This window comes from Cydia strobilella, chromosome 18, assembly GCF_947568885.1.
Source record: "Cydia strobilella chromosome 18, ilCydStro3.1, whole genome shotgun sequence".
In the NCBI taxonomy this organism is placed as follows: domain Eukaryota; kingdom Metazoa; phylum Arthropoda; class Insecta; order Lepidoptera; family Tortricidae; genus Cydia; species Cydia strobilella.
The window spans coordinates 10554163-10832874 of record NC_086058.1 but is presented as its reverse complement, the minus strand read 5'-3'; the positions used below and the strand labels follow the sequence as shown (position 1 = coordinate 10832874).

The 278712-nt window shown below is 37.7% G+C and overlaps 14 protein-coding genes across 23 annotated transcripts; 6 read left to right on the top strand and 8 right to left on the bottom strand.

Moving 5' to 3' along the window:
• Nucleotides 1–14545: 14545 nt before the first annotated feature.
• Nucleotides 14546–22915, top strand: LOC134749239 (allergen Tha p 1-like). Of its 3 annotated transcripts, none has more exons than XM_063684131.1 (3): nt 14546–14680; nt 14999–15179; nt 22644–22915. In XM_063684131.1, exons 1-3 carry the CDS (start codon nt 14678–14680, stop codon nt 22829–22831), a joined length of 372 nt encoding a protein of 123 aa, XP_063540201.1. In that variant the 5' UTR covers nt 14546–14677; the 3' UTR covers nt 22832–22915. The 3 variants fall into 3 exon arrangements, with proteins under 3 accessions (XP_063540201.1, XP_063540199.1, XP_063540200.1); XM_063684129.1 differs by lacking the exon at nt 22644–22915 and adding an exon at nt 17472–18358 and having other exon boundaries at nt 14547–14680; XM_063684130.1 differs by lacking the exons at nt 14546–14680; nt 14999–15179 and adding an exon at nt 20056–20272.
• A 3989-nt stretch (nt 22916–26904) lies between these two features.
• On the bottom strand, nt 26905–28112 carry LOC134749244 (allergen Tha p 1-like). Its single transcript, XM_063684135.1, has 2 exons — nt 27874–28112; nt 26905–27161 (listed from the first exon to the last, which is right to left on the bottom strand). Exons 1-2 carry the CDS (start codon nt 28058–28060, stop codon nt 26971–26973), a joined length of 378 nt encoding a protein of 125 aa, XP_063540205.1. The 5' UTR covers nt 28061–28112; the 3' UTR covers nt 26905–26970.
• A 4819-nt stretch (nt 28113–32931) lies between these two features.
• Nucleotides 32932–35085, bottom strand: LOC134749241 (allergen Tha p 1-like). The gene is made up of 3 exons (XM_063684133.1): nt 34944–35085; nt 34023–34213; nt 32932–33168 (listed from the first exon to the last, which is right to left on the bottom strand). The coding sequence occupies exons 2-3, from the start codon at nt 34210–34212 to the stop codon at nt 32978–32980; spliced, it is 381 nt and encodes a 126-aa protein (XP_063540203.1). The 5' UTR covers nt 34213; nt 34944–35085; the 3' UTR covers nt 32932–32977.
• An 18536-nt stretch (nt 35086–53621) lies between these two features.
• Nucleotides 53622–55413, top strand: LOC134749237 (ejaculatory bulb-specific protein 3-like). Its single transcript, XM_063684123.1, has 3 exons — nt 53622–53821; nt 54237–54363; nt 55185–55413. Exons 1-3 carry the CDS (start codon nt 53632–53634, stop codon nt 55330–55332), a joined length of 465 nt encoding a protein of 154 aa, XP_063540193.1. The 5' UTR covers nt 53622–53631; the 3' UTR covers nt 55333–55413.
• Nucleotides 55414–56041: 628 nt separating this feature from the next.
• LOC134749235 (uncharacterized) lies at nt 56042–57908 on the bottom strand. The gene is made up of 3 exons (XM_063684122.1): nt 57458–57908; nt 56995–57121; nt 56042–56348 (listed from the first exon to the last, which is right to left on the bottom strand). Exons 1-3 carry the CDS (start codon nt 57750–57752, stop codon nt 56168–56170), a joined length of 603 nt encoding a protein of 200 aa, XP_063540192.1. The 5' UTR covers nt 57753–57908; the 3' UTR covers nt 56042–56167.
• Nucleotides 57909–62271: 4363 nt separating this feature from the next.
• On the bottom strand, nt 62272–66444 carry LOC134749214 (glutamyl-tRNA(Gln) amidotransferase subunit B, mitochondrial). Its single transcript, XM_063684097.1, has 5 exons — nt 66019–66444; nt 65767–65943; nt 64557–64709; nt 63400–63572; nt 62272–62942 (listed from the first exon to the last, which is right to left on the bottom strand). The coding sequence occupies exons 1-5, from the start codon at nt 66427–66429 to the stop codon at nt 62282–62284; spliced, it is 1575 nt and encodes a 524-aa protein (XP_063540167.1). The 5' UTR covers nt 66430–66444; the 3' UTR covers nt 62272–62281.
• A 36658-nt stretch (nt 66445–103102) lies between these two features.
• LOC134749323 (uncharacterized) lies at nt 103103–104833 on the bottom strand. Its single transcript, XM_063684237.1, has 2 exons — nt 104687–104833; nt 103103–104605 (listed from the first exon to the last, which is right to left on the bottom strand). Exons 1-2 carry the CDS (start codon nt 104726–104728, stop codon nt 103145–103147), a joined length of 1503 nt encoding a protein of 500 aa, XP_063540307.1. The 5' UTR covers nt 104729–104833; the 3' UTR covers nt 103103–103144.
• An 11553-nt stretch (nt 104834–116386) lies between these two features.
• Nucleotides 116387–118587, top strand: LOC134749631 (uncharacterized). Its single transcript, XM_063684647.1, has 3 exons — nt 116387–117593; nt 117682–118079; nt 118302–118587. Exons 1-3 carry the CDS (start codon nt 116550–116552, stop codon nt 118582–118584), a joined length of 1725 nt encoding a protein of 574 aa, XP_063540717.1. The 5' UTR covers nt 116387–116549; the 3' UTR covers nt 118585–118587.
• A 755-nt stretch (nt 118588–119342) lies between these two features.
• On the bottom strand, nt 119343–141567 carry LOC134749192 (putative glycerol kinase 5). The gene is made up of 11 exons (XM_063684057.1): nt 141322–141567; nt 140784–140877; nt 139813–139982; nt 138224–138313; nt 133127–133241; nt 131969–132171; nt 130552–130783; nt 129098–129192; nt 128296–128459; nt 127895–128028; nt 119343–127372 (listed from the first exon to the last, which is right to left on the bottom strand). Exons 1-11 carry the CDS (start codon nt 141421–141423, stop codon nt 127119–127121), a joined length of 1653 nt encoding a protein of 550 aa, XP_063540127.1. The 5' UTR covers nt 141424–141567; the 3' UTR covers nt 119343–127118.
• Nucleotides 141568–141900: 333 nt separating this feature from the next.
• Nucleotides 141901–184076, top strand: LOC134749215 (CREB-regulated transcription coactivator 3). Of its 3 annotated transcripts, none has more exons than XM_063684099.1 (12): nt 141901–142095; nt 151380–151555; nt 160399–160556; nt 161099–161198; nt 163568–163712; nt 164256–164408; nt 165382–165429; nt 167995–168108; nt 168777–168869; nt 174017–174103; nt 174829–174988; nt 177039–184076. In XM_063684099.1, the coding sequence occupies exons 1-12, from the start codon at nt 141982–141984 to the stop codon at nt 177158–177160; spliced, it is 1470 nt and encodes a 489-aa protein (XP_063540169.1). In that variant the 5' UTR covers nt 141901–141981; the 3' UTR covers nt 177161–184076. The 3 variants fall into 3 exon arrangements, with proteins under 3 accessions (XP_063540169.1, XP_063540168.1, XP_063540170.1); XM_063684098.1 differs by having other exon boundaries at nt 177024–184076; XM_063684100.1 differs by lacking the exon at nt 165382–165429 and having other exon boundaries at nt 177024–184076.
• On the bottom strand, nt 149589–150658 carry LOC134749726 (uncharacterized). Its single transcript, XM_063684747.1, has 2 exons — nt 149921–150658; nt 149589–149834 (listed from the first exon to the last, which is right to left on the bottom strand). Exons 1-2 carry the CDS (start codon nt 150624–150626, stop codon nt 149803–149805), a joined length of 738 nt encoding a protein of 245 aa, XP_063540817.1. The 5' UTR covers nt 150627–150658; the 3' UTR covers nt 149589–149802.
• Nucleotides 184077–184577: 501 nt separating the features above from the next.
• Nucleotides 184578–189510, top strand: LOC134749373 (homeobox protein 2-like). The gene is made up of 4 exons (XM_063684293.1): nt 184578–184771; nt 185872–185944; nt 187372–187494; nt 187589–189510. Exons 1-4 carry the CDS (start codon nt 184689–184691, stop codon nt 189500–189502), a joined length of 2193 nt encoding a protein of 730 aa, XP_063540363.1. The 5' UTR covers nt 184578–184688; the 3' UTR covers nt 189503–189510.
• Nucleotides 189511–190395: 885 nt separating this feature from the next.
• On the bottom strand, nt 190396–228839 carry LOC134749202 (titin). 6 transcript variants are annotated; one of them, XM_063684070.1, is made up of 5 exons: nt 225783–228839; nt 225448–225689; nt 199681–201587; nt 196475–198997; nt 190396–194821 (listed from the first exon to the last, which is right to left on the bottom strand). In XM_063684070.1, exons 1-5 carry the CDS (start codon nt 228633–228635, stop codon nt 190680–190682), a joined length of 11667 nt encoding a protein of 3888 aa, XP_063540140.1. In that variant the 5' UTR covers nt 228636–228839; the 3' UTR covers nt 190396–190679. The 6 variants fall into 6 exon arrangements, with proteins under 6 accessions (XP_063540140.1, XP_063540137.1, XP_063540138.1 ...); XM_063684067.1 differs by having other exon boundaries at nt 190396–198997; nt 199681–200961; nt 201049–201587; XM_063684068.1 differs by having other exon boundaries at nt 190396–198997; nt 199681–200739; nt 201262–201587; nt 225783–228838.
• A 4418-nt stretch (nt 228840–233257) lies between these two features.
• On the top strand, nt 233258–271376 carry LOC134749231 (ubiquitin-conjugating enzyme E2 R2). The gene is made up of 5 exons (XM_063684118.1): nt 233258–233842; nt 241607–241693; nt 260420–260652; nt 262548–262662; nt 265921–271376. The coding sequence occupies exons 1-5, from the start codon at nt 233663–233665 to the stop codon at nt 266026–266028; spliced, it is 723 nt and encodes a 240-aa protein (XP_063540188.1). The 5' UTR covers nt 233258–233662; the 3' UTR covers nt 266029–271376.
• The last annotated feature ends 7336 nt before the right edge of the window (nt 271377–278712 follow it).

The following is a 278712-nucleotide window of genomic DNA, read 5'->3' as shown; positions in this document are numbered from 1 at the left end:
GATATAACAATAATTCAGCCTATATACGTCCAACTCGTACGTCGTCGTCGCTGTGGAATGAGCTCCCTGCCGAGGTTTTCCCGAGGGGCTACAGTATGGGGTTCTTCAAAAAAGGAGTGTACAGGTTTATAAAGGGTCGGCAACGCGCATGTAATATTTCTGGTGTTGCAGGCGTCCATAGGCTACGGTGACTGCTTACTATCAGGGCCGTATGCTTGTTTGCCACCGTCGTGGTATAAAAAAAACTGCTGGGCACATGCCTCCTCTCATACACGAGAGGGCTTGGGCTAACGATAAACAACGATACAACACACAACTACCGACGATACGACGTTGACGTTGTACGATGTACAGAAAATAAATTAAATTTAGACATGTTTTCGTGATTTTTTTCTGTCCAGCCAACTTAGACCTTTAAGATTTTGTTGTGGTAAGTTGCAAATTTAGTATAGATTCCGTGTATTTTTTTGGAATTGAGAGGCAGATAACTTTTTTCAATTTTTCGATGTTGGCGTTAGGCCCTCTGAGATCATAAGGTTACAACTCTTCTTTGAATTATTTAGCAGGAGTTCTCCGATAAAAGGATATTTACATCCAAAAGAAACCTTGAATAGTCTTAATAAGGCCTAGTTTCCCATCATAACCTTTTGGACACCATCAAGAAACCTAAATCGGTAGTAGCCGTCGTGAGTAATGGTACCTAAATATATAATAGCACCAATAACGATCAATATGCGTACACAATGATATTGTAATGACACTGTGAATGTAGCATTCATACTTTCAAGCAAGATTAATAGGGAGCGTGCATGAACTTTAGGGGGCAGCACAGGAATGGTCAGATTTTTGACGCGAGGCGTAAATGTGAAGTTTATGCTTCCGATGTAGCCCACAAGATGGCAGAACCTACTATGCACAAGAAAACGTACGAGAACGGTAGATGGCAGCACTTGCTTATGCGTGAAGTGTTAATGTACATGTTTATGTTTCCAATTTAGGCGACAAGATGGCAGACCCTCCAACGCGCACAGCCCACAGCCCCTATATTGGCAGGCTTGCGCCAGTGATCTTGTCGTGTGAGCGGTGTGAGTTGAGTAGGTATAGAATCGTTGTGGAGATCCTTAGAAAAAGTTTAAAAGAAAGCAGTGGAATTGTTTCGGACTGATATTAAGATGACTAAAAAATAATAACGACAACATTATAGCTGCCCTTAGCCATTATTGCGGAACAGCTATCTGATGCATCTAATTGTTGATATTTCATAAGTGACTTGCAATACAAGATATCTAGTATAATTCCGTAAACTACTGTAACTTTATGTTCCTTACTTTGTCGATTTACATACAATGGCTGCTGCTTTATTGTTCAATAGGCAAACTACAAGTTAATTATGTTCGTGCTCTTATAATTGTTCGCGATTAATACCCACAACGTTTTTCATTTATTATGTGAAAACTTTTTTGTCATGCTCCTTGCTTCCTATTTTCCTGCTTTGATATGCCTACCAGTCCTACAACTCTTAGACAACCCCCACGCGCCCAATCACTTGTGGGAACATTGATCAGATGCAGTAACCGCACCAACTTTTAGTAAATATGTTGTGCCGGGAGTCAAAGGCGCAGGCGAACATGTCTCGCCGCCCGCGTAATATTTAACGTCAACAAAATGGCTGACACCGCGTTAGCGAATTGCACAGACACATGTGGAGTATAATAGGCATAATATCCTACCCTTGGGTGACCTGTTTGCCACCAACGACCTGGTATTTATAAAAATGCATGTATATAGACTGCGCATTTGGTAACGAATAATACAGCGATGATGGTCTCTTTATATAGAGACAAGCGAGTAGCGACCCGCCCCGGCTTCGCACGGGTTACACAAAACCTTCACAATTTATATACCTAAACCTTCCTCAATAATCACTCTAATGATAGGTGAAAACCGAATGAATATCCGTTCAGTAATTTTTGAGTTCATCGCGTCGTCATGCGCGAGCATCATACACACAAACAGACAAACGCGTCGGGGGACCTTGTTTTATAAACTGTAGTGATTTTACTAGACAGTGACCTGTTTTCATTACTTTGCAATGCATTTCTCTGGACCATAAAAAGCATTCGAAAATAAGGTTTGGTAGGACTCAATATATCAATGCAGTCAATTAGGATCTACAAGCTAGACTCTTGCGCAAGTGTAACTTGGGAAACCTACAACACAGCTATGAATAATAAAGCGAGTGCAATTACAGAAAACCGCCCCTTACTAATACATCCGCAATTTATTTGAGAATATGATATAAATAATTAATAAATATTATACATTATACGATATTCTAGGTATATTATATAAGTTTAGTTAGGTATGGCACTTTAAAATGTAACGTGTTTACTTAGCCATTTTTGCATGCTTAACAAGCGGCTAATCACCTGTGCTACTGAATAAATCATTTTTAATTTAATAATTTAATTTAAACACTTTTTTTTATATTTATTAATATTAAATACTTCAATTGATAAGATCACACCTATCACCCACATATATATGCGGCGGCTGTAAAATTTTAATCACAAGGACCTAATGAGTTATTACTACACATTGGGTTCAGAACAAGTTATTCCCATTATTTCCCGACTTGTATACATGCCATACATGGTTACGATCTTAACATAATATATAGTGTATACGTGGTGTATACTATAAAAAAGTAAAAGTTTTTATTTGCAAAATACCTGCTTTCACTTCTTTGAGTACGTAAGGATAGTGCGCCACTCTACTTAGAGGTATTTCTGCTATTTCTAGAACAGAAAAAAATGCCTAAAAGCACAGAATGTAACTGATCGAGCAAAAGCAAAGAACAAAGTTTCAACTTAGGCAAAAACTTTCGTATTATCTGTCCGGCTGTTTTCCTCTACAGGTCGCATTTCTTAGGCGAAAATCGGAGCGATGGCGGGTTTGCGAGGTCTACAGCTCGCAGAGCCCTAGTAGGCGTTTGGTTTTGGATGGGATGTGAGTATCAGTTGAGTTAGAGAGGCCCCACACTGGCGTCTCCCAAGCGTCGGCGGCTAGTCAACACTATGGCTGCTGTTCGACGCAACGTTAGCTTGGCGCATTCTGCGTAGTGACGCCATTTTCCATAGCGTTGACTAGGATGCCGACGCTCAAAAGACGCTAGTGTGGGGTGGCCCTTAATAATATAATGCATATATTATGCTTAAACTTTCGTATGTGGAGGTAAAAATAATTCTCGAATAAAGAATTTGCCACACTGGATGCGTTCTGCGAGCATCGGTCAGGTCAAACCCGCATTATGTATGAACAACATTGACAGCAACCTTTGAAGTTGAAGTTTGACCTGACCGCTGCCCGCAGAACGCATCCAGTGTGGCAAATCCTTTTAACCCAATTAGACGACTAAAAATTTAGTCAGCATCTTTATCATACACGGACGAGAGGATAACATAAAACTGGTAGATCTGTGACAATGTATTCTGTTCCTCCTTTTTTGTCCCCTGTCCATTGTTTATGGTGAGTGCTATTCGTAATGAATCGAAACCCAATCATAATCATTTACCGTGGAGGATTTCCTGCGCGGGTTTCATTCTCATAATAAAACGTCAATGCCTATTATTAGTGATACCGACCAACTGTGTGTTAGATCACGCGTAATGGAGTATTTCGTACCTTAACTAATACGTTATACAAAAATTAATAAGCCTTAAAAGCAAAAGCGGCACATTACCTACATAATTTTGTGTTTAAATTTTGGAGGAAACTAAAAAAATTGCTCCTATGATACAAAAAGATCTAATTAATATCCCGGTTATAAAGTTATTGGACAAAAAATTATTATTTTTGGACTCAAATATATTTTTTCCTAAAATATTTGCGAAGTATTAAGGTGATCATTTAGATCAGTTTTAACATGTTACATACAGCCATATTTAGACATATTTCAGCTCAACCCGTAAGTTGTTCAAACATGATTTACTATATTTATTTGAATAAAATAAAAACACTTCACATTATACAACGATGAACAAAGCTGAAAAAATCCTTTAAAAATCAATGACCAACATTTAAGGGCGGGCGTTCGATAATCCATTGACCTATGTCACCGACCTTGATTGTTCCTGAAGATCTCCTCATTTCCAAGTAAAAGTTCTGTTGGGAATGTGAACCGTAACTATAGGGGGCAGCACTTAATCCTTGGCGTTGAATGTCAATGAGCCCGATTCAGATTTAACAACTTTATTCTTTATTGTATTGCAGTCATGTTCATAATACATTAGGTGTTACAGTTTGAGGATGGTAGGTACATGACTGTCAGGGCACTCAATTTTCTTAAGTCTAGGTAAAATTACATGCATCTCATACAAATAGCAATAAAATCTATATTTATAACTTTATATTTTATCGACGTTTATGCAACGTTAAATGTCAAGTTCGTTTAGAAAATTAGTAAAATAATAAAATAATGATGCTAAATATTAAATGTCCAGGTTAATTTATAAATAGATTTAAATAATGTGAAACAATATAGTTAATGTTAATTAACTATATGTCATTTTAGAAAATGCATAAATGTCAATAAATGTTTACAATAATATTTCAATAAAATTTAATTAATTAAACTTGTTATGGGTTTGAACTGGTTTTGATACGACCTTGACAAGCGTGTTGGTAATTAGCCTCATGCGTGAAGTTTACATTTGAACGAAATATTTTTTATTCGGTATATCATATCATGTTACAAATGCATTTCCGTTATTAAATTCTCATGTAATTGATTAAAATAATAAATAAAAAGTACAAGAATTTGCCCGCGAAAAGCTAATAAGCGAAACGCGTGAAACGTCACGTGCAGTCACGCGTTCGACAGATTAGTTCACATAAGTGTCATTAGTAGCAAACGTCAGTTGGGCGGTCCAACGTGTGACGTCATCACGCTCTGTAGAATTAGCTCCATGCATGAATTTATTTTTATTTTTGGTTTCATAATTTATATCGTTGGAACACCGGAAATGATAAAAATACTTTTGTAAACCTTAACATTATTTTATTAAAAAATATTTAAAATGTTGAAAATTTTTGAGCGGTTAAAACGCTCATAATTTTTGGCGCGAATTCGACAGAGCGTGATGACGTCACACGTTGGGCGGCCCAACTGACGTTTGCTACTAATGACACTAATCTGTCGAACGCGTGACGTCACGTGGCGTTTTGAGCGTTTCGCTCACTAGCTTTTCGCGGGCAAATTTTTGTACTTTTTATTTATAATTTTAAGCAATTAAATGGTAATTTAAAAACGGAAATGCATTTGTAACATGATATAACGGTAACAAACATCCGAATAAAACATACTTCGTTCAAATATAAACTTCATGCATAAGGCTAATTCACGCCAAAAATTATGAGCGTTTCAACCGCTCAAAACTTTTTAACATTTTAAATATTTTTTTATAAAATAATGTAAAGGTTTACAAAATTAAAGCCTGACAAATATATAATCATTGTTAAGAGGGCGCTGTTATTCTCATGTATAGGGTGACAGTTCAGTATAGTATGAAAAAATTAGTTCCAGTGAAATTCCGCTACATGGCGCCCGATCATATATTTCTGATCAGGCTTTAGTTTTATTTTTTCCGGTGTTCGAACGATATAAATTATGATTACAAAAAAAACGTATAATTGGCGCGCATCTCATGCACGAATTTTACTTCATTTCTCATGCACCAATCAGCGTGAGATCACCAATCAAAGATCGTATCAAAACAAGACCAAAACCGTAAAAAGTTGTTAAATCTGGGGCTCAATGTTAAGTTCAAGATTTTAATTAAAGCCTAGTCCTTCCATCGTGCACAATTCCTATCATATTGCTTCATTGATATTATTATATCAATGAAGCAACCTACGTAACTGAGCTGCCATCTATGTTCTCGCTTCAGAATCAACACGCTTGGATAAATCTTAAGATTTACGTGCAGCTTTGCGTGAAGATTGTTTTCTCAATCTAATCCATTCGTTCAAATGTATCAGACATTCGATAGATGGCGTGATTGACGTATTTAAATTTTCAATTAACTGACAGTGATCAATTGATAATGACTAAGGGCCAGTTGCACCAACCCCAATTAACAGACTGATTAACGTCAAGCAGCAGAGAACTATGAAACTTTCCATACAATAAAATTTAGCGAACGGTAAAACGGTGACAGACGGTTTGGTGCAACCGACCCTTAGTAAAATCATAGAGTAACTTATACTAGAGCGGTACTGTCATAGTAAATTTTGTAACCCCAGTAAATTCACTGCCATCTGTCGACACACTTTAAAACTAAAAATAAATATTTATAAAAATACGATAAAATGTATTTAAATATGATAAATGGATAAATGATTTTTTTTATTTGCATTAATTATTTTTATGATTTTGACCCATGTTCTTTCACTGATATGCGTTAAAATTGTTAAATAACAAACGAAACCGTCAAAGCCATCTATACGACAGTAGGCCAAAGCTAGTAGCGCCCTCTGAACGAGAATCAAATTTTCTTGATTTTCGAGGCACGTTTTTTTCTTAGACTGTATCCATCTATTACGGAGTTATATCTATCTTTGGTAAAATGAAATAACTATTAGGGGCGCACTCAACGTAAAGATGTATTGTATGTACGAGTATATATGTAACTTAAGATACCTACTATGCATGCAAATATATTTATCTATATATTTGTTATTTATTTTAAACTACATTGTACATTAAAAAAATTACACCAGGCGGACTAAATGACTTTAGTTTTTAGAGTTCCGTACCCAAAGGGTAAACACTTGTTAACGTAATGAGTTAATGACATGGCTTTTTACAGTACAACTACAATTAACAACCCTAAAATGTCGAAATGTTAGTAGCGAAATATAGCATCCTGACTGATGCGGTGATTTTTAGGGTTCCGTAGCCACAGGGTAAAAACGGGACCCTATTACTAATACTTCTCTGTCCGTCTGTCTGTCACCAGGCTGTATCTCATGAACCGTGATAGCTTAGACAGTTGAAAATTTCACAGATGATGTATTTCTGTTGCCGCTATAACAACAAATACTAAAAAGTACGGAACCCTCGGTGGGCGAGTCCGACTCGCAGTTGTCCGGTTTTTTTGTACAATTTTATTTATGTTTTAACTAGCTGTGCCCGCGGCTTCGCCTGCGTGGAATTCGGTCTGTGTCAGTAAGCGGCTAATTCACCCCTAATTTATCTCCCTGTCCCCTGGAGACAGAACTTAAAGTAAAGTTGACAGATGGATACGCTAGTTCTATTTATGTTTTAATATAATGCGGAACATTGTATTAGTGAGCAAATGACATCAACGCGTTGCGAATTTATACTAAAAGTAAGTACTTAGATCACAATTTATAATTAATATCTATTTTGGTGTTATTATTGTGAGGAAACCTATACACGAAAAGAAAATTACAGCGTGTACCTAATCCGCATTGGCCTAGCATGGAAACTATAGTTACCCAGTGAGTTAGCTTTCCTAGGCTTTTTGCGCTACCTATTTATATTTTAAATTTATTACAAAACGAATAACATGTGTCTAGATACAACGAGTACGGGTATTTAGAGCTTGCGAATTTGCGAATTTATATACAAAAAGTAAGTAGATCATAGTTTATAGTTAATATCGTGAGGAAACCTATACACGAAAAAAAGATTACAGCGTGTGTCCCTAATCCGCATTGGCCTAGCATGGGAACTATAGTTACTTAGTGAGTTAGCTTTCCTAGGCTTTTTGCGGTATTTATATTTTAAAATCTTTACAAAACGAATAACATGTGTCTAGACACAACGAGTACGAGTACTTAGAGCTTACGTAGACGTAAGCTCTTAATAATCGTTGGTCTCCATGAAGATACTGCGGGTCAAAAATTATTGTAGCTCGTGCGATGACCAAAATATAATAATTATTACTGTATACTAGCATGCTAAGTTATTATACAAATCGCAACCGATACACGCAACGAATATATAGGTACCTATATACCTATATCTGGGCTATAAATAAACATCGGTGGCATCGGCCAGTAGGCATATTAATGGCAATCTGTGTTTTTCCCCCGTCCATGCAAACAAATCAGCTGGTGCGACGTCGGTGTCGCTTCTGCGTAATCGTAATTACTTACTTAAGCCTTAGTACGATTGCATTTGGTGTTGTACTTTAATAAAGGAGGAAATAATCTTATACCTTTAAAAGAGCAATTCTTGTATATATGTACTCGGATATATATAATTGTATTTATATATTTCGGGGATCTCGGAAACGGCTCTAACAATAGTAACGATTTCGATGAAATTTGCTATATGGGGATTATCGGGGGCGAAAAATCGATCTAGCTAGGTCTTATCTCTGGAAAATTTTGCATTTTTGAGTTTTTATATATTTTTCAAGCAAAGGCCTCCCAGATATAAATAACTAATATTGGACAATGCTGCAAAAATCGACCTAGCCCCACAGTAAGCTCAATAATGCTTGTGTTATGGGTACTAGACGACGATATTATATAATAGATAGATATAGATAAATAAGTACCTAAATACATACAAAACATCCATAACCTCTAATAAACTTCATAGGCAGGGTCACTACAGATTAGGCTAACCGCCCGGCCACGACATTGTGCGACCGGCGGCGGGCAACCATACATAGGTGGGAACGAAAGGTCCGATCGCTGTGTCTCGCTCCAACATATGGTTGCCGCCGCCAGTCACGCAATGTCGTGGCCAGACTGCAAATAGTATAAAAATATCGGGAGCAAGCGCATCTAATCATTTTTCAATAAACTTGTAGAAAATATCGCTATGTGTCAAGCATCACATAGCGAGCACACGTCTGTAATTGTTGTTCAAATAAGCTAATGTAGTTATGTGATTTATTCCAGTTAGCGACTATAAGAAGAGCATTCATTGTATAGGCATCACATACCTACATTTGATAAATCCTTAAAGATTGAAATAAGCGCCACGCTGTTTTTGGAGCATATGCGTATAGAAATAAGGTTCAAAATGGCATTAAAACCTAAAAATCGTTAAAAATCACATAGCGACTTTTGTACGCGCAGCGACTATATTTTCTTTTGTACTTACAGTAAACATAAAATAAATGTTTTTTGCTCATATTATTTTATAATGGAAACGGTATGGAAACGGTTGTGGAAATGATGGTAAATAAAATAGGAATTGAAATTATTTTAAATTGTAGCAACATTTTATTCCGATATCATGTTAAGTATTTTTATGACTGAATTAAACCGCTTTGTTCACTGGACTATAAAGCGAAATCGTTAATTTTCCACTCCGGTCATAAGACCTGACGTTTTTGCATAATTTGCGGTCTGTATTAAGTACGGAATTGTATCGCATTGTTCTTGAATATAAGTATTATAACCTACTAGTTTGCATGGCCATGACGACCCTACAAAGGTATATGTTTGTAGGTAAGTATCAAATAATTATCTTCCTATGCATTTTTTTTACGTGAAATGATTCATCAAGTCATAAAAGACATCTTTATGTATATTGGTATATCATTGCCATCAGAGTTGGGCACTCATAATAGTCATAATTAAAATCGGTGATTGGACAAAAAAATCCTCATGCTCCTTATAATGTTGATGGTGATGATGATGATGATGATAATGTGTTTTCTGATTAATTGAAATGAAATTCAAGCAACAAATTATTTCTTAAGGAATCAATCGTTACTATTATCATAACCATGATAATATCATAACCATAATAATCGTTATCACAACCATGATAATATGTCTGAATGATGATTTACCTAAGTTACCTATTTTAAATAATCTTTTAAACAATAAAAATCATAAGATTTTATCATATCGAATTCAATCTAATTCGTATCTCATGATTGAATTCGCAGTCAAGTTTATGTGATTAGATTAATAATAATGTTTCCATTTTCAATCTTAGTTACAACTTTGGGTTCCAATAGCTCCCTTCGGATACGCAATCCTACAAGGGCATTTCTATTATTCATGATGACGATGATGACGTAAACTGTTAGGCAACGTTTGTTAACATACACCGCATCATGATTCACTAAGTAACTGGTCCTCATAACAATAGCTGCATTCACTATTAGATCAATTAACAAGTAGGTTCAATGATAATTAAGAACGCAAACTGCATACCTATTCACCTACATTAAATCTTCTCTCACACTCGATAATTATCTAATGACAAGTACCTGCTAGAAAATGTCATTAATTTAAAGGTTTTTCCAAGATCAATTGTATTGTAAATATTGTAATGCTTGTATTTCCGTACATACCTTCTACTTTATTATTAAAGATTTTCCGTTGACGTATTATAGATCGCTTTATCCACGTGATAAAATAACTGTCACTTTTTAACTCCGCGGGATGGACGCGGGATGGATCACGCTGTCACGTAGACAAAAACGATCATCATATCCGTACTGGATTTGTTGGACTAAATATTATGCCATGAGGCCATTCGAACTTGACATCAAATTTATAGCTTAATCATGTAATTTTGTTATCATTCGCCCGTGTATACGGACAAGTACGAGCGAAATGTATGCGCAAATCATAACTAAATGGAATGATTTAAATATCATTTTGATATCAAAATGTAAGTTCAAATTGTCCTCAAGATGGGCGTAGATATTATAAGAAAGTGACTGCCACCTAAGCTTCCAGCCTAGATTATAATTATTATAAACTATGTTTAAACTCAATAGCAATGAAAATGGTTAATTTCGTCTGGATATTTCTATAAAAAAAATGTTATTTCTTTTGAATCTGTAGTAGAGGGTCTAATATTGTGACTTTAAATAAATCTTGTTTTGAATTATAAAGAATTTGATCTAAAAATAAAAGGTTCCAACCTTCCAACCATACACAATAGATTCTTATTACGTATCAATTAATTAAGACGTGACGGATTTTAATTTCTAATTGTAAGTTATGTAGGTATTACATTGTATTTTATATCACTTACCAAGGATTATCTTAAGATATTTATATAAAGAAATAACAATAATTACGCACTTATACTTACGTACCAAAGCGATATACAGAAAAAAACGTTAGGAATTAAAATTACTTAAATTTCCATTAACATTAATATACAGAGTGGATACAAATAATAAAGATCGTCATATTATTACAAAAAATACGAATATCTCCTACATTATTCAAGTGTCGTTAATTTAAAAAGTTGTCGTTGTTTGAGCTGTAGGCCCCCGCGTACGAGGGTTCGAAACATTTACAAAACGGTGCCATGGCCCCGCTAATCGGAAAATTTTCCGAGAACTTAACCCTTAAATGCATGATTTTTTGTATAACTTTTTAATAAATTGAAATAGATGTGACATGCTGTATAAAAGTAATAAATGTGATTTTGGATAGCTGCATATTGAGCCACGGACCATCAAATATACGATGCATATATACATCATTATACATTTAAGGGTTAAAATCAACAAAAAATCATATACAGTGAAATCTGGTTAATTGACACCTGGATAAATGGGAAACCTGTATAATCGCAACCAAATGGCTGGTCCCGGTCCCTTGACGGGAAAAAAGCCTCTATAATTGCAATTAACGAACCTGGTTAAATGCAATTCTGAGTTTAAAATGTAATTATCGAATCTGCTCACAAAATATCACGAGAATCAGTTGAGAAAACGACCTGAAGAGGAGAATAGGCATACGAAAGCATTTTTAATATGGAGAAGATAATTTGCTCGCTCGATTAATTATTATCATTGTTCTTGTACAAATTAAGAAGGTAGTTTTTTGAATCAGGCACCCAAAATAGAAATAAGGAAAAAGTTAACTTAGATAAATATTTCCCTGACGTCAGCAAGACAAGCTTCCTTCCACACGAAACTGGTCAAAGCGACCTTTTAATGGGACCGGCAATAAACAAGGAAAAAACATAATGTTACTGAGAATTAAAGTATTCCAACATCAATTAATTTATATGGCAAGCAGAAATATAGGTCTAATTTATTACTCGTTACAAGTAAGTTCATAAAAATGCATGAATGTTAATTTTAATATCTTTCAAATAACAATAACAATCATAACTATACAAAAGAAGGTTGAAAAGCCCCACCTTCAACCTAATTTAAGGTAGCAGTGATTTCGCACTTTTGTGTTTATTTTTATAAACACTAATGACAAGTACCTACTTTGTACCAAGCATAACTAATTGAATCGGGTTAACTTACTTACTTACTTACTGCTGTGGCGCGACGACCCGAAGTGGATCTTGGCCTCCGACACCAAAGACCGCCACTCTGTCCAAAGCCGTTTCTGTCCAGTCGACGGCGCCGAGTTCGCTGAGGTCTTTCTGCACTTCGTCTCTCCAGCGGTACCTAGGGCGTCCAGACGGTCTTCGGCCACTTGGTACTCCAGAGTACGCCCTCCAGACTGCGCGACCTTCCCCCATCTGGACTACGTGCCCGAGCCATCGGAGCCTGGCGGCTTTCGTTTCTCCGATGATGTTCGGCTCGGACACCAGATCTTCAATCTCCTGGTTCTTGCGGAGTCTCCAGGTTCCATCCTCTTGACGTGTGGGTCCCAATATCTTGCGGTAGATCTTCCGCTCGGCTACCAGCAGCGCCAACTCCGGGAAGCCACATATCTGACCCGACTACAAAACCGAAAGGGTTTGACCTTCCTCGTAAAATCTGGTGCCGCCTGAACAGGCTGAGAACCGGACACGGCCGCTGCAATTCAGCCACACACAAATGGGGATGGACGGATTCCCCACTTTGCGAATGCGGAGAGGAAGAGCAGACCACAGAACACATTTTTAAACGCTGCCCACTCCACTCATACCCTGGGCCTGCTGAGGATCTGAGCACCGTGACACCTGACTTGGTTGCTTGGCTTGGCAACCTCAAAGCTACACTCTGATTGCCCTCAATGTATATTTGCCATACGATTAAATAAATAATAACCAGCAGCGCGCGCTCCTCTTTTTGTGTTAGTGTCCAGGCTTCGCATCCGTACATAAGAATTGGCCTTATGACCGTTTTGTATATTCGAAGTTTCGTGTTCCTGGTCATTAGCTTGGACACTAACACTTTGTGCAGGGCAGCAGCACAGCGTAGAGCATTCTGGATCCGGACTTGTATCTCGCCCTCTCTCTGGTTGGTATCTGTGACGATGCATCCAAGATACTTGAACCTCTCCACGCCATTGTATGAGGTATCTCCCACTGTGAGGCCTTTCCTACGAATCCTTGTGTTTTTGTATCTCTTCATGTGAAGGTACTCAGTTTTGTCGTGATTCACTCGTAGGCCAACCTTTACAGCTTCCCCCTCTAAATTCTGGACAGCTCTGCGGACATCCTCTTTACTTTCTCCTAGAAGGGCCAGGACCTGGGTTAACTACCCGATTCAATTTGTAATGACTTGTAATTCATTGAACTACCTAACATAAGAAAATCTTAGTTCACATACAGTTCCTACAACCTATACCTATTTACTAAACTTACTAAAGTTTGCAAAATAAACGCACTATATTTAACGTCCTACAAGGGCTAGTCAGTCAATCTAAAGGGTATTTGACTACTATTCAAATCAGTTTCTTTCTTCGAACTGTCAAAACGATTTTGCTACTAATGGAATTTATATGAAACACTCAAATTACGTACTCTTTATAGTTTTATATGGGTTTTAAAATAGAAATTACGGCTGTCTACGTTTCTCTATTAATCTTTTGGTGTTTTATTTTAAATACAGTCAAATACCCTAGCCCAGCCTAGCCTTGTGTAAGCGTTTCCTTTTGCAATATTAAAGTCAAATTGCATATTAAATGTATGAAAACATGGAATGAGGACTGAACTGCAGTAAGTATATACAGTCGTCCTTTAAAAGTAACATCTACACTACTTTAACTACAACTGTAGGTATATTAACCTACTTCGTTTTTATGTGGCATTGTTGTCTAGGTTTTGTTAATTTTTGGAACACATACAGGGCTCAATATTTTTTGTAATTGAAACAGTTACATATATTACGGGTACATATTTACATATAACGGGAGGGCATGGACTTGCAGATTGTCAAACGAAGAAGAAGGCCACTATTTGTCGGCGTTTGGAGTCTACAGCGTGGCTAGTAAAACATGTGCTTCAAGGCATTAAGTCTTTTTTTCCAGTTGTTTGTTATGTTCAACAAAGTTTGTCAATAACGTCCCCTCAGCGCTACTCGTAGTAGTGGATAATGATTGATTTCAGCTATCAATAAAAATATTAAAGAAATCACTTAGGTATGTAAAGATATTATGGGATACAAGGTTTAAAGTGTTGACTCGTTCATTTATACATATCTGAAGAGTCCAGACGCGATTGTATGATAGTGTTTCAACCTTGTAAATTTTATGTTTGCCTGATATAACGTTTCAAGAAACGCATTCTTTAACGGATTAACATTTTTCAAACGCCCTGTACGAGCGATGACGGGGTTTTTACCTCAATCACATAAGAGCGTAATGTACCGTGCAAATTAGATGTTTTAACCACGAGTGCAACTACCATATAAATACTAGACAGAGGCTCTAACTACCATAAGTCTCTCGCAGTTCTCAGTGATTACAGTTGACCGCTGACACAATGGTATGTTAGCCTTAAGCAAACATTACTTAGCGCATAAGTTACAAGATCTATACAAGATTTAGACTGTGTTCATAATCGGCAGAAACAAAAGTGACACTAAAAAAGTTCAAGTTACTTATGTTTTCCGATGTTGCGATTTAAATTTCAAGACTGTCAAACTGTCAATCCAAATATAAGCAATAAGTTCATCAAGTGTGGGATATACCAGACATTCTCGGGTAGACTATTATACTCGTACTTTTTACTTATTGCATAGTTCAAACAGGATCTATCCCGATATACTTCAAAGCTTCGCTGAGCATCACCAATGCGTTTCAGATGATGAAATACTTTGTTCTTCTGTGCGTGGCGTCATTGGCGTTGGCGGAGGAAAAATACACGGACAAGTACGATAACATCGACCTGGACGAGATTCTGGACAACAAGCGGCTGTTGCAGGCCTACGTTAACTGTATACTTGACAAGGGCAAGTGCACGCCCGAAGGCAAGGAGCTGAAAGGTACGGAACTTCACATGTTACATCAGCCGTAAAAGTGCATGGCGAATTTCTCAATGAATTCATTCATAATTTCTTCATGCAAGTTCGCAGCTCACTGTACTTAGTAACTTACTCGTAGTGGCTAGCGACCTCGTATATGGCGTTTAATCTGTCTCTAATTTTACTCACGAGTTCACAACACATTATTTGTACACAACCACACACAAGAAATGTTTGCGAGAATTAGTTTGTTATAAAATAATTGTTGTACCCAAAACGAAACCAAAAAAAAGATTCGGAGAAATTATATAAAAGTGCCCATGGTTTTAGGATCTCATTCATTTGCAATCATTAATGTAAGCGGAAATGAATATCGCCGGTTGAATAACCAAATAACTCGTTATTGTTGTGTGTGGACCGAGTACACAATTATCGAGTGTGCGAAACGTTCAAGTTGATAAACAAGAACAAGACCGAGTGCGGGTAGTTCAAAAAACGCGCAGCTAGAAGATGTTGATGGCAACTTTAGTTTTTCTCAGATACCACGCGGGCAATGCCGTTCTTGAATCGTCGGTCATTTTAAAGCTTATTTGCGATTATATAAGTCCCGTTAAAGAAAATCGAATCTGTGAAAACCATGACAGTTTAAATCAGTGTTTGTAGCTTTCCATCAGAGAAGGGTCCTTATGCACGTGTAGCATATAGACCCTTCACTGATCGAAAGTCACATTTTATCGAGAGGCAGATAGATACGTACTGACATTTAACATTTAATGTTATAACTTACGCGTAGTGCATCAGTACTGTCAGAAGTAAAGCAGCGTCGGATATGGCGTTCAAACCACCTGTATTTAAAACTCACTATTTCACATAACATAATTTGTACATAACCACATCACAGTCATCACACACAACAAAAAGTTACAGCATCAAACCAAACTCACTGGAAAAGTATTTCCAAACATATTTTTATTAATAATTAAAGAAATCGCAGCCTCTAGGGCTTTTACTAGTCAACTAAACTAATTATAATTACACATTATATTAGCTAGAAAAAACACTGACACCCTTACATGACATGACAGATGACACGCATGTCAGTCAGCAAAGGAGTCTTTAGCTATCTACAAAGATAATATAAGCACGAATTTGCATTTTACAAGGTAGATTGTGCTTTATTTATATGAATAAGTTGAGTTAAATTTCACCACACACCAACATTCGACGGACCGCCTTTCTAAAAAGGATTTACCTCTGAGCTTGTAAACCTCTTTTTAATTTGCAAGCTTCTTATTACTTATATAGCTCTCACTCAAATAATGTTTTTATTTTTCTCTGATCTATAATTTGATTAGATATGGATTGGATATGGAAGTGAGGAATCGACGCAATTCCTGATATATAATATATATACATGATTTAGTATTTCTATGAAGTATCTCAAGCATTTTCTTACTCGAGTAGCTAAACTCAAGATCTCGAGAAGAATTTAATCCAGATAAGATTTGATTCTTATCTGGATTAAATTCTTCTCGAGATCTTGAGTGGAGTGAAGTGTAATGATGATATGGCAGACTATAAGCTCTGCGTGTATTTTACTCATCGAAGTGTCGCAAACTGAGTAATAAATAAATCTGTAAATATATTCATTGTTTTTCGAGTGTCAAAGAAGCAGGTTCCTCGCCTTGACCTGGCGCGTCTTTTATGAGTAGTCTCACTTGAGACTGCGTGATATATTTGGCTTACACCAAATTATAAATACCTCCAGCAAGTATTCAAAGTACTCATATAAATCCCCTATTCGTACATAAGCTACGTAGGACATGCAGCATTATTATTTTATATCAGAAAGTCCATAATTTAACATCATTTGACTGAAAACCCAAACCTAAATGAGGTAGCGCATAAAATCAGGTAAATCATTTTATAATTTGTGTGAAGCATACATTTTTTCAAAAATGGCTTATGACTTATTGTGTGTTTTCATTTCACCTAAACCCCTAAAGGACAATATTATACATATTTTTCTGGAAGTTAAATGTAAGTGTGCCGTTACAACATGACGAAAGTCGGAAGGCACCAAACGTCGGAGTTTAAAAATAATGTTTACTTTAACAAAGAAATCAAGACAAGGCACATGGTTTTTGTTGGAATTACAAAACATTTTATCAAAAACACTGGCTTTAGGTGCTCTCTGACTATAATTTTTATGCACTACCAGAACCCATCCAACAAATAAAGGTTTTGTTAAAAAGGTGTGTAAAAGCTGATAAAATTTTCTACGTTGCGATAAATTATTTTATTAATTTTCAGACCACCTAGAAGACGCTCTTCAGACGGGCTGCGAAAAATGCACCGAGTCGCAGAAGAAAGGAACCGCTAAGGTTATTGATCACCTCATCAAAAAAGAGTTGCCAACCTGGCGAGAACTGACTGCCCGCTTCGACCCCGAAGGAAAATTCAGGAAGACCTACGAACAGCGTGCGCGTGAGAACGGCATCACCATTCCTGAGGAATAAACAAAACTATCCGTTTAATTGCACCCTAGGCACATTTACATGGATGTCTATTGGCTCTGATTAAGTCAGATCTGAATTCTGGTCCCGTAAATCCCTTAGATAAAACTGACAGATTTTTCTAGACCATAGACAATTAGACCAGAATTCTATTTTAGCCCATATCATGCGACGTGCATTTGCATTTGATGTGGTAATAAAACTTAGCATTAGTCCGGTATAAATAGGTACACATTTCAAAATTACATAAATATTTTTACTCATTTTTCTTTAAATTTTGAGTAGTTACTGTAATCTTGTCCTATCAAAGTGTACCTACTGTATTTGCCATTTGCATACATTTACTATAAGCACCAAGACTACGATGAAAATAAATGCTTTATTTCAAAACATTCATATCACACTTTATAGATAGGTATAATATATCATGATTTAAAGATTTTATATGCTTTTTATAAAAAAAATATTAAATGATATAGTTTGCCAAGCTTTTTATTTAATTTTGCTTTGCATTTGACTATTCTTTGTTATTTATAATATTCAGTCTACAGGTAATCCTAATTGCCTGCTTACTCATGAAAGGATAAAGGCTTAAACTCGTATTCATTTATAACTGTTCGTCTTATAACTGAATTTCAAAAGGAAACATACGTGTTTCTTTTTTCTAAAGATAAGATTTTTTTGTTTTAATAATACTCGACCCAAATTATTTAATTATTTCGTATTTATTTGGAACATTTTAATTTTTATTACTCATTGAATTAGCACATAGCAGGCAATTATTATGAAGACATTACATACCTACATCCGCTCCATATTAAGGTAGGTCCGGGGAGTAAATAACTATTACTTACTATAAAATATTTACTATTAATACCTATAAGTACATAATAGATAATGCAAACTATTGGTGAACGGTGAACACAACCAGAATTCACAAAGTTGACATTGTTTAAGAATATATATTTTAATGCCGACAGACAGAAGACAGGCTTTCCACAAAAGCCTTCCTAACTAATAACCACCTGTGACTAAAGTTTCTTTACTGTATAGAAAATAAATAAGGTTTTGGCCATCAAGGAATCAAGAACAACTGATTCGCTTAACTTAACTCGAGTAAATCCATCTGTCGTTATAATTTAATCCTTTAATTCCGTTTCCCCGTTTTACTCGTTTGGCTGAATGCGCCAGGAGCGCGATGCCATTAATAAATAAAAAAAACATCTGGCAGATTATGCTATTTTGGTATTAAGAAAAGGTAAATTGGGTGGATATTTGCTGAGAGGGTCGAATGGATTTACCAGAGTTTGAAGCGACACCCTGTAGGTATAATGTTGATTTGTGGTTTGTTTACTATTTAGTAACTGTTTACATAGTGCCATATGACGGGTTGGTGCAGATATTATATATGTGATATTTTCTATAAAATGGGACCTTATTGTCGATGGCGCTTACACCATTATTAACGATGCTCCGAAATAAAATACAATGCCGCGCTACGCTGTGCGGCGTAAGCGCCATCGACAATAAGGTCCCTTTTCATAGAAAATGCCCCATATGGGCAAAGTAGGGCACAGTTTTATGGTACCGATGTAAACGTTGTAGAAGTAAACATCTTAAAACTCCCTTCTCACGTGATGTCAGCATGTTGGTATAGCTCTCTTTGTCTTTCTTTCTATATCATATGTTTCTTCTCTCTATCACTTTTAATTTATACCCAAGTTATTCACTATAAAATCACGCCATCAACTTGCATAGTTACAGTTAGAGGTGTTAAGATTACTTCGTAGTAATTAATTGCAGTTATCTTGATTAAAAATTTCCTAACTCCAGTAATTAATGGAGTAATAAACAATAGAGGATAATAAGAATCTCGTTTACATAGCCAATCGTTTTGAACCCCACAGAGCAATTATTTTGCTCTTAACAGGCATCAGTCCACCGTTTTTAGGGTTCCGTACCCAAAGGGTAAAAACGGGACCCTATTACTAAGACTCCGCTGTCCGTCTGTCCGTCTGTCTGTCACCAGGCTGTATCTCATGAACCGTGATAGCTAGACAGTTGTCATTTTCACAGTTGACGTATTTCTGTTGCCGCTATAACAACAAATACTACAAAGTACGGGACCCTCGGTGGGCGAGTCCGACTCGCACTTGTCCGTTTTTAATTAATACCTAAACAATGCCGCTTCAAGTATACTTACCGTAACTACATTAAAAATTTTTTTCAAAAGCATACCTTACCTTCTTTATTATAAAGTCCATACTTGAATAAGTTTTCGATTCTAGTTACTGACGGTACTAAGTAAGGGACAAATACAAAACGTTTATCAAGGATCATAATTGCATCAAAGCTGAAATAAAAGGGAATCGATTTCCGATTAATCTTCATTGTGCGTCAATACAGACTGAAAGATGAAGTTGCTGGTACTGTGTTTGGGCCTGGTTTGTCTGGCCATTGCCGAGGAGAATAAATACACGGACAGATATGACAATATAAATATTGAAGAGATTCTAGCGAATAAGAGATTGTTGGTGCCGTACGTCAAGTGTTTACTGGGTGAAGGACGATGCACGCCGGAAGGAAAAACACTTAAAAGTAAGTTATATCCTTGTGTTTTGTGTTAACGTTTACCGTGAACATATTTTTCCTCCCCCGACACCCAGCTACTGCATCGAAGTCTCGCCCGACACAGGGAATTTTTAATTTTTACATCATTACTAAGCATATTTTTCCTGATATCTAAGTTATAAAACAATGAAAATAATTATGAAAGAGGTTCAGAAGAGGCTCTTAAAAATAGGAAATTCGCAACGAGTTGCAAATTATCTTTCTGCACGTGTATTGTACAACGTTTTACAGTGCATATGGCCCTTTAAATTTTGGAGATAGGCTCGTATTGTGCTAATTACCGCATTAGGGCGGTAAAGTAGCACCATATGTACTGTAAAATTAAATTTGAGCCTCGAATTGCCTGACAGATATCGCACCTTAAGTAAAAGTTAATAAGACCGAATGTGGCCTACTCGTATCGTAATGTTCTTTTCACACCACATGCTCGACAAAGCCGGATTATATATCATATAAACCACCGAAAGCAAGACATTATATCCCTTGGCTTTAGCCGGGTTATAATGTTGTATGGAATTTCATTATAACCCGCCGGTCAATAACGTAATTTTTACTTTTCATAATCCTTATTGCTATGACGATAAAGTCTAATTTCGTTAAGCAAAATGTGTTGCACCCGCCTGCGGTCGATTTTCGAAAACCGAAGCCCCGGCCTACTAGATTCGCACGATCTTCATTTGTTAAATCAAGTAGGCCACGCCGGCAGAAACAAGTTGCTGTATCCATTTTATTGCCTCGCTTAAGGTGAGAAAAGTAGAGTATATACCTCGGGAATAAAACTGATTTGTCTTGGGCGCTTCCACGCACAATCCCTCACTGCACTCAGGACTCCACTCGCTGCGCTCGGGAGCAGGGCTCGGAACCGGTATTTTTTTAAAACCCCGAAATAGCCCAATATTTTGAATTTTTTTATGCTCAATACGTAGGACTGAATCATGTATTTAGGAAACAATTTTGCATTATTAAAACGTCCCATTAAAAATGAAATTATAAACAAAAGAACGAAAAAGAACGTAATAATACCGGTATTTTTGTATGGAGCAAATACCGGTTTCCGACCCCTGCTCGGGAGTAAAACTGGGAGTCTTTCGTTACGTTCAGGATTCAATGTCGCGCCCGTGACATAAAACAGTGCTTTATCCCCTTGGTGTGCAATCTACTATTATTGTTGGTACTTACCATTGATAAACAATTTATCTGTTTTAATTTATTTATTTTAAGTTTCATTTTAATATGGAAACACACATGTTAATATGGTATGACAACACAAACACAATACCGGATTTCTAAGGTTGAGTTTAGATTACATTTAATTTTATAAAATTCGTTGGAAACTTCTACTGATTTACCGGTTTTTACAAGCGTATGACAGTTCGTGTGTGTAATAAAAATAAACTACTTAAGGTTTTTTGTTGTATTTGTAATATATTTATGTTAACAACATAGTAGCCGAGACAATAAATCGTCAGTATCCTGTCTTATTCACATTTAAGACAACTTTTTTTGTAGATAAAATAAATTGAACCAGTCAGTAAACTGGTTTATTATTGCAAGTTTGATTGCTTCGAACGCTAAATAGTTCCCATGGAAAAGGTAATCTACTTAGTAATTAATAATAAAGGATGACTCACGTTAGACCGGGCCGTGTCCGGGCCGGAGCTTCCGGCGCTTACTTTTCTATGACATGACAGGTGACACGTGGTGCTTTCCATAGAAAACGAAGCGCCGGAAGCTCCGGCCTGGACACGGCCCGGTCTAACGTGAGTCATCCTTAAGACTGTAGGTCATTAGGAATTTCAATAGGTACATAGGTGCTTATTTTCCGAGCGAGTGCAAAGTGTGAGCGTCGCTTTTTCACCTCGGGCAAAAATGCGTTCGTATTCTCTATAATTATATGGAATGTTTTATTGTATTTGCTATCTTTTAATAGAGACCCAAGTATTATTAAATTATAATATTATTATAAATAACTTTTGACGCGTACGGCGCCTTTCTCTGGTAGTCAGTATGTTGCATACCAACCTAAAGCGTCAGATTATTTGCAGCATTTACAACGTACACAATGAAGTACTGTTTCCATCGTATTTTCTCGGAAACGTTTGTAAGTATTTGTCATACTACTTCAGTCAACCTCAGTACTTTTTGTACCGAGACTGACTGAAATAGCAAGACACATTCGTACGTTTCCGTGAAAATACGATGGAAAATAATTATGCACTACATCTGTACTGCGTCAATTACCAAAGTCTTAGGCACATCACGGGCCTTATCAAAGCGGAATTATGTCATTTGATACTTAAGTCAATAAAAAACTAAGCTAACGCATTATTTTTTCCAGATACGGTCAAAGATGCCATGACGACGTCATGTGAGAAGTGCACCGAGCAACAGAGGAAGGGCGCCCGTAAAGTGGTGAAGCACTTGAAGGAAAACGAACCGGAATACTGGACTCAAATGAAAGCGAAATACGACCCTGGGGACAAGTACCAGGAGAGTTACGAGGCCTTCTTGGCTCGGGACGACTAAGTGAAGCTGAAGACTCAACATTTCTGAAACTGACCCGAAGTTATTTGTAGGTACAATGACGTTATATCGATTAAATAAAATTTTATTGACCACATATTGTTTTTATAATCTGCCGGACTAGCACATGATTGACGCGAGAGTATCTCGCCGCGACATAGACTACCCGTCCCTCTTTAATTCATACAGTTGGACGTAGTTACGCGAAAACGTTCCAACCCACACGTCACTCGAAAATGAGTTACCATAACCAGGGTACTATTTTTGACATATTACATCATGTGCACACAAAGATGCTAGTATTTTTAGGTTAGTTTCATCAATAAAGTTTGCCCCAAATGTTCCAACCCACCATTATGCCAAGGACGTGTACTCAAAATAAAGTAAAAACATTACATGCATACTGAAACATATTGTTAAAAACTCTTAATAGAATAACATATCGTTATAATGTTCCACTTGTCTTGGAACATTATACTAAATTCATAAAACGCACATTTAATTGTTTCTTAAATGATCCATGTGGGTTGGAACGTTTTTGCAAAATCTTTATAGATTTTTTATTCCTGCAAAAATGTTCCATGTAATTTGAAACCTTTTAGATTAATCCATACTGTTTTTTTAAGCTGCGAAGACTGTTCTGAATAAATTGGAACTTTTTATTATAATATATTATTTTCTAATTTTTTTCTATTAACTATCCACATATACTTGATCCATTTTTGCTATTAAATTTGTTCAAGAGAAAAAAATATTTTTTACCAAAATAAATAACTATGGTATATTTAAGTTTATGTATTTAGTCAAAAGAATCAATGGACTATTTACAATAAAGATGGCAACATTATTACTCTTTGCTCCCGTAAAATGACAGCACCAACGAAACGCCGCCGCGGACCTACTTGTCATCGTAGTGTGAAAACAAATGCCGACAAAGTAAGACGTGCTGCCGTGTTGTCTTCTTTTGTTAAATTGGACGTAGTTACGCGAAAACGTTCCAACCCACAGCGACCCCATTTTGAGATAAACGCAATTTTGTGTTTTAGTGGTACACTTTTTCCCTGTAATTATTTCAGGCAAATACTATTGGTTTTACTGTGGAATGCCAAACTGGTTATTGAATGATATGCATATTTTTTGTAAATACATAATACAAGGGGCATATAAATAGGTAAAACGAGTTTCAAATTATGCATAAACGTTCCAAAACGAATTTAAGTGTATTATTTTTATAAATATATCTAAAATAAATTTAATATGTAAAATAATAAATAACAATGAGGAACATACAAAATAAACAAAAAAAAATTGAAAATGTATTACAAAAAAAATAGGACGTGATCTTTTGAGCTTAGAACCTATGCCAAAAATTAGCTGATATGGTTCCAAAAGTTATCAAAAACTTATATTAAACATTCAATCATCATCGTATTCTATGATCTCGAAGTCCGGAACTCCACTAAACCCATCAACATCATCAGTAGCTTCTTCATAACATCAATATTATTAAAACCTGTAAAAAAGTTAAACCTCTTCAAGTTTACAAAATGACAAAGACTGATTTTTGAGTTCAACTAAACTGGAAAAGAAGATTATCAATAGGAAGAAGTTTACAGACTCATCTAAAGTTAGTTGGCTACATACAAAAGAAATTAAGTTGGATAAAGATAAAATGTTTTCTATTTTTATGCGGTCTACGATGGAAGACGATTTCATACATAAATACATACATATAATCACGCCTATTTCCCGGAGGGGTAGGCAGAGACCACGGATTTCCCATTGCTATGATCCTGACATACCTCTTTCGCTTCCTTCACTTTCAAAACATTCCTCATACACGCTCGCCGGTTTAGGGTACTCTTGACCTGGCCTTTCTTCAGGATTTCCCCGATCTGATCAGAGAAAGTCCGCCGAGGTCTGCCCCTTCCAACTCCCGTTTCTACCTCTCCCTTATACACTCTCTTTGTTAGCCTTCTTTCACTCAATCTTTCCACGTGTCCAAACCATCTCAACATACCTTTCTCAATTTTTGTCACTACATCTTCGCTCAGTCCACACTTTTCCCTTATCACACTGTTCCTAATTCTATCTTGTTATCTCACACCACACACACTTCTCAACGCTCTCATTTCCACTGCATTCACTTGGCTCTGATGCCTCTTCTGCCATACCCAACTTTCGCTACCATACATAAGTGTAGGCACCAGCACCCCTCTATGCACAGCCAACCGTGCCTTTTGCGACACCTTCGTTGTCGACCAATGAGTTGAAAATTGATAAAAGAATAAAGCGAGAACTGCAATACATAAAATAATCTGATTTTTGTTTATGCCTAATGGCAAACCGATTGCTCCAGCGAAATTAGTGGACTTACAATCCATGTACCACTACATACCTGAGGATTGCCTTCAATTTTATAGAACGCTTCAAAGTTCTGAAGAAGCTACTGATGATGTTGATGGGTTTGGTGGAGTTCCGGACTTCGAGATCATAGAATACGATGATGATTGAATGTTTAATATAAGTTTTTGATAACTTTTGGAACCATATCAGCTAGTTTTTGGCATAGGTTCTAAGCTCAAAAGATCACATCGTATTTTTTTTGTAATACATTTTAAATTTTTTTTTGTTGTTTTTGTATGTTCCTCATTGTTATTTATTATTTTACATATTAAATTTATTTTAGATATATATTTATAAAATAATACACTTAAATTCGTTTTGGAACGTTTATGCATAATTGCTATTTCACAAGGTTCATACAAAATTAAATTTAGCAAAAACGTTTCAAACTCGTTTTACCTATTTATATGCCCCTTGTATTATGTATTTACAAAAAATATGCATATCATTCAATAACCAGTTTGGCATTCCACTGTAAAACCAATAGTATTTGCCTGAAATAATTACAGGGAAAAAGTGTACCGCTAAAACACAAAATTGCGTTTATCTCATAATGGGGTCGCTGTGGGTTGGAACGTTTTCGCGTAACTACGTCCAGTTAGTAAAAGACGCGAGATACTGTCGCGCCAAACATGTGCTTGGCCTACAGGTATAAATAGAGCAATAACAAGTTTTGTATGAAAAGCTTGTATCTGAAGCTATATAAACTAATTACAGGCATAAATATACCTTATCCCATTGTAAGTAAAAGTTTCAGAGCAATCTAGCTAGTGGTTTTAAAATGAAAGTATGGAGAACCGTGCTTGCCGGGGACTCTATTTTAAGTAATCTTGGATCTTTTCAAATCGAGAATGAATACTTAGACATCTTTTAGGTAAGCATGTTTCATCCTGAACTGCATCGGCACTTACCATCAGGTGAGATTGCGGTCAAATGCTTACCTTTTAAAAATGGTCACTTTATAACAGAGAAGATAATAGCGCTAGGGTAGAAGTTACTGTACCTTTTACTCGCTCTACTTTCTTTTTATTATATACAATTTTTAGCAACGACAAATAATACCAACCATGGTATTCACACAATATCTAGGGTCATGGGGTCCCAGCGCGCACGAGTTGTTTGCAGAATTCGCGAAGCGTCTCGTAACTGGTGACCGAAGAGCTGGCGGCTTCCTCGCGCAGCGTATCAGCATTGCGATACAGCGAGGAAATGCGGCCAGCATCCTTGGTACAATATACTACTTGGTATTAAGTTAAGTTAATTATAATAGAAATTCAAACACAATGTTTATTGTTATACTGAATAAATTAATATGATATTATATGATATGACAATGCCTCAAGGGCCTATTTTAGATCTAAGCTCGTTAATTAATTTCGTTTAGTAGTACCACTGTATACATACACAGGGATAACTGTCAGTGGGTAATATGTGTCAGTCATATATGGACCGTGTATGTAAATAAATGACTTTTCAAAAAATACCAACCTAGATCTGATATATTTATACTTAAGGTCATGCTATTTCGTATTATGTCAGCATGTTGTTTTATAATGAGACCATAACTAGGATAACATTGATTGTATGGCAGCGGCCTAAGTTTTTTGAAAGTGGTGGGATACTATACTATTATACTGCCCACAAAAAACGTGCAAAAAATTAAACTCAAATTTTTTCCATCTCATTTATTTTTGCATTAAACTGATCAGTCTTTAGTTTACTATCAAGTCCAAGTTCTAAGCCCTAACGGTCCTAAGTTCGGACTCGTACTTGGCCACGTACATGCGCTTAGGGTCATACTGAGCGACCAGCTGGTTCCAGTATTGGCCTTCATTGTTGATGAGGTGTCCGATGACGCGACGGGTGGCGGTGCGCTGATTCTCTGTGCATTTGGCACAGCCATTTTCTAGGGCTTCTTTGATGTGAGCTGATGACAAAATAAGTAAAATTAATATTTAATTTGCACATGTTGAAACTGCAGGCAAAGTCGTATGTATCAAGGATTTTGTTATTATTTATTTATTTAATAAAATACAGAGTATTCTCACTATAATCATCCCCGCAAAACTCAATAAAGAGTTTGACTGTGGGGTCATCGGTCTCTAGTTACATATGTACTTAACTTATTGGTAGATGTCGCTTTTCAGCATACAAAGTATAGTAGTAAATATACTTACATACATTGTTTATGATATGATCGTCAAATTCCGAAGCTGAATTAGTGTAAGGCCTGAGTGGACGCTCGAGTTGGGCGTGCAGCGGGGCGGAGCGTGCGGCGTGCATGTTAAACAAATGCAAACGTATAGGAGCGGCCTTAGTGCACGCTGCTCAAATCACTTGTGAGCCCGACGCCACGCTGCACGCCCCGCCGAAAGCTCCGCTTCGAGCGTCCACTCAGGCCTTACACTTAGGAAGTCAAAATTTTACCACCTCAAACATGAGGCTTCGGGCGCGAGATATGTTCATCCTTTGTGAGCAAGAAGTGATTTTTCTGCATCATACAGTAAAATACTGGTTTTATCTTCATCGCTTAAAAGTATATCCTACTATCTACTATTATTAATCAACTGCAGACTGATTTCGAAGAATAAACAAAACATTTCCGAGCTAGTGTGTTGAAAAACAATTTGAACACTTACATTTCAGCTCCTTTCCAGGAGCAGTGCAAGGGGCCTGACCCAACAGACATTTGACGTACGGCACCAACAACCGGCGATTTGACAAGATCTCATCCAAGTTCACGTTATCGAATCTGTCCGTGTATTTGTCTCCAGGTCTCGCTGATACCACCACCACCAATAAGCAGACTAGAAGCACAGCCTTCATGTTTATTGTTTTTATTTTTTATTTTCGACCAGTGTTCGACCAGTGGTGAGATAGTTATGGTCTTCTGCTGTTAAATCTTTCTTTTATAGTGTAGAATCTTGAAAATGAAACTGGTTTCTCGAGTCCGAGAAGTACGGTAAATAGCTAATTTAATAGGTGCGTCATTCAATTTACTTTAGACAGAGAAAGTATAATGATAAAGATTGGCAAGCTTCATGAAGTATTGTCTCTACCTAGCCACTACCATGGGCAGATGGAGGATTTCACCACCTTAACCAAGGAAGCGGTACAATTTCTAAAAACTGTAAATCTCTGAAGTAGAGTAACACAAAAAGCCATACGAAAAAAAAACCCCTCCCCCCTTCGCGAGATTTTTTAGCCGCTAACTGGCAGCTGGCAGGTAATGGTTATTACAATATTATACAAATCGACCTGAGTAGGCTTACAATCTTACCGGAACCCGGGACCTTCCGCTTAGTAGTTAGGGTCACTAGTAGTATGTAGGATACGGAGGACTTTAATAGCATAGCTAACGGTATGGAACCAAGACTTACGTACAGTAACGCCATTCACGGCAGCGACGCACAACTTTGTATGGAGACTTTAGTCTTTATTATTTACCTGTCCCTTGGTCAATTCTGCGGATCGTAATGACGTCGGGTTTATTGAACTTGACCATTCAATTCACGCGAAATCTGTTTAGTGATAGGACATCAAATAGGCTCGTGATTACCTAAAATGATTAATGTATAAAATATAAAGTTTTTGGACGCTAACTTAATTTAGACCGGCTGGCCTTATATTATGGATGCTCGTGACAAGGCATACGGGTAAATATGGCGATATAAATACTTATATTACTTATAGATAATATTAGTGATCAAATAAACGGAAATAACGAGAATAAATTAATTTGCTCCGAACTACCGAGCGCGGAAATGTATAAATAAAATTATAGTTAGACCTAGAATAGCGCCTTTCCCTAACTTTTTTTTGCTATGAGTTTTAGGGCGTTAAGCCAAGCGCCGAAGTATACGGAGTGTTGGGTCTTTGGCATGTGGAATCCTAGAACTACTCGCTACCATCAGACGGGCTGTATGCGTGTAAGTATGAAAAAAACGTCACTAACAAACAACATACGTCACGTCGAAGACCACTGACAGCAAAGATTCCTGTAAAATCCGTGGGAACATCAAGTATCATAAGAATGTCGTTCGGAAAAAAAGTGTTTTCTCATCAAAACAAATGAATCAACATCCAAAGTCGGACTTTAGAACCTGAATCATAACAACGCAGTGTAAATTTTATAGCAAACGGTGATGTCAATGTAAAGTTACTTATGTTAGACAGTACTCTGAGAGGTTATTAATTTTTGCTATCGAGCGTAGAGAGGATTGAAAGTCCAATAATCGCGACAAATAGTTACTTTATTTGTTTTACAAGAGGTCAAAGTTGTTGTTTAATCTCTCGTGCTAATATTGATACCCGAGCAAGCGGAAGATTCAAAATGGAATCTTCAGCATTGCCAGGGTTTCGAGGCACGAGGGTTAAACAAATTTTGCCACCGAGTGACATACAAAATTTTTCACCACACCAAGACAAGAAAAATACTAACTGTAAAATATCTAACAAAATCTAAGTAAATCGATTCCAATTAATTAAATATTTATCATTCAAAATCATCATTTAAAAGTCAATTCTAGCAGCAAACATAAGAAAACACCTAAAAATTTGCATTTAATTACTCTGCCTCACATGTGTAAAAATGCAACTTTCTTATCAGTTTTTGAACAATCAAGAGAGCCTTTACCAGCTGGTGTGGTGAAAAATATATTTTTTTTTTCAATTGATTTTAGGTTGTTACGTAAATCATTTGAGAGTAGAGGTCACTACTACCATTTCCATTGAAAAAGACGTCTCAATTGGTAGTAAGCAATTAATTATTTTTTTACTCAATTGATAATATTAGGTAGGATTTGATTAGAAAGTTAAGAAGTTCTCTTTCTAGAGTTCTATTGCTTCTTTAAAAAAACAAACCTCGCTACGCAATACGTAATACGCTCTTGAATATTCGAGCGATAGGCGGCCTTCAGAGCCTTCAATCGAATGTCCCAAGTGGATAAACTTTTTCGACATTTACTTTCCTTATTTATTTTCTTCATACCACGTTGGTGGCAAACAAGTATACGGTCCGCCTGATGGTAAGCGGTCACCGTAGACTATGGACTGGCAACTCCAGGGGTATTACATGCGGATTGACCCTTTAAAAACCTGTACAGTGCAGTAAATACACTCCTCTTTTGAAGAATCCCATACTGTAGTCCTTTGAGAAAAACTCGGCGGCCGGAGCTCCCGCGGGAGGAAATTTGTAGGGTAGGGTAGGGTGGAAGGGTGTGGGTCTAGGTCTCACAAACACAATGCTATTATGATGGACAGACTATAGCCCAAGCTCTTGCACATGAGAGAAGGTCTTTGCCCAGCAGTGCGAGTGGGACGTAAATAGACTGAATTATTATTATAGGACAGGCAGACAGACACACGAGTTATCTTATAAGGCCCACTTGCACCATTCGACTAACCGGGGTTAATCGGCTAAACCTGGAGTTACCATGGTTACCAGTATAATTTGACACTTGGTTAACGGTTAACCGCTTAACCCCGGGTTAGTGGCATGGTGCAAGTGGGCTTAAGGGTTCTGTTCCTTTCGTTTCCGTATCTCGTACCTCATCTTATACCTTTACACGAGCAATTCATGTATATATTTGGTGATCTCGGATACGGCTCTAACGATTTCCATGAAATTTGCTATTTCGGGGGCGAAAAATCGATCTAGCTAGGTCTTATCTCTGGGAAACGCGCATTTTTGTGTTTTATATGTTTTCCGAGCAAAGCTCGGTCTCCCAGATATTAAGTTGTAAAATGAGATAGGTATGGAACCTTAAAAATGACTAATGAACTATATCAAGAGTCCAAGTGCGACGTTTGGGACTCTCGGTCGTCATCAGGTAGTCGTTACGTCACACAGCTTAAAGTAGTCATCAACTGACGTCAACGCGAAATAAATTAAGAGAAGAGTTTTGTCTGCTTTTGCTTATTATTATTTATAATCAAACCGCGGTGTTGCCCTTGACTTTTTAGTTAAGAACAACAAATAAAGGATGACTCACGTTAGACCGGGCCGTGTCCGGGCCGGAGCTTCCGGCGCTTACTTTTCTATGACATGACAGGTGATCACGTGATGCTTTCCATAGAAAACGAAGCGCCGGAAGCTCCGGCCCGGTCACGGCCCGGTCTAACGTGAGTCATCCTTAAGTCTACAAGGCCTTCTTAGCTTAGTTTTGAGTGCTTATTCTCAATACATTAATTAATTAAAATTAAAATTTTATAATTAACTGTTGGTATAATTTTATAATTAACATATCTAACCGAAAATTAATCAATCATCTGGACCGCCCGAGTCCGGGCCGAAGCAACCGACAATTCATTTTCTGTGACAGGTGACCGGTCATAAGGTAAATGTTACTCTAATAAATAAATAAGGTGATGCTTTCTATAGAACACGAAATGTCTGATGCCCAGCGGATGCCTCGGCCCGGACCCGGGCCGTTTTAACGTGAGTCATCTTTTACGCTCTTGTTTACGATCGAATAATAGACGCATGGACAGTTGGACACCAAACAGCGTGTCAATACAATTTAAAAGATTACTTAATTTAAATAAATAAGAGATGCCTTTTACCATATTTTTTTAACTAACACACGTTAGAGCGTTTTCACATTGTCCGATCCGATATCGGATGTAGGATCCTACATCCCCGTAGTCAACTAGTCATGCCACGGGAGCGCGCCCGGGCGCCGTCTCAAGAAACAAGAAACGTTATGCCTACACATACGCCACAAACAAATATTATCGGTCCGACAGCTGACAGGCGGCTCCGACATGGCTGAATTTATCGGAAGCGCCGGTTCCGGATGTCGGAAGGCTGCAGGAGAGTGCCATATGGCATCAAGTACGCCTTTTTTGCGTTGTCTATCGTTTTTTAGTAATAATGATTCATTAAATTTATAAATAGAGGTAAATACAGATAGACATATTTCTTACATTTTACTTCCTTCCGACTTCCGATATATCTCTATCTCTTATACTCACCATGAATAGAGTCATATACATGGGCAGAATATGCAGTATGTCGACGAGTACATCTACTTGGGCAAGTTAGTATCCTTCGACAACAGGCAGTTCAAAGAAATCGATCGCCTTATCGAAATCGCCTGGAAGATGAAGACGCTATTGAAGGGCAACCTTCCACTCTCTTTAAAACGAAAACTCCTCGACATGTGTAATTGTGTATCCTGCCTATCCTTCCCTACCGCTCCCAAACATGTTCTCAGACTGAAACTGAAAAGTCCAGATTGCTAGAGAGCAATGGAACGCAGCATACTGGGTGTTCGACTGTTTGTAGAACCGACCGTGTTGGAAACACCGAACTGCGTTCCAAAACCGGCATTGTGGATGTGGGCATGAAGGCGGCCAAGCTAAAGTGGGACTGGGCAGGGCACTTCTGCCGAATGTACCCGGGCAGCCACAGTTTAGGTCCCACAGGATGGATCTCGGGGCAGAGGAAGACCACGGAGGAAGACCATAACGGAGATGGTGGGACGACCCTGATACATTTTGTAAAGAATCTCGGGAGTCTCGACAACTCAATACATTGTTTATTGCCACCTAACGATTTTTTTTTTTTTGTACGAATTTGATTATAAATATGACGTTTACTATAACGTCTAATAAAGGCATTTAGCTGTTTAATGCCATGTAGAAGGTGAAGAAAAATACAGATTTAACAAAAAATTAATAATTTATTTGTAAACTGCACTAATCTACAAAAGTATCACATGTCGCTACAGCGGTCCAAGTCTAAGCCTTGACAGACTTAAGTTCACTCTCGTACTTGTTGACGTACTTGCGGTCGGGGTCGTACTTCGCGCAGAGTTGGTTCCAGTAATCCGCCTCGTGATTGATGAGGTGAGCGAGCACGCGGCGGGTGCCGCGGCGTTGAGTTTCTGTACACTTGGCGCAGTTGTTCTCTAGAGCTTCTTGGATGTGCGCTGTAGAGAAAAAGAATAAGTAATTAAAATCAGTCAGGTCAAGGGGCAATCACCGAATTTTTAGGTGTAGGTACTACTTATTACGCCTTTTCTATATACTTATAGAAGTTATAAAATATAGTTTATAAAAATGATCAGATAGACGAATTATTATTTATTAATGTTCACGACCAGTTATTCACCTGATGGAAAGTGACTACAGAGATGAAATTCACTAGTTCAATAACAGCTAATTACTCTTGCTTTGAAGAGATTTATACCTTCGTATGTCGTTGTCGGACAAGAAATCAGACAACGGGAGGAAATTCTACCCCTTAACAGTTCGCAATAAAAATTACAAAACAAAAAGCGTACGAAGAGTACTAATAAATGTTATGTCCACAACGTAAGGATGCATTCGCTCCTCTCACCTGGACGTCTGGTGATGGAACGGGATAAGTGGAATTAACTAAGTACGTGCAATTTTTGAGCACATCTTTCGCCTACAAATCTACGTGTAGATGTAGATTCGAGCCACTATTATCAAAATTAGGCAAGTATTCCAGCTCAATCAGACATCGGGAACTAATTCATATCTTTCTTGCATGGTTTGACTAGACACCACGCCGACAGCACGCCGCCCGGTCCGGCGACCTAGGTATCGATGGGCGGATGTGGTGGACGCTGATCTGCGCGGGCTCCAGGTCAAGACTGGCGAGAAACTGCACAGGACCGGGATCAGTGGCGAACAGTCGTGTTTGAGGCCAAGATCCACTTTGAGTCGCTAAGCCAGAGGAGTAAGTAAGTGTGGTTTGACTAGGAGCGGCATGGACCCCAGAACTAACTTTGTTAAAAAAACTTGTACATAAACTTACATTTAAGCTCCTTGCCATCAGGAGTGCACTTGCCCTGCTCAAGCACGCACTTGACGTACGGGACCAGCAGCCGGCGGTTCTCCAGGATCTCGTCGAGATTGACATTGTCAAACTTGTCGGTGTAAGTCTCGGGGCGCGCGGAGGCCGCGGCCGCCAGGGCGAGGACGCAAACGATGAGGATGCTCTTCATGCTACAATATACAGGCATGTTAATATCATAACGATGGTGATTGGATAATTTCATGGCTCCTCTCCACTATCGGCGATGATAGACGATGACTGGCAGGGACAATTAATAGTGTAGAGCACATTCGGCAGTCCCCGCCAGTCATCATCATATTACTTCTTGGCCTACGTATATAAACTAAGGATAACAACTATAATAAGCCACGATATATATATTTAAATAGATTAATACTCGTACCTATGTACATATTTAGATATATCACTCACATGGGTATAAAGAATACCACATACACATATCACGCATAAAATATAACTTAATAGTCTATACTGCACATAGCCGGCTAGAGTCGAACCAAGCTTTTGCGATGACAAAGTGTGGCAATGTCATCATTAATGTCAAATTTCTATGAAAATATGACGTTAATGACACAGCCTCACATTGTTCTGTTCAAGTCGGTGCAGTTATAGTTGCTCAAACCAAATTATCAGTAAATAAGAACAAAAAAACTATACTTATCCTTTTCTTTTGGGTGCTAGTATTAGTGTAAGACAAAGATAGTTTGATTCTCTCAATGTTTGAAATGAGACAGTCCTTTGTCAAACTATAGCTTAAACGGACTTTAAAAACTTTACAAATGCCACTTATCTATGTTTCTATGTAATAGTAACCGATAATACAATCCATGGAACGTCAACATAGACAAGGGCACTTAAAAGTTTCCGAGCAATACTCACTTGAATTATATGTGACTATCCGGCACCCTTGTCGAATGACTTGTGATGCAACCACCAGGTATCGCCGACTTTTTATACGAAATAGAACTTCAGCTCGGCGAACAACAGAAAACCAGTTTTGGACATTTGCTGTGACTACGATACATGGTAATGTCGTCAGATCATTAATAATCATCGGTGCGATGCTGACGTTACTGGCTTTTATAATATACTTTATTTGGGATTTTTTTTAAATAGTTTTTTTTTGGAGTGACATAGGCAGTCAATTGGGTACTCGTGCCTACTACTCTGCTTAAAATTTTGAATGCAATTAATAACATGTATTGCATACAGTTGGACAAGGGAGTACAAGGGATCGGTTTGTGTGTGTTGCATTTGTACGTTGTGTTATTGAGTTTCAGTAGGTACCGAAAGACGCTATTTACTAATAGATACATGCATGGTGAATAACTGTCATTTTCCTGTTCTGAAGCTGTAGCTTTCAGCCAACGACTATCTGAAGAAATAATATAAAATATAAATTCGAAAATTTGAAAATTGTCGATTTAAATCGGCACCGGTCGGAAAATAAGTTTTTGAAATAATGCTTGGATATGAACTATCTATTCCTCCTATTATAAATGTTGCACATTTTATTTTAATATTTCTCTGCGACTATTTTAATGATTTCATCACTATTAAAGGTTTTCATAAAAAGTATATGTAGTATCAAAGTACTTAACCCATAATTATATAACTTTTCGAAAACAAGTAAATCGTGAACTTTTCTTTGATCAATTTCTGACTTTATCTGCCCTAAGTGCAGTATTATTTTCCTCGTATTCTACGTTCAACAATATTGATTCTCCGAATGCCTACTATCCGACCTTAAATACATTTGCATGGAAAAGTACTTAAGTACCTTATAATTGAGCTTAACAGAACACATAAGTAATATTTTTAATTAACTATATCCTATTGTGGTCGAAGTTTAGTTGATTTCGGCGAAACCGATGCTAATGTAGTTAGGTAATTACCAAATGCATTCGTTTAAATTGTTAGTCATTTTGTTAATTACATATATCGTTGATATTTGATAATAACTTAATAAATTCTAGATTTGTTACCATAGTAACATTAGTAACGGTATCAATCATGAAAGTTTTAAGAGGGAGTATTTTTGATATTTCACTGATACCTACAAATTTTCTACCGCTTTGCGAGTTAAAGGTCTGTCCAAACGAGGACAATTTTTCGCCAATCTGGTTAAATTGTCCGATCAAATCAGGCCGTGCGGACTCAAACGCCAATTCTATGGTCTAACTCTAGTAACCTGTAGGTTAGTAGGTTTTTTTTTTCATAATACAAAGCATATATACATTCTAAAAATTTTGACAGCCAACAAAGCTTAACTGCCGCTGTAAATATATGATGGTCTTATCTATGTGACATCGTGATAATGCCAGTGTCCGTCTCTTCTAATCACGTGGTGTTTAAATGATATAGTTGGTCAAACCAATTTGTCAGTCAGTAACAACCAGGAAAATTATACTCATCCCTTTCTTTTGGGTGCTAGTACTAGTGTAAGACAAAGATAGTATGATTCTCTCTGTCTATGTTTGAAATGAGACAATCCTTTGACAAACTATATTTATTTTATCATGTGAATTAAGTTATCCATAATACGCTTGCTAATATGCCTGGGCACGCCTGGGTCAAAATTATTTCACTTAATACTAGTTAAGGTTTTGCATTTTTCCTGTGGGCATTGTAGAATAACGTTAGACCGGGCCGGGTCCGGGCCGGAGCTTCCGGCGCTTACTTTTCTATGACAGATGACCGGTGATCACGTGACGTAAAATAATTTATTTTTTGAGTAACTCACAGGCGTTTTCTAATCTTAATTATAATTTAGGTACTCGATTTTTACTGATTTAACGAAACCGGCCAAGAGATTACTCGATGTCGGAAGTGTACGCAGTTTGCGATACGCATCTACAAGTGTGCAATCGTGCATAAAAATCCTGTTTGCTCTTAATCTTAAAATGTGATTTCAGTTTTCCTTGTGACTCATGTTTTATGTTTTATTGTTATAAGACGACTGCTTTGTTGCAAATGGGCAGTATTAAAGTACCGTCAACAAATTAAAGTTTAGGCAAGGTATGGTTAAAAAGTTTGGTCAAATAAACTAAAACAGCATAAAATAATTTAGTTTAAAAAAAAAATGCTATTATTTTATTAAATCGAGTGAAACCAAGAAAAGTTTGCAGAGATTTTGACAGTACACGCAGTGCAGGTGTTATTTTAAACGTCAAACTTTTATAAAATTATGACGTGTAAATAACACTGGCACTGCGTGTGCTGGCAAAATCTCTGCACTTTTCTTGGTCTCTAACTAACTCTAGTTGCATATTTTTTGTAAATCTATGAATGTAAGTCTTCGCCTTTCTTTCATTTTAGTATGTCCGGAAAGAGAAGAGTCATGAAATGTATGGGATTGGGATCCAATATGATTCCAAGATGGAAAATTGGCGATATTCTCTTCACCTAACCTTACAGTTTTATGTTGGTGTGCCATTTTATTTCAAGTAGTACATTTCATTTTTTTTTTCAGATTTGAAAAATTTTATGTTTTTCCTACTCAGAATCACAAGCTCTTTCGATCCTAATAGGAGAAAGAAAATGTCCCAAAACTTCTATCCATTTTTCACTTCTCCCCACACTGGCAACACACAAAATGGTAACAGAATGGAAACAACCATCTTGGGCAAGGGCCTGACACTCTTTGATAGAGAAAGATAGACTTATTGCGATTCCTATAAGAGGAAAGAGAAAACAGTGCCATGCTTTGTCCTTATCACCGACCGGGTGGCATCATAGGTAGGAGGCGATAGCGAAAGAGAAAAATCCTATGCTGCCCAAATTTTATATGAATATTCTTTCTCTAACCCCCGGTCGCTCGGTGGCGCGTCTATAACTACTTGTAAATACTATGTCTATGATCTTGGGACACTTTTTTTCTCCTATTTAATCGAAATAAAAGAAATACCATATAAAATTCCAAATTTGAATAAATTGTATTAAATAAAATGGCTGGTAGATCCGTCTTAAAGTGTTATCTTAAGTTAACTCTTTTAATAATCGTAGGTACGTATAAAAGTTGAAATAGATAGGCATACGTAAGATAGGTGTTTCTGTTTGTTAATATTTCGAGTTGACTCGACAATCTATTACCATGGTTGTAAATACAAAGGCGACGATTCTGCGGAATTGACGTCATTAAACATAAGTCAATAACTATTAATTTATCTTAGCATCAAAAGCGTACAGTCGGCATCAGTTCTTCATCACCAGCGTCCCGCAGCTTTAAGTCAAGTTTAAAGATATAATATATTATGAGTCTGTATGGACTTCTGTACCAAACACTTGCCAACACTTGTAACATGTAATACAAGCGGATGTCACTTTTTGACAGCTTTTGTTAGAAAGAGACTTCCACTTGTATTACAAGTTACAAGCTTTTGAGAAACGGGCCCCAGGAGTAACATACCATACTAACTAGGAGTGTATAGGTTTATAAAGGGTCGGCAACGCGCGTGTAATATCTCCGGTGTTGCAGGCGTCCATAGGCTACGGTAACTGCTTACCATCAGGCGGGCCGTATGCTTGATTGCCATCCACGTGGTAAAAAAATAAAAATAAACTAATTAGCCTCATGCCTGAAGTTTATATTTGAACGAAATATTTTTATATGGATGTTTGTTACCATTATATCATCTTACAAATGCATTTCCGTTATTAAATGATCATTTAAATGCTTACAATAATAAATAAAAAGTACAAAAATTTGCCCGCGAAACGCTAGTGAGCGAAACGCGCGAAACGTCACGTGACGTCACGCGTTCGACAGATTAGTAGTAGTAGTAGTAGTAGTAAAACTCTTTATTGTACAAAAATAAACATAAAACACATAAGTATCATTAGTAGCAAACGTCAGTTGGACCGTCCAACGTGTGACGTCATCACGCTCTGTAGAATTCGCTCCAAAAATTATGCGTTTAACCCGCTCAATTTTTTTAACACTAAATATTTTTTAATAAAATAATGTGAAGGTTTGCAAATAATTTTAATTTTTTCCGGTGTTCAAACGATATAAATTATTATGATCACAATTTTTTTTTTTAAATTCATTCATGAAGCTAATTGTATCAATTCTACTTGTAACCGAATTTGGAGAAATAGAAATGACCAACGACCAACTAGTAAGTGTACAGTCAGCATCAATAGTAGCGGAAGAAACAAGTCTCCAAAAGTATCTGCCACCCTGGAATTATTTTCCAAATATAGATATATATCTACAGTTCGCGTTCTATAGTTTGTCAAAGGACTGTCTCATTTCAAACAGACAGAGATAATCATACTATCTTTGTCTTGCACTAGTACCATCACCCAAAAAAAGGATGAGCATAGTTTTTTGGTTCTTATTTACTGCCAATTTGGTTTGACCAACTATAAATTATCTGCCAGTCTAATTGTTCAACATACAGGGTGTACACGGTGGCTAAAAAATAAGTGCATTCCCGTTGCCAGGGAGGTTTTGGGGTTATACTGAGCAACTTTTACTATGGGACCAACCACGAAATCGCACAGTTAACCATTGAACTATTGTGAAGTAATAAAAACTCAATGGTGTAAAAACCCGTAATATTTAGTCACGGAATTCTAACAACCATGCGTTTAGAGATTATCATTATAAATAAGCGACAATTGACACGTGGACTGTGTTGGGAGCATAACTTATGCTCAAGTGAGGTGACAAAAGTCAATTACCTACATGCAGTCACGGAACTAGTGTTTAGTAACTAATACCTAGAGTCAATTGCGTTTTAACGGGTGGTGGAAAGATCCTTAGTTAGACGCATGACGCAAACGTTGTTGTTGATAGAGTTGTTGATAGCCACTTATATTCGGCAACTATTCGGTATTCGGCCTATTCGGCCACTTTGCCAAATACTCGGAATTCAGCCGAGTGTTGTCTACTATTCGGCCGAATACCGAATATCTGTTGCACCTAGGTACCTAAAAAGAAAAATTACTCTAAAAAATAACCCAAAACTAGGTATATTTAATATTTAAAATGTATTTATGGAAAGTTGATAAATGCGAAGACCCTTTTTTGAGCATTTGTTGATTACAAAATACCATATTTTTATCATGGGTCTGAATTTGATTGACTCTAACTACATTCAATAATTCTGTTCACCAAAAAAAAATATCTTTGCAAACGTTGTGCTTTATTGGCGAACAGTTTTCATAATAATTGTGACTCAAAATGTTGGCATGTCATGCCGAATATTCGGCGAATCGGCCAAAACCACTATAAGGGGCATCTCTAGTTGATGTCAGTTTAGGGGTTTTCTTAAGATTTCTTAGTGTTAAGTTCAACTGCCTCAGACTTTTTAACCTTTCATATGTTTTTGGTTAGGTATTTAGTCAATAATCGTGGGTTATGCTGTTGTGTTGTGCTGTAAAGAGTAGAAAAAAATCGCTCTCGATAAAAATGCAAAAAGATGACTAAATATTGAAGAGGATAAAATATTACCCTCTTCAAATGCCGTACCTAATGACGGAGGTGTGAACAAAAACTTTACAAAAACAAAATTCATATGATTTGATTTGAAATACAGAAAATATTGTGCTTAACATGACGTTTGAGAACACCATATATACTGTAAAATGATGATTTTTGTATATATTTTTTTACCTGTTTCACTTGTTCCTGAACTTAAATCAGCAGGTATCATCAGAGTAAATAAGCTAGTTAAAATCTGGTATCATAGATTTATAACTTTCAAATACAAATAATACAATACAGATACTTATATTATGAGTATTTTAAAGGAAACTTATCACAGTAAATAATACAAAGATGATCTAATTAAGTAATCTAAAGGTTCAAAAATATGTTAAAAAAATTAGAACCGCTGCTTTAGAGGAATAAATGAAAAGGAACTAACGTTTGAATACCTAGGGGAGACCACGGTGACTTGTGACTTGTGACAGAGGAGAGTCGTGACATTGTCGATTTTTTTTGAACCTATTCTAAGCTCGCAACAGTGCGCGTTTGTTAGCTAATAACTTGAACTAACAAACGCGCGCTATTGCGAGCTCGTTATTAGTTAATAGACTCCAAAAAATCGACGATGTCACAACTCTCCTCTGTCACAACTCACCTCGGTCTCCCCTATCTACAACCTACTCGTAGTACAGTCAGCATCAAAAGTAATGTAGAGTTAGACCAAGAAAAGTCTGCAATGATTTTGACAGCACACGCAATGTAAGTGTTATTTGTACGTCATAATTTCATAGAAGTTTGACGTTTAAAATAACACTTGCACTGCGTGTGCTATCAAAATCGTTGCAGACTTTTCTTGATCTAACTCTATCAGACTATTGACCTGTTACGGATACCTTTGAACTCAAACTGTCGAGATATACCTATCTCTATTATATTCTTCGGCCAAAACTCCTCCTTCACTAAGGAGGAGTCATGGCCGAAGGGTGTGAAGTTCCGGCGGTTCCGCGGCGGTCTCGCTGGCACTGCGGGGTTGCGAACTTCATCGCAGCCATAATTCTGTTTTAGGGTTCCGTAACCAAAGGCTAAAAATAGGACCCTATTATTAAGACTCCACTGTCCGTCTGTCTGTCTGTCTGTCCGTCTGTCTGTCACTAGGCTGAGTAGGCTGTATCTGATGAACCGTGATAGCTAGACTGTTGAAATTTTCACAGATGATTTATTTCTGTTGCCACTATAAGAACAAATACTAAAAACAGAATAAAATAAATATTAAAGTGGGGCTCCCATACAACAAACGTGATTTTTTTGCCGTTTCTTGCGTAATGGTACGGAACCCTTCGTGCGCGAGTCCGATTCGCACTTGGCCGGTTTTTTATTTAGTTTTAGGATACATTTTATAATAGGTATAGTTGGTCAAGCAAATCTTGTCAGTAAATAAGAACAAAAAAACTAGACTCATCCTTTTCTTTTTGGTGCTAGTACTAGTGTAAGACAAAGATCTCAACAGATCGAGACAGTATTTCACGCCGGCCCAACGCCTACAGCTGTATAAAGCGCAGGTTCGCCCGCACATGGAATACTGCTCTCATCTATGGGCAGGGGCACCCCAATATACCAGCTTCTCCCTCTGGACCGCATCCAACGAAGAGCGACTCGAATTGTTGACTGCCAGCGTATTTCGGAACGGCTTGACTCCTTGGCGCTGCGTAGAGATGTGGCCTCGCTCTGCATTTTCTATCGCGTGTATAACGGGGAGTGCTCCGAGGAATTGTTCGGATTAATCCCTGCCGCTTCTTTTCGCCATCGCCCTACGCGACAACATTACCATCCTCACCACTTAGATGGCTGGCAGTCCTCAACTGTGCGTTTCTCTAGAAACTGCCTGCCTCGCACAGCTAAACTGTGGAATGAACTGTCGCCTGCGGTATTTCCGGACCGATATGACCTTAAAACCTTCAAGAAAAGAGCGTACTCCCATCTTAAAGGCCGGCAACGCACTTACAACCCCTCTGGTGTTGCGGGTGTCCAATTGTCCATGGGCGGCGGTAATCGCTTACCATCAGGTGATCCGTCCGCTCGTTTGCCTCCTATTTCATAAAAAAAAAAGATAGTATGATTATCTCTGTCTATGTTTGAAATGAGACAGTCCTTTGACAATCTATAATATATATGCTAGTTTTATGCTAGCTATCGGTTAATAGTAGCCTGAAAATAGAGATTTTCATTTCATTCATTTTATTTCATTTCTATCGGGAAAAATATTACAGGGTGGCAGATACTTTTGGGAACGTTGTTTCATCCGTTACTATTGGTGCTGACTGTACATATAGAACTAGTGATTAGTGTACATACTGTGAAAATATGCTACAATAGTACATTACGACAAGTCCGAAAAATAGGAAATCCGCAACGAGTGGCGATAAATTAAAACACGACCGAAGGGAGTGTTTTAAGTCGACACGAGTGTTTTATGTTTATTTTTGTACAATAAAGAGTTTTACTACTACTACTACTAATAATATAGGGACATTCTTACACAAATTGACTAAGTCCCACGGGAAGCTCGGCTTGTGATGTTTACTTGTTGTTAATAAGGCTTGTAGTTGTCTGATATTTACTTCCTACATTCAAGTACCTTCCTTATAACTGACCTTTGTTGTCGTATTTAAAACAACTGACATAAATATAGTATCTGCCGGCCTAGCCAAGGTGACAGTCGCAATCGCTTCGACAACGAAACGCTTCGTATCTCTCTATCACTCTTCCTTATTAGTGCGACAGTGACAGTTGCATTTCGATCGCTACGGAGCGTAAGCGATTGGCATGTCGGCTACGCGGCCCGTACCCGTACCATGAGTCCCTGACAGTGTCAAAACTGACATATTGACATATACCCTAACGTCTACGTAATTTACTTTCTATACCTCTCGCTTGCACTAATATGTCAGTACGAGCGAGATGCATAGAAAGTTAGTTACGTTCACGCTAGCGTTTATGTCAGTGCCTAACTGATGGTAGCCGTACTGGCCGCGTAGCCAACATGCCAATCGCTTACGCTCCGTAGCGATCGAAACGCAACTGTCACTGTCGCACTAATATGGAAGAGTGATAGAGACACAAAGCGATTCGATAGCGGCTTAGAGTGGTAAAGGTAAGTAATAAGTATAGGTACGACTTCCAAACCGTCGTGGGTTCGAAATCGAACCCCGGTTCGTTACTTTCTAGAAATTTGTGAACGTGTTCGAATTTTAATTTAATAGTTACCTTAGGAAACTGGATAAATACATTCCAAAAACAGTTGAAAATGTTAATGAGTGCGTGCGCAACGTGCGCCAATAGCAAAGATAGATATAACTCCGTAATAGATGGATACAGTCTAAGGAAAAAACGTGCCTCGAAAATCAAGAAAATTTGATTCTCGTTCAGAGGGCGCTACTAGTTTTGGCCTACAGTCGTATAGATGGCGTTGACGGTTTCGTTTGTTATTTAACAATTTTAACGCATATCAGTGAAAGAACATGGGTCAAAATCATAAAAATAATTAATGCAAATAAAAAAAATCATTTATCTATATTTAAATACATTCTATCGTATTTTTATAAATCTTCATTTTTAGTTTTAAAGTGTGTCGACAGATGGCAGTGAATTTACTGGGGTTACAAAATTTACTATGACAGTACCGCTCTAGTATAAGTTACTCTATGGCCAATAGGGAATATTATACGCGAAGCGCCAGAACGAACCCGTTCATATAACTAAATATGTGACTTCTCTTACTCATTAAGTAGGTATAAATGAGTTTACTTTGAAAATACTGACGTTTATAAACTATATTTTTTATTTAATTTTATTAATTTAATACCTAGCCGTTTCAATAATTTTACACAATTTTCAATTGTGGCTGAATGCCGATAAGTTTGTGCCTTCGATGCCTAAACTGCCATAAAATTTCAAAATGGCGGACGAATGTTTGAAATGTCACCGTATTTAAGAACGATTTCGCTTCAAATTTAGTTTTTTCTTCGCAAGTTCATCACACTTGTGAAGAAAAAACTAAATTGTGTGTAACTCCGGGGGTAAGAATATTGTTGCTCGAGTCTTTAATTCGCCTGTCTGCGCCTGCGGCTGTCGTGAATATATACTCTCGTTCAATATTTCACTTACCCCCCTTGCACAATGTACTATTCTTTTTTTTAAATTGTTTAATAGTAGATATTAAAGCCTTCGTCTTGTCTAAATTTACGGTTGTATCAAAAATACGCACTGTAACATACGTAGTATATATAGTTGGTCAAGCAAATCCTGTCAGTAGAAAAAGGCGGCAAATTTAAAAAATGTAGGCGCGAAGGGAAATCATCCCATAGAAAATTTGAATTTCGCGCCTTTTTCTACTGACAAGATTTGCTTAACCAACTATAGTTATTTTCTCTTTGATAGTTATCATTACAATGGTGTACAGGATGCCCTTGTTCTTCAGTGTGGAGTCATGGAGGTCAGAGGTGACGTTGAGAATATTCGCATAAATATATATTCTAAATGATGATGATTCATGACACATCAAGTTTTACTCGAACGTGCTTTGAATTTTTATTATTGTTTATTACGAGCACAACGTAAATGTCCAACTGCTGGTCACTGGTCCCAGTTCCCAGTTGAGAAATAGAGGTAACAAACCGGCTGTCAACTCTTGGTTCTAGGCTGCCAAACACTAGGAGGTATAAAATAAAACTATGAAAACGGATTATCATTGTTATGAAAACTGTTGAGTTGGCAACACTAAGTTCTGTACTCATTGGAAAAAAAATATGTTTTTTAATACAGTTGCTCAAAAAGTGCTACTTTACGTAGCTGTTTAGCGTGCGGAAAATTGTTTTTGGCGAACTAGTGCTTTTTACTTTTCCAATTTTTTTAAATTTATTCTTGTTCCAATTCATGACTACTTATTGATTAGTGGTTTATATTTACAATTGTTTCTGTCTTATAGAACATGCATTAAAAAAAAAACTTTCATTGAAGTGGGTTCAATAATAATAACACCCAGCTAAAAAAATACCTCTTCATAATGTCAATGTCAATGATGTCACAGAATTAATAATATAAAAGTTTCGAATTCCTTACTTGTTGTTTTTCTTATTTTCGCAACTGTATTAAAAAAACGTCGTTTGATACACGTGCGGAAATGTCATTCTTCACTCGTCCCGATACTCGTGAAGTAATGACATACTTTCCGCACTAGCATCGAAATGTACTATTATTGTCTACGATTGATTGATACTTTGGCGTCCATATATAAGATGTTGTTATGTGCTGTGTAAAATAACAGTGGAAATATACTTAATTACTTAACAGAAGATTGGTATTTCAATTTGGAGAAGATCCTTTAGATCCTTAACAATCATAACGGATTATCGGCTGTCGCGGTAACCGAAGACAATATTGCTAGGACGTATACTTTAGTGGCAGATAAAAGATAAAATTAGTTTTATCATCATCATCTCTCTCTCACTTGTCTCACTGCTGGGCACATACAGGCCTCATTATGACCTACTAGAGGGTTTTCGACTATAAGGAAGCTGGCTGATGTTGATTGGGGATTTCACACACAGGCGAGCATATTTTTGCCGCGCTCGAAAGGTGACACTCATTGCCGCGTTACGTTACTGCCGCGGTTAGAACGTTCAATCCATATCTCATTTTATTTTATGATTTTATCTTTTCAAGCAAATAAATGATTTATCAAGAAAACTGAGGGTGCGTTTCCCCGCGTTAATACTGCATCAGTAACATCGCAACATTACCGCTACTGCTGTCGTCTTCCAGATGTAACAGGCTGGACCGATGAAATTGATTTGATTGATCACAGGTTGGTGCCTGTGATTCCATCTGATGATGGAATCCTGGAAAACAAATGCAACTTCAACTACTATAGTTATTTGTGCAACAAGAGAGGAAAGTTGGGTTTTCTTGCGAGTGTTGATTTTGAGTCCCGAGAAAGCGAAAAATTCTATAATTGAATCACGAGCAAAGCGAGTGATTCTAAGTTAGAATCTTGAGCGTAGCGAGGGACTCAAAAACACGAGATGTAAATTAATTTTGCTCTCTTGTTGCACATATAATTTTTCACCTCAGTAGTGGGAACATATTAAAGGTTAAAATGTATTTCGAATTTGTAATAGACCCCGAAGTATGAAGTGGCAGTTCATGGCCTTCACTAAATTTATAAGCTACTTTATTTCACTCCATGGAGTAAGGAAAGTCGCACTTTCGTCACTCCAGGGAGTGGCGAAAGTAGGCTTGCTCGAGCTGCTGAGGTGAAAAATATATTTAGGCACACCTATAGTGGTAGGTGTATTTTATAGTAACGATCATATTTAACCAGCTTACGCTTATCTCACGTATCCGCCATTTTACCTTATTTACTGCAAATCACAATCACTTATAGTGATTCTACAATTGTACCTCGTTTATGTACTATGTGTTGCACTCGGCTTCATTTTTAATTTTAAATTGGCCTTATTACCTAGTTGAAAGACTTTCTGTATCGGTGAATTCAAATAACCATTGGCCATTCAATTAATTATATCAAAACTATCAAAAGTATCAAAACGTTGGACCAAAAAATCGTGTATACTATCTCGTGTAACGCCTTTCGATATTCAAAAATTATCCAGACCTATTTCAGCAATATTTTGAATGTTAACTCAATTTATTACAAATTTATTGCGATGTTTGTGGTTATGTACAAACAACAATACATTGGTATAACAATACAATAGATACCAAGCTACCTTCTGTAGCATTGCATGCAAAACGAGTAAAACATTTTCCAATTTAAGTAAATACACTAGCATATAAAGGACAATCGTCGAACTGAGAACAGAACAAAGAACATTTTATTTTAGTGCAGTGCTCTCATTCAATAGTGGTTGATATTTCTCAAAAAGGTAATTAAGGTAAAATATGCTTTCAGATAAGCAACTATTTAAGAAAGGAGTCCTTTCTTAAATTTTACCTGTGTGCTTTTTACAGACTAAGGGTCGGTCGCACCAAACTGTTTGTAAATTTTATTGTATGGAAAGTTTTATAGTAAACCGCCGCGGCGCGCCGGGTAACGTTGATCAGTCTGTCAAGTGTGGATTAGGGCTCGCGGTCGAATCCGTGTTTCGTTTACACGTTTCGAATACCCGTTTCCGAATAATACGTAAACGGTTTTCTGGCCCGTTCCGCACGTTTAATTAAGAAACGTGTAGTTAAGACCCGTGTACACGGATAAACGGGTATTCGAAGATACGTATCTTATTTATCCGTGGCTCCGGACACGTCCTTGACGATAGTAGCGAAGGAACGAACGCCAGCTACAAATGAATAGACAAAAGATTCATGACGAGTTTCTGTCATATTTAACCTTATTCCGTGGGTCATAGAGTCGAAATTCAATAAACGGTTTAGAAAACCATTTCTTGAGCAGGTAGTTTTTGCTTGCAATAGGTACGCACGGTAGGTAGGTAGGCACGCTTCTTATCAAAGTAGTATTTTATATAGCACTTTAAATAGCTACTTTTTTTACGTTGCGGGTTAGCAATAAAATAAAATAAAAACCTGCTAGTACCTATTAAAAAAAAATTAGAACCATCGAGTTCAGTATGTAGGCAGGAAGTCAAACAAATGTTCGAAATTGGCATTAGGTAAGTATTTATAAAAAAAATACATTTTTAACTTGCTTCTTTATTTCTAGTTTAATTTGAAAACATGATATGAAATTGTATTTTCACCTCAGCAGCTCGAACAAGCCTACTTTCGTCACTCCCTGGAGTGAGGAAAGTGCGACTTTCCTCACTCCAGGGAGTGAAACAATGTAGCTTTTTAATTTAGTGAAGGCCATGAACTTCATACTTTTATTACATTTTTTTATGGTACGGTACGGTACGGTACGGTACGGTCCGATCCGGTCCGTATCGTATCGTATCGTATAGTATCTTATCGTATCGTACATCATATAATACTTTTTTTTCTGCTTATTCTGTGTAATTCGAAATACATTTTAACCTTTAATATGTTCTCACTACTGAGGTGAAAAATTATGTGTGCAACACGAGAGCAAAGTTATTTTACATCTCGTGTTTTTGAGTCCCTCGCTACGCTCAAGATTCTACCTTAGAATCACTCGCTTCGCTCGTGATTCAATTATAGAATCTTTCGCTTTCTCGGGACTCAAAATAAACACTCGCAAGAAAAACCAACTTTCCTCTCTTGTTGTACAAATAACTATTCTTGTCATATAATGTAGTGTAGGTACACCTTATAAAACAAAGTCCCTCGCCGCGTCCGTATGTCTGTCTGTATGTTCGCGATAACCAGAACTCACCTGTGAATGAAGTTTTTCTTTGGGAATGTTTATGTGTATATTTTGTTAAGGTTTTGTTTAAATTGGTAGAAATATGACGATGTTTGCTAATGAAGTTAGCAAAATCACGCTGGCCAGGAGCTTAATCGGAAACGCTGCCCAATCTATTTGAGATAAAACGACACAATGTATGGTGGAAAAAAGTCTACAAAAAAGTGCGCGATGGCTGTCTGTCTATATTTTAAGAATAATTAACCCATTATTAATTTCTAAAAAAACCGGACAAGTGCGAGTCGGACTCGCCCACCGAAGGTTCCGTACAAATTTTAATTTAAAATTTTAGTTGTTATAGCGGTAACAGAAATACATGTGTAAAAATTTCAACTGTCTAGCTATCACGGTTCATGAGATACAGCCTAGTGAGTGGTGACAGACAGGTGGATGGAAGTCTTAGTATTATTGGGCTTCCGATGTGAATACTTGTTACAGAATGTATTTATATATTTGTATGCTTGACTCTCCATGCGAAGCCGGGGCGGGTCTAGTTATTAATAAACACTTTAAATCAACTTGATAAAATTGCACCTTCTCAATAAATTCTAATTGTTTTTGCTCTAGGTACCTCTTACCATAGTAAAACGCTTTTTAGTGCGGCGCGGCTACAAAACAATGGAAAACATTTTCTTGTGCAGATGTTTTGACCTTATTACAACGACATAAAGCTTATAATTCGCGGTGACACTTGTGATAATAGTTTGGGAACCTACATGTTTTCGACGATGACAAACAAAAGGATATTGGAAAACAATGGATGGATGGACTATTTAAGTTTATTACCTGAACGCTAGTGAGAAAGTGACCAAAGTGAATTATGAATGATTACCAATTTAAAGATCTATTTTAATGTATTTAGCAATATTATCGCAAGTTATCCAAGGTAGTATGGGTTTTTATGGTTCTTGAGTAAAATTCTGCTTTTCATTTGAGCATGATTACTCGATAATCCCGCTTTTGTGTACCTAACTTTTTTTGCGCCGTTGGCAGGTTTGTTGTTTTCGCAAAGCAGTAATACACTCGAGATAAAAATAACCACGAAATAATTAAACTGTTATTTTTAATTAATATTGTATTCTGTCTGCACACCTATTATTAACGAAAAAATACTATACCATTATGTAATTATAAAAAAAAACTATGATCGATATCAAATTTATGTAATTAGCTTAGAAGCAGTCGGTTTTATTAAATGATATAAATAGTTTAAAATAAAAATTATATATACCTACTATTAAACATAGGAAGATGGTCTTCGGTTACCGCGATAGTTACTCATGAAATAAAACTATGAAAACGGATTATATCGCGTACATTGAATCTATAATACATCCCGACGTTTTCATAGTTTTATTTCATAGGAAGATGGCTCATTACCTATGTTTTATCAATACGGTTAAAAACAATTTAAAAAAAGTAATTGTGCGGTTTTATGAAACCACGATGCAAGTGAAACTTTTTTCGGATTGTAGGCATTTAACTAAAAAAATTCGGAAATTAATTCGAATTACGGTATTAAAATCGCGGTTTTAATGTTAACTTAATAAATTGGGGCGATAGAATAAAAGTTTTACTTTTAAAAATCGTACGACAAACGAATTCATCTGAAGTCAACATAATAATAGTGGAAAGTGGACCTTGTTACCATTGTACATTGGCTCAAACTGGTTTGGAGTATTCAGACCCGTTCGGAACGGTCTTTAGTACCCGTGTAAACGGAGATACGTGTCTGAGATACGTTTCTTGGGAACGTTCCTTCGAAACGTTTTCGAATCCCGGCGGTTCCGTGTAAACCGGGTTCTTAGTACCGCCGGGCTTAAGACGATTCTCGCTGATTTGGCCTTGAGCGTCTCAGCGTCTCTGTACCCGCACCCCGATCACTGCGATCGTACGTGAATTTCGTCTCGGTGCGGCGACTGCGGCGGAACGAGGTTCAAAGAATAACCTACAGCCCAGAGGCGCGCGGCATTTGGCGCTATACCTCGTATTTGTGTATCCCTTGCAGATATTTTGTTGTTTGCGTATGAGTAAATTATAATAAAAATATATTCCCTTATGCATTATACTTTACAAGCCTCAGTTAGTTAATTTGTGTTTTATCTGTTTCTTACAAATAAATACCTAAGTCAAATCGACGGATTAAGATTTTTAGCTAAAGCTTGGTATGTACTAAATTGAGGCGTACAGTGCGTTTATTTTATACAGTTTTTTTTTATCCGTAATAAATAAAAATATAAATAATGCCATTAATAGTTAACTTATAAAATTAAAGTACCTACTAGCTTCATATACTACTACAAATTTGTTATTTTTCGAAGTTCGAAGTTTTCTCAATCATTACGTGGGAATATCATCATTATTAGGGTTCCGTACCTCAAAAGGAAAAAACGGAACCCTTATAGGATCACTCGTGCGTCTGTCTGTCCGTCTGTCACAGCCTATTTTCTCGGAAACGACTGAACCAATTAAGTTGAAATTTGGTGTATGTATGTAAGTTTGTGACCCAAAGACGGACATGTAACGTAAACAAATTAATTTTAAACACGGGGGCCACTTTTGGGGGGTAAAAGAGAAAATTAAAAAAAAAAAGTTTTTCAAACTATATCGTGTTACATATCAAATGAAAGAGCTCATTGTGAGAATGTCAAATGTATATTTTTTATAATTTTAGGATAAACAGTCAATTCAGTTCAATTAAATATATTCTTTATTAAAATAGGCCTAGCAACAAGCACTTTTAAATTGTTTAGAAGTTATTCACGAAAATAGGCAAAAAATGAGCATTCCCCCCCTTTATCTCCGAAACTACTGGGTATAAAATTTTGAAAAAAATACACATAATAGATCTTTACCTATAGATCACAGGAAAACTTATTAGAAATGAGCAGTCAAGCGTGAGTCGGACTTAATAATTTAGTTTTTGATCCAACCCCTACGGGTTTATTAAAGACATTTCACGCACGTTTCACATAAAAAATAAATTGTTTAATTTGAGTTATGTACGGAACCCTTGGAACGCGACTCCGACTCGCACTTGGCCGGTTTTTATTACAAGCGCGCCACAGCCAAATCAGCGCTTTGCAGTCATCTATTTTTTTAGTGGTTAACATTATAATATGTCGGTTAGAAAACATTTATTTATTTATTTCAAGTTAAGTTTTCTCAAACATACGTATATTATAGTATAATATATACGGATATTATCATTACATTCATTGTAATAGACCGCAAAATACCGTGTTGCGCTCGCTAATGCGCGTCGCAACCAAATCAGTGCTCTGCAGTTATTTATTCTTTGGCCACAATAACTCCGATATTATAGCACTTTGCTTGTGCATAAGCGAACATAGTGCAAGGAAGGCACGGAGCGACGAGCGACACAGCCTCCTCGTCTCAAAGCTGGCACACGACTGCCGGCCACGCCATTTTCAGGCTGCATACGCATGAAATGTGGAAAAACGTTCGATTTCTTAAGAAAATATTTTTTGATTAAGAAAAGCTATGTTGCATTTGTAGAACCGTTTAAAACATTTTTGTTAGTTTAAAAATAATTTTAATCGATTAAGCCGTTTAGAAGTTATAAGCAAAGTTAGCCGCAAAACGGCCTGTCGTGTTATTTTTTTTTCGGCGTAACTACAAATTTCAGGAAAAAAGTCAAATGTTGAGATTGTTGTCCATAGAGTGAAGATGTATATATATTTTTTTCATAATTTTTGGTTGACTCATTTAGAAGTTATAAGCTCTAAAAAGTAACAGTTTTTGGCCAAAAACTGCGCGAAGCGCCTTAAGAACACGGGTATTCGTTTCGGCGTGTAACACGGATACCGGGAGCCCTAGTGTGGATGGTGCAACTGGCACTTAGTATTATATTTATGCTCATGCTCAGTGTAGGGTTTCGCCGGTTTCGTAGTTACCATTTTGTTAGAACAGGCCAAACGGGGGTTATTAATAAAATAAGTATCGTGTAAGCATGAGGGAGAACCTTTGCAGCGCTTTGTACGTCTTTTTACTAAGCAGAGAAGATTTTTTGCAATAACTCAAAAACGGCCGAAGCGATCATGTTCGCTATAGTTTTCATTGAAAGTATTTATTAAGCTTTTTTTATATTTTTTGGACCTATGGTTCAAAAATTAGAGGGGGGGCACAAATTTTTCTTTCTTTTGGAGCGATTATTTCCGAAAATATTAACTTTATCAAAAATTGGTTTTTAGTTTTAAAAGACCTATCCAACGATACCCCATACTATTGGGTCAAAGCAAAAAAATAAATAAATAAAAAACATTTAGTATAAAAAAAGTAGTTTTTATTACAATTTCGTAGTCACCTAGAAACCCTTATTTTACCGTTCTGTCGTCATGCATGATTTATGTATCCATGCCAAATTGCAGCTTTCTAGGTTTCTAGCACTAAAGATCACGGACGAAAGCCGCGGACGGACAGACGGACATGGCGAAATTATAAGGGTTTCTAGGTGACTGCGAAACCCTAAAAACATGAATATCTTTGTTACGGGCAAATTAAGATTATAGACACTTCGATAGAAATTCTACATTCATGGATTAACAAAAATAATTTCCATTACAGTTATGAGCTACCCAGCACTGATTCTTTCGGTAGGATTTAGAATACTATATTTTTTCTGAGTCTCTAAAGTATTAAGTGTACTATGTACGCATTTATAAAAAAAAACTTAAAGTCCGTATCACCGCCAGATTTTACGCAGGCGCTTCACAATGAAAAGACTCGTCTTCCTCGTTTTCCTCATTCTCCTCATCTGCCAAAGCCAAGCCGAGGATCAGTACACAACCAAGTACGATGGCATCGATCTAGACGAGATCCTGGCTTCCAGCCGACTGCTTACCGGCTATGTCAACTGTTTGTTAGACCTGAGGCCGTGCACGCCTGATGGAAAGGAGTTGAAAAGTAAGTTAGCGCCTTTATCTTATATCGTAGCTACGGGAAGCGGTTAATATTTGTTTAGGTACATATTGCAAGTCGCAACTACATGAATATTAATTGTTGTGACGATTCAAATAAGACTCTAAACGTAGTTTTTAACAGGCATAATTTACCTAAATAATGCCAGTTAAAAGCTACATCCTACCCAGGTATTCGTCAATAAATCTGTTGTTGTGTCTGATTCTATAGTTTTGTCATTAAGATTATAAGGTAATTCTTACTACCGTCATTATTCATCCAAATAGCAAGAACTCTACGCTAATCTAGCTGGTGTATACCAACTTACTGTTGGAAATAAGAAGCCAGATTCTATAGACGACATTCATTATATATAAGCAAAAAGCCTGCAATATGTACAAATCATACATTATTATTACAGAGAACCTTCCCGACGCCATTTCCAATGACTGCATCAAATGCACGGAGCGGCAGAAGCAGGGCGCTGACAAGGTGATGCACTACATTATCGACAACCGGCCTGACGACTGGGCGAAGCTCGAGAAGAAGTAAGGACATTTTCCGTGCCTATCTCTGTCCCTTTCCTACCCTGGCGACTCTATCCAACAATTCTTGTCTGGATTATGAAACTAATGTGGCTCGGAAACCTAAACTTTGTTTTGATGATGCCTAGGGGATGTCACATGGAATACTCAATTAATCTGAATAACAAGCTCTTGAGGAACTGCCATGTTTCAGGTTTTGTACCTTCACCTTCATAGGGATTTACCGTCGCACTCGATAACATCAAACGCCTGTGGTTTTATTACAAGCAATTGTACTTTAAAAAAAATTTTTTTTATTGTATAGTAAAAAATATAATAGTAAAAAAAATTCGCTAAACTGTATAACAGTTTGTTGGCGGTGCGCTCTTATCATTGTTTTATCTTACCTATGTACTTATTGATTACTGACATTACTGTGCTATACTAAATTAAAAGTTTTATGCATCAAGCTCTACAGATGCATAATACCCATTTTATGAATGGATCCCATTTATGCAATGCGCATGCATACCTGGAGTGCATTAAGTGCATACTAAAGTATGTACCTGAATCTAAAACAAGCTCCAACAGCCCAAGCAAATATAATGACGACACTGTTGAAATATATCATTCCCCTTGGGCTAGCCCAAGCTAAGGTTGAATCCATATCAGACGCGAATTATTTATAGTTTTATTTCTATGGGATCCAAAATCTGCCCACCTTTTAGTTTTGTAATGTAAGTTTGGTACTGGTGGTTTGCTTGGTGCTGTCAGTCGTACATTGAAACAACAACAACAACCAAACAAATCCAGAAATAGGAAAATAATTGATTGTCATATTTTAGATACAACTCCGATGGATCCTACAAGAAAAAATACCTTGACAGCCAAGTTCACAGGGAAGACAAAACAACGGAAGATGAAAAACCAGCAGAAAGCGAAACTACCGAGGGAACAAAAACCGAAACGACCGAAGAAAAGCAAGAAAAATGAAGAACAAAATCATGATGAAATAGCTATGAAAACAGGACACACCGATTAAAAGTCGCTAATAAAAAGGGTTTCTTATAATGAGTCAAGTAGTTTATTGTATTTTACGTCTGTTAAAGTCAGCGTCATAAAATTCACTGAGGAATAATCTACTTACAAGAATTTATACACAATCGGTGCCCAAACGTAAGTAGGCTTTCTATACAGCTAGTATGGCAGCGCGGATTCTTAAGTTGGTGCACTTTATACTGAACCTTATGTATACCTTTGACACATTGTCAGTAGAATTTTTCAAAAACTATTTCGCGTGGGTATGAAAAAAAGGAATAAAACAAAAGTATATTATCCCATTTTTAATAGAACATTAATATTACTGGGGACCTATTTGACTCATCGTCATTTCATCATCACATCATCACCTATACCAAGTACCTAGGTAACGACCTTTCCTTCTAACGATTCGGATAGGCCCGTAAACTTAATTATTGTACAATGAATTATATTAACATATAAACTACAATCAATCTAATAAAACAAATTCAATCATGCATCATTTAAGGGTTCTTAAGAGTCACTTTTAATTCAAGCGATGGATTTATCAAATTTATTTGAGGAATACATTTTTAATTTTATTTGAGTGCTGGTCTGGATGCCACCCGGACCGACAATTTCATCAATAATGTGTCCAGTAATAATAGTAAGGTTGTTAATAATACCTATATTCTTTTACGGGACCCTTAAATTTCTTGTGCAGCGCTTCTGCCCCTCTGCTTTCGAACATTAGTGATAAATATTAATTTAAAATGGCACAATTATAATCCTTATTATAATTAAAACGCTATTCCATAACCTTTTCCATAAGGTACCTCTTCACTCTCACTCTGGCACCGGGCAGAATGAATCTGTTGGCACGCACACTTATCACTTCTTCAGGTTCGCCTACGGTCCTGTATCGGTCCGTGTCTGGCGCAGAGGTTGTCCGTTTGTTTATATATTGATCCTTTACTAGAAGGGCAACCCTACAATGTTTACAGAGATATATTATATATAATAAGCACGAGTATCGCACAAATTGACAGATTTCCAATCTATTCTAGATAATCGAATTTAAACTGTTGTGAGACATACTGACTTAAATAATTTCACGGTTTAGACTCACTTGTTTTAGTCACTCGCGCGACATGTGACAACAACAACAAGTGAGTCTAAACCGTGAAACTATTTAATATTCTAGATAAATTAATCTTATTTACTTTCTTTCAAAGACAGTGCATAATTTGCATAATAGAGGTAACTTTAACAGAATTATCAGAAAAAAATACTAATTTTCACAGAAAACTTCAAGACTATTCAAGAAAAATCTAAGACTAATCTAGATCCGAAATAGAAAATAAAATCGTGGGCGTAGTCAACTTCGTTTGAGCAGCGGTGTGGCGGATTCTATACATATAGGAAGTTTAATAATTTTAATATGTTTATCTCCCGATCTAATTTCTGGTATTTTTGTAACTGAATTTAAATTAATAATGTTTTGGAATAAATTAGCATGCGAGCGCTAATGCGCGATGACTGGTGATAAACCGTCATAATTAGCTACTCTAGTACGTGGTGCGTGATCTTTGCTCTTATCCCAATATCCTCTGAATCTTCTTGATGCCGTCGTACCTGGTGAGGAACAGCTTCCAGGAGGAGGGGTCGTGCGCCATCATGGCCGCTATGACGCGCCCGGCGTTCTCCTTCTCCGCCGTCGAACAAGACTGACAATCGTCTTTGATAGCTTGAATTATGATACCTATAAAAAAAGAAATTTAGAATACCCCTGATATATTTATATAATAGATAGTTACGAATCCTCTTGACTGACAAGAGTATTAAAAACCGGCCAAGCGCGAGTCGGACTCTACCACTACGCAAAAAACGACAATAAAATCACGTTAGTTGTATGGGAGCCCCAGTTAGTATTTGTTGTTATAGCGGCAACAAAAATACATCATTATTTTGTGCAATTAAGAAACGTAAAGTAACCAGCAGCTAACACTACTATTTATATAAAAAAAACGGCAGTCGCCGTTTAGGTAACCGGGTAACTAGGTAGATAGGACAACATTTAAACAAGGAAAACACTTACTTTTCGTCTCCTTCATATCCTTAGAGCAATAATGGTCAGCTGACATCAAGCATTTCACATCTCTCGCGGGCAGCGGCTGAATCAGCTCATTCAGTCTAATTTTAGCTTTCGACACCTTTTTCTCAACCTCGTCCACAACCGAATTTAGTACCATAAAGTCTTCATCACCGTACATCACATTGTAGCCCATACTCGTCACCCCTTCGCTCAAGGTTCTATCGATTCCGCCGGCCGTCGGTTCAGCCGAAGTTATCTGAAGGACTAGAAGACAGGACAGGAAGATTTCGGACAACATTGCTGGAGGCTGACAGTGTTCTGATGGCGAGTGGTGGTCCAGTGGCGAGTAAGTGGCCGGTGATGCAAGTGCACGTGATTTTAATTGTCCTGTTACTTGTTTGTTTACAATAACAGAATGAGAGTTGTCAGGAGTTAACAACAGTTTGGTTAGACAATGGGATTCATTATGTTCCTAATTATGGGTTAAGTTGACGCGTTAATATGTAGATAATGCGTAGTTGCCTAATGCGGACTGCTATTATATTAATTATAGCTTGGCCATTCAATACGCTCTTTACCATAAGGGCACACAGCTAGGGCCCGTGCCCAGGACCCCCGTCCTCAGGGGGGCCCGAAGGACAGACAGTAACAGTATATTTGCTTAATGATTACCCAAAATAAATACAAGATCATAGTAGAAAAATGTTAGTTTACTTAATTCGCTTTCTTTACTTTCCAAAAGGGCGCCAAATTCTTGAGTGCCCAAGGGCCCCAGCATAGTTTTTCAAACACCTACCTATTTAGGGTTCCAGCGACTATACGCTAGAGATTCCCAGGTAGCAAACAGACGTCAGCGACGTCATAATGACGGCATTATTACGTCATAATGACGTCACTGACGTCATAATGACGTATAAATGCTACTGGGGTTTTTAGGTCAAGGTTTTAGTTCTAAAACTGTAAAATAACGACAGAATACGTATCCAATAACTTATAAATTGACCGAATCTACAGTTTAACCGTGATTGGTCAGTGCCACCGAGCTGGAAAACTGTTTTGGGTAATACTAAGTCGGTGGACAGTGTGGACGAAACATTAGCGAATGACGTAGTGAGTGTTGTGTGCAACCCATTATTTGACAATAATGCCGTAAAAGAGGGATTATATAATCTGTGACGAGGGTAGTTTCTCGCCCCCCCTACCGCCACCGGCGCCCGCGCTGAGTCACCGGGCGCGGAGGGCTGCGGCCCGCAGTCTGTGCCGGTCCGTCACCGTCAACGCAAGCTCCTGATGACACTCCTCGTTACGGAGTGAAACATGTCGAGCGTTTTTCGACTTAAAATACGTGAGTGACGCGTTATTAATATATTTAATATGTCTGTGTCTCACGGAAGTTTTGTTATTAAAATTACTTACAAGAAGTTTTAAGGATTAGATATTCAAATAGAAATAAGCAAAATATTATAAATCGGCAAAACGTAAACTAGTATATTTCTGTCTGTTAAAGAATCGAATATTATATTTATATTTTATCATTTTCAATTAGGTTTTTTTTTATTAGATACAAGTCAATAAATACTTTCAGAAATACATAATTTCTCTAAAAATTTAATTAAAGTATGTTTAATGATAAATGTATGTATACAATGTATGTCACATTATTGGACGGTACACATCATGTTTACACAAAAAAGACAAAACAAAGAATTAAGGATGACTACTTAGTATTATTAGACCGGGCCGTGTCCGAGCCGGAGCTTCCGGCGCTTCGTTTTCTATGGAAAGCATCACGTGATCACCTGTCATGTCATAGAAAAGTAAGCGCCGGAAGCTCCGGCCCGGTCTAACGTGAGTCATCCTTAATATGCAATTATATGTACATAAGCCAACTGTTTACTAAAAGCGATCTCTTCAAGTCGTGAAATTATAAATCAATATCAAGTCTATGTCGATATTATAGTTGACGACCCCTGTGTTTAGGATATTCGGGGCGCGCGTGCGTCGGTCGTCCACAAACAGCCTTCGTCCCGCAGAATACCAATTGGCAAACACTAATGTTGACGTTCCAATGGCCACCGTTTACAATCTCGTCCCTTTTGTTAAGCGGTCAATATTGTCAATATTTGCCTGCTAGATGATAAAACCTCTAGGTAGTTTCAATAGTTTTAGATACCTACTATAATTCATCAATCTCTCTGCTTTGCCTAAAGGTTGATTGGTAGAGAATGATAAACTGAAATACTTACATGTCATAATATGTGACGTTTTCAACCAAAAGGTACCACATTGTCGCTTGTTGATAAGGTTGATTTCTAATTGAAGCTATATGGAAATAGCGCCTTACTGACAAGCGACAATAAGTACCCTTTTGGTTGAAAATGGCACATATATATCCCACCAAAAACATTTCATGTAAAATGTTGCCAAAACGAAACCAGCCTTAAGGGGCCCACTGATTATCAGTCCGCCGGACGATTTCGGCCTGTCAGGTGTTCGGAAATGTCAAATTTTTGTTCTAAAGGGGCCCACTGACTATCAGTCCGCCGGACGATATCGGCCTGTCAGTTGTTCGGAACTGTCAAATTTTTGTTCTAACTGACAAGCCGATATCGTCCGGCGGACTGATAGTCAGTGGGCCTCTTTACTGACAGGCCGATATCGTCCGGCCGACTGGCAATCAGTGGGCCCCTTTATATATATCGTTGTCTGAGTACCGACAACACAAGCCTTCTTGAGCTTACCGGGGACTTAGTCAATTTGTGAAATAAAGTCCTATAGTATTTATTTATTATAATGTCTCGCTAAAAATCAGTTAACGGTAGGTCGCTGAGTCGTTACAGGTTATGGGCCCAGCGCGCATCTACTGCCTATAGATTGCTATCGACTTTATTTATTCAAAGGTTTATTTATTTTATTTTTTCAGAAAAGTAAGAAGGTCTATCTCATTACAATAAAAATAAAAATGTTCGTTAACTTTATCTATAATTTCTGTGCTATAATGGTATACATATAGTACATACATATACGTTGAATATAGTTATTTATGACAAAGCTAATATACATTTTACCCCGTGTAGGTTTCAGTGCTAATATGAACCGATTTTGCATTAAATTGCAAAATTTTTACTTTAACTACCAATTTCCTTCCTCCTCCTTCCTTAGCGTTCGCCAAAGAGTAAAGTATAATAGGCGTTCGCGTTCTAAATAGAAATGAAAATGTGACGTTTTCAACCAAAAGGTACCACATTGTCGCTTGTCATTAAGGTTGATTTCTAATTGAAGCTATATGGAAATAGCGCCTTACTGACAAGCGACAATAAGTACCCTTTTGGTTGAAAATGGCACAAATGTGTGGGTGTGATAGGCCACAAGATAAGTTTCACCGAAATTGCTCATAAAATACCCCAGGCGTTCGATTTATTAAGGCGTGAGTCATACATGAAAAATTCAAAATAATCGTTATTTAGTTTCGCAAATTCATTTACAATTATTACAACATTAATTTAACTTTATTGGATGTGAATTATTTAGATTGTGATAGTGAAGCCCTTTTATTCTTTATTTACAACACTTACGCCCACGGCCGGTTTTACGGTCTGGGTAAACCAGGGGATGTGTAAGATGTGTTCACGGTAATGTAGCAGTGACTGCAAACACAATCTCATACAATCAGGTCCCCTACTTTATGATGGCGTCCACGGTAAATTATAATTATTTATTTATTTATTATTTATTTTCCCCTTAAGTGAACCGATCCCCCCCCCCCTTCTACCGCCAATAAATTAATGGAAAGTGGTAATGAACATTTTCGATTAAAGGAAGCGTAGGTCATTTATAAACAGTGTAGTATGTATTCACTGATTCATTAGCAATATTAGCAATTCAAAGAAACAAAAAAAAAATGTTTTTTAGGACACTGTTCCTTTACCCCTCAATTCATTTCATGGCATGTCTAACGTAACGCAGGGACAAAACGCAATAAGTGAGTTCAGTCAAAAAATCTAAAATGGCTGTTACTTTTTCAAATTCTGACTTTTAACTACTAGGGGGCCTAGCCAAAATGACTATAGTCAGGCAGTCAGTCATGGTTCAAAATCATGAAACAGCCCATTCGGAGATAACACGTTTTGTTATCCCCAAAGAAAATACCACCCTGATTGTTCTCTGAATGAGCTGTCACTGTACTCACCGTCACATAAATTTGAACCTTAATACTATCACGATAGTTGGTTTTTAAGTGACATAAAACAAAACAAAGGCTTTTTCATTTCTCATCCTCTGAAAAGGGTCGTCGTTGTTCTAAAAGGTGTACAGAAAATGATACGTGTCTGCACTAGAGCATTTTACGTATGAAATACAATTTTTTAATTTTTTTTACGATAGGCAATTGAAATTTGAGTTTAAATGGATATGTTATACAATTTCCAGTCTGATATTTGACTCTCCATTCCATAAATAATAATAATTTATTAAATAACGTTACTTTGCCTGAATTGTTAATTGAAAGTACCCTCAAGAAATACTATAAAAATGTATACTTAATAGTCATGTTTTTAAAAAAACACATTCATTTTACTTTCCTCGTATTCGAAATGAAAAGTAGAGTGTTTAACTCGGGTGAAAGGCTCTCACTGCGTTCGAGCACCAAAATACCTCGGCAGGAATGAGTGCCTTTCATCCCTTGGTTAACAATCTACTATTTTTTAACAGATTAGGGACCGAGCCCGAAAAAATTATATGAGATAATTCATACATACTTACATACACTTACATACTTTGACTAATATTGAACTAGAAATTAAAACAAGCACCAATAATTTTCAATATTTAATTCTTTTTCAACAACTCCTCCATCTTTTTGGATGCTAGAGACATATCTAACTTATTACTAGTGCTCTTAACTAATACTCCTAACAAGGCCGACAATACTTTGACTTTCCCCTCCTTATATTGCTTCACCAATTTTGGATTATTCTCAATCACTTCCATGCACTTCTTAGCGATTTCTTCCTCATCTGTCACCAAAGACCAGCCTTTCTCTTTAACAATGTTTACAGGGGATTTAGCAACGTCAGACTCCACTAGTTCTTCAAGAACCTTCTTACAAACATCCAGACTAATTTGCTTTGTTACTAGCATGTCAACTATCTCTTTTAGCTGTTTAATAGTGATATTACATTCTTCGACGTCTAGATTTTTCTTGTTCAGTACGGTTAGTAAATCATTGATAAGTAAGTTGGCTATTTTAGTAGAATTTTTAGCGTTTTCTGACGTCAAGCTCTGGAAATATTCGAGTAGGATAGGTTCATTGACTAGCTGAATGGCCGTATCGGGCCGCAGTTGGTAGTCCTGGATGAGTTTTCTTCGTGAGTCCTCTGGGAGTTCCGGTATGCTGTCTTGTATGAGTGGTACGCTTAGAACGTCTTGTGTGGCGTCTTTTGTTTTTAGATTGACACGGAGCGGCGGGAGATTCGGTTCTGGCATATACCTGGAAAAAGGAAAATGTTGTTGTTTAACTTTAAATGACAAGCACAATGAATATCCTACCTTTAGTAAAATTAAAAACTGATAAGCTCAAAAAAGATAGGTAACTTTAATCAGCCGTTTGTAAGTTGTGAAAAGTTGATGAAATGTTTTTCTTCCAAGTAGGTTCATAGGTGAATTGTCCAATAAAACCAATGAAAGTTACAAATCATGCTGTTTTTCCCTAATTGCATATCAAAACTACCTAGGATTGTCAAGTGTGCATATCATATGCAACATGATCTTATCATCTAGTTGACACTGGACTTTTTGAACACTTCAGCCATCATTTAGTAACCTGTCTTGTCCATCTCCCATTATTTCTCCTCGTAGTATCTTGGGGTGAAGGAACTCTTAGCTATACCTGCAAAAGTGAGTGCAATGCCACTAGAGCTACATTCCAATGATATCATACCACCTACCTATAATCTTGCACTTGCTCTTTGTCCCGCATGGCGACGGTGGCGCGCCGGGCGGCGTCCCACGCGCGCGTCTCGTTGGCGACGAGGCCGCCGCGCGACAACACGTCGCGTTGTCGCGCGATCTCATGCTTTATCGCCGCTGCCACGCCGCGAACTGACCCGATGTTTTTTATCTGAAAATTTTCAAAAATTTAATTAGCTACACAATCAAGAATAAGGTACTTGTCCCTCAATAAAACCTACACGATGTGGACGTTGATATTGTGATTACAACCTATAATGGGGTATTTGACGACTAATCAAATCAGTTTCTTTTTTCGAACTGTCAAAACGATTTTGCTAATATGGAATTTATATGAAACACTAGCATGTGACGTCACAATCAAATTATCTACTCTTTATAGTTTTATACGGGGATTAAAATAGAAATTGTGTCTAAAAATAACTGCTGTCTACATTTCTTTATTAATCTACTGGTGCTTTATTTCATGCATGGTGTATAATAATTTGTTTTTAATACAGTCAAATACCCTATTTGCGTGCGAGAAAGAAGAAGCCTTGTGACCTGCCTGACCTGGTGCAACTCGTCTCGGAAATCATGAAACCTACCGCGAACCACGTTAAACGTGTTGCCTCTATGTCGCACTTGTAAATTCGTACGTAAGTGTGATAGAGAAGCAACACGTCGAACATGGTGCGCGGTAGACCCTCAGGGCATAAAAATGGAGGTAACATGAAAAAAAATTACTTGACAACCTTTTTCACTTCTCAACTAGGGAACAAATCAAATTATTAAATATTTAGGAGGTGCAAGCACATACTGCTCGCCCTTAGAGTTCGTCAAAGGCGCCTAGCCTTTCAAAGATAGCATACACCAGAGAATTTGGGACGGGTACCGCCGTGGCCGGGTGGTCTTGTAGTCAGGACATTAGCCGCGTAAGCTGAAGACGCGGGTTCGATTCCCGCCTCGGCCACCGGTGGACTTGGCCACTTTTTCTTTAGTGTATGATATCTATTTCAGTTTATAATTGTTTTCACTTCTATTTTTTGTACTTATAAAAGCTGCAAGCGTACAAGTTTCATGCCTTTGCTGGATGGGTCCATACTTTCAGCTAACTACACAAAGCAATAAGAGAGCAGGGTAACATGTGACTCACCTCAGTACGAGTGGAGAGGGGATCCCCGGGGCGACGCAGTGACACATTGGCGTCAACGCGCAGCGCGCCCTCTTGCAGGCGGCCCGAGCACGCGCCGAGCCGCTGCACAATCAGCAACAGCTCCTTAACCAGCGCTGCTGCCTCTTCTCCATCCTAGAAATCATGAACTGACATTGAGTTCACTGGCAATCTTAAAAGCAGGGTTTGTATTGAGCCACTCTTGATGAATAAAAATATTTGTGTGCATGTTACCTTTTTTTTATTTATTTTTTATTTATTCAGGTAAATACACATAATATACAACTTAATTACAAAAGTACCGTTAAACCAGTAAGGTTTGTCTCGGTACCTATGTAGTTACATTGCCAAACAATTTTTTTTCTATAGCTAGAGGCATGTTCTGTTGATTGTTCAACCCTTCAGTAATATGAGTATACTCTAAGAGCTCTTACTAAAACCTAACATTCTCCTGAAACGAATGCACAGAAAAAGGTTCAATTTCTGCTAGAACACAAGCTTTATTTTTTAGTTGTAGGTTAAAATATGAAAACTACTGTGTACCTATTGCTAACATTGCTCAATTTAAGTTTTAAATTGAGATCCTCTCCACTCAAAATGTCTGCTTACAATCCTCATACTCAAAGGCCACTAAAAAGTCCTAGTCTAATAACTTTAACAGTCTCAGTCCCTTGGTACAATGCCTCAAGGGCCTATTTTAGATTTAAGCTAGTTATTAATTTCGTTTACGTAGTACCACTGTATATATTTTGACAGTCCCTTAGTTTCTGGATGATCTAATTTTATGTTCTTATAGATCAAATTGAGCCTTCATAACATATCTCTAGGTCAGCCATTCTGAAAGTGTCCTCCGCGGACCCCTAGGGCTCTGCAAAGCCGCAGTTGGGGCTCCGCGATAACATTTGTAAAAATAAGAAAAAAAGCCAGCTCTTCTATAGGTATGTTCTTCTATGTCTAGTTCACGGTGATGAACTAACATTTTTAATTTGGGGCTCCGTTAAATATTTCGCTTTCCAAAAGGGTTCGGTCACCAAAAAAGTTTGAGAACCGCTGCTCTAGGTTATCAAAGGTCCAGGTTGCATGAAGAACAATTGCATAGGATCATGGTCCTCAGAAATGAGGAAAGAACTAGAAAGAAAGAGGGTATTCATATTCCTTCTTAACACAACTCAAACAATGTATAATAACGCACCTCCAAGTCAGGTTCGAACACCAGTTCAATCAGCGGTGCCCCAGCCCGGTTGAGGTCCACCAGGCTACGCTTGAGCTCCGCATCATGAAGGGACTTGCCGCTGTCTTGTTCCAGCTGGATTTGCTTGATCTTTGAACTCTTCTTGTAAGGCTTTTTGTGAATGCCGGGAGTATATACCTGTTGACAACCAAACCACAAATAAAATAACAAAATAAAAAATTAATACAGTTGTGGAATAACATTGGAAACTACCTGAAAATCAATTACTCCATCACTGGCTAATGGCGCTCTCTGTTGCGTTATCTGATAACCAGCTGGCAAATCGGCGTAAAAGTAATGTTTTCTATCAAACGTTGACACTTCATTGACTTTGCACGAGAGAGCTAGTGCAGTCTTTATTGCTAATTCTACGCACTTTCTGTTTAAAACGGGTAACGTGCCAGGTATGGCGGCATCTAATAAAGCTACACAATTGTTCACTATACCACCAAAAGTATTCTGAGCGCCTGAAAACAGTTTGGTTTCGGTATTTAACTGTGCGTGAACCTCCAGCCCGACCACACTTTGCCATTTATCGACAGAGACAGTTGAGTAACTACATTTACACGTGAAAGGATTTTTATAGTGATTGTACAGGCGTCGAGGAATATTTCGCAAGCCCATTTTAATAACCTTACTGTTATTAATAGCACAATTTCCAATGTTTTTTTTTTTCAATTCATTACAAAATTTAATAATTTTGACGTAATGTAATTCTAATGACAATGACAGCACTTGACAGCTAGATTTTTTTGACAAAAGCTAATGAACGGGGGCGGGGGCACTGGAACACAAGATGATTCCATTCAATTAAGTGGAATTAAAATAAATAGATCCATTTTGAAACACAAACATTCAAATAATAATTTAACAATCACAGTTTCAAGTTGTAATTAAGTTATGTAACAAACACGTGCACGTCTACTTTGAACAAAGGTCTACTCGAACAATCTACAGTAAATGTTGCTACTCCTCAATAGATGGCGCTGATAGCATCACAGTACAATACGCGGGAAACTGATAAAAATGCGGCATCGGGCATTATGACAAATTCACTAAGACAGATTAAACTCCCTTTCTCTCTCTTAATATCCAAACTGTTAGGTTAGCAACACAGTAATTTGACTAAAACGTTAATTGGATTACAGGTAGAATTTATAGGTAATTATCTAAGTACTTACATGATTTAGCAGTGCACGACGAGATGGATAAATGAATTTAATAAATAATTAACACTTAGATTTATCTAACATTGCATTGATAGTTTGACTTAGAACGTAGCTTACATATTAATTAAAATTAAAAAAAAAATAGATTTAAATAAGTATCACATTTTACAGCTATTTAATTTTTAACCGTTTCATTGCTATACCACTAATCCCGTTACAACTTCGAATAGGAACGAAAATAGATAAAGAACAATGAAAGCTAGGGTAGCCTCAGCAATTGAATACATGTCTGTATCTCCTTTTGGTGTAAAAAAAGGGAAAATAGTATCCGTTTCTGCGGACGGTTGATGAATTAAGTATAAGTTGAACTCGCGTGAAAGCGTGCTATCGATCGTACCGCCTGGTGGGGTATGCCACATCTCACAACAACGCACCAGTACAACACGAAACCTTGGAAGTGTAATCCAACTAAGTTACAAAACAACCCGACCCGCCAAGCAAACTTAATTATAGAGTGTACTGTCAATTCGTCCGCATCATAATAGCATTTAGACACACAACACACCCACCGCCGGCATTAAAATATTATCTACGGTTTGACGTCAGTAGTAAGGTGCAAAAGTACACACCTCCCGCCACCTACTACGCTTAATCGATCAAAATTTTATCAGGTTGAACCAAATTCGCACTTTATCAATAACAATGTTCTTGCAATCAGGAACTCGATAATAAGATTAAGAGTACCTAACACAGGTATTGTGTTAGATAACTTACCTATATATCAGCAAATCAGTAATAGGTATTCTTAGCTTAAATCAATATATAGGTACACTTAGCTTAAAGCATACAGCTACTAAATATTTCAGAAGATTTGGTTTCGATTTCCTGGTACTTATACATACTTCCAGTTGAGTTCGAGTGTAGGCACCTAGATACTTTCTAAAAATTAATTTCAATGGCATGGCATATAATTTATTACAAGTCATTATCTACGGGTAGGTAAAAAATACCCAATCTGAACTTATTTTGACAGTAACCTTAGTTTTTATTGGAATCTATCTACCCTCAAGTTCAAAAAGCGCATAACATCAATAAGGCAATTTTAAATAAGTAACTGAGACGAAACCGTAAAATGAACACCATAGAAAACTAATATATATAACCGGTTTTTCCTACTTATAGCAAAAACTGGCTTAACAAACAAAACCAAATTAGGGAATTACCCGCTAACTCAATAACAACATTTTTCTATCGACTGTAATAGGTATATGGCTGTAATACAGTACTTACCTAGGTTTATAATAGGCAGTAAGATCAATGTAACTACACTCATTATTAAATTAGGTATAAAAAAATCCAGTAAATATTACGTTTTGATAAGTACTAAGTTTGTTTGACGTTTTTCTTTTCAACCTCGCCTAGTTATTCATTATTGAGAAAGCTATTGTTTTTACAGGGCGTTTATTTATGTATGTAGGTACAGTTCAATTAGACAATACATTGTGTCGTCAACGCATATGACATATATGCAAGTAGCAGAGACAGGACAAAGGAAAACAACTTATTAATTATGGACACTTGGAAGTAATTCATATAGTTGGTAGGTAAAGCGAGTGGAAATGTAGGTTAGGTATAAACAAAATTCCCATAAGTGATTGCAAATAGGTATATGAAAGTATTATGACTGTAAAGAAAGGAAGGTAAGATAATAGGTACTACGTAGTCTTAGGTCCGGTTGCACCAGCACTAACCGTTATCGATAGACTGATAAAAGTAATTTGGCAGATAACCATGGATATTAAAAAATACAATTTTAGAAAATGGTACTCACACAATGACGCATGCCGCGTGCACAGATGTGCCGTTCACACATAGATACGCAAGTGATTTTTGATGTATAGCGTGTCCACCCATAGGTAGTCTTAAAACCTTGAAGACTAGTGACTTACAACAGTATAGTTGTGTAATTACAACCTCCATTATTTTCCGCTTTCCACGGTCATTTCCACAATTTCCTTGCCTCTGCTTTTTAGGGTTCCGTAGTCAACTAGGAACCATTTAAACTAAAATAAAATTAATAATAATTTAAGGGTACCTGCCCTACACGTAAAGGAGGATGTATATAACTTTTTTCGCTTCAATTCTATAATGTGGAGCGCTGGGGCGTCGTTGGATAGGTATTTTCAAACGAAGAGGGGTCTATAACAAACAGTTTTTGATAAAGTGATCGAAATTCAAAATATTCTATCAGTACGGTTTCACTCACTATTGTTTTTAATCGCTTTCCGAAGAATCTGAACTATAGTTGGTCAAACCAATTTGTCTGTCAGTAACAACCAGGAATCCCTTCCCCTCCCATCCCTTTCTTTTGGGCGCTAGTACTAGTGTAAGACAAAGATAGTATGATTCTTTCTGTCTATGTTTGAAATGAGACACTCCTTTGACAAACTATAAAACATGTGGCCAAAAGCGATTAAAAACAAAAGTGAGTGAAATCGTTCTGATCTAAATATTTTAAAGTGATCGAAAATAATCGCTCCGAAAAAAAGAATGTGTTTGCCCTCTAACTTTTGAACCATAGGTCCAAAAATATAAAAAAATAGTTATTTGTTATACAAGGGTGCAAAGTTGTATTTTACCCGCGAGTGTGGAATTGAAACACGAGCAAGGTTCTAAAATAGAATCCTGAGCGTAGCGAGTGTTTTAACACACGAGAAGTAAAATACATTTGCACCCGTGTGTAACACAAAACTTTTCCCCTCACTATAGCGAGGAAAGTGCAACATCAACAGGCGTTAGGGTTCATCAACTGAAATCACTCATTTTTTAACGATATTATAACAAATTCTGTACTTTTACGTGAGAAGTTTTTAAGTAAAATTTTTGTTGACAATGTTGACATTTCTGACGTATGAAATGTCAATGATGCGTTTTGAAATTGCATCGACTTAACTTGTGCGTTCAGAATTATATTTAACATAATTATTAAAAAACAAACGTTTAAATTGGAATTTTAAGGTTTATGACTTAAAATCATTAAATAAAGCTAAATCTGGTATTTTTTATTAGATTCTCAAACCATTTATTTAATGATTAATATCGAACGAACCATTATTATGAGCGTTTTACGTTTTGTTATCTGTCAAGCTACTTAAACGCGCTCCATCCAAGGTCAAATTACTTTCCCCACTAGTGGATAAAATGCGTTTTTTCCCGCTTGTTTTAAAGGATAAAAGACGGCTTTCCGAGCTAGTGAGGGGAAAAATGTCTTCTTCGGATAAATTCCAATACTACAAAATCACTGACCATACATGAATTATTTTTGTACCTGTAGATTACTGTTGAATTATTTTTGTGCCTAGTTGATTACCATTAAACATATAATTTTGTGCCAGACCTATAATCAGTGGTCAGCATGCAAAATAACCCTGGATTGAAAATTACATTAACTTAATTTTGATTTGTAAAGCCACATTTGCATGATTTACACTGGGCTGTGCATGGTAAGCTGACGCAACGACACCCACAACGCATAGTTTCGCAGCCAGATTTGCAGCCACAATGGTCCAAGAGGCTTAATTGCGACCAAATCGCTGTAACTGTCGACCATTCTGGAGTCCAACTTTCTTTTTCCTTAGTCCATCCCCAAGGTGATGGACATGGTATGGAAAATTCTGGTTTCAGAGCGTTTAATGTCATTTTCAAATCCAGGGTTATTTTGCATGCTGACCACTGATTATAGGTCTGGTACAAAATTATAGGTTTAATGGTAATCAACTAGGCTCAAAAATAATTCAACAGTAATCTACAGGCACAAAAATAATTAATGTATGATCAATGATTATGTAGTATTGGAATGGTAAGAGTACTTCAAAACGACTTTTCTTTTTCAGTTCTACATCTACCGGTGAACCCGAAGAGGACATATGTTTTTTGTTTACAAATATCACTTAGTCACTTCAAGTGGCATACGTCATTTTTGAGTTGAAAGAATTTCGAGTTTATTTGAATTAATCAAATTCCACATTTAAATGACGTTCATTGTCCGCGAGGCGGTTCCTGCCACTTCAAGGGCTAAATAAAAAAATAATTTCTAATTTTAGATTTGTTATATTTTTTTGTAATTCAGCACCAGGAAAAAAAGTTTATTCGGTTTTTATTTATTTATTTTTTATTTATTAAAATAAATTGGGTGATTTCTTTTCATATGACACATTTCATATTAAAATCAGTGCACTTACTGCGGTTGAAGATTTCTTCTAAATAAATTTATTTGTAAGAGCGTGCATAATTGAACTTAAATATTTCGTGAAGAATGAAAGGTATCTATGTCGGTTTTTTTTATAATACTTGTTATTTATTCAGTAATATATACATTCATTAAACTATTCATGTTCCTTACATTTTTTTTTGAGAAATCAAGTAAAAACTATCAATCGAGTAAAAAAAAACTTAAGATGCCGTTTTTTGTCGAAAGTATTCAGTATATATTTTTTGAGTATTTTTTATAAGTAATATATATAATGAGCTTTTATTTGAGATATTAAACATTGAAATCGGTCAAATAGTTTTGCGTGTAGATTTTTTATAAATATATTTTGAAGAACTTTACACTCACATTCAAATTTTCATATTTCGTGAAGTATGAGAGGTATCGGTGTCGGGTTTTTGTTATAATACTTGTTATATGTTCAGTAATATACACATTCATTAAACTATTCCTGTTTCATACATTTTCTTTTGAGAAATCAAGTAAAAACTAAAAATCGAGTAAAAAAAAAACTTAAGATGCCGTTTTTTGTCGAAAGTATTCAGCATATATTTTTTGAGTATTTTTTAAAGGTAATGTATATAATGAGCTTTCATTTGAGATATTAAATATTAAAATCGGTTCATTGGTTTAGCTTGTAGAATTTTTTGAAATATTTTTTAAAGAAGTGGTGCCATCTCTGTTCCTAAGGGGTGAAACTGCCGCTGCTGCGGGTCAAATCGCTCAGTTTGGTCCCTACTATCACTGTGCAAAGCGGCTTGCTTTTATCATGAAGTGCAGCATTTTGTTCATAACAAGTATGACTAAATATCAAAAAAAGCAAAACGCACTGACACATATACAATTATACATATATACTGGTAACAAAGATAGATCTGGTAATATTGAACTCATATTTAAAAAATCACTCATCTAGGCCCAAAATCCAGAGGAATATGTCGAGAACTTAATTTTGTGTGGAAAAATGACTATAAATGTATCCTCTTAAATACTATGGGTAAATAGTTATTTACGATACAAGTGCGGAAAAGAGGAAATTCGAAACGAGTGGCGATAAATTAAAACACGACCACAGGGAGTGTTTTAAATCGACACGAGTTGCGAATTACCTATTCGCACGTGTATCGTACAACGTTTTACAGTACATATGGCCCTTTAAACTTTCGACATATGCACGAAAAGTGCTATTTGACGCACTAGTGCGAGAAAGTAGCACCTTATGTACTGTAATAAATATTTGCGCTTTCAGTTTTTTTTAGGTTAGGCTACTTATTGCCCTTTGAGAATTAATAATTAATTTTTAACTCAAGAAATGTCTGTATTTTTTTAATAATTAAAAACCTTTGCCACGGATAGGTATTAAATGTCAGTAGGGTATATAAATATTCATAAAAGAAGAATATAAACAACCAATAATAATTATTATATAAGTATCTATCATAGAATCGGTAGGATGGATTTATAATGTGAAATGTCTATGACTTCTCGATCGCTCGCGTCATAATACCTACACAGGTAAGCAACGAGCGACACGTTTCAAATGGAAATGGAAATCGTAGTCCAAAGTCCATGCACCGTATTCAACTATGTAATTATGACTTACTGCGACGCATAAACGGCAGAACAGTATTCTAGAACATTCATCTAACTACCTACTACCTAATAGAATACCTACTTCTATAAATTTAATACATGTTATTAGTCTGTTATTACACGGATACTGCGCACGAATTTGCTAATTCAGAAACTAGACATGACCTGTTATTTTATCACAATCAGCTTAAGTCTGATATCATAATAGTTATTTGTTATACAAGGGTGCAAAGTTGTGTTTTAACACACGAGAAGTAAAATACATTTGCACCCGTGTGTAACACAAAACTTTTCCCCTCACTATAGCGAGGAAAGTGCAACATCCACAGGCGTTAGATCATCTTCATCAACTGGACTCACTCATTTTTTTTACGATATTATAACAAAAAAACTGGAAATTCTGTACTTTTACGTGAGAAGTTTTTAAGTAAAAGATTTTTGACAATGTTGCCATTTCTGACGTATGAAATGTCAATGATGCGTTTTGAAATTGCATCGACTTAACTTGTGCGTTCAGAATTATATTTAACATAATTATTAAAAAACAAACGTTTTTTATGGAATTTTATGGTTTATGACTTAAAATCATTAAATAAAGCTAAATTTGGTATTTTTTGTTAGATTCTCAAACCATTTATTTAATGATAATTAATATCGAACGAACCATTATCATGAGCGTTTTACCTTTTGTTATCTGTCAAGCTACTTAAACACGCTCCATCCAAGGTCAAATTACTTTCCCCACTAGTGGATAAAACGCGTTTTTCCCCGCTTGTATTGAAGAATTAACGACAACTTTCCGAGCTAGTGAGGGGAAAAATAATAAAAAAGGCGTGTTTCCACAGACGAAACCCGATAAAAATACCTATTGATGCGACGCACAGGTAATACATAATCTAATCGTATCCGGGTTTAAATGACAGAAAACATAATGCCGTTGATAAATATTACACTGACGTAGTATTTTCCTAGTGAATGTGTAGGTATTACTTACTTACTGAAATAAAGGAATTCGCCTTAGGTAATTGTTATCTAATTATCTTAGTATAGGTACTTTGAGGTAAACAAAGTCGGCAGTCAATTATTATTATGCATGCGTACTTACATGAAGGTTAACATTCAGTTTCATTCATTATTTTAGCTGTAGAAAATGATCTTGAACTCATTTTTTTAACTTCCTTTTATGTAAAATAATACGAGTATTTACGTAGAAACGTTAATTATGACAGGTAACCGTACGCACGGTATTACTAAGGAGTACGCACGGTATTACAATTACAAGCTACAAGCTTTTGAGAAACAGAGCACAGTGCCCTGTTTATCAAAACTTACAAGTCTACAAGTTCACAAGTTACACTTTACAAGAAATTTTTTACAAGTTCGTGTAAATTATGTTTATCAAAAAAACCTACAAGGTTTGTACAATTGGACCCTTGTAAATTCCACTTGTAAGTTCTTAAATCAAAATAATGTGCCGTCACCAAGGGCCTGACACTCTTTGATAGAGAAAGATAGTCTTATTGCGATTCCTATAAGAGGAAAGAGAAAATAGTGCCATGCTTTGTCCTTATCACCGACCGGGTTTTTTTTTCATGGTCGGGTTATGGCAGCATAGGTAGGAGGCGATGGCGAAATACCGAAATTTATAAGGGTGAAAGAGAAAAAGGATTATGCTGCCATACATTAACCTGTCAATACATGAATATGTCTTTCTCTTACCCCTGGTCGCTCGGTTTCATGTCTATAACTACTATACTATGTCTATGGCCGTCACGTTCTTTCAGAAATCAGAAACATTTATTGTTCAAACTGTGTAGGTACAAGAAGTATAGCTAGGTACATTTTTTTATGGGTATCAACAGTTTTACCCTTTTCGGGCATACAATTTATTTTATCTTAAACTAAATTTTAATACACATTTAGGTTTACAGAGTTATAAAATTCTTTTAGGTTATAGAAGACTTTGTCTATTAAAAACTTTTTTAAGCATCTTTTAAAGGTATTTCCTTCGAGGCTTTTTATTTCATTAGGCAGATGATTAAAGACATTAATAGCGGATATGAATATGCTTTTTTTATATATTAAAGTGCTAGCTCTCGGAAGTACCATATTATATTTATATTGCGATCTAATATTAGCTTTGCATGAGCGCTTTGTGAAATGTTCAGGGTGATTTTTTACAAATAGACTTTTCCCGCCATGTCACAGTTTTTTTTTTAAATCGATTATGCTCTACTTAAACGCATGGCTGAATGGTATATTGTCTGTGCCTGATATGAAAAGTTCAATAAAAATAGTAGCGACAAAATTGTTTTTCCGCTCATTTCCCGTCTATTGAAACTATAATTGGACAAGTATTCATTAGCGGCAGAATTTTGAAATTGAGAGAGAGAGAGAGAAATTTATATTTAAAATACTGAGCCCGACACTCGTTAACTTGTAATACGGAATGGAGGGTCGCCGGGCACTCTAAGGTTTTTGCATGATTTTTTACAAGTTGTAACTTACGCAGAATTTTTTGATAAACAAAATCACGAATATACGTGTAAAAATATACTTGTGAAATTAAAAACTACACTTGTAACTTGTAATTTACAAGTGCAGTTTTGATGAACAAATACTTGTAATAATGAAAAATTTTACAGGCAAAATGCTTGTAATACAAGGCTTGTAAGTTTTGATAAACAGGGTACAGGTCTGAATCACGTCAACATTTTAGCAACTCATTCAGAATTCCAAATTCACAAACACACAAATAAAACCAAGTACACAGTTAATTATTCAAGATGGGGACAAGTGGAATTCAAGTGGCTCGTGATTTCATATGTACATAATTGTAACCACTGACGCACGATATCTAGGGTGTTATGTTTACACGATGATTACCGTTTTGTATTTACTTTAATCATAGATCACTTACTCACTAGATAAAGCAGCTTCGAAGATTAGCTGGAAGAGATCCCTTATACGAGTTATAGGGATAAGTATAGTATAGTATAGATATTCGCCTTTGTACTTCCATTACTGTAATTTATTTTTGTAAACCTGTGTTGTGTACAATAATAGTTATTTGTTATACAAGGGTGCAAAGTTGCATTGCACATTTGCACCCGTGTGTAACACAAAACTTTTCCCCTCACTATAGCGAGGAAAGTGCAACATCCACAGGCGTTATATCATCTTCATCACTGGAATCACTAATTTTTTTACGATATTATAACAGAAAACACTAGAAATTCTGATTTTTACGTGAGTCGGTGAGAACAGTAAAAATTTTGTTGACAATGTTGACATTTCTGTTCTGACGTATGAAATGTCAACGATGCGTTTTGAAATTGCATCGACTCGACTTGTGCGTTCAGAATTATATTTAACATCATTATAAAAAATCTAACGTTTCTTATGGAATTTTAAGGTTTATGACTTAAAATTATTAAATAAAACTAAATTTGGTATTTTTTATTAGATTCTCAAACCATTTATTTAATGATAATTAATATCGAACGAACCATTATTATGAGCGTTTTACGTTTTGTTATCTGTCAAGCTACTTAAACACGCTCCATCCAAGGCCAAATTACTTTCCCCACTAGTGGATAAAATGCGTTTTTCCCCGCTTGTTTTAAAGGATAATAGACGGCTTTCCGAGCTAGTGAGGGGAAAAGTGATTACTACTACTACTAAAGCATGTGAGTCCGTAATTAAGCTGTGAAAAATACTACTTACCTACCTAAATTATAGTATATGAAATCGACGCCCCTGTACATGACTGTAGGGTCTGTAGGTCACATAATAAGAGCGCTGATGTAGTAAGTGTAGTAGGTAACCGTGTTCTTATAAACATAACTTAACAATGCGGAGTCATAAGAATTTTAGGATGTAGTCTATGACCGCAACAAAATTGATGACTGTGACTAGGCGGTTTTCTGTGCTGTGACAAGTAGGTATAGGTAGGTATGTAAAGAATTAATATAAAAGTAAATAAAGAAAAACTTCAGCAGTGCCCTTCGTCAGTAATTGTGTACAAAACTGATATATTATTATTTATTAACGTCAAAATACATACATAATCAAAATACTAGAGGCTTCTCTTACTTGTTAAGCTTCTTACAACGTTATATGAAATCTGAATACCTATATTTAAGTACTTGGTATTGTACCTACCTATAAGACAAAAAGCAATTGAAATTTCAAGCTTGTCCAAAATAGTATTTCTATGACACTTGAAATAGACGCCAATAAGTGACGTAAGAGATTCTATTAATTTAAAGTCTTTAACAGTTAAGAACATTGAGTAGGTAACAAATGTAACAATCCCAAATCTGAACGGGAACTTTCTAAGTGGAAACTAGTATGAAAATTTTCTGATGAATGTTTCCAGAGATTTTGAGAATGTTCTGCAACTTGCACATTGCTAGTTCTACTGCATTACGTACCTACTCTATAAATTAGTAGAACAGTTTAGATAAAACTGTCCAAAGTTCAGCACTAGTTTAGACTTAATTATCACTATTAGCCGAAACTAGGGTCATTGCTCTCAGAATATTTCGTAAGGTGACAACCAAAACTCAGCTGCGTCTTACGTAACGCAGCGTCTTAGGGGCGTTCAAATATTCCGTAACGCAATTTGGGGGAGGGGGATCTTATAAATATATAATTAATAATTTTTTATATGTTATTTGTGAGTTGGTTGTCACCTTACGATTTACTGTCTGATAACACTACATTTCCCTTCGTTACCTACTATTGAAACAAAATCACAAACTATAAACTCGGGTAATTATAAATAGTCCTACAACTTTATTGTCCAATATATAACGTTGATTATTGATGCGCCGTGGATGCGCCTATTTAAATTATACTTAAAGCATTTATTTTTGAGCTTAGCTATAATTTAAAAATTATATATATCACATATTTTACACGTACCTACTTGAATTTGGACCATATAGTTGTAGGTTGTAGACTAAAGTTACATGAATTTACGGAAAATGGCCCCCGTTCTGAGTCATGGCTTGTCCAACGGGCTCCATCGCCATACATCGGGGTAACGCTGCTAGTGTGATGGTAACCTTTGGACCCGGCATGGCTTAGAACGGGTTTTAGTTTAAGCAAGTTTAAGTTTTAAACTTTAATTATTATGTATTTGCTAAAAATAACCTAGTAATAATAGTTATTTGTTATACAAGGGTGCAAAGTTGTATTTTACCCGCGAGTGTGGAATTGAAACACGAGCAAGCGAAAGGATTCTATAGTTGAACCACGAGCGAAGCGAGTGGTTCTAAAATAGAATCCTGAGCGTAACGAGTGTTTCAACACACGAGAAGTAAAATATATTTGCACCCGTGTGTAACACAAAACTTTTCCCCTCACTATAGCGAGAAAAGTGCAACATCCACAGGCGTTAGATCATCTTCATCACTGGAATCACTAATTTTTTTACGATAATACGATATTATAACAGAAAACTCTGGAAGTTGTGTATTGTATGTTCGACTCAACTTGTGCGTTCAGAATAACATTCAACATCATTAAAAAAAACAAAAGTTTCTTATGCAATTCAAGGTTTATGACTTAAAATCATTAAATAAATCTAAATTTGGTATTTTTTATTAAATTCTCAAACCATTTATTCATGATAATTAATATCGAACGAACCATTATTATGAGCGTTTTACGTTTTGTTATCTGTCAAAAGCTACTTAAACACGCTCTATCCAAGGTCAAATTACTTTCCCCACTAGTGGATAAAATGCGTTTTTCCCCGCTTGTATTAAAGGATAAAAGACAGCTTTCCGAGCTAGTGAGGGGAAAAATACTTTTTCCAATTCCAATGACAATAATGGTAAACTATACCTTTATTGGAACTAAGAATTAACATAATTTAATAGCTAAACTATAAAGCTTAAAACCAAAATCTAAAAATAAATAACTATTCTTAAAATAAATTACCTACCAAAAACTATCTCCCTGCGACATAGTGTCGATGCATGCATTTCCATTTCGTAGTTCCTGTTATGATGAATTGATGAACGGTCGAATCGCGTCGGTTGCAGTCATTGACCGGGCGTATCTACAGAAATAGAATACGTATACATTTGCAATAGTTATGCAATAGTTAATTAAATCCATACCTATACCTACTCATATTCCAAGTTTTTGCGGCGAGTGAAAAATATTCACTCGACGCAAAAACGTGATAGTGAAAAATATTTACCTCCTTAATGATTTTTTTTAATCATGATATAAAGCCTTCGTTTACCATGCCGTCTACCAGTCATCCATCAGATCAAAGAGAAAGTAACAGTTATGGTGCCTACGGGAAATAAAATGCAGAACATAAGAAAACGGGACGTCCGTTACTTATACATATAGGCTTACCTAACTTCTATTAACCTACCTAATGTTCGATTCCTATTCTGGGGTAATATGCAGTAATGTGTTCCTTACTTACGTACCTATAGTAAAGTTTTCTTCCTGGTTGCCTTTGACGTGACAAATATCTTCCAAACGACCAATATATGAAGTGACCATCAATATTCTTATGTAAGTAACTCACTCAATCCATTGACGGAAACCTCGCCACAGAAACGCAATCAGAAAATAATTATATTTTAATGTTTTATCACACTTACTCATAAAAGTTGTTATTCCACGCACGCGTACCTACAGGTTGTAATAAGCCGATTTTACTTCCGAGGGAGTAGTAACTATGTTTTGATGAATGGCTGTGGGAGTTATAACCCAATATAATATATCTTAGCGTTGAGCCACGAGACACTCGAGAGAGATGGTAATTAAGTTCCCGATGGAGTAGTGATTATATTATTATTTTGATTAATGGAATGGTTGTGGGAGTTATAGTTTCTCAGTCTCATTTCAAACATAGACAGAGAGATCATACTATCTTTGTCTTACACTAGTACTAGGACCCAAAAGGAAAGGATGTATAGTTTTTTTGTTCTTATTTCCTGACAATTTGGTTTGACCAACACCTATATAACCCAATATATCTTAGCCTCGAGAGACATGGTACATATTCGGATATGGTTTGGAAGACCCACTGGTATTTTTTAAAAGCTTCGTAACTGAGTAAAGGGGCCCACTGACTATGTCCGCCGGACCATGGAGACTATATAAAGGAGCCAAATCTCTATGTATGAAAAGTGTCCATCAAAAAACAGTAGTTAGGCGGCGCCACCGTACACCGAAATACTACCAAAAACAACCTACGTAATTTGGTCGGGTTATTTGTTGGTTCATGTTATACTCATGTACAAGAGCCTAACTAGCACCACCGGAGAGATTAGGAACTATTATTTAAAGCTGTAAGCGGTCACTTTTGCAACAATTCTGCCATAAGAGATTGGCATCCTTTCTATACCATCCATACGCCGGACGATATCGGCCTGTCAGTTGTTCGGAACTGTCAAATTTTTCTTCTAACTGACAGGCCGATATCGTCCGGCGGGCTGATAGTCAGTGGGCCCCTTTAAGAAGTACTCTCCTGTTACCGGTAGAAAATTGGTAGGTACCTACTTATTTCCAAGTAAAAATAGAAACCCGTCGGTACTTAGGTACTTACATATTCGTTATCAAGTTTCCACCAAAAAGCAAATAGCTCTTTCAAAACATGTTTTTGTAGCAATCGGTGGGACGAGTTAGGTTACCTTCACAATATTTTGTAAACACACCTAAGTTAAAAAGGACAAAGCAAAAAATCGCCTAATCTATTTTCGTCCGCGCTAAATCAAGCGTCAAACCCAAACCCACCGGTAATTAAATATATTTCGCAAACCAAACACGATACCAGCACAAAAATGCCATTGGCAAAATACTGGTTTAAGCCAGCTCTCAAGAAGGCCGACCAAAGTCCACACCGACTGTTTACCCTCAGATCCTCACAACTCAGCCTTATGTCATTGCAATTTAAACTTCATTGCATATAGCAAAGCAGTCCAATATATAAAAAATTCGTACAAGATATGGTGCGAAAGTAAAATAGGAATTTTCGATTTTGCGACGTTGTTTTTGAAGCCAGCCAGGTGTGTAAAAAATGTAGTAGGTATTTACACAAATGATTATATGCTGACGTAAATTAAAGCGCTTATTATCCGCGTCACTTAATAGATTTCCATATCCTCAAACTACCTCCATAGCTAATTGCATCTAAATCGTTTCAGCGGTTTAAGCGTTATGGGGTAAGTAACAGACAGACAGACCGAGTTACTTTTGCATTAATAATAATAGTAGAGATACTCGTATGGTCCAATCTTCCGTTTAACAAATTAAATACTTACTTACCTAAGTACTTACAATCAGTCATAAATAAACATAGGTATATAGGTACCTATGTAAATCTACAAATATTTAATGAAAAAATATTAAAAACTTTTTTTTCTTCCTAATGGAAAAGATACAACTTTTCGTCTAACTATATATTTATACATATATAACTATATATTTGTATATATTTTTGGTGTTTTCGCATTTTGCATTATACTATCAGAAAGTACCTACTAACTTTAAACACTAGGTAGTTAAAATGCAGCGACAGTCTACCTACAAACTGCTACATATTATGCTATACCCATCAATTTAAAGACAAATACGAAATTTCTAAATGGAAATGAACGCAACTTGACTAACGTGCCGTTTGACTGCTTTGAAAGCTTTCACATATTCATATTTCTGTCGTCAACGTAACCGAAGAGCAAACAAGTTTATTACAATATTTATTTGCAGATTACCTATATGTTCTTGGTTTCAAATCCCGATGCCGTTTAGCTAATCGGTTTCAAAAATGTTGTGCCATATGCGCATTTTACTATAGGATAATTTACACGCTGTTAATAGAAAATTATCACAAAAATTGTGACATATCCAAAACTTTGTGTCATGTCATGATTCATGTCACGATTCATGTCATATATACATTGTATGTTTAACATTTAATAAGTACTTACACATCAAAAACGGAATGGCAAAAATAAAAAAAAATGATTTATTTCATGATTACCACTATGTTCCAAATATTTGTATGGTATTATAAATAGTAAGTATTATGTTTTAGCTCTCCTGCAAACCAATGTAACCCGACGATTTTTTTATAAACTGACTAACGTATTAATGCCGTCCAATTTGGTCCGCATACAACTTGCAGTCTATATAAGTTTCCAACTTGAGTGGCTTATAATGCTTGGAAATAGTTTAAATTGAGTGGCTTATATCTGACCCTCAGTGGGTTCCGGTATGAACTATTAAATAATTCCCTTCAATTTTTAAAAAGATCTAGCGAAACGCGATAAGTAGGTACATATTTAAATTAAGAAGATCCATGCCCTACCATAACCATAACCGGAATGCAAACGGTGTCAGTATTCCAAATGCGTTTGGTTATTTTAATAGCATTATTAAAACATCATTAACGATTCCGGTTTTAGGGGAAGAACACACGAAGCGTGGCATGGCAATGCGATAAGCAGTGGACTCAAACTTTGAATAGTAATAGGTAGTTAGGTATGTTTATCTTGATTGCATAACGAACACCGACATTTTTTTTTAGTTTAGTTGGCACGATTTATTCTTTTGCCACATACCAAGGCCATACGAGCCAGGATTCTAGCATTTCTAACCCAATACATAAATTGAAATAAATGTCATATACGAAGGAAAAAATGACCATAGCCTCCAGTGTCCAGAGCTCCAGTGTCCAATACATAAGTTTAAAATCCTTACCTTTCCACTCCTATGGCTTACGACCGCTACTTTCCTATATTTCTGAAAATATTAGGAGGTATGTGATGGAATTGCGTGGAATGCTTAGTTTTATAGTGGAGTACCTACCTAGTACATCTGTTTAATTTTCACGTGATTTTCATAAAACGATTTTGAGTTCGGGTTATATTGGATGGAAAACAGTTTTCTATAGAACGTGACGCTATGCCGTCAACCGAAAACCAAGGCCTTTAGGGTCACCCCACACTAGCGTCTCCCGAGCGTCGGCGTCGGCGTCTAGTCAACTATCAACTGTATTTGTACGGCTACCATCAGTTAGGCACTGACATAAACGCCATCGAGAACGTAATTTACTTTCTATGCATCTTGCTCGCACTAATATGCGAGTACGAGCGAGATGTGTAGAAAGTAAATTACGTTCTCGATGGCGTTTATGTCAGTGCCTAACTGACGGTAGCCGTACTGTACGGCTACTGCTCGACGCAACGTTGGCGGAATTACGCAGCGACGTCATTTTCCATAGCGCTGGCTAGACAAGAAGCTAATAGTGTGGGCTGGCACTTTTACGAAACATAGACACAAACCGCGCTGTTACGCAACCCTAATACGCTAAGGAGCACACTCACACTCCATGTATTCTACGCCTTTAACAAGCTAAAGTAGTTAAACATACCTTGATTCCTCAATCCTCATGCGTGTTTGTGATTACCTACGAATCTACTAGAACAAGAAGATACTTCCGTTTACGATTATGAATTCTGCATATAAACAATAATGTTCAATGTTTGCTTATTTAAGGTTCCGTACCCAAAGGGTAAAAAGGGGACCCTAGTACTAAGACTCCGCTGTCCGTCTGTCCGTCTATCCGTCACCAGGCTTTATCTCATGAACCGTGATTAAGACAGTTGAAACTTTCGCAGAAGATGTATTTCTGTTGCCGCTACAACAACAAATACTAAAAAGCACGAAACCCTCGGTGGGCGAGTCCGACTTTTTTAGATGTTAAGGTTCAGTTACAAATGTTCCGCGCCTATATGTATTATTTTAAATTTACAGTAGGTACGAGTATAGAAGGTAGTCAGTTTACAAGGATTCGACAGTTTTATGAAACAAACGTATTTCACGTTCATTCAGCAACGTATTACCAAAGAAAATATATAGGATAGAGGGTTACTGTCATTGTAAATTTTGTAGTCACAGTAAATTTACTGCCATCTATCGACACACGATTAAAACTAAAAATAAAAATGTATAAAAATATCATAATATTTTTATATGTGTACCTATATATATATACACACATATATATTATATATGGATGTTACTTATATTTGTATTTATTATTTTTATATTTTGACTGATATGTGTTCAAGTTGATAAATATCAAACGGGGTCGTCAACGCCATCTAGCCGAGAATAGGCCAAAGGTGTAGGCGCCATCTATCAGACTCTATTCATCTTACACGGAGTTACATTTTGGTACATACTACAGTGGTTCATTTCGACTTGGAAGGGTGCATCTCAGATGCAAAATCTTTCTAGAAGCTTGCAAAAGTGACTAACCCGAGCAGATTGAAGGACACTACGCAGCAAATGCCACACTTGCGCAACGACAACAAAGTTGCGGCGTGGCAACCCATCCTCTAAAGTGGAAAAAGGCATAAGTGTCACGCTGGTAATGCGAGATTACTACATATCGAATACTGGTAGAGATAAGGATAAGTGTCAGACTGCCACACCCACAATATGCGCTTACGCATAGATTGTATCTTGTAGGTACATTTTACGCAGTGATGTGTATTATTTTGATACTGATTTGGCACCTGGACGGATAGAGTTAGACCATAGTTAGACCAAGATAAGTCTGCAACGATTTTCATAGCACACGCAGTGCAAGTGTTATTTATACGTCATAATTTCTTAGATGCGTGTGCTATGAAAACCTTTGCAGGCTTCTCTTGGTATAACTCTATAGCGTGATCTTATAATTTATGATTGACATAAACACAACGCAAAAAACGGCAAAAAATCACGTTTGTTGTATAGGAGCCCCACTTAAATATTTACTTTATTCTGTTTTTAGTATATATCTGTTGTTATAGCCGGCAACAGAAATACATCATCTGTGAAAATACAGCCTGGTGACAGATGGAGAGACGGACGGACAGACAGACAGACAGCGGAGTCTTAGTAATAGGGTCCTGTTTTTACCCTTTGGGTACGGAACCCTATAAATACCGAAAATTCAAAAAGTACTATCAACAATGTAATAAATCAATAACGCCCTTAATTTTATTAAAATTATTAAGTAGGTACTTATAATAACACAACAAAAAAAAAAACAAAATAATATTTTATTTTTGATCTGTGAAGATTTTCACTAAATAATATATAAAGTCCGACAACAAACATTAATTGGCTGGCACCTACCCTTCGGATACGGATCCCTAATAAATAATATAATACTTATTCACTTAAGTACCTAAAAGAGGCGGGGGCTACAAGTTAGCCTTCGCGAATTCAAATTTGGGTAAAAAGTTGCACGAGGCCAATGAACTTAAGGCTACTTGTGAATGTCCGTTCGTCTCCTGTATTTTGGTTAACTACTGTATATCTGATAGGATATTTAATCGAAATCAGAAATATGTTGAATATTAAGTATTAGGTATACTAATTGAGAAACTCCAATGTGTTTTCTGTACCCGAAAGTTGAGGACACTGGAGCCTAATTTCTGGTTGTGACTGATAACGCCTAACACCGGTCCCAGTACCAAAATTGGCATCTGTATCAATCATGTTTTTAACTTTCGAGACAAAGACTATGTGCAACCCAATTATCAAAACTTTCCTTTCCTTCAAAACAATTATTCAACCTCGTAGAAACAATAGCAATTAAAATGAATTAGAATATGACCTATCGCAGCGATCGGTTGCATGAAATACATTAGAATCGATAAGCACGTACGGCGTGTAAACGTGTAGATATGTCAGGGCGACGGCCTTTCTCACCTCGGATAAGGTAGCGGGAAAATTATTGGGAAAACGATCAAGTCGTAGCCATCTTGTTAGCTGCTTGACAAGAAGAAAAGTCTAAAGCCCTGCTGTGTACTTACTTACATAATATGTAGGTACTACCTGCCTGTCACTGTCATAAAATGAATTTAAATATTATAGTAACAGTACCAATCATGTAACATTTAAGAGAGAATATGGAGTATTTTTTATTTTTCACTTCTTTATGCTTTAAAAGTTGAATTTCCTATTCGTCCTTAATGTTTTTCATGTATTTAATTATAGATATTTACTGCAATTGGTTTCAATATTATCAACAAATTAAAACTACGTGTTTTTGCTCCAGTCATGGGATGTATTTATGGCACAAAAGTTGCCAGTGTTTAAAACTGAAGATACTTATTTTACAGAATTTGTCTATACCATCCCATTACTGTTGCCAGTCTCATTATAGATATAGGGGTGGTTACTATATACCAAAGATAGATATAACTCCGTAATAGATGGATAAAGTCTAAGGAAAAAACGTGCCTCGAAAATCAAGAAAATTTGATTCTCGATCAGAGGGCGCTACTAGCTTTGGCCTACTGTCGTATAGATGGCGTTGACGGTTTCGTTTGTTATTTAACAATTTTAACGCATATCAGTGAAATAACACACATCAAAATCATAAAAATAATTAATGCAAATAAAAAAAATCATTTATCCATATTTAAATACATTTTATCGTATTTTTATAAATCTTAATTTTTAGTTTTAAAGTGTGTCGATAGATGGCAGTGAATTTACTGTGGTTACAAAATCTACTGTGACAGTACCGCTCTATCTTATTATATCCTCTTTGGTAAATCAAGAAAATTTGATTTTCGTTCAGAGGGCGCTACTAGCTTTGGCCTACTGTCGTATAGATGGCGTTGACGGTTTCGTTTGTTATTTAACCATTTTAACGCATATCAGTGAAAGAAAATGGGTCAAAATCATAAAAATAATTAATGCAAATAAAAAAAATCATGTATGCATATTTAAATACATTTTATCGTATTTTTATAAATATTTATTTTTAGTTTTAAAGTGTGTCGACAGATGGCAGTGAATTTACTGGGGTTACAAAATTTACTATGACAGTACCGCTCTAGTATAAGTTACTCTATGATATAGGGTATTAGACTTTATTTAAAAGAAAATTATTTTACACCATGCATGAAATAAAGCACCAGAAGATTAATAGAGAAACGTAGACAGCAGTTATTTTTAGACACAATTTCAATTTTAAAACTTGTATCAAACTATAAAGAGTAATAGGTAATTTGATCGTGACGTCACATGCTACTGTTTCATATAAATTCCATAGTAGCGAAATCGTTTTGACAGTTTGAAAAAAGAAACTGATTTGACTAGTAGTAAAATACCCTATTCATAAAACAGCAAACTTTTGTTAAATTCTGTCCCTTTCTAACAAACACAAATGTCAAAATAACGAATAAGGACAAAAGATTATCAAGGGCCTGTTAAACTTAACAGGCGTTTATTAACGCCAAACTATACATGTCGAGAAACGAAGACTGAGTTGACAGGTTATGGGCCTTCCATGGTCATAATCTAGCCGAAATAACTTGATACCTAATATCAAAACTTAAAAAACGTAAATTTTGTGTTGAGATTCGGATTAAGTGTTATCTTTTCACATGGGTCAACAATCACAAGCTCATTTGCGACATTTTCAACTTTAAAAAAATTAAAAATCTTTTAAGACAATATCTGTTAAAATAAATATTCTTCTACATTCTCATTTAGTTTCAGTTAATGTTCATAATTTACTTTATTGCAAAATAACTGTTATTACATTTGTAATGCCAGCTTCATGGTCGCGATGAGATAGTAATTTACCTTACCGCAATTACCTTAGATCGTGCGTGGGTGTAATGCGATCCCATAATCCCACAGTTGAAAAAGCATCTCGCTGCCACGAGTAAGAGCTAATAGACGGAGAGCTAGAAATTTGGAGTAGGTCCTTGAGGCAAGCTGAAAATTTCCCTGTTACTTCTCCTATCTTACTCTACCTCAGCACTACACTTCTTTTAATGGTATAATTCTTATAATTACCAAACAATAAGAACTAAACATACTCGTAATTATTAATTACCCTTATCCAGGGGTTTACATATAACCAAGAGCTAGAGGGAGTAGGTATGATGCCGGGTATGAGATCTAACCATTTTATTGAGTCCTTGATTTTCCCCTTCTAGGGATTTTTAACTAGGTCTAGGTTATAAAAGCAAAGGTCTAGAGGTAGAGGTAGTACTAGGTCTAGGTTATTATTATTACACAGTAGTTTTAAAGATAACTGGCTTTGGTCTACAAAATCTATATATTCAATCTATATATATATATATATTAAACTTATTGTAAATAATTAAATAATGTAGTAGTAGTTAAGTAACTAACATAGTCATAAGCCAAACCAAAGATAGATATAACTCCGTAATTGATGGATACAGTCTAAGGAAAAAACGTGCCTCGAAAATCACGAAAATTTGATTCTCGATCAGATTATTTATAATTTTAACGCATACCAGTGAAAGAACATATGGGTCAAAATCATATAAAAATAATTAATGCAAATAAAAAAAACATTTATCCATATTTAAATACATTTTAACGTATTTTTATAAATCTTCATTTTTAGTTTTAAAGTACCTATGTCGATAGATGGCAGTGAATTTAAAGTGGTTACAAAATTTACTATGACAGTACCGCTCTATCTTATTATATCCTCATTGGCCAAACTAACAATTCTATGGATAAAATTTATCTGAAATAAATAATTAACATTAAAAAACCCCAAAGGATTGTTGTTTAATATATCTACCAGTTCGTCTTGGAGTGGTTGTTACAGGTGGTTGCGAGCGGCACAGGATCGGTCGGAGTGGCGAGCCTTGGGGGAGGCCTTTGTCCAGCAGTGGACGTCTATCGGCTGACATGATGATGACGATGATACCTACCAATTGCCGTATATATTAATGATTGCCTTGAATGAGTATGCACTAATGCAGAATGGTAACGCTAGTAGGTAAAGTCCTCGTCAATAGAACTTGCAAACAATGTAAACAAACCGTTTTACCTTCATTACTTCGTAATCTCGCTCTTTAAAAGGACATCCATGACCTTATCAACAGTCTATATAGGTATAAATATTTTATTTATATAAACATTTTTGTTAAATTAAATGTTAAATTTTATTATATCAGCCAAAATAACCTTCGTAAATATGTTAGGTTATGTGTCAAACGCTTACAAAATCTGTCATATTTGTTTACATTGTTTGCAAGTTCTATTGACGACGACTTTATGAGTTAGTCCGATAAGAAATTGTAGAAAATTATTGAGGGCGCCACTTCCTACGCAACTGTCACTATTTTGACGTAAAATGCTTAAACATGGCAACAATTTACCTTCTATGGATTGTTTTTAGCTCCATTTTATTTAATTTCTACTTTTTTATGTCGCATTATAAGGTTTTGGGTTCCCTGTGGAAATCATTTATTAAAAAAAAAAAAAAAATGGTCAACCTCAAGGCTCACGCAAATTCTTAATACATAGTAGTATAGTAATATTCGTAGTAGAAGAAACAGGCAAGTAAGCACTATAAGATATTGGTGTAATGAAATGGAATTTCGAAATCAGTGAATTATCTGAAACTAATTAACTCCGCTAACGCCACCTCGCGTCGTTTGACTTTACCACTCTCTTGGTAGCCGTTTAAAGCTAAGCAGTGTAACAGTCTTGCGTTGTTTGTGTTCCTGCTTGTATTGCAGTTCACATGAGAATTTATAGATGGCGCGCTTTGAGAATGTGATGTTAGTGCCCAAAAATATTTGTTGGAGGAGGGAGGATTTGTCCAAACCACGTTGTTGGAGGGTCTGCCCTGCCATTTCAGTTTGATCTCCATACAAACTTTCAACCCGTTTTTCACCACCTTGGGGGATGCATTCTTCTCTTTGATAAAATACCTTTTTACGAAGTTTCAAGTTTCTATCTTAAAATAAAATTTGAAACCCATACAAACTTTCAACCCCTTTTTACCCTTTTAGGGGACGATTTTTTTTAAAACGCTTAAATTACTTTTCTTGTGTTCTAATAATATGCCTTTATACAAAGATTCAAGTCCCGCACTCACAAAAATGTTTGATCTCCATACAAACTTTCAACCCCTTTTTAACTCTTTTAGGGGATGAATTTTTAAAAACGCTGAAATTAGTTTTCTTCCCTTTTAATATAATACCTTTTTACAAAGTTTTAAGTTCCTAGCTTAAAATAAATTTGAAACCAAGACAATTTTTCTTTTTTCTTTTATTTTATTATTCAAATTAGTTACACAGCGTTACAGTATTACTAATTACTACTAGGGCACTGCTAACTACAAAACAAATAAAAATACAAAGATACGAAATAACAACAAAATACAATTTAGGCACTCGATTCGGGTGACGACCCTTTTTAACCCCCTTAGGGGTTGAATTTTTAATAACGTTTAAAAATCTTTATTATGTTGTCTTATATTATGCCTTTCTAAGAAGTTTTAAAGCATTTGTAATGTATTCAAACTTTCAATCCCTTTTTAACCCTGTTAGGGGATGAATTTTTAAAAACGCTGATTTTTTTTTCTTGTATTCTAATAATATACCCTTATGAAATATCCTTATTAACTATCGCGGTAACCGAAGACAATATTAAATATACCCTTATACAAAGATTTAAATCCCGCACATTAAAAAAATTTTTTGATCTCCATGCAAACTTTAAATCCCCTTTTTCACCACCTTAGGGGATGAATTTTCAAAAACGCTGAAATTTATTTTATCATAATCGCTTCTTAGCTCTTGTACTTATAAATGTAACGGTGTGCAAATTTCAACTTTGTAGCTTGTGTAGTTCCGGCTTTGCGTTGATGAGTCAGTCAATCAGTCAGGATACGCGCATTTATATATAGAAGTATATAGTATAAATATATGTATATAGAAGAAGATACTCGTAGATATGGATAAATGATTTTTTATTTTTTATTATTTTTAGAACGCCATATTGACTTTGACCCATGTTTTTTCACTGATATGTTAAAATTGTTAAATATCAAACGGTGCCGCCATCTAGACGAATATAGGCCAAAATTGACGTTTGACGTTGACATGTGTAACATATTTTCATCTCTGCTCAAAATTTTTCAATAGATAAATAATACTAAATTATTACGTATTTCATCAAAAATTAACAGAAAAGTATGCCGCTGCTTACAAGTACTAAACCGCAATGCGCGGGTTGCCGGGAGGACCTTCCGGATGACCAATTAAATTCCATTAAGTGCAAAACGGCAAGGTGCCACAAAATGTACCACATTACGTGTATTAACTCACGTGCAAATAAGTTCCTGGGTATGCCCAGTCTGCAAAGCCTCAGCCAAAAAAGGGGGAGATAATTCCCAAACACCAGTACGTGGAAACATACCACCAGACGTGAGTCGGTCTCAGCTGCCCTCTGACAACGTTACGGTACGTAATAAAAAAACTCAATCTGCCTCCGTATCACACATTATGAACTCCAAACCTACAGATTCGGAGAGGCTACAGGCACAGCTGGATTATACGTCTACGCCTCCAGATAAAAACACGGAAATCTCAGAGTTAACTGCGGAAATCAGAGGCCTACGTAGTGAGGTGTCCACGATTCAATCCCAGATTAAAGAGGTGCTGGACAAGCTTACACTTCATACCGAACGCCTGGAAACTATTTCCAACAGAATATCAGACAACGAGTCAAAAATCAAGTCTCTTGAAGCCAAACAATCGCAGACTGCTGAACTCCAAGAGACAGTGTCCAGGCTTCAAGACCAGTTGAACAAACAGGAACAAGTTGCTTTGAGAAATGAAGTCGAGATAGTTGGTTGCCCTGAAAGCTCTAATGAAAATCCCATCCATATTGTACTAACTACAGCAGCGAAAATTGGTGTGACTCTTACTCATTGTGACGTGGATGCTACCTGGAGGGCTGGTCCCCGCCTACGCTCGGCGTCGGGCATGGAAGGAGTTAATCACCGCATCCACCCTCGGCCAATAGCCGTCCGCTTTATCCGTCGTGCGACGCGTGACGAGTTCCTTAAAGCTACGAAGACTAGGCGCAATGTAACAACGGAAGATCTCGTCTTTAATGATAAAACCCCCAAAGGATTTTTGTCAACGAGCGGTTGACTAGAGAAAATCGGCAGCTTTTTCGTGCCGCTAGACAACGGGCCACGATCGCTAAATTTAAACACTGCTGGACATCTTCAGGTTCGGTGTTTGTCAGGAAGCACGATAGTTCGGCTGTTATTCACATCCGCAATCCTCTGGACTTGGATCGTATTACCGGGGATCCTAGCAAAGAATCCGAAAATCCCTACGCAACTCCTGGTATCGGAAATGCCGTGGACTCTTTTGCAGAAGAGAAGCATGTGTGATTGCCTCAAATTCTCAAACTTTAGCCATTTTTATTTAGAAACAAGTAGCCCAATATGTTTGCAAATTCTACCACGTTCACTTATTCTACATTTAATATGCATTTTAGTTATACTAAAAAAATATACACTATTATATTCACACCCACTCACCTACACTCACACACTAATTAACATATACACACTCATTATCTCAGGCTACAATTATAATTATCAAGTGGATGCGCCGCTACACTATACTAGTCTCGCACTTAACCGCCGCTTTATTAAGCCATGGCCGGACTAGACTTATTAGGGAATGAACTTGATAACTCATTCCCTGTAAACTGTCATGTTGCTGAATCTCCGGAGCACTGCTTGAATATTATAAAGCCTAATTTTTCTTTTAAAGTCCTTACATTTAATATCAGAAGCCTTCAACACAATTTTGATCAGTTCCTTGTAACATTCAACCGAATAAAGATAGTTTTTGACGTTGTAGTCTTGACAGAATGCTGGCTGAAGGAGGGCTCGGTTATAGGTCAGCTCGAGGGTTACTCCTCTTACCGCACTGAAAGATCTCACAATCAAGCTAGCGGAGTAGTCGCTTATGTTAGAAAAACCTTAAATGCCACAGTCACCGAACCAGTTATACAGGATACAGATAGTCTTTTTATATATGTACCGGAACGTTTTTCTTTGCTGGGCTTATACCGTTCCCCCTCTTTTGTAAATCCTATCCCATTCATACACTCATTAGATTCTTTCGTTAATAATAACTCACTAAATCCTAACTGCTTTATCGTTACGGGTGATATTAACATTAACATTAACTCTCCCTGTTCTGACACTCATGCATCCGAGTACTTATGTATGCTGGCTAGTCTGGGGTTTATGCCTGCAATTGATAAACCTACGAGGAACAATACCTGCCTGGTTCACTTCTTTGTAAGGTCAGTGACGAATTTTGCGTCGGTGGTCTGTGTCTCTGATATTACAGACCATGACCTAATTATGATTGGTGTTACAGCCCCCAATAAGGTTAATCGCGCCAAGCCATCCAGAACCGTGATCAGCCATGATTTTGAAGCCATCGGAGCGGAGCTTAAAGAAGAAAACTGGCAGCCGGTCACTAGTAAAACATCAGCTACTGAAGCCGCAGAAGATTTTTACTCCATATTAACTAACCTAATTTCAAAACATTCTTCATGTAGATCTGTAAGTAATTCAAAATTAATTTTGAAACCCTGGATGACTCCAGGCTTGATTAAATGCTCTAGAGTCAAGGACAAACTACATGTCAATCACAGAAAAAACCCCTATAATGAAATAGCCAAAATTACTTATACTAGATACAGAAATTTTTATATAAGCATTTTACGAAAAACCAAGGATGATCATGACCGAAAACAACTTTTGGATAACAAAAAAAACCCGAGGAAACTTTGGAAAACTATTAGAGACATAGCTCACCTCAATCAGGAGAGGCATACTCCCCATGAACTAGCCGCCATCAAGCCTAACTTTTCTGACTCCCTTAATCACACCAATGAATTTTTCTCATCAGTGGGCAAAAACCTAGCAAATGTTATACTCTCTGATAAAAACACGAGTGAGTTGACACTTGCGACTAAAGTAGCTTTAACCAAATCCCCTCTTAGATCTATTTTTTTTAAATCCTACCGACGATACTGAAGTAGAGAAATTAATCATGTCCTTAAACCCAGATTGCGCGTCTGGCATTGATAAAATAAACACTCGTATCTTAAAAAATCTAAAAAACTATATCGTCAAACCACTCGTTCATATTTTTAACCTCAGCATTTCATCGGGTTCTTTTCCGGAGTGTTGGAAAGTAGCTGCAGTGGTTCCCGTTCATAAAGGAGGTGACAAGAGCTGCCCCGGGAATTATCGCCCTATTTCTCTTCTCAGCAGTCTATCTAAAATGCTGGAAAAGATTATTAATAATCAACTAATCAATTTCCTTGAATCAGAACACCTGCTCTCCCAAAGACAATATGGTTTTCGAAAAAACAGATCTTCTGAACAAGCCGCCACCTTACTAGTTAACCTTGTTTCTTCCTATCTTGACAGAGGAGAAACCTGCGTGGGAATTTTCCTAGATGTGGCTAAGGCATTTGATACTGTCTCAATACCGATATTGCTAAGGAAGCTTGAACTGTTAGGCATTCGCGGTATCGCATGGAACTGGTTCAAAAGCTACCTTACAAACCGGCAGCAGTGTGTAAGACTTGGCACTTTAGTCAGTGACTCAGCTCCGATAACCTTCGGTGTCCCGCAGGGAAGCATCCTCGGTCCCACTCTTTTTCTGATCTACCTCAATGACTTAATTTCTCTGCCCGTCAGTCAGGCAGAAATTATCTGCTACGCAGACGATACTGCTCTGCTGTTTCACGATGTGTCCTGGGAACGATGTTTTGCGGTAGCTGAGACAGGTTTGTCTGTGATTACCAAATGGCTCGCTAACAACCTGCTCTCACTTAATATTTCAAAAACAAAATACTTATGCTTTCATAAAACGGCTTCTTCTGCCCCCAGCTCCCGGCCAGATCTCAAGTTTTCTCGTGCCAATGCAGACGTCGATTCAGCCAGTCACTCGAGTAGAGTTTTCGGTGTTATTAGTAATTGTACCGCCGTAAAGTATCTGGGCGTTACGCTTGATGAAAATCTTAATTTCAAAAAACACATCGAAATAATGTCTACTAGAGTCAGAAAGGTGATATTTATTATGAAGCTGCTACGAAATTCTGCTACGAGGGAATTGCTTAAGATTGTATACACTTCGATATGCGAATCCATCCTGTCTTACTGCATTGGCGTGTGGGGTGGCTCCACTAGCTCTGCACTACTGCCTCTCGAAAGGGCCCAAAGGTTTGTGCTCAAGGTCATGCTTGGGAAGCCTCGGTGGTTTTCAACGGTCACCCTTTATAAAGACGCGGATGTTCTTAGTGTGAGACAATTATTGATCCTACGAGTTGCAACTCACGTGCATCGAAAAACTATAAATTCCGAAGAATATCTTACCCTAATCCGTAATCGAATCTTCAAAGTTCCTACTCCCATCACAAAATCCGCATTCGCGAGGCGTTTGCCTAACTCCCTGCATCCTTATATTTACAATGCAGTAGTAAAGGCCTGCAACATATCTAAAAAGTCTCCTCTTGAAGCAAAATTCGTAATTAAGAACTGGTTGAAAGGTCTTAACTACAGTCAAACTGAAATGCTGCTGAAGGTCGTCACCTAATCACTTACGTATGCTAACAATTTCTGTAGCCTTAATACATGCGCAACCCAACACACACTCACACACATACACACACACATACACACACACACACACACACACACACACACACACACACACACACACACACACACACACACACACACACACACACACACACACACACACACACACACACACACACACACACACACACACACACACACACACACACACACACACACACACACACACACAGAGAGAGAGAGACAAAGTTTTTCTTTAATTTTCTTTCTTTAAATTACTTAATTTCTTTAATTATTACTTCTATTAATGTCACCTAGTTTTTTACTTAACCGTTGGTTGTTTAATGCGAACCCGGCTACCACGTGACAGGCATTGCCTAGTGTGGGGCCACTGGATATTGTCGAATATTATTAAGGTTTTTTCTTTTAAATAAATATATTCTTATTCTTATAAAGGTATGGCGCCATCTATTCGAGCATAATTTTTTCTTGATTTTCCGTTTTTTTCTTAGACTGCTTCTTATACGGAGTTACATACATATATATATCTTTGAAAATAGTATTACCTAACTATTACTTACTCGTATGAATCCACAGGAATATAAAAGATCATATCATATATATGCTATATACCTAATTTTTAAATACCTATTTGCTGTCACTTGTTTTTCAAAAGTGTTTTTCAATAAAAAATACACGTCAATTGTTTACCATTTTTCTAATGCAAAAAAAACGAAGTATATATGGTAGTTTTCCATTAATAAATGAACAACATGTGTCTAGATAAACATTGTAAACAAGACCATAAGGTGCGTTGGGATAAGATTGAAAGTAGTTTTCATGAGGGGTAAAGTCGCCCGTATTTTTTCTTACCCCTCATGAAAAAACCCTTTCAATCTTACCCCAACGCACCTTATGCACTTTGTACGAGACTAGCTTCTGCCCGTGAGTTTGTCTACGTGAAGAAGAGGTTTTTATTAATAATACGTTTTATTATACCTTCCCTACAACTTGTTATTTATTAATTATGAGTAGGTAAGTATATATATACCAAGTATAAAAACAAACTAACTTTGATCTCCCTCATAGGTTTAAGTATAATTTTATAAAATGTAGTAGTTATTTTCCGTTTCAGTCGCGTCCAATCGTGAACGTCCAATGTATGTACAGTCGAAGTTAAAAATATGTTTTCCCCTCACTAGCTCGGAAAGCCGTCTTTTATCCTTTAAAACAAGCGGGGAAAAACGCATTTTATCCACTAGTGGGGAAAGTAATTTGACCTTGGATGGAGCGTGTTTAAGTAGCTTTTGACAGATAACAAAACGTAAAACGCTCATAATAATTGTTCGTTCGATATTAATTATCATTAAATAAATGGTTTGAGAATTTAATAAAAAATACCAAATTTAGCTTTATTTAATTATTTTAAGTCATAAACCTTAAATTCCATAAAAACATTTGTTTTTTTAAATGATGTTGAATGTAATTCTGAACGCAAAAGTTGAGTCGATGCAATTTCAAAACGCATTGTCAGAAATGTCAACATTGTCAACAAAAATTATCTCGCCGACTCCGACTCGTAAAAATACACAACTTCCAAAGTTTTCTGCTATAATATCGTATTATCGTAAAAAAATTAGTAAGTCCATTGATGAAGATGATCTAACGCGTGTGGATGTTGCACTTTCCTCGCTATAGTGAGGGGAAAAGTTTTGTGTTACTCACGGGTGCAAATGTATTTTACTTCTCGTGTGTTGAAACCACTCGCTACGCTCAGGATTCTATTTTAGAACCACTCGCTTCGCTCGTGGTTCAACTATAGAATCCTTTCGCTTGCTCGTGTTTCAATTCCACACTCGCGAGTAAAATACAACTTTGCACCCTTGTATAACAAATAACTATTACACTTTTGCACCTTACTCCTTTGTAATAAGGCGAAAAATGTAAACATATCTTTGACCTCGACTGTACTTTGCAGATTTAATCAAGAATCGTAAAAAAATCCATCCAGTTCCATTTTATTTAAATAATTTCTACTATTCTATCGCACGAAACAAAGCATTAGAAAATTATTATAAAAACGTAAACAGCATTTATTTTTAGACACAATTTATGTTTAGTAAATCGGATAGAACTAAAAAAGTAGGTGACTTGACCGTGACATCACTTGTTGTTTTCAGATAAATTCCATATGGATTTTTTTTATTGTTAAATAAAAATCCATAGTGGCTAATCGTTTTGACAGTTTTAAAAAAAAGAAACTGATTTGACTAGCAGCAAAGATAGATATAACTCCGTAATAGATGGATACTGTCTAAGGAAAAAACGTGCCTCGAAAATCAAGAAAATTTGATTCTCGATCAGAGGGCGCTACTAGCTTTGGCCAACTGTCGTATAGATGGCGTTGACGGTTTCGTTTGTTATTTAACAATTTTAACGCATATCAGTGAAAGAACATGGGTCAAAATCATAAAAATAATTAATGCAAATAAAAAAATCATTTATCCATATCTAAATACATTTTATCGTATTTTTAAAAATATTTATTTTTAGTTTTAAAGTGTGTCGATAGATGGCAGTGAATTTACTGGGGTTACAAAATTTACTATGACAGTACCGCTCTAGTATAAGTTACTCTATGCTAGCAGGCAAGTACTCTATTATGCGTAATTGAGAGTTATCTAAAGTAGGTTCCAGTAATTTAAAAAATGTACGTCCTTTTAAAAAACCAGCTAATTTACTCATTTCGTACACATACCTACCACTTAAAAGGACTTGACGTGGTGAAAAACTGAAAAATTACTTGAGGAAGTATGGTTAATCAATGTTTTTCTGCATATTTCTGGAATTTACAAGATTCAATGAGATCACGGCGGCTACTACTGGGGAAAAAACCCAGTAGTTATCAACTTATCACCAAACCAAGGTGGTGATAATTACAGGTTTTTTTTTCCCAGTAGTTATACCAGTGGTTAAAGGTGGGAAAAAATTCCTAGTAGAACTGTTGGTAACAATTTAGTGGTAACTAGTGGGAATAACCCGACTAAGTGTACATAAATCCATTTCATTTCATCAAAAACTAGTGTAGGACTTTCGTGCAGGTTTGAAAATTTGAAAAACGGTCAAGTAAAAGTTATAGTTAATGATTATTTTTATATTCCGTTACAAAAGAATCGAATCTTCTCTCTCTCCTTTTGTAATGCGTATGGTGGGTAATATGTACAGTAAGCTGCACAGATAGTTGACCCCCCTGTAAACAAATTTCTATGCAGGGGAGTCAGATATCTCTGCAGCTGACTGTACACCGGCCATTACTAGTCATAATCACAAGGCAATTTTTTTAGCCCGCTATAGAAAATATACATAAATACTTACTCAATGTATTTATGTATATTTTATAGCGAGCTAAAAAAAACTGGGTTATACCCATACCCATACCTAGGTCATCATCATTTGCATCAAAATAACAATAAGCTAAAAGATCTCAAAACAGGGTAATAAAATTTGACATTTGACATTTTATATTGATTTAAATTAATTGTGTGTAATTTCGTTGATATTAGATTTGCATTTGCATGATTACTAGATACATGAACTGTAAAACAAATGTATTGTAACATCCTCATACTGTATCAATGCAAATAAATAATTTCTGATTTCTGATTACCGATTTCTGAAATACATTATTCTAATTTACGAGAACCCACATGCAGCATGCATTAGAAATATTAATATGCACATTTTGCACAGGAACAGGTTTTTTCATAAACATCTCATGGGGCCCGAGGGTCTACCGCGAAAAACGAATATCGTAATTTCGTTATCTGCCTCTCTATCTCACGAATATGGAAGAGAGATAGGGAGGCATATAATATAACGAAATTTCGATTTCCGTTTTTCGCGGTAGGCTCTCGTCTTTTATTTTCTGGCTTTTGTTTACTTTGTTGTTCCCCACTTGATATTTAAGGACATGTGCCAGACTAGGGCAGTCAGAGTATTGGTGGGACTTGACTTGAGGTTGTTCGACACGCTTGGTTTTATTTTATACAATGACATTGGTAAGTCTGTTGTAGTTGTTCTATTAAAGTATGCTTTGCTATGTGAATGTATAATTGATCCATTTTTGGTGAAAAGGGAGGGCAATGTTTTTTTTTAAATTATTGTATATGAGTGATTACGGAATTAAGGTATGTTTATGTTATACACGCTCTACACTACAGACTAAGGTTCTTAATTTAAAATTACAAGTAGTAGAGCCGATAGGTGAACTTTTTGGCTTAGACTGGTGGATTAAAACAGTTCACACTATATCTTAAATACCCTATTCACCGTAGTATCCAACGTATTGTTATTATTTGAAATATTCAATATATATTTATTAAATTTTATCTGGTGTTTAATAGTAAAATCTTCCTATTCCAACCGTAAGCTTAATAAGGCTTATGTTGTGACAATCCTCGCTCGTTCCACGAATCACGGAATAATACCTTTTTTCACGTTTTTACATAAACATGTGTCAGCATATTATATTTCGTAAATTTAGGGATAAGTTCGCCTTTGTACTAATGATGTGTTTTTTCTTTTTTGAATAAAGTGTTTTACTACTACTATGATTTTAAAAAGACTGCATAGGTATTTGCTCTTAAACTGTCCAAGACTAGGCAATTACCTTTGATAAGAACAGTCAGCTGCAGAGATAGTTAATTGCCCCTGGATAGAAGTTTGGTTGCAGGAGGTGCAACTTTCTCTGCAGCTGACTGTACAGTAAGCTGCAGAGATAACTGACCCAACAAGTTTCTTTGCAGCGGGAGTCAGTTATCTCTGCAGCTTACTGTACATTAACAACACTTCGAAAATAAAGTAAAATAAAATTAATACGTATAATATTTGTTTTCAGATCAGAAAATTGTTTGCTATCTTACTAATCGCAGGCGCTTGCAATGCCTATCCACACGAAGACAAGAGTACTGTCGAACTTACACCAAACCCTATCAGCCCAGAAAAAGACTTAGTCAACCCAGAAAGAGGGCCTTTCGAACCCGAAGGCCCTATCAAACTTGTCAAGCCCGAAAGAGGTCAGCCTTTTAATGAAGGCCCTGTTAACCCAGAAAGGAACCCTGTTGACCCAGAAAGAGACCCTTTGCCTGTCGAGAACGGGCCTGTTCCTACCGAAGTCCCTGAAGACATCCCTGGGTCGCAGGACGGCCCTAAACCTGATGAGTCAGACCTGAAAACAGACGCTACTTTCTGGTGGCCTTATAGGTCTTGGTATCCTACCTACAGATCTTACTGGAGCTACCCTTCTTACAGGACGCATTGGAGCTATCCTACCTACCGATATTACAGACCAAGGTCCGTACAAAATCTACTGCCTTGTAAATAGTTTTAGTACAGTTCACGCACGAAGCTTAACGAATTTGGAGCTGATCAAACGGTAGGATTAGGATTAGGGCATGCTCCCGGGTAATACCGGCTCTGATATTTTATAGTGTCGAAAGAACCGGCAATAAAGACTCCTTCCCGGTTCTGCTTTGTAATTACTATTCAACAACGACGGGACTTAATCGCGTAAAATAAGTTTTAAATTTACCTCCTCCGTTTTGTAATTACCAGTATGCGGATTAATTCCCGTTTTCGAAGTATTATTTTAGCTTGGGACATTAATAAATATTTAATAATGTTGCTATGAAACGGGACCAAATAACCCGACCAACTAACTTAGTAAAGTAGGGTTTCCAGTCGATAAATTGTAAGTTGGTAAATTGTTGTGTTGTAATTGTAGGATGACGGTAAATTGTCAAAGTAGACCCAATAAACTATTATAAGGTTCAGTGCGTTCAGCCAGCATAGCTTTTTTTAAATCTTAGAGCTTTTTTAAGACATAGTACCTACGGTTGCAAAAAAAAAATAGCAATAATGAGGTCTTTCTCTAGTAACTTCATCGATTCGAAACCTGATTAAACAACTTTGGCTTTATAAAAAAAATCACGAAATAGATCTAAAACGCACCATTAAAAATTTGTAACTATTTTTGCTCAACAGCTAATCTAGTAACATGATAATTGCTTCTAGAAATGCGTAATTTTATTTTTGATCGAGCTCACCGATTATTATTCTTTTAGGTTTCCGTACCCAAAGGGTAAAAACGGGACCCTATTACTAAGACTCCGCTGTCCGTCTGTCCGTCCATCTGTCCGTCTGTCTGTCTGTCACCAGGCTGTATCTCATGAACCGTAATAGCTAGACAGTTGAAATTTTCACAGATGATGTATTTCTGTTGCCGCTATAACAACAAATACTAAAAACAGAATAAAATTAATATTTAAGGGGGGCTCCCATACAACAAGTGATTTTTTTGGCGTTTTTTGCGTAATGGTACGGAACCCTTAGTGCGCGAGTCCGACTCGCACTTGGCCGGTTTTTGTTAAAAATAACAATTCAATAAGAATGATATCCGCGATCCGGGAAAGGCACAGCCGCCCTCTTAGTGCTCAGCGAGCTGCGTTCGGACTTTAAAGACCTGAACTTACTCACTAAACCTTAATAACCCTAATAAAAATCAGTACTGAAAACATAGTTTTATATATTACAATTTCTTAAACCTAGTAACAATCGCTGTAAAGAACTAGGTTTAAGAAATTATAATGTTGTTAATTGCAATAAACAGATTTTTTTATAGCGTACAAGACTGCAAACAGGTAGAGTTTCATGCGTGAGTGGTTATATTTTATTGTTATAGATATTTATATAAAATCTATTTGTTTTCAGATCATACTACAGTTATCACTACTGGTAAAGGTACAGCGCGCCCTGGCCGTGAAAACGAAGTGATTTTCAAATACCTCTTACCTGTTCCAAACAGTCATGAAAAATCATTAAATGTAATCAACTTTATAGGTTTTTGAATTGATCCTTAAACCTGTAAATATCCTTACATTTTTAGATATCATTACACTATAGTTCATACTCATAGTTATTAAAACGACTGAGTCAGTCTAAAAGTGATACTTTGAGATACCTACTTAATTAGGTGTCATAGGATACATACACATGTGTATAAACAAAGAGGATATACTCGTAATAAGATAGAGCGGTACTGTCATAGTAGATTTTGTAACCACAGTAAATTCACTGCCATCTATCGACACACTTTAAAACTAAAAATGAAGATTTATAAAAATACAATAAAATGTATTTAAATATGGATAAATGTTTTTTTTTATTTGAATTAATTATTTTTATGATTTTGACCCATGTTCTTTCACTGATATGCGTTAAAATTGTTAAATAACAAACGAAACCGTCAACGCCATCTATACGACAGTAGGCCAAAGCTAGTAGCGCTGTGGTAGCGCCCTCTGATCGAGAATCAAATTTTCTTGATTTTCGAGGCACGTTTTTTTCTTAGACTGTATCCATCTATTACGAAGTTATATCTATTTGGTATAAATAAGGTACTTACATATAAAACAACATAAAGTTACCTACTCGGAATTCATTTTACTAAAAAAAGTTGACGAGGCCCTAAAACTTTCTGGGGCCCAATTTGACCCAAAAAATTGACAGACGTGATTGCTGATCGAGTGATCGCTATTACCTAATATTAAAAGTGACAACACGAACACGACACGTCACATTATGTCACTTTCTCGAGTGAAATTGTTCTTCTTTGCCCTTATTTAATAACCAGCGCCAATTTTATTTAACTGTAACGACATTAACTAATATTATATCACAGTTTAATATATAAATCAATAACTTAAAGCAAGTAGCACAAAATTATGAAGTAAATATTTATTGGGAAACTTTAACACATAGATTTCACGATGGGGGTTTGACATCCGTCGCTTGATACAAGGAATTGATAGCGATGTCTGACGAAACGTACGCCATCGACTTGGCTAGCGTAGCTAATGATAGGGAATCCATTATTATCCGATTTGCAACATGGTTCAAATTTGCCCCGTGCGACTGAGCAGTATATTTTAGTGCAAGTTTGATAACTCTTTCACATGCAAGCGATTTTGAACTAGCGCTCTTAGCTTCCTTACCAGCCTGCTGCGCCGCGGTTTTCGCCAGATTCATCATTAGCTCTTGATGGTTCGCCATACCGTTTTTAGCGTACCTTACGGACATTTGCACCTCGATGGACGCAGTCAACGCCCGTCGCATAGCCACAACGCTAGCTGCTGTCAAATACGCTACATCACCTGCATACAGAATTGCTTTCTTAGCCTTTGCTTCAAGTTTTTCCATCTTCTGTTTAGCTCTCTTTTCATTTTTCGTTTCGTCCTCATACTCAGGCTGATCTAAATTAATTTCTGCCACAACATCTGCGTTTAGTGCAGGTTTGTAAATATTGTCCCTTGGGTCAAGCCAGTCATCTACTAGAATGTCTTGACTGTCGTAATTCGGTGCATCTATTACTAATTCGTGAGTCCCATTAACGGAATTTTCTATTAGTATTGGTTCTGCTGTTTTATTGCCATTCCGTTCATTGTTTTCAATATCCAATGCTGTTTGATTTAAAAATCCTTTAACACCAGTAGCTAAAGTAGGTTTCGAATTCAATATATGTAACGAGTTACCACGAGGTAAAACGGAAAATGGTGATAGAGGTATTGTCATATTATTATGCATAAGTGGTGCAGATGGTGTGACCATAACAGCAGATTTATTCAATATAGCATCATAAATCGTCGGAACAGAATTAGTTACCGGGATGGGCAGAGCTATTTTATTTCCTGCGCCAGATATAATTTCTCTCTTTTTACGCAATGATAAATCTACAGACTGCTTCTTCGATAAAGCGCTCGCGTAGGTTATATCTTTTAATGCTGATACTATGGAAACCTCTGCTGCAATTTGAGCCAAGCCATATACTAGTCGATGTAATTCCGGCTCCGTTGAAGCTCTCGTGACACTAAGTATATTTCCTGATAAGGTTCGTGATATGTAATCCAATATCCTTCGTGTTTCTATGGCTGTTATACCCTTATTTTTTCCTGGTGCTTCAAGAGCCTCCCTTGTAACTCTCGTTATCTTATCTTGAATTTCTAATTTTGACAGAATAGCTGAGACGAGGTCTTTGGAAATCTGATAAAGTTTTTCTTCCATTTGAGGATTTTGAGTTACGTTTTTTGTTGCTTTTAATATAGAGTTGTCCAAGTGCTTTAGAGCTTTGTGAGGCGAGTTAAGCAGGAACGACTCTCCAGCAACTTTTGAATTGAATTTGGCTTTAAGATCGTGTACAGGAGATATTCCGGCAGAAGCGGCAGTAATCTAAAACAATATTAAGAATTACACGGGCGTACTTTACAATAATATAGTGAAACACCTTGAGACACTAAACTAAACACTTACCACAACCACTAAAATTTTAACACAATTCCTAAGTGGTCCCATTTTGCACAGTTGCTTCTCCTATGGCAAATTTCGATAAATGCTCTCACAATGCAAATGATCTAAAAAAATCCATCGTTAAAGTAATTGGCAATTAACTTTTATGTGTTGTACTCACCTAACAACTAGTGCCTAGCGCGTAAATTGTTTGTTATTTTAACCGGCAAATGCATTATACATATTGATTCTGCGTTTGCTGTGTTCGATTCGCCGATACACAAATAGAGGATGATATACAAAGTCGTTGCCACTTTCAGCCGTTTCAAACATTTCGTCTTCTTTAACACTCATTGGTTGTAGGGCTTCGTCAATAATTTCACTTCTTTTAATATTATAGATTGGTTGACTATCGTCAGGAATCCATACAGCTTCATCATTCGATTGTAATTTACTAGGTATATTAAGCCCATTACTTATGTAAACTAAGAAAAACGTGTATAAAAGTAATATTTTTTTGTTGACTGCACTCATCATTTAACGAGCTGAAACTAGAACTTCTATGGAACGTGTGCGGTATTTACTTTTATATTTATAATTAGAAACTAGACGTTAATCATAATTAACTCACTTAAATCAATTAGTATTATTCTAGCCAGGATTATCGTATTATCGACTGTTGTTTTAGACCAAAGTAAAGTCAAAGCAAATAATATTTATAAAAAGTGAGAAGTATAATGACACAAACGCATGGTGTTTAACTTAATTCTTTTATTATTTATTAGACAAAAAAAACTGAATGGGTTGAAGGGGTCTAAGTTTTGAGGCTTACATTATTATTTATTACATTAATTGCTCGCTGTTTAATAAGGCATATTCGTGTCGTTGTCCATGTCCTAAGTATAGCTTGAGTCGTCGTAGTTTAGCCGAGGTACGCGGGGAGCACCCTGATGCCGCCGCGGCCGAACAGCTGAGAGGTCTCTCCGAAGGGCGAGGCGTCGATCTGGTTGGCCGAAGGTAGCAGGTCGCTCTCCTGACCGCCGATGGCACGGCGGACCCTCGCGGCCGGGCTCTTCGGCTCAGATCCACCTTCTGCCGCAGCACCAGATGGAGCAGCGCCATTTACTGTAGCTGATGGTGTTGCTTCTTCTTTTGGGGGGACGTGTTGGATCACATCCTGCTCGGCTGGGGCGCAAGCGCAAGCGGCCAGCAGCGCCAACGACGCGACGGCAAAGAACATTGAACGCATTTCCGATAGATCCTATATTGTCCGTCTAAAACTTGGTAATAACATACTCGTTACCCATCGTTATGGCTTATAAGTAAATCGGAGATTTACACAAGCCATTATTTTTATTGAAACTGTACACTAGATAATGTGCACTGTTGTTTGTGGAAGCCGTTTGGCGCGTGATCTCGGGCAGGCTGGCACCTACGTCGTTTCACAAGAGATGCTAATGTGATACCAAACCAAATCGGTCCGATAGTTCGTAAAAATAAAAGACAACATGGGATTTAGCACCTGGCTTGAATGGTAATTTGTTAAATTTTAACAAATACTCAGGTGTGTGTTGCTTGTTGCCTGCTTACGTATTTCACGGATATTCACTAAGTATTTATTTGGCTAAAAAAAGTATTAATATTTAAGGCCGTTCCATCGGTTTGCCGCTATCACTGTCACATTTTGCAAGAAAGAACGGGAAAGACCATGCGCGCCAAGTGTCAATTTAGATCGAATTTTGTCGATTTTTATTTATTTTAAAAACGTTGCCTTACACTAGCTAGATTTTTGTCTGGCAGACGCATACGAGCCGTAGTAGACGGAAGCTGCTCCAATAGCATGGACATTAACGCTGGCGTTCCGCAAGGCTCTGTGCTATCCCCAACGCTGTTTTTGCTGCACATCAATGACATGTTGTCTATCGACGACATTCAATGCTATGCAGTCTGCAGACGACAGTACTGGGGATGCCTATTACGCAGGCCGTGCCAACATCCCTCGTTCCGTGGTGCTGGAAAGTCGTGAAAAGCTTGTGTCGGATATTGAGGGCACTCTATCGGAGTTTCGGTGTGGGGCCGGGACAATTTATTTTATTTATTATTATTTATTTTATTTATTTGGGGCATCAACAGCAATACAAAAATTAATACAAATCATAGTGAACAGAAAACATAGCCAATAACAGATGTCCACAAAAGTACAATTAACAGTGTAGTATTAATTATTAGTGCGATTCAACCCCACCAAGACACAAATTTGCGCGTTTACCGCTAAGAAAACCCCATTTACTGTGGTCCCGCAGTTCGAAGGCACAGCCCTTACCATGTCAGGGAGTATTGGGATCCTCGGTGTCGACATTTCCAGTGACGTCCAATTCCGTAGCCACCTGGAAGGGAAGGCTGATCTGGCATCCAAAAAACTCGGTGTGCTCAATAAAGCACGGCGATACTTTACTCCGGGGCAAAGACTGCTGCTATATAAATCGCAAATCAGACCCCATATGGAGTACTGCTGTCACCTTTGGGCAGGAGCACCTGGATGCCAGCTCGTCGACGATCCCAAACTCACAAGCGGTATTGAACCTTTAAGTCTAAGGAGAGACTTCGCCTCCTTGTGTGTGTTCTACCGCTTGTACAATGGGCTGTGCTCTGAAGAATTGTTTGACATGATGCTAACGGCCGCTTTCTATCACCGCACCGCTCGCCATCGGCAGGGTGTTCATCCTCACACCCTAGCACCTAAATGGTCGCGTACTGTGCGGTTTAAGAGGAATTTCCTCCCGCGTACGCTTCGGCTGTGGAATGAGCTCCCTGCCGAGGTTTTCCCGAGGGGCTACAGTATGGGGTTCTTCAAAAAAGGAGTGTACAGGTTTTTAAAGGGTCGGCAACGCGCGTGTAATATCTCCGGTGTTGCAGGAGTCCATAGGCTACGGTAACTGCTTACCATCAGGCGGGCCGTATGCTTGATTGCCACCGGCGTGGTATAAAAAAAAACTATCGAAATTCGAAAGCGGTCAAATTACTATTTAAGTTAAGACTGTTTTTTCTTCTTTTTAACCGACTTCATTTTGTTTTGTTTATAGTGTCACATAATACTCGTAAATAACCGAGTAAGTTGGATTAAAAGCCCTAGTTAGAGGTTACTTTGGGAATTAATTGTATCGAGCAAAGTGTCATAATTCGTGTATCGGAAGCTTATAAATTAAAGATAATATAATAAAGAACTTCAGCATCCCTTAGAAAAATATGATCATAAAAGGAGATTTTTCGCCTTCTGGCTCAGGAAACTGCCTTAATAAAATTGCTGCATTTACATGTAGAGCTACAGAATGCTTCCCTTCTCTCATTGTATACGGAAAGCTAAATGATTCATGACAATATCTTATAACTCGCGTCTTTAAAATGATAAGTACTTACACCTTACACATCAAGATTATTGTAGAAGAGTAAATATTACTCAGGTCTACAGTCCCTTGAAGCTGTGGAAAAACCAAACTTCTTAGTTAACGTAAAAAAAAGGTACGGCTGTTAATGCCGCAACAATAGTATTTTATACAAGTACAACCGTGTTTAGGCTACGAAGCTTGCTGAGTGGCCTAATCGAGGCACGAGATTGAAAAGCTTGATTAATATCACTATTGTATACAATACTTTTTCTACGAGTCATCTAAAATAATACTTTCTCTACTATAAAACCTAAATAATTAAAGAAAATTAGCCAAGTATAGTGAGCTGCGAAATTTAATGGAGAAATTATGAATGAATTCATTGATAAGGTCGCCACTTTTACGGCTGATGGTATCTCAGTATAGTACAAAAGACATAAACGCGTGCATAATATATGAATATTACTCATGAAATAGTAGCGCGTTGGTGTCTTTTCCACTGGACCGCGGCGCCACGTGATTTTTCAAATGTATAGCCCAATCCCTCTCGTGCTCTGCTGTGCCCAGCAGAGGCTTATATAGCTTATATAGGCTGAAATAATAAATAAAATATAAGTTGGGAGCCCACACAAGAAAAGTACGCAATTACAGTTTGGTATGACGAAATCTTAATTCAACCATTACTAGTAGAAAAACGTATATTTTGCCAATCTCAAGGGAATCAAAATTTATTTACCTACTTGCCGTTGACCCAGAACTATGAAATTTGGCAAGTAATATCGTCTTACACTACAAGTACAGGGAAAAATCTGAAAACTATAAATTTAAAAAAATTAAATTTGTACGGAACCCTCGGTGGGCGAGTCCGACTCGCACTTGTTTGGTTTTAGTATTTAGGTAAGGAAATGAAAAGTGCAGTCACACGGCCATACCTTAATCTTCGAATAAATGTTGTATGCTAATTATTTATGTCTAAAAATGTTCCAAATACTGATATTAATGTCTCCTTTTAAGGCTCAAAAGTAAACGATGTCCGTCCATCTGTCCTTCTAGTCTAGTCACTAAGTTACTATTGGTGCTATAAATTGATCACATTAAAATTAAGGATATTCTGGATTATATATTAGGTATAGGTAATTCTGTCGACATAGGGTTAACAGTTAATGTTAGCCCTTTTCCAGGCATAGTACAATTTATCGACCACATATATGTTTATTTAATGTTCAAATTAAATTGGACTTTATTGCAAAATTGTACCCGTCTTCAAATGAAGCACCAAACATAACTAATTGGAACATATAGTAGACTTTTTTGGGAAAAACCTTCTAGATTTGTGCGGCCTGGAAAAGGTTAAGGGCTTTTGTAGGACTAAACAGTGATAAAAACATAAATTAGGCACATTGACAAAATCTAAGTAGGTATTAACTAGTTACTCCAAGGAAGATCAGCGTCAAGAAATTCAGTGTCCAGTACCTTAAATTCCTTAAAACCTCCCAGCTACAGTCCAATACTGCAACTATGGTTCACAAATTGAAAAGCAAATTAAGTATCAATACCAATGTTCCTTTTGGTTTACTCCAGTTTTTTCTTGCATTTATAAACATAACTTGCTTTAGGCCAGGATTACACTTGTAAGTTTTACTTACATAAGTAGGGACAAAGCTATTTGCTAGAATGAGACACGGATATTCATATCTCATTCAGTAGTATAGTTAGATCTACAAAAATATTATTATATTATTTATGTGGACTTGTTGTGCGACAGCTTTGTTCAGTGCAGTGTTCGCACTACGTAAACTAAAGCCGTTGATTTCCCGTGATGCGCTGAGGCAGGCATACTTCTCCCATTTCCACTCGCTTATGACTTATGGTGTGATTATGTGGGGCAACTCAACTGATGCTGAGAGGGTTTTACGTATGCAAAAACGGGCGTTGCGGACCATGCTCGTCTTAATCAGAGACAGTCCTGCAAAACCTTGGTTTCTGAACACCAAATAATGACCCACTACTCTCAGAATACTACTACTAAACACACCAAGAAACCTAGGACAGTATAGGCGAGTGGAAGTGATAGGTAAGTGCCTACGTAGTACGGGTAAACTCCGGACAGTGCCGCGTCACACAGTACTGCAGGCAAATAACGCACGAGTCATAGGGCCGACATACTATGATATGAACACCTACCTGCCGACTTGAAAAATGAGGCTAACGAAGAAATGTTTAGACGCAGACTGGAGACCCTTTGTTGGAAAAGGAACTTTACTCCGTAAAAGAATATATACAAGTAATTAAATAAATATTGAACATGCATTGATTAGAATTTTGAATGATTCACGGTTAGTTTCACTAGACTTATATTGACCGGGACCGGGAGCTCATAAATAATACAAAAGGTAAACACAGTCTATATCCCGGTCAATATAATCATCATAATCATAATCATAATAATCATAATAATTTATTCGTAATATAACATTACATGTCAACAAGTACATTACAGCGTGTAACTATACAAATATCATAAAATTCTAAACCATAAGGTTAAACTTAATAATTAATCAATTAAAAAGCTCCTTGTGGTCGTAGAACGCCTGCTCAAGAAGCCATTTTTTTAATTTTGATTTAAAAAGTGAAGCACTTTGTGCTGTTATAATTTCCCGCGGTAGATGATTGTACACCTTACGGCTTACGGCCCATGACGTGGGTGAGTTTTTTGGACTTAGCTAGTCTATGCGGCTCGAGTCGCAGCAGTCCCGCGCGCGCACTACGGGTTTCGTACCTTCGCGGGGGTTCGATGATGGGGTTTGTGTCCACTTCATCACGCACATTTGTTGCCATATGCAGTATTAAGAGTGAGGGCAGTGTTAATATGCCTAGCGACTTGAAGAGAGGTTTCGCAGAGCTGGTTTGCGGAACGCGCGCTATCGCACGCACAGCTCGTTTCTGGAGGCGGAAAACCCTCTCCCAGTCGGCGGCCGCTGCCCACAGCTCGATCCCATACTGTAAGCGTGAGTGCACTGAAGCGAAGTAACAGGCCCGGACCATTTCAGTTGGGAGTATTCGTGCCAATCGTTTTAAGGCAAAACATGCAGTTACCAGTTTTTCACACGTTTTATCTATATGACCTCCCCAGGTGAGGCCGCTGTCTAACTCAAAACCAAGGAATGTGGAGTTCGTAACTTGATTAATAGGGCTCCCATTCGCTAGTATTAGTATAAGTCTATGCTTTGATTAATTAATTAGTTATTTAGTTATTTGACATTGATTCGTACTATACAGTACTAGATCTATTTAATAATTCTTTTTATTATGTTAATCTATTTTATTTAAACTTAGTATTTATTTCTATTGACATCATTTACTATCATTTGTACTTTCTAGTGCTGAAACTGATTTAATATTTTGTATTGACATTGTTTTATTTTCATGTTTTTTACTATTGTGGTATTTTGGCGTTTTTAATTTATTTCTATTTGCATTGTTTTGGTTTACTAACTACTTATTTTAATTGTAATTTTTATTTTATATTCTGATGTTCGATTCTTATTCTTATTATTATTACAAGAATAACGATCACTATACGATAAGTAGTACAAGCTGAAATGTATGTATATTTTAACTGTGTGAAAAATGTAAATGACATAGAGATAGAAATAGAGATCTTTATTTGCCTCCAATGTAAATATTTATATTACATAGTAACATATAGGCACATGGACCCTGGTAGGGTATGGCAAAAATATTAGTAAGTATAAGTCTTCATCTTCTCAAATGACTTTTTCGTCCAAGACGGTAATCTGTTAAACAAAATCCATTGTCTCTTCTTTGCGAGCAGTTGGCCATTGTGTGTGAGCGCCGCACGCGCCGTGGCACGCGCCAACACACAATGGCACACAAAGGTCGACAGCTCGCACAAAAGAGACAATGGCTTTTGTTTAACAGATTACCGTCTTAGACGAAAAAGTCTTGAGATGATACAGACTGTGAGAATGAGATAAATCAACTAAACTAAACTATCACTACAGTTCAAGTTTATATGTATCTGTTATTCCAAATATCTAATGTAAATAGGAATGTAGCAATTAAATGAGCTAAATGTCACCATCAAATTTTTCTAAATATAGAGACATTATTATATCTTTTTGTGGAGCTGATCCGATACTTTTGATGCTGACTGTACCGTAAAATATAAAGGGGTAATATCCATACAACTACGACGTTCAATCACTAATCTAAATAATAATAATAAATATATAAATAAAAAAAAAATAAAAAAACTGAGAAGAAATAAATTTAAATGTTTACAATCTTCATTATAATTTATGCTACTGCATTCTTGATATGTATTTAAATAAAAATAATAAGGTAATAACATAGAGTATATTGAATAGTAGGGTGAGGGGGGGGGGATAAGTAGGTATCTGTCGTTCGCTTTTATATAAATACCTAGGTACCTATATATATAAGAGTAGACTAGATGCACCGGCACCGGTTACGATTGAGTTTTTAAAATTCGATATTACGTCGTCCTTATTCCGGTTTATTAAAATCTTGCTTTAGACGCATACAAGTATGAGTAATATTTCTAACAATAACTCCTAATACCTACTTATTTAGAACCAATTCTAACAAGAAAGATTACATTAGTATATAATAGAAGGACAACAATGTCACGCAATGTTATTTCAGTAAACTGAAGTGATACACTATGTAAAGTATTCCTCACCATTTTTCATAGTAAACCACAACAAAACACATTCACGGCCATTATGATATTGAACCTATTTGCAAATGTCATTATCAGACATGAAGCACAATACGTCAATGCTTCCTTTTCTGGACAATAATTCATTTAGCACAATTTGAGCTCCCACCGGGTATAAAACGTAACACAGACGACCAGACTGTCAAAAACAAAGCACAGTCGGAAGACTCAGTACCAAGAGCATTTTCGCGGGATAATTCCCATCAAGCAGAGAAGTTTCTAGAAGCCCACCAAGATCATGGCTTCCTCGTTGTGTGTCCTTCTCTCGCTGGTGCTGGCGGTGACCACCGCAGTCCCAGTTCCCTCAACCGACGGTGAGAATACCACGGTCGCCTCTGACGAGGCCCTGCTGGAGGTAATCGAAGTCGTCGACACCGTGCCTGTACTGGTGCCGCTGGTTGTAGCCGCAGATACCACTAAGGAAGTTGACACGCAAGCGCCCGAGCATAAGGTGGCGAAGAGGTCCCTACGAGGTGATAACCCGAGCAATGATCTGCTGACGGATATTGAAGCACAGCAATACGAGCAAGGATTGTCTAATTTAGCTGGCCGCAGGATAAGGTTCCTCCCCACTTTTTTGGGTTAAGTTTAGGAAGTCATTTTAAGTTAATTTAGCCTAAATTAAGAATTGACCGATCGATGACTGTTCACAAATTAAGTGACAAAACAATGTAAAGTTTTGACATTGGATTTTTAAATGGACTCGACTATGTGTGGATCGCAGTATACTCACAAATATTTTTATTAAGTCATACTCTAACTATAGTTCGTTTTCTTTAGCATTAGAAAGCAGGTAAGCTATCTTGACGTGTCTTTTTATTAAAAATCACTTGAAAAATAAGTCACAGCAAATATGTTACAATTATATGGAAATCATATATGATCTTTTACATTATTTTGCTTTCATAAGTAATATAAACTAATTTTTTTAAAGCGTTGTTCAATATTTTTCAATAAAAAGACACGTCAAGATTGTTTACCTTTTTTCTAACGTTAAAAAAATAACGAACTATAATCATGGATTTTTTGATATTTTATAATTCCAAATAATTATTTTGTGTATTTTTATGACTGTACATAAACCTGTATTAAAAGATGATAAATTATATTTCTACGGATAATTTTTATTCTGTCTACCAGTTATTCCCTTAATATATTATGCTTACATATGTTTTTAGTACTAAATCGTCAAGTTATTTACTACACTTTGACGTTACATGACTTTATTTAGGTACCTACATTAAAATTGGAAATTGCAATTCAGAACTGAAATAATTTGTTTTAAATTAACATATACTTTACCAAATAATTACAGTAAAAATGTTGAAACTTGAATAGGTTACCGCTCTTTTTCAAACATATGCACTCCTTTAATGTTTGCCAAGCCAATTTGAGAAGAGAAGTCAGTAAGGAAATGTAAATAGTATTTACTTAAATACTATTTGAATTGTATCTAAAAATACCAGTTGTTCTGCACCTACTCCATTCAGAACTTCAAAACGGAAAAAAAAATCTTAAAACACCTTATTTATAGTCAAGTAGATATTTGCTCATATTTCGCCAAGAGATACCTATATATTATACAGAATGATTATAGAAATATAGGTACCTATATTGCCTATATTTAAATACCTACTTAAAAATACTTCTGAATAAAAGTTACATTATTTTTTACAAATCATTTATTTTTTATAATCACAACACAAAATTAACTTAAACTATAAAACATTTTAGAGAGTACGTATGATAATAACTTCTTCCTTTTTCGGCGCTTCGACATCAATGTGATTGTCATTCTCAAAGTCATTATTAAACTCTTTCGCTTGTTTTATTTCAATAATCGTATTAACATTGTTTTCTTCTACCGGCACCTCTACTAGAATGATATCCTTCGAAAAATGATCAGGGTTATAATCCAAGTAATCATTTCCACTCCGAATCTCCACCCTGTTTTTCATCATCTCAGGGTGTATAAAGAGACCGTCCAGCATTCTTCCATTTGCAATTCTAAAAACGATCAACAGACTCAAGAATACCCAGATATTAGCCATCCTCGAAACTGAACAAACGAGTAAGGCCAAAACAATTGAACACAGGTTTTATACTATGAAAGTGTTAATTTAATTCTAAACTCACGTAAGTATTTGTTTAAACAAATAACGAACTACATATTTAAAATAAGTGGAAATGTGGAAGCTATAACTGAAAGAGTACATATAACTCATCACGATATTATTGTATAGTGTGACCACATCCTTGTTTTTGATAAGGGTCGACAAGTTTTTATCTTTCTACGGCTAGTAGGAAGTAAATATTTAAACAAACAGTGCCTAAATGTCATGTCGTCCAAACTGAAGCACCATTTAGTTTTTCTGCCCTGTGTAGGTATGTGATCTTCTGTGTGTTTAGCTACCAGTACAATAAAAACGATTTTGAAAATCAAACTACAGATGAAGTCGCGATAATGCCAAGTTTGATGCGCAAATAAACTACCATGGAGATTGGGGGCGTATTCAGACTACAAATATGATATCAATTCTATAAACCGAATTTGTTGTTGTCACAGTACATATCTCATTCGCAAACTAGTGCGAGAGCAACGGACTGCGATAAATATATTTTTCACCACACCAGCTCAGAAAGGCTCTCTTGGTACTTCAAAAACGGATAAGAAAGTTGCATTTTATCCACATGTGAGGCAAAGTAATCCGATGCAAAATTTGAAATGTTTGCTCATGTTGGCTGATAAAATTGACTTTTGAATTAGAAAACATTTTACAGTTAGTATTTTCCTCGAATTGGTGTGGTAAAAAAAAACTGTGTTTCACTCGGGACCAAAGTTTGTTTAACCCTCGTGCCTTGAAATCCACGCAACGCTCAAGATTCCACTTTTTGAACGACTTGCTACGCTCGTGGTTCAATTTTGGAACCTTTCGCTTGCTCGGATACCAATGTTAACACGAGGGGTTAAAATACAACTTTGCCCCCTTGTAAAACAAATAACTATTTAAATCTGAATACGCCTTTTGTAAATACCATTCAGTGTCAACATTGTCAGCAAATATTGGTCCTCCCTCGACAGGCGTTATCAGCGTCATAAAAGACAATCTATCTCAATCTTGCCATCAATGGATTTTGGATGTAATTTTGTAACTACGAACAGCAAGACATTTAAGTGACCCACGTGACCATTGGTGGATGTTGTGTCTTTGGAATAAAGTTTACGAATTTTCATTTAATTGTGTGTACGATGGTACCTACGACTACATTTAATACACCTAAGATTAAAAGAAGTTGTCGTTTCTAACATCGTTAAATATAATCAACGTAATGGTTATAAATAATTTAATTATTCCAAAATGTAGCGTATAAAACCAAGCTCTCCTACTGTCAAAGTCAATGCATTCTCAATTCGTTTTACGTATTGTTTTACCGTGACTTGGTACCAAAAAAGCAATAGTGACCAAAAATGAAGTTATATAACCAAGCATTTATCATTATTTTATTTATTGCGATATCCTCTCATGCCTTTTATGAGTCGGCATTATATTTAGAGAAAGATACGCGAAATATGTCATCAATATCATTTCCTCATAGCGACCAAACAATTTTCATTGACATCGACAATGACAGTAGTGTACTTTTCAAAGACACTTTAATAAAACGTATACATGATCTGAATCATTCCGTTATTTTGGTAAATAACGTGCCAGATTTTATTTGCGAAGGAAAAATAATGATACTGAAAGAAAACCCTAATATTGTCTTTACTATAAAATATCTAAATACCAATGTTCTTGATAGTCCAGTACTGGAGTCTGTGCTTAAATCACATTGGTCATCATTGTTTATTATAGTTACCACTGAAGATAGCGTGTATAATTGTGATGGCGGAAAATTAAATGAAGAGGCTTTCAATAACATTGAAGAATTTCTAAATGATTTATGGTACAAACATCGCATAATGTATGCTTTCTTAAGTCTGCCGTATGTCTGCCCGAACGAATATGTTGTTTATGATGGGATCAAATCAAACGAAGGAGAATTGTATAACAGGACCATTAAACTTGTTCGAGAAGAACAATTACCAAAAAGAAAGTCTAATAAAGCATCTAGGATGCTTACTGAAAACTATCCTCTTAGAGGCAATATCTTTTACCGGTTCCCCACGGCTATTCAGGAATGTGAAGGTACCGATATCTACATAAAAACTAGTCCGGAAACCAGTGGCGGGTTTTGTGGATTGGACGGACTCGTAATGTCAGATATAGTGGCACACTTTGGGTTTAATTTATCGTTGCCGTCCTTGGGCGCGGACTCCCTCAAGTATGGGTATCAGCAGCAGGATGGGATTATAACCGGAAGCTTAGGACATGTAGTGAGAAAAGATGTGGACTTGTCCTTCAACTCGAGGTTCATTACGAAATATATCACGGGGCAACAGCACTACATATTCGTATATCCTGTTGCAAGAGACGCTCTTTGCGTTATTTTGAAACAACCTGAAGAGGAACCTCTTTGGCGGTATCCCATCAGCGCTTATAGTTTTCCGCAGTGGATATTTATTCTCGGCTGCCTCACTAGCATTGGAGTCATAATGTGGGCATTTGCAAAGATCAAAAACAAATTTAATAATACTAGAGCTGCTACGCTCCTCTCTTACGTCTTGAACTCTTTAAATGCTGGTCTGTTTGGCTTCTTTTTTAAACGAAGAAGTAATTTACTTCTGTTTAGAGCTAGCTGCTTGTATGCTTCAATTATGCTGCTGGCGGAATATCAGGCAAGTATTTTTTGTTTTTTACTTGTTGCTTAAAACCATGCTCTCTAATATCTGCAGCTTAAAAAATTCATTATTACGTCATTTCTAGGGTTACATAAACTACATATTCACAACCCGCGTCCGATACGACGTATTATATAGCTTGTCTCAATTTGCGGAGTCGAGCACTGTAATTCAAACGTCACCATCCATATACATCTTTATAAATGAGTCTATCAACGAAGTTGGAGACATCCTTCTATCTCGGATGATACAATTGGAAAACACAGATTCATTCGAATACGTCGTGCATCACTCGAACACTGCGACTTTGGAAAGGAAAACTGATGCGATTATGTTCATTCTAATGAAATACAGAGACGGATCCGGCCGGCCTACATTATATGTAATGGATGAATGTGTTCGCTCCTTCTACTTATCGTATATCGCAAATTTGGGTAAGTTTTCTACATACATAATTTCAAGATATGCTAATATACCAACCATGTGACTCGGTCTTTCGGCCAACTCAGCCAATCAAACCTAATTCTTTGTTTACATTCTCTTCTAAAAGAACAAGAAAAGCCTGGGCCACAAAACGCAAGCTCCGAGCGTAAGTACATGCTCGACGCTGACGCCGACCGTCATACTTAGACCTACATCCTTTTTAACCAACTTCAACTTTCCAAGCAATCAAAACTCCAGGGACTTCGGGTTACAAGTATGACTCTTCTTTACAGAATTCCCATTCGTGAACATAATTGACGTGTTCATGATGCGCCTAGTCGAGACGGGCTTGGCGGATATGTACTACACCTGGACGAGCCGCGCTCTGGGGCTGCAGGTGTCGCTGCCCAACCTGTACTCGGAGCCGCGGCCCGCGTCCAAGATAGGCATGAAGGAGCAGGTCATCGCCTTCACTGTGCTATTGGTGGGATACATTGCGTCTGTGGTCGCGTTCGTTATCGAAATTTGGTTTGATAGACGGCAGAAATATCCTTTCATACATTAAGCTTACTCGTTAAAAAAGAAGGTAATCTTCGCTTTCTGGAAAGGTAAGCCTTTCATCCGTTCCATAGGACAATTACGTGCACTTCAGCTTGTTCGTGGCTCGCGTGCGGAAACCATTGCGGCCACTGATTTCTGAACAAAAGGTGTACCTACTATTTCAGCGGTTCCGGGGGAATATACCGAATCATGCACCGGAACAAATGACACACCAGAAAACTTAATTAATATCATTAAAGCGATTAAATTTTATTATTAATTTACCTTTTTTCCGACGTTTCAGTGTTTTGTTTAGTGTCCGTAGCACGACACGCAACACTAACAATATCGGCACACTGGTCCGAAGATAAATTCCTTGGTTTCAACATCTGAATCACTGGTCCCCGAGTTGAAGACAATTTGTACCCGTTACTAATTATATTATTATTAATTGTGTTAATGGCGTTAAATATATTGTATTGTTTTAATTATGTGGACAAAACGCGAGAGTTTAAAGTGTTATACACCAGAAAACTGATGTCGCAAAAATTATTTTAATTTTTTTTTTTTATTATTTTCAATTGAACGGCAGTTTTAGGCGCCATATTTAAATTAACAGGTTTATTAATACCTAATCATATGATGATGATATGTAATCGCGTTTTAAATAGGTACTATTAATAGTACTACACCTATTCAAAATTACTTATGGAAGTCGTTTTTAGGAATATAAAGAAATAATGTTTTTAGTGTTTTAAAGAAGGTATCAAAAGATAACTAAAATAAATTATTTGTCATGTCAACTTTTATTTTCAAAATATATAATTTCAACAATAATGTGATAACAAAATCTGAGGAACATTACTAATTATAATACACCTTCCACTACATTGCAACCCTTAAACAACCTTCTAAAATAAATTCTACCAAACACAAAAAATAAAACGATGTATAAATTAAACATGATTACAATAAATATCAATCATAAAATGTTGAGCATTTAGGTAAAAAGTCGTATTACTAAATGGTAAAACAATATATTGTCATCTAGATTTATCTAACTTATATTATAATAATTATATGATATTCAGCCTATATAAATATTATAACAAGAAGAGCAGTGCATTAATATTTACATATATGTATCTTTATGACCTAAAAACTGCATAAACTAATATGAAATGCATTTTTACCGAAATATAATATTAATAGTAGGTAATATATTTCCCAATGTTTTCTGATCTTGAATATATGTGTGTGCTGAGAATTTTATTTTTATACATCTTCAACTCGTACCAAATACATGTATCTGCATCTTGACTTTAAATCTATAATGTAAATTGTAATATCCATAATTATTAAATGTACATAATTATCGTTGGTGTAATTGTATTTAGAATTTGTTTTGTACTTTTTTTTACAAAACACCAAGATGACATACGCTTTTCTACCAAACCAGTGTCAATCAGAAACACATACACATATTTTATTTAGATAAGCATACATACATTTATACATATTTACGAATGACTGACGGATGTAATTTATTGATAATACAATTATAAAATTACGTTACCTACATCTGTTCTTATTATGTTTTCTGGGCATCCACATCATGAATACCTACCTACCGTTTGACATATTATTTAAATAGATATCATTACAATAGGTTAAAGAGACTTATATACATCGTTTTAATTACTCTGTACAGAAGAAGAGACTACGGTTACAAATAACTAAGATAATCAAAACGCAACCAATAATCCGTACAAACATCTGATCTACTCCAGGCAAGATAATATTTTTTATCTACACACATATCATAAACCCTCTACATATGATGCCTTCAAAATCCGTAAATAATGGCCAATATTAAGATAAACTGTTTCGTTACTGCAAATTTCTTATCTGTGAAAATGTTTTAATAGCTTCATTATTATATCAAAATCTATTACGTAAGTAGGTATTCAATGACAATCAAATTTCGAACATCTCTGAAAAAAAAGGGCAATTTGATTAGACCCCTATTCTAATATCGAGATGACGTTTTATTCGAAATGAAATGTCAATTGCATACAATTGCGACAAATCTCGCTTGCTAGTTGGTGTCGAACGATATGGCAATCGACCCCGACTCTAGTTTGTCTCTTAATTTAAAAAAACTACGGATGCGTGAAAAAGTTTTCATTTGCCGCCATTTGACGTACAGTTTATCTTTTAATTAGTTGTAAAAAAATCATTTGTTTTGTTGTTTTGAAAGTAACTATAGTAAAAGTTTCGTGTAAAATGTGAAAATGAGAGCAACGATGCCCCAATGTTGGCTGTGATATGACGTTAGTGAATATATCATAGAAGGTTTATAATATGTGTGTAGATAAAATAGTGTAGGTATGTAACTGTACATAATTGGCATTTAAACACTCGTGTGGTCCTATTACCACATTCGTATTTTAATGCCTTTCATTATGTAGCAGTCACATGAACTACTATTAATGATAACTTATACAATACGAGGTCAAAATCATATCAATTAAATACACTAACCTGAACTGACTTTTGGATTTTCTAAAGTTAACTTCAGTGAAAGGATTTCATATTGCAATCTTTTTAATATACTTAAGAATAACACCACCACGCGCTGTAACATTCAATAATAGAAAGGTACCAATTAATTAAAAAAACTGTTCTTACATATCGTTTCAGCAGGAATAGGAATACTAATCAATTACCAAATGTTGGTGCATATCCCACCTATATATCCCATGGTTTGGCCGTATTTAGTTTTTTGGCGTTTTGGCAGTTTTAAAAAGGAATATATAGTACAGGTTTTTCATGTAGGTATAACAAACCAATTTACATAAATAAATTTCAGCTTTATTGATGCGTAAATTATTATGTTAATTTAAATTCTGCCTTACCCAAACGGCAAACATTGTGTACTACATTTCTCATTTCTAATAACAAAACTTCCGTGAGACACAGCCATATTAAACATATAAATAACGGGTCACTCGCGTATTTAAAATAATGAGTTATTAATATGTTTAATATATTTGTATTTTAAAGAGTTAACATAATTAACAATTTAACATAAAGCTGACTAGAATTTAGTGACGTTCAATACGTAGCGTAGGGTCATTGTGCTAGTTTCCGCCCATGCTCTAGTTTTCGTCCACTTGGCGGATTAGCAAATAATATATTTCATTTTTAATTTGCTACTTGCGAAATATCATTTTATGTAGATAGATATATTATTCAGACATTAAGGATTGCAATAAGTCCAAATTTGTGCAGCAATGTACTTTTATATTCAAATTTCGTCACGTGGACGAAAACTAGAGCTGGCCGAAAACTAGCGCAATGACCGTTATATTGTATAATCGATTCACGGTAAAACCACACTTTAATTGTTATTTTTTAAATTAAAAATAACAGAGGCTCAAGGTTTCAACTTCGTAAAACTGTGACAAGTTGTTGAAAAACAAACTAAACAAGTATGGATTTGTACTTATTTCTTCCGTACTCCATATCTAATTCTAACTTTAGAATTTTAAGAATTTGAACGAAGAATACCAGACAATAAACGTATTTTTTCTATTGATCCACCAATGGAATTTGCAACGCTTGACAATCAAAAAACAAGTTAATATTGATGGTAACTTTGATAATGTAACCAGTTAACCATTCGTGGATTCAAAAGGTAATGTAATGTAAACACAATTATGACTCTTAAATTCGGCGGAATTAATACTTAGAGTTAGACCAAGATAACGACAACGACAGCACGACAAACGACAATGAGGTGACAAATGTCTCACGCGGGAACTCAGAAGTTGTGCATTCGGAAATCTGATACAAAAGTGTGAATTCTCGTTGTTTTTTTTACTCTGAATTAGTCATGATTGAAGGCTACATGATGGCACCTACTACAAGTTTTTATAGATCATTTCGAAATTTGTGCAGCTGATACTGCTGATATAATTAGAATATAACTTCACTTACAGGTAAGTTCGTTTAATTCCTAATAATTTCATAGAAATTTGACGTTTAAAATAACACATGCACTGTCTGGACTATCAAAATGATTTCATAGAAGTTTGACGTTTAAAATAACACATGCACTGTCTGGACTATCAAAATGATTTCATAGAAGTTTGACGTTTAAAATAACACATGCACTGTCTGGACTATCAAATGATTTCATAGAAGTTTGACGTTTAAAATAACACATGCACTGTCTGGACTATCAAAATGATTACATAAAAGTTTGACGTTTAAAATAACACATGCACTGTCTGGACTATCAAAATGATTTCATAGAAGTTTGACGTTTAAAATAACACATGCACTGTATGGACTATCAAAATGATTTCATAGAAGTTTGACGTTTAAAATAACACATGCACTGTATGGACTATCAAAATGATTTCATAGAAGTTTGACGTTTAAAATAACACATGCACTGTCTGGACTATCAAAATGATTTCATAGAAGTTTGACGTTTAAAATAACACATGCACTGTCTGGACTATCAAAATGATTTCATAGAAGTTTGACGTTTAAAATAACACATGCACTGTCTGGACTATCAAAATGATTTCATAGAAGTTTGAAGTTTAAAATAACACATGCACTGTCTGGACTATCAAAATGATTTCATAGAAGTTTGACGTTTAAAAGAACACATGCACTGTCTGGACTATCAAAATGAATTCATAGAAGTTTGACGTTTAAAATAACACATGCACTGTCTGGACTATCAAAATGATTTCATAGAAGTTTGACGTTTAAAATAACACATGCACTGTCTGGACTATCAAAATGATTTCATAGAAGTTTGACGTTTAAAATAACACATGCACTGTCTGGACTATCAAAATAATTTCATAGAAGTTTGACGTTTAAAATAACACATGCACTGTCTGGACTATCAAAATCGCTGCAGACTTATCTTGGTCTAGCTCTATCACAATCCAGTTTTTAATATTTCCATCTTTATTTTACAAACCCTTATCTGGGCTAACACTACATAAAGGACAATCGAATGTCAGTCTTATATACCCCATGTTTGAAGTGTCATTTGTGGTCTCTAACGCGATCTACGCAGGCTGCTTGCCGTTGTGCGATCGAGACATCACTATCTAAGTGCATATCGCTGTCTCTCTCACACGTGATAAAAGCATGAATCTATTCTACCTACCTACCCTTATTTAAACACGAGATGGATGGATTATTCAAATCAGGATATAACCAATTGAACTCACGTTTACACTATATATTTACACTAATATACAATCACCATTCCTTTTAATCTACATACAGTATCAATTATTACTACAATCTACTATTACTTTAGTATATTTTTTTGTTGATCTGAGTCTGAACTTAAATTAATGGCAAGGGGTTTTAAATAGCAAATGTGCATTTTTAGATTTATTAAGCCATTGAATAATCACTACAATAAATAGTAAAACAGGGGTCTTCGCAGTACCGCCCGCGGGCCGAATCCGGCCAAAGAGAGAGAGAGAGAGAGAGACAAGTTATTTACAATCCGTAAAAGGAAGCGAAGGTTTGGCCGTGATCTTCGGGTAAAAATGTTTGGAGAGCCTATAGGTAAAATCTTCCAACTATAATTCAAAATTATTCATAATTTTGATGTAGAGTCAGGTAAATGTATGACACGGGTAAAAACTTATTCTATTTCATTCCTATTCTATTTAAAAAGAAACCTTGTGTGTAGACTTATTTTTAAATGAAATAGGAACGAAACATAATAAGTTTTTGAGTTTTAAAAACTGTCTATTTTTAACCGTGTCTTATATTTACCCCACCTGACCCTACATACATTAACCCTATAACTGAATCAATATACAGGGTGGCTAAAAATAACTGCATTCCCGTTGCCAGGGAGGTTTTGGGTTTTTTACTGAGTAACTTTTACTATGGGACCAACCACGAAATCACGAAAAAAATTGGCTGTTTCATACATTTGTCTTTTTACTATCGGTTTAATACAATATTTTGAGCATAAATTGCAAAGAAGTGCATTTTCTGAGCGTAGGCTAACGCGATTCTTCATAACTTTTTAATTATGTTTAAAATGTCATGAGGCTGCGTTTTTAAAAATATGGGGTTAATAGTGTACATTAAATATTGTAAATAAACATTGTGATGTAATGTCCATATTCCAGACCAGACCAATTAGCTACATGCATGATTTTTTTGGAAGATTTCAATTGATTCTACTTTCCTTGAGATTCAAATGTTTCTAATAAACCGCTATCTATTGTACCCCAGAAACTGTACAAAATATTTTTTCATGGATGTAACCCATAGCAGTCTATGTAGCAGGTAACTGAATGCTTACACATATGCAGGTTGCTGAGGTACTTTACACATATCTATTTATGGTTTATAATACAAATATCCTTGAACCCAATCGATAATTTCCACCACACCACTTGAAATATTACGGACACAAAAAATACCGCTCAAGCTGCCAAATCGTAAAAAACTAAAAATACATTCTTATAAGTATCTACATCGAATGGTAAATCTACTAGTTAGCAAACAATTGTAATTTTTTACCTAATAAGCGTTGGAGTCGTTTTAAAAACGCCCGATGTTACTAATTAATACAAATACAAAAAAGTCACTAACTTGAAGTCGAAATGAAACTTTTGCATGTTAATTTTGTAGGCGTTTATAAAACTGGCAACTGAACTGACTTTGGTGACATTGATTAAAGCGTCTATCACCGCATTCATAGAGATGCCGAATAAGCTTGAGCCGATGAACTTTCGTACTTCAAACTATTAAAGATAGATATAACTCCGTAATAGATGGATACAGTTTAAGGAAAAAACGTGCCTCGAAAATCACGAAAATTCGATTCTTTGATCAGATGGCGCCTTGGTTTGACTATTCTAGTTCTTACAGTATTTTATAAGGCGATTCGGCTTCGACAAATCCGGTGATACCTCGAAATCTACTTAAAAATCAGGGTTTATAAAAAACAAATGTGTTCCTAGTTCTAGTTATGCCTCTGTCATGTTTTGGCCAAGTGAGCAAGCTAGCTGCATTGTCACAGTAAGTATTATTTATTAGTATAGCATTAAGCCCTGACTGGTAAATTGCACAGCCTATGGTAAGAATAATAAAACCCGTGGAGAAACCCAATGCTACACAAGCCGGTTTACGATTTTACGGATTTTTATTTATTTAATTTCTCCTGAGATTCACGTGCTCTTTCGATTCCAATTTGTACTTTCATATCTAAACGCTTAAAAAAAGAAAACAAAAATTGTGGAACGCCCACAGTGAGTGGAAATATATCTTAGAAGCATCGCTGGTATATTTTTATTTATTTACTTTATGGCAATCGGTAAATCCGTTCTGTAGATATTTATCTATTCCATGTTCCCATTTGGGAACAGTCGTTTAATGCACTAACACACAATTTTTTTTTTACTAGCCTAATTTAGTGTCCCACTGCTGGGCAAAGGCCTCCCCTCGTTTCCTCCACTCGACCCTGTACACACAATCAACTTCTCCCATTTCTTTATCAGTGACTTATGTTTAGCTGCATTTTTAGAGTTAAAATCTAGCTCAATACAACCTAGTTTTGTGAAGATGATTTATCCATTAATCCCAATATGTACAATAATAGTGGGCAACTCGATAACAGCGAACATTCATAGTTATATGGGCATTTTCATTTTAGTTTAGGCTAATTTACATTATATATAATGTCTTCTACTTAATCTGTAAATTTTGAGACAACAAATGTTTGATATTGATTGATTATCACATTTAAGACGGCCTCTAACCACCGCTTCAATTTTAAAGGAATAGGCTTAATTTAAAAAAACTAATTACATGATTAAATGGTACTGCTGCTGATATTTGCCTGTATATTCTTATATTATAACCTCAAAACACTTACAAGCTACGTGTAAAACAGCAAAATCCGGCATGACCCTTTATATGTAAGCTTACGCTGCACTGCGCTATATCTAAAAAACTAGAATAGTCAGAATTTTACAAATCCTAGTAAAATTCGCATATCTTAAAAAACGTACTAATGAAGCAATTCCACGGGTTGTCCAGTACAAACGCGTTTATTTCGTATTTAAAAAAAACAGCGGTTTAAGTCGATTATTATATTCTGAGCATATTCTTTATCATATATCATTCATTGTCACAGAATGAGAAACTCCTATAACTATAAATCTTTAGATATTACACGTTTTTACGGAATAACGCTAGACCATTTCGTGGAATGCTCTCTATAGAGTGAGGGTCGGTTGCACCAAACCGTCTGTCACCGTTAAAAGCTTTCGCAACATTTTATTGTATGGGAAGTTTCATATATCTCTGCTGCGTGACGTTGATCAGTCTGTTAACTGTGGTTGGTGCTATTTGCCCTATAGGGTCAATAGGGTTATCACTGTTAAGTGTATCCTCACGTATCAATCTAAAAACTTCAGGGCAAGATATATATCACCTAATTATAGGCAGGCACGCGACGAGCAGCGCCAGCAAGTAGAAAAGCCACCGCTATGTGTACTTACCGTTTCTTCTCGAAGGTACCTTGAAGCTGTTTTGTGGGGTTACCGAACTACTACTCGAGTCTGAGACTGTGGAGAGACTCTGTTGAGACTTGTTAGCTGTGTACCAACCGCACATGCGTTTCACGGCGTCCTCCCAGCGGGTGAATGTGACGTCGTATGCTTTTCTGACGTGCGGCCGTGGATTGAATACGCAGGCAACTGTGCGCATTGATTTTAGCTCCGCTTTGGATTTCCATATACCTGTAACGAGGTACACAGTTTTTTTAATAACAGCGTTAAAATTTTATAAATCTTATAATAACCAAATAACCGTTTTTATGGAAAATATGATATATCTCGGAAAAGCTGTAAAATAAGGTTTTCAGCCACACTTCAAAATTAAGTTGGTGACAAATTCAATATCTGGGGGTCCGAGATTTCCTTAAAAATGTTTTTGACAAGATTGTAAAAAGTCGACGACGTTATGTATTTATACATTCTTGGCCCGATCGTGTTGAATGTCTAAGAGGTGAAACTTAATTTGTAACGAAATTCGTCGAAATTGTAGAAAGTTAGAACCATTATTTTTTTGTCAAGTCCGCCAGTATCTGTTCGCTGAAGTCGCTGTTGGACACCGTCAACTCTGAGGGACAGTTGCACCAACGTCACTCAGCAATGAGCTATAAAACTTCCTATACAAAAACATTTAGCGAACGTTTTAACGGTGACAGAGGGTTTGGTGCAACCGATCCTAAAACTATCAATGTATGTATTATGTAGTACCTAGTTGCAGCCCCACGACGTGCGCGCAGCCGAGTGAGGACATCTCGGTGTGCACGGGCCGCTCCACACGCAGCCCGGTCAGGTCCGCCACCAACTGTGCGATGAAGTCGTTGTTTGACACGCCACCGTCCACTCTGGAAATGTTTTTTTAATATATAAACTGATTGGCGATTGACCCCGGTCACACCCGATGGAAAGTGAAGACGGAGCCTAAGATGGAGCTCACCGGTTCAGTAATAGCCTATTCACTCTTGCTTTAAAGGGACCGAGGTCATATTTCTTAGGGAATAGGTACTACTGTATCTCTTTTTAAGATATAAAGGAAAAATTCGTCGATTTTAACATTCGTTTGGAAGTCCCAGTGTACGCCAGATTCGCTGTTGGAAATGAGTCATTTATACCTGATAATGTTGAACCGATAGTTGTTCTCCTCGCGCACGCAGTAATACAGCTGCGCTATTCGAAACGCGAGAGACTCCAAAACTGCCCTCACTAGGTGCGCTTTAGTCGTCGATGGCTTCATGCCCACGAACCCTGAAGCCGCTGAGCCGTCGTTATATGGCGCCTGGAAAAAATGAGCTTTAGGTTAAAGTGGCGGTGATAAATGAATAGCGATGAGAATGTAATATTTTAGGAGGCAAATCTGCCCGCCAAGACGAGTAAAGCGAAGCGCAAGGGCATTACCTACCTTTTCTCGAAGCGCTTCGTCGTTTTTATGAACCCTCATAACTTTGGTTTGGATTATACCATATAAACAAAATTTTCGGGATATGATGTCATTAGTAGTGGACTAATGACATCATAAGTAAACTGCCAAGCCACATAATTTGACTAAGGTGTAGAGTTTGTGAAGTTAGGGCTTGTAGAGTTAGAAGATTGGCTCTACAAGAGATCTGATAACTTTTTAACAGTGCGATCCTTACGGTTTCGTCTTGGCAACATTTTACATGAAAATGTTTTTGGTGGGATATCTTTTTCTTAGGAAAACTCCTCGCCGGCAATGACGCTTACAGGAGTTACAGGGACCTATGATTTGTGCATCATTTTTAGAAACACTTAGTCATACATGTCAGTTATACATTAGTATAACTGATTACTGGATGTTATAATTTTAAGGCTGCCAGAACGTCCAGAGTTCGCAATGTCCATAATCCTTTCGATGGAAGACGATACGTTGAGATGTGTGATTGTGTTTATTCTTACCCCTAATCCACTGAATGCTGGGATAAAGTAGACTCCATCGGTGTCTGGAACTGATTCAGCAATGCTTGCTGAGTCCTGAGGGTTGTCAAACAGACCTGGAAATAAAGAAACAATGTTAGGAAATAATAAAGCCAAGAACTTTTATCACAGTTAAGAGTGGTATTCCATCTGTGCAAACATCCGCCGTACACAAGGAGATCCAGACGCCGAAATGGCATTGGATTGGGCATATCCTCAGGAAATCTGACACCCACCTAACCAAAGTGGTCCTGACCTGGAAGATGCCCGGCAAACGGAAACATGGCCGCCCTAAATCTACTTGGCCGCCGTTCTGTGGAGCCAGAGCTGGGTGTATTGGGGATGGGGTGGTAGGAGGTTACCCAAGCTGACCAGGACCGGAGTCAATGGAAGAATAAGATTCGAGCCCTACACCCCAGCAGAAGGTAACAGGATAAGAAGAAGAAGAGATTCCATCTGTCCAATATCTTGGTCCAATGTGTATTTTGTCTCACGTTTTGCTTAATGAGAGAGTGAGACGCAATAAATTTGGATAAAGAAATTGGACAGGTGGAATATCACCCGTAAACAAATAAAAATACAATGCTTAGTTTAAATGAAAGTGAAGTAGCATCAAAATTTAACAATAACCGTTCTCGTTAGCAACTTTTGTGAAATTTCTGGTAAACATCAGGCGAAACTCGCATGCAGACAAAGCAAAAGTTTTGCGAATTTACTGAGTGTTAAAATAAAAATTAGCGACATGTTTGTACAATAAGAAATGAATTGTGCCCCGCGTATTTCTCGCTTTTTGGGGTTCCGTACCCAAAGGGTAAAAACGGGACCCTCGTACTAAGACTCCGCTGTCCGTCTGTCCGACTGTCCGTCTGTCCGTCTGTCTGTCTGTCCGTCTGTCTGTCTGTCACCAGGCGGTATCGGTTGAAATTTTTACAGATGATGTATTTCTGTTGCCGCTATAACAACAAATACTAAAAAGTACGGAACCCTCGGTGCGCGAGTCCGACTCGCACTTGGCCGGTTTTTTTGCCGTTTTTTGCGTAATGGTATGGAACCCTTTGTTTGATAAACAAGATTGTTGTGGTAGACTGTTTTGATGCGTGGTACGAGTTTGTATGTTACATTGTTCAGTAAACGTATTATTCACAGTTCGAAATTACATATATTTAAGAAAGTTGACGATGATGCAACAAATAATGTACTTTGTATTGCATTAGATAGCTAATTAATCTTAATAATATTACTGGTGTCTGAAAAGTAGGTTAGACTTGTTTTAATTCATTGATCGAACCTGAGATTTGAGTAGACTTTATTTTTTCCCCTGTAGATATGAAAAGCGAGTATGCTTCAAACGGTCATCCTGACTATTACACGTCCTCATGTTAAATAGCCCACCGGACCTCAAAGCTACACAAAATTTCACATGGCCAGTTACTTACCTAAGTTCTGAGCCCACTTGATAATGGAGGCAGTATCGTTGTTAGAACCCTCAGCAGAGTACACCAGCTCATCCCCCAGCCTCCAGCCCACGATGGGGTACAGACCGGCCACGTTGGCGTGGGGCACGGAACCCGTGTTTATATTGAAGAAGGTGCCCGTGCCCATGGTGAGCTTCACGTCTCCGACTTCGAAGCAGCAGGAACCCCACATCGATGCTGTTTGGTCGGCCATCTGTAAAGAAATTGATTTAGATAACTCTTACACTTAGAAAATAGGGAAATTAATCTGGAGTACTTGGATAGATTTAAGCGGACCCTGAGCTTCGAGGCAGTAGCTGACGATGCAATAAGAATATAGGTACGTTAATATGTGAGAGGCTCCCTTATTTGTACTGGTTATGAACAAAAAAAAAAGTTTTTCTTGTGCTTAGCTAAAGCTTATACGTAAGCGAGCAAAGAATTATTGATTGTAGGAGTCTAAGAAAGTATATTGCCCACGAGTTTGACAACCGAACTAAATTTTGTGGTAACTTAATTGTCAAATGTCAACTTTTGACAGCCATAATGTACGGAGCCGTAAAGCGACATCTACTTTGGCAGTCAAATTCCAGGCACGAATCTTTCTTCGACTTTCGTTTCGATTCGAGTACCTGTAATATATGTTTGCGTACAAGTTATAAGGGTAGAATAGAGATCCAGAATATCCAGATGTACGTAGGTACGTACATATTAATCTGTTTACTCACGAAGATACTCGACCCGCCAATCTGTATTCATTATTCAAATTAGTGCGGAACGAGAATGCAAGGAATCGAGGGCGTCTACGTGATTAAACAGATTTGTAAGTGATACACATGTCCCTTACATTGATAAAGGTATAGGTACAGTCAATTTCAAATACCTACACGGCGGGGAGGTGGCCAAATATATACCAACAAGCCTATGGCATTATAGGTGTGTTGCTATTTATTTGACCACTTTGGCTGTCGCTATCTATTTCAAGATACAGTATACATAGAACAGGAAAATACGAAGTCGTAATAATAGGTTACGTAACGTTTAACTGTAATTAAATTGCCGTGTGTGATCGTCATTTAATTGGCTATAAATTATCCCGCACTTTAGCCTCACGTAGCCACGTAGGTATAGATAATTAAAAAGATTATTCGTTTTTGAAATCTGCATGTAGATATGTTAAATGGATATTTTATATAAGAAATGAACATTGATACCGTTTGCATACGATATAGGTACACAAGTTATGATCGCTGATCGGTGTCGGACGTTCCAAACACTAACAACGATACTCTTAAGATACACTTACCGTGGACCTTATATTTTTGGAAGGGCATGCCCGCCGTATCTATAATACCCACTAGGCAGCACGCTCCTAAACTCCTACCAACGCTATACTTACACAGCTTATGATAGGTATCGCATGCCCCCATATATCAGGCGTAGTGGTCCCGAAGTGCTTGCCCGCCGTGTCCACTATGGTGGGTAGTACACTGCGCGGTATTTTGAAGAGGGATAATGCCCAACCGCCCCATTCCATGCAGAAAGGGTCGAAGAAACCAGTGGCTGACGCTGATGAAACGTCCGACACGTGAATTTTGCCTCCTGTTGTAGATTAATAAAATGTTAGACCAAGTAAAATACCATCAGGGTATGAAAATGGGCTAGCTGGCTGAATTCCAAGGCATGGGCAACCGGGCAGTCTAACCTGGCAGTTGTGTGTCAGGTAATACTAACACAAAAAAGGTAACTTTTATAACAAATAAACTTAAATAAGTAATAAGGTAATGATCTTGACCTAAGGGCACTGGATTGGTACAGTGAGCTGCGAAATTGCATGGAGAAATTATAAATGAATTCATTGATAAGTCGCCATGCACTTTTGCGGCTGATGGTACATTCTATAACTTACAGCAAGAAACAGACGATAAAGTCAATGTGGAGAAGACCGTGTATCAGGTAAGATCGTCTACAAACTCTTTCGTCGCTTCTAAATTTGTTCTTACTTTTGAGATTCATATTTCAATCGAAATCCACTCAAGGGCATGTCAGCGTCGAGTCGAAGAACGCATAAAATACGTGTAAAACAGTGTAATAAATTATAACAAGCAAAACCAGTATTTCGAATGGTGTCGATGTCGGTGTCACGTGTCACGGCAAAAGTTCGTGGAATTTTTACAGCAGACAAGCAAGTTTAGAGGAAACTTGAGTTAGATACAAACCTCGAAATTGGAAAAAGGATTGGTAAAATTACATACCCTAAATTAGCCTTTAGTAAGTATATAAATTCGCCTTAATCGATATTTAATTAAAATACCATTTCATATTGGTGTAGGTATTACCAACACGTAGGATTTGAAATAATTAAGGTTTCTTGAGGGGAAGTTGGGGAATAATGGCGCTTTAATTACCGCTTTTAGAAAATTATATTTATCGAATCGAACGACACTCAAAACGCAACCAAGCAGCACTCACTAATATGCGAGTACGAGCGAGACGCATGGAAAAAACTTACACACGGTATTCATACCTGCACAAAATTTTGTAAAATTTTGGGTACCTGTAAGTTTGTGCAACAGCCAAGTGTCCAATGTCCCGAACATGACGTCATCCCTTTTCGCAGCTTCTTTCAGCGGCGCGATGTTTTGTAACGCCCAGCTTAGCCTTAAGGTAGTCTAAAAAAACAACCATAGAGTTAGCCCAAAAAAAGTGCAATTCAAATAGAAGTTTGACGTTTAAAATAACACCTGCACTGCGTGTGCTGTCAAACTCTGCAGACTTTTCTTGGTTTAACTCTATCTATAAATGTTTGTTGTTTTAGGTGCCCAACGTAATCCTTTCGCAAAATCAAAATTGTTATACAATGAACATTTTTATCGTAAGTATGTCGTGAAACGTCTTCATTGGCAAAAATCCTCCTCCCAAAAACAATAAAAGGATTACCATACCTACTTTTAAAAAAAACATTTATCTGAAGATTCAGAAGTTACGAGGCCTGTGACTGATAAGTGATAAGAGTGATTAGCCTACTAATTTAAAATAGTAATGGTGTAAAATTGACTGAGCATGATTAGATACAATCATATCCTTATTTGAAAAAAAAAAATCATAATTGACCGAACGAAAGCGAAGGTCTCCGTTTCAGCTTGGGCAAAAATTATTTCGTATGTCCGGATATTCTCCTCTACAGGTCGCATTTCTCAGCCGATTTTTGTGAAACTTGGTGAGGTGTGTCGGGTTCGATAATTATATTATATACTTACATTTTTTTGTCAATTCAGTTTTTGGAAATTTTTCAAAAATGGCGATGGCACGGGGGTTCTCGAGCCCTTGAGGTCTACAGCTCACAGAGCCAGTAGTAATAAAATACTTGATTGTTACGGCTTTTTTTATGTACACGTGTATATGCCGGTTTTTAGATATTATCAAGACTAGATTCCACACAACTAGTTCTATTTTAACAGTTTTAAATGATTCACGGTTAGTTTCACTACCTACTTACATTGGTGTAGTGTGTTTGAACAGACAGACCAACGAGTGTGAACGCGACCAGGCTAACGAGTGTGAATCTGTGAATGCGACCGGACGTTACCAACGTTGAAAGCGAACGCCGACGAGCGCGAATGAGGGTAGACCGAGCGCGGTCTACACAACTTTGACACCCACCCGCTATCCTCAGTTACCCGTGAACAAGATGCATGTAACTGCATCGAAATATCGGGAGCTCGAAAACAATACAAAAGGTAATCACGGTCCATATCCCGTATCCCATATCAATATAAGTCTAGTTCTATTTTATTTACATACGAGACGAATAGATAGATCTAGCATAGATTTGCTTAAGTTTTGTTGTCAACATATATCACACGCCTGTGTGAAAAATGAATGGGGATGATTTCCAGTTTGAAAAATATAAATCATAAATCATTTATTTTCGTTACAAACTTACATACTAGCATTACAAGGAAAATTAAAAAAACATATTTGCAGTGTTTACCACGAAATGGACTCGCCTCAGAATAATGCCGACCCAAGTGTCGGCGCTATATCATAATAATGTATTAATCCAGGAGTCCAAGGATATCAATTGCCCAATGGAAATGAAAATAGTGATATAAGAATGTGGTATGTCAGACCGCATGGGCACACTTTACATGTACATAGTGCACCCAACAAAGGCTCTGAGCCAGATTCGATTACAATACGGGTCACAACGATCATTGTCGCATTTCTCACGTCACACGTTGCATAAGCGACTGTGAAATGATCGCGCGCAGTTCCAGTGTTACGGTATAATGTCCGTCAGTCGCTTATGCCGGGGCCGCACTAACGGGAAACGGCGGGAGACGCCGTTGATTACCGCGATAATCCCAATGTGGCCATATGAAAAACGTCGAATTAACGCGTTTCCCGTTAGTGTGGCCCCAGCATTACAAACTCTACTTTTCCGAAACTTGTTAAAAAAGAGTTTTTTTTGACAATATCTCTTGGTTTAACCTGTTTTCCTAATAATATACTCTAGCAAGCCAGCCAGCTTTGTTAGTAGAAAAATGCGGCAAATTTAAAAAAGTAACCGTTTAGGATCGATATCCCATAATTTTTTTGAATTTCACGCTTCAAAAACGCTATTAAAATGACTTCTCTTCTATTTCAATTCAATAAAATACCTTTGTGCGAAGTTTTAAGTTCCTAGCTTAAAATAAAACTTCTACACACTTTTATCCTCTATTTTTACGCCCTTAGGAATTGAATTTTCCAAAATCACTTCTTATTTCTTCAGTTTCTGCAGTAGATATGCAAATTTATAATGCTGCGTGCCGGAGCCACACTGACCCTCCTTGGAATAGACATAGATTCTCACATCAACTGGAAATCACATCTAAATAAAATCAAAAACAAAATGTCCAGTTTTATATATAGGTATGTAATTAGAGAATTAAAAAAATTAAAAAAAAAAAACTTTTAATGCGCTTTGACTGCCTACTACGCCTATGCTTCCTCATGGCTCAGTTACGGGATAATTCTATGGAGAAACAGTACTGACATAAATGATCTATTTGTCCTTCAAAAAAATGCATACGAATACTCGCCAACACTACAGACTCCGACGAATGTAGACCCTACTTTATTAAATACAAAATTTTGACATTAACATCAATGTACATTTTAGAAATCTGCAAATTTGTCAGGAAACACCCGGAATTCTTTCCAAAAATTGCCGACCGTCCTCGACGTTTTGAAAGTAGATTTAAGAATAACCTGGCGCCACCGACAAGTTCTGTACTAAAGCTACATAAATCAAGCCCAAAAATGATGGCCATCAAAATTTATAATAAAATCAGCGACGACATTAAATTGCAGACATCAGAAACGCTATTCAATAAGCAGTTAAAGGACTTTTTAATTAATAAGTGTTGTTATAGGCTTAAAGATTTTTTGGAAGATGAAATGTAATTCTTTTGTAGTTTAGTGTATTTATTGGACATGTCTCATTTTACAATTTTTAATTTAAGCTTGAAATTGACATTATATAGGTATCGATATTTTTGACATAAACTTACAATCGTTTTAAGCATGTATATTATTATTGTATATTTAATTTTATAAATTTTGGTAAAATAAAATCAGTTATTGACTTTAGAAATAACTATATATTATATAATACAACTATGAAATTATTAAAAGTTAAATAAGACACTGTCAAATATAATGTACATATATAAATTAATCTTTAGATTTAAGATAATTGCCTTGCCCTACCAGGGCCCATGTGAAACTATTATATATGTAACACCTGTGTACCATGGATGCAATAAATAAATATGAATATGAATATAACGGGAAACGCCGTTGATTATCGCGTTAGTTGGACGTCTTTCATACGGCTACACTGGAATTATCGCGATAATCAACGGCGTTTCCCGAGGTTAGTGTGGCCCAGGCATATAAGAGCGCGTCACCTATTTTAGCGCGCTTCGTTGTTAAATCGCCTTTTCATACAAACGTAGTCCTCATTTTCCTCTCTGGATATTAACTGTAGCGAATGCAACTTAGTATTGTATAAAATATTCTCTATGCAGTAGCTAAACGCAGCCGTCGGGCTCGACTAGTATTCGGAGGCTTGTCTAATAACACCAATATATAGGAGCGCTCCACATATTATGTATCGCGGCCAATTAGAGGCACCTAAATTTAAACAACCTTTTTACCGTTCAATTTCGACAAATCTCTCTTTCATCAGCCTCCATACAATAACCACCACTCCTACATTTAACCGTTTAGTTAAGAAACCCTTGTATGTAACCAGTATCTTTGGAAGATTACATTAGTTAACTTCAAATCGAAGCCTTTTTATTTGAGTCATCGAGACCTGCACGGCGGCTACATTAACATTATTGAAAATATTTCAACACAATTTGCTGTACTATAATATCAACCACAGCTATGTCCCTACGTCTGATTTTTTTTTCGATTTTTGAATTATTATATGAATTAGGAGCATTTGAAAAATTGTATCAAATCTGTTTTACGCTCCTGACAACAATGAAATTTTACAATAATGAACAAATCTAAAAAAGTCAAACGTAGTAAATAACGTAAAAATATTTTCCATAATGTCAATATCCAGAGAGGAAAATGGGAACTACGTTTGTATGGAGAAACGGCCGTCCCCTAGCTTTCCTCTTAACATACATAGGTACTATTAAAACAAAATACATAGGTACTAAAAATCCTTTTTCAAATACGTACCTCTACCTACCTATGCAGAATAATGGGGTGTAGTAGGTACATAATATTTATCTGAACAAAGGTGTAAAAGTCATGTATAATTTACGAACATTAAAATACAAATGAACGCGTAAACATGTATGGTTTACCTCATATTCATGTTTACAATTTTGCACCTTACCCATTTGCAACAAGAAGAAAGATGTATTCATATTTTTGACGTCATCAGTGCCCTTTCAATGAACCTTGCGCGGTCACAAGACATGTGTCACAACAAAACAACTTATAATTATTATTTATTAAGTAACGAAGTACATTTTATCATTGTTCAATAATCAGTCTTAACTCCTTGAGTTATAGCGCAGTTTAGAATGGGACATTCGATTTACGATTCGAAGACACGAAACTTTATAATTACGAAATATGTTATCACATAGGTAATGAACTATAATGAGCCTCTTATAAATAAACCCGTTTACAAAAACATTAAGTTACTCTAATTAGCTACCTGTTGCTGTTATTACTATTAGTGTTAATATTTACTCTTGATGTAGTTTTATTACGACGGTGGCAAACAATCATAGGGCCCGCGTGATGGTAACCGGTATATTATGGATGCTTGCGATTACAAGGGTGTCACATGCGACTTACCGACCCTTCAAACCAAATCAAATCAATCGCCGTCAATAATTAAATTATATACGTAGTTTATGGTACGGTGGATGTCCCTTGGCGCCACCCTAAAATATTCGCCACTAAAGAGTAGTTCTCGGTTGCTCAGTTGGTAAAACGGCGGACCGGTGTCTTAGAGACGTGTGTTCAAATCTCGCGTAAAGCCATTATTTCTTGAAAATTTCCTTCATTTCAAAATTGTGTTTTCGCTACTTCTGTCGAGTACATATTAAAATTAATTTTAAAAAGTACTTACCTGTGTGTTCATGAATTTAAGGACACTTCCGGCTCGAAACTTCTGACTCCTCATTATTAAATATAAGACGTATGCGCCGGCCTTGAATAGCTGCAAAAAACGTGTTATTACAGCATACGCATAGTATGTACACATGGTACCCTTACTTTTTTCCTTTTTTGGAGTTAAAAATTACTTAAATTTTGAAACTTTCAAGTCCTGTATTTTTGAATTATTTTCAAATATCTACATTATTGTGATAAATTGCTCATTTCCTGTCTATGTTACTAGATTTTATTTTAAAATTCAACATGTCATCATCCCTATTGATAAACATCTGGATGATGACTATTAGATATTTAATTCATTTGGACAAGCTCCTATAGTGGTTATTTTTGTCAAAAGACGTTACAAAATAAGCACAATGTGTATTAATAAACGTATCATGTAATGCAATTAGAACTTTAAGACCTTGGCATAGAGTTCAAAGTCAGTGAAAAGGCCGCAAACGTACTGTCATGTCATTTACTGTTTAGTATGCAAATTATAATGGGTTTGTTTACCAAAAGCAATCCGGCTTAGCACAGGAGCGCCGCGACAGTATCTCGCGCGCGAGATAGACTACCCTTAATAGGTTTTCTAACTGTGTTAATTATCATTAGAGTGGGATGGGTAGTCCGCGAGATACTAGTGGTCCTCCTGATTTAACCTCCTAAGGCCCAGACATACAAATGAAAAATCCAAAATTTGCCACTGAAGTTTGAACCTACAGTGTAGGAAATAGAGTTGATATTGCGTTGTTGGAAAATTTAACGAAACAAAGCAAAATCGACCTTGTTCCAATTGAATAGGATTTAAATTTCATCGAACTGAAGAGGACCTTGGGCCTTAGGAGGATAAGCCTTCTGACATTAGGTGTAGGATGAATTAGCAAAGCCTATTGGCCCTACCTTATTAGGTATTTACAAATATCTAATCAAGACTATTATTAAGCTAGCTTATCTATTGTAATGCTTGTTCAGATATTTTTGAGCATTACCTAGTACCGAGTTTGATGACCACAGAAACTGTAGGTAACATGGGCCTGCATTTTGCATTATAATAATTTTCAATTATTAAGAAAACTATAAATACTTAGGTATTTAATTGCATACCCAAATTTATGTCTTTGTTTATCTCAACGCACCAAAATTGTCATCACACTCATTGTGAGAAAACTATGTGCACATTTTATAAAACTAATATTCATATAATTCCAACCATATTAATCCATACTAAAATATTATAAATGCGAAAGTCAGCCTGTCTGTCTGTCTGTGTGTTACCTCTTCACGCTTAAACCGCTGCACAGATTTAGTTGAAATTTGGACATAGGTTAGTTTTTATCCCAGATCTCATCCTTTAAAAGGTGAAAAGGGGAGTGGAAGTTTCTATGAGAAATCGATAAAAAGCAGATTGGATAAAAAATAAGCTACCCAAATTACTAACTCCACGCAGACGAAGTTGCATGCAAAAGCTAGTCTATTTAAATTGTATCTACCTCTACAACTCTACAACAACAGAATATAAGTTCCAATAGGAATCCAATTTAATACAATTTTGCATAGTACCTTCCAAGTATAAGATTCATTCCATTGATTGACCAGTTTGTCGGCTCTGAGATCCTTCCACGTGATGAATCTATGGAATGGTTTGCCTGTCTCCCGAGACCAATTGATGAATGTGCTTCTCTGTGTGGATATGCCCATTGCTGTGATTTGTGCTGCCGACAGTTTGGCATCTACAAATACACTTTTCAATTATATATAAATAAATAATAAATAAATAAATAAGGACATTATAGGACATTCATACACAGATTGACTAAGTCCCATGTTAAGCCCAAGGAGGCTTGTGTTATGGGTACTTAGTAATACTAATAGCCTTTATTTCATGCTTCTTTTTTTACAATTACATAAAATTACAATTATTATTGGTTTATTATTTGCATGTCACATGTGCGGAAAAGGGCCCCCCCAGTTTTTCCCATTCCTTCCTATCCTGTGTTGTTCTCCACCAGTATCTGTCGAAGTTCACTATCTCGTCTCTCCATCTTTTATTTGGTCTTTTTTTGTTTTCTCGCTATTCCTATTGGTGACGGTGACCGGGTACTTAGACAACGATATATATAATATGGCTCTATGTCTATGGCATGACTCAGGAACAAATATCTGTGCTCATCACACAAATAAATGCCCTTACAGGGATTCAAACCCAGGACCATCGGCTTCACAGGCAGGGTGGACAATGAACATTTTTACACACTCAAATGAGAGTTACATAGTGCACAAACCCAATAAATTACTTCATTTTTATTTCACAATCAGTATTACAAAATTTTGGATAATTTTGGGTAATGAAAAATCTCCACTTACTAAAATTAAAACATTATGGCTAAATTCAAGAGTTCTTCTCCTTTTAGAACGTGATGCATATTATGGCTTTTAGCAGACCATCACTATTTCTGATGGACGTAATAGATATCCGAAATACTCCAAGAATGTGAATCTATTAGATGTTTTGAAAAACAATGACATATTACCTTTGATTGAAATTAACACAACTTGTACTACAGATTTCCATAACTCCTCAGGATCTATTTCCACAAACCCCGGACTTGGATAGTGTAATTTGACCTGCAAGCCGAAATATTGTTACTTGTTACTATCCGATAGGAATACTTTTTTTTTTAAACATTACTGCCCATTGTTGGGAAGTAATAATGCAATAAAAATAACTAGTTCAATCAATATTCAATAAGCCAAATATTTTCTGATACGATAAAACTTGTTTGACTGCACAAACTCCATAATTAAATTTGCCAGCTTGTTTTTTTTTTAATGTAGCGAAGGAATTAAGAGTATCAAATCTATTACATTTGTGAACAAGACGATTTATACGTTGCTAATAAAACTTGAGTAGAACATTTAAAAAGATTGTTTATTTAATTTGAAACAATGTCTCCTTTTAAATGGAAATAATAATGGGAATAAGCAGTTGCTTATAGAAACTTGGGACTCTTAAATTATAAAATCTGGCTTGTTTATTTGCCTGCTTTAATATAATAACTCAAAACATACCTGGTCAACAGCACTTCCAACAGTTTCGGCTTTAGAATTGTATATAAAAGAACGTATCGTAGTAGTTCCTATATCTAGTGTTAGTATGTATTTTTCCGCCATTATTATTTCGCTGTGGTCTAAACGTTTAATATTTTAATAACACTGTGTCTTTAATTTTGTATTATTACAAAGATAATTATTTAATTTGCATAATAATTTATTTTTCATGCACGCGATGTCAATACATGTCAGTCCACATGTCAACATGACGTATGACTGGTCACTCGATGACGGATGGCTCGACTGACAGCTATGACTGACAGACACCGAGGACAGGCAGAACAGAAGTAACAGAACAAAACGAAACGAAACTGGGTAACATAAGTGAAATAGAATAATATTAAGAACTTATTTGCAAAATAACATGAGTATAGCTTACGTTGCATTAAATAAAATTTATTTAATCTGTTTTTCATTAAAATAAAGTTATTCCGGTTTCTTTGTTTTGATTATTTTCTTTATTGTCTTTGCCTATAGCATGTAAGAAATTTTGCAAAATAGCAACATTGAGTAAATTGAGTTTGTGTGCGACATGACAGGCAAGGCAAGCGCGTTTTGGTTCTAAGAGCGCATAAAATTGTGATGTAAAAAAGAGAAAAGTCTTGTTAGTCAGTCATCATGGCAAACCCTAGGAAATTTAGTGAAAAAATCGCCCTTCACAATCAAAAGCAGGCCGAAGAGACGGCCGCTTTTGAAAAGATTATGCGTGAAGTTTCAGACGCAACCAATAAGGTATGTCGCCTATTTACTCAGGCAATCGCTTCCTGGCCGTCAAATGTGCGGCCGAGACGTAAACAATAATCGTTGCAATATTCATATTGCGACTCAATAACTAACTGATTAATTAATGTTATCTAAATACAAAGGGCCAACAATAACTGCTATGTAGCAGCTCTACTGTTCACGAATAGATAATTGTCATTGTCAGTGCTATTCATTTACGAAGACAACAATACAGCATTTTAAAATTTTATTAGTTAGCAGTGTTTCTAAATTAGATCCATTGTGACATGTAAACAATAATATTGCTATTAAGATAGCGAAATCTAATTCACTCTCATTCAGTTCCATTATAAACATTGGAGTTTTAACCTCATGATATTAATATTTGAGTGTTGCTTTACTCGTACATATCAAGGTCACTAGCCGTGTTTAAGATGAGTGTATGTTTGAAGTAGTCTGTTCGAGGGTCGTGGTTGCAGGTTAACACAAGTAGCCGACGTGCAAGAGTCAAAGCCCCTAAGCTTGTGGAGAACAATGACTCCATGCTCAGGCCCGCGCAACCGGGGCTGGGCTCGTTCCGCAGTGGCTCCTTGCCAAATGTGGCTGCACCACAGGCCAGTGCGGAGCCAGAAAATGCCAAGGTTCCTCTGGACTCTTGCTCGTTACCTTTCAATTGTCGTAGACCTGCTATGTTTTACTTTATGGTAGTGGTGCAGTTGTAGATGGCTATATTCATTCCCCCATTTTGTTGTCATGTTTTAATTTTACTTTATTTCTGAAATTGTAACAATTATTGTATAATGTAAACATATTTACATTTTAAATTATTCTACAAAAAAAATGCAATTTGACAAACTAATCTCTGAAAGGTGTGAATTGAATTAGCACCTCATAAAATATGCATAAGAGTTACTAAATATAATTCATGCTAATTAAAATAAACATTGTTTGGTTCACAAATGTGTGAAGCACACAGCTAGATGCTCAAGACATATTTACTTAGTGCCATGTGGTCGAAAAGTTTTTGTTCACTCATGGCATCGGTTTCATGTGTACACTCCACATCAGTGGTTCGTCATGCCTACAATTTTTTTAAATCCATGAATTGCCTTTTAGATTTTTAATTATCCCCTTTTAGAGGTTTCGTTTTAGTGAAAGTATACTCAAACACAACATGTCAGTAGAAAAGAGCGCAAAATTCACATTTTCTATAGGAGATCAACCTTTCGCGCGTACTATTTTTAAATTTGCCGCCTTTTTCTACTGAGTGGGTGTGCCAGAGTATATTTTTGTTGTAGGATGTGCTAGAGAACAGCATGTGGATATTGTAGTCTCTACGTGCATGCATATAAGGCTGAAAATATGCTGCCTTGATTGCCAACTGACCTATTATGAGTTTATTAATTTTCAGTATAGTGATTTGATTTATGGAATAGCTTAGATTTAGTGTTAGTACATTTAAAGTGCACTTTGTTGTGAACAAAGAGACTTTATTTTAAATTACCAACGAATTAAAACAACCTTGTGTCTTTGGCACCATTTGAGGGACTTGTCACTCATTATCATAGTCGATATTAACACACTTGTTGGCGTTCCCAAAATTAATGACCTCTACTATCCTCTGTACCTTCTTGACAACTATTCATTGTATGTGCAAGTTCTGTTTATAGTCCATGCCCAAATCCAACTACATCTATATTTTGTCCCATTTTATCCTTTGGCCTGTTTTGGTAATCCAACTATTATGTGTTCAAAATTACCTTTGAGAATTTACATATTAATATTTTCTTCGGTTACCGCGATAGTTACTCATGAAATAAAACTATGAAAACGGATTATATTGCGTATATTGAATTTATAATACATCCCGACGTTTCGAACCCTTTACAGCTGTCGTGGTCAACGGGTGGCTGAGGAAAAATTACAAAGTGCAAAAACACCCACATACTAAAAATAATGAACAATCATAGACTATAAACTTTAAGGCTGGTTGTACATGCAAAATCGCCCGCATGCAAAGTCACCCGTTGAGCATGAAAGCTGTAAAGGGTTCGAAACGTCGGGATGTATAAATTCAATATACGCGATATAATCCGTTTTCATAGTTTTATTTCATGAATTTACATATTGTCAAAATCGAAAGTTAAGTAAGGTATATTCAGTGAATATCACCCATAATTCCATCATATTAGAGTCATTTTCGGATTTACCTGACAATCAGGAGAACCTATTTGACATTACCTGATACACATTCACTGGATACACATCCATACTTATATTATAAATGCAAAAGCCTGTCTGTCTGTAACCTTTTCACGCTTATACCTCTGAACCGATTTAGTTGAAATTTGGTATAAAAATAGTTTGAGTCCCGTGGAAGGACATAGGGTAATTTTTATTCAAGGAATCATCCTTTAAGGGGGTGAAAAGGGGGGTGGAAGTTTGAATGGGGAATCGATAAAATGCAGATTGGATAAAAAAAAAGCTACCCAAATTACTAACAAAAGCTAGTGATATATAAAAACCGGAATTATAAACATAAAAACCAATTTTCAATTTTAATAATTAAAACTTTGAAATATCATATAAATGTCAAAATCTTTAATTTCACTCCAAAAACATATAAAGTACCATAGTTATCAAACATGTTTTAGGAGAGTTTTGTGGTAAAACAAATATATTTACTGTGGTATATTTAATATAAATCCTTGAAAAATATGGAACACTCTAATTAGGCACCCATATTAAATACTAGACAGCTAAGACCTAGAAGTTGTCGCCGCGTTTATTGATGAGGATGTAATAGACGACAAGACTAACAATTGATATTGAATAAAGTATCTGCATTTAGGTTTTGGAACTGCAATATTTACATAATACTTTGTGAACATTTATTAACATTGTAATCTGACTCGAGCGACCCGTGGCTTCTGCACGGCTACGGTCTAGCCTCGCCTAGACGAGCTATTGACATCACGGGGAACTAATCTTGCCACAACACGGGGTCATGGCAAGGTGTGCAATCACTACATTGATCGCTTGTGTAACATACCCTTACTCGAGTCATATTTGGTTGGAACCATTTAGGTCCCCACAGGTCTCCTCCAACCCCTTACAACCTGCCCTGATATTGCCTCACTTGATATATTGACTTGACTTGCAATGAGTATCACACTCGACTTTGCTTGTACTACATATTGCTGTTCCACAACCGTCCAGTGCGGACTTGAATACTTGTTATATGCTTTATTCTACGGTTCATTAGAGAATAGAAATTGTATAGGAAACTTACCACAGCTGGTAATCTATTCTTTTATTTTATTACTCACTCAACACAACTTTATCTATTTGTTTTTCTGACATTGTTTTTCCCTCCTTCTTGAACTAACCTTCTTTTTTTAATGTCCATCGACTATATAGAGGTTAGTGTTGCAAGCAGGGTTGAAGATATATAGAATCTATAAATTATTTGTTGTGCAACTTACCAACTGCTTGATACTCGCGGTTCTTCGCGACACTCCCGAACAACAGAGAGTCTACTGCAGCAGGATTATTAGGTTGCGCGTCCATTCGGTGATTTTTTCTCTCGCTCGAATGGCTGCTTGTCTCGCTGGCGTTGTCCTACGGACAGTGTCGTCCCCCATGTTGGACGTATCTTGTGCGGTTGGTTCAGACATAACTATGTCCTCGGGTACTGACACACATTCGTCGACTGGATAAGGTACCTCTTCATTGGCTGAATTGGCTACCTCTTCCTCTGCCGGATCAGTCACTTCTTTGTTGGCCGGATCAGCCACATCTCCCGGATGTTGTTTTGGGTACTCGGAGCTTTGTTGTGGGTTAATGTCGATTGGTATTGGTATTGGCAAACTGTTGATCTCAACTTGGTCATTGTTTGTAGTTGGATCCAATGGAACTGGAATAACCGGATTTAAGATCTCAGGAGTTTGGGTGTCTTCAGTGTAGTTGTCAACTTCTAGTGGGTAAAGATGACCGACTGACCTGGTGAATTCTGTATTACCCACTTTCACTTTTGCTACACGGCACTGTCCATCCTGACCTTTTATCAATGAAGTTATCTTTCCAACTTTCCAGGCATTCCTATTTTTCAGTTCCTCTTTTATCTGTACTATGTCTCCGAGCTGAGGAGTTCGGTCTGAAGTTACTCGAGGTTGTTTTATGGATCCCCGATGTTTCTCACGCAGGCTAGGCAGATATCGTTCTTGAAACATTTTCTTAAATTCTGCTAAGATTGTCTGGCCTCGTTTCCATCCTTGAATAAGATCCATTTTTGTAACAGTCCCATCAACACCTGTAACATTACTTGAAGCAGTCAGCTCCAAACATTTCCCTAGAGTCAAGAAATCTGCAGGTTTCAAGACATACTCCATATCAGCACCTACGTTGGTCAAAGGTCTTGTGTTGACCACTGATTCGACTTCTTTGATAATAGTGACTAATTGGCTGTCATTCAATAAATGCTTATCCAGAGTCCTTTTAAGACAGTGTTTTACAATTCCAACTAGCCGCTCATAAAAACCACCGTGCCACGGGGCTAGCTGCGGAATGAATTTCCATTTTATTTTATTTTCTGTACAGTAAGAGTTAATTAGTATTTCGGAAGTTAGCTTAAATTGCAAAGCGTTGTCTGATATAATTGTATTTGGTGAGCCTCTAGCTGCCACCAATCGTCTTACTGCAAGTAGACACTCCTCTGCTGTTAAATCTTTCACTAGTTCTAAATGTATCGCACGAACTGCTAGACAGGTGAAAAGGCAGACCCATCTTTTTTCTTGGTTTCCATTTGTGGTGCTAACATACATTGGGCCGAAGTAATCAACCCCAGTAAACGTAAAGGGAGGGCTGTAGTTTACTCGCTCGGGAGGCAATGCTGCAGTTTGGGGCAATTTGTAGGGTCCTCCACCTTGCTTCAAACATTTCTTACACTTTTTTATGACCTTCATTACTTGAGCTTTACCTTGCGGAATCCAATAGTGCTCTCGAATAATATTCAAAGTATGAGGTGGGCCTACATGGTAGTTCTTTTCGTGTACTTCTTGTATAACCCTGTTGGTAAACTCGGAGTTTTTTGGAATAAGTATTGGATGCTTCTTATCATAAGACCAATTCGTATGTTTCATACGTCCACCACACCGCAAGATTCCATCCACATCTAGGAACAGATCAAGGCTTCTCATTAACGCTGTCTTTTTCCCGTTTATCTCATCAGGGAAATGTTTCTTTTGTACTTCCAAGATTTCTGTAATACCGATTTCAGTCTCAGTATCATTAATAACTTCTGTCTCACTTCTGGCATCTACTTCCTGAATTTCTCCCGTAAGGTAGGCAGGTGGGTCTACTTCATACCCTTTCAGTACCATTTCTGGACCATCTATACTGTCCAGAGCCTCCCCGGCCGAAAGAAGAGTATTTTGTTCTAAGTACCTGTTACTTGGCCAGAATTTTGAATCTTTTACGAGGAAAGGTGGCCCTGTAAACCAAGAGGCTTGCTTTTCTTCCCATAGCTCCGGGCGTGTCCCTAAATCGGCTGGATTTTCGTTAGTGTGTATGTAACAGAACTCGACATCCCTTAGTTGATTTATTTCATCTATGCGTCTTTTTACGAAGGGTGGCAGTAAGTTGTTAGTTCTAAGCCAGTAAAGCACGACTTGGCTGTCCGTCCATAAATACTGCTTATTAATTGTCAGATTCAGGTTATCCTTCAAGTACTTAAGCAACCTGCTTCCTATCAAATAGCCCAGTAATTCCAGACGGGGAATCTTCAAGTTTTCTTTGTCTTCTACAGGTGTCACGCGCGATTTTGACATTAAGAACGCAGTCTTAATAGTCCCTCTACAATGAGTGCGTAAATACGCAACAGCTGAGTAGGCGAACTTGGAAGCATCGGTAAAGACATGAAGTTCATATTGTTTTGCACCTACCGGCATGTCTTCAGCCACATATCTAGGGATCTTTATATCTTTTGCTGTCTTTAATTTGTCTACAATGGACTTCCATTTTTGAACTATATTCATTGGTAAGGGTGAGTCCCATTTAAATTTCTGGATGCACAAGTCTTGAAACAGTAATTTAGCTGGTAGAATAAGAGGTGACGCAAACCCACATGGATCATAGACACGAGCAAGAGTTCTAAGGATATCCTTTTTGTTTAGTTCATCATTGGCTTGAGTCTCAAGCGCCTTATCTTCCATTTTCAGTTGTAAAGTGTCATCTTGTAGGTTCCAAATTAGACCCAGAATTTTCATTTTTCCTGACTGATTTCCAGACTGGTTCTTAGGGATCTTCTCCATAAATTTACTATCATTTGACACCCAGTCTCTTATATTCATTGAAAGCTCATTAAATACTGTCCTAGTTTCATCATACAAGCGTAAAGCTTCATCTAGGGATTCAACAGATGTCACTAAATTATCAACATAGCACTTGTCTGCTATTTTTGTGAGTAGTGCTTCATTTGTTTTGGATATATGGTATCGAATTGATGCTGTTAGCAAGAATGGACTAGAAATTATCCCAAACGGGATTCTACAAAATCGGAAATGGCGTATGTTATCATCCGTTAGTTCTTTACTAGGGTCCTTAACCCAGAGAAATCTCGTCACGTCTCTGTCTTCATTTTGGAGGCCAATTTGTAGGAACGCCTTTTCAACATCTGCAGTAATTCCTACTTTGCCGGTTCTAAATTTAATCAATAGCGCAGTAAGATCTTCTAATAACGAAGGACCTCGGTACATGCATTCATTTAAACTATTACCTTCCTTTATTTTTGCTGAACCATCATAAACGATCCGCCCGTTCTTTCCTTCTTGTCTCACTATATGATGTGGCAAATAGTGTACCGGAGGACTTACTTGATAGATAGGTACTGTTTTAGGTTCTATTTCTTCGATGATTTTTGCATCCAATTGTTCCTTTATAATTCGGTCATACTCGCTGAGCGTACTCTCGTCAGATCTCCGCAGTAAACATTTTAACCTGCCATAGGCTAAACCATAATTGGTTGGTAAATCAGGCGGGTATTGGATCCATGGCCACTTGACCTCATATCTGCCATTGTTATAATGTACAGTTTCATTAAAATATTTAACAGCTTCTTCTTCTCTGGTAGTTTTGGGAGAATCTGTTATACCAATGCTTTCTAAACTCCAAAGGAATTTCATGTCAATACTTCTTAGCGGTAGATCAGGTTCATTGAAGTATGTACAATCGGTATTGTGGCACTGACAATAGTATGTAATGACTGATAAAGTATTATATTCTTTGTTTTGTTCGCCATTCCCAGATACAATCCAACCAAAATCTGTATCTACAAGAATCATGTTTTCCTTTTCAATGCGCTCGTTTCGAATAAGCGAAAAATAATAGTCATTACCTATTAGTAAATCAACATTTTCCCCCCTGGTGTCATCATCTGCTAGGAAATCTATTGGCTTTTCTATATTAATCTTTACAATAGGAATTCCTCTTGTTATATGAGGAACTATGTTGATTCTTAATTCCTTAATGATGTCTCTTTTTGTTTTAATTTTGATTTCAGCTGATGGGCTACATATAGTTTTCGGTGAAGTTGACGAAAAAGTGTACATCGTGAGAAAATCTTCTCCATCTGGAATAATTTTTAATTTGTTTGCTATTGCTGAGGTAATGTAACTACGTTGTGATCCACCATCTAAAATCAGCCTGCAAGGTAGATGCTTATTCTTGTTGTGGATTGTCGCCACTGCCATCTGTAAAAATGATGAGTTTTCTTTAGTAGTAGAATTTAAAGTGTCAGTCTCTGCTATGACAGCACTATTAATATGTGGTGTCTCACCCTTTTCGGTATCTTTAAATTCAGGCTTAGTCTTTTTAAATTGCTTCGGGCACAAGGCACTATTGTGATCACCTTTACAGAAGTAACAATTCTTCTTCAATCTGCAGCTTGAAGCGTTGTGTCCTCGCTTAAAACATTTGTAGCATCTATCCTTTAGTTTCTCCTTTCTTCCTTTTAGATTCGCCACTTTCCGACATTCGTTACTATAATGGGTTCCTTCACAAAAAATGCAATTCTTTCGGATTTTTTTAGACGGCTGACCGCCCTTCTTCTGTTGATATGAGATATACTTTCTTTTTGATCCCGCCTTTGCCAATCCTGTCAATGAAGCTGTTGAGGTAGATGGAAGTGATGGAGTTGAGCTTGATGTTACACAACTTCCAGATTGGTTATTCTGACCTGAACGTTCCATTGCTGTAATTACTTGTTCCAGACCCATACGCAGCTTTTCAATGCTTTGATCTTCAGGAGACAATAGGTGTACTTGGTAAATAACATTTTCAGGAAATTTATCAGTCATTAGAACACGAAGGTGACTACTGTTGGTATCCTCCCCCAGATTGTGTAACACACGTAAGTGTCTCTCGAGGGCATTTATTGTTTGTCTGCAACTAGTAGCGTCATTGTTACTCTTTCTTATATTCATTAGGGCTTTATAATGAGCATCAATAACCTTCTCTTTACTCCCATACCTTTCTTTCAGCATGCTGACCGCTACTTCATAGTTTTCATTTGTAATGGAAATTGTATAGGAAACTTACCACAGCTGGTAATCTATTCTTTTATTTTATTACTCACTCAACACAACTTTATCTATTTGTTTTTCTGACATTGTTTTTCCCTCCTTCTTGAACTAACCTTCTTTTTTTAATGTCCATCGACTATATAGAGGTTAGTGTTGCAAGCAGGGTTGAAGATATATAGAATCTATAAATTATTTGTTGTGCAACTTACCAACTGCTTGATACTCGCGGTTCTTCGCGACAGAAGTGATGGTGAAATAAAACACCCAATCATATCAAAAAGCCAGCTAGCTCATTAATTCATTATGAATATTTACTAAACAAATTCACATAACATACAAGTTTTTTTTTTTTTTCATATACTACAATCAATTTATTTAATTTACAACAGTAATTGAATATACATGGATGTTCTATTACTTATAAAATTATGTGTTTCCTAGATACTTTAAGCTCAAAGAATAATCTACTATTGTGTTACATTGGTTGTTGAATACAGTACTTTTTAGAATATTTGTGCAACCTTGGCTAAAAAGGTGCAATTCTGAAATCGACCGCAAGCAATATTTTTCCTAGTTTGATTTATTTACAGTCCAAAAGAATGACTGTGTTCGGCCTCTGAATAATTGTACTTTACATTAACAACCCCAAGACACGCTTTCTCGTATAGTTACGCATTTGTATATAACATTTCGGATATTGTTACTTTGTTACAGCCTGAAGAAGTAACGCTAGCAACACAATATGGCATGGGCGGAGGCCGCAGCGGAGGCGCGTCGCCGTCGCGCTCGCCCACGCAGCGAGGCCGCGCCTCCAGCTCCGTGGGGCCCATGCGGCGCCCCGCCGACCGCCGGCACGACACAAGCCCCTATGGCAGCACGGTGTACCTAAGGTGAGTGGACTAGCGATAGTGTGGCATATGCGACGGTCGTGTTGGAGACGCGACCGAGCCATTAGTTCCGTAGCTTAAGCGACGCCTCGCCGACCGCCAACACCAGCCCCTACGGCAGCATGGTGTATCTAAGGTGAGTGGACTGAACTGATACAGTATGTCATGGGTGATGGGGGTATAACGGAGGCCCCACGTCGACGGAGCGTAGTAAAGTAGTGGGGCCCTTGCGGCGCCCCGCCGACCGCCGGCACAGTACCAGCCCCTACGGCAGCACAGTGTATCTAAGGTAGTGGACTAACGGTATAGTATGACATGGGTGAAGGCTGCGTCGGAGACGTGATGCCGACGTGGGGCCTATAGCGGCGTCTCACCGACCACCAATAAGACAACAGTCCCTCAAGTAAACAGGGTTCCCAATGTGCCCGACCGAAATATGTAGCCTACTATAAAAAATAAGCAGTGTAATAGTATACGTGTACAGAAAACAGATCTTCGAAGGTATTACAGAAGCTGTATACAATTTGACATAAAGTGATAAACGTCACACCTCTTTCTTGAGGATAACAAGGGCGGCAATCCACCAAACCTTCAGTGAACCAATTCACCGAAGGGCTGTGGTTTACGATTCACAGGTATAATATTAATATCTCAACTATCCATTTTTCATTTTCCCGCTTTATGACAAATGTTACGTCAGGATGAGCTTGGACTAAAACTATTACATGTAAACTATGTTGCATTCAAATAAGCTCTATAAAAATTATCATAGCAAAACATTGACGAGGAAGTTCCTATCCACTGGGATTTTCAGAATAGTCTATTATTACGAGTACAAAGTAGGTATTTATAGTGAAACAATGGAAATTCCGTTAACTAGTTGAATGCGACTGTAAATTGTAATTTTGTAGTGCAATCTCTATTCCCATTGAATAGTTTTTTAATTGGTAGGTAGGTAAGTATCAAGTATGATAAATGGTGAAGCGATAGTGACAGATTTTTTTAACGATATGTATTTTATTATTCATTCCCAATTATCTTAGAATACATAATGATAGAGTGATGTACTGATGTACAATCACGAATAGTGGCTTATTAAACTTAATCCTAAAACAGGAAACTTGCTCGGTTAGACGCTATAAAATAAAATATGTAAAATGTTGACGACTATTTCGGTATATTCATTATTGATGACACATCAATACATCATACATATTTACATGCCGCTCAGTACAAAACCTCATTCATAATTAATAATTGTCTCCTTTCGGCATACGCTGAGTAACCGGAAATTAGTTTTTATACATTCATCGTAACAATAAATGTACCTTGAAGTTTCACAGCTCGACTATTTGCGGTAAAATTTTGAACGTACAAATTATACACCCACGGGGTTTCAATTAAATTAAGGGTAATTAGTTAATACAGCGTGAAGGTGAAAGGATAAACCTATAATTTGCGTTCATTAAAAGTTGGAAATAATTGGGGTTTCTCAGTACCAAAGATAGATATAACTCCGTAATAGATGGATACAGTCTAAGGAAAAAACGTGCCTCGAAAATCAAGAAAATTTGATTCTCGTTCAGAGGGCGCTACTAGTTTTGGCCTACAGTCGTATAGATGGCGTTGACGGTTTCGTTTGTTATTTAACAATTTTAACGCATATCAGTGAAAGAACATGGGTCAAAATCATAAAAATAATTAATGCAAATAAAAAAAAATCATTTATCTATAGGTATATTTAAATACATTCTATCGTATTTTTATAAATCTTCATTTTTAGTTTTAAAGTGTGTCGACAGATGGCAGTGAATTTACTGGGGTTACAAAATTTACTATGACAGTAACGCTCTAGTATCAGTTACTCTATGTCAGTACTTATACTATACCATAGAGAAATAAGTAAGCATAGAGTGCTCACTCCATACATCAGTTTTGTATACCAAAACGACTATTATTTTCGTAGTCGACATCTAGCGTCAAGTAGCGTTATCAATACTGAAGTGACAATAGATGTCGCGAGTTGACAAAATGTTGAATTTTGTAACTAAATCTAGTTTAATAGGTAGAAAATGAGCAATTTATCACAATAAATTGAAAACTTAAAATACATATGGGAATAATGAATGGGAACAAGACCTCAGTTTCAAAATTTTTTTTTTTTTAAACATCCAAAAAGGAAAAAAAATATGGTAGTACCATTCGATTCCTTACATTTTATTAAAAATAATTTGTGGTGTTTTCTATAAAAAGGGACCTTATTGTCGATGGCGCTTACGCCATTATAAACGATGCTCCGAAATAAATACAATGCCGCGCGACGCTGTGCGGCGTAAGCGCCATCGACGATAAGGTCCCTTTTCATAGAAAATGCCCCATTTTGTATGGCTACAATATACATAAACGCAACATTTCACCGGCAAAACCGCAATATCCTTGTTTTCCATACATCCATGTTTTCGTTACATGGTGGCGTCACGATGTATTGCCATTTTGTTAGGAGCGTTTCGTCAGTAAAGTGCTGGTGCCAGACTGACCATCATTTGTGAGTTTTGTATTGCTTTAAGGCAAGGGACCCATTGCCTACAGACATTTGATCCTCAAAACAAACCCGATCGACTGATACCATTCATAAAAAATTGTCAACTACCCTATTGTAATGTGATTGTGGGGCGAAGAGTGTTATATGAGTAGTGTTGTTAAATTATAAATAGAAGTATTGAATTGCAGATATTCAATTTTTTGTGAATGTTTCGTTTCGAGTGAATAAAACCAGTGGCAGCGCCGCCGCCGCTGCAAAGTGCGATTTGAACTTATTTTAAATAAGACGAACATGATCGTGAAAAAGCTCATATCGGAAGGAACTTACAACCACTTCATCAAAAAAACTACCATTAATCTATGTCATTGTTCAGCGGTGAAGTGGTGGTGCAGGGAAAAAGACATCGCGAGTATTTTTTTATTTTGACATTTTTTATTTTATTTAATAGTAAAACTAGAATAGTTCAGTAAATAATTAATTTTCTTTACCAGTCGGCCAAGTTACTGTTTATTAAATAAAACGCACCTAAGTATATATTCTTGTTCAAATAGTATGTCAGCTGTTCAAATGTTGTATGTCATGGTAGAACACATGACACAGGTGTCACAGGTAGTACAGTCAAGGGCATAAATATATATACATTCCCAAAGTTTCAAAAATATGTGTACACTCTTACACCGTAGATAATAAAGTCGTGTTCATATATTTTTTAGCCATTTGTCAGGATCGATATTTTTGCCTTTGACTGTACCTACAAATAAATTGAATAAGTATTAACAGAAATTTTCTTATGCACTTTAAATAGGTATTTTAGTAATCTGGGTATAACACTTGATAAATATTGGCTGATTATTTCGTGTACGTCCTGGTTTTCTGTACCAATAATAGGCTGACTAATCGGCCTTTTTTGCCGACTAATCGCCGACTACAAATAATGTGGCGGGATAGTCGGCTTTCCCGACTCGTCGGCGACTATTCGGTACATCCCTAGTACTGATAATTCCGCTACTTGACGCTAGATGTCGACTACGAAAATAATAGCCGTTTTGGTAACAAAATGTAGGTATGGAGTGAGCACTCTCTGCATACTTATTTCTCTATGACTATACCTATTAAGAGTCATTGACCGTGGCGGATGAAATTTGTAATACATTGCGGCCAATATCGGTTTGTCGTAGCACCAAAGAGGATATAATATTATAGAGCGGTACTGTCATAGTAAATTTTGTAACCACAGTAAATTCACTGCCATCTATCGACACACTGAAACCAATGAGGATATAATAAGATAGAGCGGTACTGTCAGAGTAAATTTTGTAACCACTGTAAATTCACTGCCATCTATCGACATACTTTAAAACTAAAAATGAAGATATAAAAAAATACGTTAAAATGTATTTAAATATGGATAAATTATTATTTTATTTGCATTAATTATTTTATATGATTTTGACCCATGTTCTTTCACTGGTATGCGTTAAAATTATAAATAACAAACGAAACAGTCAACGCCCTCTATACGAGTGTAGGCCAAAACTAGTGGCACCATCTGATCGAGAGTCAAATTTTCGTGATTTTCGAGGTACGTTTTTTCCTTAGACTGTATCCATCTATTACGGAGTTATATCTATCTTTGCTGAAACTAAAAATGAAGATTTATAAAAATACGATAAAATTTATTTAAATATGGATAAATGGTTTTTTTATTTGCATTAATTATTTTTATTATTTTGACCCATGTTCTTTCACTGGCATGCGTTAAAATTGTTAAATAACAAACGAAACCGTCAACGCCCTCTATACGAGAGTAGGCCAAAGGTAGTAGCGACATCTGATCGAGAATCAAATTTTCGTGATTTTCGAGGCACGTTTTTTCCATAGACTGTATCCATCTATTACGGAGTTATATCTATCTTTGGTAGCACGTACGATAATAATTGCTTTTTGAATTTTGAAGGCATATTATTGTCGTTATTTTCAACGTTGAGTGTACATATACAGAATTAGATAGACTGTCTGGTTGACACATTTGTCCGGCCAGTGGCGGATTTGCAGTGTTGGCCGCCGGCTTGTAAGTTACTACATGGCCTGAGGCCTACCAGGCCCTGTAGTAACTACAAGCCGGCCCTTTCTCAGCACTCATCTTGCTTGCTGCCGTCACTAACGTCTTGCCGTCGTAGGCCCGGGCCTACTTGGCCTTAGGGCAAATCCGCCACTGTATCCGGCTCCGGCTATTATAAGGTAACGTAGTCTATCATACTGTTTATATTTTCTCAACGATATCGATAGAATTTACATTATTTTATAGGGGCATATGAAAGCGATAATTTAAAGTACATGTACTTTGATTTTTGTGCCACTCGTCACAGTAACAATAATATGCGATAACGAGCAACTTTCATACGGTTTGTCACTGTGACGATGTAAAAACCGGAAAAAAAATCTTGACACTGTACTTGATGTGGTCATGATGATGCATTAATTGTTTGCATAATACATTTTTTTTTTCTATTAATATCTGCAATGATTTAAAAAAAATTTTTTTTTAAATTTAATCTGTTTATTTCATTAAAAAGACGTGCTATATTTACAGAACTTAACTACTAATCTTAATTAAATTAAAAAGATTTTTTTGGGGTTAAGGAGTCTATGTTTAATTAATTATACAATACTATTTCATTTTTTTTTAATTTTTTTTTAAATATTATAATTGCATATTAGCTACTATACTTTTACGCCTATCATGTTACGTACACCTAACGTTAGTCCAATCAAATGTTTATACAATAACACCTGGCCCTTATTTCACCACGGTGACAGGTGCGACAATTGACAACATCACTATTACTGACGTACACCTAACGTTAGTCCAATCAAATGTTTATACAATAACACCTGGCCCTTATTTCACCACGGTGACAGGTGCGACAATTGACAACATCACTATTACTGACGTACACCTAACGTTAGTCCAATCAAATGTTTATACAATAACACCTGGCCCTTATTTCACCACGGTGACAGGTGCGACAATTGACAACATCACTATTACTGACGTACACCTAACGTTAGTCCAATCAAATGTTTATACAATAACACCTGGCCCTTATTTCACCACGGTGACAGGTGCGACAATTGACAACATCACTATTACTGACGTCACAGGCCTCTATAGGCTACGGTAACCGCTTACCATCGGACGGGCGGTGTGCTTGTTTGCCACCAACATTTTAATTAAAAAAATCTCCATTATATCGCCAATAAATAAGTACTTTGCGAAGCTAATGACAATTGTCACGAAATTCCGACACAGAACTCATTTTCCATCAAGAATTACCGAAAATTCTTTTTCACATCACCTATTCGGAAACTGGATTTTTCTTCCCTGCTAGGAGGGATCAAAGTGGCACTTTTCTGTTCAAGGACATTTTGTTGCCAGTATGAAATATTGACACTAAGACATGAAATTAGTATGCATATAATCGATTACAATTTCTTTATAATCGATTACGTGCATACAATTTTTTTAACTTAAATAATATTTTGTTGTAATTTGTAATTGTAAACAATAAATGTAATTAGCGTATTTTAAATTAATTAATAGCATATTTAAATTAAGTAAATTAATTAATTAGCGTAATATTTACAAAGAAACGTAAAAAAACATTGGTTTAATAATTTAATTTTTATTTTGACATTTTAGGTCTCCGTAAACGCAGCCATACTTGTCTATTTTGTATAAATTTGTAAATACTTAGTTTAAATCAATAACTTTATAATAATAAATATGTATAAGTGATATTATCAGTCTTCATAGTGTTCTTCCGAAGATTTGATTCAAAGGGGTAAGAGCTAGTTTGTTACCAGAAAAATCTACACAGCTGAAAAGGTGAAACAAACCACTGTTTACTTACATTAAGACCTGTAAACGTTACCCTTTTTTTGCAAATAAAAATTATTGTATTGTTATACAATTGTTATACAAAAATAATGTACTTGATTTTCATTGTATCATTTTAGGTGTTTGCTGCTGTCTTTGAAAAGATATTAGGTACATAATTATAAGCTGTAGGTACTTTTAATTTGTCAGTACAGTCACGTCTGAAAATATCGATACGGACAAAGTGCCAAAAGTATGTACCTATACTAAGGTGGTGTATACAAATTTTTGGCAATTTGTCCGTATCGATCTTTGCTTAAAATAATAATGCTTTGAAACCTAATATATGTATGTAATTTCCTCATAGGTGATGTGAAAAGCAGTATGTCACATGGTAGCAAAATTATTTCCACCTTGGGCGTTAACACTTGAATCCCTCACTACGTTCAGGATTCTATGTTAAAATCCCTCGCTACGCTCAGGAATCTATTATAGAATCCTTCGCTTCGTTTAGGATTCAATTGTACGCCCTCGCCGTCAATATATCATTTTGCTCCCTTGTGACACAATCTACTATTAAATCTTGTGACAATTTGTCATTAGCTTCGCATAATAAATACATATTTATTGGCGATATAATGGATATTTTTTTTATTTATTAAAATGTTGATGGCAAACAAGCACACCGCCCGTCCGATGGTAAGCGTTTAACGTAGCCTATGGAGGCCTGTGACGTCAGTAATAGTGATGTCGACAATTGTCGCACTTTTGATGTTTGGTGAAATAAAGGCCTGAATAACTAGTACAAGGAACTGACATTTTAGCTCCAATTAAATAAGGTCACTTATCGATTGCTCCATTTAAATAACACACTGTGCTCGCTTGTATCTTATCAAGGACTTTGAAGGGCCAAAAGTCAATGCCAAGGTTTACAAGGTTAATTGTCATTTTAACCGCGAATTCTTTCAATAAGTAACTGATTCATATCATTAAATAATTGGCAATGTCAGTATTAGCAGTATTTTGTTATGATAACGTTAGCTAAATTACTTTCAGTATTAAGAGTTTAAGACGCTGTGAATTCAAGCCGCAGCTCGCTAAGCACTGAGCGGACAGCCGTGCGTGCCCAGGATCGTAGATATCATTGTTTTTTTTTTTAACAAAAAAACTGTGTTCGTTCAAAAAAGGATTGCGCATTTTTAGAAGCTATTTTCATATTTTTAGCTTTTGTGCAAAAATTGTTACTTAAATTTTTTAATTATGCATATTAGACCTATATGTTCTAAAATCGTTTAACTGTGCGTTTTAGAACTATGTTTGAACAAGCGAAATTTGTTTAATCAGGTTTCGAATCCATGAAGTTACTAGACAAAGGCCACATTAATTTTTGACTTCGACCTACTACAGCCCACCGAATCTGTAATTACTTTCAAACAACCATACTCTACGATTTACGTGTATAATTAGAAATATTAAAAGAATTTGTCATAAATAAACTAGGTCACACTAACAATCAAGTTTAAATACATTCAGTTTGGAGTATAACGCCGTGTAATTTTGTAGCCAATGTTTGTAGTTTATGTTAGTTAACGCCCAAAATAATAAATCTTAAAACATTACGCTTCAAGTCTAGTACAGTTGACGTGAAATATAGTTTTATTTTAGTCCCTATGGCATTGTGTTAAGGCGAAAGTGTGTACATATCTTTGATGCCGATTTCACGATGCGATGTCTTTAATGACTGACGAAACATGATTAGCAAAATAAATAAATTTTTATTACACACTTTTATTTAGCTTCACTCCGTATATACCTTTGTACTTATATGTAGTGCTTCAAATCTTGTAACTAAAATTTAAACCACTTCCCGGTATCTGATTCAGTTGAAATTTGGAGTACTATCATAATTCCGGTGACAATGCAATAATATGCTAACATGGAGGTGATCTGATGATACAGTCGGTAGGGAGCCAAAGCACAGAATAACTCATAGTACTACCGCCAGCAAAGGAACCCCTCGATCAGAAAACACAAACACATCAAGCTTAGGCCCATTAGAAGCACTCGAAGTACTCTATAGACATGCAAATGAGAAGAAGTACAGTCAACAATAAAAGTGTGTTTTTTTGACAGCTGTTCCCTTTTTCCTTGGATTAAATCGATTGCGGCGAATTTTAATGCACTGAGTTCAAAGTCCTACCTTTTAAAACGTGTCATCGTGAACCTTATCGGAATGCAGGTAGGTTGATATTGGGCTGTAGCCGCACCCGTCAGTTGACGTCTTTGGCTGTCAAGAGTAGGTATGTCGTGGTAACTAAGTGAATAAATGAATAATTAATAATATGGCATATTGCGTGTAAAATAAAAGCTATGCTGTTCTTATTTTCTAAATTGTACCTAATACAATAGTTTTGCTTGTTCCAGTCCACCGCCAGACAGCAACTGGCGTCGCACCAACTCCGACTCGGCGCTGCACCAGTCGTGCGGCGCGGGCGACGCGCCGGCGGCCTCGCAGCCGCTGTCACCGCACCACCCACTGCACTCCCATGCACATCCCCACACGCAGCAGAACCATCGGAGAGGTATGTGCCAAACCAGTCGGCGTCGCACCAACTCCGACTCGGCGCTGCATCAGTCGTGCGACGCGGGCGACGCGTCGGCGGCCTCGCAGCCGCTGTCGCCGCACCACCCCCTGCAGTTTAAGTACTCGGATATCTTTTTGCTAAACTAAAAACTAAGTTTCACTAGGACACTCAGTTTCTTTATTTTCAAGCACTCCTTGCAGGTATACCCCAAACAAATCAATTATTCTACCTTTTACTATCCGTTTGAAGAGACTTAATAAATTTAATGAATTAAATTACCACCTGGGAATTCCAACTTGTCACTATTGTTCATTGCCATAATTCATGTTTGTTTGTACCTTATGACAAATACTTGCATAGGTTTTTTAGGTCAAACTTTTTAGTGTTCAAAACATTCTTACTACAATAGAAATCTGCAATTTCTGTGTAAAAAAGGAATATTTTTGGAAATAATCGCTGCGATGGTCCAAAAAAACGTCTTGTTGATGTCACATTCATTACAAACAGACATTTTATAATACAGATTGTGTTTGTTTCAGCCAACGACATCCACCTGGACGTATTGGGCGCCCTGGGTATGAACCCCGCGAACCGCCCGCGATCGTCTTGTGAAATACCCAGAATACCTAACAATAACAAGTAAGTTTACCCTTTACGCATAGACTTATACAATATATTATACATATTAACTACAAAATTGCAGGCACCAAACGAAGTATTGCCTGTTGTGTCCATCTGGCCGTATTGCAGGCACCATACGAATATCATAGCATATTACCTACACAAATATCCAAAAAAAATTGTAGTTAAATCGATATCTCTTTATGTAACTTGATTGATGGCTATAAAACACGTCGATAACACAGTTGCGTTAGTAGTTCTAAACATGAATTAACTTATTATGTTTTACGCTATCATTAAACATGTAATGATTAATGGTGATCGTTAATGGCAAATAATAATTGGAAATTAAAACACCACTTTATCATCTCATACTGAGGCACAGTTTGAGTCATTTCGAATACAGTCACATGATGCATACATTATACACCTTTATATTAATACAACTATTATGACCGCAGTCGTACCATCATCCGTATTTTTAATTGGCAATTCGTTAACCTTATTCTAAAAACTTTAAGATACACATTGGTGTATCTTGCCATTGGGTCAGAGTGTTGCTGTCAATGTCAGTACTTCAATATTTTTTTTTTATAAAAAATTAATGTATGTTTAAAACATTGAGTTATTATTACTTTATACCAAACAATGAAAATGTCGCAATCACAACCTGTACCACGCGAACAAAACGTCGTAAGCGCCGTAAAATTCATGGCGCTTACGCGCTTATGGTTTGATGCCGAATCGGCAGCAACTCATGGCGCAAAATACACATTCTCTGTGCCGGTTCTATACTTTAGTAATAATAATTCAATGGTTTCAAAACGAGTAAATAAAAAAAACACGGGACATCGGTGTATAATTTTCCTTATTTCAAGCTCATTGCTCTTTGGATGAACAGTTCATTAGTTTTTTTCAATAGATAGGAAAAATCTTAATAATTACTCTCGATTTTTCCTTAAAGTTCAAAGCGGGGTCATAACGTTTCCAGTACCTATATTATTATCGATTAAAATAAATATCGTCATGAAACTGGATTTGGCAGTTGTGCGATATAGTTTTACTTGAGTTTTACTTTGTAAACGCCACGCCTCTTATATACAACACGACATCGTAAACCTTATTCGAATGCAGAATTAAACTGTCACCGTGCGCGTCTGTGGAACACAGTAATTTCTAATATTGAAAAAAGAATAGTTATTTGTTATACAAGGGTGCAAAGTTGTATTTTACTAGCGAGTGTTTTAACACACGAGAAGTAAAATACATTTGCACCCGTCTGTAACACAAAACTTTTCCCCTCACTATAGCGAGGAAAGTGCAACATCCACAGGCGTTAGATCATCTTCATCAACTGGAATCACTCATTTTTTTACGATATTATAACTAAAAACTCTTGAAATTCTGTACTTTTACGTGAGAAGTTTTTAAGTAAAATTTTTGTTGACAGTGTTGACATTTCTGACGTATGAAATGTCAATGATGCGTTTTGAAATTGCATCGACTTAACTTGTGCGTTCGGAATTATATTTAACATAATTATTAAAAAAACAAACGTTTATTATGGAATTTTAAGGTTTATGACTTAAAATCAATAAATAAAGCTAAATCTGGTATTTTTTATTAAATTCTCAAACCATTTATTTAATGATAATTAATATCGAACGAACCATTATTATGAGCGTTTTACGTTTTGTTATCTGTCAAGCTACTTAAACACGCTCCATCCAAGGTCAAATTACTTTCCCCACTAGTGGATAAAATGCGCTTTTCCCCGCTTGTTCTAAAGGATAAAAGACGGCTTTCCGAGCTAGTGAGGGGAAAAAACATTGACTATATTTCGCGGTTTCAGAGTTAACTCTGTCGGGGATAGCATCTCAGAAGTTTTAAACTGTATCTTTTATTATGAAGGCTTGGCAAGTTAATCTATTGTTGACACAATCGAAATGAAGCAATGTTTACCCGTCAAATGTATAAGAATTTGTGTTTCCTCGTCATGTGTGTACTTATAAGATTCGCAACAACAAATGATGAATCATTGTCGCATACGATCGTGACCTCCCCCAGTTTACATTATTTGATAAATTGATAATACATATTACATTTCCTACGAACCAGCGGTTGCATGGACCTGTTGCTCTGTTGTACAGTTTCTTTATTAGCTTTCAGAAGTTATAGGTGTCATGCAAAATTGTATACAATAAAATAAACTTAAAATTGACGTGTAACTTGTTTTTAGCGTGTACTCGAAGTTGTAACTGATAGTGTCACAGAGGATTGAATCTACAGAGTAACACCTTCATACAACTGTGCCGATATCCCATATAACACGCGCGCGGCCCTTCCCGAACGAACCGGTGACTCACCCGGCAACATTCTGTTTTCAGCGTGTACTCGAGTGGTGACAGCGGGGGAGGGGGCGGCGGGCTGGCGTGCGGCGAGCTGCAGGTGCCGGGCGGCTCGCTGCCAGACCTCACCTCCGTGCACTACCCTTACCTGCCCACGCGTGAGCAAGACTACCAGAACAGATATGTGAGTACTTATCGGGCAATCGATATATTGCGGTAAGTAAGAAAGTTGATAGTTAAATGGTGTATCTAACATCAATATGAATCTTACTATGGTGTCTCAGTTCTTACTTCATGTAGATATTCAGTAATTAAAGTGTACACTCAAAGTTTTAAATATCGACAACAAAATATGTATACACGACCTTTTTGCCTAAGATAGTGTGTATATATTTATGTCACATTGTGCATGTCGATATTTAATACCTTGACTGCACAGTGCTAATACCTAACTATAGCGTGCACTCCGTAAGCGTAACTAAAACTTTCTAAGTAAACAAACGCCGTCGTACGACTCGTAGGCTAGGTTTTGCCCAAGTAACCTAAACGTAATGTAACATTATAACATTTAAAACCTTCGCTCTTTGAACACATATTAAATCACATGTATAATCGGGTCTATCGCGTATTTATTTTGTTACCTTTATTTACCGACGTTTCGACACACCTGAATCGATTTCGCGATAGACCCGATTATAAATGTGTTCTAATGTAAGATTGTTTTCAGAGCCCTGGATCGCCGGGCGCGGTGTCGCCGGCGGCGGGCAGCGGCTCGCCCGCGACGGGCGGCCTGTCGCCCGCGTCCGGCTCGCCCGTCGGCGCCACCGTGCCGCTCGCCGCCATGCACCACGTCCACGACCACACGCAGCTCTACGAGCAGGTATGTATCTTCGACAACTGGGTGACGCGTTTTTACATAGAATGTTACTCTGGTTTGTTCTGTCCTCTGTGATTCGAATGGAGAATACGTCGTGATGTGATTGCGTACGTCTGCGATAAGTTGTTAAAGTAAAGGGGTATTCTAGAAAAGTGTCAGGTTATGTGACGCTTTCTGAACAAAAGGCAAAGTGAAGTAGCCGATATTTGGCATGACAAGGTTTTATAGCTTTAACTTTTCCACGACAAAGTAGACCTTTTTGTGGAATGCCCCTAAAGGGTTGATGCCACACAGGGCTCAATTTTATGTGGTACCGAATAGATATCCACAAATCAAGTCGGATGTTATATTAAGTACGGTAAGTACAGTCGCCATCAGATATATCGGAGCGGCCGAGGTGCTTCAAAATATCTTAACGCGCACTCTAACGCCTTGGCAATAGAGGCGTGTTCAGAAGTTCATATAATGTGAGCACCTTGGCCGCTCCGATATATCTGATGGCGGCTGTACTTTATTTCTTAAAATGGGCAAGCCATTCAGACTAACAAAATACTGTGGTAGTCTGACGTAAAAGTTGCAGTCATGGTAAATATTATTCAATTGCTATATACAGTATCTTCTCAAGTATTATTTTATTTAGTATAAGTGTACAATGTGTAGATACACCGATAGCAGTAAGGTTGTGAGCTATTTATTTAGGAGTATAAATAAATTTTGGCACTGTTAGCAATTATGCTTCAACGTTATGTTACCACCGTATACATCTTGTAAGATACTATGTTCGCGTAAAATATAAATATTATCAGTCTATCAGATTTTACAAAACTAATAAATCAAGTAATTCCTAACACATGGCTTTGGAATATAACCTGGTTGTTTCCAATCAGCACTAGTTTTCGATAGGCGTTTAACATTTTTGTTGTTTTTGTTTGTGTTTATTTGCCTTCTACACAAACCATTTTTTTGTTTATTTCAGAATCACTTATCTGTACCAAACACAAATAATTATCTCCATCATAATAAGGTTCGTTTTCTTTTTTAACCTCCTTTTAAAGTATTTCCGTCATGAATTTTGCTTCAGTGCTTCAATGCTGTTTGTTGTAAAGGACTAACACCAAGCAGGAGGTCGTTTTATAGATGCCTGTATCCTGTACTGCAAGCAAAGGTCTCGTTCTAACAAATATTTATGACGTTCCACGGGAACAGGTACCTTATGGCGGCTGGCGCTTACGCTGTTATTCACGACGCTCCTATACGAATACGCTGCTACGCGTCGTAAGCGCCAACCGCCGTAAGGTACCTTTACCCGTGGGACGTCACATTTTTGTTACGAAAAGGCTTTCACTTACCTGTATAAGTAAGGGTATAGGCGTTTATAAACACGACCCACAGGCCGTTGCTGCTGATTTTTAACAACATTTATACTAAAATAAAACCTTTCATTTTGTCACGTTTCGGGCTTTCATTGGTTTTTATTTTACAGAGAAAAAATGCATGATACAATTTTCTAAATTGGAATGCTTACTTCGAAGCACATTTTCGTTTATGAAATTAACTAATGCTTTACTAAAAGTTATAAATATAACGCACCACGTATTTTTACAGTTACTATTTCTGTGTTTGGTTATGATTTCACTTTTTGTCTTACATTATATTTTTGAATACCTACTAATCACAAATACGCTTTAACCCATGATGATATTTATGATGGTTTGTTAAGATATACGTTTTAAAATTATAACTGTAGCAATGTGCCAGTTTAATTAATAAAAAAACATGTATAGATATATAAAAACATCTGAAACGTTTTTTTACCTATCACAAATTAAAAATATGTATTGGTAACACAAAGAAGAATTTTTAAAAGTATCATAATTCAATCTGAAATAGTAGATTGTAGTACAACAAGGGCATAAAGCGACCCATTTTTAACCGAGGCAATCTATTGGTCCGAGCGCAGCGAATCCAATATTTTAGGTAATTTTACCGTATTTATTTAAGACTAAAGATAATAGTACTCGGTTGTGTCGGGGGCGCGGGGCACGCCGGGCATGACTGGCAGTTTGTATGGCAGATGCTGGACTTTATTCCTAAGTCAATAAGGATTTTACTTTATGCACTAGAGCTTAAAAAGCAGTCGAACTTTACGAGCATGAGAATTCAAAAAAGTATTTTTTAACCGACTTCAAAAAAAGGAGGAGGTTATGTTAGTTTGACAACGCATTGTTATGACTATTACATTTCAGGTTTATTATAACTAATATGTATGTTACAATTTATAAATTCGTTTACCCAAAAGGATTTAATCTGCATTTAAAAATACAAGTGTAGTACTAATACATTGAGATTTTATTAAAATATACTAGATAAGTGGAATAAATACATTACTTTATTCTTACAACACCTGGAAGATGGATTTATAGCGGATAGATATGTCGACAACAATAATTTTGATGTAAAGATACTGAAGATTATAATGATATTAAGTAATCAACGAAATGTACAGTACAGCTTTTTTCTTACATTTCAACCAAACACCATCTTTTCACCACTATTCTGTAACTTGGTATATAAATCATCACTTTTACTATTTGCCATTTGTTAAGCCAAGATACAAAGATGATTCGCTTCAGTTTTTATATATTAAGCTTCCACTCAACTCATTGGTTCTAACTGCATGACTCCGCTTCTTTCAAAGACCGTGTGACTATTAACAGTAACGCTCTTGGGGTGTATGTTTAAGCGTTTGAACTAGCACTGTTATTATCCTGAAAAAATATATACTCTACAGTACTTACGTTAAGAAGCGTTCGCTTTCTCTTTTTGTTCAGCATTGTCAAAAATATAATCTATTTGATATTATAATATTTTTTTTGCTTGGTTTAATTTAAGAATTACTTATAATAAAAAAAAGTTTTTATGCCTGTTTTTTGTATTCGCTCTTGTTTTACTCGAGTGACAGAACTAGAATATTATAAATAATATCATGCTTAATATTAACATGAATCAAATTGCCGTCTTTCAGATTTTTTTTTCTAGTTTAGTCTGAGGATAATAGTCGTTCAAACGTTTTCATATTCGCCCATCTGTGCACTTTTACATTTAACTTATAAATTTATTTTTATGGACTTAAATATTACTCGTTGTGCTGATTCGACGGCAACAGTATTCTGTTCAGTGTTAATAGGTAACCTATTTTTAAATATCAACATTTAAGCTATTTCAAGCTGATAAATATGAAATGCTCAACTAATAGCAAGAGCAAGACGCAGCCAAAATAAACTAAAAATCTGAATATACATGAATAAGTACGATTATATTTCACATTAAGTCACAGTCATTCACTAATTTATAATTGACAATAGAAGTAAATAATTAACCGACAAACATGTTGAAAATCATCGGCGAGAATGAGATTTGTGCGATATATTCTGAGCAAGTTTTTGCGTACTGCTGGTTCTGTTAATCCACATAACAGTTTTGTTGCCGTCGAAACAGACATCCCAATTTGTCACACAGTTTTTGGCCTTAACAAACATTGGTATTAAGCCCGCTTTTCCCTAACGTATCGCGTTCTGCCTGGTTTCAGAACCAGATGTCGCCACTAGACCACAACTGGATACCGTCGAGTTGTTACCAAGCACAGTGTAGTCCGCCTTCGCAATATTCCTCCACATCGAATATCAATATACCTTCACCGACGGTAAGTTACTCGTACCCTGGGTCCAGAACATATCACCACTCCACCGCAATTATGTGTATCGTAGCCTGTGGGCGTATGGCGGACGTCGTGTTCGATACGATGTAGCAAACTCCACTGTTTTACAACGCGCGATTGAAAGAGACGAGCACTGTCATTGTCACGCAATCCCGACCATGACCGCAACCAAAATAAGCACGCTGGCTAACAAAATAACTTATCAAATTCAAGTTCTAGAAAATGCTACACAAATGTTAGCGCACTGCGGGGCTAAGATTTTCTGACAATCCATCACTTTCTAACAAGTATATAAGTGCGAGAGTGACGTAAGACGCGTTAAATGATAAAAGTGCAATAATCATATCCGTACTGTCATAATCATAATGTAAAAGCCATAGACATAGTATATACAAGTAGTGATAGACGCGCCACCGAGCGACCGGGGGTAAGAGAAAGAATATTCATATAAAATATGGGCAGCATAGGATTTTCTCTCTATCACTATTATAAATTTCGGTATTTCGCCATCGCCTCCTACCTATGATGCCAGCCGGTCGGTGATAAGGACAAAGCATGGCACTATTTTCTCTTTCCTCTTACAGTAATTGCAATAACACTATCTTTCTCTATCAAAGAGTGTCAGGCCCTTGGTAAAAGCCATGTATGTACAGATGGTGCACAGTCCAGGCAGCCCGGCGGAGTCTCCACAGACGGACTACAGTCTGCACTCAACGTTACTACAGCCCTTCGAGCAGATCACCATGGTGAGACATCACACACACACTTATACATACATTGACTAACATTACTCATTTCTAACATACAAGCTAGTACCTTTTCTTTAATGTTTTTGCCGGGTTCTTATAAATAACTTTTGGCCTGGACACGAGAAGCGAGTAACTGTTTGTACTGAGTAGAGTAGACAAAGTAAAAGAATAAGCATAAGAAAGAATACAATTTTGTACACACATTAAGCGGTAGTAACTAGTTTGTCAAGCGCTAACGTTTTCAATTCTGTTATTACAAATCTTGTGGTGCTGTACAGCTGTACACTGCTATCTACTTCAGTTTTTCAATTAGCGACTATGCAATATTTTACGCGTCTTAGTATTCCTTTATTTAGATGGGAATAGTAAAAATCTCGTGGCCAGACCGTTGCGCATCTAATTTTGACAACTATATCTCTTTGTACAAAATTTTTTTAGCTATATTACAATAAGATATATTTTATGTGATCCACCGTCACCATTTTATAGAAACCCGGTCATAACTCATATTTCTCTGTTACAAATCACTATGCTTCGACGGAATAATAGCAAGGAGTTGTAAGTAATCATAAACTTTATAAATGTCCTGAACCGCCCTAAAATAATAGGTCAAAATTCATTTAAATTCCTGAAAACTAGTATTAACCCACTCACCATTTTATGAGGAATCACTAAGACCTAATGCACTATTTGAGAACCTAGCACCACCGTCATAAAAGGCACTTGTAGAGGCAATAATGTTTATAACATGCTTTTGATTGGAAATGGTGGGTGTTCTACGCCTAAATAGAGGGTGGGCCTGAATAATCCGACCAACTTGAACTAGGTACGCAAGGCCGTAGCCAGAGTTGAATTTAAGGTAGGGCATTGCCCCATAATGCCTATACCTATATTAATGCCCCCCCCCCCCCTAGCTACGGCCCTGTAGGTACGTATTCTTGGGCTTATTCAATTCAATTCAATTCAATTAATTTATTTCAGAATAAAAAATTCCATATACAATTACATTTACATTTAAAATAAAATAAAATAACTAATCCTAAATTAAAACTAAATATGTTAGTAACAATAGGTAATACTTAGAACTATGTTAGTACACATGAAATAATTTGTTAATAAAATACATTAAAATAAAATAAAATTACATTAAAATAAAATAAAATTACAATTTTAATAACAAATTCATTACAATTAAAAATCCTTCAAATTTTTATTTCCCCACTGTGGAATGGAGTTCAATCCATCGCCGCAGTATCGGGGAGTCCCACCTCTCGGCCAGTGCTTGTAGGATGGTGTTCGTGGAGCCGCGCACACGTCTCATCACATCATCGAAGCGGCCCGCTTCCTGATTACGGCGTAAAAGCCATCAATTTGCCGCTCCGCAAACATCGCGGAGGCGCTGCAGTGTCGCGGCAGCCCGAACAGCACCCTACACGCATCATTATAGTGTTTATAGTCCGAATTTAGGAATTTCATGGAACAAAATAGCTCCGTTGGTCGGAAAACTGACAAGTGCCGTTTGGCATTTACATGAAGAAGATCAGTTTGACTGGAGATTCTTTGTCTAGTTAATTTGTCTATCTTTATGAATCTCCTATACTATGCGTTTTGACCTATCTATACGTTAATACTTGATTAAAATTCGTCCGATTATTCGGGCCCAACCTGTATTAATCGTAAAACATATTGTTAGCATCGTTAAAGCGAATATAAACTAACTCGCAATCTGTCAACATGGAGCGACATATTTCGTTTCACGAAGGGGTGGGTAGAGATCACCAAATTACTTCTACCGTATAAGAATTTAATAAAGGAATAATTTCATTTTATGGTCTTCATCCGCAGTTCAACTTTACAAAATGATGTTTTCCAAGAGCAAATGCACAAGTTACTATAAAAATTACTATAGGCATATAGTATTTGAAGAGTTCGCTCAATTTCTTCTGGATCTCATCAACAGATCCTGACTTGATGACAATGGGACCAACTGTGAAGTATACTCTTTCGAACAAAAAAATGTGTAGTATTTATATTATGTGCTTATTTTCTTTTTAACAAAACTGTTAAGATCACTTGGTCCCGCATGTTAAAAAGCTGCCAGCCTGTGGCCAAGTATAAAGTGGTTATGGTAGGTAAGATATTATTACCTTTGTTTACTGACTAAGGTTTGGCTGGGGGCGGCTAGTAGTGGTAAGTAGTTAGTAAAAATTAAAGACTTAAACGAGTTGTATGCCTAAGACTAAGCTCCTACTAGAAAACAACCGCGCAAGTACTTTACCAACCGTATCAGTTTTTGTTCAATTTTTATAAGAACTATTAAAGACTGCACACGGTAAAACCCGGCCACGCATGATGTGGTAAATCTTTTAAATAAATGTGCCTTTTTAAGCATCACTTTTTTTAAATTATTTGTGGTTATCAAAACTACATAATAGTAGTAGTAGTAGTAAATCACTTTATTGAGCGAGCGACAAAAAAAAGTTCACATGAACTTCACATGAATTTAGGTAGGTACAAAGGCAAGAAATATCTTCCGTAATAAAATTATAAACACAATATAACATTAGGTTGTCTGTTGTCTGTGACTTTGAGCATTATATATTCCACAGTACATAATTTTTTTTGTCCACGGTCTTCTGACAGTCTTTACCAAATTCTCCTGTTAAAAACATTTTATTATTTTTAATTAGATAAGCCAAATTATTAAAAAAAAACATCCTATACCTTACTACCTTACCTATTATACCTAAAATTTTTCTAATTGTATAACTGCCCCCCATACAAAAACGAGTTTCAGTGCTTGGAGTAGAAAGGCTTCCTAACTAACTCAAGTAGAAAACAGTTTTAAAAAGTATTTTTTTGGTAAGATGACATCCTAATGTGCATAAAACAACTTGTAAAAATATAAACACAAGTGTGGCTTTCTAGCAACAAGTGTGGTTTTTTTGTAGCAGGAAGCGAGTGAAGATTATCAAAAAACCCTGGACAAAAAATTCAAGATATGATGGAACATATTCGGCGAAAACTCACACACGCCCTTACATTGTAATATGATTGTATTTTTTTATATAGTTCTATACATATATACAGATTATTAAAATAAAATAACTGCTTGAATATGTCCATTCGGTGAGCTTATACCAGATCATGCATGGCCGGATTATATCGTGTACAGTCTATGCCAAAACTTAATATTTACTTTCTTGTCTCCGGAATAGAGGCTGTTGGCTTTTTATTTAGAAACTTTTTTAAAACAGAAATATCGATTCTGACACTCATATTTGAAAAGAAAAACTACTGTGATTTGATACCGTATGTCGTAGCTATAAAGTCGCGATCAGCTTGACAGCTTGCGAGTTGCAACTAGCTCGTATTCTTGAGTATAACGTTGGTGGATGTTGGCCAAGGACTGGGCGCAGCTGGTGCAGAGCTTGGTGGAGTCCGGGTGGACGGCAACCGTCCAGGTCGCGGAAAATGTACGACACAGCCCCACACACACACACACACACACACACACACACACACACACACACTAACACTCACAAAGCTACTGAGACTGAGGTCACAACTTAGATGTGCAATAGTTTTACAAATATGTGATCAGAATGTGCGTCCAATCTGGCGAATGGGCCAGTCATCTTACTGCTGGTAGCGAGCCTTTCAGTTGCATTTGTTACGCGGTCAGATTTATGATCTGATTTTGTAGCCTGCCTTAGAAATCCCTTAGAATAAAATAAATTCCATGATTACGAGGAGTTAAATCGACAACACCTATTTAATTCTTCTGTCATTAATCATAATCATCATAATCATTTATTTATTTATGTTCATTTATTCATTGGTCTTCGTTTGACACACTATCAGTATCAGTAGTGATACTGTTTATAAATACGGTGCTAAGTAATAGTAATTAGTTCATGATGTTTCATGAACAGTTAAGCTTTAACTTCTCAGCTTGTAAACATTTGTAATAAATGAAATGAGTTTTCTGGACTAGGAATATAGTTTTTGTATACGACGCTTACTGCTCTGAAACTATTGTTTATCTAAGATGTGATCATTTCCTTATACTTCACAAACGGTCATTTATACCACTATTATCTTTAAAATATTCTTTGTCGTCACACTCTTGTCAGTGGTCTTTAAAATATCAGCTATATTGTTTTACTTTCTTTTTTTTGCGCGTCGCAAATACTCATAATGGTGGTATAATGACATGACTAAATCTTTTACACATTTTTTAGCTTCAGTAAATATCTCGATATCGTACAATCCACAATCGGCATGCTATGCAGTCTAATTTTATTTATTTGCATTTATATATACCTTTCTTGATTTGAAGAATGTACTTATTTAGGTAGAAATATTTTGCCACCTCCAGTTAGTACGCATTGATTATTTATAATTATTGAGTAAACCTCTAAGCTTAAGTAGTTCTAAGGAATTAGAATACACTCTTCATGGTAGACGCATGGAAAAATAAGTTTTGTAGAAAACAGAGTCCGAACAAGCATGTTCTTTCACATAATAGCACTGTTAGTCTACGGTTTCACTAAGGTGGAGGCATGCGAATTAAGAAGACTTGCAGCAATCAACCAATCAACGATCTATGTCGGAGACGAGAGGTGGGTTTTAACCCATGTGATTGGTCAATTCTTGCATGTCTCCATTCCATTCACTTCCGTTTCAGTGAAACCGCAAAAGAACACAGGCACTCATGTTGAAATTGATAATCTTTGTTGCTGTGGTCATATCTTACTATTCGGTCTATACGACTTTTTATTACGTATGTGGACCTAATTTTACTACGCACAACGACATTCCGTGTCGAGTCGCTCTTGTAGTAACGTGTAATTTGTATACAGATTGGAGTATTCTTCATGTTTGTTTGAAATTACTTGTATAATGCATAAATGTGTTATAATAATCTAAACGCTCGAATACTAGAAGACGTCGTGTTTTTCAATCTTTAGCTTATAACGTATTTAAACTTCGTTTTAAATTATATCCTGTCATGGTAGATAGTGGTTCTGTCATGTCCTTTATTTTTTCAGGGTTTGCTGCATTTTAATCGTATTTTTGTTTCTGCTTGCTACGCTTTTGTATTGTAGATAACTTTGTTAATGTTTTGTTTTTATTGACAGCTGGACTCGCCGGTGTCGAGTTACAACACGACGTATATCAACCACAGTTCACCGCAGACAACGAATTCACAACACACTTATCCACAGGTAATTTATTAAATTACACCATGGTTCTATAAATAGACTAAAGGCCAGCGCAAACCGGCGGAGTGCTGCGCAGATCACATTAAAATTATCATTGTATGTTATTTTCTATTTTGATTATATTACGGTATAAATTTGAATGCTCTGGGACCAACCACGGAGGATTATTACTTCGCGGCATCGAGGTGCACGTAAGAGGATACCGCGGCGGCCGGCGGCATGCCGCGGCATCCCCCGGCAACGGCATGCGCCGGAGGGCTCCCTCGCGTGCCGGCCTGCCGGGCGCTCGCGGTATCGCGGGGGATTTTCCCTCATCAGTGTGCGTTGGGCGTAGTAAATCCTTTTCGATGAACTGCCCTGCGCTACGCCTTGCGCAGGCCTTTAAGAGCTGGCTTCGGAAAATGGTCCATATGATAATGAGATCAACGAAACTAGTCTCGTTAGTTCGCTATAGTATTCATATTACAGTCGCCATCAGATATATCGGAGCGGCCGAGGCTGTCACAAATATCTGAACACGCCTGAGGCGCCTCTATTGTCAAGGCGTTAGAGTGCGTGTTCAGATATTTTTGAGCACCATGGCCGCTCCGATATATCTGATGGCGACTGTACTCGATCGAGGCTTCTGGAAGGTGGTCATCGGTGGAAGTCTGGAGTGATATAGAGTGTATAGTGCTGTGTGGTTCACATTGAGATAGTCGCCTTATGTTATAATTTTGTGATTCCAGTCGCCAGGCAACTGCGGCGCGGCGGGGTCAGGGAGCTCCGGCGTGGGCGTGACGCGGCACGCGCGGGACCCCGTGCCCGGCGGCGGCGGCTTCCTGCCGCCCCTCGCCTCCCCCGCGCCGCCCGCCACCCCGCCCAGCATACCCGACATCATCCTCACAGGTGAGCACACCCCCGCCCCCGGCTTCCTGCCGCCCCTCGCCTCCCCCGCGCCGCCCGCCACCCCGCCCAGCATACCCGACATCATCCTCACAGGTGAGCACACCCCCGCCCCCGGCTTCCTGCCGCCCCTCGCCTCCCCCGCGCCGCCCGCCACCCCGCCCAGCATACCCGACATCATCCTCACAGGTGAGCACACCCCCGCCCCCGGCTTCCTGCCGCCCCTCGCCTCCCCCGCGCCGCCCGCCACCCCGCCCAGCATACCCGACATCATCCTCACAGGTGAGCACACCCCCGCCCCCGGCTTCCTGCCGCCCCTCGCCTCCCCCGCGCCGCCCGCCACCCCGCCCAGCATACCCGACATCATCCTCACAGGTGAGCACACCCCCGCCCCCGGCTTCCTGCCGCCCCTCGCCTCCCCCGCGCCGCCCGCCACCCCGCCCAGCATACCCGACATCATCCTCACAGGTGAGCACACCCCCGCCCCCGGCTTCCTGCCGCCCCTCGCCTCCCCCGCGCCGCCCGCCACCCCGCCCAGCATACCCGACATCATCCTCACAGGTGAGCACACCCCCGCCCCCGGCTTCCTGCCGCCCCTCGCCTCCCCCGCGCCGCCCGCCACCCCGCCCAGCATACCCGACATCATCCTCACAGGTGAGCACACCCCCGCCCCCGGCTTCCTGCCGCCCCTCGCCTCCCCCGCGCCGCCCGCCACCCCGCCCAGCATACCCGACATCATCCTCACAGGTGAGCACACCCCCGCCCCCGGCTTCCTGCCGCCCCTCGCCTCCCCCGCGCCGCCCGCCACCCCGCCCAGCATACCCGACATCATCCTCACAGGTGAGCACACCCCCGCCCCCGGCTTCCTGCCGCCCCTCGCCTCCCCCGCGCCGCCCGCCACCCCGCCCAGCATACCCGACATCATCCTCACAGGTGAGCACACCCCCGCCCCCGGCTTCCTGCCGCCCCTCGCCTCCCCCGCGCCGCCCGCCACCCCGCCCAGCATACCCGACATCATCCTCACAGGTGAGCACACCCCCGCCCCCGGCTTCCTGCCGCCCCTCGCCTCCCCCGCGCCGCCCGCCACCCCGCCCAGCATACCCGACATCATCCTCACAAATGAGCACACCCCCGCCCCCGGCTTCCTGCCGCCCCTCGCCTCCCCCGCGCCGCCCGCCACCCCGCCCAGCATACCCGACATCATCCTCACAGGTGAGCACACCCCCGCCCCCGGCTTCCTGCCGCCCCTCGCCTCCCCCGCGCCGCCCGCCACCCCGCCCAGCATACCCGACATCATCCTCACAAATGAGCACACCCCCGCCCCCGGCTTCCTGCCGCCCCTCGCCTCCCCCGCGCCGCCCGCCACCCCGCCCAGCATACCCGACATCATCCTCACAGGTGAGCACACCCCCGCCCCCGGCTTCCTGCCGCCCCTCGCCTCCCCCGCGCCGCCCGCCACCCCGCCCAGCATACCCGACATCATCCTCACAAATGAGCACACCCCCGCCCCCGGCTTCCTGCCGCCCCTCGCCTCCCCCGCGCCGCCCGCCACCCCGCCCAGCATACCCGACATCATCCTCACAGGTGAGCACACCCCCGCCCCCGGCTTCCTGCCGCCCCTCGCCTCCCCCGCGCCGCCCGCCTCCCCGCCCAGCATACCCGACATCATCCTCACAGTTACTTAATTTAAGCTCAGGAATGCACCCTTGAAATGAACGGCCTTTAAAAAAAGCACCGTGTAACAGCTTACGATAGTCAAAAATATACACCTCGGCAATTTGATTCCTGTTTTCACGAATTCGCGAAACGTAATTGCCGAGGCGTATCGATTTTATTGTTATAATATAATGTATGTTTCTTTTAATTTGTTTTCTCTTAATAACCTTATTTTTGTTAGTGTAAAGGTGTAAAATAGCAAACCGCAAAAAGATAATAATAGGCTGTTCTCGTCAAAATAGTTAGTAAAATGCGTAATATTGGCAAATAACAATATGTTGCCGTTACGGGTTGTGAAGCAACATAATAACGTAATGCGCAGACCATTCGTTCGCAGACTACTCGGAGGAGGCGGCGCTGCGCGCGGAGCTGGACCTGGACGACCTGACGCTGCTGGACCAGCCCGGCTCGCTGCTGCCCGACTCCGCCGTCGAGCACGAGCTCTTCGACCGCTTGTAGTACCCGCCGGGCGCCGGCGACACCAAACCATACACCTGCGACACATGCAGGTGCGGCCGGCCCGCCGCGGTCCGTGTTCGTTAGACTCCCTAAACTTCATGACAATTTCTATCGTTTCAAGTCTGAGTTAGTGAACGTAGTCGGTGTAGCGTAGTGCGAGGGACGCGTGTAGGAGGCACATTCCCGGGCTGCCGTCTGAGTGCGTGTTTATTGTGTTTTTAAATGTTTTACTCAAATTTCATATTCGAGGGGTTAGGTATAATATAGGCTATAGATTTTTTTATTAAAATCGATTACTTTATCGATGATTCTTGTACAGCATGGAGTAATTATTTTTTAAGTGAGTATTGTGAATATTTACTCGAATATCATTAGGGAATTTGATTCGGATATGAGGGAGATATTTTCGTTTGTATAAAGACCTCTTTGGTCGTCTCCATATACATAAATTTGAAAGTGTTCACTTTATTAAAATTGCATTTAAATCGCTAATGTTGCATGCTAGTGTATCAGCGAATGGCCAAGAATAGTTAAAACGATACTTCTATCATTTTTAATAAGAAACTTAAATCTCATTTGATCTTGGTAATGCATTATCATTATCCATCATTCAACGATTGCTCAAGCGTTGACTGGTCAATTCGGAACTATCGACACGCCGATATAAGCATTTAAACTTTTACCCCAAAGCATGACGTTTTGTAATATACATATTGTTCTGCACCAAATGTGCCCCAATTCCTCGTAATTATTCCACGGTTAAATTTAAACTATCGTGAGTCTTTCTAAAGTTATATCGCTACTACGATTTATCTCACACAATACGAGAGACTGATGGCCCCCGTGAGATAAAAGGTAGTAGCGATAAAGTATATTCCACGGCTCACAGTCCAGGAAAGCTTTGTCATGACGAATTGCACAATTTCTGTCTATGAAACCACAGAGCCTAAACACACTTTACACGCTTAAATGCAAGTTACATGTAGATTTTCATACTTGCCCGCTTGCCTGTACATATTGGCACTATGTGCCGTAATTATACTTGTGGTTGTGTTCTTGTTTCTATTTACTTTTTATTTATAAAGTTAATGTTACCTTGGTGTGTTCTGCCACTTGTCATGACGAGGTTTCAGCCTAGCCGATAGTAACCGTAACCTAGTCTTACTTCACGTATCTGTCCTTGTCATATTCAATAAGGAGACTAGAGACATTACAACAGTTCTATCTATTGTGGAACCATCTATTTAAAGAACACATTGCCGCCTTTATTCATTTATATGATATTAAATATTCTAATGATGTTGTCGTGCTCGAAACTTATGAAATAATTTCAATTTTATACGTTTATTGGGACCGTTATGTAAGAAACTGTTGAGTAGTCACTGTTATAATGCCTTAAGTCTAATTTCGTTGTAAAAGTCCATACTGGCCCACTAAAACGAAGTTTGAAACTACATTTATTTCTTACGCTCTCGTTAATTAAAAATGACGTAAGGGAGAAGAGACTATACGAGTAGTAGCCACCTTACAAAACCGATTAAATAATGGCATCCTTTTCACACTTGCTAAGACCATGCAAGTGTGAAAAAGATCTCATGAAATCTGTAGTCTGTCGGTTAGGTATTTACAGGGATTCAAGCTTGTACTTTCGGTGATCCCGTTCCGTTGTACGGCCGGTGGCGTTCATAGTAATTTTAAAGTTGTTATTAAAACAAATTAAGCTTCTGTCGCAAACATATCTATGTACTTATGTGTGGTTGCGAGACTCGTTTCTGTGTGGAGGTCAATTTTAGTAAGCTCGTTAATGATAGGGTAAACGTTGTAACTGACCACTTGCTAGATGCTATTCGACTTCACCGTGTCTCATTCCATGTTTATTCGACTTTACTGGCTCCGGTACTTTGTGGGTTTCGCGTCAAAAATTATGTATACACTTTTGATCTTTATTCCATTGCAATATGGCGAGAAATGTATACATATATTTGATGTCGGCTCTAATACTCACTGCAGTGTTTATCAAGTTCGAGAAAGGCACACTGGAAGTGTTTTTCAAACATTGGTGTTCTGAGTGAGTTCTTCTGACAAGAAAACTTCAGAACGCATTTTAGATTAAACTTAGGATTACAGTGGAAAAAATCAGTTGACATCTACATTCATATTATATGTTAAATTTGTCATGTAAATTTTATGTTTGTGTTGGGTATGAATACTCGAAAGCATACCTGTAGTACGCAGAATTCGCATCAGTAGACCATCCGAAGGTTAACTTTGTATAGGTATTAAGTTTTAAATGTTTATTGTAACATTTTAACCCAATGTACTCGCAATATTAATTCTTTCTCGGTTTATCGTTTAAATATGTATTGTATATTGATCGGTGTACTTGACACTAAAAGTACAAATTAATTTTAAAGTTTTTTTTTTTATAAATATTGCGAATGCAGTGACGTTCAAGTAGGCACTTGTATGTTTCGTTTTGTGAAAATGCTCATTTTATTATTTTTTAAGAATCTAGTCAGCAAGTTATGAGTTCCAAACGAAATAGAAAGTTCCAACAGCGGCTTCCATTCCATTCCACGATTTGAATTTTGATTGCGTACATTGTGGGTGAGGTCAATGCGGAATGGTTCAGTAACACGAGGGCTACGATGAAGACATACTTACGCAGCGCTACTTGAGATGTGACACGCACTAGTATACTTTTTTTTAAAGATTTGTGCAATTGTCATAATAACATTAATGTTTATGTAGAAAATGTGATCGGCGATATATTTATCCCATTTGGAAAAATAATTGTTTGTCGTGGGACGAAAAAGGACGAGTCTCCAGGTCTCCACGGCGCTACATGAGTATGCCTTCGCCGTTGCAAGTGATGACAATTTCAGTGTCTGTATTTTTTGTTATGTGGTGTCGTTATTGATGAGTAACCAATAGGTTACGCGAGTTTACTACTGTATGTCTTGTGGGCATTGTTTTACTATTGTTTCTAATCATCCCTCTAATGATTTTGAAACGTTAAGTGTACAGAATTTAAATATAGCTTGCTATTATATTCGAACTTTACAAAAATCAAAGAACCAAATGCTTAATATGTTGTTTAAATTTTACTATTTAGTTATGTTTATTTTCACAGATAATATTGTTAATGTGGTCTAAAGTTTAATTTCACCACAATAGTGACGTACTGTATAACAGGTAAATGTATAAATAGTTATTGTATCATAATTGTGATAAAGGAAAAAAAGCACAACATTAAATCGTTAGAGAAGCCTAATCTGATGATAAAGTAAGGTTCTTTTCTTGAAAGTTCATTGTAGTTTTTTCTAAAGTTGATACATTATGTGCATGTTATGTACCTAAGAATGTGTCTGGCCGGGCCCTTTCCTGAAAATGCCTATCTATTATCTACTGATTACGAAATATGGTAGCAGGATCCTTTCGAGGGTCTAACTAAAAAAATCCGCAATAATATCAAGTGAATAAGGTAATGAAAACGAATAGCTTGTTATAAAACCGAAAGAGAGTCAGTTTTGCCTTTGAAATAGTAGATTGTTAACCAAGGGTTGAAAGGCACCCATTCCTGTGTGAGAGCGCCAATAGTCCGAGACGGTAATGGTGCCTTTCACCCGAGTTAAACACTCTACTTTTCATTTCGAATACGAGGAGAGTAAAATGTATGTGTTTTTTACATGATGTATAATTTTTTATAGTATTTCTTGAGGGTACTTTCAATTAACAATTCAGGCAAAAGTATCGTTATTTATGGAATGGAGAGTCAAATATCAAAATGGAAATTGTATAATAAATCCATTTAAACTCAAATTTCAATTGCTTAACTTAAAAAAATAAAAAAATCGTACTTCGAACGTAAAATGCTCTAGTGCAGACACGTATCATTTTCTGCACACCTTTTAGAACAACAATGACCCTCTTTCAGAGTATGAGAAATGAAAAATAATAGGCTGGGTATGTATGTAGTCTTAAGTGCGGACATTTTGAACGCGATCCTCGTGTATTTTCAGAAATGGGTCCAGTTTGACAGTGTAGGCTAAAAGTCGAGGGTTAACCAATCTGGATAAGGTGCAATATGGTTTTATGTTGAAATTTAATGGACATGGTTACATGGTTCATTGCATTATATCTCGTTTGTAGAATAATATAAAAACGTTGAAACTATATTATTGTTTTTTGCCGTGCAAGTGACATTTAGTCTGAAAGCTTTTAAAATATTTAGAATTTTCAGTTTCTAAAAAGATTAATATTGGTATTTCAGTGAAATAATATTTACGAACAGATAAGACATTGTTAAATCAATTATAAATGTATTAATTCTTTTATTATAATCTACACCTGTTCACGAAGCACTATTTGTAAATAAACTTCAGAGAAACTGAATGTCAAAGGCAAAGGTTAGATTTTTATGTAAAAATACATCTGAAATTGAAAACAAGTGTCATTTAAAAGCCAAAAAACATTGGGATTTCTTACTGGCTCCAAACGTCGTTCGAATCCTAATCATATTACGTGTGCCATAAGGTATATTATTGATATTTTTTTATTTTTTTCGATCAATTCAGTGGCTATACTAAACATGACAAGTTTACAACTAAAATATATCATAAAGTAATGGGGATGGCAACTGTCAAAGGTTTGCATAGATGGCTCCATCATAACTTGCCCCTTTCTCTAGTTTTGTTCTATAAGATTTGGCTTAATGGGCTGGCATCCAGGGCATAAAATTAAAAAAAAAAGAATTTGACACAGTTCTAGAGATTGACAGGGCAAGCTATGCTGGCGCCATCTGTAAAATACTTCGACCGGCCAACCCCATTGCATATTTTATATTCAATTCAGATGTTGGGTCGATTGCAATATGTTTATACTGTTAAGTAATTTGGCAATGTTACATAGTTATTTCTTGGGTCAGTCATCAGTACCGGGGGTGCTGAGATGGCATATCACTTGTATTTTGTTGCCACGGAAAACTGGACAATGCCACGTCACTTGACCATGTAAAGACTAGCTCACTGAATGAACACAATCACTGCCAGCGCGAGCTACGCGCCATGAGCGCAGCCGATAACACGGAAAAAACTGTATGTATCGCCACAGAATAAATAATAGTATTAGGTACAGAAGTTTCACTCTCTAACAAAACGCGTCTATTAGGACAGCTATGACCGCAAGGTGGCGCAAGCGCAAGCTGCGTTGGTTAGCGGTGCGCGGCAATTACTATGGCTAGACACCAAAATTGGTGCGGGCCGTATGTACTTGTAGCGACGCGACGAATTCGCGGAGTGAGCCACGCCACTAGCGCTACATACAAAGCCACGACAAATGACTCGTTTAGTGGGTCGCTGGCAGTGAATGTGTTAAGAAGGGCTAGCACAGAGCTTAAATAGATAAAGGAAATACAGAGAGCAATTACGAAAGTTTTAGGTGGTCCAATAGTATATTCAAAGAGTTATTGATTTTAAGAGGTAAATTCTAATCAAAATCGAGCTTTGAGTTGCGCTATACGACGCCATAATGTTTATTGGTAGGTAATTGACAATTTCTTCTACTCTTAATAACATAATAACTCTTTGGTATATTCATACACGCAAAAACAATGAAAACTGGTTTAGAAATGTCTAACGTTATCCGTTTTCATTGTTCTGAAATGTACATAGTGGGGGTAAAGTATGTACCAAATTGTAATGACTAATGGGTATGGGTTATAAAGAAATGGGCCCGTGTCTGTTTCTATTTTTTTTATAATTATCACATAATGCTATGCAATTAGAAACTTACGGAACGGCACTAGTTTTGTCTCGCTGCAAACCTTTAAGTTGTTCGTTTGTCAGTTCCTCAGTAATCTAGTTAAGAGACTGGTTTATTGATCAATGACACGAAATTAGTGTCAATTCGAGCTAACTGTGATGTCACTTTGCACATGATAAAACTATATATTTATCAAAATTGTACTCTATTGCTGAAGCTATGATTTGGCTAACGAATGATATGATAGTATCAAATTTATTTAAGCGACATCGGTATCTCCATCTCTGTAACTCCAATGAAGCAAGAGCAATAGAGAGAGATGCGGTAGACCCTATTGTAGGTCAAAATGCATCTATATAGGTATGTCCACACCGGCACATCTTAATCGTTCAATCGTCTTGCATTAGACTGCAACACATGGGACTATTTACCCAAATATCCGTTTACCTATAGAACGTATAAAATTCCCTGAACACAGTCAAATTGAGATAGTGGCAGTCAATGTGCCTAATACACCTTTGTTGCCATAGAAAAAAATATGTTGCAATGTGCTACCTCGGTTGTTATTAGGTATCTATTCGATGCTGACTGTGATATACATGAGTATGTTAGATTCTAATGTGTAGCGGTCTTCAGTTGATTCTCATAGCGCCTCATACTCGTTCAATTTTAGGGTTTGCTCATGGTTTGAGGCATCCTTTTGAAGAAACAGCAAAAAAAAAAAAAGCAACAGCGCTTATGTGGACATAACTTATCTCGTGTTACCGCGTTATATAATTTGTTTGTTTTACATTCGTTAGCTAAATTTGATGAGCATAGACATTTTTATGATATCGGCGTTTGCCATCTTGCATTTTGGATTTAGATTATGATACTTAGTATATAATGTATGTGCAATTGAGCAGTGACAAGAATGTTTCTTGAAGGTAACGATACACCAAAATGTGTGATTAATCTACAATCCTGACCTTCAATCAATTTGTATGACATGAAATCTTAGATCATTATTTCTCAAACATGCACAAACTTATTGAGAATTTTGCTGTAAGATGTTTCGATGTTTTTTTTTATTTAAACCAAAATACATGTACATAATAAGTGTGATAGAGATGAAACGGTCTCATTTAAAATTAAATTGTTGTAAGAACCTAAATCCAGTATTTTGTTTTCTCCATTACCGCCTCTAATGGCTCCTTTACACGATGGCCCAGCGTAGGCCAGTCCAAGGGAAGCATTTGTGCGTTAGAAGGAGCAAGTGATATTTATATTGCTATCTCATTCCACCGCATAGCTGCGTCCCTTAGACTGGCCTACGCTGGAGCATTGTGTAGAGGAGCCATAACCTACAATTCTCGAACCCACTGCGGTACATGCCCTGCAAAAATCGTATACCCAGTCTTGCGGCTAGGTAACATACGAATGCAACTATTTTTGCAAGCTTTATTAAAGATTGATAGAACAAAGATTGACAACGATCTCTGAGAAACCTAGTGAATTGTACTTTCTTAATTTAACCTACTGAAACGAAATGACTTCAATTTATTTGCACCCATGGTTTTTAAAGTTGGGCCCACTACGATTCGTACCTACCGAGACCGAGCGTGCGCCGCTCTGGGCTGCAGATACAACCTTTACGTTGCTATGCTAACCTGTGTTGTATATTACTCTTTGTAATAATACTGGCTGAACGAAAAAAGTTGGTTTCAATTCGCACGTCAGTTAAACAACTTAAGATTTTTTGATAAGTTGACGGCAAAGATTCAAAATGCGATATTTAGCATTTTTGTTGTTGTGCTGTTTATTAGAGAAAACCACCAGTCGACCGCAGGCGGTTACCCAAGATTACAAGTGAGTTTTAAAATAAATTACCTATTTTAGACAATCTCATGACTAATCCAGTACCTAGCCTGACCCCTAAGTGCGAGAAAGTGAAATGAAGTAAGGTAAATGTGAATAAGACCGGCATTGCTAGGAAGTAGGAAGACCGGCATAGGGCAAGACCTCTTGTTTTTGCATACATATGTCGTGTCGTGTCATCGTCGTCCAGAAAAGAAGAGCTTGATTCCTGCTCTCCCGACCTTCTGTAAGTGAAGCAGGTACCAATCATGGAACATTTTAAGAGTATTTATTACATTATAATTTGGAGTATTCTTTTATTTTTAACCGTCACCTGCTAAATTCTTACCACTTTATGCGTTAAAAGTTGAATGTTACCAGTGTTTAAAAACTGATGATAAATACCTATTTTACAGGATTTATCTATACCATCCCATTACTGATGCCAGTCTCATTATAGGGGTGGTCAGGGACCCGTCCACCCCTTTCCAGAAAAAAGCCTTGAAATGGCTTAGTCGTTTATCGAATAGCCCCAACGATTGGCTTTTCCTTACCCGTTCATTTGACTTAGCTAGGAAGGGGTTTCTGTTTCAGAGATACCGCTAAAATAAAAGGGTATCCCCTTCCTATTTCAAAAAATTATGACGTCTGTGCTGTCATCGCGCTAGACACCCAGTCCTTCACTTTAAACATAAATAAGCAATATTCGATTCTATTTTACGAAGAGAAAGTTGAAAATGGAATACCTTAGCGTTATAAAATCGATACCCCTTCAAGAGGTTAGCGCTATAGCGCGGGTATCAGTTTACCCGTATTATGAAGGGCCGAAAAAGCTAAATGAAAGGGTTTTATAGCAACGGCTTTGGTAAGCAAAGCCTTACGAAATACCCCTTCCAAAACCCTCGAAGGGGATACCGGGCGGGTCGCTGGGGGTGATTACTATGTATTGCTATGTATGTACAAATGCAAGAGTTAAAAGCGACGAAGTCCCACATTGACCTTCCTGCTTGCCCCGCCTTTATTTCTAGGGTTCCAATCCTATACAAAAGACAGTTTAATTAAATTATTGTAACCTAATAGGTTTTCTAACCTCATTAATGACAAATTCTCAGGGATGCCGAAGAAGCCGAATACGAGAACGAGGACTCGCCGCACAGGGATGAAGATGCAGCAGTCGATGAAAGGGTGAGTGATTTAATTTTGACAAGCTTTAAGTAACTGTATGTTAGGGTCAAATCTTGCAAGCTAAATTAGACCCACATCCCATTATTCGATTGAGCTGAAACTTTACATTACAAGCTGCTCTGATGAGATGATGGACACAGGAGGTGGCCATTAGAACTGACAGAACAACGCAATGTGTTTCGATTGTTATAATTGTATCGATAGTAGTGTAGTGTATCAGTATTAGTTTCTTCATGCTCGTGTAAAAGGATCAAACTTTTTAGAACTATTTTTTTGTCTGCCAATGTTTTGTCACTTCTAGGACCTCGGGGACCTCGGGGTGTGGCCCTCAGGAGATCTTCCTCAGAGCACATCGTTGAGCACAGAGAACACTGTCTCATGTATATTGTTGTTTGGGTTACTCCACACTCGCAGAATGTATCACCTGTAAAAATGAATTTTTGACAAAAAAAAACTAGCACACTTGGTCTATAATAATAACCAGGATCAAACTATAACCGAGCCGAAAACAGCCAAAATTCATGTAGTGAATAATTCTATTATGAGATGCACTTGGCTTCGGCCCGTGCATTTCATTACACCGGTATTTCATGGAATGCCGAGAAAAACCAAGAACCATAAATAATAATCATTATAAAATTTTAATATGAAATGCACTTGGCTTCGACCCGTGTACTTCGTAACGCCAGTACTTTGTGTAGGTACTGAGATATTTTAAAAACCCACATAAATAATAATAATAAATACTTTGTTGTGCACTACAAAGAAAAATACATGTTACAAACAAAGACATCCATAAGTGAGTAGGTAACAACAGGCGGACTTATCGCTAAAAAGCGATCTCTTCCAGACAACCTTCAGATAGCGATTCAGTGGCTAGAAATAAGTTAATGGGCAGTGCAAAATAACAAAGGTGTAAAGTTTACAAATCAAATACCTAAGTATAAACTACAAACAATGAAAAATAAACTACATATATTATTCGGTCGGTCTATCGGTGGTTGATGAATTGTCCGTTAACACTGTGGAGGGTTTTGACGATGATATATACACAAACATAAAGCGTAAATATACATATGCCAGTAGGTACATGGGTCAAAATTCTTTTCGTTGTCATGTTTCTGACCACTTCCACCGCTTCTATTTATGACTTTTATCAAATAAATAAAAAAAGTTGTGCTGTTGCATGTCTTTCTAGTTGTAGATTATAATTCTCTTGAGGAAAATTAAAAACTGAATTGCTCCCCATACAAAAAGCTCCACTCCGTCAAATTTTTTGGGGACAAAAAACAAGACAACGAAAAGAAACCCACTTAGGAAACGAATTCCTTTTTTCTCTCTTTTTCAGTATTTATTATTCAGTATTGACGTTGTTAAATTTATTTAACCATTCATGTTCTAAAATAAAAAATCTAAATTACTCTTAGGCTAACATTAAAGAAGATGACGAAGTAATGGAGCCGCATCACAACAGGAATTATTTTTTCAAGCATCATGGCGCGGGCAGGAGTCCAGAGGAGCGAACCACCAAGGAGAACACAAATGATAACGTGAGTGTATAAGTTTTAGCATATTCGATTTCAGCTTCGGTATATCTACCACATAAAATTTATTTACCTAATAATATTGTAAGATGTTGAGCAGTTTTCAGAGTTCAAATCGGCAAGCAGAATCGAAGGGCCAGATGAAGATGCTTCCGAAAACGAACAGGATCAACCAGTGACTAACAGGAGATATGACCGGCAAAACGAACTTAACAGCCGTAAGAATCAATTTATTCAAGCGTTGGTAAATCAAAAAGAAAACAGCGTCTTGCGAAATCTTCAACTAATTAAAAGAAAAGATAATGCTGAGCAGGAAGAAAGCAATGATAATTTGTACGAAAGCGACTCTAATCAAGAACACGTTAGTAAAAATGATAAAAATAAACACAACGATGACGCTGCTGAACATGTTGGACAATCTAACTATTATAATCACTATTACAACAGATCACCAACCGAAAACAATGAATCTGAAGATGATCCATATGAGGAAATCAATGCAGAAGACGCTAATCGCGATCGACGTGACACAAATGATCCTGATGAATCTATTAACAACGGGAATGCTCATGATATGAAAGAAAAGAAAGATTTAGAAGACTTCGAAAATGAAGCTGAGCAAGCCATTATCCAGAGATATGTGAAAAAACTTAATAAAAAAGAAGTGGAAAATCTAATGAGAACTCTTTCAGAAGATAAGAGAGCAATATTACAGCAAATTATTAGCGATGAAAGCAATCAAGCGATCAGCTTAAACAAACGAGAAATAACTAAAAAAGCAGAAGCCGTAGAAGAAAATAATTTCATGGATGGAGTCCAATCGGATTCCAATAAAATTTTAGGCCCCCTTGTAAATTTTAACCTGGCCAATGGAATAACTAATAAAAACAATGACCAAACTGGAATGACCCCGGCCATAGAAGAAACCGTATCTAGCACCAACGTTGGAGAAAATAAAATAAAAAGACGATCCAACGAAGAAGGGGTCTCAGAAAAATCTGAAAACGGAGCAGTTGCTACAAGCAGTACTGAATCCGTAACAGTTAAAAGTGAGAATAAAAGAGAAGTAAATGTTAACGAATTGAATAACGAGGGATCTCCTGTTAACAGCTTTAATATAAATGAACCGCAAGAGTCTTCTATCATTGGTTCACAAGACGAACTTTATGCTAGTTCGCAAGATGAAGATTTGTCACAATTAATGGACGATGATGTGCAACTACATTACGATTATCATAATCCGCAAAAACGAGATCTAATGCAAGAAAACAACGAAAACATGGCAGAACCTATGAAGTCTTTACATGAATCATTTGCCGATACTAATAATTATGAAAACACTGGTTACACTGGTGACTTGAATATGATGCCTTTAATAAGGGTCAAGAGGAAAAATTACGAGCATGCAGTGAAAAAGCGAGCAGCTGCTATTATGCCAGAGTCTAAAGTAGCGTATGTTCCCGAAAATGAAGACGAAGATAATGATGAAGGCAACGAGATTTATGATAACGGCTTTTTTGATAGAACGGCAAGCTTTGCAAAGAGCAACAAGAGAGTTGGCAAGGTGAGTGACACGAGAGAAAGCGCTTTTAAATTGAACACTGACGGGAATCAAGGTGTTTTCAAACGGTCAAGCGCAGAGGGAAGTCATATCGATGACGTTGCTAGAGACAATATGAGCATCGGGTCTGACACGGACAGTGTTTTGTCTGGGGTGGAAGGAGTCAACGAAAATTTGATGTACAGTGGTGGATGTCGGAAAAAACGAGCCGCTGAGGAGATTACTAAATTGGTACCCGTTGACGATACTATTAACATACTCCCAAATGCGTCACGCTCGTCTTTGATGGGTGACACCGGCAGACCTGAAATCTTCGGGACGAGTTTTAATAGCAATGATGCCTTTGGGTCCTCTTCAAAAACTTACGATGGAGAATTGGGCCGTTATAAAAGAATACGGCGATTGAAACACCCGTCAGCTGTGAACAGCTCTACAACTACAGTCGCCAAGTAATAGATTATTGATGATGAAGATAACTTAATGACATTTGTTTGTAAGTTTTTTTTATAATCTACTCGGAACAAATAGTTTTAATTACTTTACATTAGTTATTTTAGAGCTTGTATTAAGTTTTACTATTGAAGTTTGTTGGTAGGTATCTATTGTCAGGAATTATAACACTCTTAGTACAATATAGCTCTTATTTTTTATTACATAACTAACGGCCGGACCCTATCTTATGGACACACTACCGACTTAAGTACTTACTAGTCTTCCATTTCCTTTATCTTGACGTATTATAATACCTCCTATTCACCAAAAGGCTTTTCCATTTTTTTAGTACTTCACTCTACTGGAATCCTATGCATAGCGAGGGATCTTTCGCTTTAAAAAATATTGTGAAATCTTTCATTTCGATTTGGGTTCAACGCGACACGCCTCATTCAATGAGGTATATGTCCAGGAGGGCCGGATCAAGGGTAGAGCGAGTGGAGCGGCCGCTCTAGGCGCCGGATGGCAATTAAGGGGGGGGCGCCAAAATGGCAAATTAGAAAAAAAAAGTCGTCGAGCGAGTGGGTCGCGGGCCCAAAATACGGTTCGTTTTGCTTTTGGGTAAAAAGCTTCAACGAAGGGCGCCAAAACCCGATTTCGCTCTACTCTGATCAAGGACTCGGGCCGGCACTGGGTATATATGTCCCCTTACAACATTACTACTATTGATAGTATTGATATAGCCGATGTTTGAATTGCTTTCAAACTATCCCTTTTGGCTTAAAATTCAATTTTGTCTTTTGTGTTGTTTACTTACGTAAATTTCATTTTTTAATTTACTATGAATTATTCGAAAAAGCCATGGTACCGTTTAGGGAACTACATAGTTGGTAGTTGGGAAGTAAAACACCTGCTTTTAATATAAATTTTATTACATGGCAATGTTTGACATTATAAGAGTAAAATAATAATAAATGATTTATTTTGTATAGGTATAATTCAACATGTTAATGGTTACATTATAATGCTTAAAAAATGGGCATGTTAATTGTATAAGACTAGCAATGTTAGATTGCATTTTAAAAAGTAATTATTTATTATGCTTTAATTTAACATTTTAAATAAACAAGCTCTAGTAAGGCACATTCAAAGGGAATGAACGAAGGCTCAAAACAGTATACATCATAGATTTCAATATTTATCGCGTTACTTTTGAGGCATAGAATTTGTGTTCACGTGAATCGCGTGTGTGTTTAAATGGAGTGCGCGGGGCTTCAATGAGCGTGGCGGGGCACGGGCCGTGCACATGCGACGTGTACTCCTGCTTGTAGCTGGTGCTGTCGCCGCCCAGGACAAAGTGCGACGTGTGCCCGTGCCGTACCACCCGCTCCGTACGCTCGTTGCGTTGCACCTTCTGCGAGTTCTCTGAACGTGAAAAACTGCCGTAGGAATTAGCTTCGGAACGCCCGTAGAACTCCCCGCCGACTTGTATATTATCTCGTACAACTACTTTTGGCTGCTTCTCGACAACCAACGTCGACTGGCCATCGCGTTTGAATTGCTGCCTATCTGAGTGCTGCGAAATAACACCCATGTTATCGCGAGCTGAACGGTGCATGGAACTGATGCTTTTTCTATCAGTGCTGTGGGATGAGTTATTGATGTACTCTCCTCGATCGTTTAGATTTCCGATGCTCTTACGCTGTGCCGATGCCGTTGAACTTATAGAATGTTGGGCTTCAGTAGCCGAGGAGATTCCTTTGCGATGAAGAACGGTGTTGGATGCGTCGGTAACTAGATCAGATGTCTTCTTGTGATGCCCGGAACGACTGGAATTTTCAATCACGCTAGTTGAAGAATCACCCCCATGCATGGCTTTTTGAAACTCTATACTGGTTCTGGCTACGCTGTCGCTCAGTTGATTCCTGCCAGCGACGTGCGTCTGTTGAGTTGATCTGGAGCTATGCTCCTCTAAGTGGCTTCCACTATGTATGATATTGGAAGAGTTGCGTTGAGTGTGACTATTTACTGATGTGCGCTGTTGTGATGACGAAGATATGGCCGATTCATCCGATGACACAATTCTTTGACTAGAATCACCTCGAGTCTGTCTATCAACACTCCCTTTATCCTGAACAGATTTAAGATTGTTTGTATCACCTCCATGCATAGTTGGATTGACTTCTACATTGCGAGTAACGGTGACCCATTTTCCTGCTACGAGTTTCTTCTCAGATACTTGCTTCATTGTCTTATTGATTGAAGAAGATACATTTTTGACGTTACGTGAATCTTGTACTACTTTATTTTTATCAGTAACAGTTCGAGATGAAGATCTGTCAGGGACATCTTGTGAAGTTTTACTGATATTGCGCTGCGATCCAGTACGATCAGTACCCTGAGGAGTAATTGTAGCGTGTGTTATTTGGGAACCAGATGTTGAGTGTTTAGTTGTAGAACTTTGGACACCACTATGAATGGTAGTATGAGATTCAGTGTGCATAGTCTTTGTCCTTTCATCATGGTGATCTGATGAGCTCGTCGTAGTTTGTACCCGTGAATCTCCAGACTGAATGTTAGAATCGTCGCGACCCGGACTGTCAGTTGTTTTCTTAGATATATGTTGTGATTGTATTTTCATAGTGTCTTCGTGTACAATATGGCCGTTGGTGTACTTTTCACCTTCAGGGTGTAAATTATTTTTCGGTCTAATTGGACTTGGTCTTTCGCTCGCTTGCCATTCTGACTTCGCCGGTCGGTCGAATTCACCCTCAGGTTTTAAATTGTCTTTTGGACGAACTTGAGCTGGAGTCTCTCCTGGTTGCCACATAGTCTTAGGACGTCCTTCAAAATCACCATCTAAATGCAAATTATCTTTTGGCTTTTTGCCAGAGGGTCTGTCACCAGCTCCGCTAGTTGAAATATTTGTCTCCACATTCCTTGTTACGGTAACCCATTTTCCGCCCACGAGCTTCTTTTCTGTAACTTGCTTCATTGTCTTTGTAGTTGACGAGGTCGAGGATTGGACATTTTTGATATTCTTAGAATCATGCTTATTGACCGTATTTTTGTCCACATGTTTACTAACAGAACGATCTGTGTCGTTCCTCGTTCCGTCGTGTTTGTGTATTAATTTAGTTTTATCGACATTATTTTGTGAATCCGTGCGGTCAATTACATTTTGTGAAGTAACTGTCGAATGCGTCACGTGAGTTCCAGATTGAATATTTCTAACGGTTGAGTGTTCACTATGAGAGCTTGATTTTTGCAGATGTGATTCTGAATGAGTAGCATGCATTGTATCGTCCCGGAGTGTTTCGGTGTCATGTTTGACAATATTCGTACGTTTGGAATCGATGCTCCTAATATCTTTGCCAGTAATAGTTTCTGATTCTGATGTTTTTCTTGTGATCTCGTTTGTTTGTTTAGAGCTGCTTCTATCTACGGTTGTTTGTGCATGAGGACCTTCTGGGTACAAGTTGTCTTTTGGCTTAACAGCACTAGGCCGATCTCCAGTTTGCCATTTAGGCCGTTCTGGGCGATCAAAGTCACCCTCAGGTCTTAAGTTGTCCTTCGGGCGAACTTGTGATGGAGTTTCTCCGGGTTGCCAGGTTTCCTTGGGTCTATCTTGGAACTTGCCTTCCGGATGTAGATTGTCTGTTGGCCTAACCTGGTCTGGTCTCTCACCCTTTTGCCATTTTGGACGATCGGGGCGGTCAAAGTCTCCTTCCGGTTTCAAATTGTCCTTCGGACGGACTTGAGATGGAGTTTCCCCGGGTTGCCAACGTTCCTTAGGCTTGTCCTGGAATTTTCCTTCAGGATGCAGGTTATCGGTCGGTCTGACTTGTTCGGGCCTATCACCCTTTTGCCATTTTGGTCGCTCAGGACGATCGAAGTCACCTTCTGGCTTCAAGTTATCTTTTGGACGTACCTGTGAGGGAGTTTCTCCAGGTTGCCAGCGCTCCTTGGGCCTATCTTGAAATTCTCCGTCAGGGTGCAAATTATCCACTGGTCTAACTTGGTCTGGTCTTTCGCCTGGAACCCATTTCGTTTTCGCCGGTCTATCAAATTCGCCATCAGGATGCAAATTGTCACGCGGTTTGACTACATCCGGTCGTTCCGCAGATTCCCATTTTGGTTTTGTAGGTCTATCAAAATCACCCTCTGGTTTCAAATTATCTGTGCCCTTTATCGGTGTTCTTTTCTCTCCAGTAACTGGTTCTTCTACAGGTCTCTTTTCGAATTGACCTTCAGGTTTCAAGTTATCTGGGTGATAAATAATAGCTGATCTTTCCCCTTTTGTTACACTGTAATCATTTCTACGAACGTGATCTTCAAATACTCCTTCGATTTTAAGATTATCTTCTCTGCGAGTCAACTTAACTCTTTGTCCTTTTACCACACGATAAGTATCTGAAGATCGGATATTTTCCATTATGCCCTCCATCTTCAAGTTATCTTCATGTTTTACAATGGCAGCACGTTCACCTGTTACGACTGTGTAGTCATTTTTCTGTTTCAGGTCAACGAATTCACCTTCTATTTTTAAGTTGTCCTCACGTCTAATTATATCAACTCGCTCTAGGTGTTGATTTCGTCTGGTATCAATGTCTTTCTCAATAGTAATATTATCGACATATTTAAAAGGTTTACGCTTCTCAGCAGGTTGAGAAGGAACAGTTTCAGGTCTGTAAAATTTACCATCAGGTTTCAAGTTGTCTTGAGGTTTGACCACGGTAGCCCTTTCCCCCTTAGTTGCAGAGTAATCATTTCGGACTTGTAGGTCAATAAACTCTCCTTCAGTTCTCAGATTGTCTTCATGTTTTGTGATCACGACTTTTTCTGTTTTTTCAATTCGCTTATAGTCATCCCGAGAACGATGAACATCAATCTTTCCTTCCATTTTAAGGTGGTCTTCGTGCTTGACTACGTCTACGCGGTCTCCTCGAGTTGCTGTGTAATCAGTTCGACGCATAACTTCCATATCGCCTTCGGGCTTTAAGTTATCTTCAGGTTTCTTTTGAACTGGCCTTTCGCTAGCAGGCAATGGTTTTGGTTTCTCTGGTCTGTCAAATTTACCTTCAGGCTTAAGATTATCTTTAGGCTTTTTAGGAGTTTGTCGTTCTGCAGGCTTCCAGTCGTCGTGTTTTGGTTTTTCAAACTCTCCTTCAGGTTTCAAGTTATCTTTCGGCTTCTTGACTTCTGGTCTTTCTGCTGGGCGCCACTTATCCCGTTTTGGAGTTTCGAATTCGCCCTCTGGACGGAGATTGTCCTGTGGTTTTTTAGGTGTTTGCCGTTCAGCAGGCTTCCACTCATCATGCTTCGGCTTTTCGAAATCACCTTCAGGCCTTAAATTATCTTTAGGCTTTTTAGCTTCAGGTCTTTCGGCTGGTCGCCACTCATCATGTTTTGGTTTTTGGAATTCGCCTTCCGGATGCAAATTATCATGAGGTTTTTTAGGTGTTTGTCTTTCGGCCGGACGCCACTCGTCGTGTTTAGGTTTTTCAAATTCACCTTCAGGTTTCAGATTATCTTTAGGTTTCTTAGCTTCAGGTCTTTCAGCCGGACGCCATTCGTCGTGTTTTGGCTTTTCGAAATCGCCTTCCGGTCGGAGATTATCTTGTGGTTTCTTAGGCGTTTGACGATCAGCTGGACGCCACACATCGTGTTTAGGTTTCTCGAATTCACCCTCTGGTTTCAGATTATCTTTGGGCTTGGTTGGTTGCCGGCGTTCTGCAGGGCGCCACTCATCTGGCTTCTGAGACTCAAAATCTCCTTCAGGCTTCAGGTTGTCTTTCGGTTTCTTAACCTCCGGGCGTTCTGCTGGCTGCCATTTGTCGTGTTTTGGCTGCTCAAATTCACCCTCTGGCTTAAGATTGTCTTGAGGTTTCTTAGGAGTTTGTCTCTCAGCCGGACGCCACTCATCGTGCTTCGGTTTTTCGAATTCACCCTCTGGTTTCAGATTATCCTTAGGTTTAGTCGGTTCACGACGTTCAGCGGGACGCCATTGATCAGGGCTTTGTGTCTCAAAGTCACCTTCGGGTTTGAGGTTATCTTTTGGCTTCCTGACTTCAGGCCTTTCTGCAGGGCGCCACTGCTCAGGTTTGGGTGACTCAAACTCACCTTCAGGCTTGAGATTATCTTGAGGCTTTTTAGGCGTTTGCCTCTCAGCAGGGCGCCATTCGTCATGCTTGGGCTTTTCAAACTCACCCTCCGGTTTCAGATTATCCTTGGGTTTAGTCGGCTCACGACGTTCAGCGGGACGCCATTGATCAGGTTTTTGTGTCTCAAAGTCACCTTCGGGTTTGAGGTTATCTTTTGGCTTCCTGACTTCAGGCCTCTCCGCAGGGCGCCATTCCTCATGCCTTGGAGATTCAAATTCACCCTCTGGTTTTAAATTATCTTGCGGTTTCTTTGGAGTTTGACGCTCCGCTGGGCGCCATTCGTCATGTTTAGGTTTCTCAAATTCACCTTCAGGTTTCAGATTATCTTTTGGCTTCGTCGGCTCACGGCGTTCAGCAGGACGCCATTGCTCTGGCTTCTGAGTTTCGAAATCTCCCTCAGGCTTAAGGTTGTCTTTCGGTTTCTTCACCTCCGGACGTTCTGCGGGCTGCCATTTGTCGTGTTTTGGCTGGTCAAATTCACCCTCTGGTTTTAGATTGTCTTGAGGTCTCTTAGGAGTTTGTCTCTCAGCAGGACGCCACTCATCGTGTTTGGGTTTTTCGAATTCACCCTCTGGTTTCAAGTTGTCTTTGGGCTTAGTTGGCTCTCGGCGTTCAGCAGGGCGCCACTCATCTGGCTTCTGGGTCTCAAAATCACCCTCAGGCTTAAGGTTATCCTTAGGTTTAGTAGGTTCACGACGTTCCGCGGGACGCCATTGGTCAGGTTTCTGAGTTTCAAAGTCGCCTTCAGGTCGCAGATTATCTTGTGGCTTTTTAGGAGTTTGCCTTTCTGCTGGTCGCCATTCCTCATGTGTCGGTTGTTCGAATTCACCTTCCGGCTTCAAGTTGTCTTGAGGTTTCTTAGGAGTCTGTCTCTCAGCCGGACGCCATTCGTCATGCTTGGGTTTTTCAAATTCACCTTCAGGTCTTAAGTTGTCCTTTGGCTTTCTCACTTCCGGTCTCTCGGCAGGACGCCACTCTTCGTGCTTCGGAGACTCAAATTCGCCTTCTGGTCTTAAATTATCTTGTGGTTTTTTAGGAGTTTGCCGCTCTGCTGGACGCCACTCATCATGCTTAGGTTTCTCAAATTCACCTTCTGGTTTTAAGTTATCTTTAGGCTTGGTCGGCTCACGGCGTTCAGCGGGACGCCATTCTTCGGGCTTCTGAGTCTCAAAGTCTCCTTCAGGCTTTAGATTGTCCTTGGGCTTTGTTGGTTCACGACGTTCAGCAGGACGCCATTGGTCAGGCTTCTGTGTCTCGAAGTCGCCTTCAGGTTTAAGATTGTCTTTTGGCTTTCTAACTTCAGGCCTTTCCGCTGGGCGCCATTCCTCAGGCTTTGGTGACTCAAATTCACCTTCAGGCTTTAGATTATCTTGAGGCTTTTTAGGAGTTTGTCTCTCGGCTGGCCGCCACTCGTCATGTTTTGGCTTCTCAAATTCACCCTCTGGTTTTAAGTTGTCCTTGGGCTTAGTCGGCTCGCGGCGTTCGGCGGGGCGCCATTTATCGGGCTTCTGAGTCTCAAAGTCTCCTTCGGGTTTCAGATTATCCTTGGGCTTTGTTGGTTCACGACGTTCAGCAGGACGCCATTGGTCAGGCTTCTGTGTCTCGAAGTCGCCTTCAGGTTTAAGATTGTCTTTTGGCTTTCTAACTTCAGGCCTTTCCGCTGGGCGCCATTCCTCAGGCTTTGGTGACTCAAATTCACCTTCAGGCTTTAGATTATCTTGAGGCTTTTTAGGAGTTTGTCTCTCGGCTGGCCGCCACTCGTCATGTTTCGGCTTCTCAAATTCACCCTCTGGTTTTAAGTTGTCCTTGGGCTTAGTCGGCTCGCGGCGTTCGGCGGGGCGCCATTTATCGGGCTTCTGAGTCTCAAAGTCTCCTTCGGGTTTCAGATTATCCTTGGGCTTTGTTGGTTCACGACGTTCAGCAGGACGCCATTGGTCAGGCTTCTGCGTCTCGAAGTCGCCTTCAGGCTTTAGATTATCTCGAGGCTTATTAGGAGTTTGTCTCTCGGCTGGCCGCCACTCGTCATGTTTTGGCTTCTCAAATTCACCCTCTGGTTTTAAGTTGTCTTTAGGCCTAGTCGGCTCACGACGTTCGGCGGGGCGCCATTCATCGGGCTTCAGAGTCTCAAAATCACCTTCAGGACGCAGATTGTCTAGAGGCTTTTTCGGTGTTTGACGTTCGGCTGGACGCCACTCCTCGTGCTTCGGCTGCTCGAACTCTCCTTCTGGTTTGAGATTGTCCTTAGGTTTGGTGGGCTCCCTGCGTTCCGCTGGACGCCATTCATCTGGTTTTTGAGTTTCGAAGTCGCCTTCAGGTCTTAAATTATCTTGAGGCTTCTTAGGAGATTGTCGTTCGGCCGGACGCCATTCCTCGTGCCGAGGAGATTCAAATTCACCTTCCGGTTTTAAATTGTCTTGTGGTTTCCTTGGAGTTTGTCGCTCTGCCGGGCGCCATTCGTCGTGTTTCGGTTTTTCAAATTCACCCTCTGGTTTTAGGTTGTCCTTAGGCTTAGTCGGCTCACGACGTTCAGCAGGGCGCCATTCATCGGGCTTCTGGGTTTCAAAATCACCTTCGGGTCGCAGGTTGTCTTGTGGCTTTTTAGGCGTTTGGCGTTCGGCGGGGCGCCATTCTTCATGTTTTGGTTTTTCGAAATCGCCTTCCGGTCTAAGGTTGTCCTTCGGTTTCTTTACCTCTGGTCTTTCAGCAGGACGCCACTCCTCTTGTTTGGGCGACTCAAATTCTCCTTCTGGTTTAAGGTTATCTTTTGGCTTAGTAATTTCACGTCGCTCAGCGGGACGCCACTTGTCTTGCTTAGGAGTTTCAAATTCGCCTTCAGGTCGAAGATTATCTATTGGCTTCTTTTGTTTTGGCCTTTCAGTCAATTCGGAGCCTTGATAAGCATCGTGAGACACAGTGTGAGTTTCGAACGTTCCTTCCATGTGAAGGTTATCTTTCCTAATAATCTGTTGCTGTCTGATGTCAGTTTCTTCGTACGTCCTATACTCTTCTTGTGTGGTTGTAACTTTTTGCAATTCATCTGTTGAATAGAACTTTTCAAAATCTTCTTTAGTCCATGTGCGACGTCTTTGTGGACGTTCAACCGGTGTCATTTTTTGCGTGTAATCCTCCTGGTTGGAAGTCACGAATTCAATTTCACCTTTTTGAATTAAATTGTCGGTTTTCTTCGTAGCTATAACAGTTTTTTCAACGATGTCGGTATAGTCGATGTATTCTGATTTTGAGGTTGTATCTGTGGTCATTTCTCCTTCGATCTTTGTCCAAGTGTTTCGTCGCACAGGTTTTGGTCTTTCTACTGGTTTTATTGTATATTCGGTGCGAGACGTAGTAGTATCTGAAATAAAAACAAAACAATTAAACATATTAAATTATACAATTTGAACACGAAATTGATAGTTTATTAACTAGTGAAAATTTTAAATACATAGGTACTTTAATTAAAATTAGGTAGTTATATAAATTTACTAAAATCTAGTCTGGTTAGATTTTTAACTAATTGTAATAGGGATGTTGACAAGTTTTTAGAACTGTTTAAATTTTATAGATAGACACGTAATTCTTGCAAAAAAATTTTAGTTTTATTCATTAATTTTTATTAAAAAATCGACTAATTAGTTTAGTGTTTACATTTCGCTCAAAAATGCTCCAATCTGTCACGTGATCTTGATGACGTAACGATGTGATAAACAAACTGCTGTCAGTGCCAGAGGACCACCAGATTTGACAACTTGTCTTTGCGTGTTTCTCACACTGTGACGTCACGCTCTCCGATTTGCGTTTGCAGTCACGTGATGCTTGGCATTATTTTAAATACTTTTAATTATTTTTAATTTATTTATTACGCATATTTACACTTACAAAATATGATTTTCAGCATTCTAATATTCCCTGCTATGGTAAAAACATAACATTTTATATATTCGCCATTATGTCAACATCCCTATTTAGTAAAGGGTTCTCTTTAATAATACGGTATTTTGTTTATTGAATTTGAATATACATAATATATGTAATTACCTGTGAACTCTCCTTCCGTAATGATGTTATCGGTTCGGCGGATTATTTCAGCCCTCTCGCCAGTGACAACCGTGTAGTCTGTTGTTCTCTTGGTGAACTCTCCTTCTGGCCGTAAGTTGTCTACTGGCTTTTTTACTACAGCTTTCTCTGCCGGTCTCCATTCATCTTTTTTGGGTGATGTGAATTCTCCTTCAGGTTTCAGATTATCTTCCGGTTTCTTGGGCTTCTGTATTTCTGCCGGTCTCCAAGGTTGTTTTTCAGGAGAAGTGAATTCTCCTTCTGGCTTTAGATTGTCTTCGGGACGTCGCACTGGAGCTCTGTCACCCGGACGCCACTCTGCAGGCTGGCGTTGAGCAAACTCCCCCTCAGGCTTTAGATTATCTTGAGGTTTTTTAGGAGTCTGCCTCTCTGCTGGGCGCCACTCATCATGTTTCGGCTGCTCGAACTCTCCTTCTGGTTTGAGGTTGTCCTTGGGTTTCGTAGGCTCTCTGCGTTCCGCTGGACGCCATTGATCTGGTTTATGGGTATCAAAATCGCCTTCCGGTCTGAGATTATCTTGAGGCTTCTTAGGAGTCTGTCTTTCAGCTGGCCGCCACTCATCATGCTTGGGTTTTTCAAATTCACCTTCAGGTCTTAAATTATCCTTCGGCTTTTTGACTTCTGGTCTCTCCGCAGGACGCCATTCCTCGTGCCTTGGAGATTCAAATTCACCTTCTGGTCTAAGATTGTCTTGGGGTTTCTTAGGAGTCTGCCTTTCAGCCGGACGCCACTCGTCGTGTTTAGGTTTTTCAAAATCACCCTCAGGCTTAAGATTATCTTTCGGTTTAGTTGGCTCACGTCGTTCAGCGGGGCGCCATTCATCGGGCTTTTGGGTTTCAAAATCGCCTTCGGGTCTCAGGTTATCCTGAGGTTTTTTAGGTTTCTGTCTATCAGCAGGCTGCCAATCTTCTGGTCGGCGTTTTTCAAAATCTCCCTCAGGCCTCAAATTATCCTCTGGCTTTCGCACAGGGGCTCTATCACCCGGTTGCCATTCTTCAGGTCTTTTCTTTTCGAAATCACCTTCAGGTCTGAGATTGTCTTGCGGTTTCTTAGGAGTCTGCCTTTCAGCCGGCCGCCACTCATCATGTTTCGGTTTTTCGAAATCACCTTCAGGTTTCAGATTATCTTTCGGCTTAGTTGGTTCACGACGTTCAGCGGGGCGCCATTCGTCAGGTTTCTGTGTTTCAAAATCACCTTCAGGTCTCAGGTTGTCTTGGGGTTTCTTGGGTTTTTGGCGATCCGCTGGCTGCCAGTCTTCCGGTTGGCGTTTTTCGAAATCTCCTTCAGGCCTGAGATTGTCCTTCGGTTTTCGCACCGGAGCTCTGTCACCTGGCTGCCAATCTTCGGGTTTGCGCTTTTCAAAGTCACCTTCAGGCTTCAAGTTGTCTTCTGGTTTCTTGGGCTTCTGCCTCTCAGCTGGGCGCCAAGGTTCTTTCTCAGGCGAAGTGAATTCTCCCTCAGGTTTTAAATTATCCTGGGGTTTATGTACTGGGGCCCTGTCTCCCGGGCGCCACTCTTCAGGACGTCGTTTTTCAAAGTCACCCTCTGGTTTGAGGTTATCTTCTGGCCGTTTCACGGGAGCTCTGTCGCCGGGGCGCCATTCTTCCGGACGCCTCTTCTCAAAATCGCCCTCGGGTCTAAGATTATCCTCTGGTTTGGTGGGTTTGGGCCGTTCGGCGGGGTGCCATTCGGGGCGCTCGGGCTTCTGGAAATCGCCCTCGAGGCGAAGATGGTCCTCGTGGTGGACGGCCGTAGTGCGGCTGACGTGCTTCTCGTCGTAGTCTTGCTTGTACGCGGAGACCACGCTCGTCGTGTGCGCCACATCGAACAATGGCTCCGGGACATCGTTGTGTGGGCAGCGGTGACGCCTGAAAAATCAAATAATTGGTCATGTTAAAACAACTTCAATGTTTGTTTTTTAAACATTTAAACATTTTCTCGTATAAAATTATGTTCAACGTCACACCTTTTGACACGGTAAGGATGCAGTGAGATATGGAAACGTCGGGGCGGCGGCAGAGGCGGCAGCGTGAGCGGTTCGGCCATCGCACGCGTCCATCGCGCTCGCCTCGCCTCCGGCCGCTCTTACGAGTACGAAGCGTACCGGCAATAACAAACTCTTACGTACAGCCAACACGATAACTTTGCAACTGTCATCTTTGAATAGAAAATTTATTTCAAAACGATTGCCGGTTAAAATAAAGCTTCGTAATTTCACGTTCACTTATAAATCTCTCGCGACACGTGCTTCAAAAGATTTATTTCGATTTGGAATAAATTTGAAAACGTTTTAACGCGTTGCCGTGTCTTCAGTCGGGAGGCAAGCCGCGCACTGCCGTATGCCGCGCTCCGGGCTATGCCTGAAAATCGAGTTCAAACTAACTACGTTAACTACGTATAGCACGTACCTAGACAGATTCAGGCTATCCAAACTACTGTCGAACCGTGTATGCGATTACTGTCCCACTTATGTATTTTTAAATAAAACAGGCCATGACGAGGTCACGAAACGCTTAATTAATCTAAACTTCAAATAATCGTCCAGTAATTAACTATAAGAAGTGAGCTTCAATATATTTACATAATACAAACGTACTTACTTAGCCTTTAATTCAAAACCATCAAATAATATTTTATTTTAATAGATTTATTATTATAAATCTTGAGTTGTAATCATGAAAACAACGAATGATGTCATCTAAAGAGTAACCAACAGTTTCGCAACGTAGGGATCAGTCGTTTAACAGTGTAATCCAGCTGGTTAGCTGGTCCTAGTGATGAACGTCCTAATAGCAACGACCGCGTGACCTACTGCCGTCGCCTGGCAACACTGGCTACATAAATAATGCCATCCGTCTAGCTAGAGAACGGACTTTTGAACCCCTAAACTCATTGTAAGGTAAGAGGCTTAAAAGGATTATTAACAATAAAACGTTATGCATCAACAAAACCTTACTGAAAGCGTACCTAGTAGGTCAGGGATAAAAATTATTATGCATTTTATGACTCATCGTTTGCTTGCGGCTTTAAGCCACAGAGTATGTATAGCTCACGTTATTTCCGTTTCGGTACCATATAATCTTTAATAGAAAAAAAAGACTTCTCAAAACAGTTTGAAATGCCATATAAATTATTGGCTGGTATTTAGTTGATCACCAGATATAGTATAATTAATCCATTACGTCACGTTTTTCTAGTAGCATTTCGTTTCTATAAGGGTCACAGTTCTAACCTAACCTAAACCTAACCCACTTCTCTGATATCAGTTCGATTCTGTGAGGACCGCAGTTCAAACCTAACCTTACCCACTTATCTAGTAGCATGTCGTTTCTGTAAGGGTCGCAGTTATAAATCTCCGGATCCGAGTTCAGTTCCGGGTCCGAACCGGATCCGGGTCCGAGTCCGGGTCCGTGTCCGGGTCCCAGTTCAAGTCAAAATCGAAATCGCCAATACTATGCGTCGTTGAAGAATTCCGTTCTAATCATCATCAGCAGTTCCACTTAATCAAATGCGACAGTTTTAATGTAAATCATTTATTTTCTGATGAAAATACAAAAATCTCTATACGTATGCCTTTAAGATTTGAGGAGTTTCGTCGATTCCTCATGGATCCCATCATCAGAACTCGAGCTTGACAAAAATGTGTCTTAAAAACTTAACTTGCTTAACAAACATAACGAAGAGGACACAACGCCAAACGTGAACAATGCGTCATTGAAGAGTTCTATTTTGATCATCATCAGCAGTTCCACTTCATCAAATGCCACTTTTTTAAATCTAAATGCTTGATTTGTTGATGAAAATACTAAAATCACTATATGTAATCCTTTAATATTTCAGGAGTTCCCTCCATTCCTCATGGATCCCATCATCAAAACTGCGAAAAAAACGGGACCAATCCGTATGTATATACTATACTTGCAATAAAAATCGGTCCCGAAATGACGGAGATATGGAGTAACAAACATAAAAAAAAACTAATTTATAACCTCCTCCTTTTGAGATTTGTAAGTCGGTTAAAAATAAAAATATGTACGTAAATTTAATAAAAACTATGCTCAATTTTAACTGAAGTTGACTGAAGGTAACTAATGTTGTTGCGATTGCAATGTAATACCCAATCAATAAAATACATCAGTCAGTACTAGCAGAACTAGCTAAGCGGGATACTTAAGACCACTGTTATATTTTATTCGACACATAAAAACGGGACCGTGTTATTACATGTATTGAGTTTCTCGAATGCATAATGTTGAAATGCAGAATGAATGCAACTTTCTACAGGATCGAGGCTAATTTATTCCAAGCACAGACGTTATTGCACTTTAAGATGCTGGGAGAGTGGGTGAGGGCTCGTCCTGATATAGATGTGAGTCAGACGCGGAGCAAGGAGAGTAACGTCTGCTGCTGGAGGTTGTAGCCATTTCAATTTTTTTTACCTATATATTGTCATTAGGTACCTATAACTTGGCGATTCATGTAAATAAAGACACAACATGTAGGTTAACATGGCAAAAAAGGAAACTTGAACCTCAGTAAATAGGATCAGATCATCTGATAGAGATAGAGATATTTATTTGCATCCAATGTACAGTCGCCATCAGATATATCGGAGCGGCCAAGACTCTCACAAATATCTGAACACGCCTCTATTGCCAAGGCGTTAGAGTGCGTGTTCAGATATTGTGACCACTTCGGCCGCTCCGATATATCTGATGGCGACTGTACATTGGATGCAAATAAATATCTCTATCTCTATCAGATGATCTGATCCTATTTACTGAGGTTCAAGTTTCCTTTTTTGTACATATTTATATTACATAGTAACCAGGCATCGTAAACTGCGAGCGAAATCCATTGAAATGACGTACTTTGACTTGATAACCTCCTAAGGCCCAGCCATACAAATGAAAAATTCAAAATTTGCCACTGAAATTAGAACCTTATAGTGCAATGAATACAGTTGATTTTATTTTGTTTGGAAATTGAACGAAACAAAACAAATGCAACTCTGTTCCAAATGAATAAGATTTAAATTTCATCGAACTGAAGAAGTCCTATCGATAGGACCTTGGGCCTTAGGAGGATAGGTAACAACCGTAACAACCCTAGTACTTCAATGGATTTCGCTCGCAGTTTACGACGCCTGATAGTAACATATAGGCACATGGACCCTGGTAGGGTATCGCAAATATATTAGTAAGTAATACCTGCTAAAAAACACATCAAATATAAGTTTTATAAGATGTGACAAGCATACTTAGAGGATTCAGATGTGAAGCTCTACCTAGAATGCAGGAGCAAACGTTAGGTTACCCTCCCCGTTTTATGAGTAAAACTTTTAAATCATACTAAGTATATAAGACAATTTGAATTATCGACTTTTCTTTTAGCGAAATTAAAAAAGATAGTGTCGTAACAATCGATACTATATATTTTATTCTTACACGAATAACTGAATTATTAATATGACAGGAACTTCATATTTATTATTAGACCGTCAATGCAACAAACGTGAAGATATTATTGTTGTCTTAGCGATAAAAACTGTGCCTCACGGCCTCACCTTTGTCTGCTACAAATAATGTAAAATCTTATCAAAATGAAAATAATAGAAAGTACCTAAAACCGAGTGCGAGTTGGACTCGCCCACCAAGGGTTCCGTAATTTTTAATATTTGTTTTTATAGCGATATAGAAATACATCATCTGTGAAAATTTGAACTGTTTAGCTATCACGGTTCATGAGATGCAGCATGGTACAGCATGGTGACAGACAGACGGACAGTGGAGTCTTAGTGATAGGGTCCCGTTTTTATCCTTTGGGTACGGAACCCTAAAAAGTATAAACGTTAAGAAACGGCGAGGAATTTCTGGACTTGGTGATACTTTTCTAACAGTTAGGTATTAGGTACCTATATGTATTACGATCAAAGTGATGGTAGTTAGATCGGCCTAGCTATTTTAGTGTCGCCTATTGATGGCGGAGCAACACATCTCATGCCCTAAATCCAGGGCGTAATTTCGATCAATATTGAAGGTCAGGACCATTCATTCATTCATTTGCGGCGTCACCAGGCATTCAGTGCGCGTTGCCTTGATTTTCGTGTCGTGAGGACATCAATTCAACACGACTATTAGGCGTTTGAAATTGAATCGTTGTGACAAAGTAATTATTTGTACCTCGTACCTACTTGACATTCGGAATTATTTACTGAATATAAATTGATTTTTTCGTATTGCTAAATTAGCTCTACCCTAATATTTATATTTAGCATGATGTAAGTTTTATTATTACAATTGATTAATTAAAATTAACGTAACAAAATCGAGAATCGATATAAAACAGTCCATTCTCATGAATATACCAGATAGATACCTCCACTGCACTTAAGTGGTACCCTGCATAGAGCTATTTAATAAAAACACACCAATGGCTTTCATAATTTACCTTGTTACTTCGAGCATTTCTTTTTTAATCCTTTCTTCCAATCAACGTTTCATGAAAATGGCATAATTGGCACTGTTTAAGATTAATATCTACAGTAATAAATAATAAAACAGCCAAGAAATCTGTTCCGAAAATAGTTGCCCTAATATTTGATCTATTTAATGAATTTCATCGTCGTGCCGTTAGTCGTTTGTTTGAAAGATTTTTATTATTTTTTCCATTTTGGTCACAGTTGTAAAAACTGTACTACTAGTAAAGGTAGACCAAATACTGAAGTGGGATCAGTTGCGAATTAGTGGTGTCACGGTTGACGCTCGGATTTCGATAACAGCAGTTATTGGGCGAAGCTGCCGGCCGTGTCCATTGATAACTTTATCAGATTATTTCGATTGGATTATGTAATATAAGTTACGATGAGTACTACAATGATTAATGTACGATATGATTATCATTGTCAACAAACATCAATAAAATACATGGTATCCGATACAATTTTTAAGAATACGTCCTTGATTTGATATCAGCATCAGTGCATCTCGTACCCAATGTCCAAATAAGTAAGATGCACTGAGATTATTTTCTTATCAAGCAAGTTCTTATTGGTACTTTCAGTATATTTCCGTTACATTTTTTGTACCGTAAGTAGTAATAGGTAGGTATCCAATTAGTATTTATTTAGGTTAAATATGTTTTTTTACTGAATTATTTAGGTCACAATATTCCGAGAGAAACTCATTACAAATCAGCAATAACTTATATGCTTTATGTGTCTGAAACAAGCGATGAAAATAACTGTGAATGAGACAATAATGAATCAGTGGCAATGCAATGAGATGAGGGTTCCTCGAATGTGGCCCTGACCCGTCTGAAGCTTATAATGAAGTGTTATTCTTTCTTGACACACTTCTCTCCATATTTAATTGGTATTGACTATTGACTGAGATTCAAGTTCTATCAGGGTCGTTCGGGGAACTGTTTGTTAATCTGCTTGCTTGGTATTTTTTTTAAATCTATGATCTAATTTCGCTGAATCTTTACATGTTGATAATGGTAATTAATAGTCGTTTTACTATAGTTGTCGTATTTACGGAAAATCGCTTTATTTCATTTGTCTCACGTTTAACTTTGACTTCGTTGTTAGTTTAATTGGTGCCATTTTTTAAGTAGTTAACCGAAGTTTTGAAACAGCATTTCGATATCTCTATTTTTCATAGTTTTCATACATTATGGGCCCTTTCGTACAATTCGCACTTTTACGTGTTATTAATAAATCTAATAATACGTATGCTACTTTAGTTAAGCAGAACTCTACCGCACCTGTTATAAGTACTAGTTAGAAACTAAACTTTGTCAGCGAAGGGTTGAATTCTCGTGGTAATTAACATACGTTGAGCCGTGCTGCATAATTATCTTGCTTCCAAATAACGTATATAAAGCTGCATGTGTCTCTTTACCGCAACCACATTAATTATTAGCCTGGCGAATTCCGCGAATCCAACAATACACCCTTTTAAGCGGGCGACATCTGTTATCAATTAGAAAAGTATGGTACCTACGTATCATTTTAAACCCGACTCTACAACTACTAAAGGGAGCGTAATGAGGGCTACCGTTTTTGTGCTCACCAGTTGGCGCCACTGTAGATGTTAGGTCCAGAAAAACAGATCTCAAAATTCTTCTACGCTTATTTTTATATATACACAACTAGGTATTTTAACGTCTAAATGTGTCATTTTTGCAACCTGTTTAATTTTGCATATATTTTAATTGGCACTTTTTTTATACCACTAACATTTATTGAGCTATATCTATTGTTTACCATGATTAATCAAAGATGGACAAAGATTTTTACCACAATTATGAATCAGATCAGGAGTAAAAATTCCCGATCAAAAAGCTTGAAACCTCCCCCAAACTTCTATGCATTTGACATTTTGAAAGACCTCCATCTACACTAGCGCCCCTAGCGGCGAAATTAAACGCGGTAGCCCAAGGTCCTTGCGACGACAGTAATATAAGAGCGAAAGATGACAAATGTGCCAGTTGATGGTGTCCCAAGGAGTCGAAGATCGTGCGTAGTGGAGGAGGAAATGTCGAAAAGCGGACACTTAAGCTCTGAAGCAGTAGCTGAGGATGTAAAGCGGAAAAGGAAAGTCCACACTCAGCTTATCTTTGCAACATAGCTATCATTAATGATGTCATTGATTATCTCAGTGTTATACCTTAAACATGTATAAGTACATGCTGATTTGTATGCACATTGTGTTCGCCTAACATACTCGTATGTATATACACACAAAAGTGAAAGCACTGCATTCGGTGGATTAGCAAGCGCAAAGATAGATATAACTCCGTAATAGATGGATACAGTCTAAGGAAAAAACGTGCCTCGAAAATCAAGAAAATTTGATTCTCGAACAGATGGCGCCACTACCATTGGCCTACTCTCGAATAGATGGCGTTGACGGTTTCGTTTCTTATTTAACAATTTTAACGCATATCAGTGAAAGAACATTGGTCAAAATCATATAAAAATAATTAATGCAAATAAAAAAAAACATTTATCCATATATAAATACCTATTATGGTATTTTTATACGTCATTTTAAGTTTTAATCGTGTGTCGATAGATGGCAGTGAATTTACTGTGCTACGAAATTTACTATGACAGTACCGCTCTATCCTATTATATCCTCTTTGGCAAGCGGCAGCATACAATAGTCGGTGCTGTGTTCGCTATTGTACTCGTAACGTCCGGGAAGGTCGATTGCATCTCACATCAACTAGTTATGGAAACATAAAGCCACCAAATGTGCTGCAGTTTAAAGTATTTGAAGTACAATTTCAAACTGTTTTTCCAATGATTATATACTACCGTTGCTATGCGTAATGGACAATGTATGGATTGAGTCAGTTTTTGTGCTGAAGTGACGATGCAGCAAAATTCATTCATTTCATTGGCCCACGACGCAAAAGACAAAGCCGATCTTCTGGGCAAACTCTTTGCGTCCAACTCGACTTTGGATGACGGGGGAAACGCGCCGCCGACCATACCGCGGTGCGAGAGCTATATGCCGGATGTCCGGTTCAAACAAAGCTCGGTGCGCAAAGCACTTCTTTCCCTCGACACTCATAAGTCGAGTGGGCCCGATGGAATCCCTGCGGTTGTGCTGAAGATGTGTGCTCCCGAGTTGGCACCGGTCTTAACGCGTCTTTTTCGGCTCTCTTACTCTTCCGGCGTAGTCCCGACCTCGTGGAAGTCAGCTTTGGTGCACCCGATCCCTAAAAAAGGCGACCGCTCAAATCCATCCAACTACAGGCCAATAGCTATAACCTCCCTTTTCTCGAAGATAATGGAGTCCATTATCAACTGCCAGCTCCTTCGGTACCTAGAGGACCACCAGTTGCTTAGTGACCGACAATACGGTTTCCGTAGAGGCCGCTCGGCTGGTGATCTTCTAGTCTACCTGACACATCGTTGGGCACAGGCAATCGAGACAAAGGGTGAAGCATTGGCTGTTAGTTTGGATATAGCGAAGGCCTTCGATCGCGTCTGGCACAAAGCACTTCTTTCGAAGCTACCATCTTATGGGCTTCCCGAGAGATTATGTGTATGGGTCAGTAGCTTTCTAGCAGACAGAAGCATAAAGGTCGTAGTTGACGGCGAATGCTCAGACTCCATGTCTGTGAATGCTGGTGTCCCCCAAGGCTGTGTGCTATCACCCACGCTATTCCTTCTGCATATCAATGACATGCTGCAAATCAGCGGAATTCATTGTTATGCTGATGATAGTACGGGTGATGCCTCTTACACCGGCCGCACCAATATCTCTCGGGAAAACGTCATCGAGAGCCGGAACAAACTTGTGTCTGAAATTGAGACTTCCCTAAAATAAATCTCTGAATGGGGTCGACTAAACTTAGTCCGTTTTAACCCTGCCAAGACACAGGTTTGCGCGTTTACCGCAAAAAAGTTAGAATTTGTCGTATCACCTCGTTTTGAGAGCACTCCCCTGACTGCCGCAGCCAGTATCGGAATCCTCGGCGTCGACATTTCGAGTGAAGTCCAGTTCCGCGGCCATTTAGAGGGTAAGGCCAAATTAGCCTCAAAAAAGCTCGGTGTGCTCAACAGATCGAGACAGTATTTCACGCCGGCCCACCGCCTACAGCTGTATAAAGCGCAGGTTCGCCCACACATGGAATACTGTTCTCATCTATGGGCAGGGGCACCCCAATACCAGCTTCTCCCTCTGGACCGCATCCAGCGAAGAGCGACTCGAATTGTCGACTGCCAGCGTACTTCGGAACGGCTTGACTCCTTGGCGCTGCGTAGAGATGTGGCCTCGCTCTGCATTTTCTATCGCGTGTATAACGGGGAGTGCTCCGAGGAATTGTTCGGATTAATCCCTGCAGCTTCTTTTCGCCATCGCCCTACGCGAAAACATTACCATCCTCACCACTTAGATGGTTGGCAGTCCTCAACTGTACGTTTCTCTAGAAACTTCCTGCCTCGCACAGCTAAACTGTGGAATGAACTGTCGCCTGCGGTATTTCCGGACCGATATGACCTTCAAACCTTCAAGAAAAGAGCGTATTCCCATCTTAAAGGCCGGCAACGCACTTACAACCCCTCTGGTGTTGCGGGTGTCCATGGGCGGCGGTAATCGCTTTCCATCAGGTGATCCGTCTGCTCGTTTGCCTCCTATTTCATAAAAATAAAAAAAAATAAAAAAATTATCAAATGCAAGACGGCTAGCAGAAGCCGACCCGAGAAAACTGTAGACGAACTGCTTTTTTTTTTTGATGTTCATAAACGTGCTTAATACCTAGGTATTTTTTTTTTCTTGACAATGAATTATGATGGTTTATTTTGTATATACCTACCGTTCATATCAGTATGTCTAAATATGAGTGAAACTAAAATAAGTGGACAGTTTTTCTCATAATTAATAGTCGTTAACAGTCAACACGAGTGTAGATAATTAGAAACAAAAATATTTCTTCAGGCAACAGCAAAATATGGAAGTCGTTATCGACAAATCGCATTTCAAAACATCTTAGTCAAGCTCCCTTACTCACCAGTTACTCAACAAGGCCCGATTTAGCCCGGGCTGAGGCTGGGACTGACTGAGCATCGTCTGAATCAGCATACAGATGTGCTTGCATTAGATGACATTTACGATGTAATTCAGATTTGTGTAGGCATGTAGGGACATTAAGAAGACACTTACTCAAGTGCTATTTTAATGAGCTTACATAGCTTGCTTAGTAAAAACAAAGATAGATATAACTCCGTAATAGCCATGGATACAGTCTAAGGAAAAAACGTGCCTCGAAAATCAAGAAAATTTTATTCTCGTTCAGAGGGCGCTACTAGCTTTGGCTTACTGTCGTATAGATGGCGTTGACGGTTTCGTTTGTTTTTTAACAATTTTAACGCATATCAGTGAGAGAACATGGGTCAAATCATAAAAATAATTAATGCAAATAAAAAAAATCATTTATCCATATTTAAATATATTTTATCGTATTTTTATAAATCTTCATTTTTAGTTTTAAACTGTGTCGACAGATGGCAGTGAATTTTCTGGGGTTACAAAATTTACTATGACAGTACCGCTCTAGTATAAGTTCCTCTATGGTAAAAACTATAGGTACCTATACCTAATAAACTAATAACAAACGGTGCCTATTAATTAGTACGGAAGTTTAGCTCGGAATATTTTGATAACTTGTCATTTTAATTGTAATTAAAATTATAATTTTTAATTTAAGTTAGTCTAAGATTTTCCATGCCATATTGTGGTAGACCATACATGCAATGTACCTGCACTTAATAGCTACAATGTATACCTATAACATCCCAGATATTTTGTAGTAGGTAGGTACCTTGGCCGCTCTAATATACTGGCTACTGTACAAAACAATTAAGGTCCATAATATAAACGTTATTAACTCTAATTGTTCATTTCAAGCTAAAATTGGCTCTACCGATTCTTTAAACTCAACTAGGTAAGGTTATACGTTGCCATGAAAATGACCCGAACCGACCAGATACTAATTAGAAAATGATCAGTTAAAAACTTTTCAAAATATTCATGTTACCGACAGGAATAACGAAAGAAAATACAGAATACATTTAAGTAGATTCGACGAAAATAATGTATAATAATGTTCAGTAAATCAATCGTATCAAGAAATTATCCGCAGCGTATATGGTAAACAAAAAATTCGACCCTGTTGCAGGCCGCGATTGAAAGTTGTCCGCCAAAAACGGAGCGGCGCCGACTGAATGTAAGTTCGAAGCCGCTGGGTTACATAAGGCCAGTGTTATAAATGCGAGGAGTTATTTACTCTCAGTGCAATATTCTCTTCTGCACAGGATGGAGCGAAAGTCCTGTCTGTTAAAAGAGCCTAAATTGCACGACTGAAGAAATTGCAAATGACTCGGCAGCTAAATTAGTTAATACATTAGCAGGGCACCAATATGCAGAACTCGAGGCAATATGTATATCAAATTTATTTTCTTCCTAACTTTTTGCCTTTAAATTTGTATGACGCCAAGAGACCTATGGTAGGTATTATTAGGTGCAGTGGGTTAAAGTCCTTTCATTTATTAGAGACAAAATTAATGTCATAGAACCAAATACAGCTTCATTCATGGTTGGCAAATGTATAGTGCCCTAATACGGAGACATAAAATAGTCTACTTTTATATGTATGTAAATAATTCCACCGTGTTACCTAAGTGCTACAGGGCCACCGCGTTATAGTAAGTTATAAACTAAGTGAAATGACGAGGTACCTAGTACCTACAGAAGTTTTTTTAGACGCAATGGTACGAAGTACGAGTATATTAGCTAGGTAATATGCATATAACGGGATGCAGTACAAATAAAAAAACTTTCAAAAGAGAAAGACGATTTAGTAATGCTATACTCGTAAAAGCTTTCTAGAGAAACGAATTCTCTATGTAAGATAAGATAAGATATAATTTATTTGCGTGAATTATGGTAGATAACAGGTGTTACATAATTTTTATGGGTCACACAATTCAGCCGAATAACAGCCTTAAACACAAATTTTATTGAACTTATAAAAGTTATAAATAAGCTTAGCGTAGAGTTGCAGACAAGATGTGTTAGTTGCCATTGCCACCGGTGGCGGAACAATCGGAAAGATGTATATGATTCGGCAGCTCGGTGTGGGCGTAGAAACAGCTCGCCCGTCGCCGACAAGGTCGACGACCATATGGCCTACCTGTCTGTAAGCTCCACGCAATCTACAACCTAACCATAGAGCTAGCAAATCCAACCGGTAAAGCTTTCGTAAGCTTAATTTGTTGCAATATACCTATTATTCCTATTTTTGATTGTATCATTATTGTGCCCAAAGTTATAACAAATGGCTTCGAACCCTAATCAGGAAACCGCATTCCATCTTAGATCCATCAAGTCTTGATTCGTTTTTGAATGGATTTGACCTCTACACGTCACTAATGTTTTAATAGCCATTATCGGCTAAGGTTTCAATTGACTTCTGAATAATAGTACCTACAATTAATCTTTTAGGATACTTAAATACCTAACTCATTTTTCCAACTTATTTACAAGTCTTATTAGCTTATTACCTATTCGAATAATTTATATAAACTGTTGCGGTTTAATCAATGATTTACATCTTTACGAGTGTTATACCATATTCGGCTGACAATAATTTGCCTTTATAATGACTGCCAGTATCATATTAACCATCACGATCTTATGACCAGTCCTACATAACAGTCGCCCTGGGTCCCCTTTACGCCCTGCAATGGATATAAGCCGCGGAGGTGACGTAACCCTTCTTGATACAGAGCGTCCTGTATTGCCAACGTTAAGTTGCCGCACCGCGAAGTAAACAAGAAACGAGTTTAGCGAGGACGTGGGCACGGTGAGATCACCGCCGCGAATACCCGCTGAGGTCGCAGCCTGCACCACTTTACACGTCACGCATCTCTCTAAATTGCCATGCCAATTTTGTTTACAATCCCCAATCAGCGAGCTCTCACGCGATACATGAAAATATGATATGTAGGCGATTAAATCATGATCAAATTCACGAGGCCAAGACTTAAAGCAGTCGCTTGGCTTCTGTAAAAGAGTACGCCGAAGCCTTTTAAGGATGTCTTGCCTCCACATTCTAGCTTACTTCCAATTCAGACTCCGCGCGCGAGTTGACGTAATGTAATTCATGGAATCGATATAGTGTCTGTTATGTTCATGTTAATCAACCTTTTCAAGTAAATAGGTAAACATGTGTGAATGACAATTTCATAAGAAATAAATGTAGGTATGTGGACAGTAGCGAGGAGATTGCTCATAAGACGAAGGACTAAGGTCAATTCAATGATGCAGTATAGGTATATCAGTTCAATTGAGGAACTGGCGCCGAGTGGGCGACTGCCGTAAGATGGAACAGTTTAATCCATTCTTCGAGTTAGTGTTGATGTTATCGTTTTGGAAATGGATTAAGTGCTCAGCCCCAATTAACATATTTCTCGAGCATATATTGTCAGCCAGATGGGATTACCTAAGTCGCAAAATACTTCATTTTCTAGACGTAATCATATAGACTTGAGATACTTGTAATTTCAAATTTGTTATTAAGTTATCCGTGAGACGTAAACTTTCGAGAAATCTACTAAATGATTAATGTGTGGAATGTTCCCAGGTGGCATTTGCATACAAAGGCAGTTCGCAATCATATAGGGAGCTCAAAAATACAAGGGAATTGTACGGAATACTGCGTACTTTTTCTGAATAAGTAACTAGCTATTCTGATTTTTTCGACCGTGACTGTGACGTCACGTCATGGACATTGCTGATGCATGAAGTCGTAAAATTTCAAAACACCTGTGGGCGTCTTCGAATAACACTCACGTATCAAATTTGCGATTCTTTGAAACATTACCTTACAAAGAGCTTACACTAGTATTTTCGATGGACGTGTGATGAATGACTGAGGGTCTAAATGACCTTATCATACAGAGCTAACTGCTAATCCAGTCACGCCTGGGACATCCAAAGCAATAAGAATAATGTGTACATTTAGAAACTGCACAGTTTCGCGAATACTAGCTATATAAAGTAACAGTAAAATCGACAAAAAACACGTAGGTGTCGTCATTGTTTAAATTAGACACCTACAGAGATCAGTTCTTTAAAATTATCAATGGGAGATAATTCTGATTCATACTTATACACACTTTTTTAAATATAAAATGTTACACCACTATATAAATTATATAGAAAGTACTGTATTTCACTTTTGGAGTAAGTAGCTTTACAGTGTATACAGAGTATACAGTATACGACTAGGTGCTAGGTATATCGATTTGAACAAATTAGGTGTCATACGACGACAAACACATAAGCAGAGGGTCCAAAGAGTTTACTTATGCCGTCATCGTGGCCGTGGACAGACAGGTGTATTTTTTTAACCTGCCCTGTTCAACGATTTTATGGGCGATATACCGAACAACACACTTAGATCTAATAAAGTATTTTAGTGTTCTAAAACAAAATGATTATAAAATGTCCCAACAGAGGCGAGAGATTAATAGCTAGAGCTTCGGCTATCCGGACGAAATCTACAAATGTAAACACTGGGAACCAACAAAAATATAAATAGGTGTAAATTGTAAAAAACAACTAACTTATTAGTGTAGGCATGATGTGAATAGACCGTCGAGGACTAAGGCATTTAATAACACCACGAACTTCACCGGTATCGCCAATCACAACGGCCGCACAGGCTCACATGAGTCACATGTATCTAAATGTCGGCTTAAAATTACAATTACAAATGACAACGAACTAAGTCGTATTGTAAACCCATTCTAAATTCAACGATACAAACGGCTGCTCTATACCTAAGTTTTGTGTGGTTTTGTGATGCTCTTTTGTTTTTGAAGCGGCGTTATGTCGCAGTCGAGTGCTCGCGTAGTATTTCTTCCTGAGCGTATTCATAATTTCATATAGGAAAATGCGATACCAATTCATTATGGATATCAGTCGTTCGTACTACCAAACATATACCTACGTGAGAGTAAGCAAGCGTGTTGCATCAATCAATGCGTTTTAGGTATAATTTTGATACCTACGTTAATTGCATATTGGGGAATAAGGCACAGTTGTTTCGATTATTTATACCAAGTGCATCGCTTCAAATTACCAGCGTAAGAGTGATCTCCGATTACATATAGTTACTACAGATCACTAGGTCAAATTATGTCAGAAAATAGGTCATATAACATTTGTGAACGAGTTGGCAATGTGAAACTTTCACACCTACAGTATTATTGCTATTGAGCGGCAGTGAAGTGGCAAATGGCGGAACGCCTACGGATAATCTAAGGCATTGTTGGAGGTAACGAGTCGTGGACAGATGACTGACTAACTCATTAGGGACATTGGCTTTATGAAATTGTCGTTTTTAGAAAGAATTTTCATGAATTGCTGCATGGAGAAGCTTATGTACTTATATTCTAAAGTCATGTTCATTAACTCTTAACTTAGACCATAATACTTACTCGTACATTAGTTCCGAACCAAAGACAGCAGGGTCCCGAGGGGTAACCCTATTGAAAAGGTTTAGAAATAACTACGGCCTATGCCATGCCTAACCACCATTTAAATATTCGATTCTTCCGAATTTAAATTTTCGCTATGTACATGTACAGTCACGGATTATAATTGTAGAACCCTAAATATATAGGGTTTACTTTACATTGAACATTTTATACCGTTGACAACCAAATTAGCTTGAACCTTAATTTGATCAACAATTAAAGTCTGTGACCATACATTAGTCATAGTATAATTACTAATTACACTAACTACGCGTGCAGTATATTTAAAATGAGAAATGAATAGAATGCAAATCGGTTTTTATTGGTATGAAATTTCGGTTAATAACCGGTTATTAACCAGTTTTCCCATACAATTAAAAACCGGTTTGCATTCCTAGAGAATTACAAATAAAATGAATCAAGCTTCATTAATATAAGTATTAGTAATGGCGTAAGAACACGTGTAACACGTACATAGTTAAATCATAGTTATCATGTATACACTTAAAAAATTATATTTCACTATACAATAGCGCTCAGCTGGTGATCATTTTCACGTATTCGTCACGATTTTTAGCTGGACCTGGTCCTGTTGGAAGATGAGGTCCAGAAAATTAAGAGTGTGACAGCAAAAGCTCACATCGATCAATATCAAATCAGATTTTTCAAGTTTATGTTGCCACCCAAGACCATGTAATTGCATCATATTTTTATTAGTATTAGAGGTACACTTAAAGAAAAACACGTATTTTTCATGTTACTTTCAGGCTTAACGTAAGCACACAAGTGAGAAAGGAGTATATAATTGGGGTCACATGGATTTCGGTAACTAATGGCTAACAATAGGTAAGTAACGAAAGGATAATGAATAGTGTTAACGTGATCGATCCAAAAGTGCCTAAATATCTAATGGATTCATGCGACCAAGTTTTACTTCCACCTACACGTTATAAAATAATCAATAGGGCACAAAGTAGTTCACGAGCTTGAATTAAGTTCAAGATAGCCGTGGGTTTGATATCAAGTTGTACCTACAATATCTAACACTATAAGTAACCAAAATTAAACCAAGAAATAACTGTTGTTAATTAAACCCACTTACTTCAAAAATCATAAACAAGTATCATAATTTATAAAAGACTTAAAAAAATGGGTATTAGGCTATCGGCAAAAAAATAAGCTAGATATTTTCGCCAGGGCTACTAGACGTCTTATACCCCACGTTATTTAAATCCTAAATCTTTTCTATTGCATCTTGATGAATAACGTGTGAAAAGTTAATTATATATTATGAAACAACTTTATATCCAGTTGGTACCTGTAGTTCCATTAAATCAAAACTCTCGTCTTAAAATTGATGCGTAATTTAAAATGATGTATCATAGATTACACCTATGTAAATAAGGCAAGATTAATTAGTATAACCTTCAAAATACTTGCATATTGTGACTAATTAAAGAAGATAGTGTTGTAGGTTGTTTTGCTTACGGTCAGAGTTTATCTGCGTGATGTCATTTCTGATGCCCGCTGAAACGCAACTCTTTATGCGTCCAAAGATAGATTGGACGAACATTGCTATAATTGAAGTGGTCGTGAATGTCGTGATGCTTCGGAGAAGTGGGAACGATCTTTACAAAGTGCTAATTATACTAATATGTAGGTACTTATTTGAAAAGTATCACCTAGGTACCTTTTTCAATATTAAATTTAGAAGAATGGTAGAGACTATTAGTGGCATAAATAAAGCACTTTACAAAAAACCTGTCATATACCTGGTATATAAATAGCTCCTTTTTATGAAAATTTGTAGGTACATGTAGCAATAATTAAAATATTACCCGAACAACTACCTAGTTAACAAGGATATAAAAAATACTTCCGAATATGACTTGCTTAATTTCTGACGATAACCGTTCGAATAATATAGCTTAACGTTCGATTTGACCTTAATTAACTTTTTTTACCGACAGCAGTTTTTACATTTTGAATATGGCTGGCCCTGGTTTTGGCTGATGTTTACAATGGGTTCAGATAAACACCAAGGCCTGTGTGAGGTCAGGAGTTAGCGCATCTAATAGGCCCCACGTCATCTTTTACGAGAAACTGGAATATTTATTGCATTCCGTACCTATACAATGTATTTATCCTGCAAGTAACTTGAGTGGATTCACTAAATTCAGGCATGACCTAAGCTATTGTATAAAGATTATGGGATCAATTAGGGTTACACCTACGTCAAAAGTCCAAGTTCTTGCTTTATTTAGACATGCCAATAAGCCATGAAAAAAAAACTATCTGTATTTAACTGTGTTAAGAAGTACGTATTGGAACTACTAAGCTAGGTATGAACAGCAGATGTATGTATATTCAATCATAATTGGTAAGGTGATTCTGAACTCTTTACTACCTACCGGTCGCAATATCTGTGCACCTGACCGCATGGGCGTCGCATGCCGCGGGGATGCACAGGTTACAGGTACCACTATTACCTAGCTGGAGCAATATTTGAATATATGTATATCAAAGTGTGCTTTTTTATAGAAACAATATAGAAAATTGTTCTCAATACAGGTCTGGCGATTTAAACGTAATCGTCTAGTCTTCAATTAAGAGCCTTTCAAACACGAAAAATCGACATGGTCTGGATGATCATAGCAACCCCGATAGAGTTGTCTTCGGTTATCAGAGGAAGCCGGTATCGGACAAGATCAGCTTTCCCGGCCTTATCGGAATTAGCTTTCCGATTTCATTCCTTAATGGAAACCTTGTCTTTAACATTTTGCAATGCACACAACTTACAGCTTTTATTTTAACATTTTTACAATTACTGCGTGTTCCAAGGTTAGTTCTACAATACTATAATTTAAATTCTACATAACGGGAAATGAGGCAATAACACTTTTATTTTATGACACATTGAATATTTTGCATGAAGTCAAAGATTGTGTTTCATGACAGACATTTACAGATTTTTCATATTCCTCTGAACCTGTACTTTTGTTAACACCACATAATTTTGTTAACACTGATAGTGATTAACAATAGCCAAGATCAAATAATTAGTAAATAGTAAGTACATGATCTATCCTTTTAAGGCTGTAGTCTAGGTAATTATTTTTAATAGCTCCAGCCATGTGCCTGGCGCCAGCAGACACCACTATCCCTCAGCCCGCACACTAGACCACAAAAATACCGCAACACAGACCATTTATATACGTCTAATACTAATTAAATTGAATAACAATAATACCTAATCAATCTTTTGCTAAATTGGATCAATGACGGTATTATAATACAGTTGCTTACAAATGAGGCTTCAGAAGATTGTTTTATTTAATGAGCCATTGAGGTAGGTATATTCTGGCATAAGTACCCGTGTATTGTTTTTAAATAGTATGTAAAAAGTCAAGCTTATTGCTTTCACGGGGTCGAAGCGACCCGGGGCGGGGCCGCAGTGAACTTTTTAAAAATATTTCCCAAAATTTTCTATTTTCAGCATATTACCCCAACAATGTCAACAAGCCCAACATGTAGCCGGTAGCGATCAATCGTACAAGCTGTCGCGTGCCGTGTGGCCGTTACCAGTTACCACCATGCCAACAACAGATATGTACAGATATGTACTAAATCAGCTACAGTAACGAAACGTAAACTTTACTGCAACAATACTATTCTGAATCATGTTGCAATCCGACCCAGTTACACTAATTGCTGGGCTGTACAAAACTAGATTATCTAAAAAGCAAATAAAATATTGTGCTAGTAATTGATTTAAAATTTACGGAGAAGTAAAGTTAGCGGCAACTCCAAATAATAACGGGGGTGTTTACTGGCCATTACGGGGTCAAGGGAATCCTGGCCAAGATGGGGCACGCTGACAACACCGATTGTCGTATGTGTGGCGAAGAGGAAGAGACAATAGAACACCTTATGTGTGAATGTCACGCCCTCGCCAGACAAAGAATGAAGGACTTTGGAACAGGCTATCTGGAACCAAAGGAATTCAAAACGCTACCCATCCATCATCCGTCCGGTCCGGCTCCATATGGAGATGGTGAGGAAAGCTCTTGAGTAGCGGACGGATCTTTCCTAGGGGGTAACTGCACAAAAGATTCCTATGGGTCGAAGTGTATCCGCAAGGGCCCCCGAAATTATAAGATAAGATAAGATAGCCTAGAAATTTTAGTTTAACTACATAATATTTATACTTATTGTTATTTTCAAATCCCAATGTATTTTTGATTTTTTTCGTTGTATCATTTAGTAGTTAAGTTATACTTAATTAGATTCCCGGCATTGTTTCGATTTGGAAGAAAATAACATCTTATCCAAATATGATGTAAATGCAGATGCATATAACGCTGCATCTGCATTTACATCATATTTGGTTTAAAAGTTTAAAATGTTCATAATCGTGCTTTTATTGAAATTTATCTGATAGCTACGGTTGCATGGCTGTTTAATCAGATGGGTCGCTGCCAGATTGCCAGAACAACGCGAGGCGAGCTACCACCAAGCCACAGTTTATGAGGGTTTGTTATACTTATGTACGTAATAGGTATATATTATCCGATTTACTGAAACTTTGTAGTTAAGTCATTTTAACACGCTATACTTGTATTGAATATTTAGGTATTAGATAGAATCTACAATACTTGACTCTGCAGACAATTTTCCAAACGTCTTAATACCTTATTATGGTAACAGGTAAACAGTGTTTTTATTTTTATAATAGCGTTAATTATTTTAATGATTTGTAATAGGTAAGTAGGATCGTGGACGAAATAGTTACTATTTAAGTAGTCCTTCTTATCGATTTAATCAACTCCACCATAACATTTAGAAAACGCAATAATATTCTAAATGTTATGGTGGAGTTTTATAGTTTGTGTTTTTATTTTATTTCTAGGTTTAACAATTTAATTTAAATCGTTTACATTATGTCTAGTCTTTGTATATTGTATAAATAATAATAAATAATAAATAAATATTATATGACATTCTTACACAGATTGAGTAAGTCCCACGGTAAGCCCAAGGAGGCTTGTGTTATGGGTATAATCTTCTTATTGAATTCATATGGGATTATTTAACACACCATCCGACAAAGTAGAGTTAAATATCTCTTTAGAATACGAGAATGCAAGATTTACTGCTCTCCACAAAATACTCGTGTGGTGAGTAATCATTCTTATTTATTTAGCATTGTCTGACGGCACTTGCGGAAATTATTTCAACGGGCATATTTCAGCGAAAAGCATTGCGTTGACACCGAAAGCTTATATACTTATTTGTTTACAAATAACAAGCTATGCGGAAATAACTGGTCGCTAAACACTGCAAATGTCTTGACGGAATGTTAAATTATTGAACTAATTATTTCTATTTTGTCACCTTATAGACTTTCTCTCTCGTATTTTTTAACCGATTCATTCACTAAGTTGTACTTGTTGTCATCTTAAAATGTATTGTCAAGTATCGTATAGGTAATCTCTGTCGAAGGAAATAGAGGATAGTGCCAAATAAGGAAGTGACACGGCTGAGTAGGCGTGACCTAGAGACTCCTACTCAGATATATAGCCCTGTCGTCGATCTCCTTTGCATTCGTTTAAGGCTGACGAATTATCTGGCCTTATATGTTATTTCACCGAAGATGAATCGACTGTATCCTTAACCTTGTGCCAATAATGTAAATTATATACAAGTTATATATAATATATACATATTTTTCCAGTAGTTTGTCTGAAGAATCAAAACTTTTACTGAATATACGTTTCGTGTTATTCTGGTATAAGAGGCAATGAACGTTTGTACAATTTTAATTTATTGCGTGACAACATAGCACACACGAGCATGGTCACTAGAAATGCAACAAAAGCCAACGAACTTTGAACCTTGCCAGCAGACCTTCACAATTTGTTAACGGCTGATATCAATGAAAAGCAGTAGTTATTACCCAATGCTATGGTGATTCTGGTTGGGAGTGTTGTGACAAAGATTCACTTCTCTATATTTGTCTGACCTTTAGGATCGGTAACGAGAACGAGTGTGTCGCTAAATTTAGTATTGTCTCTCCTAATCATTTGTTTTATAAATACTACTCTCATGGGAAACTACGAAGGATATCAACATAACCGGATTGCTAAGCTACAAAAATGTATTACACAGATAAACTTAGGTATAACTGCCTTTTTATTTGCATGAAAGTTAGAACAACGGTCGGAGGTTTCAGAGCCCGGATCTACGGTTTTGTCATATGTTAAAGGGTAATTTTTATTGAAAATACTTATATATGCTTCGATGCTAAATTAACTTTGAGCTTTCTCAAGTTTCTCATTACACAAACCAGTTTTAAATTGCGGGTGTCACTAAATGGAACTTTAACTCGGCTCGCCAGCTGCCCACGGCCCTAGAGCAAATGGTCTACGTCTTACAAAACCAATAACGTACTGTACCTACCCCACCCGGTAAATATTATGATAACATTTATGACTCACATTATATTACGGCCTAAGTGTTTGTATTTTATACTTATTCTAAAATAAATTTTACTTTTATTTACACGGTAGAGCGGGTAGAGTTAAAAACACAGTAAAAACATCTGTTTCATGAGTTTAGTTTTACTTATCAGAATATGACGAATACTTATATTGTTCCAAAAATTTCGAAACTTCCTATAATAAGTTGTGCTCAGTGTCGTAAAATACTAACAACATTGTATGGCGCCCAGTATATAATACATTGTTAATAGAATAATATAGTAGGTAGATCACCCGTATAATAAGAAACATAATACAATGTATAGATAGATAATCTTTAAATGGCCTTTTCTGTAATATAACCGACGTTACCAAGACACGTTCGAGACATTAGTCATTAGAACGGGTTGCGTAAGCGTCAGAAAAACCGAACGAATTCTTTACTATGTATATATGCCACCGTGATGCCACCATAAGATTATTGAAACTGCCACGTTGAGCCAAGGACTGCGTAAAACAGGAAAATTGCCACACCACAAGACAGTACCTAGACAAGTAAATAAACGACTAATGTTATGAAAACGTTGGAGAGGCGCTGGCAACCTCGTTTGCGTAAATATGTTAACATAACCTGCATAATAGCGTAAATTTTAACATACAAAATGACATCCAATGCATTGTTCCAATGTTATTACAAATTGTTAAATAACAACAAGAGGGGTTTTTGAAAACTATCTAAATTTGATAGTCATAGCGAGGATGAAAATTTGAACCATTCTTGGGGTCTCTTTACCCATTTGTAGTTTACCAACAGTTGTTAACGAATTATTTATTTTACTAATGTAATCGTTATCACTTTACACAGTAACAACTATGGTTTTAATAGACGGTACGCTCCGTAGGTGTAATGAAAGTTAAATTAAGTAGGTACTTAATTATCGACCATGTTGTGAATGTTGTGATGACACTGATGACTCGGCGAGAAGGAATGTTCTGACATAAGCCACTTTTTACTTGGCACAGTATTCACGGCCAAGTGTTTAACAGTTAAATGTGCATTTTTTTTCACCTCAGCAGCTCGAACAAGCCTACTTTCGTCTCTCCCTGGAGTGAGGAAAGTGCGACTTTCCTCACTCCAGGGAGTGAAGAAAGTGCAACTTTCCTCACTCCACGTAGTACGTAGTGAAACAAAGTAGCTTTTTAATTTGGTGAAGGCCATGAACTGCCACTTCATACTTTTTTTTTATCTTTAGTATTCTGTGTAATTTGAAATATATTTTAAGTTTTAACCTTTAATATGTTCACACTACTGAGGTGAAAAATTATGTGTGCAACACGAGAGCAAAGTTATTTTACATCTCGTGTTTTTGAGTCCCTCGTTACACTCAAGATTCTAGCTTAGAATTAATCGCTTCGCTCGTGATTCAATTATAGAATCTTTCGCTTTCTCGGGACTCAAAATAAACACTCGCAAGAAAAACCAACTTTCCTCTCTTGTTGCACAAATAACTATTTTCTTTTACAATTCTTTCTCATATGTAGGTAAGCATGTAAAACGCTTCGTCCAAGCCCATTTAGTACGTTTATTTATTTAGCGTTTATGTATATGTAGATGAATTGTGTTGTGTAAACGATGAATGTAACTACTGAATATAGAAATGAAATCATTGTGTGTCACGAATTTGAATTCAATACTCATCTTATTCACGTCACTATTTCGTAAGCGGTTGAGAATTGAAAGATTTAAGACAATTTAATATTCCTATTTAATATTTATTGGCCGTTACTATCTAACAGTGATTGTTTGATTGTTTAAATTTGTTTAATTTCGCGTGATAGCATGTTTATTTGTGTCCCGCGCGGGGATGACCCGCGGTGACCACGACACACAATGAGCTCAATTAGCTCACGGCCACTCTACAAAACACCGTTCGAAGCGGCCTATCGGTATTGATGATACAATTTCACGTAATAACAGAGTTTTACCGCAAATTTACCGAGGCATCATCGTGATAAAAAGTGTGACGTTGAACACAATGAATTTAACGGCGCCTAAAAACAAATACTTACATCAATTTTCCCACTTTTACGCTTTCCCGCTTAAGGGGTGTTCTTGGCGTTGTCCCTACAGAAAAGCGAGTCTTACTGTACAATATGGAGGAATAACAGATATAATTCAGTACTCACCCACAAGTGCAGATTTCGCAAATGCACTGCTCCTTAACGACGGTCTTCTCAGGTTTCTTGGGACCGCGAGGCCTGGTCTCTTCGATGATGACCGTCTCATCCACGGTGGTCCTGTCGTCTCGCACTGTTTTCTTGTTGATCTTCTCGTCGTAAACAGAGCGGACGGTGGTCACATCTTTGGTGATGGCGTGGTCTACCACGTCGTATTCGCGCAATACGTCTTTCGTCGTACGAACGTCGCTCTAAAGGAAAAGAAAAATAAATGATTATATCACGAGATCTTCCACGAGGATCACTGTTTAATTAACTGTTTCCAGGCTTTGCTCAACACTTACCAAGTTTTTGACGTCTAACGACGAAGCATTGTCCACGTATACGTTTGTTTTCACTTTATCATCTTCTTTCGCATCCTCGTAAGTGACTATCCTTGTTTTGATACCGTTTTCATTAATGTATCTGATAACCTCGACTTGACTTCTATTCTTCTCCACTTGGAATGATTTCTTAATCACATCAGTATTGCTGGTGTTAATAACTGTTGTTTGCTCCTCTGTGTCTATTCCTTCATAAAGATCCTTAACGTCTTCATTGATTTTTGTTCCAAAGGTTACTTTTTCGATTCTTTTGAATGGATATTTCTTGACTGTTTCAAGAATATCTTTCAAAACTCTGTCATCTATGTTTCGTTTGATAACAATGCTCTTATCACTGACTATTATGTCTTTCTTAGATTGTGTAGATTCAATGATCTTTCTTAAGTCAGTTATGGATGTAAAATCCTTGATATCCCTTGAAGATAGAATTATATTTTCTTCAGTATCCTGGCGCTTTAGATGGTGCCTGGGTTCCGGTCTACCAAAAGGTGACATTTCTTTTGGTCTTTTTGGCCTGTCGTCATCGGTTTCGTAGACAAACTTTCCATTCCAAGTCCCAGTACTTTGCTCATAAGTGGTCAAAGTATCCTTAGTTTGAGACGTTGAGCTAGTTTCTTTAGTCAAATTTTGCTTTTCAATGATTGCAAAATCAGTTGTATCTTTAATGTTTACATTTGAAGACTGGGTATCGGCTGTTGTTGATAGATAGGTAGTGGAATCAGTAATATTTGACCTATCAGTAGTATCTTGGATTCGCTTATTCAAAATATCTTCGATGTCAGTGTGCTCCGTTAATGCTCTTTTCTTAGTGAAATCGCCTACATAAGTATTGCTTGTTGAGGCTATTTCCTGGCCATCTTTTACCAGAAGGGATTCTTCTGTAATCTGAGTAGAACTAGTGGGGACTCCTTTTTTCCCTGTATCATAATGAGATTCTTTATCCAGTACATGACGACGGTACTCGTGTTCTGGTTTGATTCCGGTGCCACTAATATTGTGACTCTTTTCATGTGTGGAATGATCCTTGCTATCGCCCCATTCTCGGTGAGAACTATCGACCACTGTTTCCTTTCCGTCGACTATTTCAACTTTGTATGAAGATGTAGATGCTTGTTGTGCGCTGCTTGTGTTACTCTTCATAATTTTAGTAGATAAGTTAAGATTCTCGACTTTTCCTACATTCAGAATATCGCCAACTTTTTGTAATTCATTTTGAATAGTTGAATCGTAGCCATAAAAGTTGGACGAATCGGTTTGATTTAAGTTCTTTCTTCTCTCTTTAGCAGTTTCATTACTTTTGTTGATATCTTCAACAACATTGCTGCTCCTCTGAATGTTGGTAGTATCAGAAGTTGACGTGCTACGCTGTTCACTTACTTTGTGGTTAGTTGTATCTGATACAGTTGTATGCTTCTGTTGATCAAGGACATGCTTTGAAGTATCAGATGTGGTCGTATTGCTCTGTTGATCTGTGATATGTTTTGAAGTGTCTGAAGTTGACGAATTATATTGTTGATCAGAGGATAGCAACTGCTCTTGTGTAGAACTTATTTGCCGCTGTTTTACATTATCTTTTTCGGAGATCAGACTTGAATGAGTAGTAATCTGGTTTCCGTCTTTAACAAGCTTTGAATCTTCCTTAATGGTCATTTGACTGGAAGGTTTCTGGCCTGGTTTTCCAGTATCATATTTAGACTTCATGTCGTAATTTTGCACGCTGTGTACGGATTGAGGCTTAATTCCAGTGCCACTTACACTAGCATAGGCTTCACTGGTGGCTTGCTTTTGGGCATCTCCCCATTCCCTGCTCGAACTGTCGATAATGCGTTCTTTACCGTCAACAATTTCCACGACATAAGACGATGACGATGATTTAGTCACATTGCTACTTTTAGCCTCACTGGTATGCGACGTGCTGCTGTATTGTTTTGAATTGACGTTCTTGTCGAGAGTGCCATCGCCTTCATAGAAGTTAGAGGAATCCGATCGTACGGTTTGCATGTTTTTACCTTTAGGAGAGAAGTTCTGGCCAGTTATCTTATCACCAGTTATATTGTTGTGATGCTGGTGAGGTTGGTCTGATCGTTGATGATGTTGCGATGATTGATGAGTTGAACTAGTCGTCGTAGCTTCCGTAGTAGCACTAGTGTGCGCGTTCGAAGACTGAGACGTAAGTTCTTGACGTTCCATCTCGAGGAACGAATTAGTAGAATTAGCGCCTTGAGTACTTGACAAAAATTTCGTATTCACGCCAGAATTGTCACGAACCGACTTATCAATAAAACCGGTATTAAGAGTCTGACTGCCAGTAGCGTTAATACTGCTTTCAAGTTGACTGCGGCTGTGACCAGATCCTGAACGCTGCAAAGATGTGGATGACGATTGGAATGTTTCATTGGTCGAGCTCTGCTGGTGCGAAGACGAAGACTCGTGCAGGGAGCTGGATACAAACTCGCCGGTGGTCGACTGTACCATGTCGCTGACATGGTGATCTTGGCGGGGTTGAGGCAGCTGGGATAAATCTGTTATGGAAGGTGCTTCGGCGATTATGTAGTGAGGATGGCTGTTGTAAGCTTCGGACACGGTGGAGCCGCTATGCGACATGTTGTCCGAGATGTCCGTGATCATGAGAGGATCTTCTTCTTCCACCTTCACCTGAATGTAGCGCACTTTCTTGCCGGACGACACCTTCTGCAGAGTGTTGCTGCTGTGCTGCACGGTCGTGGATGTGCTGGAGTTGGACTTCTGCACACTACTCGCACTGGTTGACGCCTCGGACGTCTTCGATTTAGTCTTTTTATTTTTTATAGTCATTTTGGTCCCACTTTCAATAAATAAAAAATTAATAATTTATAGTAAAACTGTAAACGAGATCCTTAAATTACAATTAAATATTTTTAAATAGTCTTATATCAAATCACATAATTAGTCAAACAATTGCCGTGTGTTTATATCTCGCGGGTCGTTCGTGTTCGTTGTCGCGTGGTGCGGTGCGCGCGCTCCTCGCGACTGTGCCGCGGATTCTGCGCGTGCGACGCCGCCGCCGGTCGCCGGCGCCGCAGCCCCCCACACCTTGACGTCGCCCACTAACCTTCGAGACACGTAAGCGCTTACATCTCGTTGGATTCGGACCAAAAATGGTGTAAATGAACCGCGATAAACTCGTCTTAATCACAGCTTGTACTAGAAAACATTGATGCAATCATGTAGTTAAACTTAAGCTATTTGTCATCGAAGAACGTAGAAACGTGGGTGGTTTTATTCATTATTTTCTAAAATAACTTTGGTCAACACGTTCCAAGTCCATGACACACTGTTTACAAAAAAATAGACCTGACTTCAGGTTTTCTTCGTATTTCTGTCTGTCATATAAAAAAACCGGCCAAGTGCGAGTAGGACTCGCGTTCCAAGAGTTCCGTACATGACACAATTTAAACAATGTATTTTTTATGTAAAACGTGAGTAAAACGTCATTAAATAACCCGTAGGGGTCGTATCAAAAACTACGTAATTAAGTCCGACTCACGCTTGACTGCAATTTCTAATAGGTTTTCCTGTAATCTATAGGTAAAAATCTATTTTGTGTATTTTTTTTTTTTAATTTTAGACCCAGTAGTTTCGGAGATAAAGGGGGGAATGGTCATTTTTTGTCTATTTTCTTGAATAACTTATAAATTGTTTATCCTAAAATTATTAAAAAAATATATTTGAGATCCTCACAATGAGCTCTTTCATTTGATATATAACAGGATATAGTTTGAAAAACTTTATTTTTTAATTGTCTCATTTACCCCCCAAAAGTGGCCCCCATATTTAAAATTCATTTGTTTACGTTACATGCCCGTCTTTGGGTCACAAACTTACATATGTATACCAAATTTCAACTTAATTGGACCAGTAGTTTCGGAGAAAATAGGCTGTGACAGACGGACAGACAGACAGACGCACGAGTGATCCTATAAGGGTTCCGTTTTTTCCTTTTGAGGTACGGAACCCTAAAAATAGAAAGGTTTCAGACAATTTAAACACACAATCCATAAATGTTTTTTTTATTCTAAAATACCTTGAATAAGCTTATGAATAAGTATATTTATCTCTACTCAGTCATCTATATCTTATTCTTCAGCGTATTACTTTTCCAATTTAGTTGTACGTTGTACCAAAAAATTTTGTGTTAAAATTGGGAATTTTTATATTATATATTTTTACTCAGAATCACGAGCATTTCCATTATTACTGAAAAAAAATGTCCCCAAAATTTTTGGTCCGTTTGGTTACGGTTTTCAATACAACCTTGAACCTATGACCGTAACCTAGCTGTGACCGTAACAAGACGGACAAAAAATTTTGTATAAAATGTTAAGTACACTTTTTCTCCCTTATTAGGATCGAAAGAGCTCGTGATTCTGAGTGGGAAAAATATAAAAATTCCAAAATCTAAAATGCATGTTGGGGGTACCCCCTAAATAGAAATATATGCCCGCTTACGCGACTTAGGTGTTATCAGCTGGTCATCGTGGCTGCCCGAGCAAACGAAAGGTTCCAAAATTGAACCACGAACGTAGCGAGTGGTTCAAGGAGTGGAATCTCGAGCGTTGCGAGGGTTTCAAGGCACAAGGGTTAGGGTGCCTCCGAGTGAAACACAAAATTTTTCACCACTAACAATGAAATACCAAATCAAATCCAAATGAACGTAATAAAAAATGTATCATTGCAAATCATCATTTAAAAGTCAATTCTACCAGCTAACATAAGCAAATAACTCAAAATTTGCATCTGATTACTTTGCCCCACATGTGGATATGCAACTTTTTCATTAGTTTTTGAACAATCAAGAGGTCCTTTACCAGTTGGTGTCGAGAAAAAATAAAACATACTTTGTTGAGTCATTATCGCAGCGAACTCACAGTGGTCTTAAGTGTCATATACCCTATTGGCACTTAAGTTCTATATGCCAATTTCCACCATTTTGTTGTCAACAAAAAAATTCTATCTTACTTCCGAACCTGCTCACAAACTAGAGAATCCGGAGAGGAGAACATCCGGACATACAAAAGCATTTTTGCCCAAGCTAAAATGAAGTTTTTTTTTATGATATAGGAGGCAAACGAGCAGACGGATCACCTGATGGTAAGCGATCACCGCCGCCCATGGTGTCCATCGCAACACCAGAGGAATTAGTTAACACAACAATGTCTGTCGCTCAAATGCTCTATATATAAGTTTAGAGTCTAGTGGCTTCACACGTAAATAATGGTTACGCTTGGCTTTGTCGTTTCGTATCGTATTAAATTTGCGGCATCTGTTTCATTTCAATGTCTTTCTGTGACCCTAACGAGTGGGCACATTTGCATACCACTTTGGTGCAAGGCGACGTCCAGTTGTCAATTAGGTACATTTCATCCTTTGACAGTGGCTGCGTGTCTTGCAAAGCATGCAATTAACCTGATTTTGTTAAGTAAAAAACAAATGACCACGTCCAAGGTACCTTGGACTATTGGACATCCAGGAGTACGATCATTTTGATACAGTATTACATTCAGGCGTTAATGAAACGTAAGCCCTCCCCACTTTATTCGGTACTGCCGTACACCGCGTACACGATTGCTATCCAAAAAACGCAGCCAACCGCGACTTGTAAGCACCCTCCGTCAAGGAACAAAGGTCTCAAACAAGTGGTAATGCTAACGACGTTTTAGTGGCCTGGTCTAATTGAGAAATGATATCGTCAATTTTATTTCTATTCGTGCGAAATAGTAGGTACGTGGTACGTGCCTATATTTTTAAATATTTAGGACTTGATTTGTTATCAATCCTACCAATGGGGTTGGCCGGTCGAAGTGTTTAGCAGATGGCACCAGCATAGTTTGCCCTGTCAATCCCTAGAATTGTGTCAAATTTTTGTTTTTTTAATGCTCTGGATGCCAGCCCTTTAAGCCAAATTTCATAGAAAAAGGGGCAAGCTATGATGGCGCCATCTCTGCAAACCTTTGACAGTTGCCAACCCCATTTGATTATTAGGTACTAGATAAAGCCTGATTTAGAAAGGTATCAATTTTGGCGCCTCAACCCTGTTTGAATAGGTATCGTGAGGTATCGCCTGTCTCATACAAATGTGACATATTTACCTATGAAGGGCTTTAGTTTACTTTTTAGAAGTGCAGTAAAACTTGATTGCAAAAACATTAAACCGAAGGCAGTGTGTCCGTGGGTCGCACAACTCGCCAGCCCATACAAGGCGGATGGGTGGGCGAGCGGCTTTTGAATCACGCGCCCACTGCCTGCGCGGAAGACGACAGACCGACGTAAACGCATTTGAATTTGGAGAGAAGAAAGCCGTTTTGATATTAGTCGGTTATTGTCTGCCCGCGCAAATAAGTCGATTTATCATGCACCTTTAACTCCCCATTACAGATTGTCTGTGGTATACATTTAAATTAAGAAAACTGACAGTATGCTTTAATTACCTATTCATCGTATACACGGTGGCTAAAAAATAACTGCATTCCCGTTGCCAGGGAGATTTAGGGATTATATTCAGCAACTTTTACTATGGGACCAACCACGAAATCGCGAAAAAAAAATTACCCTCATAGAAAATGGACCAGCCAAAATGAACCTATGAAACAGCCAAATTTTTTTTCGCCATTTCGTGGTTGGTGGGCGAGTCCGACTCGCACTTCCGGTTTTGGTAGTAAGTATGGAGGAATTACGCAATGCGGTGCAACTTGCCTGCGGCAGTTCGGGCGGATCATCATTCGCTTGCCCTCATCCCATTCATTTGGGGTCGGCGCAGCATGTCTTTTTCTTCCATACCTCTCTCTCTCGCCCGTCATCTCATCATTCACTCGCGTTAGTTTCATACCATCTCTCAGACTCTCACACAGTCGATCCACCTCCAGCTTTTCCTCGATTTTCCGCTCCCGTTACTTCCCTCCACATTCATTCGTAATACAGTATTATATAATCTGTGTTTATAGGTATATTTAGTTTGTAAATGCATTTTATATCAAATTATGTATGTGGTCAAAAAACGAGCAAAAGCTAAAATAATACAATTAAATGCATTTCGCATGAGTGCATGAACTGAAAAACTTGGAACTTAGAATAATAACCATACCGCCAGCGCCATCTGTAGAACCACTTGTAAGTTTAAGATTTTTGAAAAAGGCGCCATCTATAAATAAAATGAAAACTTTAAGAATAGTTGATATAAGCGCCATCTAGGTTAAACTGTTATTACCACACTACTAACGGAGGAACCAAGATCAAAATTAATATTAGTGCCACCTAAGAAATTATTGTTGTACTAGTATTACTACATTACTAGATGGCATTAGGTGTCTTCAAGTCAATAGCTGTGTGCTACTGCTGTGTGCGTCACGCCGCTGCGCAATCAAGCAAGCACGGAAATAACAGCTGTTCCACAATCCACAATATTCGGTCGGGCAACTCAGGCAGCAGCTGTACGAGCACGCAGCCGATTTCCTTGGAAGTTGGAATTGCGATTGTTTGGGCAGAATAGCAGCGAACAATTTCTTAATCTCATTGTTGAATCGCACGCCGCGTAGTTTGGACCTTTAGTGCATTTTTCAAACGTTTATTGCTGCTGCATAATTACAACGTTATGTTTTCAGTTTTGGCGTTTCGAAGTGTGTTCATAAATAATCCGTAAGCTATGCTGGCGATATGTTTACCAAATTTCGTCGGTCGTTGTGACTCAAGTAGAAATGCCTTGTGAATACGTGGATCGTGAGGAGAGTTCCACAGTGTTATGTCGATAAAGTCTTTTTCTTTTAGTAGATAGTGATTTTAGTGTAAAATTAAATTAGCAAAAGACAATGTCTAGCACAGTTCCGACGAGTTCTGCCCTCAGGGCTTTGGCCCTAGAGTACAAGAGTCTGCAGGAGGAGCCCGTGGAAGGGTTCAGAGTGAAACTTTGTGGAGAAGACAATTTGTTTGAGTGGGAAGTGGCGATATTCGGCCCCCCAGACACACTATATCAAGGTGGCTACTTTAAGGTAAGTTATAGTAATTCTAAACTACAAAACTATCCTACCAAATGTATTCACGTCGCCTACGTATTTCTTGGTATTTCTAATCCAAACATAAATCAAAATATATGAAAATACAGTCATTACTGAATCAAAACATACATAACCAACAATTTTTAAGATTACAAGCTTTACCTACTACAATATTCAATCAAATACAATCATGATTATCATCAAAAGCAAAAGCTAATTGTATTGATAGCAAAAGCTAATTATATTGATTGAGATTGATATGAAGTGATTACTGATTACACCTTTCTTTTGTAAATATTATTGTTTTTTGGTGGCTGCTTTTAACATTAAAATAAACACCACAAGTACACATGGTGATTTAACAAAATAAACTTATAAAAAGATACACATGTTACTGTGATATTAAGTTGATAACCTTTTCTTATTTGTATAGTTTTTGGGGTTCCGTACCTCAGAAGAAAAAAAGGATCACTTTGTTCTCTGTCCGTCCATCTGTCTGTCTGTCAAGACTCAAGACCCTTTATCTCGGGAACGCGTGGAGGTATCAAGTTGAAATTAAAACCTAATACTCAGGTCTACAGTCCCTTGAAGCTGCGGAAACAAACAAACTTCTATGTTAACGTAAAACACAGAAACACAGATGCTGCAAACAAAGTATATTTTGACACTAAAGCAAATCTAAATTCATAGGGTACTTCCCGTTGACCTAGAACTATGAAATTTGCAAATAACGTCTTTATATACTTCAAGTACAGGTAAAAATCTAAAAACTATAAATTTGTAAAAAATATGAATAAATAAAAAATAAGTTAAATTTGTATGGAACCCTCGGTGGGCGAGTCCGACTCGCACTTGTCCGGTTTTCCTCTATGTATACCCAGCAATTATGATTTACTTTTTAGGGTTCCGTACCCAAAGGGTACAAACAGGACCCTATTACTAAGACTCCGCTATCCATCTGTCTGTCTGTCACCAGGCTGTATCTCATGAACCGTGATATCTAGACAGTTGAAATTTTCACAAATGATGTATTTCTGTTGGCGTTATAACAACAAATACCAAAAAGTACGGAACCCTCGGTGCGTGAGTCCGACTCGCACTTGGCTGGTTTTTTAATATACATTCCATGCAAAATGTGCATATCCTAACGTATGCAGTGCATGCATCTCAATAAGTACATCATTATTTTTCTTCAAGGTGTCTTAAATAATCAAGTATGTTACTGCTTTAACCATATCTGTTTAGTTTAGGTGGTGTATTTAACTGCAATTATTCATCTAATAAACATTGACTATTCCAGTATAATAAGATCCCTGGGATAATATTATATGCCATTATGTTTGACCTGAATTTATGGTTTTAACTTAATTAATAATCCACTTCGTAAGGTTAAACTACAGTCTTCAACAGCAATGTGGATTGTGGATTTGTATGCCAGTATCAGTGATCAGTGTTGTTCTGATCTTAATTTCTCTCATTTTTAAATAAAGAAATGCTTAATTTTTTTATGTATTTCTAAACATTCCTTTAATTTTTAGGGTTCCGTACCTCAAAAGGAAAAAAACGGAACTCTTATCAGATGACTTTGTTGACCGTCCGTCTGTCCGTCCGTCCGTCTGTCTGTCTGTCTGTCTGTCTGTCTGTCAAGACCCTTTATCTTGGGAACGCATGGAGGTATCGAGTTGAAATTTAAACCATATACTCAGGTCTATGGTCCCTTGAAGCTGTGAAAAATCAAACTTCTAAGTTAACGTAAAAAAAAGATATGTACGGCCGTTTGTGCCGCAAAAAACTTATATTTCGACACTCTCAAGGGAATCAAAATTGATACACTACAAATACAGGGAAAAATCTGAAAACTGTAAATTTGTAAAAAAAGTTTAATTTGTACAGAACCGTCGGTGGACGAGTCCGACTCGCACCTGGCCGGTTTTTCTTCTTGACTTATATTTTTATATGATTATCTTATATTTTTACACCTTTGCCAATGACAATGGGACATGGAACTCGGAGATTTAATTTTAAATATATTAACTGACATCACAGATTATATAATACATGTAAAACAATTAATTCGTAATGTTAATGCTAAATAAATAAACAAAAATACAAGGGGTTCAATTTATTTCATTTGGGTTATAGGGTAATATGCCCTAATATCAGCCATCTAAGCGTTATTCTGACTAACCGCTAATAATTTCGTTACCTTTCGTACCAAGTACTTCATCATCATCATCATGTCAGCCGATAGACGTCCACTGCTGGACATAGGCCTCCCCCAAGGCTCGCCACTCCGACCGATCCTGTGCCGCTCGCATCCACCGAATTCCCGCGACCTTCACCAGGTCGTCGCTCCACCTCGTTGGAGGCCTACCGGCAGTTCGTCTTCCGGTACGCGAACGCCACTCCAGAACCTTCCGGCCCCACCGGCCATCAGTTAGTGTTCTTATTATAATGTAAAATTTAATTAGCAATCGTATAATTCTATTAAAATCACCATAAACACAGCCGTTGATTTTTTAAGATTTATTTTCTGAAGTGAGGACGAAATGCTCTAATATCAGGTTGATTATTGTCATGTAGAATAAAATATATTTTTTCCGTACCTACTTAATTTTTATTATTACTTCGGTATTTATTTACCTATGTAAACTACAACAAATAATAATGTCGGTAATAATAGTAACATCTATACTAAAATGTGATAAATAAAACAATTACAACATAAACTTACATTATAATACGATTTTTTTTTATTGTACCTAGGTATATACAATACATATTATTAAAAATAAAAACTGAAATCTGCAATCGGTGAAAAAGACAGGTGCACCTACCACTCTACCAGATCATGCATGACCACTTTTTATCGTGGACAGTCTTAATGTAACAAGACAAGATCGTCAAAACTATAAAGTACATAAAAGGACATGAAAAATTATCCCAGTAAAATTAACATTAGCAAAAATTATGATAGGTAAATAAACAAAATATTGTCCCATTTAGTATTATTACTTTTATTACAAGACTGCCCGAAAAAATGAGTGTATTGTTTTTTGTTTTAATGTATTCATTGTCAAAATTTTATTTTAAGCTGTATACAAAGTCATGTTAAAAGGCATCTTTTTGTAGTTCGTTTTTTTTACCATTAGAAAGATTGTAAGCGATCTTGGCGTGTCTTTTTATTAAGAAATACTTTTGAATAATAATCACAGCAAATGTGTAACAATTATAAATCATATACGATACGATTACAATTTACATTCTTTTTCTTTCAGAAGTAGTATAAATTAAATTTTAAAAAGCGTTTTTCGAAAAAAAAAAGAACTAGCAAGTCAAAAATAATAAATGAAAAAAAGCACTATGTCTTCAAATGTTCTCTACGGCCCACTGTGCATGATTTAGGTAAGCGTGTGAGTAAAATACCCGCGTAAATGTTACCTCCGCTACCTGCCTGCCAAAATAGCTTAAAAAACAATAAAATATAAACTAAATGATATGATGATGATAACCACCCATAATTAACAAAACACTTTACATTATGTGACAATAACATGGCAAAATAGCTTTCCCAAGATGGTCCCTCGCAGCCGGTCGGAGGTGAAATTTTCAGCAAAATGGCGCATAACCACCACACGCTTCTGCGTTCGGCGAGAGACAGACAGAGTCAATTATGCACCGATCATGGTCATTTTTGCACAGCGTATGCCTTATGATTGTCATGAAATAAGGTTTATTATCGTGTCAAAAATGCCGTGTATTTTTGGACGTATTAAAAGTTATTCAACGATTAATGCAGGTGGCTGGTATTCGGGGGGTGACTGGAATTAGGGCACTTTACTCTACAGAAATAAAATTACTATGCACAGTCATTTTTCGTTATAAATCCTTATTTATGATGTAAAATGAAATTTAACCAAAAGCTACTTACCTAACCCTACTTTATATATATATCATCAGTGTTGGCCGTAATTGTTAATTTTAATTAACCATTGATCAATTTCAGGGTTCATAAGGAGGATGAGTAATACATACTCAAATCTTTTACAAGTTCAGTCTTGCAGACCTTTGATCCCTTGGACGCCTTTATAAAATTATGATATTTCTTCTTGTTAATTGTTAATTTTTAATCACATTTTTAATTTTCATTAAAAATTGATTTAATTTTTAATGGTTTGTAAACCATTAACCATTAGTTTGTTTTAATTGTTATTTTTTTGAAATAAATTAACATTAATGGCCATTGATGTTAATGGCCATTACTAATTCATTTTCCGTCAATGGCTAATGGTTAATGGCCATTAACCTTTTTATACACTGTATATCATGATTCGTACAAAATGTGCAAAATCATTGATTTCAACTGTATGCTGCTCAGCAACTCTTGTATAAAATATTCAGATTAATAAATATTTAATTAATGTCTGACATTGTCATTGTTTAGTACTTATTGTAAAATGTAAACTGGTCAAAGTCCTAACCTACAGGGTTAGTGACTTTTCATTATTCAATAACAATAAATACAATAATATTTAGTATTGTTTATCTTAATGATAGATTATCGTGATAGATGTAGATGTAGATGTAGTGTAGGGACACCCGGCCGGAGGCAGGCGGGCTGTCGACCACGTGTCGCGTTCATTCAGCCCAGTTCCCTGAAGTTGGAGCTGCAGGTTACTGTCCCGGCGGCATTCCCACACTATTCTCCTCAAATCTTGTTTTCCTGCAGAACAGAAGGACATTTTTAAGTTCGACGTCCTTTAGTTCATTCTCTCTCAGCGTGTCTCTACCGAATGTATTATATCGCGATGCCGCATACATAATACACTCTGCTAGTAAGTGAAAGCTAGTCTCCTCCTTACCACAACTTACCACAATGTGGACAGGAGGCGTCTCTGCTAATTTCCATTATCTTAAGGTGTCTGTTGAGAGTGTTATGACCTGTAATGATACCTGTCAATAGTCTTAGACTGCTCTTACCTAGTTTCAAAAGATACCTGGTTCTCCTGTGATCTATACCTTTAATCATCATCTTCGACTGTCTGCATCCAGCCTCTTCTTCCCATACTCTCTGTGCTTTTATCTCTTTTACCTTCTCTATGACTCCCTTCGTGACATCCGCTGACATGGGCAGAGCCGGTTCCGGACCTATATATCCCGTCTCCGCCCCTATCCTCGCCAGCTCGTCCGCCTTCTCATTTCCCGTTACTCCCTGGTGTCCTGGTACCCATGCCACCGTAACGCTTCTTTGCTTGCTTATCGAGTTAAGCTCCTCTCGACATTCTCTCACCAGAGAAGAGGTAACCGATATTTTCTTTAGTGCCTTCAGTGCTGCTTGGCTATCTGTGTATATTACAACAGCACCCTCCTGCTGCACACTCTCTTTTACTATACGTGCGCAGTGCGCTATAGCACATACATCTGCTTGGAACACGCTAGCATATCTACCCAGTGGTATTGATACTTTCTCTCCCAGTTTAGGGATCACTATGCCCGCTCCTGCTAGTTTCGTCGAGCTTCTTCTTGAGCCATCCGTAAAGCAGATAGTCGTCGGATGTCTGACTTCCACCTTTCAGTTGTCTCTCTCTCCTATATGTTTTCTATATTTCTTATCAAATATCTCCTGCCTCTTTATAAGGTCGTTATTGGCCATCAACATCTCAAATTTTGATAATGCCTCTCTTTGTATCAGCGCGTGTCTCTTGTCCACGCAGCTTCCCCTCCATTCCTTGCACGCTTTCATTCTATACCACTGCTCAGTGGCTCTTTTCTCCACCTAAATCCAGAGTGGCTTCAAACCTAGCATAACCTCCATTGCATGTGTCGGGATCGTTCTCATAGCCCCTGTCATCATGAGGCACGCTAATCTCTGTACTTTGGTTAGGTCTTTTTGATATTCTTTAATATGTGCCCTACGCCACCATATCACGGCCCCATATAGCACCCTGGGTAGTATTACCGCCTTGTAGATCCAGTGGATCATTCCTGGCTTCAGCCCCCAGTTCTTTTCCACTGCCCTTTTGCATTGAAACAGTGTTCTTATAGCTTTTTCCGTCTGCTCCTTGATGTGAGTTTTGTACCTGAGTGTACTGTCTAGAGTAACGCCCAGATATTTCATCTCGTCCACCATTTCCAGTTCTATACCTTGAATCTTTATGGGTTTTATCTCCTTTATCCTTCTATTAGTGAATAACACTAGCTTTGTTTTAGACGGATTGAGATCCAATCCTCTCTCTCTACACCACCCCAGAACCTGTCTGAGACCTCTTATCATTATATCTCTTATGGCGCTAAGAACCGTCCCTCTCACTAGTAGCACTCCGTCATCAGAGTAAGCCTGCATGTACACGCCCCCTCTGTTGAGCCCTTTCACCATTGAGTCTAGCAGTAGGCACCACATCAGGGGGGACAGACATCCACCTTGTGGGAACCCTCTTCTTGGACTGATCTTCTTTGTTGCTCCTCCCAACCCGAAAATCCCGATTATCGTGATGGACGACAAATTCAATTTGCTAATTACCTATACCTACTGAAAAAAACCAAAAAACTACCCGACCTATCACATTCTGTATCTCTAAAAGTACCTGTGTTAAAAGAGATATGCAACTAACAGGTGGGTACCTAATATACTGCTAGCCTGAGAGACATTGTCACCTATCCAGGGGCGTAACTAGGGGGGGCAAGTGCCCCGGGCGCCATCCAAGGCGGGGCGCCAAAATGGGCAAAAGGCAGCAGCAGGGAAACTTTTGTCAGTCGTCAGGGGGCGCAAAATTGGTGACTGCCCTGGGCGCCATATCTTCTAGCTACGCCCCTGCACCCAACCAAATACCCTCATTCACCTGGATAGATGAGTCGTATCCTAATGCCAAAAAGTGTAACAAAACTTGGATCTGGAAAAACTCATGTACGATACGGAGCCTTAATAAAATAGGTATGTAACTTCTATCTGCCAAATTCGCTTTGACCAAGTTTTGTCCTGTACTAAAATAGTATTTCTTTAACTAATGCAATTTCGGGAACAGAGAAGGCAAAATAGAATAGAACCTAAATCTGTGTATGACCCAGATTACAAGCGGAGGTTAAGCGTTCGCAAGGGCACGGCGCCGGCGGAAGGTCTGGCTTCAGTGCCGCTGAATAGGTTCACCATACAATATATAAACAACCTTAACTTTTCAAATAAGTAACACAGGTTTTCAGTTTTTGTCGACCGTTACCTAGAAGGATATAACCAAACGGAGGCGCCACGTCTGTAATTTTCTGTACAAAAGAGTGCCGATTTTTGCGGGTGAGGGGAACGTCAAATGTATACGTAACGTCAAAATAACCATGTCATATAAATGTCAGTCCATAGGTACATTGTGTATGACCATTGGCCGACTATTTTCGACAGAGGGGAACGCCTGTTAATAGCTACTCCGTTTGGTTATATCCTCCTAGACAGTTACAGATATACCTTATTCATAAAACTTTACGGGCCTGATTTAATTAGATTATATATTATCCCTTTCGTACAAATACATAAGTCAAAATGACAGATAAAGACAATAGCTAATTCAAGCCAGTAACGCGTTTATGAATAACGCCAATAATATCTCTAAATTGATTCGTAACTTTGTATACTCGCACTTTCGTGTAAATATTTTGTATGAAATTAATATAGAAAAAAACTCCTTATAGGCCCATCATTCTACTAGTTGAGATACCGAGCCGTTTCCACGCCTTACAGTCTAGTGATAACATGTTTCTCTTTTGTTTCAGGCACATATGAAATTCCCTACAGACTATCCATATTCACCACCTACAATTAGGTTTTTAACGAAAGTGTGGCATCCAAACGTATATGAGGTGAGTCTAATTATATTTTTTATTTCTGCACAAACCAATGCATTTATTGGCACCTAGTTGTCGGTTTCATGTTGTAAATTGGGCGTTTGGGTCGAAATACAGAAACTTAGTAACTAAGAATTGTAAAATAAGATCACTGTGGGGAAGACGCTTTATGGGAAGAGGAAGACCGTCTCCAAGCTCTTTCATCGCTTTTAATTCTTGCATTTGTAACACATAATCCACTTACAGAAGGTCGGTACTGTTGATAGTCAGTGGCGGATTTGCTGCCTTGGTCGCCCTAGGCCCCAGGCACAGAATAAGTAATAGTATTATCATACAGAACGGCCACGCACCGCCCCGCCCCGACTCGAATTACCTCGCCCCGCGACAGCAGATTGACGGCCGTTTGCCGGCCGCTCACTACTATTTCTTAGCAACTTACTCACACTATGACGCGTGTACAGACGTGCCGTTCACATATAGAAACGCAAGTGATTTTTGATGTATAGCGTGCCCGCCCCCCAGGCCCCTTATGAAGTACTAGCCGCCCATTTCTCAGCACCTTTCTATATAGATTGCCGCCCCTTATATTTAGCCGCCCTAGGCCCGGGCCTACTCGAGCCTTAGGGAAATCCGCCACTGTCGGTAGAGCAGAAGGAGCGAAGCTCTTCCTCCGTGACTGTGTCTAAGCGACGTACGTACGGTCTTCCCTGCAATCAATGTTATATGCCGGTTTTCAATACATTGATCTTACTTTAGAAAATAAATATTGTTCATCTTTTCAGGTAAAAAGTATCAATTTCATGTTAAAGTAAATACCGGAACGTACTTAATTGGCCTACCTGTAGCTTAACTGAGATTTTTACCTGGTTCTAATGACACCTTAGAAGCAAAAGATTTGATTTAAATATATAACTGACTACTACAATAGACTTTGAGAATCCATTATTTGCTGGAAACCGTAAAGAACAATGGCAATTGTTGGCTCAAGTTTCATTTAGGTATTCTAAATCGTTAAGTTTAAGAAGGTCTTTCTTGCTCAACCACTTTTTTTTTTAAAGGTAAGTTTGCAACTTACTTCACTATTAAAAGTGGTAAGTTCGCCGCTCGCCGCTTAACTCTAAAAGTCATTACTGGCGATATGCCGTTCTTGGCCAGATACAAATCGAACGACTATGCACGAAATAAAATGTACGGGGAGCACATGGAAATCGTGAAATGCTTCAAAACCCTATCAGTATTACGACCTAAATAATCAGCTCGCGAAGTATTGCCACTTTTTCACCCTGTATGCACAGGCCTAGTAATCTTCAGTAGTTACGTATGTAAACTATATGTTTATTTGTAAACGAATGATTACCAATCGACATGATTCGCGCATTGTTTAGAATAGACAACTTACAATACTCATTAGGTCATTAGGCATACGAGCCTTTACGAATGGGGTCAAAGAAACTTAATTTTTATTTAAACTACTTACTGGCACGGTTTCCTGGGATTGAACAATTAAAACACGTTATGATTGAAACAAGTAAAATTTCTTGAAAATTACAATACCTATGCATGCGACGCAATACTCAGGCTATGCGGTCAGTCATTCTTAAATGTAAGAGGAATCAATAACCTCTGAACCGATTTAGATGAAATCTACGTCTACATCTTTGATTTAGTTGAAAATGATACTAACTTAAGCAATTATTAACCTTAAACGTCGCCTACGCTTAGAACCCCCCACCCCCCACCTGCATCAAAAATTTAGGTGGCTCCACTTCTTAAATACATCTTAGGAACACATAGATTAATTCTGCCAAAGGAAATCTTTTGTTCCGAGATCGCCGTATTTGACCTTTTTATGGCCTGAGCACACTCAACTATAAGTGACGTGCGTAGAGTTCTCATTTAAGTGACTTATCGGGTTTGACTGTCCAACTCTCGCTATGCTTTGTGGAAAAGGGAGTGACAGTGATTTTATTATGACCATGATTAAAACATTGTTATAATTGAAACTTTTGATTTTTGTATGAAACATAATCCACCCAGCGGGGTAATGCCGTGAGCATTATGGGCACTTTTGCACCGGAAGCTATAACGAGCGGGTTTGACTAACAGTTACCTCATGTAATTACATAATTATTTGTAAGAAATGCTTTATAAACGCAATTATGTGTTTATTTTCTACAAAAATTCCTTATCATCATATCTTGTAGTTGCATTAAAACGCGTCGGATTAAGCTATATGTATAAGGTTTTTGCATCCCTTTCTTTGATCAAGATCTTCAGTCGCAGATAAATTGTGAAATGTTTGTAATTTCTTTGCGAACTTTAGTTGATCTCCGTGATAGTTATTTCAAAAAGATTTAGAAATAACAAAAAAAAAATCTTTCATTTTGCCGAATATATTAAGGTGTTTATTAAATAAATATCCTTTAATAATACAGGCACATACCCTTCTAAAGTTCTAACTGTAAAAATAAAATAGTTACAGGCTGTTAAACATAAAGTGTTTCAAACGTCCCCGTCCTACCCTACCCTACACACACTAGTTCTCAGTACGCAAGCTGTTTAAAACTATTAAATAAAATAAAATAATAAAGACAATAATAATAGCGGATAATTCTAGAAAATTATTCATAAAGCGCAAGCGATCGAGATCCGTAATAAAAAAACCGGCCAAGTGCGAGCCGTACTCGCGCACGAAGGGTTCCGTACCATTACGCAAAAAACGGCAAATAAATCACGTTTGTTCTATGGGAGCCCCACTTAAATATTTATTATTTATTAAATATGTTTTTAGTATTTGTTGTTATAGCGGCAACAGAAAATACAGAAATACATACATGTTGGGCCACGCGTGTGTAGGGTTCCGAGTTCCGACGGGATTCAGTCGAATAATTAAATGGCAAAAAATAAAATTGTGTTATACTTATAGGTATCATGATACCAGACGTTGAATAGGATTACCATAGAAAGGGTTTTTAAGTTGGACAGTTAGTGGGACTTTACGTCCCTATTATAGGGACCTACGCAGGGTTAACTTATACATTGTACATCTTTCAAATAAATATTTTATATAAAACACGAAATAAACAGTTACATTAATTTAACCGTGTTACTGCTGAGTCATATTTGGCTCATCCAATGTGCCCATTTCCGTCTACAGAACACGAATACATAATTTAACAATTTTGGTTCAAGGCCGAACTAACTTCACCAGACCAAACTAAATGCGTTGATTCTGGCAATTTGTAATTAAAATGCAATCATGTTTGTATTGTAATCTAATGCCCTAAAATGGAATTTAAAACAATCGTAGAATAATTGTTTTGACGCCACAAAAATTTTAATTTACTAACCTTGCAATTGCATTTACATTTTGTATATAATTATTTAGTGGGTATATATAAGTAATTTATTTTGTATTTGTAAAGTTCAAATGTGCAGGTTCAATACAAGGACATAAATTACACCAACATAATCCTGTATCCTGTAAACAAAATTAAACGAAAACTTTTTATTATCTTTGCAACTGACATGGTAGTGATAAAATCCTAAAAAAACCGACCAAGTGCGAGTCGGACTCGCGCACCGAGGGTTCCGTACTTTTTAGTATTTGTTCAAATATTTGTATAAATACAAACAAATACTACACGCGATTACATAAAGAATATTGACCAGGTTATTCCCGGATGAGTTAAAAAAAAGTTTGAATGTCATTATTATTAAATCTAAAATCGACGCCATGGTTCCTAGGAACAGATTTCGCTATCTCTCATAGTTTTTGACTTCTCCATACTGACCCATTTGGATTGATCACCCTGTATAATTATTGATGTGTTATTGCACATGATTGCATTTAGATTGCATGTATATTAGGTTTCTCTAACAGTAGGTAAATGAGAAATACCTCCGTTATCTGGGTGAGGCCACAGATTCGGCACCAGGCTCTACTTTTCGTAACCGTCAGTTCTCGGCGGTACCGTTATTTTCTAGAGATCGAGAGGTCATCATTCATGCGACTGATTCACCGCGTGACGCACTCCCGCCTAAACACCACTCAATACAAAACATGTAGAGAAAATACGATTAATCAAAAGCAATCGTATTTAGAAATATATTGTCAAAGGTATCTTTATCCATCTGGCGATCCGACTGATGGTAAAAGCAGTCACCGTAGCCTATGGACGCCTGCAACACCGGAGATATTACATGCGCGTTGCCGACTCTTTAAAAACCTGTACACTCCTTTTTTGAAGAACCCCATACTGTTGCCCCTCGGGAAAACCTCGGCAGGGAGCTCATTCCACAGCCGAAGCGTACGCGGGAGGAAATTCCTCTTAAACCGCACAGTACGCGACCATTTAGGTGCTAGGGTGTGAGGATGAACGCCCTGCCGATGGCGAGCGGTGCGGTGATAGATAGAAAGCGGCCGTTGGCATCATGTCAAACAATTCTTCAGAGCACAGCCCATTGTACAGGCGGTAGAACACACACAAGGAGGCAAAGTCTCTCCTTAGACTTAAAGGTTCAATACCGCTTGTGAGTTTGGGATGGGTTTGGGGTTGATTTGATTACAACGTCTGCGATGACTGAAGAGACCAATACCAGAGCGGCATTATCCCAGAGGCAGACAGAGGCCTCGGCAGAGGGGATAATTACCTATTTGTAATTTTAATCTTGAAATATGTTTTTAGAATAAATCCCTTCTACAATCAAAGTGACTGCTAGTGCCAGGGCGAATGTCTTAAAACCGTTTTAGATAGGAATTTGTTAGCAAAATGTCCAGTGCTCTCCATTCTGTCTCCATTGGTATAGATTTACCTAAAGTCACATTTATAATAATTCAAAATAATACATTACGATACAAGTGCGAAAAATAGCAAAATATTCGTGTCGATTAAAAACACTTCCTTCGGTCGTGTTTTAATTTATCGCCACTCTTTGCGAATTAGCTATTCGCACATGTATCGTACAACGTTTTAAAGTACATATGGCCCTTTAAATTTTCGACATAGCCACGTAATATGCTTGTTATCGCACTAGTGCGGTAAAGTAGCACCATATGTACTGTAATAGACTGTTACACTACTTAAATTGCTCCACTCCAGTAATTTGTTGCTGCTCTATTCCTGTAAGAATTCCAAGCCATATTTTCGTTTATCGGTTCGGTCCCTTCAATTTAAAAGTTACCTAACGAAGTTGTTGTGTACCTAATTATTAACAAAATCAACAAAATGTAATCGATATCTTTTGTACTATCATTATTATGGAAATATTTATTCGTTTCATATTGCAAAATGAAAGGAAACTCCCAAGAGAATGAAAGAAAATTAAATATTTGCGTAACACTCACTGTTAGAACGTGATTTGATTTTCTTCGGCAAACATAGTTCCATGTTATTGACATAAATTACGCAGTTTTAAATGAACATATAACTAGTACTGATAGCTTTTTAACATAATAAAGCCTGAAGGAAGAGAATATTTTGTTTACCAATAATCTGCGTAATATAAAAAGTATATCAAAACTTCCACCGGCCGCGCGCCATCCATTTTTATAAGCGTCTTGTGATACCTGCTTACCCTATTCATAAATAAATCATATCGGCGAGTCAGGTCCACAAAGTTCCATATTGAAACAGGATGTAAAGTAGTGCCTGCGCCGCACAGGGAGATCGAACATCCCTTGGTTATTGCAATCGTTCATTGAGTCGAACTGACCAGCTTAACCAACATAAAAGCGAATTATGCTTTAACCTAGAATATTCCAAATATCCAGAAAGACTGACATAGATTTACGTCAAGCAAAGGGCCATATGTACTGTAAAACGTTGTACGGTACACGTGCGAATAGGTAATTCGCAACTGTGTTTTAATTTATCGCGACTCGTTTCGAATTTCCTCTTTTCCGCACTTGTATCGTAAATAACTATTCGTTGTCTTGGTTTTTGTCCCCAAAAAATGTGACGGAACTAAATTAAAACTAAAAAATTAAAAACTAAATTTCACCCCATACAAAAAGCGTGGAGCTTTTTGTATGGGGTGGAATTTAGTTTTAAATTTTTCTCGTGTGAATTATAATCTATAGCTGGTAAGTGGAAAGACATGCAATAGCACTCGATTTTATTTATTTATTTGATAAAAGACAAAAATACAAGCGTGACAGAGTGGTCAGAAACAAGACAACGAAAAGAATTTTGGACCCACCCTATAATTCAGTCTTGAGTTACCTACTTTTAATATAAACCTCGTTTAAAAGTTTTGAATACTTCTGACAAATTGTTTATTGATTTAAATATGTAAATTTACCATAATTAAATAAAATGATTTATATTTTGTGATAAGATTTAGCTGTAACGGATCTCAAATTCAAACTGGATGGCCAATGTGTCCGACTTATCTGCGACCAACTCGACCAAGCAATGGAACAACAACGTCTGTAAGGTTCATAGTCACAGCCATAGGTGGTGTGACTGATCCAGGGACACCACCATATTGTAATGAAGGTTGAATGACCGCAGTTCAGCACTACAGCACTAGCGACGCCTGACGTTTTTGTATCATCATAATTCGACTAAACTAAGAACTAAGAAGACAAGTGACATTTCAGGGAGCCTAAAATCATAATAACGGTGTCGTTTGAAATATGGAAACAAAATCGCGTCAGAAATGTATGGACAACGTCTAATAAGAAAAAACCATTTAGATAGCTTCCATACAGTATGTATTCGCAAAGATATTAATTATTTTTCAACACACTTGCTCGTAACGTGGAACTTATTAAACCGCTCTTAGCCTCATAATCGGAAATTTTACGCACGCGTGCTTTTTCGTTACATTATCGCACGTGTACGGGAATGTATGATAATCCGATCGAGTTAAGATTGTAACTATGTAATTGCTATTTATATGTTTGGAGACGGACAGACCTTCCTAACGTCATAATTTCCGCGTGTGCAATCAAAATCGATGCAGACTTATCTTGGTCTAACTTTATTAGGTACAGTAAAGGTAGTAAAATACTACGTTTTCAAGATTCGAGGGCCGACGCATGATTTCCTGAGCGCGAACTCTCTTAAGTAAGCTCAAAACCTAGCTGCTAACGGTGTATGACAAATCTAACAACAGTTAGCTGCAGTTAGAACTAGCTAGTATTATACAGACTTGCAAGACATGCTCGACGAGTCGAGTATACTTGCTCTAGTATGTCATCAAGGAAAGAGCTCCACCTATATAGCTTGATCGTGTTCAACTGTCAATCATATGTGCCATATTCAATCAAAAGGTTAAGGCGCTATTTCCATATAGCTTCAATTTGAAATCGACAATCGACAATGTCGTACCTTTTGGTTAAAAACGTCACATATTGTGGACAAAACATGTATCGCAAAACGCAACATATCCTTAATATTCACATGGTATAGTCATGGTAACAAAGGTGTTTTGCAATATGTTTGTCCATTGCCAATTATGTATTTGATGTTCTGTACATGGAGGTATGGAAGAGAGTAGGAGTAGGAATACCTATTTGTTAAGAGGCAAGCCTTTCAAGCATTTCTCTACGTCTACATAAAGTGAACTGCACAAGACTGCAATCTGCCCCGCAATACTAAACATGTCCCGCTTTAGATTTATTACACGCTGATGCCTTACGTCACTGCGCCACTAGCTATCGCCTATCTGGCCCAATGTCAGCGCGTCTGTTTCCATTTCCTTATTGAAATCGCGAAATTGACCGTTCTTGGCGCTCCTTCGGCCTTGGGGTAATTAACCTTATTCTCCCGCTTTGAACTTGTGCTACATTCACACAGCTCTTTAAATATCTCGCATTGTGTTTCCATTTGCAAGGTGAGCTCTCGGTACCGACCAATCTAAAGCGACCTCAAGATCCGTGACCTATATGCGCAATCTTAGAGCACACATGTAATGGATGTATTGCAATTTCGACTGTGCAAGTGATTGGAATGCCTCCCCTGTTCAAAGGCCTGCACGACTACCTAGCGTGCCAACATTTCAATCTCTCTTGACCACGTGATTTTTTTTTTGTGTCTCGGCTCTAGATATAGTCTAGATTAAGACGTTTGCGTCTATTATTGTCAGGCTTGATTGCAACAAGCGTCAATTGCTTTAAAAGATAAACTGGTGATCGGCACTTGATTTCCATACGCCCAAAGACTCGCTGCTATTACGTGACACCTCTTCATGGGGTCTCCAAAGCGACCAGTTGTGGTGTTGGTTAAAGAATGCTTTGAGCCTGAGGCATGTACTCGTAAAGTCGCAACTTATTCACTTATACTCATTTTGTAGGTCCAAATTGTGTGGGGCCTCACAATAGCTTAAGACGGCCCTGGTTGTAAGTAGGTGTATATGTCATTGGAAGAGCGCTTGAAATTGGAGCAGTTCAGATAATTTTGTGGAATAATATTTTTGATCTACCTATATTTGTTGACGACTCATACAACGATATGTAGTTATTTTGGCAAATCAAATACGGCAACAAAGACCAGCAAAATGTATATAAATATGTAAACGACACACCCATTATTGGAAACGATAACGCGTCGAGCGTCCTAATGAATGCTTTACACTTCCGCGGAAGGTGCGTCACAGGGCCTTAAACCCGCGGCCATGCCGCCGAGCCTTGCACTCGCCGGTCATAACACTCAAACAAGAATGTATTGTAAAAAGGCCTTAGGGCAGTTGGCGTTTGTGTCGCGAAACGGCGCAATTGTATTGGAGCTTGATTAAGAATGACGTATACGTCTCCGTTTGTAGATCTTTATTAAAAACTTCTTATCGTTTGTAACGATCTCAGTCAAAAAATATCCACTTTGCTGTAAGGACGATACTTGCATTATATTGGTAAAAGATTACGAATGTGACTCTTGTCTGTCTGTCTGTCCGTTTGTATGTTACCTCTATACTTCACGCTTAATTCGCTAAATCAAATTAGTTGAAAATTGGTATGGATATGTAGATAGTTTCAGGCACGGGGGGAAATACATATGTAAGATAGTTTTTATAATGCAAAATTATTCTACGCAGATAAAGTCGTGGGCACTATTATTTTACCAATACTTTAAAATTATGACGAAATAAATAACCAATATCTACATATACGTCATTAAATACACTCATGCAAATGTCAATTTACTCTGGATAAATCTGAGCCCAGCTGTAGTTGCTTTCAATAGCACTCCTTGCGAAAAGTTGGCGACACAATAAGGCGTATACACATTTTCATTTCCTGAACTATTTTCTCTTTACATTGAAGATTTATGAAATGGGAATGTTTACGTTCTGCGCACGCTAAGGTCCAATTGAATCAAACCGACTGTAACTTCTGCGTGTTGCTTTAAATTCTTTAAAACTTTGACAGTTTAGTTGTAGTTTTTGCGATCGACCGGGGGTTGTCCTCTTGGATGAGTATGTTTCAATTTAGAGGAAAGACGGACCCTAGCATTTTAAATTATTTGATGGCAAAAATGTATATCACTGTGCCGGTTTATTGTAGAACTAGACAAGTAATTCCAACATTCCCACCCATTATCTTTTCCAATATCCATCTTTGGCAGATGATTTAAAAGGCGAGTCTCTAGCCGTGTTCGAGTTCGTGCCTCCACAATCAACAAGCATAAAATACAAACCGGCAAAACGAAGAAACCGAAACGCACTTGGCTACTCGAAGTTTTTATGCGTGGATAACTTTACGGCTCCCCTAGGTACAGCGATTAGCTTTTTCTTCCTTATTACAATGAAGTAAGGTTCATATTCCATACCTAAACCATCCTTTATCAAGTAAACCACGGTCGGTTGCATGCTAATGTGTTCCTAAGCTCGTAAAAACGGCTGCGGTTAGAATTTGTCGAAGATAATTTTAAGCATGATCAAATTTTCCGGTCTCAGGTACGGTATATTCGACCTATCCCAAATCTCATGTTTTTCTGCAATAATCTTGCACTGCGAATCGCGCAAAAATAACTGACACTGCTTATTTGTTAAGCGTATACTATTTTTCGATCATGATTGTGTAACTTCGCCGTATTTGTCGCAATGTTGTTATTGCATCCTCCTAAATACCTACGCAGCACAACAGCCAACTACTAATCTAAGATATTGATTGTACTTGACTGTATTTCTCAGAACATTTCCACTTTTCCCGATATTTCTGGCCGCGTTACAGACATTTCTTAAGTTACCGATTTAGAGGTCACAGCAAGCGCATTTTCTTTGTGAGGAAGCGCTCAGTGAACCGGTGGCATATTTTTAGCCGAGGGCGACGCACCGGCTCGCCGTAGGCGCGTTCTGACTATCATCATGACTGTATTCACGACTACGAGCATTGCGAAACGAAAAACTTCTAGCATTTTCTGCAGCTTTAAGGCAACCTTGCTCGCCCAAGGTCGCCGTTAAGGCAGAACAGCGTGCACGTTTTGTTGAATTTAGTAAACTCATAATCTGTGCCAAATTTTATTTGGCCAATGCCTCGTTAAGGCTAATAAATTTAACGCAGTTTCCTTGTTTCCCTGTTTATATGCTAATTTTTCGTCGTGAATGTTATAAATTTAGAATTTTCTAAAATATTATTTCTACCAATCTTCATCTACTCAACTTATGAACATCGTGGTGTGTTTGTGTTATATTGTGTTGCGTTGCTGCGTCACCTTCGTTTGAAGTACTTATTGAGAAAAAAGGTGCAAGTAGCGCTACTTTGACTTAATAACAAACCACGAAATTAATTGTCGCCATAATAATGCTTTAAGAGGTCTGCTATCTCCTCTTCCTAACGGACGTAATAAAGAACGAGATGCAACATAATTTTTGGGCAATTACGCATCATAATTGCTAAACTGAGAAAAATACATTGTCTCGTCCCGATTTGCGTAATGTTTGCAAATAAAAATGGCATTGACAATAGACCGCACGCAGCAGTAGCTAAATAGCCCAAACCCTAATTATTTATTCGCAGGAACGCTGCCAAGGCGAACTCGAGAATCAGTCTTCGAGACCGCTATAAGGCTACTTTCACTCTTCTATTGAACGAGTATTACTCATGTTCTACTGACTAAAATTGTTCGGGTATTGATATATCTCTATATTTTTATACGCTGATGGTTATTCATAAAAACTTCAGAAGTTCGTACTTAGTACTTACTGGCTGATTTAACATTTCTAATTCGACTAGTTCATCCGATCCACTATTCATATGGCGCATTCGCCCCATTCGGTCTTCAATGTTATCACATCGTTATCCGAAGTGATGTGCTATTCAGCCTAATCAGACATTGGGAACTGGCTTTTTAGTTGTACAAACTTAAACTGTCAAGTATCTCGTCCGTCCATGATCCGATGAAGGTATGTATTCACTACAATGTACCTATATAGGAATGCAAAACAAATAATTAAAGTATTGAAGCTAATGATTAGAATGCGTAACCTACCAAATATCAAATCCTAGACAACAATAGGTTAGGTGTATAGCACTAAGCCATAACATTTTGAATCACCCGAAATCTCATATTGACACAATTTCCAGCCTGTACTGCACAGTATAGGCAAAGAGAATGGATAGTATAGAGGGTTATTGCCATAGTAAATTTCGTAGTCACAGTAAATTTACTTCCATCTATCGACTCACACTTAAATCTAAAAATGAAAATGTATAAAAATATCAAAAAATGTATATATTTTATATGAATAAATGTTTTTTTCTTTTTTTATAACGCCATATGACATGTTCATTCACGGATGTGTTAAAATTTAATTGTTCAATATCAAACGGTGTCGTCAACGCCATCTAACCGAGTATAGGCCAAAGGTGTGGCGGCATCTATTCGAGTATAATTTTTTCTTGTTATTCCGAAGCACGTTATTTCCTTATACTTTACTTATCTTATACGGAGTTACATAATATCTTTGGTATAGGGATAACAGCAAGTAACCTATATCCACTAGAAGGAATTCTCGGCCGTCGTGTTCGACGTTGAAACCACAGACGCAACCGCTCCTATTAATCCAGTAAGCGGTGTATAAAACTCTTAGACTTGTAATACAGACACTCTACTTGCTTGAGACTTTCTAACAAATAGATACGATACGATAGACATACGCTAGTATTATATGTTACAGTACAGGCGAGGCGTGTAACGAAATGGCCCAGGGTCGGGTTTTATAAAGGCTTGTCCTATAATTTCTGGTTTCCGCTCTTTCTAACATTCCCAATTTCCCATATTTGTAAGAAAGAGATACACTGATATATACAGTGTTTCTGATTTCTGGTTGGTGGTAACGCGACCGGTTAACGGTGCCCTTGTATCATCAATTCATTACTTATTTTTACGCGCGGCCTACGCATGTACGTTTATTTCAAAATGGACTACTTTACATAAATATACTCTGGGTCTGGTGATGGAGGTAACATCGTATTCTTTATTCTGACAATAGGAGAGTCAATGTCAATACAATATTCGTCCACAACAAGCTGGAAAGCCTCAATACAGAAATGCTTGTGAATGCCAGGTCCGTATATGATTGATCACAGTAGCCATATAAAGACGGCCATAAATGTCTAGGGAACTTTAATCCGTTAATGGTAAAAGCTTGACAGTCATATTGGAATGTGTCATCGGAAGCAGATGTTGTCAACAATACCTACAGGTTATATTATACTTTTTTTGCTATGACACTCCAAATAGGTAAATTCTCTATCTTTACATTTACGTACATTTATAAAAAAGTCGGCAACGTGCATGTTACACGACGGCCGTACGCTTCTTGCCATCATCATAGATAAAAAATACACAACAGATAGTTTCCGCTATCTTACTTTTTCTTGCACTGCACGTTTTTCGCTCCTTGCCCGACAGAAGGATATTAGCCATTTGTTACCCTAAAAATGGAGCTCCCATGGGAGGGTAAGATAGGGTTACCACTTACCAGCCAAATTCTCATTTTTCTGGACCATGGTATAAACTTTGGAATCCTGAGTGAAAATTCGGGACACATAAAATAAATGTATTGTTTTCCAATTTGGTTATTCCAAGTTTCACATGACTAAATTCGAAAAAACCGAAACATTCCGTAAAATATGAGACATTTGGTCACTCTATTCTAGGGTATAACCTAAATTTCACACTAGAAAAGCTGTCGATTGTAGCTCTAGCTCAGTAACGACAGTAACAAACGAGGAAGGATAAGTCTATATGGGCTATTTTCGGTTATTATTAATAGCAATCACTGACAATGAGTTAACCACTCTGGTTAGCCATGGGGAATTGGGGATGAGTCATTGTTAAAATCGGTTAAACCTAACTTTCCTGTTTTCTTGGGAGGTATTGGGAATTTTGTGGGAGAAAACGCCTGTGGCAAGCCTTTAAAACTACCATAAACGAGTGCAATCTCTATCAAAACTATTCATAACTTGACTGCTGGTACGATATCAAACAAAAATGTCCCAACCCAATCTTTTTTTTTGTATCTCTGTCCATAATTAAAAATAAAATGGAGGTCACCTTCGCGAATGAACCTATCAATTGTATAAATAGAAATAGACAAGTCAATAGCATATACAATTTGAATAGAATTTACAAAAATATACCCAATTTTGCACTTGTGTGTTCAAATCTTCTAATTTACCTAGTAAAATCCATTGCGCACAGAATAGTCAACAAGTGACATGTATGTATTTGCTTAACGCTATCGCGATCTGCGTAAGTATCACGGCATCTGGGTCATTCGAATATTCGGAGTAGGCCGCGCGTGCACTGGTGTGGAGCCACAGTCGTTGTGCCTTTTGTTTTCGACTAACCAAACGTCTGGGCGGTAGAAGCCAGTGAATAACAATGGCTAGAGCGTAAAGCTAGGGTGAAAATTGAGTTAGGTCTAATAAAGAACGTTCGCACGTGGTTCGCACAAACGTATCTGGTAATCAGTGCAAGAGTTTTACGGATTTTATTCACGACAATAAACAGCAAATATCTTTAACGTATTCAAATCGTAATTCAAGAAATAGGTCGTCCGTGGGTCGTCCCAAACGAGGACACAGAGACAGCTTCCTTTAGCTAAACTATATACTATATCCATAACTGTTTTGAGGAACCGAACGCTCCCGCCCGGAGTCCGGACATAAGCCCAGAAGAAAGACGTTGCTTATCATATAGGTACATATCCAAGTACCAAATGAGTCAAATGACCTCATGTCAATGCGCAAAACCTTATCATTGATAAGTTATGTGTGTTGTTAAGTAGATAGTTTGCGTACAGTTATAATGTTCCTCAAATTGACTATCTAAAATGATGACTTTCATAGAGTTAGACCAAGAAAAGTCTGCAACGATTTTGATAGCATACGCAGTGCAAGTGTTATACATCATAATTTCATAGAAGTTTGACGTTTAAAATAACACTTGCACCGCGTGTGCTATCAAAATCGTTGCAGACTTTTCTTAGTCTAACTCTATGAAAGTCATCATTTTAGGAACATTAATATAACTGTACCTAACTGGGTTAATATCTATCAAATAGATTCACACGTAAATGGTCACACGCAGCATGTAGATTTGACACAACTTTTACTCAGCTCGGACTATTTATGACGAGATGCTTTTTATGATGACTTGCATTCTAAGCATTCTTACACTCATGACACTAACCCGCATTTAGTCTAATTGCTGGTCCAATTAAGAGTGAAAAATTATAACTTTAATATTTGTCCTAGCTGGCCAAGGGCGTCACCGGAGGTTAACGCGCCTAGTTCCGGCATCTCCTTTGTGAGACCCGGAACTTGTCGAGCCACCGGGCTCGGAGACGGATAGTTCTGTGCTGCTTACCTGTCCGCTTCCTAGCTGGCTTTGTGCTTATTTGTTTTATATAAATATAAATAACCTGACTTTATTTGGTTACTAAGGTATGCTTAAGAAAAATCACCTTAGTGCCATACCTTACATTAAGAAGAAATATGTTTTTACCGTATTTTTATTGCTAAAATATTACATTTCTAAATAAATCAATGTGCTAAACTTACATAAAATGTCAACAAACATTTTATGTGACAGCTACTCCATATAAAAATTAACTGACGGATCATCATTCGACGCGACAGGTATACGAAGTGATTCGGTAATATTATGAAAATAACTCATCAATTTCTGATTGCTAAATGGTTCAACGGAACGCTATAATTTATTATCCTGGCCATAACTAATAAAACACAGGAACACATTGAATAAATACATAATGTAAACGTGAAGCCCTAGTTTCTCGAGTGTTCGCACGTAAGCTGTTATGACGATTTTAGGTAATCAGTAAGTCGGTAACAATGGATTTATATAACACCTGGTTACGCACTGAAAACGGAAGGTACCTTGGAAAGAAGCGTTGAATCCGAACAAATCGCGGCTTAATCGAAAGCTGAAATTTGTAATATGGCGATGGAACCGATGAGTCAGCAAAGCGGATCAATTTGGCTGGAGATGGAATTGTTCGTGAGCAGACATCGAAATTAGAAAATCGTCTGTCAGCAGCCCGGTCTCTCGAATAATGCAAGAGCGATAGAGATGGAGGTAGATGTTCTTCGAATACCGATGTTCGCGGTAGCTGTAAGGGTGGAGTTTCTCAGCGATGTTACACGACACGTGTCATCGCGGCATCGGCGAGTCATTTGCTAATTTTTTTTGTGTGTTTTAGGGACAGAAATAATGGACGGTGCTGTCGCACCTGTACATCAATACTTAGAACCACTAAAATATTAATAAAATAATTTTGAAAAATCAGCGGCCTTCTTCTTTATGTTAAGTTGCACATGAATACAACCTGACTCATCGCCCCACAACGAAAAATGAAAAAAAATAATTGAAAAAAATCATCTTGTATGGAGGGTCAAAATTTTCAAAGAGCGGCAGCGACCCCTAAAATGTATAAAAAAAATCTTTAAAAAAATATATTGGTTTTTTAGTGGTAGATATCACAATAAGCGAGTGCCCCGTAGAAAAATATAATTTCGATGGTATAAGAAGCACCCGAATAAATACGCTTTACATTTTTTTTTTATAAGAAAATCTATGGATTATTGGTAAAGTAATTTACCCCCCATGCTGTTTTGCTACACATTCCGCCCTCACAAAAACCCTGCCCCTGCCGTATTAAAAAAATTGATACAATAAAATAAAGAAAACAGTTTATATTGATAATATGATATATTTTATTTTATATAGGAATCACCATTACATACTAGCAAATATTAGACACGAGTGACATAAGAGTATGTAGAATGCCGGAATAGAAGCCGGAAGTATGTTTTAAAGACTACATGTCAACGACACAAATAATAACCGGCACAAAGGTGCAATTACATTGCTATATTTCTGACAAAAATACCACCGCAACATACTTATTTATTATGTTACCAATTTTCCACGCAAAAATAGGAAATCCTGCCCTAATCGTTAGAGCCACCGCACTCGCTCAGCACTTAGAAAACTCCCCTGGTGGTTAGTGGCAATATGTATGTTATTTACTTCCACAATCTGCTTGCACAATTTCCACAGTGTCGCGATCTCCACGTTATACGTAGCCACAAAGGGACACTTACACGCCGGCATTGCCGACCTACATTAAAATGTGTGTAGCAGTACTTTTTATGAATAAACATTGTTATAGTGTTGTTGTGAGTATGAGTATATTCATAAGCACAATAATTCAGTTTCATCAGCAACGGTTTTTAAGTCAGGTTTATTTACATTTTCATATAACATGTAAATTATGTGCTCTATTTGTAATGTGAATACAGTATCTGCCAATAATATGTCACCTTTGAGTGTTTTTGTATGAGCTTGTATAGAGTAAACAATATAGGTTAGTTTTTAGATTGCATATTTTTTTTGTTATTTTATACAAATAAATGATGAATATTGCAATGAAATACTGTGAATTACAAGAGGATACTCAGCATGTTACTATAAAACCTCTAGTGAAAAAATGAAGTTAACATTAAATAACATTAAAAAAAAACTCTATGAAAAAACCATTACATGAGACCAATTTTTCTCATCGCCCGTACAAAGGAATACTACTAGACCACCTAAAGCAGTGAGGTGGAAGTCACTCACAAATATATAAAGTTATAACTTACTACTATAACTAACTAGCTGTTTTTACGGTATACCGTAAAAACATGGAGGTGATATATTATTGGCCGGTACTGTAGGTATGTGTATAATCGGGCACCAGAGACGTGACGACGCGTCTTTTCATTTCCCACCAGTTTATTTGATATCTCCGGCCATTAGATTGTATTAATACTAGATTATATTAATCTAGCTAGGCTAGCTAGGTAAAATATAGCTACTTCTGATCTATTTTTATTCTTTTAATCTCTATTTTACTCAATAACTGTCACAATAATCGACATCATCTTCGTTCCGCCTTTCCCCAGAGCATCCTTTTGTCCCGCACGCGCACTATTCAAAAGTTGTGACCCGCACCGCCCAGCCCATCTTTCAGCTCCACTCTGCGAACTAGGTCGCTCAAACAGCCACGTAGTTCCACAAAACGCAAGAATAACTTGTGAGTGCGCAACTCTGACCTGCTGTCGGAACTAATTCATGCGATACTGGTGATACACTTATATCGCCCGATCGTCATCAGTGTCATCACGCAATACCTAAACGTATATGTAAAGTAAACCTACGTCCTCTGTTTCGTATTGACCTAGCTACGCTATCATCACAAAGTTATACATGTTAATTTATATCTGTCGGAAACTGCATGTGTATTGTTTGGTACAGAAGCACATTATATTATGATTAAAACTCGTTTAAGTTTTAAACAATCTGATTAAGGCGACCTTGTCGATCATTCCAGTGTTCCCACAGGCAAAATTAGTAAAATATTTGCAGTGTCTGCTGTCATTGAAAGGAGGCCGTGCTCGGAACAATTAAACTGTACCTGTGAGTTAATCCACATTGTACGAGTATGTGTTCCATCCAGGAACAGATGTATATAATAAGATCTACAATGAGCCAGAGGAGTTTAAAACTGACCACATGAACGCCGTGTCGTCAACGTGTAACGCCTGAAACCTTTAATACTCGCGGAAATTTATTTTCAATTCTATTTGCTTAAATGTCCTTTCAGTTGTACCTATAACAGATTGCTTACGTTTATAAAACAGGTCAGGCTCAGGCTTGATGACAAATTTTCATGAATGGTATCAATCGATCACAATTGTTTTTAGGATCAAATGTCTATATGGGACCCATTGCATTAAAGCCATACAAAAGTCAGAAATGATAGTCAAAGTCCGACACTCGTACTTCACTCACGAAACGCTTCTAACAAAACTATAAGTGAACGTGACGTCAAGGTCACTGAGAGTCCATCTTAAATGTATGGACAAAACAAGTAAATTGCATTTTTGTCGGTGAAATATTGCGTTTATGCATATAGTTGCTATACAATCTTTTTTTTGATAAAATGTAAGGAATATAATGGTACCCTTACTTTTTCCTTTTTGGAAGTTAAAAAAAAAACTTAAATTTTGAAACTTTCAGGTCCTGTATTTTCGTATCATTTCCATATATTATTTTAATATCCACATTATTGAGATAAATTGCGCATTTGCTATCTATTTTACTAGATTTTGTTATAAAATTCAACATGTGTCATCATCCCTATTACCTCCTCCACTTGGCTAAGACAGGATGGCATTGTCACCTGTAACTACTCTAATCAACAACATTCTCTTTCCAGAACGGAGACCTCTGCATATCAATCCTGCACCCGCCCGTGGACGACCCGCAGTCGGGCGAGCTGCCGTGCGAGCGCTGGAACCCCACGCAGTCGGTCCGCACGGTCCTGCTCTCCGTGATCTCGCTCCTTAACGAGCCCAACACCTTCAGCCCGGCCAATGTGGACGCGAGCGTCATGTACAGGCGCTGGCGTGACTCCAAGGGCAAGGATAAGGAATATGAGAATATTATAAGGTAAGCAACCCATCCTACAACTTAGCGTTAAGAGGCCGCAGCAAGTTCGGCCGTTACAGTTCGGCTGTTACGAACATTACGGCCCAAAGAATCTGGAATTTTCTGGACTCAACGGGCATTAGCAATCAACTTTAAAGGGCCGTCACAATAGATCACTGATTGGTCGAAGTGACACCCAAAGGCCCGTATTAACCCAATAATAATAAGTTCGGCCGAATTTCATCTTCCCATACAAACGGAGTTTCGTATTCTCTTCTTGAAACATACGTGTTGGATTGTAATGAAACTTTGCACATACAATTACATGAGGTATATCTATGCCTGTAATTAGTTTATATAGCTACAGCTTATAAAACAAACGAAATAAAGACCAAACAAGGCTTATTGAAAAACTTGAATTTGGGGTATTTTTTTTACTATGGTATGAAGCTACATAAACTACAGGCATGGATACCTTATCCTATTGTAAGCAAACAGTTTCAGAGCAATTTAGCTCGAAGTTTTAAAATGAGAGATCTCCCAACGTGGACGCGAGTTAAATTTCCTATAATCTTAAGTTTTTCTACGCACGAACTGACTGTAAACAGTCCACACGGCCCTTTTATGTCCGTGATCTCGCTGACCAACAATCCCAAACCTACAGCTATTAATTTACATAGATATTATACTATACCTATTACTAGTGCTACATATTTCGCTAGTAATAAGGGATAATACTTAATTAACCGTTATCAGAGAGCTTACAAATGGAACTAGGCATCATTCTGCAAACAACGAATAGTCGTTATGTACAATAATTGTTATAGGAAAACGCGACGCCAGTGCGTCGTTACGTAATTAATAGGAAACTGTTATAATATCTACCAACAGACGACATCGATACATCGTACCATACAAACTAGGTCAGAATTATCAGCGGGGGAGCTTGACGAGCTGTAATGCACTTTTGAAATGGTTTATTACTACTATTTGTACACTATTATAGTGTACGCTAATCAGGATCATAACAGAGCTGACGAGCTGGCATCAGTTGCTTTACAAATGTGCAAATCCGAGAAAATCTTCTTCAATTTGCTAGTAGAGATACGAATATTTTTATGCTGCAAGCAAGTTCCTTTGTAGATTATAAAAAGAAGCGGACTCGTTTAGTCTCTTTGGAAGTTTATTCAAATTTTCAAAGCACGGAGGCATTTCCTATAGGTAATTATTTTTATTACTACACAAATTCTGTGTTCACGTAATAGGGTTGCCAGACATGCTATAATGTATAGTATAGTATTGTACTATATTTGGCCTCTGTGTACTTTATGAGATTTATACGAAACACATGAAGTATACGCTAAGTTAAAATACTTTATTTTAAACTGAAACTAAAATAAGCAAAAAATATGTTAAAAATATAGAAATACTAATTTTTTCCTGTTTGTACTCTATTTTTTTAATCATTTAAACCGCCAAATACTATATTACTCAAAAAAGATCTGGCAACCCTATCGCGCGACGCCACGGAGGTATGGATGGACTAGGTAGAGGAAAGAGGCTCACACTTCATATAGGTACACCCTTCTAATTTATCTCGCAGATATATAGATTCTTATTATTTTGAATAACTCGTGTCGATTTAAAACACTCCCTTCGGTCGTGGTTTAATTTATCGCCAGTCGTTACGAATTTCCTATTTTTCGCACTGGTATCGTAATGTACTATTTCGTCATTGTGTTGAGAATTTTAATTGTTTATTTTGAGCGCGATGAAATGTCAAATACAATAGGTACTTATTGACAAACCAGTAACAAGTATCGTGCTTACATTTGAAATTGTCATAAATCAACTTACCAATCTTACCATTAATATGCAACCTTACAAGCGTTTTAATTGTGTAATTATTCTTACAGGAAGCAAGCGCAAGTCGCGCGCATAGACGCTGAAAGAGAAGGCATCGTCGTGCCTCTCACGCTGGAAGACTACTGTATCAAAACGCAAGTCAAGTCCACCACGCAGGAACCACAGGTAATACACATAACATCGATTAGCGCTTCCAAGTTATTTAAAATGACATTTCCGTTTTTAGGGTTCCGTACCCAAAGGATAAAAACGGGACCCTATTACTAAGAACTGTCTGTTCGTCTGTCTTATCTGTCACCAGGCTGTATCTCATGAACCGTGATAGCTAGACAGTTGAAATTTTCACAGATGATGTACAAGTGCGAGTCGGACTCGCGCACGAAGGGTTCCGTACCATTACGCATAAAACGGCAAAAAAATCACGTTTGTGGTATGGGAGCCCCCCTTAAATATTTATTTTGTTCTGTTTTTAGTATTTGTTGTTATAGCGGCAACAGAAATACATCATCTGTGAAAATTTCAACTGTCTAGCTATCACGGTTCATGAGATACAGCCTGGTGACAGGCAGACAGACGGGCAGACGGACTGCGGAGTCTTAGTAATAGGGTCCCGTTTTTACCTAAAACGACATGTAATATGAATTATTATGAATATACGAATATGAATATGAATATGATGTGCTAGCCCGGCAGTAATATAATTAAATAAACACAATAAACATGGCAGTTAACACGGGTACGGAACAGAAGATGAACTTGGTGCGACTATAAAAGGAAAGATAAACGGACAAGGCCAGACGGCCGGATTGGCAACGGATATCGATTGCTGACGCGATGTCAACGTCGCTTTACATCATCACGACACGCTGCAGAATGCACTTTAATATTACTAAATTAAATATTCATTTTGACCGACTTTCTTTTATACCAGGCCCCTGTTACACCACTCTGATAATAATAGTTCGCCGTACATTGGTGGTCGATATGTCAATGTCGGGTGTCAATTGTCAGGGTAGTGAAATAGGAGTCAAAACATGTAGACTATAAACTTGATTTTTATTTTCCTAATTATTTTAGCATCGATTCCATTTATAAATGTATAGGAACAGTTGTTTGCACTTTGACACAGCTGTGGAAGTGTACTTACTAACAGTACTTATAGGTTGATTCATAAGAGCTGGAGCGAGATTAGCACTATATGTCAAAATTCTCATTTAATATCCGCCTACAACACACTTAGCTGAATTGACTTTACCTAGTTTTAATATGGTATTTTAATGATCAATTGACAATACAATAAAGCTGCCTTTCCACCGAGGCGGAGATAAGAGGAGACATGCGGAAATCAAACAATAGCATTGGTTCTCTTCTCCGCTCCGCTAAATTACAATCAATCCTATTGATTGAGTCCCACGTGTCTCCTCTCATCTTCTCTCATCTCCGCCTCAGTGGATAGGCAGCCTTAAGATAGTATGGTACAGGTCGATTTACCAAATGTTGTCAAAATCATCAAAATGTTTATGAATTTTGACAATATTGTGTTTCCGACCTCGGCCACTGTGGAGGGTTTGATCACTTTTTCTTTAGTATATGACAAGTATTTCAGTTTATAATCTACTTATAGCTACATAGTATTGTGACTAATTAAAAACACACATCAAAATATTTGATAAAAATGATTTGATTCGTTCCCTAGTTGAATATTTTGCTACTCGATACTCTTCCGTTTTCCTCCATATGGTATTGTCACGCTCAAGCGCGGTCATAAAAATATATCACAATTTATTAATAAAAATAGTAGGTATATGTCGACGAGCGTTACTGTATCGACTGTTTGTGATATGCTGACTTTATGAAAACACCTTACGTCATTCACTCTGATCTGGAATACGAATAAAAAATGTTCAATTTTAAAATATGCCCACTTGGCTAGACGGTGTTTGCAAGATAAGATTAGATTTGCCTTTCTGATTTTTGCCAATAACGTTACCTTACATCCTTTATGACGTCATAAGATATAAACTCAATGAACCTTATACCTGCTAATATATGAAATGTATAGTTACAATAGAAGACGAGCTACCGCAAACCTATGTTTCTATCTTGTCGCTCGAATATGCAAGAGTAACGTGATAAAAGAGCCAGACAACGAAATATCGAGTAATGTCTAAATTAGAAATAATTACCTAAGTCATCTTAAGTGTTACGCTGCGTCTTACGTAAACGAACAACTCGCGAACGCGAAGCGAAGCGGCGGGGCGCGGCGCGGCGGGCCCACGGCGTTCGCGTTCGCAACGCAACGAGATCGCACACTTCTATAGGTATCAAAGGATTGATTAACCCCATGCCGCATCGCTTCGTTTCGCGTTCGCGTGTTGTTCGCCTACGTAGGACGCTGCGTTATGCTCGAGTACGGCGTTGATAGTTATTAGATGCGTTGTTATGTAATCATATGTTATTTATGATATGTATCTGTAATGCTCAAGTCAAATGTACACCCAGCTGCAAAAGTGCATACTCACTTTACGAATGAATTCCATTCATAAAATTGGCATACACTTGTGCAGCTCGCTGCAATTGGCGTAGGCACTAATAGTTTTTACCATAGAGTAACTTATACTAGAGCGGTACTGTCATAGTAAATTTTGTAACCCCAGTAAATTCACTGCCATCTGTCGACACACTTTAAAACTAAAAATGAAGATTTATAAAAATACGATAAAATGTATTTAGATATGGATAAATGATTTTTTTTATTTGCATTAATTATTTTTATGATTTTGACCCATGTTCTTTCACTGATATGCGTTAAAATTGTTAAATAACAAACGAAACCGTCAACGCCATCTATACGACAGTTCGCCAAAGCTAGTAGCGCCCTCTGAACGAGAATCAAATTTTCTTGATTTTCGAGGCACGTTTTTTCCTTAGACTGTATCCATCTATTACGGAGTTATATCTATCTTTGGTTTTTACGAAAGCGACTGCTATCTGACCTTCCAACCCAGAGGGTAAACTAGACCTTATTGGGATTAGTCCGGTTTCCTCACGATGTTTTCCTTCGCCGAAAAGCGACTGGTAAAAATCTAATAATATTTCGTACCCAAGTTCTGAAAAACTCATATGTACAAACAGCAACACTGTTAACTGTCCATCGGTGGACCTTGCCTTTTGTAATAAGGTCCACCGATGGACAGTTAACAGTGTGGGCGATGGTACGAGCCGGGATTTGAACCCGCGACCTCCGGATTGAAAGTCGCACTTTCTTACCGCTAGGCCACCAGCGCTCTCTCGCATATAGGCATAAAAATAAAATTAGAAATTATACATATCGACAACCGGAAAATGGCAACCTTGTATATCCCAACGCGTCATTCGTCTCAAAAGCCAAATGAATTCTAACCGTCACTTTTCCCATTCCAGCTGGACATGACTGATTTCTACGACGACGACTACGATGACCTCGACACGTCGGACGAGGAGATCGAGGCCGGCGAGGACGGAGACGACAGCGGCAACGGCGAGTCGTGAGGCCCGCTGCGGCGAGGCCTACATACCACTAGGCAAATATAACCTCAGAAGCCCCGCTGCAAAAAACTTTACACAAAGAATAAAGTGCATCTCAATAGATATTTAATTTTCTTGCATGGGGGCTTAGGGGGTTAAACCTCTAACTTTACATTATACGTGACTAATATCAACCGTAACTCGGGCATATAAAGTTTATATTTGTCCATTGGAGAGTCATGAAGCCTGCTGTAACGAGGCCCACACTCCACTAGGCAAATATAACCTCATAAACCCCTCTGCAAAAAACCTTCCACTCAAATTGGTAGTTATACTCAAACGGAGTGCATCTCAATTGACATTTACATTTTTTGCTTGGGGGCTTAGAGGGCTAGAACTACTGACTATAGTTACAATTGTGACAGTAGAATGTCATCTGTAACTGTGGCACACAAAGTCTATACTTGTGCAACGGCGGGTCGTGAGGCCCGCTCTGTCGAGGCCTACACTCCACTAGGCAAATATAACTTCAGAAGCCCTGCTGCAAAAAAAAGACATTTATATTCTTCATCTCAATTGATATTTATTACATTTTTTGTATCGGGGCTTTGAGGAATGAAAACAACTGACTATACATTATATATGTGACTACAATGTCAACCGTAACTCTGGAGCATAAAGTCTATATTCGTATATCGAGCTTGAAGTGTTGTGTCAAATATACATATAACATAATAACTGTCTCTTTCACTACTATTGTCTCAAATGCAAGTGTGAGCAAGAAGTTTTACGACCCCGGTAGTCAGTATGGTTAGCGGACTGTATAGCCCAGAGCGGATGTAAACATGGCCGTCCTTGATCATGATCATGTTCGATTCCCTGTACCTACATTCACGAGGCCTTTAATTCATCCGCCATTTGTTTTTCAAAATGGTGCTTGCTGCCCGAATGTATAAGCGTAAGCCTACGAAACAAAACAAAAAGTGTGTGTATATTTTCCGTGACTCTATTGGTTTGTCTATAACTGGATTGCCAATCGTTTCCCAATAAAATGCTGCAAAATGTATAACACTGAGTAGTGCCATCATGGTTCAGCTTTCAAATGAATACTCACAAAATGATATTCCTGTCAGGACGTAAGGCCCACTGCATGGAAATTACAAAAACTGCCTAGGGAAAATTTCTGTGAGCAGAAACATATCTTACAATATAAATTTACAGTCACGTTACTTGCAAAAAGACAAGATCTGAACTAAACGTGCCCCTGTGGCCTATTTACTGAATAAATGTTTGATGTTTGATGAACCAATTATATTGTAAGGTGTGTTTTAATTGCAATAAAACTTAAAACATCATTGAGTCATATCATATATATCAAACATGAATTATGCTATGTAAATATTATTCGTACACAATAACGGCTTTGACTTTGACCCAGTAAATGAACTGAAATATATTAGAATCTTCGTATATAAACTAAATCTATTATTTAATTTACGTCTCTCTACTTCTCAAGTACAAACTATTAGTACCTACAGCAGCAATACTCCCTTGCCTTCACCGATTTGCTATTCACTTGGAAAACACAGACTATACATATATGTTTGTACCATTTAATATATTGTTTTGCTCATGGTTTATTCTTTTCTTTTCGAAATTCAAAATGGTTGTTTTTCCTATTGTACCTACTGCCTACATTTAAAACTTTCGCGGTTTGAACACATATTAAATCACATTTACAACCACGACCACGACCAGTGAAACCTGTGTCGAAACGTCGGTAAATAAAGGTAACAAAATAAATTCGCGATAGACCCGTTTGTAAATGTGATTTAATATAGTTACATATAGCTTCGAATTACTCGTAAGTAGCTCTTTTATTTAAAACCCATCTGATCGAAAACCCGAAACAAAGTCGATGTTGAATAAATTACCATTTCACCTCGTTATCATACCTGATGTTCGCATAAGCTTAGACTTGTATTGTGAATTAATTATAGCAACGAGTACTATGTACAAAAAGTTCTACACTTATTGACATAACGGCTATTTTTGACTGATTTATATTATATGCGTGCGTTTTTCTTCTATACTAGCATAACACGTGTCACTGTCAATATTGCGATGCGTTTACGCAGTTTCGTTGTTGCGCACTTTCTCTTGGTTCTAATATTTAAAGCAACGTCGTAGCAACATTTTACTTTTATACGTTTGTAAGACCTGCACTGCACTTCTCAATTGAATTCAATGCACAGTAAATACCTTATAATTTCCTGCATAAACTGTTTCATAAAGCCTTTTTTAATTTGTATTTCTTTGTAAACACGCTCTTTTTGTTTGGAATCTTATTGACTTTCATTGTACTGCAAATATGCGTGGAAAATAATACAAACTTCCTATTTTACAAATTATAACTATCCTGCATACAAACTGGCTTTTCAATTACTTCCATTAACATCGCTGACAAAACGGGCCCAACGGCCAATTTGTTCACGTTTTCCTCTTTCTTTGTCTTCATCTATATTCTTGAAAAATCTATTTTTATCACTTTTCCGCCACATCGAAACAATGTATCAACTAGTACTACTTAAATTTAATTGTTGCAGTAATTGTATTAAATGGGAATATCTTGCCTGGACTTTCAAGTTACAATTGTTACTAATTAACGACTGCCTTGTTCCTTCTTGCCATTGGTGAACCTTAGGTTTTTAGTAACTAAAGCTAACAATACTATACCTGTCCTGTAGGTACATGACAATATACATATTTGTAAATTACATGTTTTCTTGGCATGAGACGAACCGTTTATTTGGCATTTGCTTGCAGTGAAATGCATTTATTTTAATGTACCTATACGTCGCTCCATGTTATGTAGGGATAGATAGATCGAACCAGTGGCGTAGCTAGGCGTGGGCGAATGGGGCCTTCGCCTCGTGAAGCCAACCTTTTTATTACCTGTAAAGGGCCTCGCAGATGTGGTTTTCGCCCACGGCTATATTGGTTCACGCTACGCCACTGGATCTAACTTTTACTACACTAGTCGAAACATCAAGACTTTTAGTTTAAATAGATTATACGTAAGAGCTTATATAATGACCTTTAAATACATGTTGAAAAGCCAAATTCAAAAAAAATAGCAATGACAGTGGGGCGTATACGGCCGTACGATAATATTATTTCGGGACGTTTATTGCGAGTATAGCCTCCTGACGACCGGCTCTCTACATGTAGTATCAATAGCCGCTACATAGAATTTTGAATGCAAAGGTGCTAAACTAATAGTATTGCTGACTGTAAGTAGGAAGGACCTAAATAACTTTGGACTCTTTGTCAACTTGACATTGAAATCGAGTCGCCAGGAGGATGAAAGCCACTTATAAAATAGGACTGGACTTTTGGATGTAGCTCAACATTTCCTACAGTAGTAAGGACAAGCTACTAATGGCGTTATTCATAAACGCGTTACTGGCCTGAATTAGCTATGAATAGTTTGTCTTTATCTGTCATTTTGACTTATGTATTTGTAAGATAGGGATAAAACATAATTTAACTAAATCAGGCCCGTATAGTTTTATGAATAAGGGGGTAAATGTTTAGCTACTTCCCGGCTACACTGCACTAACTTCTTATCTTTACAAAGAATGGCTAAGTGCAGTAGCTGCAACATGTTTTTTTTTTTTAAACATTGTTTACAAAAAGCATAATAAAAATTGAAAGGATGTCTCTATGATCCTTTTGAGAATAGTTCATAACTTTGTACATACTTGCAATGGGTTGAAACGTAACTTTAGATATAGTCAACGTTTATGTGTAGTGGTAGGGGTACATTGAACTATTTTGAAAACTATCGTAGGGTTAGTCTGCCTTCAAAGAGTATAACAAAACTGATTGCACGGCTTTTTATCACACAAGTATCTTTTTTTTATGATGAATAGGCAGGCGTTTGACCACGATCCCACCTGATGGTAAGTGATGATGCGGTCTACGGTGGAGCACGCTTACCTATCATATACCTATTAACTCTTGCCTTGAAGAGCCCCAGATTGTACTCATGTGGAAACATACTCGGGCAGGGCGTTTCACTCCTTGGCAGTTCTTAGTATTTGGTACAGTCCGTACTGTACATGTTTAGAAGCACCAAGCTCTATTGTGTGACCTGCTATATAGCACCGTGGCAGTCAGTTTTGCTAGCTCTAAATGTTTAGCGATGCTTCAAACGAAATATATTTTGAGTTGTCCGTACTTGCCTGAACCGAATAGACCATTTTACAATTTATGAAGTGAACTAATGGTGAATAGAAAGCTTATTTTTATAAAGTTTATGGATATATGTTCCATGCTAGTGCAGCTCGGATAGACAACATGAAGTTTGGAGATTCAAGATATTAATTAAAGAATCTATTGTCGATTGAGGAGTGATATTTCGATCTTTGAACTTCGTGGTATTGCATCTAACTAGCAGGCACGATTGCGTTTATGTCTGTAGTAGTTGCTAAGCGGGTGATAAGGTCAAAAAGATCTGAGCACAACTATATTGTCTAGCTAGTAAGAGCGTGTGCAGATCATTTGGACCACCTCGTCCACTTAGCTGACTGAAACATAATTAACAACTGTTTGTCTATTCGACCATTATCTTGTAATATTAGATAGTTTATTTTTAAGATTTATTGAATTATTAGCGAATTTTCAAATGTCACTATTTTTTATGTATTTTTGCTGTATTTTGTCATCACAATTTGCTCCAACATGTCAGTACTAAATTATATTGAGCATCTCTTTTTGGCTTTTTAAGATTGTTTTATATTAGTGTCCCCTACTTTACTTGAATAGGTTAATAATATATGTGAAATGCACCATTTTCGTCTGACACTACTATAGTAAACTTGTACAGAGATTTATAATGAGTATGCTCAAAACATAATTTAAAAAATACCGTAAGTTTATTAGATTAACTGGCTACTGGTACTCGGTTGTAACCAGTATAGTAAAATGCCTACCTGTATCATTTAATTACAATAATTAAACGAAATTATCTGTAATGTATATTGTAAGTAAAAATGAATGTTAATGGTTACTGTGCACTAAGTTAACGGACTCATTTATTTGAACAACTATTAAGATCTAGAAAACTGATAACAAAATTGCTGTTTGCTTGCAACTTAGATTCTCAATCTTTGTCAAGTCTGTTTAAATTCTTTCTGTATGTCTTGGCTAACAAGCCTCTGTTAATCCTGATGATTCGTCCAGAATTTGTAAACTTAAGTTACATTGTAAGTGATTTGGCAAATCAATGTAGATAAATTACGCGATGAGAATGTTAATTAATTATTAATCATAGAATAACAATAAAGTAAAAGCGTTTGGATGCGAAACAGTTGTTTTTTTTTGTGAAATAAATCATCCGGACCCACCTCACCCACCCCACGATTAGCTGATGCCAAGATGCCAGCTGATGCTTTTCCGCCATCTTGCCGTAAACCAAACTGCTAAATCGCCGTGAAGTTGTGCGAGTGTGAAGTCATACATCAATGTCGCGATATGTTCGCTTCGCGACCTTCGCAAAGTCACGTCGCGATTCACGCGCATAGTCTGGAGGGCGCTTAACCCTTAAATGCATGATTTTTTCTTTTTGCCTGAAATTAATATATGTCTTACATAATTGTTTACTGATTCTAGGAAAAATAAAAATATAAATTAAAACATCGATTTTCACTGCTTAACCAGTATTAGAATTTACATAGGGTAAATAATAATTTATGTAAATTTATACAATTATTGGTAAAAGATATAAAAAATCTTACTACCATTAGAAATTTATACTATTTGTAATATACCTATAATAAAGATTTTAAATATAAATAATTACAAACCCCGAAAAAACCGCCTAAATTACATATTAAAAATCATTAAATTTTCCCAATTTTCCGCCATTTCGTGTTAAAATAAATGTAATTTTTTTAAACTTAAATACTGCGCAAATTTCAATAAAACGACGGAAAGTGTATTAATTTACGATCAAAATAATATACAGGACCAAATAGATTTTACCTAATTATGCATAAAATTATATGTTTTTTGTTGTGTACATACATACATCACTATGCATTTAAGGGTTAAGATTTGAAAATTTTGTACAGTCAGCATAACTGTTAGCTTAGGGTAGGGGTGCTAAGTTTTGCTGACGTCCATGATGAATCCATATAACAACTGCTGCACAGCATGAGAGAAACAGAACTTGCTTTAGTAGCTGCAATTAGAACGGCACGTAGTGATTAATATATTATGCTCTTTGGCTGCAATGTTTAACTTTAAACGTACTTAGTATTAGCCACCATACTGCTATGTGTAGTCTACTATTACTTATTCTGTGGTGTAGTTCCAATGGAAAAGTAATTCATACAAACTCGTAGACATGACTTCAAAAGGAATCTAAACAGGCAAGTAATCATTTAACTTCCGTTTTTGTATATAGTAGATTGTACAACAAGGGCACAAAGCGATTCATCTGTATTGGTCTGTAATTTATTGGTCCGAGCGGCAGCGAGGACCAATATAGCCGAGGATAAAAATAGGCGTTTGTGCCTGAGTTATACACACTGCTTTTCACTTCGATTGTGAGTAAAATAAAACAATGGCAAACAAATAAAATACATTTTCAACACACTTGCTCAAAACGACGTTTTTATTCCACCGAGTTTTGGCTCATAATCCTAGATATTAAATACGCGTGCTCTTTCAGTGTATTATTCCACTCGTGCTTTTTCATTATATTATCCGACTGAGTTAAGAAGCTAACTGATTGCTAATAATATGCACGAAAAGGGAGCCTTCTTTAATTGGTCGGACTGGCGGGTACGGGCGCGCCCGACCGCCTGCGCGGCCCGGCCGGCCCGCCCGCCGCGCCGCCCGCGGCCGGGGCGAGCGAGGGCCGGCCGGCAGTACGAGTATGACAGATGAAACACACAATACTAACTGATTGAACTATGTTTTAACTATTAAAATTTGATTAATATGAGTCTTTTTTTTCTCGCAAGTGTGTTGAAAAACGTCGTATGAAACGCGTGTGCATTGGTCATTACACACATCGGCTTTCTTATTGCGCGCTCGCTTACAGCTCGCGCGCACAATATCGCCTCGTGTGTAATAACCAACTTAGCACACTTGTATCATAATGTACTGTAGTTTTTAATATCCAGCAGTGCCATCTACAGTGTTTGTTTAAATATGGAACTGTGATGTTCCAAATATGTTTTTGATATGAATCGCTGTCATGTCATTCTGTCACACAATAAATAGTCTTCGGTTAACATGCACGTATTTCAATTATAGGTTATGGGCTTTTTAAATTGATAAATACGGGGGGTTTAGTCAAGTATTAGATTGCTAGTTTATAGTGTATCGTGTGTGATATATTGTGAGTGCGATCTGTGACAGAAATCCGAAGATGTCGTCACCAAACTATGTGGCGAATGTGCCCAAGTTACGTGGCCGAGAGAACTATTGTGAATGGGTTTTCGCGGCAGAGAATTTTCTTATCCTAGACGGCACGCAGAAGTTTATTACGCGTAAGCCAGAAACTACGGGTACAGAAGTTGCCGATGACGAAAAAGCCCGTGCGAAATTGATTTTGACAATCGATCCTTCCTTGTATGTCCATGTAAAAGGCGTCACAACTACGGTTGAATTGTGGACTAAACTCAAAAGCTTATTTGACGACTCCGGTTTCGAGAGAAAAATTACGTTGTTACGAAATTTGATTTCCATAAGACTCGAAAATTCGACTTCGATGTCAGAATACGTAACGAAAATGGTTGCAAATGGTCAAAAATTAAGTGGTACGGGTTTTGCAATAAGTGATGAATGGATCGGCTCGCTATTGTTAGCAGGTTTGCCTGAGAAATATTCCCCGATGATCATGGCAATAGAGCATTCCGGCATTTCTATCACGACAGACGCCATCAAAACAAAGCTTTTAGACATGGAAGAGAAAAATTCAAATTTGACAAGGAATGGGAACGAGACTGAGAATGCGTTCGCGAGTACGTCAAGTTACCAACATAACAAGAAGAATAAAACAAAGATTGTCTGTGGTAAACAGAATGGCGGCGAAATGACAAAAGTCAGAAATGTCAATGTCAAATGTTTTCGATGCAAGGAATTCGGACATTATCGAAACCAGTGCCCAAATATCGAAAAAAATAGTACACGAAAACAGTCGAATGCATTCAGTGCTGTGTTTTTAAGTGCCGATTTCAAGAAAAATGATTATTACATCGATAGCGGCGCTAGTACCCATTTTACGGCGAATGAAAGTTGGGTTATGAATGCATCGTACGAGCCGGCTACTAGCGAGATAGTTGTAGCAAATAAGGCATGTTTGCCAGTGTTGTGCTCCGGAAACGTACAGATTGTGACTGTGACTCCCGACAGTGAATTCGACATAACCGTTGAAGATGTTTTATGTGTACCGAGTTTAACTACGAACCTGTTATCGGTAAGCCAACTGATAAAGAAAGGTAATAAAGTAGACTTCACTAAAACAGGTTGTAAGATTTACAACATAAGTGGACAGCTTGTTGCTACGGCTGCTTTAACAAACGGCGTTTACAAATTGAATATGCCAGAAAATACGTCCAACGTTGCTATGGCAGTGTCTGCCGAGACCTGGCATCGTCGTCTCGCACATGTTAATGGCTCATACATGGCGAAAATGAAGGATGCAGTGGAAGGTTTCAGTATTGGCGACAAGATTGACATCAGTAAATGCAAGGTATGTTGTGAAGGCAAACAATGCAGACTGCCATTTCCTAACAATTGCAATAGAAGTGATGATTTACTGAATGTTATTCATATGGATATAGCTGGTCCAATGGAAGTGACATCTCTTGGAGGATCACGTTATTATTTGCTATTTGTGGATGACTATAGTCGTATGGCATTTATATATTTTTTGAAAGAGAAAAGTCAAGCTCTGGATTGTTTCATAGAATTTAAAGCCAAAGTTGAAAATGAACTTGACAAAAAGATCAAGATTATAAGGAGTGATAATGGTCTTGAATTTTGCAGCAAGAAGTTCAGCGAGTTCCTGAAGGTAAATGGGATACTGCATCAACGGACAAACCCACATTCGCCTGAACAAAACGGGTTGTGCGAACGCCAGAATCGTGTTGTGTGTGAGAAGGCTAGATGCTTATTGTTTGATGCTGAGCTTCCCACAAAATTCTGGGCAGAAGCATGTAGTTGTGCAGTTTACCTAAGGAACAGGACAATCGCTTCGGGATTGAACAACAAAACTCCTTTTGAAATGTGGACAGGGACCAAGCCAGACCTAAGTCACCTAAGAATCTTCGGCAGTACTGTCATGGTCCACATTCCCAAAGAGAAAAGGTTGAAATGGCAGAAAAAGTCTAAGGAAGCTATCCTAATGGGTTACCCAGAAGGGGTCAAAGGATACAGACTATTCGATCCTGAAAAGAAAACTTTTTTCACAGCAAGAGATGTAAAGATTATTGAAAAATCAGAGAAATATTGTCAAATTGAAGTTCAAGAACAGAATATACAGAAAGCTGATATAGGCTGTCAAAGTTCAGTGGGGGATGAGAGTCCAGATACATGCAGAACTTTGACCGATAGTGAGTATGAGGATCCAGATACCACAACTGAGAATGTTTCAGCTCCTGAGAATGTTCCTGCTCCTGAGAGGATCGGACCAATTCTAAGAACAGCTGAACAAAGAAAACCGCCTGAAAGGTATGGCATTTCAAATCTATGTTCAGATGCTAGTAAGATGGATGATGCCAGTGGTCTTTCACTATCAGAGGCTTTGCGCGGACCAGAGAAAGAGCAATGGAGACAGGCTATGGCAGAAGAGTTAAAAAGTTTTGAAGAAAACCAGGCCTGGGAGCTTGTCAGCGTTCCAAAAGACTCTAGTGTCGTAAAGTGCAAGTGGGTACTTAAGAAGAAGTACGATAGTGAGGGCAATGTGCGGTTCCGAGCCAGGTTAGTAGCCAAGGGCTATACTCAGAAGTACGGAGTGGACTATGAGGAAACCTTCGCGCCAGTGGTAAGGCATACAACTCTCAGACTTTTATTTGCTTTATCTGTGCAATTAAATTTAGATATTTCTCATTTAGATGTGACTACTGCTTTCCTGAATGGCTATCTTGAGGAGGATATTTATATGGAGAAGCCAGAAGGCTTTCCTTCATCTGAAGGTAAAGGGCAGGTGCTTAAGTTGAAGCGAGCCATATATGGTCTTAAACAATCCTCAAGGGCGTGGTACAGGAGGGTAGATGATTGCTTAACCGAGTATGGTTATACTAGGTCTAAACTTGAACCTTGCTTATATGTGAAAAATGATAATGGTTTGACTGTAGTAGCTCTATATGTTGACGATTTCTTTGTGTTTTCTAATAATGAAGAGGAAACCAAAAGTTTGAAACAGGTACTGTCTTCACATTTTAAATTAAAAGATCTTGGTCAGGTCAAACAGTGTTTAGGTATGAATGTGTGTGTTGATAAAGAAAATAATGTAATAACTTTAGATCAGGAGGATTATGTTGACAAGTTGTTGCATAAGTTCAATATGACAGACTGTAACACTGCTCAAACTCCTATGGAGGAAAGATTGAACTTAGATAAAGGTGAGAGCTGTGATACTGAATTACCTTATCAACAACTCATTGGTAGTCTCATGTATCTAGCGGTTTTGACGCGGCCTGACATTGCGTTTAGTGTAGGGTATCTGAGCCAGTTTAATAACTGTCATGGTAGAGAACACTGGGCTCATGCCAAACGTGTTTTGCGTTATCTCAAGAAAACAAAACACTATTGCCTCAGGTATAGTAGTGAGTCTGATTCAAAGCTTACCGGGTTTGTTGATGCTGACTGGGGCAGTAATGTTCTTGATAGGAGGTCCTATTCAGGATTTTGTTTCACTTTGTCTGGTAGTGTAGTTTCATGGTGCAGTAAGAAACAGAATAGCGTGTCCTTGAGCAGTTGTGAATCAGAATATATTAGTATTTCTGAATGTATTAAAGAAGCTATGTACTTAAGGTCATTGTACCATGAAATTACAAATAAGATGTCATTAATTACAATTTATAATGACAACCAAAGTGCCCTGAAGTTATTGGCCAACCCTGTGTTTCACAATAGGTCGAAACACGTTGACATACGTTACCACTTTAGTAGGGATATAATTGCTAAAGGTGTGGTAGAAGCAAAATACTTAGCAACAGCTGAGATGCCAGCTGACTTATTAACAAAGAGTCTAGGGTTTGTCAAGCACTTTAGATTTCTTGAGAAGTTAGGACTTGTGCCTAAGTAGTAGGTATGTTTAGTTCTTTTTAAAGCTGTTTTTTTAATGCTGATGGCTATGCTTAGATATAGTGGGGGTGTAGTTTTTAATATCCAGCAGTGCCATCTACAGTGTTTGTTTAAATATGGAACTGTGATGTTCCAAATATGTTTTTGATATGAATCGCTGTCATGTCATTCTGTCACACAATAAATAGTCTTCGGTTAACATGCACGTATTTCAATTATATGTACTAATAAAAATTTTCGCTTTCCTTTCCATTAAAGTATTAGGCGAAACTGTAATTTCCTCCTCACTCGACATTATTAAAAATAACAATCGTAAAACAGCAACAAATTGCAAAGCCGCAACAAGAGCTTCCCGCCAATATTCTTTTTTTTCTTTTTTTTTAATTTTTAGCGTGTTTTTAGCACGTGATATTTACCTTAGCCATACGTAGTATCTACTTAGTAATCTGTGCCTTAGCCCACTGCACACTCGTGCGCGAATCGCGGCGCAAAGCCGCGGATAGATAGATAGAGAGATTTATTAATCCAAAATTTTACATACAATTTATACAGTTTCCTGCAAAACTGTTGTTCACAGTTTGCCTGCAGGTAAGATAGTTAACTAAATTATTCTACTTGCTATGCTACTTAACTTATTGCTTGTTATGCTAAATGTTAATTATTGGCACACTTAAGCGACATCCTGTTTGTGATACAGGTGTCACTTAAGTGTATCCAGTAAGTATTTCTTAAGCTGTTTTTTAAATTTAGATTTGTCGGGCTGGTGTCTTATCTTATACGGTAGGTTATTGAGGTAGTACGGTAATCTTTTCTTTAGGGTTCTGTCACCGAAATAGTTTTGTACTCGTGGTACCTCATATTTGCCAGCAGACACAGATTTTGTGCTATGCGAGTGGTCGATCAGTACTAGGCTATGCGCTTGATTACCATGGTTATTTACTGTTAGGAGATATTTGTGTTTTAAACTAATTGGCAAGATTTTGCAGACTTTGAATAATTTTGAGTTATCTTTACACTTGTTTTTCGTTTTATTATTGACCAATAATTTTAAGAACCTTATCTGTAATGTTTCTAGTTTATCTATGTGGGATTTGGATGCGAGTCCGTAGCAATCTAGAGCATAGCTCAGCGTAGAGTCTACCAAAGCAAAATATAGACATTTCAATATATTACATGGCACTTTACTGCGTAAGTGATAAAATTTACCTAAAAGGATTCGAAGCTTATTGCTAACATAGTTTATGTGCTGAATCCAGGAGAAACCAGAGTCAACCTTGATTCCAAGATATGTCACACAGTCTACTTTTTCTATGGGTTCACACTGGCAATTGCTTACATTATTGTGGAAACAACTGTAGCTGTGAGTATAGAGTAATGGGG

Coding starts and splice junctions, on each gene's coding strand:
- LOC134749239 (XM_063684129.1), top strand. Junction 15,180..17,471: donor CGAAGGCAAGGAGCTGAAAG/GTACGGAACTTC, acceptor ATTAATTTTCAG/ACCACCTAGAAGACGCTCTT.
- LOC134749244 (XM_063684135.1), bottom strand. CDS start 28,060: ATGAAGGCTGTGCTTCTAGTCTGCTTATTGGTGGTGGTGGTATCAGCG. Junction 27,162..27,873: donor TCCTGGAAAGGAGCTGAAAT/GTAAGTGTTCAA, acceptor TTTTGTCATCAG/CTCACATCAAAGAAGCCCTA.
- LOC134749241 (XM_063684133.1), bottom strand. CDS start 34,212: ATGAAGAGCATCCTCATCGTTTGCGTCCTCGCCCTGGCGGCCGCGGCC. Junction 33,169..34,022: donor TGATGGCAAGGAGCTTAAAT/GTAAGTTTATGT, acceptor TTTTCTCTACAG/CGCACATCCAAGAAGCTCTA.
- LOC134749237 (XM_063684123.1), top strand. CDS start 53,632: ATGAAAAGACTCGTCTTCCTCGTTTTCCTCATTCTCCTCATCTGCCAA. Junction 53,822..54,236: donor TGATGGAAAGGAGTTGAAAA/GTAAGTTAGCGC, acceptor TTATTATTACAG/AGAACCTTCCCGACGCCATT. Junction 54,364..55,184: donor TGGGCGAAGCTCGAGAAGAA/GTAAGGACATTT, acceptor GTCATATTTTAG/ATACAACTCCGATGGATCCT.
- LOC134749235 (XM_063684122.1), bottom strand. CDS start 57,752: ATGTTGTCCGAAATCTTCCTGTCCTGTCTTCTAGTCCTTCAGATAACT. Junction 57,122..57,457: donor GGATATGAAGGAGACGAAAA/GTAAGTGTTTTC, acceptor CTTTTTTTATAG/GTATCATAATTCAAGCTATC. Junction 56,349..56,994: donor TGGAAGCTGTTCCTCACCAG/GTACGACGGCAT, acceptor TAAACATTGTAG/GGTTGCCCTTCTAGTAAAGG.
- LOC134749214 (XM_063684097.1), bottom strand. CDS start 66,429: ATGGGCTTGCGAAATATTCCTCGACGCCTGTACAATCACTATAAAAAT. Junction 65,944..66,018: donor ATGGAGTAATTGATTTTCAG/GTAGTTTCCAAT, acceptor GGTTGTCAACAG/GTATATACTCCCGGCATTCA. Junction 64,710..65,766: donor TGTTCGAACCTGACTTGGAG/GTGCGTTATTAT, acceptor CATGATTTCTAG/GATGGAGAAGAGGCAGCAGC.
- LOC134749323 (XM_063684237.1), bottom strand. CDS start 104,728: ATGGGACCACTTAGGAATTGTGTTAAAATTTTAGTGGTTGTG. Junction 104,606..104,686: donor TTAAAATTTTAGTGGTTGTG/GTAAGTGTTTAG, acceptor ATATTGTTTTAG/ATTACTGCCGCTTCTGCCGG.
- LOC134749631 (XM_063684647.1), top strand. CDS start 116,550: ATGATACTGAAAGAAAACCCTAATATTGTCTTTACTATAAAATATCTA. Junction 117,594..117,681: donor TGCTGCTGGCGGAATATCAG/GCAAGTATTTTT, acceptor CGTCATTTCTAG/GGTTACATAAACTACATATT. Junction 118,080..118,301: donor TATGCTAATATACCAACCAT/GTGACTCGGTCT, acceptor ACAAGTATGACT/CTTCTTTACAGAATTCCCAT.
- LOC134749192 (XM_063684057.1), bottom strand. CDS start 141,423: ATGGCGGAAAAATACATACTAACACTAGATATAGGAACTACTACGATA. Junction 139,983..140,783: donor TGTGTTAATTTCAATCAAAG/GTAATATGTCAT, acceptor GTGTATTTGTAG/ATGCCAAACTGTCGGCAGCA. Junction 138,314..139,812: donor ATGAATCTTATACTTGGAAG/GTACTATGCAAA, acceptor CGTTTTTTGCAG/CTATTCAAGGCCGGCGCATA.
- LOC134749215 (XM_063684098.1), top strand. CDS start 141,982: ATGGCAAACCCTAGGAAATTTAGTGAAAAAATCGCCCTTCACAATCAA. Junction 160,557..161,098: donor GCAGCAGAACCATCGGAGAG/GTATGTGCCAAA, acceptor TGTTTGTTTCAG/CCAACGACATCCACCTGGAC. Junction 164,409..165,381: donor ACACGCAGCTCTACGAGCAG/GTATGTATCTTC, acceptor TGTTTATTTCAG/AATCACTTATCTGTACCAAA.
- LOC134749726 (XM_063684747.1), bottom strand. CDS start 150,626: ATGCTGAAAGAAAGGTATGGGAGTAAAGAGAAGGTTATTGATGCTCAT. Junction 149,835..149,920: donor ATTTAAAGATACCGAAAAGG/GTGAGACACCAC, acceptor TCATTTTTACAG/ATGGCAGTGGCGACAATCCA.
- LOC134749373 (XM_063684293.1), top strand. CDS start 184,689: ATGCGATATTTAGCATTTTTGTTGTTGTGCTGTTTATTAGAGAAAACC. Junction 184,772..185,871: donor GCGGTTACCCAAGATTACAA/GTGAGTTTTAAA, acceptor ACAAATTCTCAG/GGATGCCGAAGAAGCCGAAT. Junction 185,945..187,371: donor ATGCAGCAGTCGATGAAAGG/GTGAGTGATTTA, acceptor AATTACTCTTAG/GCTAACATTAAAGAAGATGA.
- LOC134749202 (XM_063684066.1), bottom strand. CDS start 228,635: ATGACTATAAAAAATAAAAAGACTAAATCGAAGACGTCCGAGGCGTCA. Junction 201,588..225,447: donor TGCGAAATCTGCACTTGTGG/GTGAGTACTGAA, acceptor TTGATTTTTCAG/GCGTCACCGCTGCCCACACA. Junction 198,998..199,680: donor TACGGAAGGAGAGTTCACAG/GTAATTACATAT, acceptor TTTTTATTTCAG/ATACTACTACGTCTCGCACC.
- LOC134749231 (XM_063684118.1), top strand. CDS start 233,663: ATGTCTAGCACAGTTCCGACGAGTTCTGCCCTCAGGGCTTTGGCCCTA. Junction 233,843..241,606: donor ATCAAGGTGGCTACTTTAAG/GTAAGTTATAGT, acceptor CTTTTGTTTCAG/GCACATATGAAATTCCCTAC. Junction 262,663..265,920: donor CCACCACGCAGGAACCACAG/GTAATACACATA, acceptor TTCCCATTCCAG/CTGGACATGACTGATTTCTA.